The 255,226-nt window shown below is 40.6% G+C and overlaps 15 protein-coding genes and 1 long non-coding RNA gene across 33 annotated transcripts; 8 read left to right on the forward strand and 8 right to left on the reverse strand.

Moving 5' to 3' along the window:
* The first annotated feature begins 17,079 nt into the window (after positions 1–17,079).
* Positions 17,080–23,928, forward strand: tmem91 (transmembrane protein 91). Its single transcript, XM_026191724.2, has 3 exons — positions 17,080–17,658; positions 21,375–21,521; positions 23,378–23,928. The coding sequence occupies exons 1-3, from the start codon at positions 17,224–17,226 to the stop codon at positions 23,531–23,533; spliced, it is 738 nt and encodes a 245-aa protein (XP_026047509.1). The 5' UTR covers positions 17,080–17,223; the 3' UTR covers positions 23,534–23,928.
* A 1,792-nt stretch (positions 23,929–25,720) lies between these two features.
* exosc5 (exosome component 5) lies at positions 25,721–34,976 on the reverse strand. The gene is made up of 7 exons (XM_026191725.2): positions 34,960–34,976; positions 33,348–33,511; positions 30,579–30,692; positions 30,236–30,357; positions 29,979–30,119; positions 28,432–28,521; positions 25,721–25,909 (listed from the first exon to the last, which is right to left on the reverse strand). Exons 2-7 carry the CDS (start codon positions 33,481–33,483, stop codon positions 25,814–25,816), a joined length of 699 nt encoding a protein of 232 aa, XP_026047510.1. The 5' UTR covers positions 33,484–33,511; positions 34,960–34,976; the 3' UTR covers positions 25,721–25,813.
* A 113-nt stretch (positions 34,977–35,089) lies between these two features.
* On the forward strand, positions 35,090–42,002 carry bckdha (branched chain keto acid dehydrogenase E1 subunit alpha). Its single transcript, XM_026191721.2, has 8 exons — positions 35,090–35,392; positions 36,976–37,152; positions 37,260–37,346; positions 38,013–38,121; positions 38,978–39,139; positions 39,235–39,441; positions 39,541–39,682; positions 41,059–42,002. The coding sequence occupies exons 1-8, from the start codon at positions 35,279–35,281 to the stop codon at positions 41,399–41,401; spliced, it is 1,341 nt and encodes a 446-aa protein (XP_026047506.1). The 5' UTR covers positions 35,090–35,278; the 3' UTR covers positions 41,402–42,002.
* b3gnt2l (UDP-GlcNAc:betaGal beta-1,3-N-acetylglucosaminyltransferase 2, like) lies at positions 41,999–45,333 on the reverse strand. The gene is made up of 2 exons (XM_026191722.2): positions 45,196–45,333; positions 41,999–43,632 (listed from the first exon to the last, which is right to left on the reverse strand). Exon 2 carries the CDS (start codon positions 43,543–43,545, stop codon positions 42,286–42,288), a length of 1,260 nt encoding a protein of 419 aa, XP_026047507.1. The 5' UTR covers positions 43,546–43,632; positions 45,196–45,333; the 3' UTR covers positions 41,999–42,285.
* A 14,465-nt stretch (positions 45,334–59,798) lies between these two features.
* LOC113036641 (uncharacterized) lies at positions 59,799–60,981 on the reverse strand. Of its 2 annotated transcripts, XR_003274470.2 has the most exons (4): positions 60,916–60,981; positions 60,678–60,768; positions 60,414–60,559; positions 60,173–60,313 (listed from the first exon to the last, which is right to left on the reverse strand). It is a non-coding gene; the product is annotated as an uncharacterized LOC113036641 (long non-coding RNA). The 2 variants fall into 2 exon arrangements; XR_003274469.2 differs by lacking the exon at positions 60,916–60,981 and having other exon boundaries at positions 59,799–60,313; positions 60,678–60,829.
* A 978-nt stretch (positions 60,982–61,959) lies between these two features.
* On the reverse strand, positions 61,960–71,672 carry napab (N-ethylmaleimide-sensitive factor attachment protein, alpha b). 2 transcript variants are annotated; one of them, XM_026193085.2, is made up of 11 exons: positions 71,416–71,672; positions 69,953–70,032; positions 69,740–69,856; positions 67,649–67,695; positions 67,416–67,493; positions 67,227–67,282; positions 66,581–66,665; positions 66,367–66,471; positions 66,206–66,274; positions 64,245–64,295; positions 61,960–63,165 (listed from the first exon to the last, which is right to left on the reverse strand). In XM_026193085.2, the coding sequence occupies exons 1-11, from the start codon at positions 71,511–71,513 to the stop codon at positions 63,064–63,066; spliced, it is 888 nt and encodes a 295-aa protein (XP_026048870.1). In that variant the 5' UTR covers positions 71,514–71,672; the 3' UTR covers positions 61,960–63,063. The 2 variants fall into 2 exon arrangements, with proteins under 2 accessions (XP_026048870.1, XP_026048869.1); XM_026193084.2 differs by having other exon boundaries at positions 69,740–70,032; positions 71,416–71,642.
* Positions 71,673–74,220: 2,548 nt separating this feature from the next.
* bicra (BRD4 interacting chromatin remodeling complex associated protein) lies at positions 74,221–91,132 on the forward strand. 6 transcript variants are annotated; one of them, XM_026191705.2, is made up of 15 exons: positions 74,223–74,278; positions 79,490–79,535; positions 79,639–79,684; positions 80,272–80,337; positions 80,600–82,669; positions 82,860–83,027; positions 84,318–84,917; positions 85,318–85,510; positions 85,593–85,690; positions 85,878–86,012; positions 86,114–86,166; positions 86,259–86,407; positions 87,530–87,624; positions 87,723–87,828; positions 87,957–91,132. In XM_026191705.2, exons 2-15 carry the CDS (start codon positions 79,495–79,497, stop codon positions 89,768–89,770), a joined length of 5,634 nt encoding a protein of 1,877 aa, XP_026047490.2. In that variant the 5' UTR covers positions 74,223–74,278; positions 79,490–79,494; the 3' UTR covers positions 89,771–91,132. The 6 variants fall into 6 exon arrangements, with proteins under 6 accessions (XP_026047493.2, XP_080144748.1, XP_026047490.2 ...); XM_026191706.2 differs by having other exon boundaries at positions 87,726–87,828; XM_026191707.2 differs by having other exon boundaries at positions 82,860–83,018.
* Positions 91,133–91,666: 534 nt separating this feature from the next.
* ehd2b (EH-domain containing 2b) lies at positions 91,667–98,194 on the forward strand. Of its 3 annotated transcripts, XM_026191711.2 has the most exons (8): positions 91,670–91,921; positions 91,993–92,055; positions 93,158–93,623; positions 93,760–93,936; positions 94,890–95,005; positions 96,067–96,479; positions 96,585–96,749; positions 96,871–98,194. In XM_026191711.2, the coding sequence occupies exons 3-8, from the start codon at positions 93,403–93,405 to the stop codon at positions 97,417–97,419; spliced, it is 1,641 nt and encodes a 546-aa protein (XP_026047496.1). In that variant the 5' UTR covers positions 91,670–91,921; positions 91,993–92,055; positions 93,158–93,402; the 3' UTR covers positions 97,420–98,194. The 3 variants fall into 3 exon arrangements, with proteins under 3 accessions (XP_080144752.1, XP_026047497.1, XP_026047496.1); XM_080288626.1 differs by having other exon boundaries at positions 91,667–92,055; XM_026191712.2 differs by having other exon boundaries at positions 91,667–92,055; positions 94,890–94,987.
* Positions 98,195–100,022: 1,828 nt separating this feature from the next.
* On the reverse strand, positions 100,023–102,666 carry nup88 (nucleoporin 88). Its single transcript, XM_026193016.2, has one exon. It carries the CDS (start codon positions 102,626–102,628, stop codon positions 100,469–100,471), a length of 2,160 nt encoding a protein of 719 aa, XP_026048801.2. The 5' UTR covers positions 102,629–102,666; the 3' UTR covers positions 100,023–100,468.
* On the forward strand, positions 102,449–107,228 carry psmd8 (proteasome 26S subunit, non-ATPase 8). The gene is made up of 8 exons (XM_026193017.2): positions 102,449–102,588; positions 102,733–102,844; positions 104,153–104,225; positions 104,323–104,425; positions 104,516–104,681; positions 105,193–105,293; positions 105,740–105,851; positions 106,418–107,228. The coding sequence occupies exons 2-8, from the start codon at positions 102,740–102,742 to the stop codon at positions 106,553–106,555; spliced, it is 798 nt and encodes a 265-aa protein (XP_026048802.1). The 5' UTR covers positions 102,449–102,588; positions 102,733–102,739; the 3' UTR covers positions 106,556–107,228.
* A 4,740-nt stretch (positions 107,229–111,968) lies between these two features.
* spred3 (sprouty related EVH1 domain containing 3) lies at positions 111,969–116,836 on the forward strand. Its single transcript, XM_026193341.2, has 6 exons — positions 111,969–112,394; positions 114,303–114,468; positions 114,627–114,795; positions 114,876–114,937; positions 115,065–115,223; positions 115,691–116,836. The coding sequence occupies exons 1-6, from the start codon at positions 112,384–112,386 to the stop codon at positions 116,693–116,695; spliced, it is 1,572 nt and encodes a 523-aa protein (XP_026049126.1). The 5' UTR covers positions 111,969–112,383; the 3' UTR covers positions 116,696–116,836.
* Positions 116,837–119,914: 3,078 nt separating this feature from the next.
* dhx34 (DEAH (Asp-Glu-Ala-His) box polypeptide 34) lies at positions 119,915–130,353 on the reverse strand. The gene is made up of 16 exons (XM_026193190.2): positions 129,376–130,353; positions 127,858–128,169; positions 127,212–127,466; positions 127,028–127,130; positions 126,541–126,758; positions 126,263–126,437; positions 125,789–125,982; positions 125,573–125,674; positions 125,219–125,479; positions 124,808–124,975; positions 124,567–124,672; positions 123,167–123,273; positions 122,300–122,569; positions 121,890–122,081; positions 120,519–120,663; positions 119,915–120,374 (listed from the first exon to the last, which is right to left on the reverse strand). The coding sequence occupies exons 1-16, from the start codon at positions 130,051–130,053 to the stop codon at positions 120,238–120,240; spliced, it is 3,423 nt and encodes a 1,140-aa protein (XP_026048975.2). The 5' UTR covers positions 130,054–130,353; the 3' UTR covers positions 119,915–120,237.
* A 921-nt stretch (positions 130,354–131,274) lies between these two features.
* On the reverse strand, positions 131,275–144,830 carry st14a (ST14 transmembrane serine protease matriptase a). The gene is made up of 19 exons (XM_026192867.2): positions 144,331–144,830; positions 139,890–140,046; positions 139,138–139,268; positions 138,977–139,047; positions 138,696–138,850; positions 138,495–138,530; positions 137,809–138,043; positions 135,843–135,982; positions 135,637–135,740; positions 135,390–135,499; positions 135,171–135,307; positions 134,986–135,090; positions 134,751–134,855; positions 134,544–134,669; positions 134,296–134,418; positions 133,964–134,144; positions 132,967–133,238; positions 132,521–132,657; positions 131,275–132,124 (listed from the first exon to the last, which is right to left on the reverse strand). The coding sequence occupies exons 1-19, from the start codon at positions 144,370–144,372 to the stop codon at positions 131,966–131,968; spliced, it is 2,526 nt and encodes an 841-aa protein (XP_026048652.2). The 5' UTR covers positions 144,373–144,830; the 3' UTR covers positions 131,275–131,965.
* Positions 144,831–147,034: 2,204 nt separating this feature from the next.
* On the reverse strand, positions 147,035–197,995 carry aplp2 (amyloid beta (A4) precursor-like protein 2). 7 transcript variants are annotated; one of them, XM_026191429.2, is made up of 18 exons: positions 197,672–197,973; positions 169,255–169,428; positions 167,294–167,423; positions 162,242–162,354; positions 160,675–160,892; positions 160,258–160,454; positions 159,706–159,873; positions 157,975–158,108; positions 157,493–157,567; positions 157,021–157,179; positions 155,790–155,918; positions 153,449–153,548; positions 152,546–152,719; positions 151,832–151,867; positions 150,529–150,596; positions 149,391–149,468; positions 147,975–148,130; positions 147,035–147,721 (listed from the first exon to the last, which is right to left on the reverse strand). In XM_026191429.2, the coding sequence occupies exons 1-18, from the start codon at positions 197,741–197,743 to the stop codon at positions 147,620–147,622; spliced, it is 2,283 nt and encodes a 760-aa protein (XP_026047214.2). In that variant the 5' UTR covers positions 197,744–197,973; the 3' UTR covers positions 147,035–147,619. The 7 variants fall into 7 exon arrangements, with proteins under 7 accessions (XP_026047214.2, XP_026047213.2, XP_026047218.2 ...); XM_026191428.2 differs by having other exon boundaries at positions 150,514–150,596; XM_026191433.2 differs by lacking the exon at positions 159,706–159,873 and having other exon boundaries at positions 150,514–150,596; positions 197,672–197,995.
* A 4,371-nt stretch (positions 197,996–202,366) lies between these two features.
* prdm10 (PR domain containing 10) lies at positions 202,367–213,889 on the forward strand. Of its 2 annotated transcripts, none has more exons than XM_026192876.2 (23): positions 202,367–202,507; positions 203,628–203,761; positions 204,045–204,206; positions 204,753–204,812; positions 204,903–205,007; positions 205,443–205,617; positions 205,788–206,029; positions 206,228–206,428; positions 206,580–206,652; positions 206,807–206,924; positions 207,022–207,142; positions 207,452–207,721; positions 208,064–208,408; positions 209,677–209,832; positions 209,928–210,107; positions 210,185–210,295; positions 210,870–211,070; positions 211,160–211,294; positions 211,411–211,581; positions 212,038–212,175; positions 212,355–212,529; positions 212,620–212,717; positions 212,984–213,889. In XM_026192876.2, exons 2-23 carry the CDS (start codon positions 203,690–203,692, stop codon positions 213,170–213,172), a joined length of 3,498 nt encoding a protein of 1,165 aa, XP_026048661.2. In that variant the 5' UTR covers positions 202,367–202,507; positions 203,628–203,689; the 3' UTR covers positions 213,173–213,889. The 2 variants fall into 2 exon arrangements, with proteins under 2 accessions (XP_026048661.2, XP_080144749.1); XM_080288623.1 differs by lacking the exon at positions 202,367–202,507 and adding an exon at positions 202,760–202,778.
* Positions 213,890–217,905: 4,016 nt separating this feature from the next.
* Positions 217,906–222,144, forward strand: LOC113036597 (uncharacterized). 2 transcript variants are annotated; one of them, XM_026193010.2, is made up of 9 exons: positions 217,923–218,129; positions 218,666–218,918; positions 218,994–219,055; positions 219,195–219,333; positions 219,800–219,918; positions 220,003–220,183; positions 220,331–220,414; positions 220,499–220,594; positions 220,672–222,144. In XM_026193010.2, the coding sequence occupies exons 1-9, from the start codon at positions 217,981–217,983 to the stop codon at positions 221,014–221,016; spliced, it is 1,428 nt and encodes a 475-aa protein (XP_026048795.2). In that variant the 5' UTR covers positions 217,923–217,980; the 3' UTR covers positions 221,017–222,144. The 2 variants fall into 2 exon arrangements, with proteins under 2 accessions (XP_080144753.1, XP_026048795.2); XM_080288627.1 differs by having other exon boundaries at positions 217,906–218,129; positions 218,666–219,055.
* Positions 222,145–255,226: the final 33,082 nt, after the last annotated feature.

The following is a 255,226-nucleotide window of genomic DNA, read 5'->3' on the forward strand; positions in this document are numbered from 1 at the left end:
TCACATTTTTTTACAAATTTTTTATTTACAAGACAAGCAAGTCCTCTTTTCACTTTCTCTCTCCCACGGGGAAGCATTTCACTTCAGCTCTCACTCCAGCGAGGTCCAACCTAACACATATTGTTCTCATTCCTCATCTCTTTCCTCCCCCTTCTTCCTCCGTTCCCTTTGTCTGCCCTCACTGCCTGAGCAGAAATTCCCTACTGGCATGACGTCACATAAATATGAAGTGGTAATGCTGCATAAAGGGTCATAAATGGAATGGATAAAAAACAACAAGACAATCATGAATTGAAGGATGTGCAGTGAAAGTGTAATATCCCTTTTCATATTAAATATCCAATCATATGATACAGTTGAGAAAACCTAATTTGGGAAGGTGCCTGTTGAACTCCATTATAGGAAGAAGTTGAGTTAGTGAATATTTTCAGCCGCATTAGATCCTCAGATGTATTTTGATAAAAGAGTTGTTGGGACCCTTTATCAAAAAGATGGAAGGAAGGTGATGATCAGCTAGCAGAAGTGTGACTTAATGCTGAGAAAGAGCATTACAGATCTGATGTCTGCTTTGAGAGTGTTGATGGAGAAGTATAGAGAAGGTCACAGTTGCACTGTGTCTTTATGGATCTAGAGAAAACATATAATAGGGTGCCAAGAGAGGAACCGTGGTTCTGTATGAGGGAGTGAGGAGTGGCAGAGAAGTAACTGAGGGTGATACAGAACATGTATGAGGGCAGCAAGACAGTGGTGGGGTGTGTACAAGTAACATATGGGTTCAAAGTGGGAGTGGAATTACATCAGGGATCAGCTCTGAGACCCTTGCTGGTTGCAGTGGTGATGAGCAGACTGACAGGTGAGGTCAGTCAGAGAGGTAAGGCTGTGAGTGTTTGGACATGTGTAGAGGAGGGATAGTAGATTAACTGGATAGAGGATGTTGAAGATGGAGCTGCTAGGGAATAGAAAAAAAAGACAGAATGCAGAGAAAATTCATGGATGTAATGAAAGAAGACATGCAGAAGGTAGATGTGACAGAGGAGAATGCTGGGGATAGGATGAGATGGAGGCAGATGATTTTCTGTGGCCTCCCTAAGGAGACAAGCAAGAAGAAGAGGAGTCAGGATGACATCACCAACTAGCCTGGAGCACACTCAGATTACATCCATTAATCCACTGGGATTGAGTCTGCTATGAATACAACAAATAAAACTAAGATGCTGTGTCAGTCAAGCAGTTGATTCAGTGCATAAACTAATTTCTACTGAAACCTTAAGGCCTCTCCACTGCTTACCACCTTTCTGCAATGTATAGATGGAAATATATTAAAAACAAAACTGGAAAAGAAGTGGAAAGGTTGACTGTTATCGCTGTAAATAACACTACTGATGAGTGTATTTTGTTAGCCTGATGCTTTGACAAGAAGGTGCACTCAGGTGTTGGATCTGGTGCTCATTAAGGGGCTTCAAGAACAAATGCCAGAATGGATTGGTGAGGGGAAAAACATAAAATTCCACAAAAGCTTCTGTTTGCCCCTTATATTTATCATTGTTCTGTCATTTTATATTTCTCAATTTTCCTCTTCCATCAGGATACACACAGAGCTTCTAGGTATCATGACTTTATGTGAACAATCTTTGCTTCTAACCCTGTCTCTTCTGGGTGTTCTCAGCCTCTTTTAGTCCTTTACAGACAGACTGTCTGAGCAACAATTATTCTTAATCTGACTCCATTAACCAAACACCCCCCATTCCCATCACTTCCTCGGCAGGAGGATATTAATCACTTTAATTGCCAGAAGACCTCAGACCTGAGGCTCCTGTCCAATCCCCCATATTTCATCTTGTCTGTTTGGATGTTTCTGTCTTTGTCTGCTTTTATCTTTATTTGCTCTTCCTCTGTATTAACCCCCCCCCCCCACACACACACACACACACACACACCTCCCCCTTTCCCATCATGATGTCACGTGCATAAAAATGACAAAAAGAGAAAGAAAAAGCTTTTTCTTTATTCAGCCTCCCCTCTCAAGTAAATCAATTACTCTTGAATTGGCACTTAAGCATTTATTTCATTACTTACCACAATTTCATTACACTAATAGAAATCCAGCCAAAATTCCCCAAAAGTTGTGTACATGTGCACATGTGCGCGCATGCAGGGATGAGTGTGTACTGAACATTTCTTGGCATGTGTGCATGCTCTGGTATTTATTTGCTGTCTGATCTGATTAGTGGCTCTTACACTGTCCCTTTCAAATGTTCATAATGAGGTGCTGTTTCAGTTCACCGCTAGGTTAATGAATAAAAGGAGGAAGATGTGGGAAAATTTGCTGCATCTGGGAAAATATATCACAGTGCACCACAGAAGATGAGAAACAGAGAAAGAGAGAGAGAGAGCGCCAAGCAGAGTTGTGTAATATCATTTTGTGTGGTGACCTCTGTTAAATAGTGCAGGCTTCCGTATTGCTGTGAAGCACTCTTCGGGAGCTCTGCCCATGGCTGCCCACTGAGCCTTCAGATGAAGTATGTGTTAATGACACATTTTGATATATTTGTAATTTTATTCAACAAAGCACGATTGCTGTAGACTCGTCACAGAAATAGAAAGCCACAGGAATAATACTGTAAGGCACTAGGCATGGTGGAGCTTCAGGTGCACGTTCATATGTGTCTTTTAATTGACAATGATCTTTTACCCTGGAGCAGCAGCCGATTACACGGATACTGCAATTTTGTTTTTCCAAAATCTGTCCACAGATAGTCCAGCTGTCAGGCAAACACCCACAAAAGTGCTCAAAACCACCTTTGATATATTTCCCACTACAACTGCTAGATGTCTCTAAGACCACATTTTGCTGTGATGACACATGGACACACAAGCACTCATACAGAGACTCAAAAGGTGAACAATACCACCTATATTGGGAAACTCTATATCTAATACTGAAAAACATAAAGAAACTTGTACACATATCTGGTCATAAAAATTGGGCTATGTACACTATTGCATACTGTTAACATTCATAAATCACTTCTGGGTCTTAATGAAATGAGATATCAGACACAATAAAAGGTAGTCCACAGCTTTAGGTTTGTCCCACATGTGTCTTTAAATAAACAACTACTTCAGGGTTAGTCTCATGGCTTAATAAGGGATTTTAAAAATGTCCTATTCTACCTAATTGTTTGTATTACTCTATATTTTTCAGATACATTTGGGACATAGAATCTAAGTCATCGTTTCCACTAAATATCTAATCATTCTGGTCTTAGGCTGGTTTTGTTTATTGCATTTATTACATTTTGGTTACAGTAACACTGTTGAAAAAACTGGCAGCCAGGATAACACTCAGCTCTCTACTAATGGTTTTGCTACAGCTTCACCATTGAGATTCATACTTTGACATGCAAATAACTGTTATTCTCTGAGGGGCATTTTAGCATATTCAGGCTGCAGTGCCTGCATTTTCTCCTGAATAAAAAGTTACCAGATTTAAAGGAGGAGTTCAATTTTTTTTTTAAATTTGGGAAGTTGAGTGATGGACTGTAACGGTTAATGTCCCACTTTGCTGGATTTTATTTTTAATATGATGATTTTTACTTTTAAACTAGATCTTTTATATAACAATGACCCTGTATTAAAATGACTTTCTGATATATGACTGTTTTGATAATAGACCTAAACCCATAAGGTCATGTTGCTAAGGTTTCAATAAGATTAAAAAGTGTAAAGTTGGACGAATTTTTCTTAAGATCTCACTGATACCAGAAATTCTAACTGTAATAAAATGTGCTTTTTAATGTGTCAAAGGGGACAAAGAACTGGAGTGCACTGGCTTGACTTGAGAAACATGGAAATTGGGATGTATGCACATGTAGGCAGGGAGTTTAAATTTGACTTAAGAATATAGTTTTCCACTGCCTTCCTCCTGGGCCTAGACAGGTTGTAAATTCTGCTAGAGGGTAATGGGGTGCTAGGAAGGAGCTCAATGGCGCTGTCATAAGGCCTGTGAGATCTAAGAAACAACACCTTGTCCTTACTAAAGATCTCCTGGAGGTCCTGATATTTGTTGTGAACTGAGGAAAGCACAGTGAGCCGCCGAACACTAGAGAACACTGCAATAGAAAACCCCTGAACCGACCGAGTTCCCCTTAGAAGGGAGACTGCATTGAAAAACAGGGAGACTGCATTGAAAAACACCAGCATGATTTTCAGAAAAGCAGCAGTGGAAAATTCAGAATGAATCCCTCGGGAGCAGGGAGAGGAGTTGGCAATAAAAAAACGAGGTGACCAATTGGAACCAGGAGCAAAATCAGACCTGAGCTCCAATACAGTAGCCAGAACATCCCCTTGTTTATCACTAATGGTTTTACATTGTTAGAAATTGTAAAGTCTGTTCGTGTTCGCCAAGAATAACCTCAGACTGAGGTAACTGAAGGCACCGGAAAATCATGGTAAATACAAAGAATAAACATGAAGACAAGAAGCAATGAGGCTTGGTTACCGCCATGAGGTAGCTGACGAACGCTGATTGCCGTCGATGGATAGCAGGTGAGCAGAACAGGTGAGAAACCAGAACTCTACTCACAAGACGGATGCAGGAAAACACAGACACTCACCAGGATCATGACAAAATGCATCATGAGTGATGAAACTTCCATCCCATTAGAACAGTTTACATCACAAGCTGCTATGTTAAACTATTGATCACCGAGCTCTCTTCAATGCAAAGCAACACTGCATCACCTTTTGTCCCCCTCAAAGCTCAAACATTAATGAAACATTAATCTGTGTTCCTGAGAATTCACTCACTCATCCAGTCAAAATAGCTACAATTATGAGCATGATAATACTTAATACTATCGCTAAAGCATGTGTCCATATTCAAATTGTGTTTATCATAAACATCCTTGCATTTTGTGTGAGTGTGTTTGTGCCACATGCTGAGTGCCATTTTGATTGTTGTTGTATCCCTAAGCAATTCTTTCCCTATGTAACATAAATAATTTAGCTCTCCAGAGGCAGAGAGTGGAGCCCGAACATTCATGGATAGAAATGAGAGTCATGAGCGCCAACTTTCTTCATGTATTGTCTTGCATGGAGGGATGGATGTACAAGGGCTGCATTTCCCCTCTGCTGGTGTGTAAAACCCAGCAGTACTGCAGCGCATGCACACACAAATCATCCCTCATCAGCTGTGTGCAGCCCTGATGGAAGATTGAGCTGCTGCATTTGCATTTCGCCCAAAGTGCTTGGCACACAAACAACATCTCTTGTTAGCCTTTTTTCTGTAACAAGAATAATAGATTACATCTTGCTAAAACATCAATATGTCCCCTGGAGCTCTTTCAAAGCAAAAATAACAGCAGGCTTGAGCGAAGATCATCCTGATCACTCCTGCTCATGTTTTCTGCCCTTTATATTGGAAAAGGCAATCTGATGCTGTAAGCCACCTGTGCAGACAAAACATGTTCCGTCAATAATTATGTTTTTGAAATCTAGAGTGATGTGGTTTTCCCTCCTTGGGGAGTATTAGTTTTGCTGTGTTTTCCCTATTGTGCTACTTACCACCTCAGGCTCTCTGCTAATACTACACTCCTCCTTCTCTCCCTCCTTTATTCTCCCTTACAGGTTTTGCTGAGGTGGCTAACTCTGTAGCGCTGTTGCTGCCACAGCGCTTCTAAAGGAGAAAAACAAACTTATTTAAAATACCAATCCTAGCTCTAGTTGCATCTTTTTTCTTCTTATTACAAAATGTAGTAATTGAACTGCATTCCTGAAAACACTGCTGTATGTGTAAATATGCTGTTGCTGCTGTGGTCATCGCCTTCTCATCTGGAAGTTGTCTTAATCCACTGTTAGCTCATTATTTGCAAACCTGCTTGTTAAAAGTGACAGGCTTGGTGATAAGGGCTTTCTCATCAACAGCGGATATTGGTATGCAACTGACACATACAAAACCAGTCGGGGTGAATTGTAGTGCAGTGCAGTGCAGAGAAGCTGATATCATTTTTTAAATGCTTAAATATTTGTGGGGCAGCACAGTGGTGTTGTGGTTAGCTCCACTGCTTCAGAGAAAGAAGATCTTAGGTTTGAATCCACCAGCCACATCAGGCCTTTCTTTGGAGTTTGCAGGATCTCTCTGTTTCTGTGTGGGGTCTTTCTGGGTACTCCAGCTTCCTCCCACAGTCCAAAGCCATGTACACGAGGTTTACTGGTGACTCTAAATCCATGATGTACCCTGCCTCTCGCCCTATGATAGCTGGGATAGGCTTCAGGATGGATGGATGGATAATTACTGGCACCTTAGCCTAGGTGTACTCCACCTCATTGCTTATGAGAGCTGGAATGGGCTCCAGCCCAACTGTGACTCTGAATTGGATATGCAAAAGAAAATGGATGTACAGATAAATATTTGTAAGAAGAAATAGTAATCAAGCCTTTACAAAGAACTGTGTGTGGTGTTGTTTCTTTTTGTCTTTCTTTGTTCAGAATTTTGGTTAAAACTGAATTATTTAAAGAGGCTGATGCCATTATTTATTCAAGTGCTTCCAAATTCTTATATGTATATGTAGTACTTTTGCAATCTTTTCTTTACTTCCACTGGTAAAAAGAATTTGAGTGCAGAAATAATATCACTTCAGGCTAAAGACACTGATATCTGATATTTTAAGCCAAAATTTCAAATCCCACTAATTTTACTGAGCATTGTGCATATTCAGTGAGGACAGGATCCAAGCACAGAATACTAGAAACCAGGTTAGTCTGAAATCTAAGTCTTTAATCCACAAGCTTGGGGTCATGCATGGGAAACCAGTTTGTAAAGCAAACAAATGCGTTAAGGGGGGAGTCAAAATACATTGCACATAGAGGCCAACCAGAATCATGAGAAACTTGAAAAACAAAATGCACAATTATAGAAAAATGAAGGACCTTCTTCTCCTCCTTCTGCTTCTTCTTCTTTTTAGGAAGTTAGCATCCAAATGGAAGTGATGAGAAAAAATCAAACAAAAAAAACCAAAACAAAACCGTGACAAAAACATTATATTTTGTTGTGCAGCTGTTTTCAAACTTTCATATTAAAGGTTATAAGCTTATTATCAATTAACATGATCAAAAGACACACTGGTTTCCAGTAGTAATTGTATGTATCTCCTTGCCTACCTTGCCTATCCTTAATCCTTATCTCTGCATATTTCAGCTAAAATAGAGCAGAAGATGGAGAAAGATGATGAGAGAAAACTAGAGAAGGAAGAGAGAAGGAATGGTGGAATAAAGGAAAAGCAGGAAAATAGAGCGAATGTGCGAGGATGTGCTCAGACTAAAGAGAGCATATTGATCTCTATTTCATGATGGACTGGACTGAGAGGATGCTTGTCACACTGACAGGCAAAGATAAACGAAGCATCAGATAGGCAGCATTGTGGCTATGCTGACTGCCTGGAAAGAACCAAAAAGCAAGAACAAAAACAACTAAAAGGTTAAACCGTTTCAGGGGGAGGGGGATTCGAGCTAAGAGCAGCGTACCTCATTAAATACTCAGCTTAAGCCCTGTGGATTTCATTGACTGCTAGTGTCCAGAAATGCATGAACTTTATCCTGCATGGCCTCCCCTGAAAAAGGCAAAATAGGCATGGCCCAAAGCAGGAATGTCTGTTTTTGCATCTTGAGACTATTTCTGACTGGAGATCTTAATGTGAGCTGGCCTGGGTGACTAAAGTGGGTCACAGGGTGAAGCCGACATTAAAGGACTGACACAAAGTGGAGTCATCCTTGCCGGAGGGCATCTCACTGCCTCCACTCTGGAATAGCACATATATAGATAGGCCTAAAGAAAGCAACTGCATAATAATCAACCGCCCTCTGGCTCCCCCTCCCTCAGTTTTTGTTCCCTCTCTGTTTTGATTGCTGCCTGTGTCCACTTTTGTGTTTGCTACATGCAGCAACATAAATGAGATTTTTCATCTCATACTTGCACCTTGCCTGCGGGTATTGTATTTTCAGCCTGTCCAGAATGCTCAAATCAAATGGCATCCCAAAGGACATACATTTGTTTTGCTAAGGCTAACCTTAAACCTCCCCGCTAGATCCCTGGTCTTAACCCAAATCCTAATTCCAACCCAAAATCAAGTCTTGACCCTGGTAATCCTCTTAAAGAAGTAAGAAAAGGCAAATGTCCTCACTTTGCATGTGCACGTTTCTCTTACTAAGCTTAAGAGGGCCTGAGAGTAATTGAAACACATCAAATACAGGGTGAGGACCAACAGGCTTTAGGACCCAGTTTTTCCGCCATAATATGGTAGCAGAAGCGCTGAGAAAAGACAATAAGGAGAGGGAGAAGACAGAGGGGGTGGAGGAGCAGAAGAGAGAGAGAGATGCTTCAATGTGGAAAGTCAGAGAAAAGCTGAGTGTGGCAGAAGAAAGTTGACGTGGTGTAACTACAGCAAGGCCCTTCCTTTCTCCGTGAGAGGGGAGAGACTGAGCGGGATACGATAGGAAATGTTGTATTGGGGAAACGGGAGCCTTTGACTAAGCATGCACGTTTACTGCTGCCAGGTTGCACAGGTGTATTAACGGCTACATCCACATGCATTCACAGCCGCATAGGAACCGCTGATGGGATACTGACAAGTTTGACTGTAACTCCGCGCACACGTCCCACTCCCACACAAACACGAGTGCTCGTATTTAGCTATACGCTGAAATGTACACGCTTTCTGCACCCTCCCACGTGAAAAGGCGAACAGAACAGCGCAAGATCCCTGTGTAACAGCATCCAGCCCTGTGGACTTGTTAAAACTGGGACACTGGATTCCACCGGGACTCACCTCGAGGACAGGACGGATCAGAGTTTCCGACGTTAAGGTGAGGAAATATTCAAAGAAAATTCCGGTGTTACTTACACTCAACCCCCCTTTTTTAAAAGTCAGAGGATGAAAAGACAGAAAGCTGGATAGATAAAAACGGTCGAACCAGTAATAATATTATTTAATATTTATTATTAATTTATTTAGAGGGTTTATGTTTGTCATGTACAGTATGTATGTAATTCTCTGAAGAACAGGCTGACAGTATTTCAACCACAGTGGGAGCTCGTTTTATATATATATATATATATATATATATATATATATATATATATATATATATATATATATATATATATATATATATATATATATATATATATATATATATATATATACATATATACATATATATATGCTCCATTGTTAACGTTTCTTTAGCCATTTATCGCTGTATAGCAAGCCTACTGTGCAGTATTGAGCACCGTAGCAGAGTCACGGAGACCATCTGATAAAAGCCACTTCCTTTTTGTTTTTGTTTTTAATTTAGCTAGTACATCTAAAGCTCTTTCAGCCTTCAGCCAGCATCTGAATTGGCAGATCAGTTTAAGTGTTAAATGTAAAATGTCCAGTGGGAAACTGCTTAAAAAACCTAGTCCAAGTGCTTTCAAAAGACATGCAGGGTGTTCTGGGTTTTTTGTTTTTTGTTTTTTTGTTTGTCAGCAGTCCTAATTAAGAGCAGGTCTTTTCTCTGCGGGGGGTGGGTGGTGCACACACCATGCCCTCGGTCTGTGATGATGATGATAATGAAACTATGTAAGAAACCGTGCTGCTCATCTGCAAGAAACTAATTTTCTAATCAAGTCATTATTGCATTGCAACACACTGATTTATATTTGTTCCTCAAAGGCTTACATTAGCGCTTAATCATAAACATTCCAGCAAGTACAGCATGACAAGCCAAGTCCTGAAAGCTGTACTTTTTGTGAACCAGCTTTTTCTCTAAAGTTTTAAGGTGGATCCTGACAGAATTTTGTGACCATATTGAGATTAACACTAGTACACATACACACACCACAGATAAAAAATACAGGTGTACAGGTCATTACACTGAAGGACAGTTGATGTAAACACAGTATGAATGACATCTGTGCAGTCTTGTTTAGTACACACATTTGCGCAGGCATAGGTAAAATGAAACTTGCTTTACTGAATAAAAAACGGTCAGATAATATTTCAGGGGGTTTAGGAATTCAAGAAATCAGAAATACTATTTTGGAGTGTAAAAATATTATTTAATACTTTTATGCTGGTCTTACTGGCTGTTAGGTGTATACTTTAATTGTTGTCTATTACTACAATGTTTTGAGGTCCTTTATTGTATAAATTACGACATTTTTAACATTGTATTTAAAGCACAGGAATCTTAAATTAATGTGTTGGATTTAATTTTTGTTATTTTGCATCTTTAATAATAATAATAATGGATTGCATTTATATAGCGCTTTTCAGGACCCTCAAAGCGCTTTACAATACCACTATTCATTCACTCTCACATTCACACACTTTAGTAAGTGGTTTACAGCTGAAACTGCAGATTTGTTTAAAAATGTCTCTAATCATCTCCCTGTAGTGCAGCGTTTCACTGTGTGTGTTTTCTAATGCTCTTTCATCAGATTTTCACATTTTATTTTACATGACAAGTACCAAAATTACTGCAAATTACTAGCACACACTGTTTGATATGTAACTGCTCGGCAAGCACAAACAAGTAACATTATCTTAAATGGTGAAATGTTATTACACAGTAACATTAACATAAACCATTATTCATTTATTCATGTGGAAAGCATTTCCACAAACAACACAAACTATATACACATTTACCACAAATAGCAGCACATTGAGAAATATAGCGCATCTCTGTGGAATGTGTCCTATGATGCGTTCAGATTCATATTTCAGATGACTGACTACAACATACTACATATTCCGCAGAGATGCTGGAGCAATGTGCAACGTAGTACAGATGGGTAACTTCTCATTTCTTGGGCCTCACTGCACATGAGCACCAGCTGTGCGAGCAGTGCGTGTATGTGTGTGAAAAGAGACAATCTGACTATGGTGCAGCTGTGTACATGAACATGTGGGCTGGTTGGCATGGACTGCTTCAAAGGGTTTGTTTTTGTGTGTCTAAAAGGGCAAGGTGATGCAAGGCTGCAATGGACTGCAAAGTGTGTTTGTGAATGCATGTCTTGTGAGGCAAACTAAATGACTGTGTGTGTCCGTGTGTGTGTTAGAGCAGGACATGCCATGGACCGATTAATGAGCTCACACTGTCATACACACATTCTGCGCAGGGGGTTTAAGTATTCCCAGTGTCTGGCATGACTGCACTCATTTGTTATTACAGAGTGATTCTGTGGAAATTATCTATCTTTTGCACTCTGAAATGACAGTTACATTTTTACTGGAAGGCACAGTAATGCTGGAATTATCCCATCCAGTTATTATCAAGCCAAGCAGAGGAACAGTACTGAAATGGCAAATTAGCCTCTGCTTCATTTATCCTGCAGTGAGCACTCCACTCCATGGTGAATGTGTTTCCATAGGAACATGGTGTTACTTTGAGCTTCATGTGCTGTGCGACGCTCTTGACGATCCTGCCTGTTTTTTTGCTTATCTTTTCTGTTCAGCTTCCTCTCCTCTCCTCAGTCATTCTGTACAGATCAAGGAAGAGCAAAAGGGAGAAAAAGAGTTTGGAAATGAAATCAATAGGGCCATTTAACCACCGCTTGCGTTTTCAGAATTTCATTTGGCGTATCTCAGAGCCTGCTCTGGCCTTATCAGCCTGACATCGCTGTTCTTCAGGATGCCTTTTTATTACAGTCTGCAAGCGTTTACAGCTCCAATTTCCTACAGCCACTATGCTATTTCTTTCCCATGAGTGTGTTCACTGTATCTGCATCTTGATCTGTATCGGATGAAATATTGCAGCCGTTACTTCCAGTGAGAATGTGAATGTATGCTGAGAGACAGCGAGTCAGTGTGTGTCAAAAAGACTGCAGAGTCGCTGAAAATCTGTGTAAGAGTCAGCAGCAACAGTTCTCTACTTTCACGACAGGGGTTTAAGGCAATATTTCACTTTAGTTGCATATTTCGATGTCTTAAGAACAAGCTGTCTTTTCATGTAGTAAGTGGAAATGCTACTCAAAGAGACACGTTTTAAGTTTAGTACAGTGGCTTTGCCAAAAGTATTGGCTGGATTATAAAAAAAGGAACAGAGTCAGATCAAAGAAAAGGAAGAGGGATATGGAGGGAGCTGAGAAGATGCGTGCTTGTATATGTGTATGACAAAACACCAGACTAAAAGGACAGAGATGGGGAGAGAGAGAAGAGGGTCTCTTGTAAAAGTGGTGCCGGTGATATACGGCAGCGTCCTTGCAACCTTCCTTCTACCTGACTGGATGTTTTATGAGCGTTGCAGAATCAGAAAAGGAGGCAGGCTTATAATACAGCTGACAGAAGTCTTTTTATGGTGGATGGGCAGAGGTGGAGGAGGGAGGGAGAGGGTGTAATAAAGCTGAGTGCATCTCTCCTGGAATGAAGCTGCAGCAATTGGGAGGGGGCAGAAGGGAGAGGGGAGGCTGGTGAAGTGCTACAAATATTAGTGTTACATGAGCTTGTGTGCAAAATGCACCATATGTCCACATGTGTGCGTATGTGTTAGGAGAGGAAGGCAGTTTGCACAGAGCTTTTGCTGACGTCACTCTGTTGAACAATCACTCAGCCTCCATAAGGCAAGCAGAAAATGGAGCCCTCAGCATACGCCAGCCCAAAGACACCCAATTAATCCATTTTTTCCCCCTGTGTGGTGCGGTGAAGCGTGCAGTGAGTCACAGAATTGATCTTGAGCCTGTGAAGTAATATACCGTGCAGAATGAATACTTACTGATGAGATATTATGTTGTTTGTTGAAATGACACTTTGTTATTCTGCCGGGAATGAAAAGACTCTTAACACACAATACAAAGACTTTTTTTTTTTACATCGCTTCCTGCTTGTCACCTGACAGTAGCAAATCTTGACCATTTAATTATGATTGATTAATTTGAGATATTCTTACTTTAGAAAATTAAAAGTCAGTTTTACATGAGCTTAATTTCTCCATTTCAGACAACTAAACTAACAGTTTACATATTACATATTAACTGATGATGATGTAGGGATATCAGATCATGCATTGCAGTCCACTGGATAAAGATCTCCGATGTCGCTAAAATGTGTGAACAGTTGAAAAACTTCAGAATCGCTTCTATTTCATCCAATTTCTCTTGGAAAAAAACAAGCTTACCTAAAGCCAGGGAATGTGATTTCCCACAAAATATAGTCAGCAGTAACTTAAAATATATGTTATTATATGTTATTTAAACCTGATTAACTGCTTGCTAATGCAAATATATAATCAGACAGTCACATGGAAGCAGCTCAGTGCATTTAACCATGTAATCACTTTCAAGAGTTCAAGTGTTATTGCCAAAGTTCAAACTGAGAATTAGAACAAGTGACATGAATTGGTTGCTGGTTTCAGATGGCTGGTCTGATTGTTTCCAAAACTGCTAATCTGGTGTGATTTTCCCATACAACTTCCTCAGTTTACAGATAATGATCCAAAAAAAGAAAAGAAAATGTCCAATGAGCAGCAGTTCTCAGGGTGACAATACCTTGTTTATGCCAGGGGTCAGAGGAGAATGGCCACATGGCTGGTGGTGATGGTGTAATGGTGTGGGGGATATTTTCTTTGACCATTTTGTGCCCATAGTACCAGCTGAGCATTGTTTTAATTGCACAACCTACCTGAGTTGTTGCTGACCATGTCCATCCCTTTATGCCTACAACGTGCCCATCTTCTGGTGGCTGCTTCCAGTAGGATAAATTCCCATAGCACAAAATATCATCACCTCAAACTAGGGCTGGGCGATATATCGAGTTTTTTAAAAATATCGATATATTTTCATACGAGATATAAGATGTGACAATATCGTTTATATCGATATAGTCTATGTTACGTTATAATTATACTTGTGGAGCCGCAGGTATACCTCTCTTTCGTCCACTTTTGTCTCTACGCAACGTTACTCGGCCTCACCTCTCCTTCACTGAACACAACTCCCCCCTCCCCCTTAGCTTCACCTGCAGGCAATGACAAGATGAAAGCGGAATATCTCCGTTAGCGAATTACCGTGCGTGGGGCTGGACGGCGTCAACGTGTTAGCGAGCTAACCGCGCTAACGACATGCAGCCAGGAGGGGCTGCACGGCCTAAAATCCTTTCATTTTCTCAAAAATCGACAGTGCGCCTTATGTATGAATTCTGGTTGTGCTTACTGACCGCGAACCGATTTTATGTGGTACACAGCGCTCAGCAATCTGTCAAAAAATGTTTTAATATGACTTTGCTAAGCTACGGAGCTGCACCACTTGATGGATTGTCGGAGGATTACGGCTACCGAGGAGGAGCCTCGCGGAGTGATACGTACTGTGTGTTTATAAGGACCACAAATGGCACCTGTTCAGAGACGTGGTGCAGCTGTGAAATCTGTCTCTTTGTTATTATGCTCAGCGTCTATTAGTTTACATTTTGACTGCACAATTGTGAGCTTTTTGTTATGCACAAAAACAACATTGTTTTCTTTTATTTATGGACCATGATTATTTAATAAATGCTGATAATTTATTTTTGAGTAATTTCTTCATGTACATCTACGCTGTATGTAAATAAAAGTGCCCGTGTGACATCTGGGACACAGTGTGACTAGGAACTCTCTTTTTGTTCTTAACTTATGGCTTTAAAAAAAAAATCGAGATATATATCTTATATCGCCATCCAGCTAAAAAATATCGAGATATGAATTTTGGGTCATATCGCCCAGCCCTACCTCAAACCAACTCACTGGTTTCTTGAACATGAGAATAACCTCACTGAACTCAAATGGCCTCTTCCCTGGGGGCTTCAGTTATCAGATCTCATTGCGATAGAGCACGTTAAAAAGGGAGATTCCCTTCATGGATGTTCAGCTTACAGATCTGAATCAGCAACTGTTTGATGTTATCATCTCAATACTGACTAAAATCTCTGATATTATTTCCAAAAAATAAAAATAAAAATATATTTCCTGCACCTTGTGACTTTATGCCAAGAAGATTTAAGACAGTTCTGAAGGCAAAGGTGGTTCCACCCAGTAATAGCAACTGAATGTAAGACACAAATAGAAAATGGGAAGGAATAAACAATCATTTCTCTGGAAATAGATGTTGAGAGGGTGGAGATTTCAAAAGCATGCAATGACATGTTAAAGAGGAATACTGGAAAGTTTGGTGTTTAAATAGACCAACATATTGGGACATGTTGTGTGTGAATGACGCAACACAGCTTGAGTTGTCTACCTGAACAAGCGCATAGGCTTGTTACACACTGCTACATGTTGATGAATTCACAATTTTTACATTGTGTAGCTGTATCAAAATACATAAATACAGTGACAGCAGCTGTGCCCCTCCATCAACAACAGTCGAAAGTGTCTAACTGATGTTTACATATTTATAATATTGATTAAATCTTTGGAAAAGTACTGGAAAGTTACCAGCTCAGGCTCCACAATGGACCAGAATGGAGCAGAAAAGAAGTACTTTCACTCCTCGCTATTTTACTCACAATTTAACCATAAGGAATTTTTAGCTTTTTGGACTGAGATTTTATATATGGCTGAAACTGGTATAAAACTCTGGTTCCTGTAAGAGTAAAAATCCTATAAGAAAGACAACATTTCCTCAGCCATACCTGCTACAATTCATAAAAATACGGATATATACACAATATAAAAAATCCCTATTTAACCAACAGAAAGACTCTTTTTTTTTTTTTTTTTTACTAAGTGCATAAGGGAAAGGTTCATTTTCATAGGCAACCTTTCAAATCACGCTAATCCTCTGCTCTACTGGGAGCTTATTAAGTAAATCGATCAAGACTCACAGTCTCACAGTGAGATTCTTTTTTACTGGAGTAAAAAAAAAAAGGGTTGATATATAATAAGAGTGCATCTTTTTTTCTGTATGAAGTTATCTGCGCGCATGTGAATCAGGAGTTTAAGTAGCTTGAGCCCACAACCCTCGCAAACTAAACATGAGTAAAAGTGGAGAGTATAAATATTTTGTGTGACCTTGTTCTTCTCTTAACAGACATCAACGTCCTAACTGGCGATCTGGATAGAGAGATTCCTCGTCCTCATCTATCCTGAATGAAACCCTCTTAAGGTGGATGCTAAGCATTAAAATTGCATGTCCCAGTGGAGAGCTGCCATACCAAGTAGCCAACCCGCAGCAATAAATCAACACTAGAGGACTTTTATTTCTTCATTATCGCTTCCTGCAGCAACAACAAAGGAACAGGCATGTTCACAGGCCTGTTGACCTGCGGATGTGCTTCATAGGATTCTATTTTTGGAGCCTCATTGGTTTTACAGATTAACTGCCCTCAAATATGGCCCCAATCCGTTTGTTGCTCCACTAGTTTGACTGCTGCCGGAGGTTGTGTATATTCATGCTTCAGAACGCCCCACTGTGTGACAGTTTAGTCATCTGAAGGGGCACTGCTTCTTTTTGAAAGCAGTTTGAGTTCACTTTTTTCACACTCTTGCAGAGGAACAAACACTTTGCTGTATGTAATGACAGCTGGAAAGACTTTTAAGTTATTCTTGTCAACTCCTAACTAATTGCCCTCTTTCATTGTGTAACTGAGGAAAGATTGACATCTGAAGCTTTTACACCGTTGCCTAGTCAGTGTGCTTAGATTAGTGCGTCATAATATTTTATTGAAAGAGTTTTTCAGTCACACTACAGTCACACTGAATTTCCATTGCACGTTTTTATTAAACTGTCTAGCACTAATCGAGATCTTTCATCGTCAGATTCGAGATTTTCATAGTGCGTGAAAGCAAAAGTAGCTACCATTAGCAAATACGAACTGACGCGGCCATGTGAAATGGAAGACACAGGCCAAAGCCTGAACCATCAAGTCCTTAAAGAATTGTTTATGACATGTGAAGAGAGGACATTTTTGAATTATCCAACGTCACTCCAGCTGAACATTTCACAGGACAAAGCTACCACTGCTTGTTTCACTCTGACATAAATCTGGCATGCTTTGTTGGCCCCAGGGCCAAGCCCTATAACAAGAGAAAAATTAAAGAATAGGATTAAAGATGGATTATCACTGAAATACTAAAGCCAGCAAAGCAGCTGCCTTTGCATACTGAAAGCCCATTGGACTCTTCAGGGAGAAGCTCTGTTGACCGATTTGTAGATTGCATTTGGTTGTTGATGTGGTCACCTATTGGGTGGCTGGTATTAAAAAGGAAAGGATGGAGAATCTAGATGAGCTGGAGCACCCTCTTCTGGGAGAAAGTGCCAATAACAACTGGGGACCAGGGCCGGGGCTGGGACCTGGAACTGGACAGGCCCCAGGTGGGCTGTTCAAGGGAATCTTGGTTAAGTGTGAGGAGGACAGGGCCTACCCTCCATTAACATGGAGGGGCTATTGTGGACATCCCCCTGAGCTTCAGCAACAGCAGCTACTGGATCCTTGCTCCTTACCATGCACACTGGAGTCCTTTTACCCAGCAGCCCCCATTTGGGGCCACACAGATGCCCTGCTCAACAAAGACTACTTGGAGACCACGTTTGTGGACATTCGGCCAGGTTCAACACTGGAGAGGAAGCTGCTGGCTGAGACGCAAGACTTCCACAGTGCATCCTACAGCATGGACGATGAGGATGACCTGCTCCCTGACTCTGACGTAAGCAGTGTTGGACAAGTTACTTTGAAAAAGTAATTAATTATAGTTACTAGTTACTTTTTCAAAAAAGTAACTGAGTTAGTAACTGAGTTACAAGGTTCTACAAGTAATTAATTACTTGAAAAGTAACTATTGCGTTACTTAAAAAAAAATGTTTAACCCTCTGGGGTCCAGGGTATAATTGGCCATTTTTAACCACATTTCAAACATAAAATCCGAGTAGAAAAAGTTATATTTTTTACTGTAACAACCACAAACATGTTTATGGATAATATTTCATAACTTTAAATGCAAATATAAATTGTCAATTTTAAAATCATATGCAAAAGTTTTGCAGACAACAAAGTTATTTGCAACCATTTACCTTTTAGCGTTTTTTATAACCATTTCAAACTATTTACATAACAATCAGCTGTTCTGCATTCAACAGGATGCCACACAAATTATTTGTGCCACTCCAAATATTTCTGTCCACTATAAAGGAGAACATCACAGCCTGATACCTGCAGGTCTGACAGCAGCAGGTGTATCACTCCTACTGTTTTCATTGAGCATTGTTCTGACACACAACACAAAACTATCCACAACACTACACACTAACTACACAAGACGACACATTAACTACACACTCCAAACACGCTAAACGTCACAAATCTCTCACATCTCAAAACTCTCTCTCTCTCTCTCTCTCTCTCTCATCCTCACTCCTAAAACTTCCCCCTCTCCCTAAACAACAAAATGTCATGTTGCCACATCATTTTTGATTGGTCGGCATGGTGCATTTTCCCACCAACACGAAAGGGCAGGTTTTTTTTGTTTGTTTGTTTTTCTTTGTCATAAGCAGAGAGTGCTCGCTGCGCTGTCCTTAGACAGTAAACGTGGCGAAACTATTGAGGAAAAATCGCTGCGTATATATTGTTTATCATGACTCTGGTTTTACGTGGCCTATCAGCACAATTTAAAAACTGGTATATATCACCTTGTTGCTTTGTCATCTTGAAGTGGTCATGTGATTGGCTTAGCACGACTACTTTATTCTTCTTCAGTCAAACAGCTGCTTAAAGCTGCTGCTTAAAGCTGTAGCGTCCAGATTACTTACAGCTACTTCCGTGGAACTGATATAAATTGCGGTAAGCTTAAGACAGCTTCAACCATCTGTTTGTTGAAAAATAGTAACGCGACCGCACCGCATTTTCTTGTTAGTAACGGTAACGACGTTATAACGATAGAAATAGTAATTAGTTAGATTACTCGTTACTGAAGAAAGTAACGCCGTTATTCCCATCACTGGATGTAAGACACTTAAAAATGTCTTCTCTTTCTTCTTTTGTACCGACAACAGAGCTTGTGCAACCGTACAGGAAATAAAAGCAGGTCAACAAATTTTCCTGCTATTGTTCAAACAGAGGATTCAGGAATATTTAGATAGGTCTGAAAGTAAGCATTAGTTTCTCAATTAGTCCTTTGTTTTTCTGTTAAGTTTCAAAAGTAACAAACCTGAAAGTTTGCATGTAGATGCCCATATTAGTTTTATCAAATCATTCTCATCCTCAGCTCAACCAGATCCTCTTCATTCCTGAAACATGCTACAGAAAAAGCAATGGAGCCTCATACTGTCAGTGTAGGTTCTGGAAACCAAAGAGGAACTTAAAATAGACATGCGAGCAAAGCAGCAATTGAATGCTTACTGTCAAAAAGCCAGATTACATAAAGCTGCTCTCCTGCTGCATAACAGGTAATGACACCATAGTGCTGATAGAAGATGCCAGTTCTATATCATAGACCAGCGGTCCCCAAACCCCGGGCCTCGGACCGGTACCGGTCCGTGAGTCGTTTGGTACCGGGCCGCGAGAGTTGAGGCTCAGTTGTGAAATGTATGGTTTTCAGGGTTTTTATCGGTTTTCAGCTTTATTTTGTTATAATTTTTATTGTTTACTCGGTTTTCCTGGGTCTTTTCACGTGTGTTATGAATAAATCTTCTTTTTTTCGGTACCGGTACTAGTTTTATTTTGTGTATTTATCCGCGACACTTTAAAAGCCGGTCCATGAAAATATTGTCGGGCATAAACCGGTCCGTGGCGCAAAAAAGGTTGGGGACCGCTGTCATAGACCACCGAGCAAAGCCCATCATAAAGTAAAATATAAATTAGCTACGAGATGCCAACAGCAGTCAACAAAATAATACATACTCTAAATGTCACCAATAAATAATGTTAGTGTTTGTACTGTTTAGTCTCACATCAAGGTCAAGTAAAAGCTTTTTAAATAACTAGAACTAAAAGGCTAAGGGATGTTTAATGATTATTACTTTGATTAAGAATGCAAGTAAAAACACAAATACACAGTAGCACTACACACCGTTAAAATCGACAGCAGCTGGCTGCCACAAAGTTTAGGTAAGAGTTTGTTCCCCAAGGACAAAAGGAGAGCTTGTGTAAAATATTTTTTAAGCTCATTCTGAATGCTGGCAGTAGTGCAGTGATGCAGAGTCCTGGGCCTGTGGGAATAAAACCTTGCAGTGACCTTAAATCTGCACAAGACAACATCTTCTACTTTGCTTCACTTCAAATTGTTTTTATAAAAGAACTTAAACTGACACATGAAACTCACAGATTGCTCCATGATCAACATTATGGAAAAATAAGTGTCGCATCCTGATTGATTTTACATGTGAGCACAGGCTTAAATTGATTTCCCTGCTTCTCATCAACACAAAAAGGATTTTATGTCTATAAAAATACTTCCCAACTATAGAAAGATTTTTTTTTGACCAATAGAACAGGCATAATAGAAATAGCCCTGTTCCAAGCTTTAAATAAATTATCTTGTTTAGTAAAAAAAAAAAACCACTTTATGTCTGTGTTTGCTGCTGGTTTACAGAACAGTTACTAAAATATAACAAAAGCCTTTTTTGGAATTGTACAACTGTTTCTTACACAAAGTAAAATGACCAAAGTGGTATGACAGGGTCATTGTGAGAGAGCAAGTCAGACTCAATATGCAGCTGTTTCAAAAAAGATGCATGAGTCATAAAGTGCCCCGCGGTCAGCAGAGCTAGTGCATATCCAGACTAACCCCATTCAATCACATTATCTTTCAGACACTAGCAAAGTTTTTAGTTGTTGTGGATGACTTGAATATAAGAGAAACAGCGTGTTTCACTTAATGTTGGAGTAGATCATCTTTGTATGTTTAAGACAACAAGCTGTATCTTTGTTAGATGGACACAAAGAGGTAGATTACAGAAATGACAAAAAAGCAAGGTTGTTTTTTACTTATGCACCTGTGCACTGGCACCTTGATGAAATAAACGGAAGGAAGTTGACAAGGCTGCAGCAGTACTGATCCATGAAATGGATCTTCAGAAATATGTATTCCTCTCTAGAAACAAAGTCTCAGTTTTTCTCTTAACCCACAAATTTTATTGAGACTCATTTTGAAACAAACATCTTTGAGTCAAAATGTTTTTTTTATTCACTTTACACACCGTCCTTGCACAGTACCTTACATTTGAAAAGTTTCAGTGTAATTTTCATTTGCAGGAAAATGAAATGAATGTAATACCTACTGCATTTTTGTGAAGGCTGAAATCTCACAGACAAATATCTGAAAATGTGCCCAAACAAAAACAAATCACCCTAAAAGTATTTCTTTATAATGTATGTTATCGCTTTCTATCCTGAACTCAACCTAAACGCACTCTGTTTGAATCCCAGGACTCATCCATCGATGATTTTAGTGATACAGACAGTGAGAACAACTTCCCTCTGATGATCCCTCAGGACTACCTGGGTCTGGCCTTTTTCTCCATGCTCTGCTGCTTCTGGCCCCTGGGCATCGCTGCCTTCTATCTTTCACAGAAGGTATACGAACACACACAAACACACAAACACACAGACACACCCTCAGTCCTGAGCAGACAAGATACAACTTGGCTCTATCGTTCACAGCTGAGGGTGAGTTTTTACCCTCTGCAGTATGTGTGGACGATCAACGAGTCCAGTTCTTTAGTGTTGTGCAAGTGAAGGATTTATGGAGGAGAGCTGTGACAAGGAGATTACACCTGCAGAATCACACTTCTGAAATAGTACAAAGCTGAAAACTTTAGATAAAACACTTAGATCAAATCCGAATCACAGTTGTCTATAATATGGTCTCTGTTGGTATCATAACTCAGATTTCTTCACATTGATTTCTTGAAGACATAAGCTTGAAAAAAACCACTGACCTCTGTCCTTATGTATCTTTTTCATTATGTGTTGCTTAATTTAATGGGCATGCATATGTATTTACAACCTTTGCATCAAGCAATACATAGAGCCATGACCAAACTAAGAAGAAGAAATAATAGTATTCCTGTACTGGGGTTTTGTCTTTAAATCAATATTTACATAAATATTTCATTGCAGCGCATAAAAACTGCTCGTTGGAGCTCACTGGTTTAAACAACATGCTAAGGGGCATGTACTGTGTTTTGCCTACATTTATTGAATAATAAAGTCACTCTTTCTACCATATGTATACTATAATATGTATAATGTCTGCCTTTCAGCAGGGATATATCCAGTCCAGATGTATAGGGCAGAAATCTAACAGGATACCACATTAAAAATGAATAAACTTAAAGTTAATATAACTGCAAATGTGCTGTTCTAAGCAAACTATACTATTCATACACAACTTTTTCCTTTAAGTGTTCAGCATCTGCACACCACATATTTAATGACAATTTAATTAACAGATACAAAATGTAAACAGAAAAAAATTGAATCACTGGCGATCTGTCCAGGGTCTACCCTCCCTTCGAAGGCTATTTCCAGGATTAAATGTGCTTATTATGTTAAACGGCACTTTTTAGAGTCACATACATGCTCAATCATAATTTTTGACTCATTGTTGTGCATATCACTTTAATTTTGCTGTTATTGATTGATGTTAATGTGGAAATATTTAAATAAAGTACTGTGCGTTATTAAAACGCCTAAGTAAATGTACAAGGCTGTCTTTCTACTCGTCACTGTGTTATACTTGTATAACTATGCATGTGACAAATAAAGAACCTTAACCTTAACCTTAACCATATCCATGCGCTCATCTGGCCAACACCTCTGGCCCCTCACCACAGAAGAAACAGGATAAAATTATTAAATCTGATTATTCAGAAGTCAGATGACTGGTCACCCAAAAGTCAGAATTGCTAGAAAAAAAGAACTTATTAGCCACAGTTACTTATGGTAGTATTAAAATACCCCTTACACAAATATCTCTAGACTCCCTTATTTTATAAACTCATCCCTCCAGCAGTGCAGGAGAGAAAGAAATCCCATTAACACTTTTGCAAAGCTAACTGGCAGCATGCTGCAAAGGCCTTTTGATCAGATCAATGGCCTTCGTTAAGGTTTAATTAGAGTCATAACAAGAAACCTCAAGGTGATAGATTTCCAATATTGTTGAGTGCTGCCTAAAACAGGGGTCAGAGTCAAAGGCAAGGACTAGAGGGAGAGAGAAAGGAAGGAAGGAGGAGAAAATGATGAATGAGCTGCAATCGCTGGGTGTGATTTGGAGATGGAACATAATATGGGCTTAGCGTGAGATTGGAATGAGTGGAAGAGGAAAGTGTAGGCCAGGGAGGACATTGACAAATGATGATAAATGCTGTTCTCTCCTATTTTTTTCACTCTAATCTTTATCTCAGTGTCTCGTCTCCTCTTTTACTCAGACCAACAAGGCATCGGCTCAGGGGGATTTTCAGGGGGCCAACGCAGCGTCTCGCCAGGCTCTCTGGCTCTCGGTGCTCTCCATCGTGTTTGGAATCATAACGTACATCTGTGCCATTGCTGCGTTGATTTCTTACCTGTCCGCAAAACCACCATAAAAGCAACTCTTTGAAACGGACATGCATACAAAAGACTGACCTCTCACATATTTCATGAAGATCAACACATGTCAACATATCACCGTTAAATGTCAAATAATCACAGTGTTTGTCTGTCGACTTGTCTGAAGTCACGTTTCATCTACACCAAGCTGAAAAGCTGCGACGCTGAAAACAGAAGCTGGGAGCTGGTGTGTCGTTTATAATCGCTTTGGGATTATAAAAAGAAAAATCAGCTCAAAGGATGTTCTGAGCACATGAAGAAAAATCATTGAAAAAGCAGTCTGTTACTTGTTTAGTGATTTGAAGACTTAAGTTACCTTCTGTTAAATCTGTGCTGTAGTTGTCATCATATGTGAAGCATTACTGAAGTAAAAAAAAAGAAAGAAGAAAAACAGAAATTCACATTTTTCCATAGCACTGTAGATATCAGCATTACAAACAATGGATGAATAATAAGAAGCAGTGGGGATATGTGTCATTGTCTGCCTGGGAGGAGCTAAGTGGAGGGCAGTATACGATTAGATGGAGTCTGCAGATTTATGAGAGGTCATAGCAAGGACGTGGCAGCAGATAAATCCCGATGGACTTCACTGTGGGAGGGCCTGAGCCAGCACTGTCACTTGAGGGGTGAAAGCTGGTGATGATGTTTTAAAACATACGATGAGCCAGAAGCAATAGTCCTTTGGAGAACCCAGAGTTCCTTGCTGACGGGAGGGACCCCGAGGGAAATGCTGCACGTGAACATCGATAAGCTCATCCTGGTTTCACACTGCTTCAGTCACTGTTTACTGACAGAAAGGACTGCCTCTGCTTTGTTTATACCAACTGAATCATTATCTTCATGTTGAAATACACAGAACACTAAATAACTAACGCACAGAGTGTAGTTGCTGGTATAAGAAAATACGTTCACGACTTTTAAAATTAAATGCAAAACTCGGAGGTAGAAAATGGACTCAAGATATAGACATTAAATGTTATCCTCTATATATACACAGGGTTAAGAAATCATAACATATACAGCGGAGGAAAGAGCTGGAAAAAGTGCCAAAAATACAGAAGAAACTCTGAGGATGATCCTTTTATCAGCTATTCCATTATTAGAAGCAGCCAGGCTGTTCACACCATGCTCCTTAAATATAGATTCTGCTATTTTCTCCACCAAAAATAGAACTGACATCTTCAGGAGCTTGCTTCTTGCAGTATGACTGACTTAAAAAAAAGTCTACTCAAAACTTCTGTTCAAAAACACACAAATGCTTTATTTAAATGGGCCAAGAAAAGTTGCAAAAATTGTGATGCATGTTTCAATAACATCCCAGGTTTGGTCATAAGAAAACCCTGCATGGTGAGCTTGTTGGTTTCCTGCTGCAAACTTTGTTTCCTTCAATTGGACCAACATTGTTGCAAAATTGACTGGATAAAGCTCTGAGCCTTTAACTACATAGTAAATGGGGGGTATCCAAGTAAATATAAAGGAATGACTAAGGTGGAAGCTGACATTTTCTATTTAGATAAATAGTTTTATAGAGCACACAGCTCAAGTACATATAAAATACTATGTTTGCTGCAATCCCAGTGTTGTTTCAAAGCTGGTAATAGATCACTTTTAACAGATTTTAGTAGACAAACCTCTGGTATCTCCGTGTCTTGCCCTTGTCAGCTCTCTCATTGTCGATGCGCTGTGATTCAGCTGTACACTGACAATCCTGAACTACCGTCTGTCTCCACCGTACTTTCATTTTAATAGAAGAAAAACAAATCACACTTTGTTGTTACAGCTGAGTTACGTCAATTATTGATTTATATGGAGGCATTTCACGTGGATTGCTCCGAACGATGAGGCTGTCGTGCGACAGGCTCTGCTCAGGTTTGTCTCGCTTTGTGTCACTCGTACAGATAATAAGCGGACTCTGAATGTGTGAGTCAGTAAGGTTCAAAGGTTGCAGCAAATGGGATTTATTACTACAAAAAATATTCAGGGCTTTTCTTTTCCCCAGGTCACATCCTTGTATTAAATGTATATATTAAAGTGAAAGAAAATCAGCAAATCCCAATAAATGCACTTGTTTGACATTCACCTTTCCTCCTTTCATTTCTGATCTCTCACAAATGTACTCATACAAGCCTTCCCACCATAAAGCACAGCTGTCTACAACTGAACTGAAGAAATTGTAGCCCACAGGGGTTTCTAAATATTTTATTACGACATCAGTGTTTGCATGCATTGTTAAAATAAAAATAAAAAAGACTAGGCAAAAGAAAGCTCCGTGTTTCTCATAGGCTTTTGGAGTATCGCCGCTTGACAGAGTCTCTGTAGAACTGGAAGATCTTCTCTGATGCTTTCTGACTGACTGCTATGCACTGCTGCAGCTGTGAGAGAAGAAAAACAACAACTGAGGATCAGACAAAATATGAAATGCAACAACAACTGATTTAAGTCACATCAGACCTGAGGCAGACAGGGAGAAAGCAAAAATAAGAACCGTTTTTCCAAAAAGTCACACATGAAGCAGAATCACAAATCTAAACTTAACAACGTTGTAGTGTCAGTATCCAGTCAGCATACTGGTTCCCTGTAGGTGGGCCAGAGTGAACCCCATATTTTAGTGTTTCTGGAATAATACTTGTTATTCAGTCAAAAAAAGGGAATCCCATTTGATTTTTCCATTCAATTCCCTTTTAAAGTGTCCTTAAAGAGGTCATGTTTCGATCCATGGGATGGTCTCCAGGAAAAAGCAGCAAAAGAGTAGATTTCTTATAGAGGCAACTAGAGCTGGGCGATAGAACGATAACAATATGTATCGCGATATAACTTTTTCTCGATAGAAAAATTAACCTATCGCGATAGACCTCGCCGCTCTTGTCCTCTTAAAAAAACAAAACAAAAACAAAAAAAACAGCCAATCCAAATTAAGTAGCGCAGAGCCGAACCAATCACAGCCGCAGCGTCACGTCACGTGACTTGTTACGTACAGCACAAGTGCCAAGCCGCACATGTGTATTTGTTTGGGAAGCAGCCAGCCACCGTACCGCCCGGGTAATGGAGGAAATGAGTGTGCCGACTAGAAAAATCAACCGAGCGTGACCGAAGAGAAAACAGATGATGGTTCCAATGCCGGAGAGATTGTCAAACGGAAGAGCCATAGAAGTTCCGTAGTGTGAAGGTATTTCGGCTATTTCAAGTCTGACAAAAAACAGAGTGGTAGTAGTAAATTTTGTAGTAAATTGTGCCGAAAGCAAGTCTGGAAATACAATAAACTGGTGCGTGCGCTACGTCCACAGGTACCCGGGTATTTTTGAAAATGCAGATTTTTCTATGCGTTTGCACCTTTCGTCCACACGCGTTTTTGGTCACTGAAAACGAAGATTTTTAAAAACTCCGGCCAGGGTGGATATTTTTGAAAACTCCGTTTTTGCATTTAAGTGTGGACTAGAAAAACTGAGAAAACGCAGTGTCAAAGGTGTGCGCATTTTTTGACGTCACACTGTGCGCCACGTTATTGTTTCGGTGAAATGAATTTCTACAATACTGTTACTGTTAATTCTACTCTCTGCAGTGTTTAAATGCTTACATATACACACAGTTACTGTCCCTCCACACATATGACTCGGTTCTGCTTCTATGCCCCAGCTTTGTTTACTTTTTCCCACCAAGGCTTCTAGACTTCTGATTGGCCAACATTTCTGCACGGTTAGGAATCTAGCGCCACCTGCTGCTTTGGCATGTTCATAGCAGCGTTTTCCTTCATTTCTGCCTTTACGTGTGGACGGGATTATTTTTTAAAACGAAAACGGAAAATCTCCGTTTTCAAAAACACCCGTGTACGTGTGGACGTAGCCTCAGTCTCTGACTGGAAGCGCTAATTCGTCATTCGGCTTTTGTCAGACTAAAGTAACTGTTAAAACTGTTTGAAAAGCTCAGCTATACAACAAGGAGAGATTGAGAATTTCCTTTTAGTTCTCAGTTTATTTGATATTGACAAAAGTTAGTCAGTTTTGTCTGTTCTTCTGTAAAACAAACTAAGATTTATTTTTAGAATTAATATTTTGTTTCTAAGTGGAATTGACAATTTAGTCGTCTGTTTCGTTTGTTCTATTTTGAAACTTAAACGCTTTAGCGGCTGCCTTTTGTGTAGTTTGCAATATTTGCCTTTATTTATCTGAAAAAGTCTCATGTTCCTTAAGTACATCTACCCTGTTGAACTTATTATGGGAAATAAATATTTAAATAAAAACAAGCTGCTGATTATTTCACATTTTACTTGTGAGCAACGGCACATTTAAATCTTACAAATATAGTTATTTGGCTTATATCGTGATAGATATCGTTATCGCCTGAAATGAAAAAAACATATCGTGATATGAAAAAATCTTATATCGCCCAGCTCTAGAGGCAACATTTATTATCATTCCTGTCATCCGCTGATCAAAAGGGAATCCAGGAACCCATGGGACAGTTTCATCTGAGTCCAGTCTTCCTGTTTTATGCAAATTGTCTAATCACATCAGCTGATGATTTATAGCTTGCATTTAGATAAATGCTGTCCCTCTTTTAGTCTCCATATAGATAGCTGCATGCAACCAAAGGCTGCTCAACATGATTGATCAATAGCGATATAAAATAAATCCCCTAAAATTTCCAGAAACTATGGTCCTTTTGGGTAACAGGAGAAAAAAAATACTCCATGATATTGTTATCAAGACTGCAGAAACTCCAAAATGGTTTTTAGGATGTATTCTTGGTTTGGCAACATCTACAAACAGCCTCTGCAAGGGATGCCCAGTCTTTTCTCTTTGAAGCACGCTTTAGAGAAGTCTTTTCTGGCTTGGCATTCACAGTTTTGTTTATTTGAAATGGTGCACACTTTTTTTCCTGTCATTAATCCACTGACCTCATGCACTGAAAACGATCCTTTGGTCGACGACATCAAAACGCTGCGTTTTGCGCTGTCGATCGCAAAAGTCATCAAAGCTCGACTTTCCTTTTGAGAGAGAAAATAAGACACGGGCAAGGAAATTAAGATGATGTCAATCTGTCCCGTTAGGAAGCAAAACCATTACCACTGATACAAATGGAAGTGACAACAGATGCGCTGGACAGACAGTAAGATATTCCAAAAAAGGGAATACTTTAGCTGGTGGCGACTATAGATCGCTGTGCTTGCCTTATCGTTCCTGACTGATTTTTCTCTAGTTTTGTTTTTCTTTGTCATTTAACTGCATTCAATTTATTTTTATTTATACAATTTCCTCCACAGTTGCCTCAAGTAGTGCAGTATTCAGGAGAACATCCCAACAATTACATGACAGTGATGTCAAACATATGGGCCAGGGGCCAGAGTTGGCCCAGGAAAGACTCCGATGTGGCCCCCACTGGACAGCACTGGAAAATATGAAAGAAGGTGTAAATGGACTGTTCATAAGTTTTACAGTTTTATCTTTACTGATAAAGACGTACAACATGGCTAATCAAGCTAAACCAAAGTAATTAGGTCAGTTTTTCCCAACCTTTTGGAGTCACGCACTTATTTCAGATTAGAAAACAAAATAAAATAAAAATCACACGGCACACAACCTAACAAAAATGTCACAAAAAGCATGTTGATAAATTTTCCCCACGCACCAGGTATAGAGGAATTGGCTTGGTTTGTTGCCAGTATGCCTTTTTTGCTTTCTTCTGAGCACTACTCGTGCTCGGGCCTTTATCTGGGTCAGTATTTCCTCCAGGACCCAGGTCAGACTGACTACTTTTTCTTTTCAAATATTTATGTATTGCTATTACGGGCTGCACCATCTCACAGCATGACTATTATGTAATTTCTTCTTCATCGTCTTCTGTGTTACTGGCTGTTGGCAACCAATTTAATTAGAGCAGCTGATTGTACTGCCCTCTAGTGGAAGAGAATATAATGGTTCTGCCCATTACTCATGCCGATCGTACTAATCAGGTGGAACCAGATAATCTTCCACGCACAGCGGTTGGAAACACTGAATTAAGTAATGTGTAATTATAAACATTTATTTGTTACAATTTAAGCCCTTACAGTTTATTTCTATTTAAGAATCCTATTGAAGAGTCTTTCAGCAACTACAACAGCTTTTCTTTATTATCATTTTATGTAGAAAAACTGAAAAGTACTGTTCAAACTGCATTTCTTTTCCTTATATTAAGATATTTCAAGGATTGAACTTCTTGATAGAAAAGAGTTTCACACGGTATGGTCCACCTAATGTCAAAGTGGGATGTATCTGAGCCACAACGTAAAATGAGTTTAACACCCCTGCCCTATGAACAAGCACTTAGCAATGGTGGGATGGAAAAGACCTATATTTTCTGTGTCATTTGTTTGAAAAGTTCCCAGGAAATTTGACAAAAGCCACCATCAGAGTGTTTTGGGAAGATTTTTGTCACCCAACATTCTAAAAGTCTTAGATTTACCTTTTCCTGAGCTGCAGTGGGGTCTGTGATGATTTGCCCATCTGTGCTGATGGCACAAGTCACTCCGCAGAAGAGGCAACTCATGGGCAATCCTGCATCCATAAGAGCCATACATGCAGCATTCAAACAGCAAGACAGCAGCTGAGGAACAGGTAAGGAAGAACACTCACAGAAAACATCTCAATTTTAGAGCCCTACTTGCAGATTGGATATAAACCTCAAAGCTTGCAGCAGCACAGAGTTTTACAGAAGGATACTGAACCATCATCATGCAGGACCTGAAGGATGAGAGTGAGCGAGGAGCGTGGATGGAGCGTCAGGAGCAGAGAAGCCTCACAGGTTTCTCGCACACACTGCTCTTGCGATCGTTCCCTTACACCTAGAAAACAAACAAATCTCGGTATAAAAAAATGAATGCGAGCAGAAAGCTCACGTACCCCACCCTGTGGTCAGCTGTGGCATAGCAACTTTTCCACAGCAGAAACCTCAGAGACATTCTTGTAGATATCAGGATGCAAAAGGTCTATTTCACATTAGCTTCCCCAAAATAAAAGAAGCAATGCTGCATAATGAAAATTTTTACCCCTAAAAAAAACTCACTTGGCAGCCCTACTTTGGGCTGTACCAACACCTCCAGGGTCGCCCGGTCATAGATCTCCTTGTTGACTTTGACCTCAGCTGGTCCGTACACTCCAGCCATCACACTCGTGTCTCCTTTAGACAAGAACAGAAAGGAGCATTATTCAATAAATAACACTGGATAATTAATGATGTCTTTCCCCACATAAACAGACATCTAGGAGGGGAAAAGTAGTAACATCAAATCATTTAAAGCAGTACGACACCCAGTAAATGTGCTCACAGCACATGTATTTTTTAAAGGGGGGACTTAAGCGCAGACACCCTATTTAGAACAAGCTTTTAATAAGAGAACTAAAGCTGATGTGATACTTCTAAATGACAGAAAGTCTCATCGGGCGACCGTGGCTCAGGGGGTTGGGAATCGCATCTGTAACCGGAAGGTCGCCGGTTCGATCCCTGGGCTCTCTGTCCTGGTTGTTGTGTCCCTGGGCAAGACACTTTACCCTACTTGCCTACTGGTGTTGGCCAGAGGGGCCGATGGCGCGATATGGCAGCCTCGCTACAACTGTAGCTTGCCTCCACCAGTGTATGAATGTGAGAGTGAATGAATAGTGGTATTGTAAAGTGCTTTGGGTGCCTTGAAAAGCGCTATATAAATCCAATCCATTATCATCGTGTAAATTTCACATTTATTCTTCCTCTTGCACCACAATATTTTTTTTTCACGACACTGAACCAACCCATCCATCCATCCATTTCCGCTTATCATTATCAGCTACCATAGCAAAATCTTGCTATCACATCAAATGGTTGATTAAACTGTGTAAAATATACTTTAATAAATTAAAGTTTGCATATAGACTTCTACCATTAAAATGAACCATCGTTATAGTCTTACCTCGCTCTATGTTCCTAATTGTTCCATTGTATAATAATTACAGTCCTTTAACATTTTGGTAAAAAATTCAGTCAGGATCTATATATTGCTATCATACCCCAGTGTCCCACTTTCCATTTGATTTGTTACTTGAAATGTGTCAGACATCTGACTTTATTATACATCGTATCCACACATCATTACCTTTAACAATACTTTGTCTCAGACAAGCACCAAACAATTTGACAGTGCATTGAAAGTGACCATCCCAATGCTTTGCCTTACATTTTATCAGCTGTATTTTTCTCATTCTCTCAGCTCTTTAATGACTAAGACCTTTGCCTGCTCCGGTGTTCCATTTCACTTAATGAACACCTTACAATCTGTTGTCCAGGTTGACTGTATTTTCTTCTGTTTTCTTAATAATCTAAATATCTGCATTTTTCTTGATTAGGTGTTCATTAACATACACATTCGTTCCTTTCAACTTTCTTCAGTAGCTCTTTCTTCTGCTTCCTATTAATAAATCTTATAATAATGGCAGGTTTTTGATTCTTGTTTTTCCTTGGAAGAGCATGGCACTCCTCAGTGTCCTTACTATCCATTTCAATGCCTTTACTTTTGAAAAAGCCCATTGCCTGTTCTTCCAGGGAGCGCAACTCTTGCTCAGGCAGCTCCCCTCTCTCCTCTGCTGCTGCCCATGCATATGTCTGGTGCTTGGTTTCCAGACCCGTTACTATCACATCTGTTATTCTCAAATATTGTTCCAACTCTGCCACTCGTCCTTCCAACATAGCAAACTTCTTGTCCTTTTCCTCACTTTGCCTTCTTAATTCTTTAATATCCTCAATTAAGTTGATTATTATTTGTTGTTGTTTTGCAATGGTTGTTATTTCTTCTGACATAAGGTTCAAAGATTCCTTTATGTCCTCCAGTTCCTCCTCATTGACGTTACGTCTTTTAGGCAGCATCTTCTCAATACTTGTGCCCCTTTTTTACTGCAGCCCCAATCAATCCTGAGGCTTGCTAACCTGCGCCTGCCTTTTCCTGTAGCTTCACTAGCTCTTGATGGAGCCTGGTTGTGGCCTGGTGGCTGATGATGGACCCTGATCGTGGCCTTATTTTGACACATAAAAACAAAACAAAGAACTACACAACACACTAACTATACATTAACTACACACTCCAAACACGCCAAATGTCACAAACCTCTCACATCCAATGACTGTGGAATTGCTCACATCTCACAGTTGATCTCGCTCTCTTTCTCTCTCTCTCTCTCGTTGCCTTGCCATATCATCTTTTGATTGGTCAACATGGTACATTTTTCCACCAATAGGAAAGTGGTGGCTTGTTTTTTCGGGCTGTCATTAGAAAATCCAGTTGTTACCTTTTCTTGGTATATAGCTTGAACTTTCAACACAAATAAAAATGTAATGGAGACTCAGTGGGAATGCATCTTGTCGCTATGTCATATTAAATTGGTCATGTGATTTGGAAGTCTCAGAGGGTTAATTAGAAGCTCAACAATAAACCACCTGTGTTGAAATCTGAAATGCCATGTTGTTGATTCAAAATGTGCACAGTAGATCCGCCCCTGGAGGGAGGTTAACACTATGCAATAAATATATTTATTTTATTAATTAGTTGTAGCTAGGCTCAACGTTAATGCTACCTTATTTTAATAAACAACATTGTCATATGCAAAAGTAAGCTGGCACATACCACCCACGCCAGCATAAAAGATGCACCCCTGATTCTCATTATTATATTATTTTGGGTATAAGGGTAAAGAAATTCATGTCACTAACTGAAGTGGCAGGTTAACTTCCCTAACCTTTCTCCGTCCTTTACGTCCAGTTTAGAGGCAAATAAACGCCCAGATAAATGATTTCTAAAATTTGTGTTACCTTGGACGAAAGAAGCAGAACCATCAGTTCGAGACAGCAAGCTCTGTTCACAACCAAACTCTCTCAAAGAAACAGTCAGAGATCCGCAGACCTCCATCGTGGAGAAAGCAGGTTTGTCGCAGGCGGATGGCGTCATCTGTTTTCCCTCTAGTTTAGGCTCCTTACTGATGACATCACAATGAGAAAGAAATGTTGGCTCTAATAAATAGTTAATTCACAAGAAATGTGGATCTGTAATATATTTCTATGACAACGAAGAAGAAATAATATTTTTCATCATAATTCACGTTTTCCTGACGCAATCTGAAGCCCTATTTTGCGTTAATATGGTTAATGTATTTTGAAAGTACCGGAAGTGCAGCATCTGTATATTAGTGTAGTTAATCACAATGACCGCTAGAGGGCAGACAGCAGCCGCATTTAAACACAACGGGTTCAACCTTTTATTTTCTCCCCTTATTGGTCATAACCACCCACCAGAATTTTATTTACATCAGTTTATTTACTCCTTTTCACAGGTGATCATTTACTGGCATGGTCTGAATTGCAACCACCATGTTGCAGTCTCCGCTATTACCACTGGATGGCGATGAACACTCGTGGCTGCAAAAAATGGTTTATCTGCCGTCTGTATTTACGTCATCAGTTAGCTGTGAACTGAAACGAAGACATTTTTAGATTTTGACAAGTAGTTAAAATACTTTATTTTAATATGTCAACGGCTATACCTGCGATATTACTTGGTTTATCATCGGAACTGGAACTAACAATATTCTTTATTTTGCCACTGACGCTGCGTTTACTATTAATGCAGTACCGCAATGTGACCACGGGATGGCAGCAGAGTAGGATTTAATTTTTGGTAGGGTTGAGAGGACGTAGAAATCGTTGTTTTATGACTGAATTTAAGAACAGCTATCCGACGTACTGCTTACGGCTCTCTCCTTCCTGGCTGTGTCTTCTCTCTTTTTCTTTCTTTCCTGTGGCATAGTTGCCCTGTGTCTCTTTAATACCAGTTATCGTCAGACTTATAGGTATACCTGACAGGTTGAGTTCGCCCAGAGGAGCGCTGTTTTATTACAAACTGTTTCACGTGTGTTACAACTGATCTATATGTGCAAAAGACAAATGCGTAAATGCCGACGCAAAGCATTTTTTTCTTTTACGTTTACTTCTTTCTGTAAGATGTATTACATATCATATTGCAATAACTGTCAAATTTTGTTAATGTGACTGCGTTAGTGTGTCTGAATCTTAAAATAGGCAATATTGATTTTGATAAGTTAAAATCGCTCAAAAAGACCATAGAAAGACGACCAGGGCACGTCGTTACGCAAAGTGACAGTATTTTAATTAATAGGTCAGCATCACACAATGGACTTTCATCAGGTTAATCCCCCGATGAGGGCGGCCTTTATTCAGAAAACTGACACTCTGCCTTCCTGGGCATCCCACGCATTTTTCATTTATTTATTATTATTGTTATTCTACCACAAAAGAGTGTTAAATCTCGACAGCTTTAATCAATCATTTCTTCAGCTTGTGAAATACGTAAAAAGTGACAAATAAATTTCTTCCCGTTATACTATCTGTGCATCTTTTAAATCCTCACCTGCGGGGGGAAAGGGTGAAGGAGCGTAGTTAGTTCCGGCAGAACTACACCTACAGATTAAATGCTACGTAGCATTTCTTGCTTCACATTTTGGGGTTTTATTTTGAAGGCCTGAGCGGATGTGGAGGATACTGTAACCGACTTTAATGTTGCAATCAGTTTGCGACTCTCGGCCTGTAAACTGTGGATGAAAACAGGAAGGACAGCGAGTGGTGGTTATTAGCAGTTCCGTTGGGCAGATTTGTGCATATCCACCAGTGTAACTTCTCCTTACCTGGTGTACGGCGGCGGTTAAATCAAACAATTATTGAGTGTGCAGATGGCAGCTGTGAGCAGCATGAGCAAAATGTATGGGCTCTGTTTCCGCGCTGTCCGTCAGACAGCAGGACTGAAGGCATATCGACTGCTTCAGCGCAGAGGCTTCAGGGTAACTGTAAGTGAAAACTCTCATGCACTGTTTGGATTGAGCAATGAATAAATTATGGGAGGCTGGACTGGAGATAACGCTGTCATTAAGAACCCGGGATACAGCAAGGCTCACGAAAGAGTATCGTCCAACTCAATCAAGTAGAAATACTGTTAAAAATAAACTGAATCTTTTAATAAGTTTTGGGGTTAGGTCTTGTTTGCACAAAGATTCTGGTTAGCTACGGAGCCGCTAACTTGGCTAACAACCTTGCTGAAATGCTATACCGATTCTCCAGTGTATCCGTGAAAAGTCAGACTAACTCTCACATAATTAGTGAATGCATGTTTGACATTTACTAAACAACTTGAGTTGCAATAAATACTAATTTTAATTTTTGTTGTTTTGACTCTCACACCGGACTAGTTAGCCAGCCGGCTAAGGACTTAGCTAGCCTCTTTTCCATTGGTCGAACCAAGGGGCGTGAAGGAGGAAATCCGATGTCCTCGAATGCATCATTTTTTCAAAACAACTTTATTTAATTGCTGTTGCTACTGTATGTCCTTCACTGCTATTTTATTTCCTTCGATCGCTCCAGCACTTAAATCTGGATGTAACTCTTTAAAAATAATCTAATGTGGAGTTTCTAAAATCTGTATGGGAAAGAGATTTGTGAATTGTTGTTACAGCGGAACAATAGAACTACACTGGAAGGAGTACATACTTAATCACTTCCTCATTTATAAGAACCCAGACTTACGAAATTAATTCGTTCCCAAGGGTCTTTCGCAAGTCGAAAATTTGCATTTTGCCGTAACGCGGGCAGAAATATTGCCGTTAAGTGCCTTCATAACTTGATTTTTTTGTTAAATGGGGGTACTCGTAAGTCGGGGTTCCACTGTATTGTATTGTCTTCATTTTTCTGAAATTAAGCTTTCTAAAATCTCTAAAGGTTCAACCAGTGTTATTATAGTTAACTAAAACAAAACTAAAAACTTAAACTAGATGTTTAAAAAGTTACCTAAAATAAAAACTAGCCTTTTGAAAAATAAAATAAATAGTAAAACTAAGAATCAGTCACCAAACTTAATTTATAATTCAATTTTATGCATTTCATTAATGCAGTTCAGAGTCCTGGTGGACAAGCCTGTGGGGGGAAAAGAGCAAAATGAAATGAAGCAACACAAATATAAAACAATACATATATACACAATAGAAATTCAGGTACCGGTAAGTTGTTTGTGCACAGGTCTCTTAAGGACCTACCACAGCATTTCAGTCAGGTTAAAGGTTGTGACTTTACTGGGCCATTGGAACACCTTGAATTTCTTATTTTTCTGCTGTAGATTTGCTGCTTATTATCCAGTTGCATGACCCAGTGGTTGTCAGAGAGATGGCTTCACATTTGACTCTAGAATACTTTGGGATACAGAAGAGTTCACGATTGTGTGGCTGCAAAACAAGTTCAAATCGTCACCCCTCCACCACGTGCTTGACAGTTTGTATGAGTTGTGTGACCTGATATGCTGTGTTTGCTTTTCCTAGGGCCTTTCTTTGCCACAGCCACAATGAGATTGTTAATAAATAATGCTTGTATTCAATCCTTTCAGGTTCTTCAGCTGCAGCAGACCTTTGACTCTTCGCTGGAAAAGCCCCAGTTTCCAGGAGCCTCGGCCGAGTTTGTGGATCAGCTCGAGTTCATCCAGCCCAATGTCATCTCTGGGATCCCAGTGTACCGCGTGATGGACAGGCAGGGAAATATCATCAACCCCTCTCAAGACCCTCAGGTACAATCAGCCTGCCTGTGCTCCTGGTTCCCAAATGTGCCCCTAAGACCCCTGCAGTCTGTTGAGCCAATGTTAATTTGTCGATTATGTGTTTCTCTCCTACGCAGCTCTCCAAAGAGACAGTTTTGAACTTTTATCAGAAGATGACGATGCTGAACACAATGGACCGCATTCTTTATGAGTCTCAAAGACAGGTATGTTTCCTCCTGCATTTCCTGGCTCAACCTGATTATTTAAAACACAACATCAGCAGTTTTTGAACTTAAAAATAGGTGTTTCAAAGGGTATTTTCTTTATCCATCCGTCTATCTCCACTTATCTGCTGTCTTAGGGCGAGAGGCAGGGTACACCCTGGATAGGTCGCCAGTCTGCTGCAGGGCTTTTTTATGTTAATTATAATTTCAAATTAAAAATGAATGCATAAAAATTAGATAGGGGTTCTCAAGGACACAGGTCCATCTCATAGGGAAGTTGGGCGCTGACTAGGGAGTGTTTTTGACTTAAAGGCCAACTGTTGCTGATTACTGAAAGAAATCCAGTGAGAGCTCTTGAGTGATCCTGTGACACAAGCAGATATTCACTAAACCATTAGTTTTATTCCATCCAAATCTTTAGTCATTTTGGCTCGAGCTGAACTAAACAGCAAGTGAGTTTTAGTTTTTATGAAGGGAGGACACCAAATAGCTGTAAAAGAAAGAGGTGCACTTGATTTATAACAGCAAAACACAACGATTTCAGGTAAAATTAATGCAAAAAGTAATTATTTTTTCCCAGTTGTTTTATTTTCGTAATTGCTTAAAAAAAAAAAAATCATACTTGAGATTACAGTCTGATTAACCGTCCAGCCCTGTCCGTTACAGGGTCGGATCTCCTTCTACATGACTAACTATGGTGAGGAGGGGACACACATCGGCAGTGCTGCTGCTCTGGATCCAAACGATCTGGTTTTTGGGCAATACAGAGAAGCTGGTAAGAATGAAATGTGGTTTCGTTTGGGCTTTTCCCCCAACTACTATAGTTCTATTTTTTTGGTCCATTGTTCATATGAACATTTTAATTGTAATCAAAACAGTTGACCACTTCAGTGTTCATTTCTACATCTCCTTTTGTTGTTGTTGTTATCACAAATGTCTTCCAGACAACATTTGAAACTGAACAAATTATTTTGCAGTATGGTCAAATGATTACTACAGAAAAAAACTTGTTTATATGAGAATTTAACAAGAATATTTATTGCTTACAAACTGAGTTCATCCGGTTTCCAAAAATTAGTAAAGTTTAGTCAAATTAATAAAATCCAGTGAGTCAAAAACTATTTGCCTCAGTGCCACACAGTATAACCAGCTGTAGGCTAACTGGCATCAGCAGTGCTCCCTCTCATAGTTTAAGGTTTTACCAAAGTAATAAGACTCTTGCCTACCTTATAAAAAGATCATTCCAAGCATGTTAGATAGTTTAGCGAAAGGGATGTGGTGCACAATAATCACATTCCTCCTGTGCTCTTCTGACTATTCTATTCACCGTGATTTTTGTATTTATCAGTGAGAGAATAACAATCATCACTTCAGTATGAGGAATAATAATCATAGCATCAATATAAGGATTCAGACGTGAGCAAATTCTGAGGGGAAGATTGCTGAAATTATCAGAATGGACACATTTGAATGTAAAACACAAATATGTTTTACATTCAAAAAAACTGACCACAACAAAAAAAGGGTTCCCAAGTCTCCAGTCCTTATTTTAATATCCCCACTGTTTGCTCCTTCAGTCGGTCTGGTTCTCTTGTCTTGTGAGAAATCGTGCGACACATCTTCTATTACAGGAGTGCTGATGTACCGAGGCTTTCCTCTGGATCACTTCATGGCTCAGTGTTACGCCAATGCTGATGACCTCGGAAAGGGCCGGCAGATGCCCGTCCACTATGGCTCCAAAGATCTGAACTTTGTCACCATCTCATCTCCTCTGGCCACACAGATTCCTCAGGGTGAGCTCCACGCCTGTGTATTTACCTCTGCTGCCTGAAGCAGGATAGACAAACACACAGCTGTAAATATGTCTGTGGCTCTGTGTCTCTTTCAGCGGCTGGAGCTGCGTATGCAGTCAAGAGAGAGAACACAAACCGCGCCGTCATTTGCTATTTTGGAGAAGGAGCAGCTAGCGAAGGGGATGCACACGCCGGCTTCAACTTCTCTGCCACCCTTGAGTGCCCACTGATATTTTTTTGCCGCAACAATGGCTATGCCATCTCTACCCCTACAAACGAACAGTATAGAGGTGATGGCATCGGTAAGGCTGAATGTGATTTTTCTGCCACTTTTCTGCTGCTGTCTGATTGATGTTCCAGCTGCTCTTATCCACACACCTCTGGTTCTTTTTCTTTAACAGCTGCTCGTGGTCCTGGTTATGGCATGTTGTCCATTCGTGTTGATGGTAATGATGTGTTTGCTGTGTACAACGCTACAAAGGAAGCGAGGCGCAGGGCTGTGGCTGAGAACCAGCCATTCCTCATTGAGGCAATGACCTACAGGTTTGTTAATGTTTGAGTGATTTTGTCTGCGTTTGAAAGGACATGTGGAACAGTTTTTAGGCTGACAGTTCATCACTAACATTTTCTTCATTCTTTATTAATGTTTCATTTTACTACTGAAATTTAACACTTGAATGGACAGCATCAAATAAATAAGTAAATGCACTCAACAGAATTTGGTTAGGTACACCTTGCCTAGTAATGGGTTGGAGATTTTGTTCCATATTGACATGATGGCATCATGCAGTTTCTGCAGATTTGTCTGCTGCACCTCCATGATTTGAATTTTCTTTTTCACCACATGCCAACGGTGCGCTGTTGGACTGAGATCTGGTGATTGTGGAGGGATGTTTGAGTACAGTGAACTCATTGTCATGTTTAAAAAAAACTGTTTGAGGTTATTTGACCTTTGCGACATAACAAATGATCCTGCTGGAAGCAATAAAATTCAATCCTCAGTTAATACTAAGTGAAAATTTCCCCCACACCACGAAAACACCATCACCAGCCTGAAACGTTCACATAAAGCAGGATGGATGGAGGTTTCCATGTTCATCTCAAATTCCGATACTCCCATCTGGAAAATAAACGGTTTCCTGTTCTTGGCTCCCAGTGTAGTCTTTGGTGCTGAAGCTCATCTACTTCAGTTTGAACAGGTTCATGTGCTCTGACCATTCTCCTCATACCTCGGGAATCAACAAGATGTTTTGTTCAGAGAGCTGCCACTCACTTTTGGCGGACAGACCAACAACAGCACGAGCCAGAGTGGCCCACAGACATACTTAAGAGACCAGTTTGTACGCTGCCTTCATGTAATATAGCTGGACAGGCAGCAAACCTCTGCTGGACTACAAAACCAACTTTAACCTTGTAGACTGACAGCCGTGTCAGAAGTTTGAAGCCATCTAACAAAAATGTGATTATGTAGTTAAAATAGTCAATTTTCTTTGTGTAAACTAAAGCCAGCTGCTAATGAGGACTGAACTGTGCAGTTCATAAAGTAAATATGGCACTTTACAAAAGCCAGGTGGCTTTCTTTTAGCTGTGATCATTTTTTAATTTCGCTGTTGTTTTAAGATTATCGATATGCACCTTTACCAGAATGCAAGGGTTTTACCCCCTAAGCCATAAAAGGCTCATTAGATATTGGCAGTAAAGTGAAAATATATTTGATCATCTAAATATTATTAAAGGTTTATAGTTAGAAACGCTTAATTTTATGTTGCTATAATGGAAATTGTGATTTGGTGTAGAATTTTAAAAGTACATTTTTGGGTTGTAATTGAAGAGTGCTGTACACCACAGATGTACTCATCCTGAAACAGCGAAAGTATGAAAAGTCATGTTAAGAAATATGTATTTTGTTGATTCTTCAGAATTGGCCACCACAGCACCAGCGATGACAGCTCGGCGTACCGTTCAGTGGATGAAGTGAACTATTGGGACAAACAGGACCATCCCATTTCCAGGCTGAGACATTACATGACAGCCCGCGGATGGTGGAGTGAAGATGACGAGAGGAGCTGGCGAAAACAATCGCGCAAGACGGTGATGGAGGCGTTTGAGAGGGCTGAAAGGCGGCTCAAACCCAATCCTGAACTGTTGTTCACAGACGTGTACCAGGAGATGATACCCAGCCTGAACAAGCAGAGAGAGTCCCTGTGGAGACATGTGCAGCAGTACAAAGAGAACTACCCACTAGACTTGTATGAAAAATAACTTTTTTGCTACGGGGCAAAACGAGTTGAAGTTTGGTTGATAAATAGACTGTTGCACAGTTTTAGCTGTATTCATAAAAGGTAGTTTTGATACTTGTCATTTCTTTCTGCATGACAGCGGGGAGAAAGATTGTGGTTGCAAAACAAAACTCCAAGCTCTTCATGTGTCTGGGTTTGGTGCCTTAAGTTAATAAGATTTACTATTGGTAGTAAAGCTTCTCAAATTTAAATTCACACCTTTATTTCACATTAATTCCAGGTTCTGTAATGTTCTGCAAGTACACTAGAATCACCTGCTGCAGTGTGAATGCATTACTCACAATATAAACACAACAGCGGGCAAAAAAAATGGAACTTGACTTTGTGTTTCTTCTCTTCTTACACTCCTGTTCAGTGACGTCTAACAGGTTTTATTGTGTGTCACTGAAGTGACCGCTTTAACGTATTTCAAAGAACTATTAAAATGCTTCTTAGTATACACACTCAAATTTTAGATGTGATGGTATGCTGTGGTGATGTTACACACTGTTCGAAATCCCAGAACTGTACACTTACCTAGCTCGTGATTGGTGTTTCGTGGAAAATAAACTAAGGAACATTCATTCTTGTTTTTATTTCATTTCAGTTGTATGGCCGGTTTGACCTACATGTGATTTAATGCCTGAATGGGCAATCAAATGCCTTTCCATGATGACACCCAGTCTGGTAACAAAATCAAGCTGCTTTACGGCAACTTAATTTTGTTCACAATACATTTCTTTTTTTGCTGGCAAGATGGTCTATAGAAAATCAACTCTGCAAAACCATGAATAGTACATTAGTGGAGAAACAAATCTTTAATATGCAAGTGCAGTCACTATTTGCCATCTTCATAACCAGTCCCGTTCAACAAGCCAACAGGGAGCTGTTAATCCCCTTCCACAACTTTTTTAACTCCTGTGGGGACCTCTGGTGAACCAGAATAAGGTTTTTATATGCACAGAGATCCTCACGATCTTCTGCTCTGATATCAAATGTCTGAAATCCTGAGTGTGCCTCAGGAGAAATCCCTAAAGCCATGAAACACATCCCAACATAGGCATCATCAATGGGGAAGAAAGGAATGATGTGTAAAAGTGAATAGAGGGATTCTAGCAAAGATCCAGAGATAAGATAGCCACCTCCACCAGCATAAGGAGGGTATGGGCCATCGTAGAAGCTCATAGGGATGTAGTATTTGCTATTTGAGTCCCTGAGGGGACTTCCAGCACTTATAACATGACCAGCATACAAACTAGATACTTTAGAAGCCTCGAGAGACTCGATGTACCTGACCAGTGCTGGGGTGTTGACAAATACATCATCATCCCCACTAAAGACAAAGGAGACATGAGGACAGCTTTTCAATGTCCAGTCGAGCAACATGTTCATTTTGAGCGTCAGGTTTAGAAATGTTTCATGGAAGTCCCACTGCAGGATATCCCCATAGAGTTTTGCTTCAAATGACAGCAGTGGGGTCAGGTCAGGATCTTGTGGTGGGGAGCTCCCCAGAAGGAACACCATACGCACTTTGAGTCCATTTGGATACGTCATCTCTCGGCCCCACGTCTCTCGCACTGCCTGCCTCTGTTCAAAGTTTCTGGGAGATGACTTGATGGCAAAAAGCAACAAGGTGTGGCTCTCCGTCTTCCTTTTACTGAAACCACATTTGTTGGGCTGATCAATCAGAATTGGGGCAGTCCTGCAGTTCATCCCCTCCAGAAAATCCCGAAATTGGACAGGGTAGGAGCTGAAGTCATGCACGTTGATTTGCAGAAACTCTTGATTTGTCAGCCTGCAGTTAGACCAGTTAGAGTTTTGATTGAATGGGTTTCCTCCCTTGTCCAGATTCATCAGGGCTGAGTACAGTAAACGGTTCCAGTAAGCTCTGCTTTTAGGAATGGTCTGTCTGAAGCCAGCTGAAACATTGTGTAAATGAACATGCCTGGTAATGCCCTTCTGTTGGGGAAATTGTGTTCTTACACTCCGTAAACTGTGGGTGGTCTCCACCTGGACAGTCATGTAGAAAACGATTAAAATTAAAGAGAAGAAAAGAACCATAACACTGAATGTCTGAATACGCGTAATTGACTTGAGGTAAGTAAGCAAAGCTGCGACTTGTGCCATTCTAGATATGAGTCATCTTTCATGGGGACTGGACAATATGCTGTATTCCAGGTTACACCAACTCAGTAGGTTACAAACGGGAAGTACCTGTCAACAGGGGGCAAAAAAAGCAATATTACATCAGAAACTAAAAAGGGCCCAACCTCAAAAGAAATGCATTCACTCTTTAAAAATAGAAATGTATATAGGGCAGCTTATTTGAATTTTTTAAAAGGCAGATTTTGAAGAAAACACAAAAATGTTAAGCTAGAAATAGAGTAGAAGACTATGATGGAGTCCTGGTCTAATCTTGATAACATATTTTAAATGCTGAGGTGACACAACAGGATCGTTAGCCTCAGTGACATAATTACTAATTACACTTCTGTCAGCAAATTATTACCTATTAAAGATCACAGCATCATGATGTAGTTTTACTAAGTTAAAAATTTGTTACTTATACAGCACAGATTCACAAAAACAGTCACCTCCATGTTTGTTTGTTTTTCCATAGGCCTAACTTCAAAAAGTATGATAGGCTAGAGGGTGGGGCCATAAGATCATTAGTAATCTAATGCAGTTTCTGTAATACAATGAACTCTTAATGCTGAATAAAACACTTCAATGTAAGCAGATTATCCCAAATTATGCATTCGTGAATAAATTGGAATTTACATTTCCCAGCTGGAATTTGAATTTGAATGTGACCGCCCCCGTCTCGGATTTGCTACTCTGAAAGTCAACCCCGAGTTAATGATTCAAGTAGCGACAGTGAACGTGGACAATAGAAAAGCTGTAAACGTTTAATGTGTACTGCCACCGTTGTGGATTTATGACTGCACTGAACAGCCTGGCCATCGCTGTTTTAAAGCGCAAAAATCAAGTATTGTGTTGTGTTGCCAGTGATGCTTGAATGGCTCTTCCTCGCTAATCATGCGCGCGAGAGTGACGTCCCTCCCGAGTTCCGATTAATCCAACGCGGAAAGTTGAATTTGCAAACATTTCGTAGGATTTTTTTCAAACCTTTTACAAGGAAGGGTGAAAAGCGGCTTTTAATTAGTTAAGGCAGAACAGTATATAACACATATGTTTCCCCTGAATCAATCTATAAATACAAATACACACACATTTATTTATTTTATTAAAGTACTTATTTAGTTCTACTTCCTAATCGACTTACCAGTGTTCAACACAGTTGGATAACCAATTAAACGGCAGTTAAATTAAGAACACCTCTCCAATCCACGTATAATATCAGTGCAAGTGTGTACTGTTAAAACATATTTCTAAGGATATCCAACTGACAAAGATGGAAAAAAGTAGCTTGTAGCCGAATCTGCTAAAAAATGCACCTGCGAACATGTTTGCTCGCCGGTTTTTAATTAGAGGCGAGCAGAGATATAAAGGAGAAACGTCTCGATGGCTGAGGAGAGGAGAAACCTAACAATTAAAAATGCCTTAAAGGACTTCCTCTCTTTTTCTTTCACGCGAGAGCCTTTGTTTCGTAAGCACAAGACTAACTTTGAACGTTTGACATTTTTAATTTTAATTTATGCATGATTTGGTTCAATTGTTATATAACTGCGCAAACTTTACACCTAAGCGGAAGACAACCCCTTAAAAACAAAAAAAAGTGAAACCAATGATAAATGAGTTGCGGAAAATACTTACTGATCGGATTACTGTAAAGCAAGAGGAAAAAATCAAATTAGTTTCCAAGTGTCCTCAGGTACCGCAAACAGATCCGCAGGAGCGCAAAACCTGATCATTTAGCTTTACAATCCTGTTTCTGTTCAGCAGGCGAGGGAGAAATCCCACTTAATGCAGGTGCAGGACTGTATGAGATCAAGTGTTCCCTTCCCACATGTTGAAACCACGCCCACGAGACAGGTATGTTCAAACGTTTGACCGGAAACATCACAAATAATTTAAGACCAATTGTTCACTGACAAAATCATCTGGATACATGAGCACATTGTTCAGATCACTAGAGCTCTTTTTTTTCTTTAATATATTGCATCTCTGCAGGCGTTAAAAACTGTTTGTTTGTTTTTGTTGTTGTTTTGTTTTTCCTTTTCAGCCTGAGCCTAAGACAGAAAAACACAACTCAAACATTAAGAAGAAAAAAAAACATACACTCTTACACTCCTACACGGATGGAAACCATGCAAATGCTCACAAAGTTGAAGGACATCCATCACCTTCTTTTATGGAAATTTTGTTAAACTTGCTGTTAATGGATATGAAAACAATTAGCAAATTAATTACTTGTGTTTATAAAAGCATGCTTTATAAATCTTCATCAAATCAAGTCCAAATCCTGAGAAATTTGCATCATAAGTCAGAGGGGGTATATATTCATTGGAAAAACCTCAGACAGACACTCTTGGCCTCTGCAGCTGAGATCAACCACTATTTAATTAGAGGCGCTCTCCTTTGTCAAAACAGTACACATATGCATTCAAAATCACCAAAGCAAATTTGAGCCTTTATCAATATTGGCATTTTGGTTTTGGTTGGTATTGGTATTGCAGCACAATTATGAATAACTGAACTATTTCTGGGCCAATACCTGATTCATAATAATATACAACTTACATACTGTGTGAAGCCTGCACTCAGAAAGGTAGTGTTCAGCGGATAGAATTTGAGAGAATACTGCAGGAAAGAAATGGTATCTGTGAATACAAAGGGTAATGGTCAAACAATTATGAAGGCTGCTAGTATGGAAGTGAGAGGTCAAGGCAAAAAAGAAGAATGCAAGTTATTTGTTTAGGGCTTATAAGCAGGATAGGCAATTTGGCGAAGGTCACTCTCCTCATCCTCTGTATGGTTTTCTTGATACAGAGAAGCATGGTGGTGAGCCACTGGGCCAACTGAGAAATGGTGTCAAATTCTTCTATTTTGTATAGTATGTTATTGTATTTTATCTTTTCCTATTCTGTAGTGTTTTTCTTAATTTTTACTGCTCTTGACTTGTACTTTTGTTTTTAACTTAGCTTTTGAAACAAATTAGTTTGACTTTCATTCGGCCTGCACTACACCACATAAATGCAATTTTAAGTATAATTGTACTATTATTTCTTTGTTCTGCCCGCAATGCGGTTTTATTGTAAAGCACTTTGATGTACAGTAGTCTTTTAAATGTGCTATATAAATAAACTTTGACTTGACTTAAACTTTTTTGGTCATGTGATCACAGCTAAGGGCAACTCCCTTTCACCCAATTGTGTTGAAATGATTCATAAAATAGCAAAACCTGTAACAAAGAAGCAAGTGTCTTTTCTAGGAATGTGCTTCTAGTCTCTCACATTTATCCCCAACTATGTTGTTTTGGAAACACCACTTTGCACACTATTGTGCATGGGAAACTGAGCAAGCTTTTTTTGTTTAATTTAAAACTTCAGTTCATTCAGAACAGAAGTCCACAATGTTGCCTGCTGCTGGAGAAGGGAAGAAGCATAATTGTGTTTCTGTGCTAAATGAAGCATGTTCCCCTCATGCAGTTCTCTCTGAGACACCTATTACCTTTAAACCTGATTTTGTTATTATTGTAGATTGTTCACCATCTCGACATCCAGCCACTGGTCAGAATCCAGTGAGCTATGCAGTTTTCACACAGTATGGAGTTTTTAAATCTGGTTATTCTGCCTTCTTTATGTAAGCCTTGCACACTGCTGAGTTGGTTGCCCTCACTGAACCATGAAAACTGGCTAAAGTTAAAACAGCATCAACACCACTACAAAGTGGCTTCCCTGCTAGATCCTGTCCTTCTGCCAAAGGCTGTTGCTGTGTGGCAAGCTCACACTAGCAACCCTAACCCAGTTTCTACAGGGCGGATGTAGTTCCTTGAGCAGGAGCTGAGCAGGAGGTGACACGTACACACACACACACAAAACTCCTTGAAGAGTAACAAGGAGTTTGTCACTCTTCAAGTGACAAACAAGGAGTTTGTCACTTGAAGAGTGACATATCTCCCTCCCTCCCTGCTATGCAACAGGTTTCCACTGATGCAGAGAAACAGCTTTGGAAGAAAAAACATGGCTGCGTTTTTCAGGATGGTATCTGGCACGGGCCTAATAACAAACCATCTCTGCCTACACATTTTTTCTCCATAATGCTGAATTGGCCAGAATGTTTGATTCGATTTAACAAAACCGATTCACCACAGGCTTCACTACTTACACACCAACGTTTTAGCAGTCTTTGTGCCTTTGTTTGTGCAACGTATAATTCTAGGCGAGGCACACCACTACCCTAATGGGCACACCCAATTCTGATAAACCATTTTGATATGTGATGATTGATCATTTTTTTAAAGTATTAATATGTGGAAAGCACATCCCATAGGAGAGATTTAAGAAAAAAATTCAATTTTGTGAAATCAGTTGACTCAAAGTCTTCTAGACATCCAAAGTTTCAGCAAACGTGTGCATCCAAACTAAAAAAAAAGTACTAAAACTAAGAATATTTTATTTTTAGCTAGTTTTCCAGATTCACAAAATCATTTTAGCTAGTTCTTAGATTTGTTTTACTTAACTATAACTATCCTGGTGCTGCAGTTTCCTCTTCACAATGCCCAGTGTAATGTAAATAAAGAGCAGCAGGAGTATGAGTCCAGCTTTCTGACAAATGAAGAAACTAAATGAAATGTAGAGAATATATTGTTAGTGCCCACACTGTGTGGTGTTGTATAAGATGCATTGCTTATCCTGGCAGAGTATGGGGATCATATTGTTGGTAGTTGCCTGCTTTGCTCATCATCAAGGTCTTTTGTGTTTCATATCATCAGAAATTATATAAATTCTGTAAATCTAACATAGCTGTGAAGAAAACAAGTTGCATTTGTTTGCATGAATTTTATTGTGACTTGGGTACATTCATTACTTCTGTGTGGTGATAGAGCTACAATGACGACATTTGTAGTGTTTCTAAGCAGCAGAACTTGCCTTAAGGCATCATTGCCTCTAAGGTGGCATGTAAAACATATGAGATATTAAACTGTACCAGTCCTTTAAAAATCTTAAATAGTAAGAGACATTTGGAATGATACTGATCTGAATTGAAAGATTAAGAACGTTTATCCTATATTTCGGTTTAACCCCCCTGTTGTTCTGGGGTAATTTTTGACCCCCAAAGAAATCTTTTGCCATCAAAATGTGTTTTTTATTCATCAAATGGTCTGAAAATAAGTTGTTCAATACTATGCTATGCATGATTAGAATAAGTTTTGTATATTTTTATTGGTTTATGGATTTTTAAATTTAATCTAATAACACCTGTTGTCCTCTGAGGACAGTACAAAGTGGTGCAAAGGGTCATATTGTCACACCATACTGCTTTCAAACATCTTTGATCTTGGATCATTGATGTGTGGGGTCAAACAGTGGTCATAACAACAACAAAACAGGCAGTATAATGAGAAGGCAGGTGCTCTACATTGCACTTGAGGCTTGCGTGCTAATTTGTTTTTTTACCATGTTGTGCAAAAAGGAATGACCAGAAGAACAATGCATATATTTTCCTGTAATATAATCAGGAGGAAGAATCAACTGATGAGGAGGATCCAGGGTTAGAAGATAAGGAAAATATAGCCAATATTTAGACGCCATGCTACTTCTTTCTCTGCAGAAGTGGAAGAAAGGTATAAAGTGAAGGAAATTGATGAAGATGATGATGATGAGGAATTTGAAATATGTTCAAATAAGCTCTCAGGCATCCAGACATAGTAGTTGAGGGAGCTTGGAAAGATAATGACTGGGCTTCTTGAAGTTTCTTCACTTTTCAGGATGTGAAACTGAAATAGAAGATGTGTCAGAAGACTGCACATCTTTCATTTCAATTATGATGAAGATGAAGAATCAATCAAGAAAGAGGAGTCAGCTGAGGTATAGGAATATATGCAGTCATATGAGGAAATATTGATCTGGTCTTCTATCGTTCCCAGTGACAGACGATGCGTGACTGTCTCATGTGCCTTCTTTCACTGTCACAGAGAGAGACAATCTACCATGGCCTAAATACATACTCTATGCCAGGTCTCGTATTGATGACTTGAAATCCTCTTCAGTGCTCACTCAAGCACTCAAAGCGTTATACACCATGTATCATGCTTTCTAACATTTACATGCCAATGGATGCATCAGAGACCAAGTTGGGGCTCAGCAAGTTGCCCAAGGACACCTTGGTAAGAACTCCAGACTGGAGCACATAGAGGTTGAACCAACAACCATCCAATTAGTAGATGACCAGCTCTACAGCCAACTCAATGACAAACAAGGAGGGACAACAAGAGATGAAGAAAGGTGGATCGAATGCAACTACAGGCATTCCAAGTAAACCGGGGAACTATGAGATAAAAATATGGGCAGTATGTGATGCCAGGTCCAGCTGTACATGGAACATGCTAGACTATGATGGCACATTGCTGGCCTGCAGTCAGGCACGCAAGTTGCCCTTATCATTAGAGAAGGTCTCCAAAAGAAAATGACCACCTGTGACAACTTGTTTACTTCATATGCCCTTGGCCTGGAACTGCTGAAAAGAAAGCTGTACTGCGGGACCAGTACAGAGGAATAAACCTGAGCTTCCTCCTTGTGCCAAATTTGGACACGGCTTGGTTCTTATCAAAGTTTGCCTTCACTAAGACCCATGCCCTGGTGTCCTACCATGCCAAAACACAGAAATTGTCAGGTAGTGAGTTGGAATAAAGTTGAATAAAACCTTGAAACACAGAGATGGGTGATTTTTTATGCTTTATGCTTTATCAACAGTCAAACCATCCATCCATCCATCCATCCATCCATCTTCAACCGCTTATCCGAGGCCGGGTCGCGGGGGCAGCAGCCTAAGCAAAGAGGCCCAGACCTCCCTCTCCCCAGCCACCTCCTCCAGCTTATCCGGGGGAATACCAAGGCGTTCCCAGGCCAGCCGAGAGATATAATCTCTCCAGCGTGTCCTGGGTCTTCCCCAGGGCCTCCTCCCGGTGGGACATGCCTGGAACACCTCACCCAGGAGGCGCCCAGGGGGCATCCTTGTCAGATGCCCGAACCACCTCAGCTGGCTCCTTTCGATGTGGAGCAGCAGCGGCTCTACTCTGAGCCCCTCCCGGATGGCCGAACTTCTCACCCTATCTCTAAGGGAGAGGCCAGCCACCCTTCGGAGGAAGCTCATTTCCGCCGCTTGTATCCGCGATCTCGTTCTTTCGGTCACTACCCACAGCTCGTGGCCATAGGTGAGGGTAGGGACGTAGATCGACCGGTAAATTGAGAGCTTCGCTTTTACACTCAGCTCCCTCTTCACCACAACGGACCGGTGCAGCGTCCACATTACAGCAACTGCAGCACCAATCCGTCTGTCAATCTCCGGCTCCCTTCTCCCATCACTCGCGAACAAGACCCCGAGATACTTGAACTCCTCCACTTGGGGCAGGAACTCATCCCCGACCCGGAGAGGGCACTCCACCCTTTTCCGGCTGAGAACCATGGCCTCAGATTTGGAGGTGCTGATCCTCATTCCCGCTGCTTCACACTCGGCTGCGAACCGTTCCAGTGCGAGCTGGAGGCCCTCACCTGATGAAGCCAACAGAACCACATCATCCGCAAAAATCAGAGATGAGATTCTGAGGCCACCAAAGCGAAAGCCCTCCGCCACTTGGCTGCGCCTAGAAATCCTGTCCATAAAAATTATGAACAGAACCGGAGACAAAGGGCAGCCCTGGCGGAGCCCATCACCCACCGGGAACGAGTCCGACTTATTGCCGGCAATGCGAACCAAGCTCCTGCAACGGTTGTATAGGGATCGAATGGCCCGTAGCAATGGGCCAGACACCCCATACTCCCGCAGCACCTCCCACAGGACACCCCGAGGGACACGGTCGAATGCCTTCTCCAAGTCCACAAAACACATGTAGACTGGTTGGGCAAACTCCCATGCGCCCTCAAGTACCCTCGAGAGGATAAAGAGCTGGTCCAGTGTTCCGCGGCCAGGACGAAAACCGCATTGTTCCTCCTGTATCCGAGGTTCGACTAGCGGACGAACTCTCCTTTCCAGCACCCTGGCATAGACTTTCCCAGGGAGGCTGAGGAGTGTGATCCCCCTGTAGTTGGAACACACCCTCCGGTCCCCCTTCTTAAAGATGGGGACCACCACCCCGGTCTGCCAGTCCACAGGTACTGCCCCTGATCTCCACGCAACATTGCAAAGGCGTGTCAACCAGGACAGCCCTACAACGTCCAGAGCCTTCAGGAACTCGGGGCGGACCTCGTCAACACCAGGGGCTCACCCACCAAGGAGTTGTTTAACTGCCTCAGTGACCTCGCCCCCGGAAATTGGCGGGTCATTCCCCTCATCCCCAGACTCTGCTTCCTCCTCGGAAGACGTGTCAGTGGGATTAAGGAGGTCCTCGAAGTATTCCTTCCACCGCCTGACAATTTTCTCAGTCGACGTCAACAGCGCTCCACCAGCACTATACACAGTGCAGGTAGAGCACCGCTTTCCCCTCCTGAGATGCCTGACGGTTTGCCAGAATCTCTTCGAGGCAGTCCGAAAGTCTTTTTCCATGGCCTCTCCGAACTCCTCCCACACCCGAGTTTTTGCTTCAGCCACTGCCCGAGCCGCATTCCGCTTGGCCTGTCGATACCTGTCAGCTGCCTCCGGAGTCCCACAGGCTAACCAAGCCAGATAGGACTCCTTCTTCAGCCTGGTGGCTCCCTTCACCTCTGGTGTCCACCATTTGGTTCGGGGATTACCACCACGGCAGGCACCAACCACCCTGCGGCCGCAGCTCAATGCAGCAGCTTCGGCAATGGAGACGCTGAACATGGTCCATTCGGACTCAATGTCCCCAGTCTCCCTCGGAATGCTGTTGAAGCTCTGCCGGAGGTGTGCGTTGAAGATCTCACGGACTGGGGCCTCTGCTAGACGTTCCCAGCACACCCTCACTACGCGTTTAGGTGTACCAGGTCTGTCCAGTGTCCTCCCCCGCCACCTGATCCAACTCACCACCAGGTGGTGATCAGTTGACAGCTCAGCCCCTCTCTTTACCCGAGTGTCCAGAACATATGGTCGCAGGTCTGGTGATATGATTACAAAATCGATCATCGACCTACGGCCTAGAGCGTCCTGGTGCCACGTGCACTTATGGACACTCTTATGTTCGAACAGGGTGTTCGTTATGGACAAACTGTGATTAGCACAGAAGTCCAATAACAAAGCACCGCTCGGGTTCAGATCAGGGAGGCCGTTCCTCCCAATCACGCCCCTCCAGGTCTCGCTGTCGTTACCCACGTGAGCATTGAAGTCTCCCAGCAGGACAACAGAGTATCCAGGTGGAGCACCTTCCAGCACCCCCCCCCCCCCCCCCCCAGGGACTCTAAGAAGGCTGGGTACTCTGAACTGCCACTCGGCGCATAAGCGCAGATGACAGTCAGGACCCGTTCCCCGACCCTTAGGCGCAGGGAACAAACCCTCTCGTCCACCGGGAAAAACCCCAACGTACCGGCAGCAAGCCGAGGGGATATTAGAATACCCACCCCAGCCCGCCGCCTCTCACCAGGGGCAACTCCAGACTGAGACAGAGTCCAGCCCCTCTCCAGGAGACTGGTTCCAGAGCCCAAGCCATGCGTAGAGGTGAGCCCAACTATATCTAGCCGGTACCTCTCAACCTCACGCACTAACTCAGGCTCCTTCCCCACCAGAGAGGTGACATTCCATGTCCCTATTGCCAGTCTTGGCAGCCGGGGGTCAGTCCGCCAGGGCCTCCGCTCCTGGCCGCCACCCGACACACAATGCACCCGACCCCTATGGCGCCTCCTGCGGGTGGTGGGCCTGCGGGAGGATGGGCCCATGTCTCCTCTTCGGGCTGTGCCCGGCCGGGCCCCATGGACTAAGGCCCGGCCACCAGGCGCTCGCCCTCGAGCACCCTCCCCGGGCCTGGCTCCAGGGCGGGGCCCCGGTAACCCTATCCCGGGCAGGGTAAACCGTTCCCTCGATGTCCTTTTCATAAGGGTCTTCTGAATCGCTTTTTGTCTGGTCCCTCACCCAGGACCAATTTGCCATGGGAGACCCTACCAGGGGGCAAAAGCCCCCAGACAACATAGCCCCCGGGATCCCTGGGACACACAAACCCCTCCACCACGATAAGGTAGCGATTCAAGGAGGAGAACAGTCAAACCAGATAGAGTAATTTTTGACTCCAGAGGACAACAGATGTGATTATTTGCTGCCAGTAAAAAACTTGAAGTGGTTTTAAAAAAACAGTTACCTAAATTAACTTTGACATACCCATCTGTGATATTCTGCCAAAGCAACTGACTCTGGTTGTTAACTATAATCTCAATAACTGTCATGGCCCTGGGTCATGTGACCCAGTATTCTGAGTTTCTTGGTGTTTTGTTATTCTTTTTAGTCTAGTTTAATTTCGGCTTATCTAGTTACATTCTGCCATGTTTCATGTCTAAGTTCTTTGTTTGTCAAGTTCAAGTCATGTCTGGATCTTCTTATGTTTCCTGTTTTATTTTGAAAGAGTTTTGTGTTTATTATGTTTAGTTTCACGTGTCCTGTCATTATGTTAATTGTTGTCTGCTGTTTTCCCCATGTGATTCTACTTCCTTTGATCATTCCTTATGTGTATTTAGTCTGTGTGTTCCACTCAGTCAGTGTCAGATCGTCTGATAACCTCACCACAGTTTTCATAGGTTTACTCCATTGTTTCTCTGTGTTTTCTAGTTTACTCAGTGTTCACAGTTTTGTTATAGTTTTTCACTGAGTGTCACAGCCTTTTTGTTAACACAGTGTTCATAGCCTCCTTAGTTTCCCTAGTTCCTTGTTTTTTCTTCTGCAATCAGCCAATAAAGGCTCGCTTTATTTTTGAAACTACGTTTTGTCTCCACCGTGTCTGCATCTGGGTCTACCTCTTTCCTCACACCGGCGCACCCCGCCGTGACAATAACTGATGACTTGATTTTTCTTTTTTACCAGACTGCTGTTTTATCAGACTTAAATTTGAAATAGAATAAAGAAATAGTGTCAAAATGTTTGAATTAAGTTTTAATTAAAAGTGGGTGAAATATCCGCTGCATATTATTTAAGTATCAATCAAACCAGATTGGGTCTGTTTTGACCCCAGAGGACAGCGGGTGTGATTATTCTCATTAAAGTTCAACATATACCACTCTGTGGTTAGTCAAATAGTCAAAATAATCTAAAAAATTTAATATTTTATTGTCTCATTTTATTTTCACTCAAAAATAGGGTATACTTTTATGGAAACAAGGTCTGGTGGCCCTAAATTGCAAAATGAAGGGAAATTTTGTGGTTGTGCTGGTTTTAAGTAAAACTAAGGTGTAACACAGAATTGATTAAGATTTTATACTATGTACTTTAAAAACACTCTTAAATGAGGTGGGGTCATTTTTGACCCTAGAGGACAAAAGGAGTATGGCAAGGAGGACATTAACTGATCATTGCTAATCTGGGAGTTAAAATGGATAGCAGATCTTAAACTTGAAAACCAGGTTAGAGCTGTTGTAAGATCTAGCTTTCTTTATTTGAGACGGTAAGCCAAAATAAAGCCTATTTTATCAAGGCAGCTATTTGAGACCTTGAGGCCTTTGTTACATCTAGGCTGGAACATGCTTTACTGTGGGGTTAGCCATGCGTCCATCAGGCATCTGCAGGTTGTGCAAAATGCTACTGGCACATAAAAAGTCTGAGCACATTACCTCCATTGCAATTTCACTCCACTGTACACTGTACATCCTGTACAATTTAGGAATCCTTTTTAAAGTTCTTGTATTTGTTTTCAAATGTCTTAATGGCATGAGACAGGATGATCATTAAAATTAAAGGATTGTATTACAGTGTCTGCATATTATCAGCAGATAACAGTTCCATATTCAGAAGCGTACTGTCCATTGCATGGGTTCCAACCTAAAAATCAAGAACCTTTAGTTCTGATTTGGAGTTCCATACTTTATTTATACTGGACTTGGACTCCACTAGAGTAACTTTACACGATTGACAGTTCAAATTCCTTCTTGGTTACCTTATACTGGGCACTGGTGCTTCCCCATATTTAATTGTCAACAATGACCAGTTTCAGGCCAACTTCCTTTTGATGGATTGCCACGCCTGAACAGAAAGTTGGAAGAGCTGGTGGGTGCAGCTGCGTATCAGATTAAAAATGTTTGCTCTCGTTGATGTCACACAGAGCCAAAGTCTGAAACAGAGTATTTAGAGCAGTCTGATGCATGAGCTACTTGCTATATAGATGTAATAGGGGTTATTTTTACACATGCAAATGAGCAGCAATCAAATCAAATCAAATCACTTTTATTGTCACATCACATGTGCAGGTACATTGGTACAGCACATGTGAGTGAAATTCTTGTGTGCGAGCTTCACAAGCAACAGAGTTGTGCAAAATACAATAATGTAAACAAGCAAAATACAAGAATGGCTACATCTGAAACTAATAAATATATGTACAATATATAATAGTATATGCATTTCTGGATGTGTATACTAAATATTTTTCTACTTGTGTGTGTGTGTGTGTGTGTGTGTGTGTACACATATTTTACAAATTAAATAGAGTAAACAATAAATAAAATATATAAAATAAATATACAGAGTGAGACATGTGCAAAACAGTGGCATTACTGTACAGTATGGAGTGCATAATGTTAAAGTTCCAGTAGTGAAGCTGAGGTGTCTATGACGTGTTCATCAGTGTCTTTACACATTTACATTTACATACAACTTCCCAAAAAGCAAAAGATAACAGTGCTTATTTAAAACAGTTGCCTTGTGGATTCTTCACCTCTGTAGTTATCTGCTTGGTTGGCTGAACTTTTTTATTCACTACTTTTGGAACCAGACAAGAACCACATCTTAGACCTTGCTGCTTCCACTTCTCATGACTGGACATTGAGGTCAACTGTGATACAGCAGATGTCTTATGTAATAATTATTGGAATGCAAGAAATTGCAACATACTTAGGAGTTAGCTGCTTTACACTCTACAGGCACAGACAAAACGTTGCTACTGAACCACTGACTTATGCAACATTATCAGATGACAACTTGAAGAAAGTTGTAGGATATGAATAGAAGCCTGTCGTCATGTTGGTTACGCATCCAAAGATAGTATGTAAGGAATTGGAATTATGCAAGGAAATGACCCTATTAATGATGCTTCAGAAGACATAATGCAAGACGTCAGCGATCATACAGTGTCCTATTGCCCAATCAGTTAGAATGAGAAAAGTTTAAAAGACCAACTTAGAATTGTCACGGTCCTGGGTCGGTGACCCAGTGTTCTGTATCTTGAATTATTAATAGTCCGGGATTTCTTTGTTGTTATTTATAGTTTCAAGTTTCTTGGTTTCTGTTCTGTTTTTGTCCCTCCCCTGTGTTCCTGGTGTCATGTCTCTGGTGTCACGGTCCTGGGTCACTGACCCAGTGTTTTGAGTTTGTGTTATTTATTGAACTTTGAGTTTGTCAGTATTTATCATTCCTAGTCTTTTGGTTTCAGTGTTAGTGTTCTTAGTATTTTGGTTTTTGTCTCTGTGTTCCACGGTAGTTCTGTCTCCCCTGTCAGCTGTATCCCCTTGTCAAGTCCGTGTCTATGTGTTATGTTTCCTGTTTTACTTTGTAGTCTGTGTCCCATGTCAGTGTGTCTAGTTGGATTTCCCCTGGTCTTGTTGTGTTTGATTACTCTCAGGTGTGCTCTCCTTCTGTGTCCCATTCCCTTGTTATCCCTCCGTGTACTTTAACCCTCTGTTTCTGTCCATCTATGAGTGCTGCATTTGGGTCCTCCATCCTGTCTGCCACACAGCGCACCAAGATAAAAATAAATAAAATAGCACAAAGTCCGTAGAGAGTGTATCATAACTATTTGGAAAAAGTACTTAAATTCTTTATTTCTTTAAAGGTACATTTAAAGAAATTAAAAAGTATAAGTCCTGATTCCCAACTTAAAGTCTACAACAAAATGGATTATCTAAAGCAAAAGAGCTCATTGTTTCATTTACACTAAATGGTGCATAACCTTGGCTTTGTTATAGTTTTCCTACAAAGATTACACTTATTTCCTTTTTCTAAAGGCATGTAGTTGGAATCCACATAGTTGTGAGATGGAGGGTTGTGTTCCATGGCTGCTTTCAGTAGGACTATCAACTATGCTTATGTAGACAAGACCCAGTGAGATGTCATCATGAAAATATGGTGTTCTCATCAGTTTCATGCTTTACAGGTGAGGATTAAACATGCCTAGTGTTATCACTGGCAGATTAGTGGATAATCAAAGAACTGAGGTGATATGGGCATAGTTAAATCAAGTGGTTTAATTTATTTTTTCATTATTATTGCTTTTTCAATTTTATGGAGAGACATTGCTTATTAGATTCATTTAATGAGCTCCATGTATTTTGTCATCATTATATCTTTTTGCCCTGGATTCAAATAGCTGCGAAAGAACTTTGGAACCAGTGGAATAACCAGACTTTCAACAGAAGGAGGGCAAAACCTTCTTCAGCTGTGACAAATAGACATACTCAACATACAACCTAAATATGATTGGTATTTGTTGATGTATGAAGGTAACTGAAGATTATAAAAGGTTACACACCAATTGCATTTGAACAATCTCTCTAAAGTTAGAAACGTCCTTTCTGGGCTCGACTGTTTTAATTCATTATTATTTCAATTCAATTCAATTTTATTTATATAGTGCCAAATCACAACAACAGTCACCAGCTCTCTGACTTTAGACTTGTGGTTCCTAGGGTATTTAAAAGTAGATTGGGGTTCAGAGGCTTCCACCTTTAAGTCCGTCTTATGAGGAACCTGCTCCCAGTTTGGGTTCTGGAGGCAGACACCCTCTCTACTTTTAAGATTAGGCTTGAAACTTTCCTTTTTGATCAAGCATAGGGTTAGGGCTGGATTAAGTGACCATGAATAATAATAATAATAATAATAATGGATTGGATTTATATAGCGCTTTTCAAGGCACCCAAAGCGCTTTACAATGCCACTATTCATTCACTCTCACATTCACACACTGGTGGAGGCAAGCTACGGTTGTAGCCACAGCTGCCCTGGGGCAGACTGACAGAAGCGAGGCTGCCATATCGCGCCATCGGCCCCTCTGGCCAACACCAGTAGGCAAGTAGAGTAAAGTGTCTTGCCCAAGGACACAACGACCAGGACAGAGAGCCCCGGAATCCTCCCTTAGTTCTGCTGCAATAGGTCTAGGCTGCTGGGGGTTTCCCTTGATGGACTGTTTCTTGTTCACGTACCCTTTTCCACTCTATTTATGCACCACTTTGCATTTAAGCATTAGTAACAGTCCAAAGAAAAAACGAAGTGCTTGGTCAAAAGGGGTTGTTTGATTGTTGGGGTTTTCTCTGTATTAATCTAGGGTCTCTACTTTACAAATAATACTTCATATAGCACCTTGAGGAGACTGCTGTTGTGTTTGGTGCTATGCAAATAAAATTTAATTGAATGATCTTTCATTTCAGGGTGGCACAGTGGTTAACACTGTTGCCTCACAGCAAGAATGTCCTGAGTTTGACTCTACCATCTGGTCGGGACCTTTCTGTGTGCAGTTTGCATGTTCTCCCCTGTGTTTGTGCGAGTTTGCTCTGGGTACTCCAGCTTCCTCCCACAGTCCAAAGACACGCAATTAGTGGGGTTAGGTTAGTTTGTTATTCTATATTGCCCATAGGTGTAAATGTGAGTGCATATGTTTGTTACCCTGGTGACCTCTCCAGGGTGCACCCTGCCTCTCACCCTATGGCAGCTGCAATAGGCTCCTTAGGCTCATTATTTAAAATGTACAGCGTTTAGCATTCAGCTCTCTGTACTGAAGGTTGCTAAGCAAACAAATCCACAAAAACAAAAGCAGATCACATTTCTTTTTTTTTTCTTATTTCAGACATGCACTGAAGAAACTGGAACTGAAGACAGGGGTTTCTTTCCAATTTAAAATAAGATTCTCAGATCATCCATCCTTTTCTCCACAGTGTTAGAAACGTAATAAAACTTGGATTTTTATTTATTCTTAAGAGCTTGAAAAGAAGGCGACTGGACTTCTTCAGTAAAACATCTTTATTTTTAAAAAAAAAAAAAAAAAAAAAAGGTCCATTCACATTCTTTTCAAGCCTAAAACGACTATGACCTGGATGACTGAGGATTAAACAGGTTACGCTGCCACCACCTTTGTAAAACCGATCTGGTGTTCAGAGGACAAGAATTTATGAGCAACATTAGCTTTTAAAACAATCTTTATTTGAAATCAAGTGCATCAAGTTATTATTAAAAAAAATAAATAAATAAATAAATAAATAATATGAACCTTGCCTTTAGTAAGAAATCCACAATTTACAGGTCAGGTGAACAACCCTTATTCTGCCTCAGCCCAACAAAACTCTTCCGGTTGTCTCTTCTCCCCCTGCTCAGCTTTTCTTCGTGAGTGCTTCTTTGTCCCTCCCCACACAGGTAACAACAACAACCCTCAGCCCAAAGTGTAGCTTTGTGGACTACATTTTGTCCACTCCTGCCATCACCAGTCACCACAGTGTGATTGGTGTCTCCAAGCGAGATCGAATTTCATCCCCAAAATACAGAACAATAAAATTTGCTGTCGTCTTGAAAAGAACTCCACCTGCAGAAAGGCACGACTTAGTACACCCATACAGGTCCTGTAAAACAGTCAAAATCTTTTCGTGATCGTCTTTCTCCTCTGGAAGCCAATATGTAGTCTCTTCTCTGGGCTTGCCTTCTAGATGATCATAGATGAAAAGGGCTTAGTGAAAGATGTCGTACCCTCAAACAGGCCTGCACCTCTTCCACCCACGCGGCAATACCTATACCAGTCTTACCATTGAACCCTGGGCATTTCCTCTCCCAAGGAAGATAAATCAGTCTCTCAGTCACAGGAGCTGAAACAGCAGAATACCCATGGGTGGATGAACCTGGGGAATTCCACCTTACGTGCCTAGCCCCATGACAAGCGGCCGCACCTCCACTAAAGCAATAAAACATAAAACAAATCAGTAAAAGAGAAATGAAACAGATACACCCTAAGGTACAGTTCTTTACAAAAAGCATGATTAAAATATATCAAACAATTCAGAGTAAAATACCATAAAACCAGGAGTCAGTCAAGGCCAGTCCATACATGTTTGTAAAATGACAACAAGGCTACAGCAGCAGCAGCAGCAGTGTGGCACAATCCTGTAATAAAACAGAGGGAAGCAGTCGCCAAAGTCCACCCTACTATATGCCACATAATAACAAACGCAACAGTCCCATTTACTACTCTCTAAAGGGCAATACTAAAATGAGCAGCTTTCCTGAAGCAATCAAACCGCTCTTGGTCACCTTGGATGGGAAAAGAATTCCAAATGCCTCGTGTGGTAATGAAGCACAGCTGTTTCTTATAAGGCCTCCAATTATCAACTGGGAAGGTGTGGATGTTAGTGCTGCATTCACGGACATCACGTAAAATCCTACCTAAATCTACTTCACTACATCTCCAAAAGTTGATTCTGTTCAGCTGGACGTAGCGTTTTGTGGGAGAAACGTTTCGTCGTCACGTTTTCGCTATGTCCAGATGAACAGAATCAACTTTTGGAGATTTACTTACCTGGATGATTGAGCATGCATCAAGACTACTTCACTACAGTAACACTGGATGCAGATGAGCCGTCCTAGCTCCCCCAAGCGACGAAGATATAAGAGTTTCAGGAGATGATGAAAAATAGTTTTCATAAGCCCACTAGGCTCATGATTGTAATAAAAATATTTGTATAAGAGACTGAACATATATATAAATGTGTACATTAAAATACATGTATATGTGATCTTAATATAACAATGTCTGAATGCATTAAAATACTGTATATAATATACTATATATAGTATTTTTATTGTCGCAAAATATGTATTTGAAAGAAGAATGTACATGAAAGAATTAATTTGGGCTTGCACGGCCATTCACGTGCAGCTGTAGCGTGCTGAGATACACCTGGGAACACCTTTGTTCTCTTGTGTTTAATTAGAAGCCAAAAAACAAACAACGGAAAAACGTCTCGAGGAGTTGGGGGGAGGACGCAAACAAATCAAAATCAGGTGGACTTCTTTTTATTCTTACTTTCTCGATAGGGTTTGCACTGACTTTTTACACCTGAGCGGAAGATAAAAAACATTTTAAAAAGTCAAACCGATAACAAATGAGTTGCATCTAAAGTGAAGAAAAATAATAACCCGATTACTGTAAAGCAAGAGAAAAATTCAAAATAGTTTCCAAGTGTCCTCGGGTATCGAAAACTAATCCGGAGCGCAAAACCTTATTTCGCGTTTCAACAGAAAGCGAGAAATGCCACAGGTGCAGCCTTCCCAAAGGTGGAAACCACGCCCACGATGCGCTATTGAGACAAGTTTATTTAAACGTTTGACAGGAAACATCACAAATTATTTAAGACTAATTGTTCACTGACAAAATCATCAGGGTACATGAGCACAGTGTACAAAGCTCTTTTTCTCCCCCCAATTATGTATTGCATCTCTGCAGGCGTTAAAAACTGTTTATTTTTTCAGCCTGGTTACTTAAGACAAGAAAACACAAATCAAAGATTAAGAAAGAAAAACAAAACAAAAAACACACACACTCTCTCTCTTACACTCCTACACAGGTGGAAAACAGCTGTTTTACATTTCTCATGTATTCCAAACCATGCAAATGTTCACAGAGGTGAAGGGCATCTATCACCTTTTATGGAATAAAAGCACTTTTAATGGAAGTGATGACAACAATTAGCAAATTAATTACTTGTGCTTATAAAAGCATGTTTTATAAATCTTCATCAAATCAAGTCCAAATCCTGAGAAATTTGCGTCATAAGGCAGAGGGGGTATATATTCAATGGAAAAACCTCAGATCGACACTCTTGGCCTCTGCAGCTGAGATCTAGCACTGTTTAATTAGAGGCGCTCTCCTTTGTCAAAATAGTACACATACGCATTCAAAATCACCAAAGCAAATTTGAGTGCCTTTATCAATATTGGCATTTTGGTTAGTTTATTCTAAAGCACATTTTAGAAATATATATAGATATAGTTGCTTGAAGTGTTAGTGAGTTTGTGTCCTCTCATTTGTTCTCATTGAAATGAAGATAAAAATAAAACCTGTATTATACAATTGTGCTGGTATGAGTTTTTGGTATTGCAGCCCAATTATGAACAGCTGAACTATTTCTGGGCCAATACCTGATTAATAATAATATACAATTTACATACTGTGTGAAGCCTGCACTCAGAAGGGTAGTGTTCATACCTAAAAGGACCATCATTTTTGGAGTACTGTATTGAATTTGAGAGAATACTGCAGGAAAGAAATGGTATCTGTGAATACAAGGGCTAATGGTCAAACAATTAACAATGCTGCTAAATGGAAGTGAGAGGCTCAAGGCAAAAAAACAAGGATGCAAGTCATTTTTTTAGGACTTAAAGAATAACAGGAGAGGCAAGTCAGCGAAGGTCACTCTCCTCATCCTGTATGGTTTTCTTGATACGGAGAAGCATGGTGGTGAGCCACTGGTCCAACCGAGAAATGGTGTCAAATTCCTTCACCTGAGAAAGTAAGTATTAACACTTTTAATCCAGTTGCTATTAAACAATACTAAAATGAAGTATTTTTTTTCCAACTGCATAAATGTACCTGTTGAGGCTTCAACAGTTTGGATTAAGAAAGCAATCTTTCAGATACAGACATCTGAAAAGTTTTCACAGCGTTTCACTTGTTCCACAATTCATCTAGTTTCAGCCCTACTGCAAATGGATTCAATTCATTTTTCACCTCCAATTCTATACAAAACAGCCCATAATAACAAAGAGGGCGGGGGGGGGGGGGGGGGGGGGGGAAGCTAAGTAGAGCTACTACTCCTCAGAAAAGAACAAAACAGCCCATCTGGAATTTGTCAAAATCCACTGAAGGATTCTCAGATCTCAAGAAATTAAGCAAAGAATGTGAATACTTATGAACATGTTCTATTTTTGTTTTGCTTTTATTTTTAATGCATTTAAAAGAATTTTAATGAAACTTTTTCCCCACTTTGTCATTTTGGGAGATTTGTGTGTAGAATTGAGGTAAAAATTAATTTAATACATTTTGAAAAAAAATAAAAAGGCTTAAAAAAGGTAAGCTCTGTAAATATATTTCAGATGTCTGTACAAGAAAGAAGAAACTGACACAGCAACTATTTACTGTCAGAGGACTGTTCTAATAACACTTGATTTGATCACTATGTAGTGATATTGTAAGGTACTGATGCAAATCGATATTTCAGTCATGGGACACATACAGAAAAATCTGACCTACTATTCTCATTTCCATCGCTATAATATTACTGCTGGACTCCAGTAGATTTTTGGGGGGAAATGGCTTCAATGAATGCACAAACCACTCATTATGCAATCCAATTTCAACAATTTGGATCACAAAATCATGAACAGAAAAGCCTACACAATCTGTTGTCCACCATCTCAAGGTGGCATGTCTTTCAACCTGGAAACGGAAGCTACAGTCTGCAAACTCTTTCACTGAACTGGTGTCAAGGTAGAATTACAAAAAACAACAAATAAAAGACAGAAGTAAATTCTACATTTTTGCTACTTCCTCTATTCTGCTAAAAAAGCAACTGTTTACTCACTGCATCAGTATAGGCATCCACATTCTGCTCTTCCCAGGCATCTAGAAGTTTCTAATTTAGGAAAAAGGAAAAACAAACAAACAGACAAAAAAAAAAAAAAAAAAAAAAAGAATCAACCCACTTGAAAACACTTTTCAAGCACAGACACGGCTTACTTTACTTACTCAACCCAGATGACTAAAAACAAGATTAAACTGAATTTAGGGCTGAACGATATATCGCATTTGCGATAATATCGCGACATGATCAAGTGCAATTTTCTAACCGCAAAGGCTGCGATTATACTGCGATTATATTATACAATTCATGGGCTGCATCCTCCTGAGGCCGCATTTGTAGACCGATTACGTCACAGCGACGCGCCGAAGGCTGTCCAAATTACTACCATATCCCAGAATTCATAGCGCGGCCCAGCCAAACTCCAGTTTCCAGCAATGGCGGCCGCTACTAAGTTTTAAAATTACTCATACTAATCTTTCTGGGTCACAAAATAAACTTTTAACATATTTTCAGGCGAGAAAGTAGTTGTGTAAACATCAAATATCTGCTCGGTTTATCAAGATATCCCATATTTGCAAAAGTGCTTCGACGTTTTCAGAGGCGTCTGCTACCCACCAGCTCGACAGCTAGCCGGGAGCTCGAGGGTTACTGATGCGGCCGAGAACGGCACAACTCCCGGCACATCATTTTCAGATCACCGCGGAGTTTCGCTGCTCGGGTTAAACGTAATATATAAGTCACTTAGACAACCTAAAAATGTTATTGTTGGGCTTTTTTCAGTGTTTTGTTTGTTCGTGAGTAAATCGGTTTGGCTGAGATTGAAGTTATTAGATTAGATAAAATAAAACTTTATTAATCCCCCGGGTGGGTTCCTCCTTGGTTTTCACACAGCTGACTAAACGTCAAACAGAAAACTTATTAAACAGAAGTATGAGACAGTCGAGAATTTACACCAGTGTCTGGTTATATTTTAGATAGCAAGAAGCAGACGGCCGAGTTTATTAAACTCCACCGAGACAGCGGTGACGCTAATCAGAACTAGCCTTCTGATTAGCTAATCAGAAGGCTAGACCGTCCAATTTCACGCCTTTAAACTTTAAAGGCGTGTTTGTGTGTGTGTTTATACGATTGCTATTATGTTTGCACTTTATGTGTAATGTTACTGACTGCAGAGATCAGTAAGATGTGTGTATTTTTTATTTATTAGTTTTATTTATTTAATATTATTTTTTAATTGAATGACTGTCTAGTAGTTCACAGATGTCGAAAAACTGAGTGTGGTAAAGCCACTGATTTTTTTTATGTATATTTCTGCAATCTGCACATTGTACTGACTTTCATTTTAATGTTTACACCAGGGTTCCTTGTCAGCACTTTATGCTCAGATGTTTGTAAGCTAAAAATAAACTATTGTGTATGTTCAAATATACTGTTGTGATTGAAGAAGTTAAATAAAAATGTCAGTCATCAATTCATGCATCACCTCATGTCATCTTAACAGAGGTCTGTCTTCCAGGAAAGAACAGTTTAAAATTAATGTAATATAGTATTGGCCATACTATATGATGTATTGCTTGTCTTTGTTTAATAATACAGAAGACAAATACCTTAAAAAATAATCGCATATCGCATCGCAATCGCAATATTGGGGCAAAAAATCGCAATTAGATTATTTTCCATAATCGTTCAGCCCTAACTGAATTTAACCAAATAGGTTTCAATTAAATTTCAAGGTTATGGTCCAGTTATGTTTTCAACATTAGCATGTATATTAAACCCAGGTCAATCGCATGTGATTAACATGAGTTTAATAGAGAGAAAGAGAACAGGAAAACAAAAACAAGCACAATAGTGGAAATAGATGGAAAACAGTCTCTTATGTTAAATGGCACTCCAAGTCTTCATGATTACTGGATGTGTCTGGATGAGCGATTTAGTCCCAAAATTACATCAAAGCCTACCTTCAACAGCTTGCACTCTCTCGAGTCTGAAAAGGCGGGAAACATTTCTTCATACTTCTGCACAGCAAGCTGGGAAAAGGCAGGGAGATTATTAAAATCAAAGGCTTGCATTACAGTGTCTGCATATTATCAGCAGATAAGAGCTGTATGTAATGGCTTACTTTTGCATTAAGATGGTCTACGCAAAAGTGACAAAGCGCAGCTTTGAAAAAGTGATCCTTGGCACTGTATTTCAGGAGCGTACTGTCCATTGCATGGGTTCCAACCTAAAAATAAACGAATAAATCAAAAAGCACAATTTATCTTTACTCTCCAACTGAAGCTCCCGGAGGGATAAAACCTTGAAATAAAAGCTGCTGGGTGGCACTAACTCACCTGTTCGTAGATCTCAATAGCTTTTTGGTACTGCTCCAGCTGAGCTGCATAGGTTGCTACTTTCAGAAGGCACTTGTTTGCTGAACTTTAAAAGGAAAAATCCAGCAATATGTCAGACCACACATTAACTGAAATCGAGGGTCCTAAATTTAAAAGTAACGCTACAGCTGTAAAACAAGACATAATATTAATGTATCAGAAATTTTAGATAGCACCTCATGCAGTTCCATACTTTAATTCATGATTCATAGTTCATTCTTAATTATCTTATACTGGGCACTAGTCCTTTTTTTTAAATCGTCTACAATGAGCAGTTTTAGACCAACTTCCTTTTGATGGATTGCCACTCCTGAACAGACAGTTTGACGAACGGGTGGGTGGATGGAGCTGTGTGTCAAATATGACCAGATTAAAAATGCTCTTGTTGTTTGCTCTTGTTGACGTCACACAGAGCCAAATATTAGAAAAAAACTAAAGTCTGAAACAGAGTATTTCGAGCAGTCTGATGCATGAGCTACTTGCTATATGAAAGTAATAGCGAATTTTAGTACAGATGCACATGAGCAACCAGCATAGTGTCTTTACACATTTACATTCTTTACTTCCCCAAAGGCAAAAGATAACCGTGCTTATTTAAAATAGTTACCTGGTGGATTCTTCACCTCTGTAGTAATCTGCTGCCTGTTCATAATGAGCAATGGCCTGGAAAAGAAATTAGACAAACATATACATGAATTGTAAACAGAGCTTATTATACTGCTGTTTGACAATTAATAAAAAGTAAACATAATAAGGATTTAAATAAAAAGCAAGAAGAAACAGTTTTTGACCCAACCTTGTCAACGTCCACAAGCTCCGTTTCATATATTTCAGCAATGCTGATATGGTGTTTGGCTGCAATGGTGAAACGCCCCTAAAATATGATTTTTTTTTTTTTTTTTTTGGAAAAAGTAAAAAAAAAAAAAAAAAAGACAGTGAGAGAAAGCGAGAAATATGAGCTACCCTTTATGTTTTGCATCTGATTTCCTTAAAGATGCTCTTTAGAAATTAAACTGAAAAGAAACTCACCATATCCGTGTAAATCTCAATAGCTCGGTTTAGGCAGTTAATTGCCTCTGTTGAGAAATATATTCAAACAATTATTTTCAGAAAAAGTTTACAATTATTCAGTAAACCAATGTTAGCAAAAAAAACCCCCCAAAAATACATACTACATAATAAAATACAACAAAATTCAACAAATTAGAAGCTATATCAAGGTTCAAGGTGAGTAAATATAGAAGCACCCCACTGTAAAATGAAATTTTTTATTTGGACTCTTCTCCAGTGTATTTGTTCACATTCCCAATTAATAACTATAATATACAGGTTCATTACAAGGCCGATATACTTTAGTTTGTGGCCTTTACTAGGATCAATCAGGATGCCCTTAGTGGTCTTTGTTGAGTACCACAGAAAACATTTAGGGTTTTTTTTTTGTCAGATCCTTATCCATCACCCAATACTATCAGGAAGTTGTCTGATTCTGCCAAAATTCATTCTACCAAATGACAACAATCCCACACAGGAACAAGATGGGCTATGAAATGTGTACTATGATGCAGGACCGAAACGATTCATCGGGTAATTCGAATAACTTGATTGAAAAAAAGAAAAAAAAAATCCTTAGTACAAATTCAACAATTTCAACTCCTCATTTAATGTACAGCTCTATTCGTCACCATGTAAACGTGAACACGAGTGTCTCACCCACATTTGCGACTAAAAACAGACCTGCAATACAAATGTATTTAGGGGCAGAGTGAATATGAAATTGAACACTAAACCTACGCAGTCCCCAGTTTTATGACAAAAAGACTGACAACACAACAGCAGCACTGATGCTAGCACAGTTTAACGTGGAGCCGGACTCTGTTCACACACTGCGGAAAAAAAAAAAAAAGAGGCAGCATCATTACAGAGATGATGAGCGCTCAGGTGGAGTCAAAGAAAATGTGTTTCTAGTATCCAAAACAGAAGCACTGTTCCAGTAATCGACATTAAAACCTTTACTGGAAAATGTCTGGAAAGAGTCCTTAATGAGAGCACCTGATTAATAAACTGTGACATGAAGAAAAGCAAACTTTGTAGCCGTTTGTTTTACATGGTGAAAAATCTGCAGTAACAGGGAGAGTCTAAACAGGGGAATGGGGTGTACTAGACCATATTTATTTCATGGCTTTTGTAACATTTTTCAGACTTAAAGTGAAATAATATACAATACTGTGTTAATGAAACTGCATTAATAGTTAAAAATAAACTTTTTTCATTAAACTCTTAGCCACTGCCCTGTGGGTTGTTAGATAGGACACTGAATTATTATTATTAATATTGATTAATGTCTGCACTTTCATAACGCCTTGTTTTCAGCAGTACAAAACTTTGCATCAAAGCACAAGGAAAACTTTAGAATGCAGATATTTAAGTCTCATTAAAAAGGCTTACAGACAAACTCACTACACTACTCACAACTATGAAGTATCATACGTCAAGTTTTAATGCCACATGATGGCACTCTTTTAATATCTCTAAATCATAACAGATAAAATGAAATAATGAGATTACAATTAACTTTAAAAAAAAACAAACAAACAAGAAAATTTGTTTACTCCAATTCTTTTCCGCTTTTCTTTTATTGATGCAGAGCTTATGTGCAGCTGTCATGTGATAAATAAACAGCAGCTAGATGGGTGCTCATTAAATACTTAAATCAAATTAGGATTTATCAAAATGATCATTCTCCTGACATGATTACTAACTTATCTGCAGCCAGTCCTGCAGGTTTGTCAGGTGAAGCAGCTTAAGCTCAATGAGTAATATCATAATAATCAGACACCTCAGTTTATAAAAAGACACGTGGAGCAGAAGGAAAGAAACCTCAACAGCACTGAAGTACTCAAAGAGTACCTGAAACAGGGTCAACGCATGCTCTCATTAATCAGGAATTTGACTGTTTATAGCATTTGTATGAAGTTAAAGATTTAATAAAGTAAATAAAAGATTTAATAACATTTTTAAACCACTTTCACTTTTATTGCTGAAAGCTTTTATATGAAAAGATGTAAAACTTACAAGTGTACTTAATCGATATTATATACCCCAAAGTGATGTAACGTTTACCTTGTGGATCTGCTTTTTTGAAGGCATTTCCAGCATCTATGAAGTTGGTTGCTGCATCATGTTTGCTCTGCATCTGCAGGTGAAGGTGAGCAGCTTGGGAGAATGCATTTCCTGCAGCTATTAAGAAGATAAATTGTTGCATTTTAAAATCACTGAAAAAAAGAAAGAGGCATTCAATACATTTGTTGTGTTGAAATGCGACAATCATCTTACCACACCAATTCTTGGCCATTTTGTACATGTTAGCTGCCCTCACCAACATGTCACAGGCTTCTTCCAGCTTTGAGGAGCCACTGTGTGACAAAACATGTTTTTTCTCTTAATAAGACACCCATCCATTGCAGATTATCACAGGATGATATGAACACTTTACTCAGTAAAATCCCTTTGGAAAGATGTATAATAAGCAGATTTTTTTTCTGTTTAGTATACTTACATGCAAAATTTTAGCACCATAATAAGAACATTTTAAAAGCAATGGGATAAAACTTTATTAATTTTATTATTTTTTTTTCCATTTTTTTCCTCATTACTTCACATGTGCAGAAGACTGCCTTCTGAAATTTTCAGGGCTGACAAACATATTTAAGCTCAGTTTCAAAACAGCGACCAAATCAATTTTGAAATCCACTCTCACACCCAAGTCTCACAATCTAAAGCCAAAATCTAATTTTTGCCCATAAGGATCATGGGATATGTTATAATTTAAATAGTACAATTGCACCAACTGAATGCCTATGACATAGAAGAAGAGGAGCAAGGATTGGCATGCGAAATATTTGATCTACCTTTTTTTTTTTTTTATAAGTCACTGGTCGAAACAAGTTATAGCGGTCCTTTTCCCAGCCGGCACTCACTGATTTTTCATTCAGTGTGCAATCCTTTAAACTTTAAGTTACTATTTAATAGTGAGTAAAGGTTTGTAAAACCGTATACAAGTACAAATATAAAAGTGTTGACTTTGCTTGTGATTTCAGTCCCATTATCCACACACAACTATCTTGACAATTAAATTTTCGCCACAAACCTCTCGCGGATTGTACAGCCTCATACATAACACGTAGCCTTTAACCTTGCACGTGAGCTCCTGCTACAATAATTTTAAAAAAAAAATCCAACCTGAAAAATTAACCTGCATTTAGGTTGTTATATGCAAAGCCGGTTGTCCAGGTTAGTGAGAGCTAGTCTTACAGGAACATTCGCTACATCACAAGTGCGCTTTCTTCTTTTGCTGTAAACAAATGTGAATGACACGTGATTTGGACAGAGTGACCTTCCGAAAATTGCCCAACAGACGGCGCTATAGGGGAAGCGCTGCCTTTACAATTAAGTGAAATTATCTTGAATTGTTAAACAATTCAGCTTTGGATTCAACTGAAGCTATTTCTAGCATGAAAGCTGCCTTAAAGCAGAGTCTAAAATAAGCAACTACCGACTATTTCGAGCTATCTTTCACACTAAACGCTTTCCAGATATACGACGAGCCGAGATAAGCTAGATATGCTAAACGACAGCCTTGAAAATAACCGCTTAACACTAACTACAACTTATAAAAGCAACCGACAATTATTTAAAATCGTTTTGTCCTGGCTTTTAACCCTTGTGGTCAGCTTCCAACCTTCCGCATAGCTGTCTCCTCTAGCCGAACGTTAACGTTAGCTAGCTGACAGACTCACCCAAACAACGCTCCAAAAAATGACTGAGACGATTTCATTTTCTTTTCAGCCTCGGCCATCAAAGCATTTGCTTCCTTTTCTTTTCCGCTGTTATCCATTTTCAGGCAATCGGTCTGTTTCTGAGAGAGAACGAATAAATGTAAAAGTCAACAAACTCGCTAACCACTGCTAGTGGCTGCAGGCTTGCCTTGTCACATCACCAGCCGCAAAGTAACCGTCACGTGACACCGGAGAACCGACGCACTACTGTTTCTGCTGCTGGTGCATTCAAGTACTCTTTTGCTATCCAGTATACTAGTCATATCTGGTAACCGTTAAAAGTTAAAACAAAAAAGTTACATTTTAATATTCGTATGGTTTTAGTGTAGTTATTGACTTTGTTTCAGTGAACTGAGCTGTCCTTTTTCTAACTTTGCTAATAAGTCATTCTAATTTTGTATTTAAACTTTTACGTGTCTTTGTGATTCGAGTCTATTTTTGTAGGGAGTTGTAGTTTTTGTGTCCGATATGGAACTCTTTGTACTTGATGTGTTTCTTTTTACAGTCATTAGTGCTTCTGGTTTTTGTTTGTTTGTTTGTTTGTTTTTACCAATAGTGGTTCTGGAATATCTGTTTATTGTCTGGTATGAGCTGGTATGAAAATCTAGAACTGGGTTATCCCATAGTCTATCCAGCTAACCAGCTAACAACTACTTCTAGTATTTCTAATCACCAGTAATGTAAAGGAGAACACATCACAGCTGTACAGAGACTGCTGTAAAGTTAAGTGGTGTCATAACAGTAAATTTCTATTCATAAAACACAACCCTTAAAATGTATTAAATAGCCTCCTTCATTTTCTCTTTTGACTATAACTCAAACACAGTATGAATACAAAATATGCATATGTAATCACAAATAGTTACATCCACAAGCTATAATATCCAGCACAATGGTTCTTGGTTTGTGATCAGCCTAAGAATAAATCGATGGATGGATAGTCAGTTCATTAGAACTGCATGTAACGTTACATGTTAATGGGTATTAACACAGTAAAGTGTTAAAGTGATATCACGTGGTACTTCTCATAGTTTGCATATACCACTGATTTCTTAAATATGTTTTTAAAAATTTTAACAAAGAACAATCAAACAGTTCAACATACACAAAGCAACACCACCCTCTTCCCCCCACAAACACACATCCACACCCACACACCTGACAGTTTTACTACACAGCAAGACAATCAAGGCTTATTTAGAAAAATAAACAAATACATGAATAAAAAGAAACATAATTATAATGGTGTTAATGAGTAATTAAGTAAAACAAGGAAAAATAAAAACAGTTAACTGTTCCCCACAAATTCAAGTGCACTGCATGCATGTCTTTTCAGTGTAATCAGTCAGCAACTGCCATCAAGTTGTAACAGAGTTGAGGTTATTTTCCAAGTCTAGGGGCATACAATCTGAAAAGAAGTGACCACACACTCAGGAATAACTCTTCATTTCCTTTTATTTTCCTTCATTATTTTAAATTCAGGGAATTTAAAATAGAAAGTAGCTCGTCCACAGAAGGACTGGTAGCTCCCCTTACGATAAGGGTTCAGATCGCGCGAACAGGTGTGAAATGTGTGTGTTTAGTTAGTTTGTTGTTTGCTTGTTTTAATCAATTTTAAATCATGCTTTTTATTTGTTTTTGTTTCTAATGTCTCTGTAAAGCACTTTGAATCACCTTGTTGTTGAATTGTGCTATACAAATAAATTTGCCTTGCCTTGCCTTGCCTTCATTTCCATGCAAAATGGATGTTAAAAATAGTGATAGTTGTGATTTTATTTGTAGCAGCTTCTGACAAATCCTCCTGACATAATTACTCATGTGATTTGTGTCTTTTTGTGTTTTTGAAATTATTTTTGGCTCTGTTTAGCAGTGCTCAAACAATATTATTGATATGGACCATATAGAAACGTTTGCACATTATAATGCTGAACAGCATACTTCAGGGTCACCACATTGTCCAGGTGAGCAAACCTGATTATGTTTGTAACATTCAGCAGGTGTTGGCAGAACACTAAACATTTTTTGGAAAGTTAACATGGTCCAATATGGCCTATCGCTTTTCAGTATAACTGCAGTATCCTATATGTATATATGGATATTGATTATCAGACAAATAATTCATATCAGATTTGCTGTGTAAACTGGTACACTATTTCTGCTTGCTTTGTGAGCTGTACTAGGCTACTTTGACTGATAAACACTTTATAGCATAATCCGTGACTAAGGGTGTAATCCCCCTGTAGCAAAAATGTAATTTTAATGTATTTTATTTGAAATTATAATCCAATTATACTTACCCACAAATACCTAAATGGAGGAACATTAGAATAAGGGAGTTACAAGACTAAGTTTTATAGGACACAAATAATTAGTAGTTAAAAGTAGTGCATAACTTCAGTTACTTTATATTAAAGGATGCACAGATTAGTAATTTTTAGTAGTGCACTGCAACTGTATCAGGGATGTGCCTTATCAGGCCCAGACGTTTCCAGGTATGTGCTATTTACTTCGTTTTTAAACATCAAGGGTTAGCTTTTCGCGCGATATCAGCTGCAAATCTCCAGTCCTTTTTCCTAAATTTCAGACTTCAGCTTTACAAACAAAAACAGCCCCACAAATTTACTGAGAAATGTGTTTAATTGTACGAAAAAACTTTGCCAAGCACGTCGAAAGAAAAGTTCTGCCACGGTATACGCAGGAGGATAAGATTTCAATCAGGCAAACCGGAAGTCTCCTGTTTCCTGCCTTGTAGTTGGGTCCTGTACAGCAGCCCGTGCGAGGCTGTCCTGGAGACCCCGCGCTGCCTGCACCTCTATCGTCTCGGGTGAGTTTGTTACAATGTAGCAATTTCTCTATTAATCCAAAAAACTGTTACAAAGCTGCAATATTCGCGAACTGCACGCGAGCCACGAACTGCACAGCTACCGCAATCGAAGCGCCACGCTGCCGCACGAACCGGCGAACATGCTCATTTTCCACCGAATTCCCAAGCATACCCCCCTCATCCAAGAGTATTCCAACATTAACTCATATTTTGCTTACAAGGAGAGATAGCTAGCTACGCAATTGCGTTTACGCTTCAAATCAGACAATACTGCCTTGTCTTTGTCAAATCGAGGCATCGTTGTGCACTAGGGGTGTTAAAATTGTGTCACTCGCTGGTTTGTTTTGAATGTCAAAGCCTCAAGCTAGCTGTACGTCTCAATATTGTTGATAGCTTGTTGGCTTAGCTGGTTAGCTAGCTAGGCTAACGAAAGTCAACCCAGATGCGTTAAAATGACTGAAAATAGAGGCAAAACAGTGGTTTAAAATTAAACGTTTTGTTAAATTAGTGTTTTAAGTCAGCAGTGTGGCTACGAAATACTCCGTGTTGTGAGTAATAAGCGAAATATACATGCAAAGCTCTTTGAAAACACTAGCTAGCATGTAGCAAGCCTCTTGCAGTGACTCCATTCATATCCTGCGTACTAGCTGCGCTCTAACCGAGCAATGGCTACGATCTGCTGCTGCTTCAGAGCGGCAACTGGGTGTACGGTCGCTTTATAGGTCTCGGTAAACTCGTGGAAGCTGATTTGAGATGGTGTTTTCGTGTTGTTGGAAACGAAAGGCACAGCTGGTGTTTTGAGTTGTGGTAAATTCAGCGGGAGGCGAGAGCCCGTTCTCGAAATCTTTGCAGGCGGAGCGAAAACCGCGCGTTTTCAGTTTGTTGTCTATTGCCATCCGCTGTTTTTTCGGATTTTAACAAATATGAGTTCTGCTTGGTCTCTCGATGGGTTCGTTACCACATGGGGATTTCTGTTGTTGATAAGTGTAGGTGTTAAAAGACGTTGAATTTTTTGAAAATCAGTTTCTGTATTTAACTGTAAACTTTATTATTATTTTATAATTTAAGGACCTCATATTTTATTTATCACGTCATGCTTGCTTTATCCTAACAAGACACCGAAATATCTGACAGTGATAGGTGATGTAATGATTTAATGAGTCATTACTCATAATTTGAATTTTAAAAACACACAGGGGAAAATCAAGGACTTTGAAATTAATGTGATGGACTTCATAAATGTTTATTAATATTGTTATTAACTAACTATGTAGCCCATACTACCTAAGAGTAATTAGAGTGAGTTTATGTTATTCGGAAACTATAAGAAAAACATTAACATTGAAATTTGTGTTGATAATGTATATCTAGAATGGGTTAATACCATAAAATTTCTTGGTGTGATCATTGATCATAAGGCCTGTTGGAAATCACATATCACTTATGTGAGGGGAAAGTTAGCACGGGGCATTGCTGTCTTGGGGAAAGTAAAACAATTTCTGGATAGGAAAACATTGTATATGTTATATTGTGCTTTACAATTACCATACATGAGTTATTGTGTAGAGGTTTGGGGCAATACATATAAAAGTAATATTCAGACTATAATCATAATGCAGAAAAGGGCTATTAGACTAATAAATCAGGAGGGGTATAGGGCTCACACAAACGCACTCTTCATTAAGACGCAAACTATAAAATTCCAGGATCTGGTGAAGTTTAAAACAGTGCAAATAATATATAAGGCAAGGAAAGGGATGCTCCCAATCGAAATAAGTAAATGGTTCTTAGAAAGAGAAGGGAGGTACAATTTTAGAGGGAAGTGGAATTTAAAATTACAAAGAGTAAGAACAACATTGAAAAGGATGTCTATTTCAATAGCGGGAGTTAAATTCTGGAATGAATTAAAAGAAGAAATAAAGGTCAGTAGTGATATAAACCAGTTTAAAATAAAACTCAAAAAAGAAATTTTAAATAAGTATAAGAATGAAGAAAATGCAATTAACCCAAGACAGCAGTTAAACTGATGTTTATTTTCTTCTGCAAATTAGCAAATCTAAATATAGTTTTAGTTGAACATGAGAAAATATATTTTTGTGATGTTATGTTCTAAGTTGAAGGCATTGTATACGTTTTTTGTTGTTCAAATTTAGATGATGATGATGTAAACCTGAGGGGGTAGGGCTAAATAAGTATATACTTCTGCCTACTTTTCAAACAACTACATGGAAAGATTTTATGAAATGTTGGTGAATGTATATGTTTGAAATAAAAATGAACTGAACTGAGTGTTTAAATATAACTTAGTCTTTTTGGATGCCAAATGACCATGATGGTTAGTCCAGCTTACTGGATAGCTTTGGAAGCAAGAAAAATGTTTAGATTTTTAATGCTTGTGATTTTTCAATAAAATGCATTTCTAGACCTGGTAGAGTTATGACATTTTTACATTACAGCTTAATCCATACCCTAAACTATGTTGGAATTGAAAGTATTTCTGTATCTTGACAAATTTTTAGTCATAAAGAGTAAAATAATACATTAGTTCAGTTTAAAAACAGAATTAGAAGGTTTTGTGCTTTTAGAGAGATACTGTAAGCTAGTATAGGCTGTTCTTCATCAGTGTTGCACATCGATAGGTAATTAAATGTTAAATGTTTAGTTGTACTCTAATAAATTAAAAGGAACGTATCTTATTGTGAAATTGTTTTACTGGTGTGGCTCACTAGAGATCAAATTCAGTTGTATGTGGCTCATTAACTGAATATAGTTTGAACCCCCTCTTTGTCTAAACTAACGATCTGAGAACATAATATTAAGATCTGTGGTTTCTTTTTGTAGTTCTTCTAAGGAGTGAGCAGCTAACTCAAATCTATGTTCAATTACAATTATGACTTCCAACAGTTATGAAAACAAGATAAATGAGGTAACAGAAATATTTTTGCTTTCTTTTTTTCTTTAGTTTCTTTTTGCAGCAGTACGCTAATTTTGCCTTTCGTTTTTTAATCCAGTGTACTTGTTTTCTTTACAGTGGTGTTTATTTGCCTCTCACTAAAAACCCCAAGTCACGCCCCCAGATGCTGTGACAGTTTAAATTTGGTTAACAAGCAAAACAAATTAATCTGTTTGGAAACCGACTGATAACCAGGAGTCCAACGGGGAGCAACAAATATATTATTTCATTATTTTTTTAAGTTAATTAGGAACAAAGTAATAGTGATTATGATATTTGCACCAATAGAATAATTTTGACGTTTTCTCATGATGACAAGCAGTGCTGAAAATATGTTTTATTGCTACTTTGCAGTGCTTTACAAAAAAAATTAACAAAAATTTGTTACTTCAAAGGATTAGTAATATTAAATAATCATATGAAATTAATTCCTGTCATGCTGAAGAAGCATAGGACTTGAAAAACATCACTGTTCTGTAGTTCACTATCAAGTGTGGCAAGCCATAAATCAGCTTCTGTGTAAACATTAGGGCTGCCACAAACGATTATTTTGATAGTCGACTAGTCACCGATTATTTTTGCGATTAGTCGACTAATCAGATCATCATCCATTGGACGTACAGCGTACAGCTTATTGCACCAGCAGCATCTGGTCTTATATAACTATCATTAGCTTACAGCTTGAAGTGTTTGTGCTAACTAAAAATAAAGACAAGATGGTAGTTTATTAATTTTTAATGAAATTTGCAGATTGTTTCGGTGAAGTTTAATAAACTCCTTGCTTTCTAAAATATAACAGGACACCAGAGTATATTCTCCAGCATCTCACACTTCTGATAATCAGCTGTCTGCTTGACAGTTTTAGCTGTGCAAAAACTATAACTTTAATCTCAGCCAAACCGATTTACTCAGGAACAAATAAAATACTAAAGAAAGCCAAACAATAACATTTTTAAGTTATCTAAGTGACTTATATATATGTTTAACCTGACTAGCAAAAGACGGCGGTGGGTTTGAAAACGATTTGCCGGGAGTCCGGTGTTCTCACGGCTCTAGTTAGCCTTGCCCCCGCCTAGCTGACGAGCTAGTGGGTAACAGACGTCTCCGAAAACGTCGGAGCGCTTTTGAAAATATGTGGTGTCTTGATAAACTGAGCAGATATTTGAGGTTTACACAGCTACATTCTCGCCTGAAAATATGTTAAACGTTTATTTTGTGACCCAGAAAGAATAATAAGAGTAAAGTTAAAACTAACTAGCTGCCGCCATTGTTGACAACTGCGCTGGGCTGCGCTATGAATTCTGGGACACAGCTTCTTCTTCTTCGGGGTTTAACGGCAGCTGGCATCCTTGTACATGCAGTGCTGCCATCTTCTGTTTCAGTCCGTTATTTCAGAATCAGAATCAGAATACTTTATTGATCCCTGGGGGAAATTATTTTTTGTTACAGTGCTCCATTTTAAACCAACATTAAGACAAGACAGACAATACGCTAACTAAGAATAGTACAATATATACATATATATACATACATACATACATAAGTCACTTATAAATAAATATTTGGAAAAGAAACATGTGTAGTTGTAGCAGTAAACAGTGTGTTAAGTGGATGCGTTGTACAGGGAGATGGCCACAGGCAGGAATGATTTCCTGTGTCGTTCAGTGGTGCTTTTCGGTAATCTCAGTCTCTCACTGAACGAGCTCCTGTGACTGACCAACATGTCATGGAGTGGGTGGGAGGTGTTATCCAGCATTGTCTTTATCTTGGACAGCATCCGCCTCTCCGACACCACCTTGAGGGAGTCCAGCTCCATCCCCACAACATTGCTGGCCTTACGGATCAGTTTATTAAGTCTGTTGGCATCTGCGACCCTCAGCCTGCTCCCCCAGCATGCAACAGCATAGAGGATCGCACTGGCCACTCTTACACTCTTAAATCCTACTACTCATTCCTGCGTCCTTTGTGATCTTACAAAGCTTCAAACGATGCGTCGACTATTAAATTAGTCGTCGACGATTTTAATAGTCGACATAATCGTGACTAGTCGACTAATCGTGGCAGCCCTAGTAAACATGGAGACAAAAATGGCTGGGTTCGAGTCCACTCTGGACATTTCTTGTGTATCATTCCCCTCACTCTCACTGTTCTTTTGCATTGCTCCCTACTGCCCTATCAAAATAATAATAATAATTAAAGCGTGCACTGACAATGAAATAAATCAAGTTGTCATAAAAACAATTTCTCATCTTTAACAGTTGTCATGGATGATGAAGACGGCAGGTGCCTTCTAGATGTAATTTGGTAAGTTAATGATGACTCGATGAAAATCGGCTAAATCTCATCACAAACTGGTCAGCCATTTCTTCCCTTGTACTGTGAAGATTCACTTTGTTTTCTCTTGCAGTGACCCAGAAGCTCTCAATGACTTTCTTCATGGATCTGAGACCCATGTGAGTATGAGTGGGGGAGGGTTTTTTTTTTTTAAAAAGAAAAGAAAGAAAGATGTCTCCTTTTTTTTTTTAAGTTTATGAATTCTATTTACAAAAAGTGAGTTTGTAATTGATGTGATGAGGAGTCATAATTATGCATATTTTTGTTAGTGCTGGCATCAGTTAGTGAAGTGTGACTCTGTACTTAAGTCACTTTAGATTACACGTTAATGCACTCTGAAACCTGCTTCCCTCACTGCTTTCATGTAATTTTCTTATTGCTGTATCTGCTTAATGGTTTTCTTTGCTTTTGATTTGCACTATTTGTAGTTCCAGCCTCCCTTCCCTTTTTATTTGGCATATTCACAAAATGAGAAACGATAATACTAACGCTTCCCAACTCTGTATTACACCTATCATTTTGCATTTTTGTCACTTATCCTTTTACTGGTTCTTTTACAATCTGGGTTTCCTGGACTGTATTCTGTCCTTTCCTTGCCCTTCCCCTGGCTGATGGTTTGTATATTTATCTGTCCTGGTGACTTTTGCCTGCTGGTTTGGGTGCCTTTGGTTTCCATCTTTCCTATCCTTTGTGGGTGTGTCTGTAGTTGGACACTGACGACCTTTTGGATGGTTCAAGTGACCCCTCCAGCTCATTCTTCTCTGCCACTGGGGTGAGTAAAATCCCCCAATGCTCTTCCTTCTGTTTTCTATTTATATATGTCGCATGCTTCACCTATTACTCCTCTCCCATCTACTAACAAATCTACACTTGACAGGCTTTGTTTTGCTGCATTCTGACAAGATATTTTTGTGGGGTTTTTATATTTGCATTACTTTGTTCATTTCCACCCCTTACCATCATATCTAGTGATAAAAATTTACGTGTTACCTGATTTCACTTATTTCCTCTTCGTTTTCCTCCGTTCCTTGAAGGGCCACGTTCCAGAGGTCCAGCCTACAGCCCAGCTGTCGGCCAATGAGTCAACAGGCCTTCCTAGAGTCAGTGTTGACTTGGACTTCTTGGAGGATGATGACATCTTGGGAGGGTCCCCAGGTGGAGAAGGTGGGAGCAATGGCATTGGGACAAATCATGAGCCATGTGACATCTTGCAGCAAAGTTTGGCTGAAGCCAACATCACAGAGCAAAGCTTACAGGAGGCAGAAGCTGAGCTGGACCTGGGCTCCTTTGGAATTCCAGGCCTTACACAGGTGGTTCAGACACTGCCTGATGCCAGCCTTGCTGGGGCTGGAAACAGTGCTGTTGGTGTAGGCATTGGTGTTGGGGGAGCAGCAACAATTTTTCCCGGGTCAGCCACGAGCACCACTGCTACTCCCCCCAATGCCACAACTGACATGCTAGGGTCAGTCCTTGCTCAACAGGGCCTTCAACTCCAATCCCAGGTCATGAACAAGGCAATCAGTGTTCAGCCATTTATGCAGCAAGTGGGCCTAGGAAATGTGACGCTTCAACCCATTTCAAGTCTTCAGGCTCTTTCTAATGGGAGTCAATCTGGACATTTGGGTATTGGACAGATTCAGGTTGTGGGTCAGCCTACCGTCATGACTATCAATCAGTCTGGCCAGCCAATCCTGGCTAAAGCCATGAGTGGTTACCAGTTGCACCAGTCTGGGCCAGAGGTATCAGGTGCTGGTCCTCAGCCAGGGCTTGGAGGCTCAGGAGGTGGACTTCTGATCCAAAGTAATAAAGCTACTCTCGGATCCCCAGCTTTAAATGGACCGGCTGTTTGTGTCAGCAGCACAAACAGCAGCAGTGGTGGTACAATGACTGCTCCTGCTGGGCTTGTGGGTTTTGGCAACACCCTTCTAAGTTCAGGAATAGGATCCCAGACACAACCTCAAGGCCAAATCATGCAGAACGTGATCATCCAGCGCACACCACCACCTATTCAGCCTAAACCCCCTCAGGGGGGAGCCATCCAACCGAAACTCTTCAAACAACAACAGCAGCAGCCACAGCCAGCACCCCAAGTCTTGCAAAATGATGCCCACAAGGCCCTAGGGCTGCAGCAACTTCCAGTTTCTGCTGCTCAGAATGTAGCCTTCCTGACAGGAAAGCCAGGCTCCAATGTTGTCCTGAGTACTCAAGCCACAACTCAAGGCGCTCAGTTTCAGCAAACCCTCTTCAAGCCACAAGCAGCACAACCATCTGGCAAGCCCCTGAGTGTACACTTGTTAAACCAATCTAGCAGCATTGTTATTCCTTCTCAGACAGTTCTGCAAGGTCAGAACCACCAGTTTCTCTTGCCACAGCTGCAAGCAGGTGGGCAGATCCTGACCCAGCACCCCGGGGGCCACATCATCACAAGCCAGGGTCCTGGTGGACAAATCATTGCAAACCAGATTTTAACTGCAAACCAGAATATCAACTTGGGTCAGGTGTTGACGTCGCAGAGCCATCCTGGGGCAGCCCACATCCTCTCTGCACCCATTCAGCTCCAGCCTGGCCAGATGGGCACGCCTACCCTCTTTCAGATGCCTGTCACATTGGCTCAGAGCCAAAATCAGACACAGACCCAGACTGTCTCAGGTCATGCCCAGACAGTCATACAGGGCATGCCAATTCAGAACCCCCTGACCATGCTGAGCCAGGTGGAAGGACTGAGCCCCGCTGTCAGCCTTCAGCCAGCCTTGCAGCCTCAGCCAGGTGGAGTCCCTAGCAGCACAGTAGCAGCAACTATGGCTCAAGGACAGCCTGGAGAGTGTGTAACTGTGCTGGGAAGCTCCACAGACCAGGCTACTCATCCCACTCAGCAGCTTGTACCACAGCCATCTATCCTTGCCATGCAGCCGGCTTCTACTGTGTCCACGGTTACCACTGCATCTTCCTCCTCTCCGTCCATGTCAGTTTCCACCTCTTCCTCTGTCACAGCAGTGGGGCTGGTCCCCCCTCAGGCTCAGCAAAGTCCAGGGAGGTTACTGTTCACCAACCAGGGCCCCAGCATGATCCTGAGCCAAGAGTCTCTGCAAATGTTTCTTCAACAGGTCAGTGTTCAAACTTAAAACTTTTGCTTACCTTGTGTTCAGTTAACATTGTCTAAAAAGATGAATAACATGCATGGAGTGATATCTTGGTTTGACCTCTTTGGTTTACTATTTTACTCCCCCTTCCCTCCAATCCCCTTCCTCCTTCCTTCCCTCCCTCATCCTGAAATGGTAAATGTACTCCAATCAGGAGCAGCACCACCAAACAGAGAATGAGTCAACCCCCTCTGTGGGCGTACCTGCATCTGTAATCGTCAGCAGCAACAGCATCACTACTCCGGCCCCTGCTGTCCATGACAGCCAATTAACTGACTCTTGGGTGGGCCAGAGCCACAGCCCTTCCCCTATGGTAAAGCAGGTAGAAATGCCCCTTTATGTTGAGCCCCACCCCCTTGTTGCTGCTGCTGCCTCCACAACAATGTTAGGATATCTTATCTTTTCTCCTTACTATTCTGTACCTCTCTTCTGCATTGGTCATTGCTTCTATGGCGCTCACCCTTGCTCTGCATTTCCAAAGAACAAATATGATTGTTGGCTTGCGGCTTCTGTGTGTTTCTTACGTTGCTTAATTACATGCAAAGGCATGATCATTCCAGTTGTCCATACCTATTGCGTGCTAACTACTCTGAATTTAGGACTGGCAAACAATATTCAAAGGAATATCTTTTTCTTTTTTTTAATTCATTTGATATTCTTAATCAGTTCTAACATCCTTGACTCAAAGCTGAAATGGGCAAAAGTTATGGTATAATTGGACTATATATTTTAGCATGCTGAAATATACGAGATCTAATCTTTTTTGGCCTTTTCTGGATTTCTGCCTACAGCAGCAAGGCTAGAATAATCTCTTCACTAACACTGCTTAGTCACAGTAAATGAACTCATCTTCATCTGCTGCATTACTGATTAAGGACTGATGAATTGATTCACTCCACACTATCTTCCACCTCTCACCCCTCTGTCCCCTAGTGTGAACAGGGTAATGAGCCCCCCCAAAACCAAAATGACATGTTCACCTATCCCTCGTCCCTGAAGTCTGCAGATCACCTCCTAATTTACCACCACAGACCCACAGATCTTGATTTCTTGCTTTTGTCTACAGTTTTTCTTTTTGGCTCGCTAAATAATCATTGCCCTCTTCTTATGTGTAAATGCTAGAAATAAAATCTGTGAGCTTCTACTACTTTTACTTTAAAATCTATTAGTTTTTAATTCTAACACTTTGCTTTTGTGTTTGTTTGGTCGTTATTTACTTGTGTTTGTGTACGTCGGGATTGGGTGATAAATCTGTATTATTATCTATTAGTTTATTTGATTGTTTCTTTTTTTCATTTTAAAGTGTGTGAGTGTATTATGATATTTGCAATTAGGATTTTTAACCTAGGTGTAAGTATTAAACTCAGTATTATGATGCATACATATAGTACATCACAATAAATATTGATGTCAAAAACGTGAAAAGCCATATCGCCCAACCCTACTTTGTGTCAAATCTCAGATTGTGTGCTGGACACTTATTCGCTATAGACTTTTTGTATGTGATTTTTCTTCTTTTTTTATGTGCTTAATATCCTGATTTCATTCTTCCTTAAACTGTTTGCTCCCTTGAATCAGATAAGCATACTGTATTTTGATTCCACTTCTTCAGGTACCCTCCAGTGGACATCAGCAGCCTCTGAAGATCCATAGAATGTCTCCTTGTCCACCTGCCACAGCACCACCAGTGGCAGAAAGTCCCCAGCCTTCCCAGTCTCCTCTTACTCTGAGCCAGCAGATCCAGTCACCACACCACCAACAGCAGTCACGCCCTCCCTCTCAGCCTCAGCCACAGTCGCAAACTCCTTCTCGCTCATGCACACCCTCATCTCACCCTCCACTCTTTATTGTCCATAACCAAATTGCAGAGTCCCCCAAACCAGCTCTACAGGGCCAGCCACAGCAAACGCCACCCCAACAGACACACATTCAAGTTCAACTTCAGCCTCAGCCGGCCTCTCAGTCTGCCCCTTACCAACAAGACATGCCTCCTATGTCACAGTCACCGAAGCCTCCACCTGCACAACATCAGTTCACTGCAGCTCCTGTCAGCGCTTGTGCCACCACTGTGGTTAAAACTCATGTTCCCATCCAGGGCCTGACATCAGATCAGCAACATAATCTGCAGTTAGTAGGAGCACAAATTCAGACTCTTTCAGCCATCTCTCAACCCTCACCTAAGCAGAAACAGCTGCTGGAAAGGCTTCACCAGGTATCATTACAATGTTACACATTTCTTCTTACTGAAAACTTGTAACGTAATTAGCATACAATTAGGGATCTTGACTGTAAAATCACTGTGTGTATTTTTGACTTATTCTTTTTTCTGAGGTTCAGCAGCATGCTAAGTTGCTTTCACTAGTACAGTTTGTATTGTCGTGGAAAAATAATATATGCGATTTCTGTATATATACTTAGTTGTTATTTTCCTTTTGTTCAGTTTAGTTCCATTTATGATTTTTTTTTTCTGTTATCAGTTGGGTTAAATACATTGTGAACATTACCAATAAACCTACCAGTACAATATCAGCATAACTAAATTAGGAGCCTAAGCATGCTCCAAAATATTTTGAATGTAGGTACAAATATATCTGTCCTGATGGTATTTCCAGGTCCAGCAGAACATCATGCTACAAGCTAAGCAGCCTACTCAGCCTCAGCCTCAAATCACCACTCAGTTTAGTTCCCAGCAAGATGTGCCTCTTGATAAAGTGGTGATTGCATCATCATCAGCCAGCACTGGTACACCTGCTCAGCTACCCTCAATGCTGCAGCCGACATCAGTGCTTGTCAAAACTCCTACAGGTTAGACATTAATTATTGTCAGTGATGCAAAACAGACGTTGAAGTGTTTCCTTTTGTAATTATCTTTATTCTTTATTGCTAGCATCAAGTGACTTACAGGTATTCTCAGGAGCCCAAGGGCAAGCTGGAGCAATGGTGAATCAGACTGTCACTCCTGCCAGCCTTACCCAGCCTGCACAGGTATGTAATATAACCCAATTCCCAGTAAGAACATATGTGTGGTATTTGCCTGGCGTTATTTTGTGCTACTCTAACACCTTTGTCAGTGAATATAAAATTTAACAGGGATAGTATTTTCCCAATACATTCCTTTTGTATGTTTTGTCACTTTCTGCTTTTAAATTTCCCTCTTGTTTTCCTTTCTCAGGTTCAGCCAAAGCCAGGAGTGATAAGCTCTGTTGGAGGGGTGACTCTGGGGAAAGGTGGCATGCAGATACAGGTGTTGGGAGCTAGTCTGACTCAAATGCCTGCTCCACAGCCCCCAGCTTCAATACAAGCTCAGGTAAATGAGCGTTGCTACATGTTTGTACTGCCTCTGGTATTTAAGTTTTAGTATGAAGGGTTTTAACCCTTACACTTTATATTTGTTTGTTCCTGTTACAGACAACAACAATAATGAAAATGCCTTTCAGCGCAGAGCCCAGTAAAGAAGCCAGGTATGTTCCATGGTAATTTTCCAGGGCTTCTTTTAATTGATTCTTAAAAGCCATATTTGTGAACAGTATTAATTTTACACACTTCACTGCAGGATGCTAGAACAGCTAAGGAAACATCAGGGTTCAGTGCTTCACCCAAACTACAGTGCCCCTTTCTGCTCATTTGAGGACACACTGCACAGACTCCTGCCTTACCATCTCTACCAGGGAACTGCCAACTCTTCTCAAGATTATCAAAGAGGTAACAAATTGCCTCTTTTGTAAAGCTACCAATAGGGATGGGTATCGTTTAGGTTTTATCCGATACCAGTACCAAACTGGTACTTTTGAAACAGTGCCGGTGCTTAAACGGTGCTCAAACCGGTGCTTAAAGAATGGAGAACACAAAATTGGTCCAAAACCCTCCCATATTCAGCTGTTTTTTTGTAAAAAGATAACAATGTTAGCCTTTTCTGCAGGTATGGGGCATATATGGTATCACTCTTGGCTGGAAGCAGTGCTTAAACAATGGAAAAAACACAAACTTTGTCCAAAAACCTCTCATGTTTAGCTGTTTTCCACTTTTTCTTTGGTCATTTTAGCCTTTTTGGCCAGGGTGACGGGAGTATCTGCCATCAAAAAAGAAGACAGCCGCATGTAACTACTACGGTGTTTGCTAGTTCACCTTACATGCATTAATGTAATAACGTGGTTAGCCTACTCAACGTAAATTACACACAAACAACATTAAGCTACTCACGCAGAGAAGAACGGCTGCTGCTGCCATCACCATCCGTCATCATTTCTGCTACACTGGCAGGGCTAGGGGCCAGGACTCTCCTCTTTGGGTTTTTGGGGGATGTTGCTAACTCCGGGTCCGATAACAGGCAACCCACCCGCAGTAGATGTGTGAGGTCTCGCAGCAAGCTATCAAATACGGTGCATTTCTCGGCTTTAAAAAAAAAACGCTATGCGTTGCCAGGTGTTTCATCGGATTTGAGGTGTTACCTCCTTTGACAGTATCACAGTATCAGCTTAAAGCACTTGTTGCTGCTGAGTTTGCATCTTTTGCTGTGAAGTACAGCCAGACTTTTGACCGCTTCGCCTTGGGCATTTTTAATCTGTAGCTCTGCTCTAAAAGAACTTACGTACCTGGACCCGCCTACTATCCTCAGAAACGTAAAATGATTGGCTAGAATCCAAAGTGTATGACATCTCAGAAAAAAAAGCACCGAAATGTGCGCTGCTTTTCGGTCTGGTTACTACCGTTTATGTCAGAACCGCTGCCATCGTGGCACCGGATATCGGTACCCATCCCTAGCTACCAATGTATTGCTTGATTTATAGTTGAGAATTTTCAACAATTTGGTTCTCTTTTACACAGTGGATGATGAATTTGAGAAGGTCTCCAGCCAGCTGCTGAAAAGAACTCAGGCCATGCTGGATAAATATCGTTACCTGCTCTTTGCAGAGTCAAAAGTAAGTTTATAAATCAGCATGTTCACTGCAAGCATTCTTAGTGCGTTTTTGTCCTGAATTGATTTTAAAAGTGATGCTGTTTGGCATATGAACATGAGCAGAGACTGGGCCCCTCGGCAGAGATGGTGATGATCGACCGGATGTTCATTCAAGAGGAGAAGGTTGCATTAAACCAGGACAAGATTTTGGCAAAGGAGAGGCCAGGTATTTTACCACTGTCTGTGGTTATTAAATTATTAATAAATAATTAAAAAAATTATTAATAAAATTTTGTAGGTATTCAAAAATAAAGAAGGTGTGTTTTAATTATACATTTGTTTATTTACTTGCAGAAGAGTTTGTGGCAAATGTGCGAATGTTGGAGAGTGTTTCATCCCAGCAGAAATTATCATCTGCTGAACCCACCCCAGTGAGCGGAGGGGTATCTGCTGCTGTCCCTGCTCCAGCGCCTGCTGTTGCTGTTGCTGCTGCTCCTGCTCCTGCTGCCATCCCATCCCCTGTTCCAATCATTGCCCCAAACCCTCCGCCTGCACCCACACCAGTTTCTGCTCCTGCTTCTTCTCCTGTCTCAGTTCCTTCTGCGGCCCCTTCTCTTTCCCCTTTCCCTCCTACCAAGCTCGTGATAAAGCAGGGTGGAGGCAGTGCATCTGTGTCCTGGTCCAGTAGCTGTCCTCCTCCTCCAGCTCCACCAGTCAAGCCAGTGGCTGAACCCACTAGCCAGATCTCTACAGTTCGTACTCCAGCATCGTCATCCTCATTTTCATCCTCGACATCAAACTCTCAAGCGGCTGATGATGATGATGCTCTTCCACAGCGAACGAGCAAACCGCCTATCAAGACCTATGAGGCTCGCAGGAGAATTGGTTTGAAGCTAAAGATCAAGCAGGATCAAACGGGGTTCAGTAAGGTGGTCCACAACACTGCCTTAGACCCAGTGCACACACCTCAACCTCAGCTGAGCAGCCAGTCTATGTCCCAGACTCAGCCGCAGTCTGAAGCTGCTGTATCACAAGCGAAGGTTCACCCTTTATCAACCCCTTCGGCCACGGTTATCAGAACTCAGTCCCCTGTATGCACTACTTCGTCTGGCTTGTCAGTCACAATATCAACCTCTCAGTGTAACCCATCACTGAGAGGAAGTGTTCCCCCCATTTCAGCCTCATCTTCCTCCACCTCTTCATCCCATACTTGGTCTTCATCCACCTCCTCATCTTCCATTCAAATGAATGGGACTTTGGATCACCACGACACAGGTGGGGTCAAACACAACCCTGCCTCTACTGCCACTTCCTCACAGACAACTTGCCGTCTTCCCCTTCGAAAAACTTACCGGGAAAACATTAGTCCTCGGGTCAGACCTGGTGTCCCAGGTGGAGGAGATGAAAATTTGTCCTACCCCAGAACCACACCATCACCCCCCAGACACGAGGCCTCAAATCCTCCCTCAGAGCGGACAGTGATAGCAAGTGTGAAAGTAGAGAAGAGAGACAGGGAGGCTTTACTCACTCACACAGATTCAAGCCACGAAACTGGCCGTTTGGGGAGTGCAGTGCAGGGGCTGGACGAAATGGATGTGTTTAGTCGTGGTATCAAAACCACGCAACACCATCATCTCCCACAGCTTCTAGACAGAGAAGGGGCAAAGGAGAAAGGGGAAGAGCACACAGACCAAGAGACAGATGTAAGTAAATATAAGAGGTTGAGTGGAAAAAATCGACATAAGGCAGGAGGAACATTCAGAATGGACCAGCATGCCCCTGGGCCCCCGTCGCCAGAGTCTTCCTTCACACGAGACTCTTTGCTTCCTGCCAAACGCTGCAAGTCAGACTCTCCTGACATGGATAACGCCAGCTTCTCCAGCGGCAGCCCTCCAGATGACTCACTGAATGAGCATCTGCAGTGCGCCATTGACAGCATCCTTAATCTGCAGCAGGAACCCTCTACCCGCGGACACCATATTAAAGGGGGCAACAGCAGACCCCACCAACACCAAAGTCAGCGCCCTGGGGGCTCAGCGCCCTCATCACACAGACCTTCAGTCCCATCCTCTTCCTCTGCTTCTTCATCCTCTTCCTTGGCCCAGCACCCTCAGGTTGGTGGCCGCGGCCACAACGGCAGCCTGGTGCCCCAGACTCAAAGTAGATAACAGCCCCTCAGCCTCGGACTCACAAGGGGAACTATGAAACAGTTTAACGAGGCAGGGGAAAGGGGCACTGTGAAAACAGTATCACTGTAGTACTCTGCCAGGCTGTGTTGGCTTTGTTTGTTTATTTGAATTGTCCAAACATTTCTTTGTCATTTACAGTCTAAAGTTGCCCCATGATGGAAATACAAACATAGTCAAAAATGGTGAATTGCAGACTTGAACATGCTCGACAGATGTGCTCCCTCAGCCAAATTCGAGTAACAAGATGAAATTGTCAGTGACTATTGTTCTCTAATTCTGTCTTTATTTTTCACTTTGGTCTTTTTTTCCCCCTCATTCACTTGTTCATACATTCCTTTCATGTGGTCTGAGCACCAGTCTCTGTCCACAGCGGTTCATCTTCTGGTTTAATCAGTGTCGTAATGAGCATCAGGCATCTTATTCAAACAGTTTAAAAGGTAACAGCTTTTCACTAAGAGAGCTGCAGAAGAAAGGCCAAAGAGGTTACAGCAGTGTAGTACTGTAAACAGTCATAATACATCCAGTGTGCTGCCGGACCTACCATATTTGATTCTCTTATCGCAAAGATAGTGTTGCTCCAGAGATGCAAACAACAAATGCTAAAATGAAGCAGTCCAACTCTTTATCAAGACCACGCTTCTTTATGTAGTGTATTAACCCTAAATATCAGTTGCTTTGGTCTTAAGGTAAACTCCTCTTGAATTGAAAAAAGTGAGTACCATCAACCTCTGTGTGTCTCCATTTTAAACAGATATCATGTCTTTTTTTCTTTTCTTTTTTTAAGTAAATGTTGAGGGGAAAAAATTGAACGTTTGTAAAATTGGTTTGAAATTGACTGCTCAGATGCTGTTGTACTGTCAGGATGTAAATGAACTTGTAAGAAATGCATTTTTTTCTGCTTCTATTGTCAGATGATTTTCCAGTTTCTTGTTTTTAGACTGCACCTCCACTTACCCCCCTGTTGCCTGTGATGCCAGGTTAGGACTTTATGCATTTCAGTCAGCAGGGGTCAGGCAAGGTTTCTGTGTTTTCTGTCTTTTGGATCTTCCTGTCACTGTATGCCTGCCTCACTTGAGTTTTTGTTTTTCTTTTTGTTTGTTTGTTTGTTTTTATTTTCCCCCCTTTGTATAAGCCTGGTGGACAATTCAAACACAAACACAGCACAAGCATTGAAATTGAAAAAAAGGAACAATAATAATGTACAAAAAAGACCGTGAGAGAATTTGAAGTATAGTATTACAGATTAATTTTGTATTGTATTTATTGTGTATAATGACACTTTTTAAAAAGAAAATGTACATTTAGTAAAACTGTAAATTAAACCTTGCTTCTTTTATGAAATATTGCAGCGTCCTGTCCTCTGCTCTTTTATTCCTCAACTCTGTTCCACCACTCGAGGCTGCATTCCTTTCGTTTACTAACGCTGACCGAGGAGGACTGTATGATAGTCAGGAGGAGGAGATGGTGGTAATGGTTTCAGCACTGGGGTGTGTTCTCTATCAGACAGTCAGCAGGTGGTGCATAGAAGTGAAATCATAGAGCTGGTTTGTATGCGTCATTGCTTGGAGAATCCGCAGAATTTGGAAAGAATAAGTCATTTTTACATGGGGGGTGGGGGACTAGCATGTCTAAATCTAAGGCATGTGATTATACTGAAATACAACTATTGTAAAACAAGGAGTTTCCAAGGTATAGTCAAAAGATTGCAGAGTGAAGTTGTATATATTTAAAATGTGCATAAGGACTGTGGGAGATTTTGTCTTTTTTTTTTTTTTTTTTTAAAAAGCAACTCCACCCAAATTATTTATTCGCAACCCCCTCCTCCAGTCCACGCCCTCTAGCCACGACTTAGTTCATCCTTGCCCTGAGTAGAGTGTTAGTGCTGCCCACATATTGCCAGGCATCCCTGGAAGAGGAGGTGTATTAAACTTAGAGAAGCAAGCAAGGAGAGAGAGAAAAAAAAAATCCTCGGTGTGGTGCGCCTGTGTGTCTGAGTGTTTGCCTTGGGAGATTGGGAACCCTTTCCAGATGATCTGAAGCTCATCTGAAATACATTAAACCCAGGAGAAGAACGATCCTCTAATTCAGCTGCGTTGACGCTCCACTGAGGGTTCCTATTTGCTGTTAGAGGTACACCCATACATGTAGCTGCAGCTCCCCAAGAGACTGTTTTCATCTCCTTAAGCCAAAATATTTTCCAGGCTCCAGAGGGCAAGATTGGAGAGCTGGAGGGAACTCCCTGAAGAAGCCTGCATAATAACTTGGTAAATACTCCTTTTAAACTTTAAATGTGGCAGTAATGATTGGCTTGCATTTTAACTGAAAATATGTAGCTGTAATTGTAAAGTAGAGGGAAAACTAAGCTTTGATTTGGTATATAATGAGTGCAACAATTTATAAAGTAGCTAAATAACTTTCTGTATAGGCTTCTGATATTTTTCACTCCCCTGATACTTGCTGCTCTTGCACATTTCAATGTTACTTTCCATGTTCCAGGTCCAAAATTTTGTTGCAATTCCGGTGTGCAAACCAACGAGGCATTTTCCTTCATCCTTAAACATTATAAACGGATCCCAAAGCCTAAACCAGCTTTTTGATTTTCACAGTGAGACCATAAATCCACGTTTACTCGTACAGCTTGGCCGCAGCAGAACTTTTGTATATAATGGCTACATTTAATGCCTCTCCATTAGATCTCCAGGGTTCGCCATTTTGACAAGAGGGCTTTCCACACTGGTCTTATGACATGTCAGGACTGTGATTACTGTTTTCCTCGGGGGGAGATTTTTTAATATCCTAGTTTAAATTGGATTTGCAAGAGAAGCTCTTCACAGATGAGCTAACATCTGTTGACATGTGTCTTGCCTATCTTCCTTAATGTCAGTCTCTTTCTATAATGAGTTATGCCTTTGACTCTTAATCCAGGGTTTCTGTTTATATAGACTGCTGTAAAAAGATAATTACTCAAGGGTTACATTTGTTTTTCCATGAGAACACTATCTCCTGAGATGTCTCCTTGTATGAGCAGTCTGTGCACGAATTACATGTTCCACTTAGGGGAACTGCAGCGGATAAAAGAATGTCTTACTCATTTCACTGTAAAGGCATGAGCTGTGCCTGAGCAAATCCTGATGCAGGGCTGGGTTTGCAAGTTTTCCAACATGAACACCAACTTTTTCCAGGCATCCACTGAAAATGCTTGGCAGACTGAGGGTGGGCTGAAGTTTGCTTTAGATTCCACATTGTTTCTCTAGAATGTGGCAGACTTTGATCAAGCACACACAGGTTTCTTTTGGGATGTGGAGTTATCTCTTTTTTTCTGTTTGATTAAACCTCTACCTGCCTCATTTTCTCTCTGCGTTTCAGGATCTAAAGGTTTCAGTGTGTTGACTCAAAGGAGAAACTCCCAACTTTAAACTAAACACCAGCCCTATCGTTTCTCTAAGTGTGTGCAGAGAAGGGCTCAAGGACAAGTGAGCAGCATTCGTATAAATACAGGAAACACCTGAAGGTTTTTCCAAGGCTTGGCCACAGGAAATATAACTCCAAGCAACTGATATAACTCTGACACTGATTTTTGCAAGAAGCTCTCTATCCTCTTGTCAATCAATATGTCACGCTGGGGGAGAAAGAATGTGAAGAAGGCGCCTGAGGTGATCCACACTGTGACAGAGGGACTGAAGTCCCTGTACCGCGAGAAACTGCTGCCTCTGGAGCAGTACTATGGATTCCATGACTTCCATTCTCCTAGTCTGGAGGATGCAGATTTTGACAATAAGCCTATGGTGCTAGTTGTTGGACAGTACTCCACTGGAAAAACAACATTCATCAAGTAAGACACTACAATGCTATGGTATACATTTGCCCATTGTTATATCTCCTGAGTATTTCTACTTTATTTAAGTGACAGCAAATATAAACAAACAAACAAAACAAAACAAACTACAAGCTTTTTGTCTGATTTACAGGTATCTGCTGGAGCAGGATATTCCTGGGAGCAGGATAGGTCCTGAACCCACCACTGACTGCTTCACTGCCATCATGCATGGGGACGTGGAGTCAGTCATCCCAGGGAATGCCCTTATTGTAGACCCTAACAAGCCTTTCCGCAAACTCAATCCATTTGGAAACACCTTTCTCAACAGGTGAGAATCTGGCTTTTATTCACAGTGCGTTGTTAAGCGAGACAGTTACATTTTAGCATGAAATAGGCAGAACATGTGAGAGAACTCATGGAGGGAAAACAGAGAAGGAGATATTAAGATTACAGAGAGTGTTTTAGCTCTGGAATTTCAAGTGCTTGTGCCAAATTTCAGAGGAGGAGGCACTTGCCTTATTTGTGGAAAAATGGTGAAACAGAGCGATATCACCCAAGAGGGTGATGAAAGTTCATGTACTCAGGCAGGAACTGCAATGTATTAAAGTTGAAAACTGAGGTTAGTGGGGTCTACAGCCTCTTAGGGTAAAGAGAAACACAGAAGTCACAGACTGTGGAGGGACTGGAGAAACTGTAGGACAAACGTGACGTTTATTCCTGTCATGTTTACTGCCCAAGCTGATGTTTTTCCACTGTTGTTAGCCAAGGAAGAAGTTACGTCTTACAGTGAAGTGAGGTACTAGAGGCATAGCCACGCAGGCCAGAAGTGACAGGAACTTAGAGTGCTTCTGTTAATGGGCTCCATCATGACATTCTGGTGCAAGTTTTCCAAGCATGCATTCCTGTCTCCCTCAGCAGGGTATGTTTGAGAATGTATTTGCGTCTCTCCTTTTGCGTTGACTTCCTGTTCTAGGAACCAGTGGGCTCGTTAAGCCCATAAGCTGCAGGAAGCAGTGGTGTTGTTCTAAGCCCCACATCGTTAGCAGGCCTTATTGTTTGATTCTGGCAATAATGGTCATTTTCCTTCAGGAAGCCCAGAGCAAAAGAGGCCTGCTTGCACACAATGGCCTTCAGTGGGAGGGACAGGGTGTGTGGACAGAGTGGCTTTCAATCTGCTCCTGAGATCGCTCTGGCTTTTTTTGATAAGAATTGACTATTTCCACATAATTTAGACTCTTAAACAATCTTATGTCATTCTTTGTTTGCTGATGAATATGCTAGATTCCAGTGTGCCCAAATGCCTAACCAGGTTCTGGAGAGCATCAGCATTATTGACACACCAGGGATCCTGTCTGGTGCCAAACAGAGAGTGAGCCGAGGTGAGGGAAAAGGCAAAGGTGAGGAGAGGGCATGGGGGGCCTGCAGAGACACACGTCCTTGAACATCAGCTCACAAACTCATCTCCTTGGCACGCCTGGCTAACTCATGGGACCAGTATGCTCTGTTGCAATGACATTTGGCAGCAGAGATAAAAAAAAAAACATCTCTGCAGTACACAGCAGCCATAAAATCATAATAAGGAACAGAAACAGTGCAGTCAATTCTGCGAGCACATCTGGAAGAATGTACTGTTGAGCATTAACTATCACAATCACCTCACACCATTTTGTTTTTTTCTAATTTAATATTCACTCATGCTCCAAGCAAACCATTATTCCAATCAATCTGCATGAGCAACTAACAAGTTTAAAGTGTCAGTATACCCAAATTATGAAAACATATTTCCTTGCTTACCGCTGGTGGTATTTAGCCATGTAAACAGTTTTGGTTTGATCACTAGAATTTTTTTAAATATTCATCTGCAAGATTTGCTTCTATATCCTAAGAGGATGGAAGTAAATAAGATGTTAAAAGAGAAGTCTCAGTTTCTCACTCAACAACAAATGGACTGGATTATTCAGAGATACTGAGATGCTCTTTTAAAAGTAGGCTACTACTTTTTTTTTTTTTATCAGTTCTTGTGCTGTGTGTACCACAGTTCAGTTATCAAAAATTTAGAGATGCTTTCTTAAAACCAAAAAAGATAAAAACCAAAACTATCTATGTGGCCATCCCACAAAAAGTATGTGGAATGTGTTTTCTTTGGGGGGATTTTGATGAACTTATGATTTAGTAGAATCATGTTGATACAGATCAACCAGTGCCTGAAAAAATATTAACTAATTTATTAGACTTTCACTTTCATACATTAAGTCAAAGAATTCTTTTTCATTATGTCTTGCACAAAAATGAAGCCTCTGTGACCGGAAATTCAGTCTTTGGGATTTTACAGATTATAATCTTTAGGGTTTGTGTCTGTGTCGACCTTCTTCCCTCTCCTGACCCTTGTTTGTTCAATGCATACTCCACATTTAGGTCTACGGATGAATCAGTGATTGCATCTTTTTTGTTTAAACAGGGTATGACTTCCCAGCTGTACTGCGCTGGTTTGCAGAACGTGTGGACCGCATCGTCCTGCTGTTTGATGCTCACAAGCTAGAGATATCCGATGAGTTCTCTGAGGCCATCGGTGCCCTGAAAGGCAACGAAGACAAACTGCGTGTGGTGCTAAACAAAGCAGACATGGTGGGCACCCAGCAGCTGATGCGAGTGTATGGTGCCCTGATGTGGTCCCTGGGGAAGGTATTTGGCACTCCAGAGGTTCTACGTGTCTATATCGGCTCCTTCTGGGCAGAGCCATTGCTGGTAAACGACAACCGTAAGTTGTTTGAGCTGGAGGAGGAGGATCTCTTTGCTGATATTCAAAACCTTCCTCGAAATGCAGCCATACGCAAACTCAATGATCTGGTCAAGAGAGCCCGTCTGGTTAGGGTGAGCGAGTTGCATATTTGTTCACGTCTCAGCATGTTTTCATTAAATGATTATTCAGAAAGTCATATTGGTGCACTCTGTGTGTTTTATTTCTCTAAATCCTAGGTCCACGCCCACATCATCAGCCACCTGAAGCAGGAGATGCGTTCTGTCTTCAGGAAGGATAATAAAAAGAAGAATCTGATCTATCAGCTACCAGTTATTTTCTCCAAGATCCAGCTTCAGCACAACATTTCTGCTGGAGACTTTCCAGACTGTGCTAAGATGCAGGTTTGTTTGAAACACTGGCTTTGTTTACAAGCAACTTCTGTTAACTTGTGGTTACAACAGGAAAGTTTATTCTAATGTAACTATTAATCTAAGGACTAACACATTATTCTCATTTTTAAAGGAACAACTGATGGTTCATGATTTCACCAAGTTCAAATCCTTGAAGCCTAATCTGATGGCATCCTTGGATGAGTTGCTCTCCAGTGACATTGCCAAACTGATGCCCCTCCTGAGGCAAGAGGAGCTGGAAGCAGGTGATCAACCAGGTGTGCAGGGTGGTGCCTTCTTGGGGACCCGTGCTGGACCTTTCTCAGAAGGTGACCCCTTTGTTGAGGAAAATGGAGAGGGTTGTGAGGAGGAGGAAGATTGGGTGGTGACCAAAGACAAGCCCAAATATGATGAAATCTTCTACAACCTTGCTCCCAACGAGGGGAAACTAAGCGGCACCAAGGCAAAGGACTGGATGGTGAGCTCCCGCCTGCCCAACTCTGTTCTGGGTCGCATCTGGAAGCTCTCAGATGTCGATCGTGATGGCATGTTGGATGATGAAGAATTTGCCCTGGCCAGCCACCTAATTGAGGTCAAGCTGGAGGGTCATGGTCTTCCCCCTGAGCTTCCCAACCGTCTGATCCCACCCTCCAAACGTAGGCAGAAAGGCTCTGATGCATAGACCATCTACTGGCTGTCACACCTATGCTACTGTTGTATTTGCTCTTATTTTCCTGCAGACCCAAATCTAAACGTTGCATGTTAGGTATGCAACGTTTCCTCTGAGAATGATTATAATCTTGCACAATGAACATGCTGTATTTAAATATAAGTTGACAAACAAGGGCTTTCAGAAAAGGATTGTGTATAAGTCAAAGGATCTGTTTGCTTCTTCCCTTTGACTCCTCAAAGTTGGCTTTTTTATGATGAATATATATTTGCTGAGCAGAAATGAAAGGCTGAGTCTAAGTGAGCAAAAATCTGCATGTACTTTTAAAAACTCCAGAGCAATTTTATTCTTAAAAAAAAAAACACCTTTTTTGACATTTTAACATTCCTTCAGTGTCTAGATATTAGAGATTATTTGTAGGAATATGCCTTTTTTCACATGTGATCAGTCCAGTGAAGCATCATTTAGAAATTTATTTTCAACTTATTTTGTTGTGTTTTCAGCATTTTCTTCTCCATGTAACAGAACAATCATGTACAAATCTAAAAATCTGAATGCATTTCACTCTGATGCTTTACATGTCACATTTTTGTGCTGAATTTATACATTATTTTGTAAATTGTCGCTGTTTACGTTGTATGTGCAGGATCAGGATCTGCGTTGCATAAAAGAACATTACATTCTCAACTAGACTGAATGAATGCCATGTTACTGACTACTGTACACAGCTCTGCCAACTGTTCTTATGTTAACAACCATTGTAACCGAATAAAACTACCTGACTGTGTCTAGTGTCTTTGGTTATTCTTTCATACAAGCAAAAACTTTTGTACAACTTGAAAAGGTTTTTAAACTTAGTTATCAAAATGCCTACAATCTGAAAATAAATAACCTAAAATGGAAGTAATAGCTATGGGGGTTTGATTTGACTCTTTTTCAACAACATTTTGTGTTTTATCAAGCTCACTTGGTCTCTCAGTGACAGACCACATAAACAGTGACTCACAGTCTCCTCTGCCAAGTCCCCATACCACCATTTTCCGAGGCTCTTTCCCTTGTCGTTCCCACCATCTGAAGCCTTTTTTCTGCCCCTCGTTCTCTTGCACATACACATGCAGTCTATTTGTACCCCTTCATCCCAGTTTAGTTCTATGTTCGCATTCACATTAGCCTCCCAGCACACAGTGTTTGGTTTTGGTGTAAACTATGTGGTATGAGCGTGAATGTGTCCTGTGTAGAGCTGCGTATTTCACATAAGAGTTTCAGGCTTTCCTAAAGAAGGAGTGGCCTCCCCGCCTTCTTTTTCCACTCCTCCATGGAAAGAAACACAAATGAGAAACAGAGGCAATGCAGCCCTTTCCTCGCAGCTCTCCAGCTTACAGTGACTCACATGTGAAGAATGTGGTGGGCTGGACTGGGAGTTATTAATATCTCCTTTCCTAGGGTCTGCTAACTTTCCTCAGGATCTAAACATTGTACCTTTATGAAAGAACTTAAAATTCCCCTTTTGGACTGTTCCCGAGTGAGCCCTGCTGTTTACCACACCCTCTTCTATGTATCTGAGAGAAAAAGTGTGAGGTGATGTGTGTGGAAAAAACAGCTAAATCATCATAAAGACATGCAGTTTCTTGACTAAAAATGCTCTCCTTGTATATTATTAAGTCACAGCTATCAACACCTTCTTAGAGAGTAAAAAAAAATAAATCCCAATAGCAGTTTGAACAGTGCTTGTCTGTTATGTAAATAGTTATTCTGGGTCATAAACCATCTCAAATATTTGGTATTCAAATCAAGCTACCACTGCAACCCTGCAAGCAGCCTAAATTACAGTTGATGACCCCAGCGACGACAAAGATCCCCAACAATGAAGCTTACTCAACAAAACTGGGGTCTCCTTATACGTCACTGATTGTTTATGTGGGGAATTCCTCACTAGGAAACCTGTGGTGGAAGAAAAACTGAGGCCGTCAGCTCTGGAGATGGGGTGACACCTGGTGGATACAGGATTCTTGGCAATCTTATGCTGAAATTGTTCACTGGAGTTCCCAGCTGTAGATGGCAGACTGGAGGCATGCAGCTGTGCACATTGAAGGACATGTTCAGACACGGGAGAAAAAGTGAATCCCTAGTGTGTAGGAAGCCCTACTTGAATTTTAACATTGTTTACAATTTTGGCTTGCAATGTTTATTAAGACAATAACCAAGACAAAACAAATAATTTCCTGCCTTCTGTTTAGGAGTTATGCTCTTGCTGTGTCTCTTACTGGGGGCATGCTATGTATTGCATCTATGCTAAACATCCATATCAAACCAAACACTCACATGATTTTAGCCTCCTTTAGAAGTTCAAACATCTTGCCAGGACGTGGAATATTTAGTTCAGTTCACATTTGTTTGTTTTTTCGCAGTTAAATTACTAACTGGGACTTTCGTTGTGATGTTTGCATCTTCCCCCTGTTTACACAGGTTTTCTCCAAGTACTCTGGCAAATACAGCAACCAGCAGCTGTGAACGTGTCAGTTAATGCATGTCAATATAAAACTGTTAACTTGGATTTGTCTCTTAATATTTCTGCTTTTTGTAGCTATCCTACATTGAGACACAAACAAGTTTAATAATTTCAAGTTCATTTATTTATTTTTATGCAAAAAGGTGAGCAAACAAAATTGAAAACAGCTGTATAAGGTTAGTTTAGCACAAATTACTTTTAATTTTTCCTGCCTATACACGGGACATTAAACTGAGTATGTTAGTGATTCAATCATTAACATGTCAAAAATATTGATGTAGAAATATACAACTTTTTGTAAGAGAAAATCCAACCTTTTGTATTTCTGTATTCTGTATTAAGGAAAAACATTTAGTATGAAAGGCAAAGTTACACTAGCACATATAAGATATAGCATATAAGAAGATAGCACAACCACTTAGAGCTCAAGAACTCATTACAGCTTCTTATCAAATGTCAGAAAAACGGAAATGTAATAACGGTGCATTCCATGGAAAATTTGAAATATTTTCCCAACTATACAGAAAAAAAACTAGCATTTTTCTGCAGTGCTTAGAAACTAAAATGATTTTTGATGTCTTTGATCTGCTTCATCATGTCACCAATTTGCTGTCCTTGTTCTTTGAGGACATCCTGAACAACCTTCTTCTGGGGAGCGTTGAGGGAAACTGTTGCCCTAGTTCCAGGCATATCCTTGCCCACTTGTGTCTTCTGGTACTCCATCTTCATGTTCACCTGTCTGATGCAGTTTTCCAGGTGTTTCAGTTGATCATTGATGGTCTGCAGCTCCTTCTTCATTTCCTTTTCACTGTTTGACAGTATGGGTAGCTGGCTTTGCAGGCTACACAACACTTTCTTAACCCTGTTCATAATGGTTTCTTGGCGATACTTTGCATCTTCGTATTTATCAGCCAACCTTTCTGCTGCTTCTCTCAAACTCTTCCTCTCCTCCCTGCACAGAGACAAATCCTCCAGCTGCTTGTTCTTCTGGCCTGTCAGGAGTTTCACCCTCCTCTGCATCTCTTCACGAGCCATGTCCTGCTTGAGAATGTACTCCTCGCGGAACACCTGTGTGGCTCTGCTGAGGAGCTCCAGACACTCTGGAGGTGGTGGTGATGTGTCCTTGTCTCCAGCTTTAAGTACAAGAGGATTGGTGGAGCTCCGTGCCAGGATGTTGCGAATGTGCTGCTCAAAGGAGTCTTCGGCCAGCCCACGCAGAGGGGAGCTGGCAGAGCCCAGACCTGGGTGGGAGCAAAGCAGGGGAGGGGAAGGAGGGCGAATGGAGCTCAGAAGGGGTAACAGAATGCACTCGTAAGTGCTGGTGATGCAGATCATGGTGGCGCCCAAGGCAAGGTCAGACACAATCAAAAAACCACGAATTGGAGCCGACTGACTGGTCAGGAGCGGTCTGGTGCAAAGAATGTGCTCTACAATGCAGCGCTTCTCAGCAGCCAGCTCCTGGAGACTGTCCTTATCCTCCTCATCTGATTTAAGGAACCTCTGCAGCTTGTTGACCCAGATTAGCCCCACGCTGTGCACTCCTGCTTCATGGGTGCAATGATACCGGTGCTGACAGAGAGGGTCTCTGTGCAGTTTGATTGGACAGGTGAAATCAAACTCTTGCGGCTCCTCGTCCTCTCCCGTTGCCACTTTAAGTATGAGCTCTAGCTCAACACACTCAAACACATAAAGAGCTGGCACTGTCTCTGTGCCTCGGATCCACTTTTCCACTGCCCCCGTGTCATCCTCTTCTTCAGACTCCAGCACGACACAGTGATACAGTGTGCCAGTTTCTGTGGCGATGACCAAGATACTCGGAACACATGGCAGGCACAGAATGGCACAAGCATCATAGCCATAGTTATCCTCTGCTGCTGGATACATGGGGAGAGGTCCAACGGGTTTACTCAGACTTATACCGTTTACCTGGCTCGTGTAGTTCACATAGGTCTCCCCATTTTCGTAAAGAATATAGAGAGGGTAGACCAGCTGGTCTTTGGAGACCTGTCCTGCCAGCTGCCGAGGAGGGGATGAAATCGGCCCAAAGTCAAACGCCACTGCTATCTCTCCCAGAGAAGCTGCGTACGAATGCACCGGAGGGTCGAGGCTGCTCTCGTCTTCTGACTGCGACACTGGCAGGATTTTGGCCGGTGTCTGCGGAGACTTCAAGCTGTAAAATCTGATCGTGTTGTCTGAAGTGAGCAGCACCATATGTGGCTCGTCAGTCTCGCTAGGGTACCAAGCAGCCTGTCGCAGACTGACCGACGGTGAGCTGGTGAAGAAGCGCTCCGCCACCGGGATGGTCTTGCAGTTGATTTTGCTGCGTCCGCCTTCAAACTCGGACCTCTTGCCCCACCGCAGAGGAAGCTCCAGGACCGAGACGCCTCGTTGACCGACCAGCGCGACATGGTGCTGTGTCGGGCTCACCAGCACCTGGCACACTTCAAAGAGCGGCGGGTTGATGCACAGCAAGGTCTGATACTTCCCGCTACCGGAGCTCTCCTCTGAGTTTAAGTGCCGCAGGTTGGTTGTGTAAAACACGCGGTCTGAATCGTCCCACACGAACAAATCCGCTCCCAAACAAAACGTGAGGTTCTTAGCGATCCCTCTTTCACTCGAGGTGCACTCCAAATCCAACTTCTCGCGTATTATTTTGAATATCGTGTGATTCGGTAAGTCATTGAGCCACCGTTCTGAATTGAGTGCCGCCATCTTGATCAACTGTCTGATTTCTGAAGGAAGCAGTAACGTGTTTTGGTTTTTTTTCACGACAGTCATTTAACGTGTTACGGTGGCCGGTGTCGTATATTTTGCAGAATCACCATGGCGCTGAAAGAGACCGCTGGGCTGTATGAGACACTTAAAGCGGAGTGGAACAAGAAAAATCCAAACCTAAACAAATGTGGAGACCTTCTGAGCAAGCTTAAGGTAAAGTCGCACATTTGCTTGTCCAGGGTTGATTGTAGGAAGGAAGTCTTTCTATTTGTAAACGTTAGCACTGTTAGCAAACAGATTGCTAACTTACGCTAGCCCAGCTAACGCTGTACGTTAACGTCAGTAACTGGATAAACACCGATAATTAAATTAATTTTGGTTGAATAGTGTAGAGTTTTCACTTGCTAACTACAAACCAATGTTTGGAGAGGGATCGAACAATATCATCATTTTAGGATAATGATGAAACAAATGATTAATTTAGTCAATGAAAGCTAACGTCACTGTACCTTTCGTTAGCTCAGTTTTCTGTTTGGCAAGTTTAAGCCGAGTTGAAAGAGGTATCACTAAAAAGAAGAACCTTTTTTTCTTTGCTTTTTTTTTTAAAGTGACTCGTGATAAGGACATCAGCAAAGATGTTTTTCGTATTCAAAAATTGTTCGTATATACAACCAGTTTTGCAAGGCAAAGTCAGTCAAATCTGTTATATTTCTATTAAGAAGCAACCATTATGAAAGTTATATTAGCCTATATATAAAATACACCTATTCAATTCAATCAATTCCACGTTTGGTACAGCCACTTGGAGATAAAGAGCTCATTGCAGCTTCTTGTTAAATGACAAAAAATACAAATGTAATAACCAAGTGCATTCCAAGGGGAATCTGAAACGTCCCCCCTAACTATACACAACTAGCATTCTCTTCAATGCTTAAAAACAAAAAGGGTTCTTGATATCTTTGGTTTGGTTCATCATGTCACCAGTTTGCTGTCCTTGTTTACTAAGGACATCCTATTGGACAACTGCCTTCTGGTGGGTATAAATGATAATGTTGGGGAAATTTCACATTCACAAAACAAGGTGGACCATCTCCAAGTCAAGCTTTATTCATTTTTTAAATTAGGAACTATTACTATTACAACACGGCACTATAGTTAAGATCTTGAAAAGGGAAAAAAACTGTTACAATAAAATATAACTTTGATAAATTAGATTGTTAATGCTTGTTACAGCTTTTTCCTCTGTATCTTGTGTTCTTCCTTGTTTCTTCCTTTTTTCTTGTGATATAACCCTGGCATTGAGATGCTCTGTATATGTAATTGTTATTTTTTTAAAACAGAGTTTGACTGAGAAACGAAGGAAAAAAGTTTCAACAGGAGTCTGACATCAAAATAAATGTTTTATAAGGTTGTCTAGGTTGTTAGAACTCAATGAAAACCAACTTTGGGGTTTGTTCTGTTACAAATGATGTGTTGTAATTTAGATTTACATTGTTACATTTATCTTTTCTTTTTAAACAGATTTCATTGTTGGATCTGAACTTTTTACCTACCAGTGGATCCTCTCTCACCAAGCAGCAGCTCATTTTAGCTCGTGAGTACCTGCAAATCAAGCTGCCACAAGTTAACACAACAGCTTTTTAAGTTACTTGCAAAATAATTTCTAAGTACAATTTATGTTTGTATTTTAGGTGATGTACTTGAAATAGGAGCCTTATGGAGCATCCTCAAGAAGGACATCCCATCCTTTGAGCGATACATGGCCCAGCTAAAATGTTACTACTTTGATTACAAGTAAATGCCACTTTCTCTTAGAGAATTTGTTGCCCAAGATTGAGGTCTTTTTGTAACTGAAGTAATTATTTACATCTTTTTCTTTTTTAGGGAAGAGCTGCCTGAAGCTGCTTACATGCATCAGTTACTTGGACTGAACCTGCTCTTCCTGCTTTCGCAGAATCGCGTGTCTGAGTTTCACACAGAACTCGAAAGATTGAGTGCTAGAGATATTCAGACCAACGTGTACATCAGACACCCAGTGTCTCTAGAGCAGGTGCTATAGCTTACTTATGGACAATGCCTGATTTTGATTTGGATGATTTTTATTGTGTAATATCAGGTGTTAAAGAAAAAAAAAATTTGTGTGTCCAATTGGAAATTTGTACCCGTAAATTGCTCAAAATTAGTGATATATATATGCATGCATGCTAGCATTAGTGTTAACTTGAAATTATAGAAGCTACATTTGTAAAATAGTTTTGATCCTACAATAGATGTTGCATCAGAGGGTTATGTTTGACTGCTATTTGCAGTAATTCCTTTATATGCTTCACTAAGATTTAATAGATTGCTTTTGGCCTGAGGTAGATTGATGTGTGCTCTGATATTTTATACCCATTATGTATTTAAAGGTGTATATATATTAATTTACACAAACTAAATATTTATTTGGACAAATGCTTGGCTTATTGGAGTTTTACTTATACACAATAATTTAAGTCCTGTTATAGTAACTTTGATGTAAATGCAATCTTAATATTTTATTCTCTCTCTGCTAATTTCAGTACTTGATGGAGGGAAGCTACAACAAAGTATTCCTAGCCAAAGGCAACATCCCTGCTGAGAGCTACACCTTTTTTATAGATATTCTTCTGGACACAATTCGGTAAGGACCATAATGATTTCTATGCCTTTTACACATTCTGCATTCGTTGTGAATTTTAAAATATTTATCAGTAGCCTACAACCACATAACAACAGTTAGGTGTGCAAAAGCTATTTTAATCCATTTTACATAGTTGCAGTGAATAGTGTAAAGACAACTCAACACAACAAACACAATGATTTATTTTACTCTCATAGTTGTACCAATACTTTAACCTGAGCAAATGTGAAATAGATGGCAGTTTAAACACCTTTTTAAACAATATCTTTCCTGTCTTTGTCTAATTTTTAATGTTTTCTTAATTTGTACTGTGAACTCTGGGGGGGGAAACAACTTCATTTCACTGTGTTGTGCCATAATAATGTAGAAATGTATAAAACGTCATTAAAAATACAACTCTGTCCTTTGAAGATGACTTTAACTAAAGCTGACCTTTTCAATTGCAGCGACGAGATTGCAGGTTGCATAGAGAAGGCGTATGAGCAGATCCAGTTCAGTGAAGCTACCCGTGTGCTTTTCTTCAGTTCCCCCAAAAAGATGACAGATTATGCCAAGAAGGTAAGTCTGTTTTCATTTGGGAATCAAGCCTGTAGTCAAATCCAGATATTATGAGGAGGAGACATTAGATTCCTGCTGTGATAACATGATTTAAAGAAATTAAGTTCCTGCTTAACTCTGTTGCTTCTGCTTATGCAAATGCTTATTAAGATTTATTAGGTAAACACTGGCTGTCAGGTGGCCTTGGTGCCTGAAATATTTATGTAAAGTCTAAGTTGGTTCTTAATCAACGTGTTATGTTGTAGATGTCATTATGATTGGATATAGGAAGGGGAGTTGTCAGAAACTGGCTTGTTAATATACAGGAAAATGTCCCTCCAGATGTTAGATAAAATTTGTGCATAGGCAGAACCTGAAAAATAAGTAATATTCATAACATCAGATGGAAAAGATACATTTTACTGTTTGTTTTCAGATGTTCCTTAACAAGTTGTCTATAATTAAAATAAAAATCCTTCCTAGATTATTGCATGTAATAAGTCAAATAACTACATAAGCAATCTGTAACTGTTGATTTTCATTTTATTTTTTATTTGTTTAAATGAATACATTTTCCCCCATTTCAGAGAGGATGGAATTTGAGTGCAGATGGCTATTACTCTTTCACCAATCAGCAACAGCGGACAGAAGAGGTGAACATCCCTTCTACTGAGCTGGCACAACAGGTCATCGAATACGCACGACAGCTGGAAATGATTGTGTAATCCGCCCCCAGGAACACACTCAACCATGTACAGATGCACTCAGACAAACACGCCACTGGTCCAGTATACATCCAGTCAGCTCAAACACAGTTTCACTAAGGGATATGACTTCCTTTATTGCCAGAGTGGTTTATTTGTTTCCTATGCCTCACAAATCAACTGGCATCCATTATTCCTGTTTTCCCAAATCTACCTGGAAGTCTGACAGATTGGTTTTTATTTTAATACAAAACCCCCCACTGAAAATATCACCTTTGGTCTAATTAGCAGTTGCTATATAAATATCTATATTGCAGACATGTGAGAGTCTGAGTGTTTAAAGCCGGTTCTTTTATTCAAAATACCATCTGTCCAACGTTAAACTTTAGTTTTCTTTAGTCATTCCCAGATATTTCTTTTAAACACTGGGTCTCTTCTTTTTCAACTGTAAGAAAATTTAAAGTCATCACCCTAATTTTGGTATTCAGTGTCAAACAACTGTCAATAAACTCACCATTTTTTTCCCTGAACTTCAAATTCTTTTTGTATCAAAGTTTTCTCTCCTGGGTAGAACAAAAATAAATGTATTGCCCTTGCCTTGTATCTAAAATTGCCACTGAAGTTTGTGTTTGACTCTTCCTCACTAGACATTTTGTAAACACATTGATCTACAATAAATGATTCATAAAACAAACTTTTTGCATGTTAGTGTTGTGTTCTTTATACATTTCTAACTTTCCCCAGAATTAAGCCACTGATAGCAGCTCAATAGTAATGCCTTCTTTCATTGGTCAGTGTCTTTTCTAGTCTCTTTCAATGTTGAGTAAGCTGGATGCAGCTGGTGCATTTGGAAGTGGAATCAAAAATAGAATTACTGATTATTAACCAATGGTACAAAGGAAAATATAAGGAAGGGTAAAATGCTTGAACTTTCATCTTAAGGGTAAGATTGGGTCCTAGTTACGATCACATAGTTATTCAGATTTTATTAATGATAGCCAGATTCCTTATGTTGAACGTATACTATACCATACCATACCACATGTCTCCTGTGCACTTCTTTTTCTTTGGGTGCTAAGCATGTTTTGGTTATTCTGACATGCCAGAGGTGGTGTTGGATATCTGACTTCAGAGCACCCAGCAACTGGTGATGATGCAATTGAAATAAATATCCATTCAGTTATTCATTATCCCTTTCTGCAATTATGAAAAAAGATTTAAAACAGACTATTTTTCTTTTATTTGTGGTATGTTGTTTTAGTTTCATTGTACAACTCCTTTAATCCACGATTGTTGGGTTTTTTTGGTTGCTTGTTTTTAAGAGATGTGAATTGCACTTGGAGCTGATGCAGCTTGTGGGATTTGTGTTACTGGGTCACAGTCTTGTGAATCTTTTCATTGCTTCAGAGGGGCAAACTAAATGGTAAATGGCCTGTATTTGTATAGCGCTTTACACAACCAGTCATCCACCCATACATTCACACGCTGGTGATGGCAAGCTACATTGTAGCCACAACCACTCTGGGGCGCACTGACAGAGGCGAGGCTGCCGGACACTGGCACCACCGGGCCCTCTGACCACCACCAGTAGGCAACGGGTGAAATGTCTTGCCCAAGGACACAACGACCGAGACTGTCCAAGCCGGGACTCAAACCGGCAACCTTCTGATAACAAGGCAAACTCCCAACTCTTGAGCCACAATCGCTCAGGAATTGAGTCCATCAATCTGTGTATTGTTTCACTGCCATTGCTGGGTTTCATTTGATTTATACTTATTTTCCTGATTGTATTAATTTGTAGGCCATTTAAGCAAATTAAGGTGTTATGTGGCCAGGTAGAGGTTTGTAAGAGCATTGTGAATAAGATATGTAAGTTTTGAATCATTAGTAATATTTTGTGTATTCAAATAACCTTAAAATGACAGATTAACCAAAAAACAAAACAAAAATAAACTGGTTTCACGGTGGAAGTTTAGTTTTTTGAGTACTTGGATGTGTAATGACGCTGCCATGTTTTGTCATTGCCTTACACTTACCGGCCACTTTTTAAGTTACACCGGTTTGAATGATTCGACATTTGTATTAACAATCAATCTGTTCAATCCTTTAGGCATGGTTAAGATGACTTGCTGAAGTTCAAAATGAGCATCAGTATGGGGAGGAAAGGTGATTTAACTCACCTTTAATTAACTTGAGTGGTTAGGTATGGTTCTTGCTGTTGGTGAGTGTCTTAGAAACTGCTGATCTACTGGGAAATTCTCACATCCATTTCCTGGTCACAGGAAAATGGCAAGACTCCTTCAAACTGTGAAGAAAGGAAACATTTTTTTAAGGAAGGAAACAGTAACTAAAATAACCAGTTGCAACCAAGGTATGCGAAACAGCAAATGGGCTACAGCAGTAGAAGACCACACAGGGTACCACTTTGGTCAGCTAAGAACGAAACGGTTCTAATTCCACAAGTCGCCAATAGGATAATCCAAGAGTCAAAAAATATTTTGTGGTCTGATGAGTCTCAATTTCTGCTGCAACATTTGGGGTCAGAATTTAGCATAAAGGACATGAAGTGTGGATTCATCCTGCATTGAATCAGTAGCTTAGACTGCTTCTAGTGGTTTAATAGCGTGGGTGATATCTTCTTGGCCCCTTTAGTACCAACTGAACATCTTTCAAACACTATAGTCGGTCTTAATATTGTTGCTGTCCACCTCTTTGTTACTAAAGTGTGCCCATCTTAGCTGCTTTCACGAGCTTAAAATATATCACATTGGTTTGCTGACCATATCAATGTCAGGTTCACTGTGTTGAAATGAACTCCACAGTCACCTGACCTCAATCCAACAGAAGTGGTGGAAAAGGGAGATCTACATGATGCATATTGCATCTGATAAAACTGCAATGCTATTCCATGAATGAATTAAAGTGAAATTGTGGTGTGCCTCCAAACACATAGAGATCATGACATGGTGCTGGACGTAGTTTGGAAAAATGCAGTATGTGATATAGCATATAGTTAGGGCTGGATCAGGTGACCCTGAATCCTCCCTTAGTTATGCTGCAATAGACGTAGGCTGCCAGGGGATTCCCATGATGCATTGAGTTTTTCCTTTCCAGTCACCTTTCTCACTCACTATGTGTTAATAGACCTCTCTGCATTGAATTGTACCTGCTATTAATCTCTGTCTCTCTTCCACAGCATGTATTTATCCTGTTTTCCTTCTCTCAGCCCAACCGGTTGCAGCAGATGGCCCCGCCCCTCCCTGAGCCTGGTTCTGCCGGAAGTTTCTTCCTGTTAAAATGGAGTTTTTCCTCCCCACTGTCGCCATAGTGCTCGCTCATAGGAGGTCATATGATTGTTGGTTTTTTCTCTGTATCTATTATTGTAGGATCTACTTTACAATATAAAGCGCCTTGAGGCGACTGTTGTTGTGATTTGGCGCTGTATAAATTAAATTGAATTGAATTGATCCACCCCCCCCAAAATTATAATATCTTAAATACCTGTCTCTGCACTGTTAATACCTGACATTTTGGCGAATAACGAGCTCATATTGTTGTTGTTGTTAGTAGTAGGTTATTGTTACTAAAATTAGTAAATTATGTCAAGGTTTAACATTAAATATGTTTTGGGTTAGCCTTCATGAAATATTTTTTCTAAACTAACTTAAAAGTGATGAAGACACATAAAACATAGATTCGTTTGTGATTGCGTCTGAGCCGTTTATTAAGGGACTGTCCGTGGTGCTGAAAACTAACCTTGGGTATTTAAACACAACATCTTCTGCAGAACTACAAGAGCGAGACAGACCACTATCACCAAGAGAGTTGGCTTAAAGGGATTAGTTTGGTTACTCTAATAGTGTAAGTCCTTTATCTTGTAAAGTGCCGTGAGATTATGTTTTTTGCATTTAAAAGAATTGTACATGTTAAAGTTGTGAGAACCTGTGTGTTTAAATCAGGTTATTTTTCTGATGTAACATAACTGAGCTTCAGGGATGAATGAAAAAGTAATCTCTTTCTCAACTTAAGAAAAAATTTCTTTTCACGCTTGATTTCCAAGAATCTCCATTGTCTGGTATGTTGTTGTTAATTCACACTTACTTTTTTTCTTTTAAATTAAAATGCTAAATGGATTAGAGGGACTGAACGGACAGTAGAAAGTTAATTTATAATAAGTGAATTTGATGGACATGGAATAGGCTCACGCTATAATTTTCATTAAAGAGACATTAAAAACACGTGGCAGCAATGCCTATCATTGCCGCTTTACATTACAGTTCTCATTGTGGTATTTCTGCTTTAACTCAAAGCAGTCCAAGGACATTGTGAAGAATTGCAGGAATTTTAACGGAAAGAGACAAAACATAGCTGGGCTACTTTTCTCAAACGTCGTGAGAAAGCAGTCTTTATGAATAGCTACAGTGCAGCATAATTTTTACAAGTGCATTTGGTGTATTTATGGCCTTAGAGTTGAAAACTAAAATGATTAGTGGCCAGAGTGTCATCTATTCACATGGGGTAAATTGTACATTAAAAAATATGGATATTATGTAACTTATAGGAACATCCATAGTGATATATATTTTTTTCCAAGTTCAAACAGTAGGCTGGTATATTTATGGCAGAAGAAAGTAATAAATTACCACAAAATAAAAGGTTGTCACAGTGCCATTGATACACAGTGTTATGTGCCAGTAGCAAACTTTTTTTCCCTGTAGTAAACAGTGACATATATATATATATATATATATATATATATATATATATATATATATATATATATATATATATATATATATATATATATATATATATATATACACTGGCTTATACTAAAATAGTAAATATGCATTCTAATTTTATTTTACCTGCATTTATTTCTCTTAGAAAACACTAGCGGTAAATATACGGCCTATATGAATAGCCGCAGTGAGGTAGTATACAGTATATTCGTTGTTTAAAAAGTAACAAAAATGGTCATAAAGTAAAAAGTCACCAGAGTGTATTGAAACACAGCGTTTAACCCCAAATGCCTTCACATTGGGGATGTACCATTTGCTAAGGTGAATTGCTGTCCATGGTGCTGAAACCTTTGTGGATTCGCCCAAACTATGGACCTTGTAGTGGACTAAATAGTATTTTTGCCCTGCTTTTGGTTGCATATAAACTGTATATATAAACAGTTAAAATGTAATTAATACAGACGCATATTACTGTGCCGGGCTTATACTTTAAAGGAACTATGCAGTCGGATTTTATTTTACCTGCATTTCATAGAATTTCATAGAATTTAGTTTTCTCCACAGTTATCACGGATCAACCAGAGGTCATTGATGGTTTTACCGAGCTTTTCATTCACCACCCACGTCACTGCATGTATCAGCAACTCGGTATCATTATCAGCCATTTAAAATCACATGGTGAAAAACCCTATAGGCTAGCTAAAGCCGCGATGCTGTCAATGATTAGTGTGGATGTGCTGGCACAGGGCAGGTAGAGTGAGAAAAGGAATAAGAGAGGGAGTGATTTGGAGCGAGAGAGAGAGAGAGAGAGAGAGAATGAGGGAGGGAGGGAGAGAGAGAAAGAGAGAGAGGGAGGATGCTGCCAGCGGAAAATGGCTGCTGCAACCTCAAGCCTATCCTGATACACCGAAACGACATCAAGGTGGAGAGAGAGAGCGAGAGCAAGAGAGAGAAAGATTAGGAAAATGAGAGCAGATGGAGAGAGAATGTGAGCGAGCCTGAGTGTTTCCTGAAAGGAGGATAAAAAGAGAGAGAGAGGGAGAGAGAGAGAGAGAGAGAGAGGAGACCCTGGGGTGGGCTGCTGCAAGCGGCGGGCAACACCGAGCCATGGAGGGCGAGTAAGTCCTTACATTTTCATTTTTAACATTGCACATATATATTCAATCGTCCGCCAAAAAAAAAAAAAAAAAAAACCGGATAGGAAAGAACGCCACCACCCTCAGTGTTACACCAGTATCATGCACTGTTATCACATTCGGTGCTCTACAGTTTAGCAGGCTGCCGAGAATAAAAACACCATTACGTAGTTTTGAATCAACAGCATACACCCCATTTCCGATATATCCACGCCAAATTGTGATAAATGTCAAGCCACCTACATGTGGACCTGTGCTTTTTGGATGACTGGCACACGGCATGCACGCACAAAATTAACGAAATAACAACAATTATTGTACTGAGCAAACATCGGGTGCTATGCAGCAATTCAAAAACGAAATGCGTGGTTAGTGATTGGTAAAAACAAGCACGAAATCAGTCAGTGTGTAAAATGTATGGAGGGGGGAGGCGAAATATGGCGAGTTTGGGGCCAGCATCGCGTCATTCAAGACATGGCTACAGTAAAACGAGGGAGGGATGGAGGCGTTGTGATTTTTATCAACGTGTCTCGGGGTTTCATTATGATTTTTTAAAGCCAAACTTTATGAATGAAATGTGATTTTTCTCTCTCCCTCGCTCTCCCTCATTCTCACCCCTCCTCTCCTTCTTCCCTTTTCTAATCGGGCCCCCTCCCCCCATCTCTCGTTTCCTCTCCATCCTCTCACCCACTCGTTCGTTTTTTCCTTCTTCTTCTTCTTCTTCTTCTTCTTCTTCTTCTTCTTCTTCATTCTTCCCTTTTCACACGCGATTGCATTGTATTTGGGCCTAAAACGTTTTTTGCGGCGAAATGTATAACGCGCAGTGCAGTGTCAAATCCAGTCTCGCTCCATCCCATTCATAAAAAAATATAACATAATATCGGGGTGTGTTAATGAGTGCGTGCAGCAGGGGCGGAATGGAGACAGGGAGCGTCTTAAGAAAAATAATTGCAACAATTAAAATTCAGTGTGCTTTGAAAAATGACAAAAAGATGCAGCTGTGCATGCATTACAAACACATGTCGAACTGCAGTGCTGAATTATTCAGCCGATTTGGCGAGAGCAGCTTCTTCTTCTTCTTCTTTTTGTAAGAATGCCGGGCCTCTGATGGCGATGGGTGCGTTCATTGATACGTCTATCTTGGAAACACTCATTCTTCCTCCCTCCTCCCATTTGGCCATTTCTCTCCTCCTCAACCTTGGCGTTCTTTCTATCAATTTGCTCCATAGCCCCTTAATTTTGAGCCCATATAGCTCACACTATAGCTTAACATTCTAGCTTTCAAACACTAGCAGCAGAAATGCTTAGGAAATGCTAACACCAAGCCAGACTGATACTTAAAATTAGATTTACCGGTCACATGAGTAATTGCCTTAGCTATGAGTTACTGTATGATATACCTTTGAGTGGTCATGTTGCATAGCCACGACTCATAGTCCAACTAAGCTGTCAGTTTTGTGGTTTTTGTGTGAATTTCTTTATGGAAACATGTGTGCTGGCATCAATCCTGACCCTGAAATCCTCACACTGTACTGAATTTTTGTGTTCTGAAAGTTGATCTGGCTTTACCTGTTTTCACTTGAATGACTGTGCATATCAGTTGCTGCAGGTATTTGTGCACATGTGTGTGCCAGTGTGTGTTTATTATTATAGTGCATACCAATAAGTTTATTCTGTTCATCTGGACTTAGAGCTTTTTAGTCTCAGGGTGAAGAGAAAAAGTCACTTGGATGAGTGACAAAGTCTTTCTCCCACTGAAAAGGCTACAGCCAGATGAAGAGAATAGACATTTTGGGATTTCCTAACCTGGATGATTGAGCATGCATCAAGACATTAGGATACACTGGTTAATCAGCCATGGCCTCGGCTCACTCTTGGTTTCCCTGACAGTGTGCGTGTTCGTGCGGTGGTGATGACACGTGATGACTCCAGTGGCGGTTGGGTGCCCCTTGGAGGTGGTGGCCTCAGTCATGTGGTCATATGTAAGGGGCGGAGTCATGATGGCAGGGGACGGAGGGAGTACATCATACGTGGAGAACGGCTGCGAGATCGAGCAGTGAGTGTGTGCGTGTGTTATGCCTGTCTTTGGTGACACGTTGCTTGTCAACACCATCCAAAGACTGTAGATATATGCTGTCTTAAAACTTAAGGAAGGACTAGATCTTAATTGGTTAACTAACTTCTTAAATTGTCTGGAATGATGTTTCTGTCTAGCCGGTGCTGGAGTGTGCAGTGCAAAAAGGGTTAGTGTACAACAAGGTGAACCCCATCTTCCATCACTGGCGAGTAGAGGATCGAAAGTTTGGCCTTACATTCCAGAGCCCTGCCGATGCCATCTCCTTTGAGAAAGGGCTTCAGACTGTCATAGACAAGCTCGACAGAGGTAGACATGAGCTGCGTATAAAATATGATTCATAGAAAATATGCAGGAAAACCTAAGTCATCTCTTTTTACGTTTACAAGGCTCTGACTCGCCCTCATCCTCCACGCCAGAAGAGGCCGACACTGAGGATGACGGACAAGCTGTGAGTAACCGAACAGGTCATTGTTTGACCACATATTGAATAAAATGGGTTTGTGTATTCTGTCACCTGACCCAAATGCAGTCATTGTTGATTTTTGATTTGCGGGGTGGCATGCAACCTCTATCAGTCTCATACAGGAAGTGAGTCGTCATCCAACAGCAGAAAGGAGATGCTTCCCAAACCCATCACCATAGTGACAAGCGAGTCATCGTCTACTTGCTTCGTGCGGTCGGAAGAGTTTAGTTTTGGATCCAGCCATGCTGTAACCACGCAAACACCTGCTCAGGTAGCACACCACCTCCTGCTCTAGCTGTAGTTTACTGACTAGACCATACCACTGCACTGAGAATAATGTGCACATCTTGATATGTGCATTTGTAACTGATTTTTCAGTTATTTGCACTTATTTGCAGTTATTTCTCGTCAATAAACACTTTAAAAGCTGAGTAATGATTTCTGCAGACAACCTAGAAAGAGGTTTGTGAGCTGTTTTAGATCCCCCCCCCCCCCCCCCAAAAAAAAAACCCCATCAACTGTTTTGGTTGATTTTTCCCCCCTCTGTCCCCACTGTTAAGTCCATGCAAGTTTATTTGTTCTACATTGAGAATGCATAAAGTGAGATTTTAACAGGTGTGGCCTTTTCTATTTCTTGTGTATGGATGTGGGATATCTGAGAAATGAAAACCTTCTATAACCACTGCCATAGTACACAATGTTCCTGACTCACTCTGTAATCCTACACCCTCTCCACAGATCCACACCAGGTCGGGCCAGCACCAACTCTCACAAATGACGGCTGTGTTGAATCCCCCGGCGCCCCCGCCCCCACCTCCTGCTCCACCTACTCCTCCTGTAGGTCCCCCAGCCTCATCTCCCCTGTCCCCCCTCTCACCCACTATTTCATTGCTGGAGGAGGGAGACCTGCACAGTGTGGACCCTTGCAAAGACCTGTGGGGTTCTCGAGGTTATGAGGATTACAGACGGGCAGGGGCCACAAGGACTATGGTTGGGGGGCTGACTGGCGGTGTGGTTGTTGGTGGTGGAGGAAGCCTGCAGGACAAGTCAGAGCTGTGCGTGGTTCGCTTTGAGAAGGAGCTGGCGGGAGTGGGTTCGGCGGGCTGTGATGTGACTGTGAGCCTGGACAGTAAAGCCTCCCAGCGTTTATCCTCATCGTCACCCATCTGTATGTCCATGCCCAATGCTGTATCCGGCGTGTCCTCAGGTGCCGGTTCACCCCAGGAGACGGGTAAAGGCTCGCCGTCGCCCTGCTGCATCCACACATCGCTGGCCACTCCCCGGTCGCGGACTCGTAAGAGAGGAGGAGGGGCCAGTAGTAGTGGTGACCCAGGAGCAATCTCTCCCGATGATGACAGCCCGTGCCCTCAGGCTTCATCGTCATGCTCGTCTCGCTGTGTGTACTGCCGCTCTGTTTTCAGTGCTTCAGAGAATGGGCGGGGCCGATGCAGAGATGCCCCAGACCCGGCCCTGCACTGCCTGCGCCAGTGGACCTGTGTGTGGTGCGCAGAGAGTCTGCTCTACCACTGCATGTCGGACTCTGAGGGAGAGTTCTGGGAGCCTTGTTCATGTGATGACTCAATGGGGGGCCACCCGCATCCCCTCTGCTGTGCCCGCTGGTTGGCCCTCCTGGCCCTGTCTCTCTTTGTGCCCTGCATGTGCTGCTACCTGCCTTTGCGCGCCTGCCTGCGATGTGGGGAGAGGTGTGGCTGCTGTGGGGGAAAGCACAAGGCAGTCCGATGAAGCCAGGCTTTTGGGAGGGAGGGGTTTCCTGGACCGAGGGGGTTTGGGTATTGAGAGAAGAGAGCATCCGTTAGGACGCAGAAGGTTGGCCCTAAATAGGAACAGTGCTCTCAGTAGACCCAGACCTCTGGCCCGCCAAAGCCCCACAGCCTTCCGCTGCATTCGGCTCTTTCTCTTTTCAACCTGGGGCCTTCCTCACTGGTCCATGCCTGCTGTAGGTGCATTGCACTCAGACCAGGCTCTGTGGGAGTTATAGTGGATTTATTGAGGAGTGGCTGATCTAGAGTTAGCTGTCAGTGACTTTATCACAGAAAGAAGGTGGCAGAGGCAACAGTGAAGTGTACACTGTTTCAAATGTCCGTTTTTTTTTTTTAATTTAGAAAGGAAAAAAAACTCAAAAAACAAAAGATGTTTATATATATGATTGTTATAATTTTAATTGGTATATTTTATTAAATGTAAAACATATTGACAGAATCCCCAAATGGCACACACATTCACGTACTCACAAACATGAGATCTTGGGGAAGTTATTTGTTCCATGTTGGCCTGTTTATCAGTCAGATGAACAGATGTCACCCTTTACCTCTAATTTTACCTCAGATGTTACTAAAAACAAGGAAAGAAAAAAAGGAGAGATGTTTGGTGTGAATGAGCACATGGTGCATGCAGTCTTCAAGAGAGTACAAGCATCTGAGACCACTAGTGTTGTCCTTTGATTATACCGCATTATACCACAATGGGAGAAAGGTTATCAAATGCAAAGAGACAATTATTGTTAAGGGAAGTTGCAATGATGACCACCAAGACTTAAAAGTCATAACATGATTCATAATGATCCTTTGTAACCAAACACATGGTTACTTTTTTGTTTCCAAAAAGAAAAAAGGAGAATATGTGTCTAGCATTCAGCACCCTCACATTTGCACATACATGTATTTTTCCCATATTCCCAAGTATTTTCAATATATATCATAGAAATCCTCATATCCCACCACTGTACTTGTTGAATCAGTCAAGGTGCTTACAACTGAGGCCTCTGAGCGAGTCTATTCTACCTAATGTACACAGTGACTGCACTGTCCCCAAAGAAAAACAAAACAGGACCCCATGGTAACCAATCTGTTGATGTGTCTCGGCCTCTGTGTGAGACACCACCAAAAATTTAAGTGCAATGAACAATGTTTCAAAATTTATTTTTGTACTGGTTAGTCATGTTAGTATACACTAAGCAGTAATGGAAAAGTGTTGAAACTGAATACTGTAGTGTGTTGCTGTGCTCGACATCAAGCATAAAAACAGGAACACAAAGTTGTCTTTGAGCAGCAGCACGTAGCTCGCAGGTGCGACATTCGAACGCGTCTGCTGCAGACTGTTGACGCTGTGATTAGAAAAAGACACATTAACTTGAAAACACTGAACGAAACAGGCGATGCGGTTTTTATATTGCTTTAAGTGGAAGGTCAAAAAAGCTGCTATTTTTACGCTATTCTATTCAAACGTTCCCACTGCCTGTTGTCAACTGGAGTGGTTGCGTGATTTAGAAACAAAGCTCCAAGTTTCTGTTCCACCCAGGGTGCGGAAGATTTTGTAAATTTAAAGCTGGCATTAAAGATGAATTTGCCCTGAGACATTTTTAAAAATGTTGCTGGTGATGTACCTTGCATTTCTATGTTTTATTTTGCTGATTGGCAGGATACATTTCTACTTCCAGTTAATAACCAGTTAAAGGTGCATTAATAGTTCATTTAGACCAAGAAATGGACAAAAAAAATCCTTTCATTTTTGTAGGAATTCCTTAGAATACAGGTACAGGGATATTTGTTTACAGTATGTCTTTTTGTTTCACCTTACAAATTGCCACATTGCATAAAAGCACACCAGTTCCACTATAGAAAGGTGCGTCACTTCCAAAATTAAATACAACAAGAAAATTTGGGCTTTTTCTGTTAAGTGAAAAAACTTAAATAAGGCCATAATGGTTATATAATATGTATTAAATGCAATAAGCTTTAAGTCATTAAAAAAAATCATCACAAAGTAAAAAAAGTTGATTGTTGTTGATTTTGCAGCTTTAAAAAAAACAAAAGTCAACAAATTTAAATAACACATGGAATGTACTGAGAATCCCAGAAAGGTAATACAAGTGTAAGTGATGGATATACCTTTTTTTGTATAAGGAAACCAGTGCTGACCGAGTTTCGTTGTCTCAAATGCAGCATCACCTGGGTGGACTTTAAATTATGGCAGAATGAACCTTTCAGAAGCTTCACCATGTTATTTACATTTTAAGTTTAGCCAAGAATTTTTATCCAAAGTGACTTAAAGTGAGTGAAGAGACAGTAGGGTTCAGAGTCAGGACATGCAACTGCTGATGAACACAAGCCTCGATCTCTTGGTTATGGGACATTGTCTTTACTACTAGGCCAGCCTGCCAACATTGTTGGTCCTCTTAATTTTTTAATTTTTTTAAAGACGCCCTGTCACAATGGCAGGAAATCCAAACCCAGTCACAAGACTGCCATCCCCTGATTCAAAACCTTTGTCTTTCTCTCTCACACACACACACACTCACACACACTCTCTCCACAAATCTGATAGATCCTCACACACAGACACACGTGTTCACTCGATGGTGCAGAACTAGTAAAGCCATTGCACACAGTTTGCTGCTTCTGGTTCAGAAATGGTGTTAGAGTACAGTACTGACAGTCATGCGATCACAATTGCAGGCCCCATTCTTACATCTTAATAAATGTGCCTTTTGATTTGAGTAATCAATAACTTATGATTTCTAAGTAACTCTGTATTAAGTACTATTTCCTTTTTTGATTATTAATTTCTGCCAATGTGCATATTTTCAAATGTACGTATTTATTAGTTTCAAAGTAATTAATGAGATATTACCTGTTTATTTATTTATTGAGATATTTATTCTGATTCTTTATTTTTTTGAGACAGGTTTTTATCTTCTGTGCTGTCTTACTTCTGACTTTGTGCCAATGTGCTGCTTTGAGGTGTTACATATCGTGGGTTTGTATCATTATTAAACCCTCACTCTATATTTTAAAAGCGTTTTCTTCTTTCTCATGTGTGCATGTATAAAACTCACTGTGCCGTTTCCCAAACACTGGTTCAAATTGCTTTATAACTGTTCCATAGAGCTGTGGAAGGAATCTTTTTTTTTTTTTTTAAAGAAAAAAGCCTATAAATGTATTCTTTTGTTAAACACACATTTATTTCTTGCCTTTGATTATTACTCAAATATTTATATTATATTTTGTAAAAAAAAAAAAAAAATTAAGGAGACTAGTTTTCTAAATCTGCATCTCTCCTACAGGAACAGGACTTTACAGTAAGCTACAACAGAATATAACAAGTGACCACTAGAGGGCAGGAACATTGCCTTAAAAAAAGATCCACAAGTATTAAAAAGGGAGGAAGAAGACACAAATTTTCCATTAAAATAAAAACAAAACAACACCCCCCACAACCACCACCAAAACTGTGATTAGCTGTTATCCTTTGGATGCTGGGGTCCATTACTTTGCAGAATACATGTGCTGCCTTTTATGTTTGAGGATCTCAGTGGAGGTGAGGGTCAGTTCTTGATTGCACACATCACAGTGATAAACTCTGGTAAGGCTTGATGAAGAGCTTGCTTTTCCACCCTCTGGCTCTGAAATAAAATACAAAATAAAAACACACACAGTTGGCAAACGCACGCACACTTCGTATCAAATTCTTTAGCTCTTCTAAAATAAAGTATGTGGCCTAACGCTTAATGTGTTAAACCAATCAGAGTACAAAAGAAATTCCTGACCTTCCTCAGGCTGCTGCTGTTCTCCAGCCGGCCTGCAGGAAACTTCATGATGCATTCTTTCCAGTGGAGTTAGAGGCATGTACAGGTCACAGTTGGGACAGCTCCAGAAAGTACGTAAGCACTCACTGTAGAGGTCTTTTGAATCCTGCGAATCATAATTTAGAAATACTAAAATAATGCGTAGATTTAATAAGACAAGCTGCGCGGTTTCATTCCAAAATGATCTGTTTTCATGCATGAACAAAATACTCGAGACATTAAACCTAGAACTGACCATCTATTGTTTTAATTTTTAATTGTATTTTTTCATTATAACTTGGTTGAGGAAATGGCACCTTATAATCCATATACAGCCAAACTGCAGGTCTTTAACTATTTTTTGTCTGATGTCTCTGTTGATGCAGTTAGGTTAAAATCCTGGTTCTTACGTACACTCTGCATCTATATGAATAACATTTAGAGGGACAGTCTAGTATATAACAGTAATTTTGAGGGTCATTGTCTAAAAAGTTATGGATTCCACGTACAAGGTAAAAGTATTTCAAAAAAATGCATTTTGTCACTTGTATTACTTTGGAAGAGATTAAATTTCTGGCATAGCTTTTGATTTTGGAGGTTGATAAGTGAAACAATATATAAAGAACTCTCAAATAACTTTTTAAAAACCCCAGACAAACTTACAGTCATGAAAAAGAAATTTCCAATGTCTTTCATTTCTGTGGTTTCAAATATCAGGACATATTAAAAAAAAAAATCACCTGGTCCTAACTATATTCTTTCTCATGAGAGGTTTAAGCATAGCCCCTTAAGGTCCTGCCAGCATTTCAAGTGGGCTGAGGTCTGAACTTTGGCAGGGCTATTCCAGCACCTTGATTCTTTTCTTATTCAGCCAGTCTGCTGTAGATGATCAGTTAGCCAAGCTTTAGCTGTCAGATAGATGGCGTCACATCTGACTCCAGTATACTTTGTTATACACAGGAAGACTCCAGACCAGCAAACATCCAAACCTACTTTAACACAGGTGGTCACACTTGCAGATGTTCAATTAATCAAGTGCATTTGATTAACAACTGGCTGCTACTTTCCATCTTAATTCACATGAAAGCAATTTGGGTAATTATTACTTTTATTATATTTATATATATGTTTCATTTTCTTAATTTTGGGATGTTTTTAGGATGTTTTAGAGACCAGATGATTTTTTTAAATTATGTTCTGATATGTAAAACTCTAGAATTGTCCTTCTTTCAACTTCCATTGCTATATAGGGAATGTAATATGTAAATACAGCCCTAAGAGCTGAAACAATAATTTCTTTGAAACTTTAACTCAATGCATTTCTGAATTGCTGCTGTTTTTAGACAAACTCACAGCCAGACAGTTGTAGGTGAAAAAGTTGGTGACACGTAGGCCTCCTTTAATGGGGTCTGGCTTGGCCTCGGCTCCTGGAAACAGCGGGTTTAAATCTCCAGCTTTAGTGTTCGACGACACAGACTCAGACTGAGGACCAATGTACAGGTTCTGGGTCTGGAAAGCTGAGAGTCGCCGAAGGCTATAAGTGACCTGTCAGGGAAAGTAAAAAATACACAAAAAAACATTTTGACTATTAACGTATTGGTCTTATGTACATTGTTTACATTTTATCAGCTGTTTAGTGATGTGTTAAATTGTTTCTGGAACAAATGGGCGATTCTTCTAACTTTATCGTTCTGCTTCTCTGTGTTCTAGGATCATCAAGTGATGGCCATTATACAGTAACAACCAAGCTGGCACATCAGTACCTCAGTGTAGAGCAGAAAGCGGACCAGGCTTTCACTCAGCTTTTGCACAACTCTGCGGGACACCCCCTGCCCGACTGCTGCTCCCCCTGTTGAGTTCTGTCCCAGCTGGGCCTGCAGCAGGCGCTCCCACTCAGCCCTGAGAGTAAGCGCTGTGGACAGCACCTTCAGAGCCTCCTCTGGCTCCTTCAGCTCCAACTCCAGCCAGCCGTCCACCACTAGTCGCGCACAGTCAGCGTTAGTGTCCACTGAGTTTGCTACCAGCAGCAGCGCCTGGTGAACAAATTAGAAATGATTAATACATCATATATGAACTGGCAAAAACTGGAAGTAATGGAAGAGACGATGAAATAAAACCATAACCTGACACAGAATCCCCCAAAAAGTTTTCTTTCCCACAGCCATTATTCATCCGTATATTCTGATGTTCCTCTCTTTATTAAACCTGCACACTGACAACATTGTGCCACAGTTCTTGCTACTTAATATGTTACTAAGTGAAAAAAATAAACTAAACTGGAAGAAAGGAATACACCCTCCAGTTTAATTTACTGTCCCATGTGTGGTGCGTACCCAAATAGCACATCGTAATACAAAGAGAATTCCATGTAATCCAGGTTAGTTTAATTTAAAGCATGCAACTTGGTGCAACACTGGAGCGAGTGCATTAATGGATTTCAAGAAAATATTACTATGTTAAGTATTTGTCCTACTCTGAATCGGTAATAGCATCGAACTGGATTCGTTTTGTTTACATTCACAATATCAGGTGTCTTTAAGATAATACAGAGCATTATTATCCAACATGTTTTTTTGTTTAAATGTAGTGGTTTGTGGAGGAAATAGGGATATCCCACATCAGGTACTAACTTGTAGCGCTGGAACCCGCACACAGTTTGACAAATAGGGTTTGTTGGTCTCCAACAGAGTGACGAAGGCTAACAGCTGGTGTTTGGTGCTGTCTCTCCTATCAGGCCCTGCAGGCAGGAAACACAGATGACATGTGAGATATTCAATAGAAGATCAAAGGTAAACTCAGTGATCAGAGGGCGGAAAAAGAGAGATTTTGTTTAACTGGAAACAAATGAAAGCACTGCTGACCCTTTATTGCCTTGAGCAGGTTACGGTTTCTCTTTGTCATATAAAGTTGGACTTTATATGACAGGAAATGTGGTTTCATATAATAAATCAGATTAGTGAAGATGTTGTTTTTGCTAGTTTTAAAGTAACCTTGAAAAAGAAATGCTCCTCCTTGGTATCTGATTGAGAATTTAGGCTGTGAAATGTAAAATTGTTTAGGAAAATCTGTGAAATGCTGTGTTTAAATATCTTAAAATATAATTCTGACCAGATTAACCCACCAATGTAAAAGCATTATCTAATTACAAGCCAAATTTGTACAAATATCAAAAATACTTTTATTTACAATCCAATCTAATTTGTCAAAGAAAAATTCAAAATATCAGAATCAACCAAGCATCTAAGCGTGAACTGATGGTCAAAGAGAATCAAACAAATACAAATACAGTGACTCTTTTTATGAGGGACAGATTAAGATTTTTACAAATTAGACATCACATAGAGGTGGTAACTCTTTGGATAAGACGTAGTCTGTTGTTCCGAGGATCTTTATAAAAGCTTATAAATCAATGCCAAGGTTTAGATGTTTTCCTAAATGATACAGTGGATTAACAGAATGAAAGAAGAAGGCATAATACGCATAAAGGAAAATTAGAAAAAGAGGGAATTTCATACTGTAGCTGAAAACATGGGGAAAATTAAATACATAACAATGAAAAAGTATATTAACTCTGTCTTGGAGAGAGTTTCGATGAAAGAACGTGATGAGATTCTTCACCTGCACAAAGCAGTTTTTGAAATTTCTCGAGGAAATTGTTGCTGGAGGGGTTTTATTCCCCCATTTTTTTGGTGTTGTACACTACTACAGCAATACTGGTGTAAGGTGTAAGACGAGCATGGAATAAATATCCAATGTAAAAGTGCCCCTTTCTGTTAAGGTTTGAGACTAGATATATTAGAAGAATGAAATAAAAATAAATATTTGTTCAGTATTTTCTGATAGCCAGTAAGAAAGCTCTTATAAGAAAAAGGTTAGCATCAGTCTCAACAGAGAAAGGAAGGTGAAAGTTTGTACACTGTTGGGAACTTTGGACAAGAGGTATCATCAGATCAACTGTGTAACGGCTTTTATTTTACATCTTCTGTACAAAAAATAAAATAAAAAATAAGAATGTGAAGGTAGGTTGTACCCATTTCTCCAGTGTCACCCTCAGGCACCTGTAACACTTCTGGGTCACTGGCAAACACACTGGTTGGGTGAATCACCACTCCTTGCTTATTCCTTGTGTGAAACACCTACACAACATAAGATCACAAAATGGAAGTTTCATTTTTCTCCTTACTTAATTTTTTTCAGTCACCATAGAAATAATCAGATTACTGTATATTCATACGTTATAAAAGGAAATTCAGTGTAGAAGGAAGCCTGACCTGGTCAGAGTCTTTGCGGGTGGAGTTGTGTTCATCGGGCAGTGCCAGCTGAGGGTACAGGCCTCTGCAAAGCAGGAGCTTGAGCAAAGCCTGCTGGTGTGAGGACAAGTCCTGACTGACAGCCTCCTGCAGCTCTGACACATTATGCCGTAACTTGAACTTCACCTCCTATTGCAAACCAAACAGCACCATGGGAAAAAAAAATATTAATAATAACAAAACTGACTTCAGCTTTTCACCAGAGCCTGCTATACTTGCTGCTTTATTTGAAAGTTGAACTTACTAGTTTGAAAAACAGGAATAGATCATATTTTTAATAAAAACTAGGCAAAACAAAACTTGGGATGGGATGTGATAAAATTAAGAACAAGTTTATAGTGATATTTTTTTCTGTTACATCTTCTAAGATACCTGTATGTCCAAGTTCTGTCCAGACCCCTCCTTGTTCCTCTTAGACCTTCCTGTTTCCTCTGTGTCTGATCCTGAAGAGTCTCCTTCCTGACCCTCCTCCAGCCTCAGGACTTTACGTTTGCTTCCCTCCTGCTGTTCATGATCTCTCTTCAGCTGATGCAGCTTTCTTCTCTCAGTTAGCCTCTCCCTGCGTTGCACACGGTCACCACCAGAGGGAGTGCTATCTTCTGATTCCAGCAGGCTGTGGCTCCTCAGCAAGTCCTAATAATGAGAGGGATTTCAATACTCGTTGTCAATCGCTAAAAAGCCTGAAAATGTTTTATGAATGTATGAAATGCTTTGTGAGGAGCCTGCCTTGAACTGTCTGCGTAGGTTCACCATCTCATACAGCCGCTGCTCCTCCAAGCCTCTCCTTCTGCACCATTTTCTTGATCCACCACCTCTCTCCCCTTTTACCTGTTTTCGAAATCAGTTTTGCGTCCAGTGAAGACCATTTTATGACCTAACTGCTCCAGTGTTGATTCTCATAATATTAAACATCCAACACAACATGATGCTTGTTTTACTGACCTCCACCCAGGCATTGAAAGTGTTGAGGAGGGTAAAGGGGTCTCCTTGGTTGCTATGCAGGGGCTGCCGGGCAGTGGCACAATCTGGATTGTGCTGTGAACTACGCAGGAAAGGTGACTGAACGCTGAGGGCTGCTGCCACCGTCAGCACGGGCTCCACCAAGTTAAACAAACAGCCCAGCACCAGCATCTTCCCTAAACAGACACAAACATGCTTAACCTGAATCCAGCTGATGGATGATCACAAGACCACCACTGTGTCACTGTCAATCCATGTGAAACTTTGTATAATTACTTTTTAATGAAAGAAAAGCCTTAAATTATGTATATTACGTATTTTAACGTTTTAAAAACGTTCTTGTTATTTCTTCCACTTTATTTCACTCTCTTGCAAGCATCCTAATAGTGACTTAGGAAAAAACAAAAACAAACAAACAAACAAACTCCAACATGGTTCTGCTGTATGAAATCTTACCTATGACCACATCAACGGGAAGCTGTGCCAGCAAACTACCAATAGACGTCAGTTCACCACGACTGTCTAGCGCCCCCTGTTCCTTTAGATAAAAAACAGCATTCTGGATACTTGCAGCCGGGGGTGGATCAATAAAAACAAAGGAGAGTGGATCTCCAAGAGACATGCTCTTCATCTGCAAGAACAGAAATGAATAGATGAAGTTAAAACTTATGCAGAAGAGTTTAAAAAAAATCTATTACTATTCTACTAACCTGCTATTCACAGAATCTTATTACCTGAAGAATGAGGGAGTCCAGAGCAACTCTGTGGATTTCAGGCACAGGATAAGGTGCGAAAGCATTGTAGTCAGACTCTGAGTAGAGCCGGTAGCAAACGCCCGGACCCGTACGACCAGCTCGACCTTTTCTCTGCTCAGAGCTGGCTCGGCTGATCCAGAACTCTTGTAGGCGTTGCATCTTGGCTTTAGGGTCAAAACTCATTTCTTTCACCTTTCCTATAAAGCAACAACAATTTTTATAGTTGCCGTTCTACTTTTAAGTAGTGCATTATTTTGCTGTCGTTAACACTATAGCATTCTCTATTTTAAAAAGCTAAACAAGAAAATGTAGCTTTGCACATTCAACTTCTCTGAAGCCTTTTACTGTACGTCCTCATTTAATTACGTTTTGTCATTTAAAACAAAGCTTTGCTGCAAAATTTAAATTTCAAGGATGGACCATCAAACTCTAGGGGGTGAGAATAAATGTACCACTCGTTCCATACCTGAATCAACAACAAAGCGCACTCCATCTATTGTGACTGATGTCTCTGCAATATTGGTAGAGATGATGCACTTTCTCACCCCAGGAGGAGCAATATCAAACACCTGAAGAGTAACACAGTAACAGAGGCACAATTAGAATTAGAAAATCGTAACTCTAAATAACAGCTTAAAAGCTGACTGTACCTTATCCTGCTGAGCAATTGAGAGGGTGCTGTGCAGTGTTAAGATTATCCAGCGACGTGTGTGTGTGGCATAAATCTGACAGGCCTCCTGGATGGTGGAGATCTCTGCCACACCGCTAAGAAAGAGCAGCAGGTCACCACGCTCCTCTGGGGGGTAACGCTGATCGATGCCCTGCAGGATGCGCAGATACGGTCTAGGATCCAGTTTCTCAGACTTTGAGGACTGCTCCTCAGGAGGAATGGGCTGGTAAATAACCTAAGTACCATGCCAGAGGGGAAAAACAGGACATTAAACAAAAACAACTCTCAGACATGTCTGCTACTTTGATACAAAATTTTACCATTTAAATTTGTAAATAGAAACCAACATCTAGACTACCAAAATTTGCATTGTGCACTTAAAACAAATACAGCAAGTACAATCATTTTTTAAAAAGTGGCTTTCTTAAAACTTCAATCATTTGACTCGTTGTTTGCATTTTATCCTAAATTAAAAATATATATATAAAGAATGAAAATGTTTTGGGCCAGTATCTTTCCAGTGCATGTTTTTTGCCTACTAGATGCAAGAGGCAAAGTTTTAAAAATCACATCATCTTGAGTAAAATGCATATTTACACCTGTGTTTAGGGTTTGCCTCTGGTTACCTGAATAGGAAACAGCCTGCCTGGGACCTGCAGTACAGGAGCACCGCTGAAATAGTTAGAGAACAGTTTGATGTTGATGGTGGCTGACATGAGGATGAGACGTAGGTCTGGGCGGTCAGCCAGCAGAGAACGCAGGACCCCGAGAAGAAAGTCACAATGGAGGTGTCTCTCATGGACCTCGTCAACAATCACAACCTGGTACCGAGCCAGCGTACTGTCCTGCTGGATCTGTCGAAGCAGCAGCCCCTCTGTAAGGAACAGCAGCTTGGTTGCTGCGGTTCGACTTGTCTCAAAGCGGATCTGGTACCCCACCTGAAAAAGACCAATAACATTTGTGAGCTCCAAGAAACTGAAAAATATCATATATTTAATGCAGTTATAATGAAGTCAGTGTTTTAAGCAAATTTCTATAATATATTTCACTAAATTAAATATGGATTTTATTCTACTTGCTGTAGTTATCCTCATCTAGACGGAAAATAATACAGTTGGGTGAATAAGTATTTGATCCTCATCTGAATTAGTCAGTTTGCTCACTTATAAAGAAGCAAACAGCCTCTAACTTTTATGGTAGTTTCATTTTAATAGAGCAAGACAGAATATCAACCAATAATCAGGAACAAAAAACAGTCCATAAAAATTTTAAATTCATTTGCATGTTACCGAGTGAAATAACGATTTGATTCCCTACAAAGCCGGCAGAATTCTGGCTTCCACAGATTGGCTGTGTATCCACGTAACAAACAATTTACAATCAATAAATCAATTACAGATACTTCTGCTTTCTGAGTTATGTATATAAAGCATACCTGTCCACAGAATCAGTTTCTTTCATTTCAACCTCTATCAAAGGATGTCAGGGAATCAGTTTTGAGATGCCAAGCAGCAACCAAGAAACTTAAAGAATTTAGAGATTTATGTAAAGACAAGAGGGCCAAAATCCCCCCTGAGATGTGTGCAAACCTGGTGACCAACTACAATGTCTTACCATCATGCGTGCCCACAAGGGTCAGGGTACTAAGTCATGTTTTACTTGGGGATCAAACACTTATTTCACTCAGTGGCATGCAAATCAATTTATAACTTTTATCTAAAATGGTGGAGGGTTTTTTTTAGTCTGTTTTTAAGATTTTTGGTTAATATTATGTGTATCTCCATTAAAATAAAACTAGCGGTAGTATAAAAATGAGAGACCATTCATTTCTTTGGACGTAGGCAAACTTACAAACTCAGCAAGGGATCAAATAACTATTTACTCCACCATATGTTAAAATTGTATTTATTCTGCTCAAATATTGATTATATTCTTTTTCTATTTCCTTTTTTCCCTCCTTTTAGTTAACCGATGAGCAAAATTCCAGCTGATATTTTTTCGGTCAACAGATGGACCCGAATTATAAAGTAAGTTTTTAGAGTTTCCTAAAGTTTCCATAAAGTCATTTTACTTTGTACTTTTAACTGTTTTGGATGAAAGGTTGGGATTGAATTCAACAAATGTAACAATCTGTCCTGACAAACCTTTGATCCATACTGATTGAGGCTCTCAAAGCTGACTCTCTTTGCGAGGGATATACAGGCAATGCGCCGAGGCTGGGTGCAGGCGATGTTATTGAAGCCAGCAGAGAGAAGGTACTGAGGGACTTGGGTTGATTTTCCACAGCCCGTGTCCCCTGCCACTACAACCACTGAGTGAAGTCGCACCAGCTCCACTATCCGATCCCGGTACTGGAAGATGGGCAGGTTCTTCTGCTCCCGGCGAAGTTTGGCAATTTTTCCAAAACTCTGTTTCTGGCTAAAATCCAGGAAATGCAGGAGCGCTAGGCGGCAGTCGGAGACCTGTTGAGCCCCTGGTCCGGAGGACCTCTGTCTGCTTCTATGCTCTGATTTTCCCATGCGCTCCTCGATGTCCCTGGTGCACACAGATACGTTAATCCGGTAGCGAGCATCGTACTCTTTGGGAAGGCCAAGATCCACCTTGCCCCTGTCCCTCCCTTTGTCTTTGTCCTCCTTTCTGATTTCCGCGCCTGACATGTCTCTCTTCGTTTTAAACCTCTGGAAGCGCTCAAAGAAAGCCCAGAACTCTTTATGTTCAGAGCTGCCAACCTGGATGTAGTCATGCTCCCGGAAAAAGATTTCGTCCAGCTGGGCTCGGCATTGCGAGCTGCCCCAGTCCCAACTCCTCTTCTCTGAAGCCATAGCGTTACTAGCAAAAAACAGCGTTACTTACCTCCACCAGAATTAAGCAGGAGGCGGGTTAACCCCCCATATAATACACAACTTCCACATGTATTCGCCTTTCCAGGCTCGTAGCAGCCTTATGTTACATCTATACTAGATAAACTAGAGAGCGCATTTCAAACCCTAAAGGTTTACATTTGCCTGAATGACACGAATCTTTAATACTGCTTTAAAATGCTAAATACAGACAACTGTATATTAAAAAATAAAAGCCGGTGGGAAAACTGGAAAGTCTAAATAGGGGACAATAATACGGGTGGACAACTTCCGTTCCATCCTTTAAAATCTTCCGATCTTCCGGCGAAAGCCAGCGTTTAAAAAAGAAATGGTGATTTGAAGAGATGTCACGCCCTAAACCTGCTCCTCACATGATTAATTTGAATTTGCCTTTGTCCATGGTAGAATGATCGTAAAGTATATCTTTAATTACTAAAAAAAAAAAAAAAAGAAAAAAAAAGGGGGGACAAGAATTGGGTGGACAATTATTTGAGATTTCCGCAAATCCACAAAGGGTCAAATATATACTTACACCCCCACTATTAGTTGTAAACATGTTCCTTTGCAAGTTGCACCTCAACCAGATCATTTTGGTACCCATCAACAAACTTCTAGTATCATTCTGGCACCCTTATGCTACAAAATGTGGTGTTCTTATGTTTGAAAGCTTCACCTTTACTCCACCTCTTGTCAATGCGGCTTAATAATTCAGTCTTTGAATTAGGAGCTTCTTTCTTGGTTGGAACCCTCTCAGTCCATGGCAAAGTAAAACTCGCTCCACTGTGAACAGTGACACTGATGTTCTTTAAATTTCCAGTTCATGCCAGGCTTTAGTCTTGGTGGTTCCTGAACATCTTAAACATTTTTCTCTTTCCTGAGGGCGACAGTTGAGGTCCTCCTTCAGACCTTGGTAAACTGGTGATGTAACCAAACAACATGTACTTGCATACAGTTGTTTTAACCAATGATACTGAAAACTTTCATCCACTCTCGTTTGAAGATTAGAATGGAATAGAGCTTTATTGTCATTGTACATGTACAATAAAAGTATGGGTGCTCCACACCAACTGTGCCAGAGGGAAAAAAAAAAAAGAAAAGAAAAAAAATCGGGCATGTATGTTGAGGGTCAAGCTCGATGCAATACATAAGCGTCCTGAAACAAAGAGTAGGTGAATGACTGTGCAGGAGATAAGAAATATTTTTATTTAAAAATATCTGCAATAAAACACACATTTACAAATATTTGGAAACAATTTAACTTTGCAGCTAGTACTAATATTGTGGAGAATTGAAGCGTGGTGACATGTTACAGCAGAAGAGAAAATTTAAACTAAACCTGTGTTTGACCATTTTGTGTTTAGAAAAGGGAAATGAGGTTTTTTTTCAGAGATTTCAGCTGAACTTGTGAACTGATCCATAGGAGGTAAGCTGCAATGAGCTTGCTGCCTCAGAGCTTTTAATTCAGAAGTCAGGGAGGAAAAATATAAAAAAAACAAAAACAAAAAACAAAACAAACAAAAACAGTGTTGGGAATTTCTTAAGATATAGAGTTACATGTATGAAATAGGTAACAATCACACTGGAATCTACTGTGCAGGAAATAACATTATTCTCCATTAAAACATGATAAAAATACACAAAAATAAAACATTTATTTACATTCAAAAATATTTCATCAAGCCCCAAATCACAGTGCACCTAAATTGTGTTGTAACTGCTCTTAAAGCATGTTCCTCACTGCAGCTACTATTGAGAGTAAAAGCCACTTCATGGATAATCAGAGTGTTTTGTTTTTTGTTTTTTTTTTAAACTGTGGCACTCCTCCTCAGTCCTCATTTATGTCCATGCCTTTGGCCTTATTTGACAATACAAACTAAACTCCTGTCTTTTCTTTGATCCAGCCACGGAATTTGGTAACTGTTGTATAGATGCCTGGTTTGTTTCTGCGAGCACAGCCATCACCCCAACTGACCACTCCAGCCAGGAACATACGATTGCCGGAAGGACAGGACAAAGGACCCCCAGAGTCTCCCTAAAGCAGAAAAATGCACAGGAACACAGGTAGACATGTTAGCATAGAGGCAATACATGGGGATGGTGTGGGGATATTATGAATATCCAATTATCCTCTTGACTTCTGCAGCGGGCCAAAAATGAAAATCAAAACAAACACATTAATTCTACTTTCTAAGGTGAAATTCCTCTGCTTACCCCATTGTATGAATGCATGTCACATTCTATTCATATACTATTCATCAATATATCCAAGACGACCTAAAACTGTACATGTTCTCTCATGACATTTACAGATTTAGTTCAATCAATTAATTCCTCCATCTACATCATGCCACTGTCTGCAGCACAAGCAGGGTTTTTTGTGTTTTTCCCCAAAAAAACAAGAAAGAAGAAAAAAAGAATATCAAAGTACCTGACAAGCATCAACTCCTCCACTTAGAACACCAGCACAAAACATCCGAGATGTGATCTGGCCCCCCATCAAATCGTCACACACAGCTTGGTTTATGATTCTGACTGAAGCCTTTTGGAGCACCACTGCAGCAGATCCTGAAACAAACACACACACACACACACAAAGAGGAAGTCACATCACTGGGCATCTTTAAAAAGTTGAAAATGCTTGTATTACAAGTGGTGTTTATATAAAGACATATAGTAGTTTACATTGGCTGATTTACAAGGTGTGTACAAACCCAAAGAATAATTACTAAAACTAAATCTAAAACACAGAAAAACAAGAGAAATTATTTCATTTTATGCTGATTTAATGTGTAATGTTGAGCTCAAGTTCAGGCTTTTATATTTTTAGTTTTGGTGGCTACAAATATTTGTTAAAGTGACAAATCATTTACTCACCTCCTTCTCGTGTGGCACCCCACCCAGTGATCCACACATCCTGGCCAGGTGGAAACTCATGTTGCGCAGCTGGCAAGCAGATGGGTTTTATGTAGTCACTGTAGGTGACAGGACTGTCCAGCTCCATCAGGGCGATGTCATTGTCAAAGGTGTAGTGGTTGTAGTTAGGGTGAGGTATGACCTGCTTCAGATTCCTCTTTTGAACTGGACTTTCTAACATTTTCTGTGTATGAACGCCGAGGTAAATTTCCCAAGAGCCAGGCTGGGAGAGTCTGAGGAAGTAAGCAACAAAACAGATGAAGGATTTTATTCACGGTCTCAATTATTAATGAACTTATAATAATTAGCATATTATGTGGCACTATATATAATTCCCATTATATGGCATTTTTAAAATATACTTTAAGTCTGATTTCTCAGTGCTTGTTGAATATAATAAGATGCAAGTCTGGCTGTGATAACTGCTTGCAAAATGGCAAGGGCCGAATTATTTTTCACCACATTCAAGGATTTTGTTGCAATTTAAAAAACGTTCAATTTACATCTTTCAAGTGAAACTATTAAATTCATGATTTGCTTATTTTAGCTTTATTATTTAAATAATTTAAGCAGTACCTGAGGCTTTTCTTAGTTTTATTAAAGTGTATAACAGAGTTGTTGTTATACTGACTGCGTACCATACTCTACTCTATGTAAAGATATTTAAAGTCTTGAAAAAAGGATAAATTAACTGAAGTCACACAGAATTTGTAAACAACTTTGATTTTTCTAAAGTAGACTTAAAAATAATGTACTGAGGACAAATATTAAATCTGTTATACGCCAATGGTACTCATTTTCATTCATCTGGATTATAAGATCTTCTAAATATGTAAAATAGGAACAACAAGCAGAGACAAATAGCTCTCATTTTACACAGAGACAATATAAGATCGTATTTTTCACAAAAATCAATGTACTGTGTCAAAGAGAGACAAAGAATAGGATAAGAAGTTACTTTAAAGAGTTTTCATCTTGCACACAATGGGCAGCAGTGACCAGCCATTTCGGACTGATGAGGGATGCGCCACAGACGTGACCGTATTTTTTGGCATGGAGGCTGACCTGCCAAGGAAACTCCCCTTGTTCTGCATTCTGACCACCTACAATACGTTGGGCCCTCCCACGTGTCCCACAGTCTGCAAAGTAAACAACAAATCAGTCAAAGGGCTGGTGCGCTGCAGCTTATTGTGAACTGGGTGGAGCTCCACACCTGTTTGGATAAGACAACCTAAACTGCACAGGTGAAGGATGAATGATTAATTTAAATGTGATTTTTTTGTGACATACTGCAGTTCTCCTCATCAGATCCATCACCACAGTCCGGCGTCCCGTCGCATTCTGGATTCACTTTACTGATGCATTTATTGTCTTTACATTTGTATGTAAAATCTGTGCAGCCTACAGTTAAACCTAAGGAGAGAAGAAAAGGAGAAAAATCAATCCAAAGCTAATTCAATCCATCTCTAGCCATTTCTCTCTCGCTCTCTCCCACCATCTATCTATATGTATAGCAAAGTTGGGCTTATCTGTTGTACCTCCTGTGGCTTTTGTACAGTCTTGTTCATCTGTTCCATCCCCACAGTCGTCCGTTCCATCACATTTCAGCTTCTCAGAAACACATTTGCCATTCTTACACGTTATTTGCCCAGATTCACACCCACCTAATACAAAAAGTAACAGGCATGTTTAAGCATTTCCAGTGCTGATATGAAACATACTCCATCAATGTTACAAGGCCTTACAATCCAGCTCATCTGTGTTGTCTCCACAGTCATTCACGCCATCACATTTCCAGAACTTGGGCTTACAGAATCCATTTCTACAACTAATATCAGTGGGACTGCAGCCTGGGAAGGGGGGATAATGAACATTAAACATTAAAATGATTCTCAGGATGTGACAAATCCTCTCATAAGAATAAAGAGAGCAATTAAAAAAAAAAGTGTAGTCTTAGCATCACGACTAAATGGTACTTACTGCATTCCGCCTCATCACTCATGTCTCCACAATCATTCCAACCATCACATCTTAGTGCCGGCTTAATGCAGTTGTTATTTCTGCACTGGAACTTGTCTGGACAAGCTGTGAATGGCATGGTTAACATGAGAAACACTGTCCTAATGTCAAAGAATACTCATTATTTGAAAAACTAAATTGCTTACGATTTTGGATGTCAATGGCCTCATATTGTGCCAAAAAGCCCTGGTCCACACGAGACTCATCAGAATAAAACACCACAGTCATTTTGTTGGTGCTGCTGGTTTCTGTCACTGACCCATCAGGTTTTTCTCCACACCATCTGAAAAAATGAAATGTACTAGCAATGACACACCTGCTTTGTTCTGGCATTCCCGTTTTTTTAAAGCACAACAAGGACTCACTTCTTTCCGTTGACCTCCACATAGTCTTTGTCACAGTTTGGGTTTTTCTTTCCCAGCTGGGACAAGAGTAACCTTTTGAATACGAGCTTCACTACCTTCCCAGTAGGGACCTTAATGACAATAAAAAAAAAGATTAAAACTACATCCCACAATGGGATGTGATCTTCAGGGGTGGTACAGAGCAGAAATATGCATGAAACATGTCATATTGTTGAGTAGTACGCCATTTAAGGGACTGACCACTCACCTCTATTAACCACTCACATGTAGTTTTAGGAGGGTAGTAATTTGGGTAGTTGGGAGAAGTAAAGTTGCCTTTTGAACCTATCAGCTTCTCACCACATGCTATAGCTGTTCAAAAAAAAGAAAAAAAAAAAGAAAAAGATGCATCAGCACAAATGTCAAACACTTAAGTTGTTCCTTAAAAAACTGCAGGTAAACTTTAACTCCTACCTCTATTTCCTGTTTGAACTTGTGAGACTTGTGCTCTAAAACCTGGGAAGGACTGGTCATGAGTGGCCATTGTCACCAACATTACATTGCCAGAGGACAGAAAGCTCAAACGTTTACTAGGTAAATATTTGCCACACAACCTGTAGAAAGCAAAGAGAAAACAATAACGCTCTGAACACACTGCTAACAGACTGATACACAAGGAAGATTTGGTCCTTTAAAAAGCACATATTTCACTCTTTCGTGACATGGATTCATCCCCTGCCTTCCTTCACGTGTGGTTAAATTACTTTTCACTATCGTTCAATGTTATGTATAAAACGCTTAAAAATCAGCTTCTTGGCAGAATTTCTTTACACATAATAAGAAAATGTAACAGTGCATTACCTCTGAAAGTGACTCATTTTTCAGCAGAGGTTATATTTAGCTTCTCTACAGAAAAATGTTTACAGAAAAGTGTTTTGCTATTGCACTTATCTCATCAGGGCAGAAAAACCACTACCCACACACTCGTAAGTCCTTCCTGCGGAAAGCTTTCTGTTTTCTGATTACATGTAGTCTTGGTTATAACTAACAGTTACATTTACAGCTTCAGTCAAAGTGCTCAACAAATTCTGAACAAATTATTTGCAAGTGCTATTAATCTAAAATGAGGTTTAACCAACATAACCGCACCATTATGTACAGTTCGACGAGAGTTTCTTAATAAGTAACTCCTCCAAACTTAAAAGCAAAATATGCACCACTTAAAATTGTACCATAATAACTAAACATGTTTTCAGCAAACAGGGAACAGAGTGAAAAGTGTCTGCTGCTACAGATTGTGATAAAGGGGTTGCTTGATCTCACAACAGTGAACAGTAACCATATACTGTGTTCACTGCACATATGGAGAACAGGAAGGGCAGTTAGGAGATTTAATACCTAAGAAAAACAGCACATCAGTAATTTGTGAATATTTTGTGTTTGAGACTGGAGACGTGCACCAGAAACAGGTACTGCAAAACCTGTTGCACTAAAGTTGTAACATCTAGCAGAAACGCAACCAACTTATACCGGCACTTGAAAAATCACCACAGGCTTTTGCATGAAGAGTGCATGACAAAAAAAGTCTGGCGAAGAGTCAAGTGAAAGTGGTGCTCAGGCTCATGGTCACAAACAGCCTGCAATTACTGCATCTTTTGCCAGTTTAACTCCGTTAGACAAGAGCAGCAAAAGACATTGGGAGATGACTAATGCCATAAAACACTACTTTCGAACTGGTTTCTGATGAGTGATGGACTCCGCCAGAGCCGACCTTTGTCACCGATTCTGTTCAGAATTTTATGGACAGAATTTCTAGGTGTAGCCAAGTGGCTTTTACTCGGGTGGTCTCAGAATCTCTGCTTTTCGCAGATGAGAGGTTTCTGTTGGCTTCATCTTTATTTCATTAAGTTTAATTTTGTTACCGTTACTTTTCAATTTTACTTAAAAAGATGATTATGTCATTTTCTATCATCTTTATAAATATTACTGTACATTTAGAATTTTTTCCTGAAGCTTAATTTGAAGAAACTCATGAATCGAATTGGAAACGAAATATCGGCCAGAAAAATAACAATTAGATAATTTCCTAAAATTTTTAAGCTGCACTCCAGAGTTTACTAGCAGATTGTTAGCAGTCAAAAAGTACCAAATTTACACTTTAGTAAAAGAAATGTCAATGCAAAAGCATCAGCAGGTACATGCTTTCATATTTTACTGTAATCCTTCAGTGAGATCAGTAGTATTTCACTGTTTTACAGAAAAAAAATGAGCTCAATGAAGCGCAATAAAAATAAAAACATGTAAAAAAATTGGTGTGATGATCACGATGATAAATATTAACATAATAATAATAATAAAAATTATAATAATAATACCAGATGTAGCAATGTTTTTTTATCTGAAGGAATCTTGAAACTGATGTTTTAAAGGGCTAACTCACTCTTGCATAACCAGACTCTCGATGGGCACCAGGGAATCGTAGATTTTGATAAAATCATTCTCGCAGCTCTCTTCCAGTTCAAATGTTTCAAATACCAGCTTGACTACATAGCCGTGGTCAGCTCTCAGCTGCCACTGGATGAAGGTGTTAGGAGGATACGGACTGTTGGGAAAACCCGGTGACTCGATCTGTCCTACATAATCAACCTTGGCATGCTCTGCAAACTGCAGATTATCTGAAAGAGAAACATTAAGATTTAGAATTTAAGCTTGTGAATCACTGTCACACATTTTAAGACAGATATATTAATATTAATATTACTAAAAGTATGCAAATGAAATGTAGTTTCGTTAGTGGTCATGACCATTCTGCAGTAAGCTTTTTCCATTTTTTGATGTAAGTGAAACTGAATAAAAAAATGGTTATTTATTAAAAAAAAAAAAAAAAACATTTGGTATGGAAAAAAGAAGTAAACAAGCGCCCTTTTGGTTTCTACTCAACTCCATGGCAGAAAAATGTTCTACTCTAAAAAGAGACTAACAATAGTGAAGAAAGGTGTCGTCCCTGGTAACATGTTCTATAGTGTAAGGTATATGTGGTTTACTATTTTCGGTCTATGTAGAGGATTTGTTAGTAGCACTTCTACTGAAATGTTAAAAACAAAAAAACAAAACTTGAACACTTACCCTTAAAGGATCTTAAAAACATGCGATCATCCAGAGCTGTAAAGTTGAAAAAAAAAAAAAAAAAAAAAAAGAGAAGTAAAAAGACACAAGGTTAGGACTGACTGAAAAACAATCACAACCAGATAGAACGTGACAACTGACAATATAACAAACAAAAGTGTATGTTTGATATAGAATGACAAGCAGTTGCTTTCACTGTACCTGAAGTGACCACATTTTCAAAAGTCAATTCACTGATAGACATGCGCATTTTTTTCACTAGCTTATCTACTGAAGTCATTTCGTTGTCGACTGCTCTTTCTTGCCCCACGGGGATGTTGAACTCAGACAGGTAGTAGGCAATGACGCTGCCCTCACTAAGAGCAATGACAGCAGGGTTAGAAACAACAAACACGTGACCATTACACACACATATACATACATACATACATACATACATGGCAAGTGTGAAGGATTTATTCCTTCACACTTCATGAGCTTACCTGAAGGCCTGAACTGTAGACTCGCGGTAGTATTTTGACAATAGAGGACTTTTGGAATAGACGACTTTAAGCTGAAAAGAGATTGAAGCAAAATCATAAAAAATGAAATGAAATGAAAAATGAAAATAGTGTTGACACACAGAAGTTGGTGGCATTCTTACCTGTGAAATCACCTGCTTTGCTAAAGCCTTAAACTCTGGAGTGTTGGAGTTCTCATAGTCGTTGATAAATGCCTGGTTGGTGATCCGCATGGACCCGCTGTACATCCTCTTGACCCGCTGGTGTTTACGGACTATAGGATAACAAAAGACTCAATGTGAACCACGGCACAAGAAACATGCTTAGTATTCACTACTGCTTCTTCTCCTATGCCAAGTGTTACTGCTGTTACTTCTTGTGGCTTTCAAATGTTTCTTTCTCTCATTGAGATTTAACTATCCCTTCAGTAAACCCTCGATTCTAGCTCTTTTAAATCACGAGCTTTAAAACTGTCTAAACTTGTGTAGGTTTCCATGTGCAAACATACAAGCAGAATAAAAAGTTATTTTTGAACTTTTGAAAACCACGTATGCTTATATATTTTTACACATTTATAGAAATAAACTTGGGACTGCATTTGTTTCTTGAAGCTTGTCAGATTTCAGTGAAATTGGATGCAACAGATTGAAACTGTTAGAGAATTACAGATGGGTAGAGATGACTCATGCATGCCACAAATATAGGAATGATTTAGTTACTTAATCTTTAGCAATAAGCTTTCAACCTTGTGTTTTTTACTGTAAATTTAATTTTGTTTTTATGACATTTTTTCATTGTTTATCTGTAGCAGAGTGTGTACCATTCGTTCAACGCTGCAGGTTTTGAACAAAATGTACGTGCAGTACATTTGCCTATTAAACAGAGATGTACTTACAGTGGAAATGCCAGACTAGTATTCCAGCCATAAGAGCTACAAGAGCGGCCAAGATCACCACGCCAATCACAACCCCAATTTTCCCTGGGTGCTTTTTCTTCTCAAGCCTTTTGCTGTCCGATGCTTGTAAGTGGAAATCATTATCCCAGTCTTTCTCCTTGATGAAAGACAGACAGTTGAACAGATGAGAGAAAGATCAACATGTAAAACTCAGGTGCATTAATATCAGCCAGCTCTAAATATTAATCAAAATTACAAAGGTTTAGACTTGTGCAGATAAAGGTGCAAAGGAGAGCAAAGCAAAGCATCTCACGCCCTCATGAAAATATGATCATAAAGATAAGCAACAGCAGCAGACAGCAAGCCAACACTTGCGTATTTAAGGAATGTCCCTGCTATTGGTGACCTACATAACTGTTCTCAGATACAAGAAGTGTGACACATTGAAGCTTGAAATGTTATAATAGTTTTCTTTTGAAATAATTTTCCAACTGAAAGAGACATTAAAAAAATCTGTGAGCAAAAAATTGGCTCGTGAGCAACAGAAAAGAGAGATTCACTGTCTTGTGCTGTTAATGAATGAAACGAGAACTTCATGCCATGACTCATGCTCTGCTGTTACCTTTCAGAGGTGAGACTGGGGGGGAGGGAGTACAAAGGTTTCAGCATGTAAAATCCTGTCAAACCTGCTTGGCGGCAACTACTCACAAACAACATGTTTCTGTAAGTGCTTTGTGTAGCGTAACATTAATAAAAGAAATAAAAGACTACGACATGCTTTAGCCTTTTTTTTGCTTTATAAACCACTGGAAAGGCTTTCTTTCTGCCTGTTTAAACTTGAAGCTCATTATATAATTAAATAATATATTATTTTCCATTGATGAGGTCATGACTCAAGCATATAAATGTGCTGCTTTGGCAGAATAGCTATTTGTAAAGAGCAAGCTTTATATTTGTCACAATTAATCATAATGTTAAATGCTAACTGAAGAGTTTATGCAATCTATATCCACTTCATTGTTCTCATGTGCGGATTCACTGATCAAGTTGCAACGTAAAGGGTCTAGGTTAATAAAAGGAAGAGTATATCTCATAGAGCCCCATCTACCTACTACTACTGTGGTTGCCTTTGCAACAAAGATATAGTACTAAGATCCATTCATATATGTAAAAACAGTGTATTTAAACTCTTCGTGAAGCTCAAAATGTAAGTCTTAGTGTTAGGTTAAACTGTTAGAGAAAATTTCTTTAAATGGCCCAACATCTAAAATGTCAGGTTTTAACAGAAAATTGCTAATTATACTTGAAGAACACATACAATCAGAACAGTCCCAGCCCCTCTATCAACAACCACGACATGCACGGTACAGCAAAGCAACGTAGAAGTCAAATACCATTCACACCTGCTCCACTGTGCAAAATCTTGACACTATAAGGGACTAGAGCTGGGCGATATAAGATTTTTTCATATCACGATATGTTTTTTTCATTTCAGGCGATAACGATATCTATCACGATATAAGCCAAATAACTATATTTGTAAGATTTAAATGTGCCGTTGCTCACAAGTAAAATGTGAAATAATCAGCAGCTTGTTTTTATTTAAATATTTATTTCCCATAATAAGTTCAACAGGGTAGATGTACTTAAGGAACATGAGACTTTTTCAGATAAATAAAGGCAAATATTGCAAAATACACAAAAGGCAGCCGCTAAAGCGTTTAAGTTTCAAAATAGAACAAACGAAACAGACTAAATTGTCAATTCCACTTAGAAACAAAATATTAATTCTAAAAATAAATCTTAGTTTGTTTTACAGAAGAACAGACAAAATTGACTAACTTTTGTCAATATCAAATAAACTGAGAACTAAAAGGAAATTCTCAATCTCTCCTTGTTGTATAGCTGAGCTTTTCAAACAGTTTTAACAGTTACTTTAGTCTGACAAAAGCCGAATGACGAATTAGCGCTTCCAGTCAGAGACTGAGGCTACGTCCACACGTACACGGGTATTTTTGAAAACGGAGATTTTCCGTTTTCGTTTTAAAAAATAATCCCGTCCACACATAAAGGCAGAAATGAAGGAAAACGCTGCTATGAACATGCCAAAGCAGCAGGTGGCGCTAGATTCCTAACCGTGCAGAAATGTTGGCCAATCAGAAGTCTAGAAGCCTCGGTGGGAAAAAGTAAACAAAGCTGGGGCATAGAAGCAGAACCAGTCATATGTGTGGAGGGACAGTAACTGTGTGTATATGTAAGCATTTAAACACTGCAGAGAGTAGAATTAACAGTAACAGTATTGTAGAAATTCATTTCACCGAAACAATAACGTGGCGCACAGTGTGACGTCAAAAAATGCGCACACCTTTGACACTGCGTTTTCAAAGTTTTTCTAGTCCACATGTAAATGCAAAAACGGAGTTTTCAAAAATATCCACCCTGGCCGGAGTTTTTAAAAATCTTCGTTTTCAGTGACCAAAAACGCGTGTGGACGAAAGGTGCAAACGCATAGAAAAATCTGCATTTTCAAAAATACCCGGGTACCTGTGGACGTAGCGCACGCACCAGTTTATTGTATTTCCAGACTTGCTTTCGGCACAATTTACTACAAAATTTACTACTACCACTCTGTTTTTTGTCAGACTTGAAATAGCCGAAATACCTTCACACTACGGAACTTCTATGGCTCTTCCGTTTGACAATCTCTCCGGCATTGGAACCATCATCTGTTTTCTCTTCGGTCACGCTCGGTTGATTTTTCTAGTCGGCACACTCATTTCCTCCATTACCCGGGCGGTACGGTGGCTGGCTGCTTCCCAAACAAATACACATGTGCGGCTTGGCACTTGTGCTGTACGTAACAAGTCACGTGACGTGACGCTGCGGCTGTGATTGGTTCGGCTCTGCGCTACTTAATTTGGATTGGCTGTTTTTCTGTTTTTGTTTTGTTTTTTTAAGAGGACAAGAGCGGCGAGGTCTATCGCGATAGGTTAATTTTTCTATCGAGAAAAAGTTATATCGCGATACATATCGTTATCGTTCTATCGCCCAGCTCTATAAGGGACTAATCACACAATAACACGTTTTATTTATCGACACAATGTTACGACGTAGAGTATTCTTGGATAGATAATAATCTACAAAGGAGAATGACTAGAGTGAACAAGTTGAAACAAGGTGGAGGAATTCAGACAGCAACCTTGGGAGGGCCAGCTGCTCTGGGAACTGTGAAGGTTCCTGGATGTTTTTATGTCCAAACCCCTCAAAAATATATGCCGAAGTTACTTGATGAAAAGAAGGTTATCTAGAGTTTTGAGTACTTTTTGTCGACAGGTTCTGAAACAATAATTTCTGGCATTTTGCAGATTGGAAGATTCCATAGCTCATTTTGTTGAGTGTAATTAATGAGCTTTGGGAATGCAACCACATAAGAATTATTAGAGTTTTCCATACATCCACCCATCCGCTTCCACTTATTTAATTCCTGGGTTGCAGGGGGGCTGGACCCTATCCCAGCAGCTGCCATAAGGCGAGAGGTGGGGTACGCCCTGAGAGACAGACACTGTCACATTCACCCCTACGGGCTATTTAGAATCACTAATTAACCTAACCCCGCAAAGTGCCATTCTTTGGATCACGGGAAGAAGCCGGAGTACCTGGAACAAACCCACACAGACCCAGTGAGAACATGCAAACTTCACACAGAAAGTCCCTGACCAGACGAACTCAGGATCTTCTTGCTGTTATGGAGCAGTGCAAACCACCACCAGCTTTTATTAATTTCCTTGTAAAGGTTTGTTTTTGGCCATTATGATACGATATTATGATATACTGATTACATTTGTAAGATTTTAGAAGTATAGCACATGAATGTTACTATATTAGAATACAATTTACACAAATACTGAGTAACTTGTTATTGAGTCTCAATAAACAGATGCACAAATAACTGTGTGGCTATGTGGCACTGATTGTCTCAGTGTGTGCATTAATCGATGTCTAGATGCTCATTAAATACTCTTTAGCTATTAATTACTAATTTTGGTGATTTAAAAAGGTGAAAAGCTGAATAGGGAGTGTGGGTTGCTCAATCAACTGCTCTCGTCTGTACATGAAACTGAAAACTGTTTCTGAGTATTGAAGTTCTTTTCCACTCACTAACTTGTTTGTCTGTAGGCAAACCAGTTTTTGCTGAGTGAGTCAGTCAAGATAGCACAGCTTAATACACTGACATCAAGTAAGTGTGTGTGTGTGTAACACAAACACAAGTAGCCTTATACTTTAAGTCCGAAAAATTTGCTGAGTGGAGATGTTTCTACCCACACGTCTTTCACTGTATTTCTACGGCAATTTGGTTGACTTCGTCTATGCATGAGTATCAGGAAATAAGTAAAAACAATGTGAAGCCCCATCACTGAACAAAAAGAAGCAAGTGACTTACCGACGCTGGGGTGTATCGCGGCCCACTGCTTAAGTGATCCATCTTGGGGTCACTAATCAAATGGAAAACGACTTCAAACGTCTGAATTTCTCCTCCTCCTCTTCGCCCTACCACTCCTTCTAAAAGCCAATTTCCGAGGTGAACCTGCAGGCCTTGTTTTTTTTCTTTTTCTTTGTTTTTAAATGTGTTAATTCGACAAATAAAAACAAAAAACAAAAGAAAAATGTGTTTTTGTCCTTAAAAAAAGGCTCCTCTCAGTCGAGGGGTTCGCAAATGTCTCCCTGACGAGAACGCGTCCCCTACCTTCGTGACAACAGGTGACTACCAGACCAAACAACCTAGGGAAAAAAACTTTTTCCGGCAGCTTCAGGTTTCTGTCTCCACCCCACACACCTGTAACGACTTCCTGTTTACTTGACACGGGCGAAACATATGAAATAAAATAATGGGAAATCTATTAGATTAGATATAGATAGCGCGAGAACTGTCTTTTCTTTAATGGTGTCTGTTTTAGGTTTCACTGTAAAGGAGAGGATACACCTGTTTACGAGGTGGGGCTAGAGTTCAGGTATTCATTCAGGTGAACTGCGCTTCCAGTTCTTGGAAAAACGCTTTATTGTGATCTTATATTTGGGATTTCTACAAATATCAGCATAATTAAAGTAGGACAATGATTTAATTGTGTGATTTTTATAATTATGTTAAAGCTTCACTTATAGTTAGTATCAGTCATGTGATTGCGTGGGCTTATTCGTGAAACAGTGATGAATCACTTCTGAATCACCTGCGTTTTTTTTTTCTTATAGTGAAACGGTTTTGTTATGCCGCCAAACAGAAACAAGTCCGCGAGACGTATTTCATTCAACCAGAGTATCAAACCGCAGAACATGGCGGATTGATATAAGCTGATGAATCCGTCTGAAACAGAAAATGAATGAGAACTCTTTGAACTAGTTGAAGTACGGAAGAGGATTAGGGCCACTGGGGGGGGAGGGGAGTGGACACGTCTTTTTTTTTTCTTCTTTTCTTGAATTCTGAAGATTTTTTTTCCAGTGGCCCTAACGCTCTTCCGTATTGAAGTGATTATTTTAGTGCAATGAAAAATAAATAGGCTGTTCCGTTTTCTTAAATTTATATTTTCTGGTTTTCATTAAACTAAACATGATTACATTTTGGACAGCCGATCAAACAGAAATTAGTGTTATTATTATTTATACCTTGAGTTTTTATGTGTAGATTACTTTGAAAGTCCAATTAAAGCATTTCTTAAGTATTAACTTTTGCTCCCACTACAAAAAAAAGCTATTTATGAAAAAAAAAACAACACACCCATATGTAAGTTGTGAGTTTATTGATGTGTATCCCCCTTGTAACCATAAATCTGTTTCCACTGGTGTCAATCAAAATGTTTTAAATCACTAATATGCATAATATATTAGTTCCCAGTCCCCTCCACAATCAAGCAGGCTATTACAAGATTGAAGCCGTTTGGGTGCATAGTGAGACAGTCACATACAGAGATACTGTCACAGGAAGAGAAAGAAAAATAGAAAACAAGAAAAAAACTCAAATATATATATATTTTTTCATATAAGAACAATGCACACCACATGGAATCCTCTGGAAAAAAGCCATGATTGCAACATCAACTATACAGGCATACAAAGACAATACTAAGATAAAGAGAGAGAGAAAAGAGGATCCTAGGATTCAGTTTACTTGTTTGTGTCGATCTCTAAGCTGTAAAATTACACAAGTTTGCTTTTTTAAAATCTTTCTTCCAGAAACCAGTTCTCCAAGCTTCAACTTTCTGTGTGTCTCTGTCTGCCTGCACAGCCCTCCAGCTCCAAACTGTTTTCAGGTGGCTTTGATGTATGGCCGGCCCAAGCATGTCCCAGTGCCAAAATCCTAAAATCAACACTGCAAAATTTGTTACACATCCCAATAAAAAAAGCAAAATTTTATTACCAGCCAAAATTCATACTTTTTTTTTTTCCCACAAAAAGGTAGGCTGAGTCATTTCCTAGATTTCTTGTTCCATACTACGCATATTGTTTTATTTGTGCCTCTGGACTAGCACTGCTATAAGTTTCCATACTATTCTTTACTTTATGACCAGCAAAGCTAGCTAGAATATGAATGCACATCATTCCTAAATTTGTATTCAGAGTAGCCTCACTTATACTGTGTTTTTACTTCAACACTTAAGAACCCCCTTTAAAAACAAAGCATTGTCTGTTTGTGGTATGTCTTTGCACACCTCAGTCTATGTGACACTACACTGAAATTAAAACCTAAAGGGCGTCTGTGAAATACATAGCATGGAAATGGCTTCCATAATACATTCAACTATGTAACACATATCAGTAAGTCTTTTTATTTACTGAACTTCCCTAATGATAAAATATTTGTGTGGGCAGAAGGTAATACATCATCACATTCACTTAGTAAGGGGTTTGGAGCAGGGTTTGTGAGATGTATTTGAGCTGGGGGCCTGTGCACACCTTTCCTGAAGCTTTCTTATTGTGTGCCTGCAAACATTCACGACGACAAAGCTAAGAACCCTAAGCCAACTCATAACATCTCCCCTGGGGGAAAAAAGGTGGAATAAAAACATCTATTCTTATATATATTTCAGTTGTATATGTATACAGCATTTTGTTATCATAACAAAGAACAGAAAGTAAATAATTCATGATTTCACTTTTTTCTCAGTTGTTGTTTCACTAAACGTTTTAATTGGTACAAAGAACCTTCATATACAAGCAATCTATCGAGAGGAAAAAGAACAAAACGTCAATTAGTTTTGAGAATACCATCAGAAACTGCATGAATGACACTTTGCATGATGGGGAAACAAAAGCATAGTGTCTAGTAAGCGGGTTTATTGATGGCTGCTCAAAAATAATAAAATTTAATATGATTCGCCTTTCAAAAAAAAAAAAAAAAAAAAAAAAAAAAGAAATGTCCGGAAAAAAAAAAGTTATACATCTTGATCTGAGATAGCTGTATGATAATTACAGATAAATCTGCAGAATCACATTTTCCATTATGCAAACTGGCAAATACATCACCTTTTAAAAAGAAACATGATCAAAAAGAGCACTATAGTACAATAGTAGCAGTAGTAGAAGTAGTAGCATTACTTAAGGATTGTTTTGAACAAACCAGTAAATGGAGTTTGGATGTATGCAAATGATTTTAACAATAGCATCATGTTGGTCAGTAGTATGCTCCCCTCGGTTGCCATCCTCTTATCAGACTCTACAGCACCCCATGTAGGCTCTGGTTAGATTTGCATCTGCTCTAGGTATTTGTAGGTGGGGTTTTCATAGCCGTGGTTCTGCATCTTGTTCAGGTGTCGTTCCTCTGGTGTCAGCATGGGGTCAACCTGCAAGATAGAGAGATAGATAGACAGATGCACTTTTTAAAAAATAAGACCACTACAAAGGCCTACATATGACAACTCTTCATGCTGTGGCATACATAAATGCTGCAGGGGGACAATAATCTAATTTGCATTTCCATATCCAGCTCTATTCTGATAATTTAATAGCTAGCTGATACTTGGAATAAGAAGAGCCACAGTTCATTAGAGAGCTCTGCTGTGTGGTTATGCGCCCTCCAAATAACAGGTGGCTTACCTCCACAATGCCATGACTGATTGTGCCATATTGCCTTTTCCTCAAAAGCACCAGGCTGGTCACAATCACAGTTGCTATGGCCACTGCGATCACCAGCAAGCCAATCAGTGCACTGCTACCGAAGCTGAAGTCTTCTCCCAGAGGGCGGTAGGACTCCTAACAGGAAGAATGAGTCAGGGAAAGACAGGGAGAGCAGTCAGGAGACAACAAATGCAAACACAGCAGACCACTGAAGCAATGAAAAGAAACAGCGAAGTTGTTTTTCTGCAATAATGAAGACACTGCATGTGCGTACTAGCTACCTCATCCTACCTCGTTCTATTTAGCCATTCTGAACACAAGATTCCCCTGGACCTTTTTATGTTTAGGGTACAGAGGAATCTTGTAGTAGCTACTACTTCTGTGATATGCATATAATGAGTGGAAACATGAATATGAACGTATCATTTGAAAGTAGATCTGCTATGCTGTGCAGTTTGCCTCCAAAGCTGCACAGATTCCCAAGGCACTACTGCCTTTGCTTACTCTCTGTCCCTTTAAAGAGAACTGTTGGCAGTGATCGTTTTTTGGGGAAGTTTTGTAGGTGGTTCACTGCTAAATCAATAAAATCAGATCAATTGCAACTGTGACATGAGGTGTAATTTGTTATCACGATCAATAGTCATAATGTAATTCATGTAAGAATTTCCCTTTAAAACCCGAGACAGTAAATTATTAACAAGAGTGAACTGAAATGAGATTTCAGCCATCCTTCAAAGTTGCTTTAAAATTAGAAAATAAATTAAGTGGAAAAGAGCAGACTCTTTAAGCTACGTTACGAAACCATAGAGACAAATCAGTTTTTTTGTTCTTTGGGACACGATTGACTCGTGAATAGTGTGTGCACATGCATGCCAGGTATCTTTGTGGAGGATTGTGTAGTATCTTGGCTAGTTCGATATATGCACACAATCGCAGTCACCTCCGCTCATCTTCACAATCTAACCTGACACATATGACACAAACTAATCATATGTGGACAGCCACTGGGGTAAGGGGGGGGAGGGGATTTCACCGCTCGGTCTCACACATAAGCTGAGCACGCCCAGTTTGTGTGGATTCACATCCATCATATGAACTGAGATTTTCAATGTGTACATTCAAATACAGTCACATAACAAGCATGCACCCATGCAGAAATAACCAAAACAAGTTAGCCTCAACAAAATATGGTGATAAAAGTGAGGGGTTCAGGGGTCTGTTTCAGTGCAGTTGTTGTTTTTAAAAAAATAAATTCTGTTCTTTTTATTTACACAACCATCAGCTGCAGAACTGGTGTCTTTGCACACTCCCACACTCCCTCCTTCTTTCATCTTCTCCCACTACTGATAACTACAGTTCCCCAGAGAGCCCTTTGGAGGGTGCTGCTGTACTCACCAGCTCATCATCATGCATAACGCTGACTCTCTCTGCACTGTAAACCACTTCTTTAACATCCAGTGACTCATCAATCACCTGTCAACACAGACAGGGGAGCCCAGGTTACACTCACCACAACGTGTGTGTGAGATCGTGCATGTACGACAGAGAGAAATAGGAAGAGAGAGGCGGGGGAGAGTGAGAGGGTGTGAATGTGCAACGCAGTAAACTGTTAAGGATTATCTGTGTTTGGGTGATGATACATTTGGAGCTGTCTTGTTCAAACTGGAAGGAGAGAGGGAAGGGGGTTGCAAGCATCAACAACAGACTTTCTTCTAGGAACACAGTTAACAAGTCTTTCTAAGCAGACTGTCAGCCTCTCATTACTGAGAGCCCCGGTCTGAAGAATAAGCACGATGAGTGGAGTGGGTGCGTTCAGGAGGCAGAAACTAAATCTGCTGTTTGTAGAGACAGAGCACTCCAGAGTCTGTTTGTCACAGAACATAACCACGACGAACATTTTAGCTGTCACCACCATTTTTACATTTTTTTCCAGTTTGCTTCGCTTTCAAAAAACAAAAACAAAAAACAACCCACTAGCATTTCCAAAAAAATACATGCATGCACTCAAAAAACTTGCACAACTCACATTAACACAGACACGTAAAAGTACACGCAGCTTTACAGTTGATGTTGGATTAGCATGCGAAACAGCAAACATAACACTCGCGCACACAGCTGCCAAGCATAATTTGAAATCCATGAAGAAGACTGCTGCGCTTGGCAAAGGAAAGTAACATGCAATGACTGCTGAACAAAGTGTGGAGTTGATCTGAATGAGGGTCGGTTGGCAGAAGCCAAACGCCGACACGCAAATAGCTCAGTGTTAGTTAGCTGTAACTATGACAACATAGTTACTGGAATAATCTGTCTCGTTAAATGCTGAACTTAAGAGCTATGTGAAAGCACAGTGTACTCATTAATCTGTCTCATCAGCACAACTGTATCAAATTGGGGTTGCTGGAATGATATCTAACTGTTCGTGTCCTGTGTTTTGCTTTAACAATGCTTCTCTCAAGTCAGAAAGAAAAACATGTTTTGAGGCACGAACACAATCACAAACTGACAATAGAGCTCTTACCACATTCTCGCTGACCTTTGGTTTGCTGTTGATGATTCTCTCCTCAGCACCAATTAAACCATCTAAGCCAGACATGGCAGACCCTGGAGGAGGTAAAGGAGCACAGTCAATAACAGTAAGTTAGCACAAGCAAACAACCAAACTGGGATGGCGGTATCGGTGGTGGATAGCTGCACATAGATATACAGCTACTGTCCTTGCACCCGTTGCATCAGTCTCCTTAGTTCACTGGTAACAACAAAGACCTTTCTTCCCTTCAGCACAGAGCGAGCACTGTGAGCATGACACTGACCTTCTACAAAGGCCCCCTCGAAGTGGTGCTTTGCATTTATCTGCAATTTCTCTGTAAACATGCAGTGAGTCACTGAACGAGACCCCACTAAACGACTGTGAATATCCTGGTATTTTGTATCCCTCACATAACCGTATCACTGTAGTTCAACTCATACAAATCTTCAAAAATATATGCCACACTTACAGTTTCATACCAGGGACAAACACATCAGAAAAGGTAACGAGAGTAACATTCAGTATCAGCTTATTGCCTTCGGCGGGTGCTCCAATCTAGTCAGTACCAAACAATTAAGAATAATAAAACTGTCTTCTGATTCAGTGTGGGACAAGTATGCACGTTTGCAAGCCTCGTTGAGCAGTGGTGCCAATCACTCTGTGGCAGGGCAGGTTATCAGATTGTACTGCAGGCTGAGCATAATCTTATATCCAGCTATAACAGTCACAGCAGCATGGGAACAATGGGACCACTCATGTATATAGATTTGATAAGTCCTGAAGCAGTTTTCCTATTTTGCTAAAAAAAAAAAAGAATTTAAGTCATTTATCAACAGATTAAACAGAGTATTTCAGGCTGTGGGTCAGCAGAGGAAACACTGAGCCTCAAACAGGGACACTAAATCTACCAACTTCTATCCGGAAGTAGGAAACTGAGGAGGAAAATGAGTTTGTGGGAGGTGAAATAATTACGGTATTTTGACAAATGCACTGAGAACAGGATGACAACGAACACACAACAGTGTCTCTGACGCGGGGCTGATTGTGACCTAGCTCTATCTGATTTCAAAGCCACTGAATGTGTTATTTACCATGAAGTGATAATCCTAGTATGACAAAAAGCACAAAACATAGCTGGGGGCCAACGGAAAAAAAAAGTAGAAAACAACCAGACGGCTTCTGATAAAACAGAAACAGTAAGAATACCGAAAGGAAGAGGAGAAGGAGCAGAGTGAAACAAAATAGTAGATGGGAATGGCTTGGGGAGATGAGTGGGGGCAGAAAAACAAGATGCAACAGAGGCACCAACCTTTCTTGAAGGCACGTGGGGAGTCTGATAGATCGCCTTGGCATTTGAAATGAGCAACAGAAAAAAAGAAGGTCAGAAAAGGGAAAGGAGAGAAGAGAAAAGAACTCAGGTAAGAAGAGAAAAGGCAGGATTATCAAGCTGTGTTAATTGATTAGGAAGAGTTCAGCAGGGAAGAATCCAAAAATAAATGATAAAGATAACTAAACTCCAGAAAGGGAGCCATTTTAGAATTGGCTAGCTCTGTCTCTGGGCTGTTGGTTTGGATACTAAATGTTGCTTGGGGCTTTACTAGTAATTTGCCTTCCTTCTCGCTGGAAGCGTTCCATCCATCATTTTTTCTCTCCTTGAGGATTCAATCTTTTGATTGGCGCAGATGTAAAAAAGAATAGAACCATAACTGCTTGTTTCTTTCCCTCTTGCTTTTGGCTCAAGCTTAGTAGCAGACCCTGAGGCTTTGTGACTTTAAAAAAAAAAAATCTTAGCAGTTCTGTGTTGAAGGCTAAGCCAGTGGGAAATATGCAGGCGCAGATAAGTCTCAACCGTGGACTACAGTGCACATTTGCTTGGCTCAAAACACAATGTAAACCTATTCTCTTTCACTGTGCAACATGCTTCGTCACCACTGCCCTTCAGAAAGACTTATGCGTAAGGCCTATTGTTCTCCTCACAGCCACAGCGTTGTTCACGATCTTGCTCGTGACTGTGTCTGCTCACCCTCTGGATCTGGACGGGACCCCAAGGATGTGACCTGGATGGGCCGGTAGGGTTTGCCCTCAGACAAAGGAACTTCCACGCTCTCCTCTGATGAGACGGTGACATCTGGCTGTGATTCTGAGATGGATGACAGGAACTGGTCCATGTCAGCTTTCTGCTCTTGGAGTAGCTCATCTGCAGAAAAGGGCAAATGACAGAGTATAAACCTGGGGCATGCCGACACCTGTAAACTGGGGACATGGCAGCAGCAGCGGTTTCTAAAATAAGCTTCATTGATTACTGTTAGCATATTTTTCCCCAGCAGTCAGAACTGCTGCAAGAAACGTCTGTTCCCATTTCTGCTAACTACCAATTATTATTTTTCTGAGAGCTATTTTCCGTGTAAATCTGCACAACTCCCAACAGAACACTGCACGGCGAAAGCTGTGACCCAGTTCTGTCACTGCACCCACTCCACTTTAACGTGTGCTGCATCACTATATTATGGTTCCTTTAACGGAGCAAAGGAAACAAAAGAAAAAATATTTTAATGAGTGGACACTGTCTGCTTTAAATTGCACCACTACGTCCCAACAGGTCTAATTGGAAAAATGAGGGGTTGTGAGCAGAGGCGCCTTAAAAACACAGTAATAGCTGTATGTACAGCTGCATAGCTGTATTCAATTTTCCACAACTCAGCCTTTTCTCTGTTTTTAATAATTGGAGTGCTAAAACCTTCCATCTGGTTTCTTTTAGTGTTTGTATTTCCTTCTGCACAAAGAAACTAATGGCAAAGGATACAAATGAGTCCCAAATGAGCCAGAGAAAATGTGACGTACTGACTTCTTTCTGGCACATTTCCATTGCTGTTTTTAATCTGATTTCATCAAGTTGCCCAGGGATCTTTCATTGAACAGGACTCACCAATTTCATCCTGAATCTCTTCGGCCACATATGGCACTTTGTAGAGCAGTGACAGACTCTGGTTCATCCTCTCCTCGATCACTCGCAGGTGAGTCATCACCTGAATTAGAAAAAATAAACAGGGTATCACGTGACAAAAGAAATTAGCACATGATTCTATTTAGTTTAATTAAAACCAATCCACCAATTGGAGACAAGCGCTTTGATAATTCAAATTCAGCATCAGTTCCCAAAGACCCCCAAAAGAGTTTCCCCATTTAAGACACATAATTGAATTCAATTTATAATTTTATAGGAAACCTAAAAATCCTTAATAATGATCAAGAAGGATTATGTTTCTGGATCATGAAACATTAGTTTAAATGGCCAATTTTATGGTATTTAACACATTTCAATTACTGTAACATTAAACCAGTGAATATACACCAGTGAAAAAAACAAACAAAACAAACAAACAAAAAAAAAAACCCAAACATGATTATCCCAGAAAATCCCTCTTTGTTGCCACTGGTTACCTTTTGTCACCTAATAATATCTCAGATCACAGCATTGACTTTTCATGTTTGGAAATTTGCACAGAGAAGCTGTTCACAGTGACACGAGGTCACTGTGTGTGAAACGATTAAAATTAATCTTCAGATATTGGTGTCAGCAGGAAAAGGAGGTCGAATCTAACTGAAATCTGAAGGAAAATAATGACAAAAAAGAAAAGGGAAAAGTTGGAAACTGACTTAAAATTTTCCCCAAATGTAATGAATCACTATACAGTACAAACTTGAGGGCAGACAGCTCTCTGTTCTCCAACTAGCATATTTATGTACTAAACTAAAGAGAGCTTTTCATGACCACACATTTAAACAGAGCCGCCTCAGAGAAGAATTGCACTTTCAGGAAGTGTGCATATTCCCTGAGATGAATCCAGACTCGCTCACAGCCAGCTGACTTCCAAACATAAAACAAGTTGCTGCGTGTAATATTCAAATTAGTCTTGAAGCTCCGAGCCGCTCTGACAGGATCTGCAGCCTGTCGGCCCCAATGATCGCCACCATATCACAGTGTTGCAAAAATAAAAGCAACTCGTTTGATGGAAAAGATTTTTAAAAAAATGTGGCATGTCCAAAAACATTTCCAGTCACTACCACTATTTCTATAAACAACATGTTTGAAGAGGAGAAATATTTCAGTATTCTTGCTGCCAAAATGGTTGGCAGGAAATAAAAAGCCCCTACAGACAAAGCTGACCAGCTTTTGGCAGGTAACCGGTGTTTATTTCCAACTATGATGATTGACTGCTTTAATCTCCCAGCACATGGCTGCAGTGCACCAGCGCCAGCAACAGATGGCAATGATGCACCTTTCCCTATTAAAGGTGCTCTGCAGCCCGCTGGCACCTTCCTGTCTGTGTCTAAGAAGCATTTCTGATTAAGGAAACTACATTGTCCCCATGTTGGAAAAAGCAATTTTGATGCATCAAGCAACCTTACTAAAGTCAGACAGGTGAGGGTAAAACTGAAAATAAGTCTAGGAAGACAGAGGCTCTAGGCTTGGCAAAAAAAATAAATAAATACATAAATTGTCAGGGCACAACAGCATAGATTGTTTTTTCTTCACCATTTCCCAGATCCAACTATTTATCTTAAAAGAAAGTCTCTTCCGTTCCTCTGTTCTCTGTGTTTTTCATCCATCTGCTGCATGATCAGTCATGGTGGAGGATAAATGGTGTCGAAGGGCACTGACACACACACACAAACACACACAGAGACGAGTACATCTAATAGAGGAGCTTCTAGCCAAATCCCCGTGCAGCCGCTCAGAGTCCAGCATTACACAAGACCTGCGCAATGTTAATCTTCGGCTGAGGCTTAAGTGAATGAAGCACTCGCCCTCCCTCCATCAGGCAAGCCTACTCACTCCTCCTGGGCTTCAGCTAAGAGCAACAGACACTCTTTCTACCTCCTACACACTTACAAACAGGGCAGAAATGAGCAGGAGACATCATTATCCCTGCCTTGTCTGAGCAGGAATAGGAGTATATGATCTTAGATTGGCTCGGCATGAGGTTTCAGATTTATTGAGACGGTGTCCAATACATTACATCTTCATTGTCAAAACCAGCTGCAGGGACCAATTAAGAAAATTGAACTGTACAAATGCAAAATATTACGCATTGATAAATGATTAGCTGTTTTAATCTAATTAATTCTAACAAAAAAAGATAAACATTTCCTGAATCACACGTTCATAATGTGGGGATTTTATGTCATTACCTCTGGGCCCTGACAATTCTTAACCTAAATCAAATGAGGTATTAGTGATAATTATCAGGAACAAACCCACTGACCTGTGACTTCATCTGAGCAGCCTTCTCAGGATCAACAGCCAGAACATGCTGGTAGTGGCGGATGGTGTGCTGGCGGTCCTTGTTTTCAGCACGGACGTACCTTCTCAGGGCTTGCAGGATGCGGTGGGGCTGCGGAAAAATGGGGCAGGGTGATCAGTTGGGTCAAATAGTACAATATGGCCTTGGAAACATTTCTGTATAACACTGGCTGTTGCATGATTGAATATTCCTGTTTCGTGAGAGTATAATTGACATGCATTGTAATGCATTTCCCTTTTAATTTTTAATTATCAACCAAAAAGTGATATTCATTGTTTTCATTCAGCCAAATGTTTCATTCATAGGATTCAAATTTAATCAGATTTAAGTTTATTTAAGAAACCAATCCTCAAAATGACAAGCCCTTTTGTTGTTATGTGCCTCTCATTAAAAAGTCTGTGAAGGTTCTCAGTCATCCAGGTCATCGTAGTCTAAGGAGCTAGTCCAAACGCTTTTCTTTCCAAGCTCCTTAGACTCTCATTAAAAATGACCCATTTAGCTTTATGTTAGACATAAAATAAGTGAAAATTATTTTTCTCTTGCTCGTCATATATCCGAGGAGAAGAACAATGAGAATGCTGGCTTGAAATGCAAAATGATTAACTTCACATAAAACATAACATAAAATCTTCTGCAGCACTTACAGAAATAGCATCAGACTACAGATGACGCAATTAACAGTTTTGGAGGTGTAACGAAAGCTGTGCTCTTAAATCTGGCAACGTCATTAAACTTGAAATGAGAACAAATGAAGGCATTAAATCAATTCCCTTTTTGCTGATAAACCCAACATTAGTGGTATTGGAAAGGTGACCAGCACCTTCTAACAGAGTGCCAAACTGTGTGCTGGCAAAAAGCATCAAAAGTCTATTAGATAAAAGGAATTAAAAATAACTTGACACAAGGATTATAGCTGTAGGGTGAAATGTGATTGACTTTGTGCTTTGGGGGATTTGGGGATATGTGTTTTTATGGGTGCAGTAATCCATTCTCTTCATGATAGACTGCAAGTTGTCAGAGGCTCTTTTTAGCAGGATATGAGATTAGCTGCAATTGGTGGTAAATGTGGCCTGACAGAAATATACGCGTAGATTTATTTTCAAATTGACTACGGAAAGGAAAAAAGAAACATCCAGATGGAGAAAGGTAAGGATGACAAAGTTGCTCTGAGAAGCAGGTGTGTGCCATTTACCCTGGGGGGGTCAGCCTGCAGGGCAGCCAGGTAGTTCTCCAAGGCCAGACGGCGTCGGTCATTCAGCATGGCCTCTACCCGGGCGAGGTGAGTCTCCACCAGCTGTTGCTTCTCGCTGGCTGCTTCCTCCTCCAGGGACTCCACCATAGCTTGGAAGTGCTGTAAACCAGTTCAAAATCTTACATATGCACACTAAACTGCATAGCACTCTTTCAGTTTCTACTAACAGAAAAACACAAGTCTCAATTTCATTCATGTCGCCTTCCAGGCTTGTTAAGGGACTTGGGGACTCATTTAGAAGGTTTCCCGTTCAAACAATGTCCTCATTTAGCCTTAGAGTGATAAAGATGGAACAGCCAGGGAAACGGGATCTTTAATGGTACAGGGAGTGAGGGACCCAAGCCATCATCCCTCATTCAAACAAAGGGACAAACCGAGGGGCGACTCCCATGGGAAAGGATCAGTGTCTTACCTGGATCAATGTCTGCCGTTCAGCCTTGGGCAGGTTCTTAGCCTGGCGATCAGCTTCTTCCCACTCTTTTCTTACCTGGAGAGAGAAGTGCATAGAGAGGGAAGGAAGTGAAATGGAGATAAAAGGCAGTCCTACGATGACTCAGAAAACTGCTATTTTGTTGGGAAAACAATACCAGGTAGGTAAGAAACTGATAAAGTACGACTTTGTTTCTTGTTGTTATCTCAAATTCAAATGATTTATGTGACTTCTAACTTATTTTTTTTAAAAACAACATAGATAATACACTTGCTCCTTTTCCTCCTACAAATATCTATTTGACTGCCAATGATGCAACAAAAAAGCTACCAGCTTTACTGAAATAAATCTCTTCAAAGCATCTGCGATCATGTACAATGTGGTCACACAGTGCAGCTGAGTGGAAAGATCCTTACATATTGCCTCTCAGGAATCAGCGTCCTGATTCTTGCTGGTAAACTCACCCTCTCCATGCGGTTACGGTGTCTGATCTCCAGCTGCTCCTTGGCTCTCTGGAAACGACTGTGCTCCTTGTCGTCGGCGGGGGTTTCAAAGTAGATGTCGACATCATCGGTGGGCTGAGGAGTCGGGGGCATGGCTGCAAAGTCAGACACAGATGGCGAGAGGTCAGGGCAGCAAACTGACAACCGGACAGACTGACACACATAGAGAGACGGGCTAGCAGACCAGCCGATCCTGGCAGAAACAGGTAGGCAGCAAGACAGACACACAGGCAGACAACTGGGCACAGAGAGAAAGAGCTGAAAGGCGAAAGGAGATTGACGCCGGACCTAAATCCTCACAGATGCACTCCTCTCATTGGCGTTCTTCCACCCTCAGTAAGTCTGATAGATTTAAGAGAATCTGACAGTCTTTCCATTTCAGTTCTTTTCATCTTCCAATCGGCTTTCTGCTGACAGGTCGCATCTCCGACACTAATAGAAATATCTCCGTATTTGACAACTGGGTCACAGGGGGTGAAGCCAGAGGGCTCTGTTCTATACAGTCACGCACCGCTCCCTCCTCATATCCCTGCAACTTGCAAAAACAGTCCTGCTTCAGGCTGGCAAATAGAAAGACACCTCAAGCACTTTGGCCCCGTCATCTTAAAAAAGAGGAATGGGTTAAAAATAAGGACCTTTATTTTCTAATTCCTAAATTTAGCAGCTTCAGTCCTTAAAAATGAAGAAAAAATTCAGTTGGTTACAACTGTGAACTATGTCTAACCTGATGGGAAGTAAATCACTGCAGGTGCAAAAAAAGGGGCTACTGACTGACATATGCTGGTGGTTTCTAACAAAAATAGTTGCAGTGCTCTGTGATCAGAAGAGACAGGTTGCTGATAGACAGACAGAAACAAACTCATGCCGGGAGCAAACATTGACCGTCAAAGAAGAAGAAAGAGGAACACTACTGAGGGGAAAGTATGAGTGTTTTTTTTTTAATTGAAATTTAGTTTAAATTTTAAATGCGTTTTACAGTTTTCTCTTTTACTGCTACAGAGAACTCCGATTTGACAGTCAGGCAGAAGACTGGAAGAAAATAACATTTCCAGTATTTAATCTTTTATTCAAATAATTTTATATTCAAATGAAACCTAATGAAAATGTGATTTCTTTCTACTAGATAATACTAATATGGAAAATGTCTGCAGTTCAAAATTAGTAGAGCGTTTCACTAAAGTAATGAACCTGCTATATCTTGTCTTTACAAATAAACTATTTCATAAAAAAAGTAAATGAAAAATGTCATTATGTGTAGTGATGCAAGGATGAAATCTGACGGATTAAGAAGTAGCAAATAAATGGTAATTTGAAGAATTGGTTTACATCATCATTTAAATATCAAACAAAATCTGACTCACATTTAAACAGATTTCAACTAATTTAACTGATGATAAAAAAAATACCTTCTTTGCACCAAGAAGATTCTGTCACTTTTGATATGATTTTTTAAACTGAAATAATTAATAAAAATAATTGTTTGGAAAAATAAAGCAAAAGAGAACAGCTTAGAGTATATTCAGGAGGACGTGGCTGTGAAATAACGTGGAAAGAACGACTGCAGAACAGGTGTTCTGTTTACTACATCTATAATTTCCTTGAAGGCTTTCAGTGGGAAGTTTGCAGCAAAGACACAAACAGATAAAGAGAGCGGAGGGTTTGTTAAAGCGGCCTCTGTCACGTGAGACTTACTCAGACGTTTGCACACGGCCATGCAGTACTCCTCTGAGTCGAAATTGTTGCGGTTGCCGGCACAGCCACCGTAAATGAAGCGCACACACTTCCTCTGGCTCATGTCGAAGTGCCAGCGGGGCATGGAGGCACGACAGGGGCCGGTCTCAGCCTCCAGGGTGCACACCGCTGCCAGAGTACAGCTTGTTAGATCAACCAGCCATTTTGGGCAGCAGTCTCAATTACAAACACTCAGAAAACTACAGAAACTAGATAATAACATGTTCATAACCTCCTTTCTGTTCAGCCTGAGCTGGACTTATCTAAGAATGAGAAAGGGTGATATGTCCCTTCAGTCTGATACAAGAAGAACAGTTCATCACAGTATCTGGTGTGAGCTCAGCTTATCTAATTACAGACCGGTGGGGATTTAGGTATAACTGGATCTAGCTGAAAGGTTGAAAAGGTTTGATTATATTTAAGATGTAGGTAGTGGCAAGTGCATATAAAGGGAGAGTTAGAGGGAGGGGGTTGAGTGGATGATATGAAAGCATCTAACAGCACATTACAAACCTTTCACTTCTTGTAGAATCTTGTCCTCATCCTGGTTGTCAGACATTTTGCTTTCTTTCTTCTCATCCTCATCCTCCTTGTCAGCCTCCTCGTCCTCATAGACATAGTGGTACTCCTCCTCGTCCTCCACCTCCTCATCTTCATCCTCATCTACCAATTCCTCCTTCTGTGTGGGCTGCTCGTCAGCTGGTGTCTCGCTGATGAGGGAAAGAGTCGGTTAAGTGAAGAGGTGTAAGCCATTGAAAGGAGTGATTTATCAAGAGAGACAGAGCAGCTGCCATGGATCAATGTCACAAAACTTTAATTCATCCAGATGGCCAGTTACATCCGCCCTTCCCAACGCAGCGCTTATTTTGCTTGCAATATTTCATGAACACATCCAGATGCAGTCTGCCCTCCACCTTCGCAATTGCTCACCTGTCCTCGACAGCCTCCTCTTCATCCAGGTCCATCTCGTCAATCTCCTCATCCTCTACCTCTTCATCTTCGTCATCCTCCTGGGAGGGGAGGGAAGGTTGGGTGGACTCTGTGCGAGAGGCGGGGCAGCACACGTATTCTGTGCCTTGGAACTTATCAATGCCACAGGGCAGCAGCATGCCATAGCTGTGCAGCACCATGGAGCTCTTGCCGCAGGCCTGGGGGGTGAAAGAAAAGGGCACGTGGCACGGGGTCGGTCACTCTCCAATTTACCAGCTTTAACTTTGACAAAGTGATATTTGTTGAACTTTTATTAATCGAGACAATTTTAAAAGACCTCAGCATCAACGAAAGCCTGGCCTGATAAAGGAGTATGTGAGTTATGGAAGAAGCAATCATCTTAAGAGCCTCAGGACACAACCACCAGGACTTCCAGTGTAGAATGCCAAGGACAAGGCTTCCTGTTTCTTTCACTGATCTTTGATAACAAGGTTATTTGCTATTCCAAGTGACTGTTTACAAAGGTGCAACCAAGCCCATTCAATCAAGATTAGTCAATATTGGTGAATCTCAACAATAAGTAAGAGACTAGGCAACAATGGCATTCATAGGAGAGCTCCAATGTAAACATCACTGCTGACTAAGAAGAACAAAAAGGCTGCTCTCACATTTGCTAAATATGTCTGAAGAATCTGAAATATACAAGTGTAGCAAATATGCAAAAGAGAAAGCAATTCAGAAAAGGGGAAATACTTTTTCCCAGCACTGTAAGAACATTTATATGTAAGCTGAATTTCATTGTTTATTCTAACTTCAAGAATAGTGCTGCGCAGAGGAGGTTTCTCCACCAGCAGGATAGAGCTCATTCTTCAGCCACATACTGACTGGAATGATAAAAAGTCATGTAGTCCTTCAACTGCCAAGCTATTTTTCAACAATGCTGATGCAAGCACTGAGTGCAAGCTCGCTCTAATTGATGGCGGCTGAGAAACTCCACTGAATTTGCCGCCCTGCTTAAGAACATCCCAGTGGCAGGTGGTGAGGGAGAGATTGTTTTTGAAGCATTTTTCTTACTCACTTATTCCCTCTGCCAAGATTTATCCGTGCTTAGGTGTAACATATTTGTTATCGACTACAGGTTGTTTTGGATGCCCCACAAACTAAGGCTGAAGATGATACTCAGTCTTTGGCCTATTTTTTTTTGGACTGTAGGACTGAGGGAGCATGAGGCAGGGAGTGACATGATTGGCTCTGTGAGCCGTGGTCATACTGGCCCCAAAGGGGTGGCTCTGGAGCCGCCCTGTGGGATTAGCTGCATTACAGCCACAACACTAATCTGATTAACAGCTGAAATGTGAGGACTCCCCATCCGTCTATGATCAGAGGACCTCAGAGACTCTCAGAGACAGGTGGAAAGACATTAGAGTGGAAATACGGGCAAGTAATATAAGAACGATCCGTATGACAGGAAGAAGAGACTTGTTTAATCTGCGAGTTAAAGCTAACAACGTCTTCCCACAGGATACACAGCCTCCCACCATTTCCTGTGAGGTGATTCCTTCCTTACCTCTTTGGCCACACTGTGCCATTGCTGGTGGCTGACGCACATGTCCATACGCTCCTTGTGAAAGAACTTGCACTTTTCAGGAACCAGAAGGACGTCACTCACAAACTCGCCCACTGTAACAGCAAAACAGAAAATGGACCAATATGCCTGTTATTCACACCACCAATCTGTCCAAAAAAAGCCTAATCACTGCCTAACAGCACTGCCAGGGTTTATAAAAATATCTCATAGTCGGACTAAAAAGGAATAGATGAAGAGCAAAAAAGGGGGCCGAGATTCAATAATTCATAGCTGCCTGGTCCTAGATACTTCATTCCAGCGGTATAACAGAGAGGGCATTTGGCACTTTAACACTTGTAGCTGCCTCAGAACCTGAGAGGGATTCATCTCCCTTCTATAGCTGCATCTGTTACCCATCTGCAATCAAAATGGCAGTGGAGAAAATCAGGTTTCACACTGTGACTCTTTTAAGGTAGTCCAGGCTCTTCCTGCAAGAAAATGACATCATTTGCTTGATGAATTCAATTCAGCGATGTTTTATTCATAGAGCGAGCTGACAGAAAGAGGATCTGGAAGAAATAAATGGCTTGAAAGGTTTCTTGTGAGTTCCTATGAATAGATTTAAGATGAAAAAAGAAAAACATGCACGTCTGAGAAAATGGTGCAGGGGTCATAAGAAAGATTAAAAAGGACAGTGACTGCTCACATGCTGGCAGTGTGACAAGTTGCTCAGGTAGAGCCATGGCCACCAGAAACAGATGGAAAGCCAGGCAGCCAGGCAGGGAAAGAAAAAGAGGGCCCAATGAATAGAAGGTTTAGAGCGCGGGCTGAAAGCACACAAATCAGGGTCTAGAGGTTTCACGATGAGGGCTGGGAGCTGTCCTATAACTGCTCATTTAGTGGTTCGCCCTAAACTCGGCCTCAGGCAGGGCTGCTGGAGCACAGGCGAGGCGAGGCAGGCGGGTAGAGGGCGAAAAAGCAGTGTTTTGGAAAATGAGAGGGTAGGATAGGAAGAGAAGAGAGCCTGAAATAGTAGAGGACTCAGCAGCTGCTTCTCACCACCCCCCCTTCAGACCCCCGTCTGCTTTATACCCACCAATGGTTAAGGTTAGCCACATTAAGCAGATTTATCCAGGTTCTCTACTTAGACACATCAATTGCATCTAAGTAATTGTGCAATTGCTGGTTGGCACAAAATTATTCAACAGAATACTGAATGCATCTGATTTAACATTTTATCTGTCTTCTGGCTTTCAATGAAGATATGATTCATGGCTTTGTTTGACACTTCTGTCACTGTGAACATTTTACACCCTTTATTCTCATTACTTGTTCTTGCACTACTTCTATTTCACCACATTTTATAGCTCAATTTCTGTCCCATATATCTGCAATTCTATATATTGTTAACGGGTAAAAATTAGCTCTGTCATGACTCCACAGGGCATTACAGTAGAATAATAGAACAGCCAAGCCCAATAATATAACAAAATTATTATAAAATAAACACTTGAAGTGGCCATTCTGCATGATTACTCCCTTCATTTTTATGGATTTGCTGCTGATATTTCTGTCCTCCACTTTTAAGCAAGTAGAGCTCTAACAATGACATTTGCTCACTTTGTAGGAGAACAACTTTTATTTTATTTCATTGCTGCTAATGATTTAAATTGCCTTCCGCTTTACTAACTCTGGCCTCCTTTCCAGAGAAACTGAGAAGCTCAAGGACGAATATGACTCCCTGTAACCCTCAGCTCCATATATTCTCCACCGGATGCTAAGCGATTCATTTACTTATGCTTTCATTTCGTCCACTCACTCTCAGAGGCTTCTCTGGTTGTGAGGTGGAGTGGGTTTCAAGCAGATGCCGTATGCAGTCACACTGCAGTGGGTGATGGATGATGGTGTTCGGTGAGCAGCTGTGCCTTGCTCACTGCAAGAAACCCAGCACCGTGTGTTTTCTGTGCATTATCAGTTTGTGTAGTTGCAAGTGTGAGCATAAGAGCATACTCTTCTATTTCGGTGACCTCCTCTCCACATACTCTATTCATCCACTTTTCCTTTAACCTGCCATCTATCAGATGCCCTTGCTAACACTGTCAAATTCCTGGTCTGGCTGCACCGAATGCATATAAGGCATGTACTGAAGATCCTCTCACTGCTGCAAGGTGCTAAATCATAGCGCATAGCTTTTGTGTTTCAAGGACTCTCAAGGTGAAACCTGCTGTCATTAATTTCAGTGATAATTTCTACACCCTAAATTCAAATATAAATATGGATGGAAAAAATGAGTGTTTCCTGGACAAAAATAGTTTGAAATACATAATTTTAAAATAAATTAGAGGAATATTATTAATACATGCATGCACCTGTTGCTTTGTCTGATTTTAAGCCATATAGCTCGTTTAATGTGAAGTTATTTTTGATTTCTTGGCTAACCTGTCATTTACATTTGGATTGTGCTTCTTTGGGGAGGGAACCAGACATTTCTAAAATCAGGAAGTAGCTGGAGTTCGATGACACATAATGGAAAGAACACTTCATTTAACTACTGGTTTTAGACCCTAGAAAATGTTTTGTGATGGCCTGAAGACTTATTTCTGACTCTGCAAAACATTTTTCAAGCCATAATGGAATACTAACAGATAGTGCACCAAGCTTTTTTTGTACACATTTTCAGTGTATTCACAATAGCACAACTCAGCATCTGTTACGACAACTGAACTTGTCACTGTGTATCCTGCCCTTTGTTCCACCAATAGACTTAGTCAACAGGAAAAGCAAAGAATGTGCCATGTGCATAAATGTTATGCAATTATGTACATTTCCCACCCACCTAAACATCGCTTTAAAATGCCTCCTGAAAAGTCTACAAAGTAAAAAGGCTTTAATATGCCTCAAATAAATGATGCCATATTGGAGACAGCTACCAGGGGCAGCAGAATTTAAGCCCCTAGTTCTATAAAACCAAAATGCAAATGTAAAGTTGTCTCAATAAATCAGTGTTTGCAAATACAAAGAGTGCACCTATATTTTTCTCCAATAACATGCAGTCTGCAGTCAATTTAATCACTATGTAACAGACACGCCAACAAACACCAGAGTCACACATGTGCAATAACCGTTTTTACCATTCTAGACATAATAATAAAAAAGTCTCTAAAATAATCCTGACTCGTCTGACAAAGACATCATGCTGCAGGGATTAAAGCGCCATGGAACAAAAATCGCATTCATTTGCAGAGCCATTGTTTGAGGACAGGAAACATGGAGGGATTGTGGCTCTGAGCCTTTGCATGGAGAGAGATGGACTACAGCACAACCCATCTCTCTCCTTTTACACTGAGCTTCTTCCTTAGCACTTGCATTATTCATATAAACCTATTAATTTGACATGGGTGCAGGTCTAGCCCTTTTAATCGAATCCTTCCAGCTAAAGCCCAGCTCCCTTTGGAGCATTTCATTTCTTTTTGAATCTAGTATAATTAAAGTACACTGACAAACAAAAGGCGGAACCTCTGATGTCCATTTCTCTGAAACATTATGCAGACATTGCAAACAATGAATAATTTAAAAGCACTTGTTACTGCATTTGATATGATAGAGAGGCCTGACAAGTAATGGACTGCAGAGAGGAGCCACGGTGAAGTGGCAGAAGCATGGCATGTCATGAAGCGTATGATCAGAGCCCTCCAACTAATCCCCCTAAAATGCTCCATTACATAATTAAGCAGAAACCCTCTGAACAGCCTTCTTCTCACCAACACCTTATGTTTATCTCTCCTTCTCCATCTGTCCTCTGCTTTCTCAGTTGAGGCTCCTCATTTGGAGCTTAGCAGAGCAGCAGAGAGGGCTCTGTAAATTGATAGGGCATGAGTGTCACCCCTTTAACAATGATGACGAAAAATGTGCAAGAGTGAATCCTTAATTATTCTAGAAGAGGTAATGAAATTGGCCTAATCAAATGGAAGTCGTTTCACTGCTGTTGAACTATGCTTAAAGAGTTCAGGTGCAACAGTCAGCTGTAGTGAAAGTACAGTCCTATTAAGTATTGTAGCCTCTGGATGTCAGATGAGAGGAAGCCATAGTGAAATTTTGGAAAATGATTCCGCCTCTAAATCTCTCATCTGTATTCACGTCTCAGCCACCAAGTAGCCGCTCTGGATGTGTGTTTGCTGTCCCATGGAGTACCCCAAAACCACCTCTCTGCATTTGCCAAAAATGCTCTTGAATGGTAGCCTATTTCACAGTCCAGTGCAAGTGCTAATGGCTTTTTCATCCTGGAAAGCGGCACAACTCAATCAGCAAGAGGCCTTTGGACAGAGGAAGAATGTCGGAAAGTGTTAGCAGCATGAAGGAAGATATTTTTTCTTCCTGACATGGCTGGACAAATACAGGGAGGAGTTTCAAGACTCCATTTCTATCTTATTGCAATCCTCAGCGGTAGCAGGAGTGTACTGTGTTTTTGTAAGTCAGGGGCCACAGAGGCATGTGGCCTGCATAGTCTGGGGCTATATCTGACATTTAATAAACCAGAATATAGCCATGTTGCCACTGCTGATTACAGAGATTCTGCAGGAGACAGAGGAGAGAGAGCATTGTCTATGACAGTGCAGGCGAATGGCGAAATGGGGAGTAATAAAGTAGGCCTCCTCACAGACCCCTCTCTTGCTGACCCTGTGTGTCTGTGTGAGTTTATGGCCACTGTCTGAGGAAGGGGGGATAAGATTGCAGTTTATTGCTCAACAAGCCTCCCCAGCAATAAAAGGCTCATGGCCCTAAGCCATCCATTCTGAAACACATTAGCTCCCATCCAGCCTGGATCTGCTCAATCTGCAGCTCAAGGCCAGAATTAGTCAACTGAATCAGACTCCAATATTGCTCTATGTCACCTCTGCCTGTGGCTAAGATGTATCATACTCTAATCTTTCTCCACCCTGATGGATAATACAGACAAAGGGGGAAAATGAAGAACATCTAGATTTGAAGGGTTATTTACCACCTAAGTGATTTCTCCCGACCCTTGAACCACTCATAAGTGCACAAGCTTACCTAAGCATTTGTAAGGCACTACAACATGGGCGTGCCCTTTGCACACTTTCTTCTCTTTCTTGCACCAGTTCTCAATGCGAATGGGCTGGTTGGCTTCCACCACATTTGTAATCTGGAGTTCTGGATACATCTGCAGGAAGAAGAAGACCCAAATTAATATTAAGCACTGAGAGAACGTACATTTGTGTACGTGTGTGTCCGTGTGTAGATGTGTGTGAAAGAGAGAGAGAAGGTGAGATAAGTGGAGCTTCAGTAGGATCCTTTAATCCACACTTTATACTCTCTAGATGCCATCTGTTCATCCGTGAAAGAGCATATGATTTACACTTTCCCCAAATGCCAACAAAATGTCATTGGTAAATGCAACTGAAGCTTTTGAGATAGGTTGCTTGAAAATGTACAGCCCTGCTTTTTTTTTCTTCCCTTGGATGGCTGCATAATAAACCATGACACCATTTCCAGAAGCCTCCTGGGTTAGCAGGTATAGTAGGAGTACTGAGTAAATAAGAGTGAGGATATCCATGTTGTGTAAAACTTCGTTTTAGAGGCAGCTTGAGAAAATGACAGTCACAAGATCTGGGAATTTAAAAGCCACCCACCATAGTGTAAATAACACCTTATAGCCTCTCTAGTGACAAATCACAGAAAAATGAAAATTGGCTTTTCCCCTCACCACAGTAGCTAATTTCCCTCAGTACACATCAATTTAGTCTTCAATGCCACCCACCTAACCTAAAATGTCCTCAACAAATAATTTATACTTAATAATCTAAAGTTGTGCAAAAGTTTGTTATTTCATTGTGAACCTACTGTGAAGCAAACCCAGCTGTTTTGAACAGACACCATTTTCATTTGCCACGAGCAGGTTATCTTAGTTTAGCAAGAAGGCTGAAAAAAGAAAATAGCCTGGCTCTGTCCAAAAATCTGCCTGAAAGCAGCTCTAAAGTTCACTTATTAAACCGGATATCTTGTTTTTTTTTCCAATTCACTGCTTTTTTATTTTTGTACAGACATGAGATCGGTTTGATCCTCTCATCTAACTCCCCACCAGACAGAAAACAGGCGTGTATCCAAAAATGTCAAAGTATTCTTCTCAGTTAACTCTCAGTAAATGACATTTAATATATTTCCTGACAGCAGCACCAATAAGCTGCTAAATGGAACAAGAAAAATGAATAAAAGCACACAGTAGACTGCAGGTTTAGCCATCACACATGTGCCACCCGAAAACTCTTAAAATCAACCAGACATGATGAAATTATTATTTTATTATTTAGGTATAAAAAGTATAAAGAAAATGTGACAAAATATATGTTCAAAAATACACGAATTTAAGAAAATTTCCTTGTTTCTATGGCACAAATGGGGGATAAATGGCAACGTAATGTCATGCTCAGTTATCACAAAAGTCATCATCACAGTTGTTTTGGTCAGTGTTGAGACCAGGATTGTTTAACACAACTACTCAAAGACTTTACTTAACAGGCAAAGCTTAATTTGTTAAAACTTCTCTGAACTTTAATTATAATTCAAATTAAACAACTAAATAACTGCTAGAAATAAATAAAGAAACCAAATATGCCACGGTCTGGCACATTCATTGAGAGGTAAATGGAAAGGAAAGCAAAACAATTACTGCAAAACAGAACGCAGCAAAATAATTGCTTTATCTCGATTATCTAGCTTTAATAATCATTCAAAGCCGAAAGTGGTTCTGAAATTAAATTTGATTAATTGCAGTCATATAAAAACAACTATCCAAAAAAATAATAATAAAATAAAAATCCTTGCAATTGTTACTTCAAACACGTTTCTTGCACTTTCACACAGTTGCATCCCTAGCCATCTAATTTAATGAACTGACAACTCATGAAGCTACTGAGCGTTCTAAGTAGTAAATGAGTTTCATCAAGTCTGTGAGACTGACAGGATAAAGACGTGTCTGTGTCACAATGTCTTACCTCCTGGCAGTACTGCAGTATACCGTCTTTGGTTCTTACACAGCTCTTAGTCCCAGATGGGTCTGGTTCCCAGCGGCCGGTTTGAATGTTGATGTGCATGTTGAGCTTTCCACAGAACATCGCCACCTGTGGCTCGGCCACGGCAAACCCTGTGCCTGCGTTTGCTGCCAGTGCCTGCAGAAGGACAAGAGCAAAGAGAGAAATAAGGGTTAAAACACTCAGTCATCATAAAGCCCATAAAAGCTGGGGAATAAGCTGGTTGACAGACTTGAGAAGCTGTCTGCCCCACTCCCATCTCTCATAAACACCATTCTGCATTATGGAGTCTGATCGGATAAACCAGATTCGGATTATGTGCTGTAATACAGAACTTATAAGACATGAAGTATTGCATGTCTTGGCTGCTGCCAACTCTCTGCTGCAGTGCTGAGAGAGCAGAGGGATTCAGACAGGAGACAAATTAATTGCACCTGGGGAATATTTGGCAGGGTGGATGGTTAAACAAGTGGAGGTTTGATTGGATTTGTGCACAACATTTTTAGCTCTGATGTGCACTGAGTAACTAAGAGGCTTCACACAGAGAGCAGGAGATCAGACGGGGAAAAAAACTGCAGTCCGTCACGCCTCACAAACCAGGACATTCCTAGTTGAAGGCAGAGCTTTGATTGTCTAGACCTCCCGGGACCAAAGTCTTTCTACAAAGTAGAGATCATTTATTCTTCAGAGTAAACAATCCACACACTCTGCATCATCAGGTCAGCTGTGCAGACATATTAGAACAAGATAAGCAGGTTTTTCAAGATATTCTGGAAATATATCCATAATATTTCTTTCTTCTAACGCCATTCCCCATCTTTGTTTACTTGCACACCCTTTGATCTTAACTGTTAGCTTCTGCTATCTTTGTATACTCTTCTCTGTTATGATTTCCTAAACAATATACTGTAGTTCCTCTTTAAGCAAGCAGGAAGCACAAACACCCAGATGCATGTCCTTCATTTGATAACTAAACAGCTCGTATGATATCAAATGGACACATTCAAAGCTACTGTGCAGTCATCTGTTGCACAATTGGCTTTCATGTGGCTCGGTGTGTGTTTAGCATGGGTCGTGTCATCGGCTCCTCATTGAAACAATAAGTCACATCCTGCTAATGTTCACGTGATGCTAGTGGTGCTACTGCACAGGCATCTCATATTAATCAGTGAAGCGATGTAGGTCTGCATGCCAAACTGTCCCAAAGCAGACACTAGGGAGTCTCCAGACAGGGAGTGGAACAGAACTGATGCCCACTTGATTGTCATAATATCATCAGACTGAGTAAACACGCTTCAGCCCCAGAGGGAGATCAAGGCAATGAGTGGCGACACATTTCTGACCATTTGCTGGGTTCTCAACACAGAGAAGATGTGGGCAGAGGTGTCGCCGCTGTAGCACTGAGCCAAGGACAAAACAGCTGAAGAGCAACGCTTGAGTAACAGCGTGTTAGACAAAGCTCTCTGTTTAATTCTGTGCAGGCTCCCAGGCTGACAATGGATGCAGAACAGAGTAGAGTGAGGACAAAACAAGTGCTGTGTAATCAGCAGTTGGCTGTGCTGCGTGATGAGCTGCAGAGTTAACCAGAGCTCAGTCTGCTTGCACACAGACAAACACACATCAACTGAATAAAGCTCCAGCCCAACACATACCTACATAAGTATACACGTGCACATTTAGCAACAAGCACATCCTCAAAACATGTCCGTCCACACAGACTACCTGATTATGCCTTTACCCTGCTCCAATACTCCCTCTCTGAACTAAAATAGGCAATCAAACAAGGAATAAAACGGCAGCAAATCTCAAACGGTTAAAAACTGAACACTAAGATTTAGGTTATTATTACAGTTATTGAACTGTAGCTAGATAGAGGCTTACAAAAACAAATACAGTACTGTATACTATATACATTTTCTTTTCTTTGAATTTACTTCCACTTTGTTTACTTATACACACATATAATAATGTTTTACCTGCTGGCCTAACAAATTCTTCTATTTGAAAAATTTTGTAGACTTTGCATGGTGAACTATGTATATTTTTACGCTGTTAAATCCAACAAACTGTTAATTGTTGAAAAGACAGCAACTAGCGAGGATTGACCTGAACAAAAAATTTAAGCCTGTTTGCTCTCCACCTGCTTTCTCAGGTATTCTCAGAGTGCCTCAGGAGCAGAGAGGTGTAGAGGGGATAGTGACAGCCTGACTACAACTACAAGGTTGCCGTTGAAAAACAAGTGTTGGGTGTGTCTCGACACCCCTTTGACTCCCGCTTTATATTTAATTCTTCAAAGACAACAATAGCACTGTAGGAAGAGTGGAGGCAGTTAATACCACTGTGGTAAATCTGCAGTCACATGCCAGTTTAGGAGCCAGACCTGCACAAAGAGCAGTGCAATGGAGGGCGTCTGAGAGCGCGAGAAGTGACACACAGAAAACTAGCTCCTTTGTGGTTCCTGTCTTTTCCGTGTCACCTTTAGAAAACACACGGCGAAATGCACACTGCTACAGGAGACGTAGATTCCTTTGTTCTTGATTCAACATGTCGCACATTTTGGTCCAACTTTGAAACAGACAATTTTTGTTTGGTTGCGACTCAGCCTTGGACAGTCGCTCATCTGAATGTCATTTCCAGAGCAGTCAAGCACACAACTGGAGTGTCATTGTTCCAGTTCTTTATGTCATTCAAGAACGATGTGCTCTGTCAACCCACGAGGGCCAGCGAAATGGAGGTTATATGCAATAATATTTAATTACGTTCTTCAATCTCGATGTGATTCAACATGAAATAGAAGATCAGGCCACTATTTCATTTTTTAATTTTTACAGTACAGCAGCCCTTTGACTGTCAATTATTTTTGCTGATATTTATGATCAGGGTGTAAAAAAATCTTCATGTAATGTTATTGCTAATTCAGCTCGCTAGACCTGAAGGCTTTATACAAACAGAAAAAACAGATTAGATTGCCTGGAGACATGAAATAATAGATTAATAAGTGGGATTAAAAAAAGATGAGCCTTCAGCATATTTTGAAGAGCAAACGGGAGCGTTGGATTGCACTGAAAATCATGCTGTCTTTTGAGATTTTGTTGGCATACAGAAATATGCTTCGATACAAAATATTTTCTTTGTCATGCGTTACCACCATTGTGTGTGTGTGTGTGTGTGTGTGTGTGTGTGTGTGTGTGTGTGTGTGTGTGTGTGTGTGTGTGTGTGTGTATCTCTATGCTGCTAAAATACAAAAACAATCTGAATGTAATTTTAACTGCTGAGGCACACACCTCACGGACAAATAAGCCACCGCGCCTAAAAAGTCATCGAGCCCTCTCATCTCTCATTACTGACTCACCGTGAGATGTTATATCGTGTAAGTGTGAACACCTGCTCCTGTGCGTAAGCTCAGCAAGAGGGGAGACAAAAGACGGCGAGAGGGAGTGGAAGCTGGAAAAAGGGAGAGGCGGTGAGACAGAGGAAAGCTCAGGCAAATTGGGTAAACAGCAGCAGGAAACATACGCCGATTGGCTTATATCCCAGCTTCAAATATTATTCTCAAGTCAACGCAGACTGTAATGCAATAAAGAAGGTGGCGTGAACGCAGGAGAGACAGGCGCTTGTCAAAAGCTGTGTGGGTTGAGGATCATTCAGCTCGTTTTCACTCTTTACTCCAAACACACACCAGTGTGTGTGCCACCGCTTTCCCAGTCCGCCTCCTACACACAAACATGTTTTATTGGTCTGCTCTGAGAGCCGAGCCAAGTTCCACATAAAACAAGCTAAGACATGGCAGGGCATGTTGTGCTGTAACGCATGAAACACTGAATGAACACACAAACAATGCTCCTTTTTATTCCCGTAACAGATAAATATACCACAGATATTAGAGCCTGGCCCTCTAAGAACCAAGCTACACAAACAGAGTGTTTGTCGTTTGAAGGGTAAAACATGAGCGAGTTAAAGCATCTATATCTAGTCTACATTAAACCACTGTTTGCTATACATTGTGTACACATTTGACTTATTTATTGCTGTATTGTTACATAAATATAAAGAAACAGAGAAACACTTCTAATTCTCTTTTTACTTCAAAATAATATATTTACAAGATAAATGCTGAACCTAAGTGCAGTGAAATCTCTGTAAAAGATGAATCAACATAAATTTGCAAGGGACAAGATTTTGGGACCAGAAGCATGCTCGCTACGGGGACTGTGGAGAAGAAAATAAGGATGATCGGGTGTTTTCTGATAATGATGCATAATGTAGCATTTTAAAATGTATCTGAATTCATAAGCACTTACTTGTGGCATATGGGAAAAGACATAAAGACATCCACTGTCTTTGCTGAAAGCCCTGAAAAACTGTCCTCCAGAGGATAAGTCATTAGAAGATAATTGATGGTGATTTTCTTTGCTCTGTGTCATTTCCCTTCTCTTTTTACCAACATTTCCTGTTTCGCCCCACTATTTCTATCATGTAATGACAAGAAATGCTGAAAATAATCGACATGACATGAAATGAAATAACAACAAGTCACAGAAACGGTCTAAATGGATTAACGCTTTACATTTACTGAGATGGATTATTTAAGTTCAGGCCATTATCAAGTCTGTGGAAGACATTTTCCCACTGTTTGATATGAAAGGGAGAAAATGATTTTCCATGCAAGCTCTGAAAAGGACTAAATAAAGCCCGATATCGGTAACAATGCAGATTGTGTGCAGAAATAAGAGAATAAGGAAGGTGTAGCTAAGAGAGCTGGCACAAAAACATCCCCCCAAAAAAGAAAAGAGAAAGAAACATTCCTTAATGAGGCTTCAGTAAGCCCCTGCAGGACCAGTGCGGGTCAATTATTACATGACCTACCACACAGCATCTGGGCAAAATCCAGAAGAAGCTAATCCAATCTGTGTGTATGTGTATGTGTGTGGTTGTGTGGTCTCAGGTTGACCTGTCAGGCCAGTATGCATGAAAAGCGTGTGAGCTTGGGACACACACTGAGAGAACAGTGGGAAAGGGGAGATGAATACATAAGAGTCATAATCTTCAAAACAGCAGGGTTCGCACCTCAGAGGTGATCCACCAAAGCAGTCACAGAGGTGCAAACTCTGAACGTGCCAAAACAAACTGTACACAAATTTCCTCCGTGACCAGACAGTCGAATAAACGGTGGAGCCTGGCTTCTCTCATAAACAGTTTCTGGTAATCTGCCCATGTTGTGCATAAAAACAGCTACACTGCAGTCAGCTCCAGTGTCAACTGTTCTATAAACTTTTCAGGCCTCACTGAGCGGTGGCAACCGGTCTAATTTTGGCAGAGGTATGGTGAAGCCATTCTCACAGTCTGGCCCCCTTTTAAAAGCAGCTCCAGTACGAGGCACCAGTCAGGATTTCTCATGTTCACAGAATGCTTAGCGTCCATGTGACTCTGCAGAGAAATGCCTGGCATCGTTAATCCACATAATCCTTCCCTCTGGTGACTTAATACTTAAACAAGATATGCAGTAGTGAGAAAGCTGCACTCACATGTACAGGAGGAAAACCTACATGGACAATATACAGGAACATAATAAATGTAATATTGATTTGAGATGTCTTATTGCTTGCAGTAAAATGTGTGACTGAGCAGCCATTGTTTCATTGTGCTAATGTGTGTGGGGGAGCAATTAAAGCACGTTTCTGTATTAGTTTCTATAACAGCCGTTAGTATGGCTTGTTTATTGTTTCTTTAGTTTGTTGCTTCTGTAACTGCATTTTCTTTGAAAGGCAAACATAATTCATTTCCCTTTAAACAATATGCAGTGGTTTGAGTCACTGATCAATAAATACTTTGCTCGGTGTCCAGATTTAGACATGAAAACACCCCCATGAACACGACTAATGAAAAGAAAACATTTTCAGAGAATTTCACTCGTACAGACGGATCTGTGGATAATGTTAGCTCGAAGAAAAGAGGAAGGAGACAGACTTTGGCATTTTTATCTCGTTTAAGTATCGACGGAGCAACTTATGCTGCACAGATCGAAATTTCAGCGGTGACATAAACGCAGATATTTTTCCAAACAAAGCGCTTCATTCGATTCACTTTGGGTGCCGCTGTGGACCGAGACAAGAATCAATGTAACGGACACAGACGTGTTCATGCCGACAGTGATTTGAAGTATGGAGGAGCATTCAGCCTGCTTACGTTTTGCCTATTTAGATTATGAGCTTAATGTGTGCAAAGAAAAGGGGGGTTAAGCTGTTTACCTGAGCCCACTGTGTTGGAGTAAGGTGACTATCACAATAAAAAAGAAATAATGACATGTGTTATAGGAATTACCGTTGGCAGCTTAGAGGAAACTGAATACATGAGGAGTAAGTCTGAGATTAGGAAAACATTATTAAAATGGATATGACAACTTAACAGGAAGTGGGTGACAGTTCAGGGATTAAAAACAAATGACAAAACTTTGATTTATTATCTGGAATTTACTGATTATTTATACCGAAAAGCTGGCAACTATTTCCCCTTGGTCTTATGGTCATGTTTTGCCAAAAGTTTAATTCAATAAGAAACACAGGAAATTGTTTTTTATGAGAAGTGTAAACCACGGAATCAAAATCAATATATATATAAGCTAACTTCTTTCAGTAAGAACGTAACATTTATACACACACACACACACACACACACACACACACACACACACACACACACACACACACACACACACACACACACACACACACACACACACACACACACACACACACACACACACACGTAGCTGTGATTCCTGCCAGTCGTGAAGCCCATGGGAAGGCTGGGCGTGAGCCACTGGCACCATCACTACACAAACAACAGATAACAGACGAGAGGTGGGGGAGAGACTTTCAGCAGCACTGTGACAGTGACATTTTCCTACTGACCAAACACCTCTGCCACCTCCCACCCTCAAAGGGTAGACAGTAAAAGCTGAATAACAAAAGGAAAAAGGTGTCATGTTTGTAGAATTGGAATCCAAAGGGCAAACCCTCACTGCAATGCAAATTGGCTCCTCTGTCTGAGCCAAATGGCCTTTTGTCTTCACCATCTAAAGTGTCCTGAGACTACCCTAGAAGGAAATGCCCTATGAGTCACTGCCCCAAACCAACAGTGCAAAAAAATGCATTTGCATTTCAGGGAACAGTTGATTCCAGTTAATGACATTCTCCCCTCTAAAGTCAAAACCTAAACATGTGAAAGTTGCACTTCTGCTTCCTCCTCCTTACACAGAAACATTACTCACTGTGATCTTCCTCTATGAGTGTCCTTTTGTCCAACTACAAAGTCTGCATGTGTTTGAGCGAGTGAAAAAAAAAGTTCTTCTTCAACATTGAAAAAGTCAAAAAATACTTTGAAAACAAAAAAACTAAAGTACAATTGTTTTCAAGGAAAGTTTTTTTGCTCTTGAGTGTGTCTTTCGGTGTTTGTTAGAGTTTAAGGTGACAGGGAGATGCTTCACAGAGGACCGAACATAATGCTTCTAATCACTAGCGGTCACCTCTGTATGGTTCATTAACCTCCCATCATTCACAGCCAGACTGAACCGGACGTGAGAGAAAAGTCTCTTCCTTCTCCTTCAAACTGTCACATGGGAGCGGAAAAATACTCTTACCACACCCTTGAATTATCCATGACACACCAACCCCAACCCCAGCCTCAGATAAGACAGTCAGCTTATTAGTAATTCTCTATGCTCCACCTGTGCTTGATTGAACATGCCATTGATAATGAGACTGTGTGGGACTGCTTCAAAGTGTGAAAGAGTAAAAATACAGTCGTGTAACCATATGCATTTCATTTCTCGAGCCAGGAAAATGATTCAAATTTGACAATGAGTTGATCAATTAAGGAGAGTTCAAAGGATGATTGATCTCAGTGAGATGCAATAAGGAAATTTTTACCTTTCTGACTCAAGATGTATCATCAATCCAATTTTCTAACAGCTTGTCCAACTATGACTGAGCCTTTCCGCCCGGATATGTTCAGCACAAGGTTAAGACAGAGACAGACTCACATCTACAGTCAGTTTAAAATCACTACTTAACCCAGTATTTTTTTTTTAAAACTGTGAGACAGGAGTAAAAGTAGGTTGAAGAAATGTGGTTCATGTGCGTTGAGATTTAAAAAAAAAAAAAAAAAAAAAAAAAAAGAGGGGGAAAAAAAGGCCTAGAAGACGGTTTTGTGCTTGCTGACCTTTATCTTGCTGAAATTCGAATTGGATCCTTTATAAAAAAAAAAAAAAGAAAGAAGAAAAAAAAAAAAAAAAAAAAAACTTGGTTATTCCCACAAAAAGCCACCGAATACCATAACATTCATGTCTTTGGACTGTGGGAGGAAAGTGGAACACAGGAAAAAACCCACAACAACATGCAAACTCTACACAAAAACCCCAGGTGATCAGCACGTTCAAACTCAGAACCTTCTGGTAGTTGTTAGGTTGTTAACAAAATCAGTTGTTAGGTTCTGATTTTGAGCAGTCTGACTGGCTGCTAGCTTTGTATCTGGGATGTGTATGTTTTCATGTTTGAGTGTGCATGTGTGGCTCTTCTGAGAACTCTGGTTTAGTCCCACAGACCAAAGACATCCATGCTAGGTTTACTGGAGGTTCTAAATTGGCCTTTAGCTCTGCAATGGACTGAGGACCAAAGTGTACCCTTCTCTTTGACCAACATGAGTGATTTTGTTCAGAGTGCGATACTCTCCAAAACATGAAATATTAGCAAAAATAGGGGGTTACTACACATTTGTTACATTAATAAACAGAAAATAAATATGGGTGTGAAAACCACATTGATATAGTAGAGCCGTTTTCCTTCTGCAACACTGCTCTACTATATCAACGTTATTTTTAGTCTATTGGTAGGCATCATGATCATAATATATCCCGTCATAATATTCACGTTTTCTGGATATAAATTTTTTTATTGGGAAATTAAAATAATATGTTGCTACAAATGTGTCATTTTAATGGCTCATTGGTGAGTGTTTTCTTGGAAACATGATGACATCATATTTTATACTGATAAGAACTTTGAGGGGTCTAAGATGTACTCAACTTCCAAGATTTTGTGGACTATAGCAAAACACTTTAAAGTTATTTTTTAACTGCAAAGTAAAGTGTTCACTGGTGTTAATCTTCCACATGTTCTACGTTAAAACAAAGTTAACAGTTCCTGAAACGAGCCAGATTTTAGCTGAAACTCTGATCTCTTGCTCTGTAAGGCTGATATGCTTGATTAACGGAGATAAACATCAATGAGACTCTTTTGTAATTAAACTCTAGCTAAAGCACGCGCACTTCGCTGGTTACAGGCTAACAGTTGTGGTGATTGAGCTGCGCGGGTCTGCCTGTATGCCAGGGGGAGATAACATGGCCTCTCTCCAGCTTACAGCAAACGGACGTGAATAACGACTTGTTCAAATGTCTCGTCACTATGGAAACGATCTACAAAAGCATCCCAGCTATTCACACAGACGAACATTGGGTCTGCAAGAGGAAAGAGAGAAGAAAAGAAGGAGAAAGAGAAAGAGGGGAGAAAATGATGGGGTGAAAGATTGAAGAAGTGGAGCAGGGGAGAGCGAGGAGAAGAAAGCAGGGAGACAGATCATTAGAAGCGACAGAACGACAGGACAGAGACAAAAGAGGGTGGTTCAGAAGAAAAAAAAAGAGAAAAAAAATGGATAAAGAGGGAATGAGGCCACAGTTACAAGAGACTGGCATATGAGCCAGTGTGGCAGAGAGGGAGAAGAGCTGCGAAGGCTGAGTGAGTGGCACTGGGGATAACACAACAATAACAGCTGCTCTGCCCCGTTTGGTGCATTCAGCAACACTCTGTCCTTGTGTGCAAACATGAAAATGACCCTCAGCTCTATAGGATTTTGCACATTTTCCCTGGCGTTCACACATATACAGAGCAGACGTACAGTAAACAAAGCTATATCTGTGCTCGGGACTCTCCTGAACAAAACAAAACAAAAAAGTGCACTCATTGCCATGGCAGTGTGCGTCAGTCTGTTCAGCAATGCCACAAGCAAATACTGCACCAACTGCTGCTGGTTCCTTCTAAAATACTTACCAGACAGTGAGTCACGGCTTGACTTATGGGAGGAATCCTGATCAGGGGAGGTAAATACTAAACAGTGCTAGAGTTTCAGGACAACTGCATGCCACATACACTGTGACTTCAAGAGGTAAAAAAAAAAAACATATGAAGTGATTGATCTTAGCTGAGTTATTAGTTATTATTAGTAATGGTCAAGTGGCAACATCGGGGGCTTAAAAAAAGCCAGGGTGGAAGTGCAAAAAACTCCAAGCCTTAAAAACAATTGGTGATGTCATAGTAACCACATCAATCTTCTACATTTAGTATAAGGTAGCGCTAGAGGGACAAAGATCAATTTGTCAAGACAAATGAATCCCAAACTATCCTGACTCGAATAAAAGCAGTTTATAAATTAGAGATGTCACAGTATGCTGCCCATGATAGCACTGTTACAAGATACAGTGATGCCGCAACAACAAATAAATTACTAAACACTCATATCAACACCATCTGGGTAACTGAAGAAGAATAAATCTCCCAAAACAGGCAAAAGGTAGGAATTTAGTTTTTTGGTTTTTTTTGTGTTTTCAATGTTTTTATTATAGTTCTAGCATGAGAGGTCATGATGTTGAGATACTGCAAGTCAAACTGTGAGGAGAGCCCATTTAGAGCACAAGTAGGTGTAAATACAAATGGATTTGATAATTCAAGCACTTCAAAATGAAGCGATGCAACAGCTGTATAGGATTGTGTCAGGTGCTGAATATACTGCACTGCTATTTATCATATAAAAAGAAATTTCTAGGTAAAACTGCAGCATCAGTGGGAAAGTCAGTGTTTATCCAAGTTTACAGTGTGGTTATACTATTTCTGCAATATGTGAAACGATTTAGAGGTGAAGGATTATGGGAAATAAGGTTGCAAAACAGGGCTGAGTTTGACTACATTCACATACATTAGCAAACATCCACCCACCTTTTGCTTATCCAATTCAGGATCGTGGGGGGACTGGGGTATTTTAAATTAAATGGCTGTTGCAAATACAAATAAGGAAGAATAACTAGCTCATTAACTTTACTAAAAACATCATTACCACCACCTGTCAAACCTCCAAGCTGCCCACAAATGTGGTGATTTAACTGGAAAAAGATATTTGGATGCACATAAAGATCTGACTTTTACCAGATGTTCATTCCAGTTGAGAATGTTTTTAAATCTTTCCATGCTGATGTACGATTCCCTGACAGGAATGAAACTAAATTAGTCTGGACGAACATGTGTGAAAATGGAGGACCTGCAAGTCAGAGTATTTGTCTGTTGGCTTTTTGTGGTGAAAAGCCGATGACTGCAAAATCGCTTCAGCCATCAAAGTGAGAGCAAATTCAAATTCCCATTGTGTCTGAATGCAGTCTGCTTTAAACTTTTCACAGAGTTAAAAAGATCCCAGGCGGGCGGACTTTCACAAAAGCATCACCACATTGCTTCACCCAGACTCTGTATGCTTAGCAGCCAATTTTAAGATTTAGCTGGTACTCTGACCATTTTTGCAGCTTCCTAATATATACAGTCACTCAATATCATTTCCAAATGTAGCACTGTCAAGCAGCTGGGACCCTATTAGTAGGCCTTCATAGTCACTTCACATTTTCAGTCAAAGCCTGAAAATGCATCGCTTCAAGATGAACTTCATGGCAGCCTCTCACTGCTCAATCATACAAATGCCATCTCTCTTTTTCCCCTCCTTTGCTTGCTATAAACTGCTCTAACAAAAAAAGAAGGCTGACATCTACTTCACTCATGTTTGTTTTCCTCTCCTCTCTTAAAGGATCACTGTATTGTCACAAGAATATTGCCTGCGTGCTGTCACTCTCATCTCTGTACTCCTAACTGTATGCTCCTTGTTATCATTACCTTGTAATTATGCTACGTCTCATTTTAAGAGGTTGTGGACACAAGAGCCGACTAAAAGGCTAAAAGTGGAGAGATACTAGGCCAAGAGGAAAGAAAAAAAAACACTGTTAATTAGAGCAAAGTACTTTTTTCCTTCCAGTCTTTTCACTGGGGAGAAGGTGCGTCTGGGCTATTTATATGCAGCTCCAGTTGGTGGGCCAGTGGGGTCTTGTCTTGCAGGCTCGCCCTGACCAATGGAGCTCATTCAGAGAAAAAAAAATAAACACTCACAAACTTGATGAGAGTCTGTTGTTTTGTCAAGAGAAACGATCCTCATTAGGACTGCATTTCATTCGATGAAGTGTTACAACAGTGAGCTCAGAGTGGGATTACAACGGTGAAATAGATTTAAAGGTTCATTCGCTTGATAAAGAATTCTACCAGAAAGCTGATTAAAACAGGTAAAAACCTGCTTCTGTGACATTTACATTGCAAATAAGGTATTCAAAGTGATTCCAGTCTGCAATGGCATGTTTACAGGACAAGCAGGTAACGTGGGTTTATGTAGTGAGTTACCTGATGTTATTGTAGGTAGTGTAAGAGCCGTGTGATATTTACATCATCATTTCATCAATAAATATAGGGAGTAGGCAGCATGGTGGCATAGTGGTTAGCCTCACAGCAAGAAGGTCCTGGGTTTGAATGCACCAACTGGTTGGGTGAAGGATTGTGGGAAATAAGGTTGCAAAACAGTCAGGGTTTTCCCCGTTTCTGTGTCCATTTTCCTCAGGTCTATGGCAGCTGGGGTAAGCTCCACCCTCCTGTAACCCTTAAGTGGATATGGGGAGGTGGATGGATGGAAATATAAGCAGCGTTAAACTCTGTGGTGTTATCCTGCCAGCTATCTAAAGCTAATCATGTGGTTCAAGAAGACATGATGTGTGTTGCCTCCTGCACGCTCTTTCCAGGGAGCCCTCTCAACTAAATCAAAGTAATTGCAGTAGTGAAAATCTATTTGCAGCGATCTATCTTCTGCTCTGTGCTACAGGTGAGAAAGGACAACTTCAGACAAAGTGCTGACTTCATTCTCCTGATATTGTCTGTGTTCATGTGGGAAAATGGCTAAAGAAACAGATCTAAGACTTTGAGTGCCTCTGAGATTAGAAAATACTGCCAAGGGTTTGTAGAAGTTCTCACAGCTGTGATGATTTTATCCTATCACTGCATTCATTTTGGGAATCCGTGGTGAAAGGCCTTCTGAATGCAGAATGAATTTTTGTGGGTTTTTTTAATTTTTATCGCCAACGCCCACAGTGTTAGTACCCCCAGCTGTGCTGGCAAACTGAAATCGATAACAGGGCTGCATTGTGCATTGCTGCAAATCAACCTGTTTCTTTACTGTACACATGAACATGATCGATACATTCATGGAAATGCTGAGTCTGACTCTCTACACCATACATGAGTTGATAACTAATAACTAATACAAAGGTAGAATTTGCCTTTAGACAGTATGGTTAGATGGTCCAAGTGTATCAGAGACAAAAACACGAGTCCATGCAAAGTGTGCATCATGTATCCATAACCTGAGTCCAACAGGTTAACCAAAGGGACAAAAAAAAAGAAAAAAAAAAAAAGGCCACGGATACGATTAACGTGTCCACTCTGTGACATCACAGGAAAAAGGTTTTCACTCCTCTCCATTTAAATCTTCACGCAGGCTTCCCCTGTAATACATTTTCTCACATGAGTGCTGTCAGTGCTGTGTGGTCACACCATCTTTCTCTCAGCTGTTATCTGTGGCACGTCAGACACACTGAGCTGCTGTTCAGATGCCCGTTTGTTCAGTTACTGATGGCTGACATGAGGATGCCTGCTGCATCCTGTGTTTTATTATTCTTTCATTGTGAGGGCAGGAGCTGCTGCTGAAGCGAGGCGAGCAGAGCAGAGCAGGAGGGAAATGAAGAGCCATTTCCACCACAGCCCCTCTTGACATAGATTTCAGACGGCATTCATCTCCCTGGAATATTTCTCCAACCCGTTCACCTCTCCAGCCCTATCAAACATTGCCTGAGGACCATCCACAACCATCATAATATTGCATTTGGTCTTCCCTCCTACCTGGTTAGATTAGCTACATACAGAGCAGATTGGTTTTTCTCTGGTGGATGAGCGGGAGGCAGCGAGCACAGTGAATGGAGCAGTAGATGGAGGAAGGAAGCAAATTTCTTTTGATTCTGCTTGGGGAGTAGAATTTGCAGTGCATGCTGCCAAATTTGGGAAGAAACACGTCAAGTGATTGCAAGGGGCTGACTAAAGCTTCCTTGTTATTCCAATCACTGTCAAGAGAAGTCGGGGAGGGAATACAGCAACAAAGAGGTGCTGAAGGCCAGAGGCAGGGCTGAAGAATGCTACTATTAGAGAATAAAACAGAGTCTGCCATCTATCGCAAAACCATTTCAATAATTATCCATCATGAAAAATTGATCTGCGTCTCTCCTGGGCTGGCTCGTAAAGCACAGCAATGAGCTGTCACAATAGCTTTAAAATGGGAAATAAAGAGACTATAAATTGGTGATTGCTACTTAAGAGTCACAATTCTTACTTTGAGTTTTTTTTAAATAGGTAATTGAATTTAAGAATTTATCATTTTGTGAAAAACAGCAAAACATGCTGAAAATTCAGAGTCTAAGATCCTTGATGTTTTGTGCACAGAAGGTTGGCATATGGATTAAAATAAGTTAGAGAAATTACTGGAAATAAGTCTGGTGCTGCAACGATCAAGTGATAATTACACCGAGGGCTTTACCCACAGCTTGTTGCTTAGCTGCGAGCTAAACAGGTGCATGATTGCATAAGTAATGTACCGGAGTTTAAACCATTTCTTCCAGGAAGAAGATAATTGCTTTTCATTTTTGCACTAATGACTCAAGGACTGCGATGATTGAGGTCCATTTTCAGGTGAATTTATTGCAGCATCTTCACAGCTGCGCGGTATGCTGAGCATGCGTGTCTCTTCTGCAGAGCTCCTGTCACCACAATCACCCATTCTTCTCTTCTGCCCACTAAAAGCTCTCAGCATGAGCAATCCCTTCAATCCTTCATCCCCCTCCTTTCATCTCTTTTCACTTTGAGTGCTCTGGACAACTCTCTGCTAGCCTATCTCCTCTTCCCTCAGCCATCTCTATACATTTACCTCTCGGCCTGTTTTTCCCGCTCTGTCCGTATGTCTCACTCCCTCTTTGAGGCATGTGAGCTGGCGACCCTCTCAGCCCTCTCTATCCCAGCTTACGATCCACGTGTCCTGGAGCGGATTACATTCTTGACATCACTATGCCAGATGTTTATGACTAAAATAGACATAACATCTAACCTCACCACTAAGTCAAAAGAATGCATATATACTTGGCTTGACAGGAGGCTCCTCTGTTGTAATAATAACAACATTAATAATACGATTTATACTAAAAAAAAAAATGTTTCTTTCCTCACAACTGCTTCCTTCTTGTTACTTACTGCTAAATTTACCATTTTCTCATGTTTTCCCTTCCCTTCAGATTCTTCCTCCCCTGTATATTCTTCTCCCAGCTCTTTCTCGCGAACCAGTGGAGATCAAATAGCCGACACGCTGTCCGGTGTAACATACACATTAGCATGATTAAACTGGCCATCGGCTGCGCATTTATTAAAAGCCCCTGTGTGGGAAGTGCTTTTTAGTCAGTGAGTTGAGTAAACATGGATGGGCTGTGTGTTTGCAAGTGTCATGTGTGTGGTTAGCCTAGTGGCACCAAGGCGGACAAGTTAATGAGTTAATGCAGGCTTTTTGTGAGGGATTTGAAGTCATGTTATGAAGCGATAGCTCAGTTAAAAGTGATAACCAGGCACGGAAAAGCAGGTGGTGGGGAGGACTCCAGAAGTGGCTTCACGGGAGATTTGGAGCTTAGGCAACTGTTAGACGTGGCTCAGCTTGTTTTGAACTATGTGCCTGTGTTTTCTACAGGCCACTTTATGTGGATGCAGACTCTTCCCCTACTTTGTACTGCACTCTCAGCAGTTTAAAAGGGGAGGATTAGACACAGGAGTGTGCCTCCTTCTCGTCTGCTAGAGCATAGTCACCTAATCTCTCATGCTGAGGAGAGGGGATTTTGGAAAAATGACCTGTGCTCCTTCACTTTCTTTAGCTTCTCTTCTTTTCATGTCCTCCAAGTTGAGTGAAAACACAACTGGATCTTTCCTTCCTACCTTGCATCCTTCCTTCCTTTCGTCACTCCCACTCTTGCCTTTTCATTTTTCTGCTGGATGACTTCATGCTCATCAGCATGCAGCACCACACCGCTGCTCCTCAGAACCAGGGAGGCTGGCAGACAGGCAGGCAGACTTGTCAATAAAGGAACCAGTAACAGGGTACCTCAGCAAGGCCTCCAGCCCTGTCACTGATGTCTTTCTCAGCTGCCTGAACTCCCTCAATTAATGAGCATGTAATTGTTGAGCAAGCAGAAGAGAAACTGGGGAAGTGAGGAGGAAAAAGCAGCTATGAGGTGAGAGGTGCAATTGACGAGTAGTATATTGAGAGGAGAGCCGGGTGAAGGAAGCACAAGGACGGACTGTTCTAGTGAACAAAGTAAGACATAAAATAGCCAATTTGTCCAAAATGTGCGGTGCAGTAGAGAAGAGAGCAGAGGAAGAACATAGTGTAGTGTCTAAATCAGAGGGCTGGCGGGGGGAACGGTGCTCAGCATGAGCCGACCTTGACAGCAAGCAGCTTCAAGGGCAACATGGAAATATCACATTCGCTCGCTATAATGCAGCCATGAGTTGCGGTGAGGCCATCCTGGGGCGGGAGTGCAGCCAGAAAACTGCTGGAGAAAGGAGGAGATCAAGGGCATGTAGCAATGTTTCCAAAATGTGTGACAACAGGAAATGATAGCAGCTTACAGATTCACGGTGTATGAGGAGACGGTTGTTGACCTGTCCAGTGATACCAGGGATTTGACTCTGATGCCACAGCCAGTTTTAACATTGTGGGGTTCAGTATTAAGAAACCAAATGAAAAATGCAAACGTCAAGTAGCCTGCCCCGTTTTACTCTGACATCCAGTAAATAGCAAATGGTAGCATTTTGACTACAGGAGCTCCCCCACAGGAGAAGAGACCTTTCCAGCTGACAAACCTGGTTATAAATAAAGTCTAAATGATTAACCACCCCAAAACATCCATGCTTTCTAAAGGATCAGAAAAGTTCAGGGAGAGGTCGGCTATGCTAAAATGTCACTGATTAGTCAAGCGCAGTGGTGCTGAAAGCGGTTGTGTTGCTGGTCAACAACAATGAAACAGCCCAAGAGGTTTTACAACCAACAAAATTCCAGCACTTTCCCTGAAGACACCCAGAAGGTATTTGAAGACTGACCAGCTTAATGTTTGTGACTTTTAGCACTGCTGTTCAAATGCAAATCCCAGATCTGAGTTAATTGGACTCCTCTCTATCACTTTGTCACAAAAGTTAGAGAACAAAATACAACTTTTCAAATGAAGTCATTTTATCATACAAAATATCAAATGTTCATTTTCCCAAATGTGGAGCACTGACAGACCAGCAGTCTGAATCTTACTCACAGGAACATTATCATCAATGAACTGCGAGACAGCCTTCATCATTCTCATATTACAAATTTACATGTACCATAAGCCCTGAGGATTTCATGTTAAAATGGATTTTCAAGAGAAAGAAAATATTAAAAGTCCTACATTTTATATTAAATTCATTTTTCGTCACTTACTGAAGTTGTATTCTTTTTCTCTCTAACTCTGATTGCTATTTGGAGGCATGCTATGGATGGCGACTGAGTTTGACTTTGGCCGCGGCATGCAGTGTCGCTCTCCCATGACCACCCAAGCTGACTTTAAATGAATCTGTGCTCTGATTGCAGAGCTCCCTGCCTCTCCTACTCCCCTGCAGATCCTGAGCAGTGGAGCAGAGACACAGCCCACACGTCTGTATTAGCCTGCGCAGCTCCAGGCAATGCAAGGGAGGCCATCTTTACCAGGGGAACATGATGGATGTAATATAGATATGCTTATCTGTCATTAAACTCTGCTCTGCCCTCCCTCGGCCTCTCAGCAGGGGGAGAGCAAAGGGATTTCAATCAGACTAGTGAAGATTATAACTCTAGTGAGACGTGCTGAGGCCAAAAGCTAATCAGTCATGTCCCTATAGAGAAGGCACATACTTCACAGCAGGAGCATCCATCTCCAAGCCTGTCTACTACTCGCTTTTTGTCAACTGTCTGACCTTGCTTTGCCACCTCCTGTTCCTTTCCCTGCAGTGTACGGCCCGTCAAACCCTGCTGCGGTATCCTGCTACTTGTCTGGGTGAGATCCCAAATCTAAATCAGCACAATGACAAATAGTATGAGGCTGACAAATCCCTTTGCCCTCACATGACTGGGCCGCAGAGCCTGCCTGTCAGCTCCAAGCACCTCAATAATAGCGCACTGATTCTAAATATGAAACATAAGGATGGGATGTGATGAACACTGAGGGGAGTGGTTGGAGGGAAGGTGGGGAATGGAGAAGGTGGAGTTTGCTGAAGGCAGCTAGCAGCTCACAAGGCTCTATAATTAGCTGCAGAAGATCAAATGACTTTTAATGGGTTTGTCTGAAAACAGCAGACTATTTCAGATTTCTGCTCGGAGCCATATTCATATCTCATCAAACTAATGGAATTCTCTAGAGTGCTTGATTGGGATTTATCTCAGATCAAAATGGCTGATTGAGGTGTGCAGCAGAAGCATTCATTAACTGCAGTTTTGTAATGAAAAAGAAAAAAAGTCCCATTTCAGGCCAGAAATGCATAAAATTGAAATGGCTCTAACAAAAAAAAATTTAATTTACACATAATGTCAAACAAAAGTCCTCCAACTTGTGATCTGACAGCACTTCTAAATTCACGGCTTGATGCGCAGTCATTGTTGCTTCAAGAGTCATTTCGCAGTGGGCTGATAGTAACTCTTGTAACAGATAATGGAAACCTATACTGGTCATTGGTTGGAGAATTAAAAAGACAAATACTACCAGGATAATAAGAGGGTCAAAGCTTGGCTAATATCAGATCTGGCTGGATGAAAGTTGGGTACCGAATGCTAAGTATACTTTCTAAAAATCAGGCCCAGAGCATGCAGCAATACCCAGTAACACACACTGTGAGCAGCAATGAATAGGCTCAGGGGACTTTTCAGTGCAGGAACAATTTGCTGATTAATTGAGTAACTTACCAACAGAATATGAACTGCAAATTTTAGTTTAAAAAGGCCAGCTTCACCAACATGAGGATCTGCTGCTTTTCTGTGTTTAATTATAAATAAACTAGAATACTGCTTGACAGAACAGGCATCTTATTAGGGCAGGGGTCAGCAACCTTTAACACCCAAAGAACCACTTGGACCAGGTTTCCACGCAAAAGAAAACACTGGGAGCCGCAAATACTTTTTGACATCTAAAATGAAGATAACACTGTATATATTGTTTTTTACCTTTATGCTTTGTGTGAACAACTAAGGTGTGTTGCTTATGAAATCCATGAAGTGCTACAGAGAAAATTACATTTTATTTATGTAATTAACACATTTTGAACTCCTAAAGAACAAAAGGAAAGACATCCAGCTGAACTAAAATGATCCAAACAAAAACTGTTGTGGCGGGGCGTGGTCGGCAGCGCGGCTGCAGGGGAGATGGACGCACCTGAGCGGCACCCGGAATCACGCCTCGCCGCCTTAACGTCTGTGCTATCTATGCTGTTGTGTTGGTATGTGTCGGGCTGTGAGCTGCAAAGCTACAGCCGGCTGTATGCGTACAGCAACCGTGTGTGAAAAGTGGTCAATAAAGAGATGCTGAAAAGCATGTTCATGCAAACATCGTCGGGTCTGCCGTGATATGTTTACAACGACACTTCTGTTCCTGAACCTCTGCGCACAGCGTCTGCAAATCGGGGCTGTACGAAGTCACTTTCATCTTTACGCAGGACTGTAAGCTGTCATCTGTGAGGCGTGAGCGTAGAGCTGGGCGATATAAGATTTTTTCATATCACGATATGTTTTTTTCATTTCAGGCGATAACGATATCTATCACGATATAAGCCAAATAACTATATTTGTAAGATTTAAATGTGCCGTTGCTCACAAGTAAAATGTGAAATAATCAGCAGCTTGTTTTTATTTAAATATTTATTTCCCATAATAAGTTCAACAGGGTAGATGTACTTAAGGAACATGAGACTTTTTCAGATAAATAAAGGCAAATATTGCAAAATACACAAAAGGCAGCCGCTAAAGCGTTTAAGTTTCAAAATAGAACAAATGAAACAGACTAAATTGTCAATTCCACTTAGAAACAAAATATTAATTCTAAAAATAAATCTTAGTTTGTTTTACAGAAGAACAGACAAAACTGACTAACTTTTGTCAATATCAAATAAACTGAGAACTAAAAGGAAATTCTCAATCTCTCCTTGTTGTATAGCTTAGCTTTTCAAACAGTTTTAACAGTTACTTTAGTCTGACAAAAGCCGAATGACGAATTAGCGCTTCCAGTCAGAGACTGAGGCTACGTCCACACGTACACGGGTGTTTTTGAAAACGGAGATTTTCCGTTTTCGTTTTAAAAAATAATCCCGTCCACACATAAAGGCAGAAATGAAGGAAAACGCTGCTATGAACATGCCAAAGCAGCAGGTGGCGCTAGATTCCTAACCGTGCAGAAATGTTGGCCAATCAGAAGTCTAGAAGCCTCGGTGGGAAAAAGTAAACAAAGCTGGGGCATAGAAGCAGAACCGAGTGGTATGTGTGGAGGGACAGTAACTGTGTGTATATGTAAGCATTTAAACACTGCAGAGAGTAGAATTAACAGTAACAGTATTGTAGAAATTCATTTCACCGAAACAATAACGTGGCGCACAGTGTGACGCATGCACCAGTTTATTGTATTTCCAGACTTGCTTTCGGCACAATTTACAGTGCACGCTACTCTGTTTTTTGTCAGACTTGAAATAGCCGAAATACCTTCACACTACGGAACTTCTATGGCTCTTCCGTTTGACAATCTCTCCGGCATTGGAACCATCATCTGTTTTCTCTTCGGTAACCTTCGGTCACGCTCGGTTGATTTTTCTAGTCGGCACACTCATTTCCTCCATTACCCGCTGGCTGCTTCCCAAACAAATACACATGTGCGGCTTGGCACTTGTGCTGTACGTAACAAGTCACGTGACGTGACGCTGCGGCTGTGATTGGTTCGGCTCTGCGCTACTTAATTTGGATTGGCTGTTTTTTTTTTGGGTTTTTTTTTTGTTTTTTTAAGAGGACAAGAGCGGCGAGGTCTATCGCGATAGGTTAATTTTTCTATCGAGAAAAAGTTATATCGCGATACATATCGTTATCGTTCTATCGCCCAGCTCTACGTGAGCGGTGTCTGTTTTTAACATAGTTCACGGTGGAGAATAGCTGCTGACATAATTTGGATCCGAAGATCCGTAACTGGCCTACCTGGGGTTGAAAGTCTCGATAAAGGCACGGCGTTTCGCCGGGTATACCGGCTTCCGCGAGTGTGACGCTTATTTTGAGCGATGAAAAAAATTAATATAATATAATTTAATTTTTATATTTCAATATTACAATAATCTTCCAATTTAGAACTACAAGTTAAAAAATAACTAACATAAATAAAATACACTTCAGATTTATTTTCCCAAACCACGCGGAGCCGCACTATAAGGACTAAAGAGCCGCAGGTTGCCGACCTCTGTATTGGGGCATTGTGAAAGAAATATGATTTGTAAAGACAAGTTCAATTCCTTCAAAATGAAAATTGAAAAACACTGAAAAATAATCCCCATTCACAAGTCTGTCCTTTTGCCTACCTGACCCTGTAAAATAAACATATATTCCTAAAAATATTTAAATGTAAATATCCTGAAATACTCCCTTATTTCCAAACTACACTACATTCCCATGTTTTAGCCTGTCCTTAATCTATACAACACACAAAAATCTATCATTTATTCCCATTGTCAGGGCAGGGAGGGGATCGGCAGCCTGTAGCTCTCCACCATGCATGAAGAACTATTACTGAATTAATTGCAGTGCATGAATATAGGAGCAGAACACATAATTATGGGGGCGCAAAACTCAAAGGAAAAATGTTTTTCTGTATTCGATCAAAAGTAAAAATACATCTCATGCTTCAATGCCAGGTTTTCCCTTTTCACCTTCTCTCTTTTATGGGTACAATCTTCCCTTGTTATGTCTTAGTCCCCAGGGGAGCATCCTACAGGGCTGCTGTTTGTCCTTGGCCACGTTCTCCTTGAGAAAGTGCTGTATCAGACTGGTTGCTAACAGGGCCGTCACAAAGCTCGAGTACCAGCGATGGCGACGGCGGCAGCAGAAGCAGAAGCACCCGAAGCAGGCCTCTCTCTGGGGGTATATAGTTACACTGCAATGCTTCTATCTCTTACTGTTCTGACATTTTCATCTCTTTACACACACAGAGGAGGGGAGGGGGCAAAAAAAGGATAAAAGAAAAGGATGAAGTCTGTGCTGTCCTTGGTTTCAATTTGGATGATAGCATTTCTACTACAGGCACAGAAGCAAAGTGGGAAGAGATATGTAGGAAGCCCAGTAAGCAGGAAGACGGACAGGGAGGGAGCTGGAACTAGCATGCTCTGTTTTCCCTGGCAGCGGGTGGAGCATTTGTGCAGTGCTCTCAGCAAAACAGAGCACTATGGCAGCAAAATAGCTTGCCAGTCATTCAGCCTGCTTATCAAGACAAGACTACCACCTTTCCCCCATTAACCAATCAAAAAAAGGCACTCTGTGCTTATACCTGTGCATGCAGTTTAAGTTAAGAGAAAAACCTTATCAAATGGGACCCAAGCCATCCCAAAACAACAACAGAGCAGTCACTGTGTCTGTGATCATCCCCATCATGCCCCAAAGCACGTTCAATGCGACACCAAGACACAACACACCAAAAGATATGACCTCCCAGCATGCTGCAAGCACACACCGTGGAAAATAATGACAGACACAAATATAGCCACACACAAAAAAAGAAAAACAGACCAGCCCACAAGCTCTCTCACACACAAATAAAGAAACGAAAAATGGCATCCAAGAAAAGACATCAATTATGATTGAAGTTTGGAAAACTAGGTCTGATTTCACTCCTCTTGTTTGCCAAGAGACGAAACTCAGTTGAAGATGGGTTCAAACAGATTGAGGGGGGGAGGGGGGGGGGGCAAAAACCCCCCCAAAAAAACAAAACACACACCCCTTGAGTAATTTTTGCTTTTACATGTTGTGATGCAAATGAACATGCAAACAGCAGGAAACAATGCCTGGCACACAGTTAAACTGGCTCTTTGATTCTTTGCTGCCTGCCTCTATCTTATCCCACTGTGTGCAAGTAAAAAAAGAAAAGAAAAGAGGAAAAAAAAACCCCCAGACAAATCAGTGCAGAGGCCTCGCTCGCGCCTGCACATGACTCATTGATCTGCACACCTGAATAAGACCAGGAGCGAGGGGAGGGGACAGTAGACAAAGTCCTCCTCTCATATGGACAAGCAGGGACTAAGGGTGAGACAGGTGGGGCCATAAGCACAGACACGAGTGCACTGTAACTCATAGATAGCACACCAGATATTTTATTCATGGGAAGAAAATTTCAAGCAGCAAGAGTGACTCACTGAGCTGCGGGGACACACAAACACACACAAACCCACGTTCAAACCGAGTAGGGGGTTGACAGGGTTTATCCAGCCCACACTGACTGACTTCTCTTTGTCAAACAGAAACTACATTAAAAAATAAAGTCCGAAATGGCAGGGCTCCTTTAAAACGGATTAAAAGGCATGTGTTTGTCTGCTGAACTCGCCACAGTGTATAGTTACTTTCAGTGCTATCACAGGAACAGAGCTGCTCACAGCACAATAAAGTGAGGCCTTTGGACTTCAGGCTATGCATTCCTGAGCACTGTGGCATACAAACTGACATCTTGGCATCTGTGCTGAGCCAGGCTATTGTTGAGAATACACAGACACAGGTGTAGTGCCGTTCACCTTGACTGCATATACATGGGGTAGATTGTTATGGCTGTGCAGATTGTCCTACATATGGCAGAGGGCCTGATGCAACTTAAGTGATGTGCAGCCATGGGTGTCTTGATTTGAACCCACTGACTCTGAGCCAAGTCCCCATCGCCCAGGATCTCTCACCGAGAAAAACTGACTAAATATGTGATGAGCAGAGCTGCAAGAGGACTCGGGTGCACAAACACACACCCACACGCAGACACATTTCCAGTTGCAAAAAAGAAAAAAAGACAACTCTGCTCACTTTGGATAATTAGGGCGCGCGCAGAGCCTCGGAGACAAAGCCTGGCATCGTGAGAACAAGGCTCGCCTGATGAGGCCTCTCTATTTAAATCCTCGGGATGAGCCGCGAGTGTGTCTGTCGATGGAATCGCTCCAGGAGACATGCACAAGCTTGGAGGAAGAATCAGCCAAGAATCAGGCAGTGAAAAGAAAGACGGAGAGACAGACGGAGACAGAAAAGTCTAGATGAACCGAGTGGCAGGAAGGTATCTTTGAGGAAATGAAAGGTTAGAGATTAAGGGCTTAGATTCAATCAGACATACCTTCCTACTGTTAGCCATAGAGCAGACTTCAGTGTTGAGCGAACGCCACTGATATTACACACAGGTGACTCACTGTTTTCTGTGCCACTTTGAAGTCAGTTTGCCTCTGCAGGGTGTGGAAATGAGGGTCTCACTGTGTGGGCGAGTGAAATCAGTGAGCGTATGAGTGTGTGTTGGGACAGGGTTTCTGGGATTAGTACCGTTCCCTTTGCAGATCTATAAGCACCCAGTGTTTCTTGTCACTAAGAGGATTCTTGGGATACGGGGCTGTCCCAACAATTGAAAGCAAGGTTTTAGGTGCTAATCTACAAATTCAAGGGCGGGTGAGGCTGATGCTCTGCTGATGGAGCACATGTCACCGCCTTCACCTTGACTGACATGGCTGAACGTGGAGGTCAAAAAGGCAATCTTTACAGCTTACAGAGCAAAGAAAAGCACCAGCCTATGGAAGGCTTTAACTGTGCTCCACCACCCACTATGTTATATTGACAGATCATTATCAAATGCAAATGCTCCCAGATAAAACATTGCCAGCAGTCTTTGTCCTTATTTCTGCTGGGCATCGAGATCCCCTCTGTATGGTAAGGACACCCTGGGTTGTCTCAGGCTATTCAAGGACACACAAAAGGCCTTCATAGGAAATCATTCAAGCCTGCTAACCGACAGCTCCATAGCTCCCGCCCCAACAATCACAACCAAGTGGGGGCAGTCATTCACATGCAATTGTTCACTATCAGCCCATATCCAGAGCAAATACACTTGAAAGCACACTTTAATATCAGCTTGCCTATAAGCACGCACACAGGCTTTGGCTTATGAGAAAACATTGTTGAAAGAGGAAAAAATCTTCTCTCGATTACCTCTGCTCGTCCATTCCTCTAAGGCTATTCTGACTAATGCATGTTTGTAAACAGAGTTTTGCCAAAGTCACTCTACTAGCATGAGTTAGCACTGCTGTCTCTTCCATACAAGTTCTGTCTTGCCTTGAGCTTAGAAACATGATGATGTATCTGATGCTACAGGCCAGCTTGAAGGAAAACACTAACATTTTTTAATGACAGGCACAAAAATGTGATGTGGTGTTGCATAACACTACATTTTACACTGTGTGCGTTGTGATAATCACTGTTTGCTAAGTAAGTAGAGAATAAAATGTACTGAATGTAATAGCTGTTCCTGATATTCTGTATTCTATTAATCCAGTGGGAGCTATATTGGCGAATGCCTGTGTGTGATGTAATTCTCTGGGTAAACCTGCTTCTCATTTCCACATTATCTCCAGAAAAGATGCAGCTGTTCACTCATGATTCTCCACAAGTGAGTGACATTTAAATAAAAACCCAGATTCTTGTTTTTTGGATCTGAAATGAAACGGTCAAAAAACAAAACAAAACACACACACACAAAAAAACAAACCTCACTGCAGTAAACCCTGCAATACAGAGATGGCCAGATGAGAAAGCTAACCTACAGCTGAAGAAACAAAAGCTCACAATCTGCCACTCTCACAGGTATTCAACAAAACTAAACTGTTTGCACAGCTGAAGTCAGCAGGCTACTCCCGAAACACGAAAAGGCGGAATTACAAAATGAGAGAGCAGTTTGGCAATCACAGCAGAAACAAAATGAGGAACAACGGAAGGTGAATACTGGATAAAAGGGGAAAACCATGTCTGACAAATGGTCAGTGTGATTCTTAGAAGCTTGACAATCACAACTGAAAAGAAATGAGGAACAATGGAAGGTGAGTATTGGATGAGAGGGGCAACAACCATGTCTGAGCAACAGTGAGTGATTCTTAGAAGCTCTCAGTGGCTTCAGCTACCTTAGCTGTGCGTCCACAACCTCATTAGCATTGCCCAATCTCCACACACCAGCGACTCCACTAGCAAACAAAAGCAGCAGTGAAAAGGAGGAAGATGGCTGCTTGGTTCAAACTACTGATATTTATATTGAAAGGGAAAAACAGCTTGACTTCATTATTGTGTCTGTTTAGATACACCTCAGTGTTCAACTCAATTCTTAGAAAAAAGCTAACCTTTGTGAATATGTATTTTACCTTAATAAATTGAGCTGTAAGCTGATGTTGATCCTGAATAGTCAGATCATAAATTGAATAAATACATTGTAAAATATTTATCCCTTGGGGTTTGTCATCTTATTTCTTCAGCTCTAAGGCATTTTTATTTCTGTTTTACCTAACAGCAGCATAGTTTGGTTCAATATCAAATCTTTTTCTTTGTGAAGAAAGTGTATTTGCAAAGAAGGCAGGTGCAAAAACAAATATGAATATCCATATTCTGTCCATGCAGTGTTTTACTGCAATAATCCAACAAAGAAAAAAGGCCCGTCCTCCAGGACACCCATCGATTAAACCACAGGAATCCTCAGCATGTGCATTACAGTCAAGATGCAGAGCAGCTTCCATAAATTTCTGAATTTAATCTGGGTGACTGATCAGGAAATTCATTGATTTCATCCATTAATCATCTCAGGAGAGTCTGTCCTGTATCGATCAGCACGTCCGTGTGGTTAGTAAGGCTGACTGAGGAGGCAATCATTGCAGAGGGGAGAGGTCTTTGTAGAGTGTGCAGCAGCATAGATTTTGTTGGGGACATAATAACCATTATTTCCTCACACACAATGCCAGCCAATACCGCCTCAAAATGGCCGAGGTTTTTTTTGGGGGTCGCAAATACAGGAGAGAGAAACATTCCCTGCTAAATACAAGTGCCAGGAAAAGATAACTCGTTAAAATGTTTTGTCATGGCTGCTTCCACAGTAAGCAGCAATACTTATGCTTAACCTCTGAGGGGGAGGAGGGTGGTGGGGCTGTTTGCTGTGAAAATGGGTGCATTGTTATCCACTGACACACACGTCTGACACTGCAGGCATCACAGTTTTGGTGAGCCAGCAGGAAAATAGGACATCACGTAGATAAGTGTGCAAGTGTGAGAGCGTGAGTGCTTGAACAAGGAGACCAACAATTGGACCATTTGTGTCAAACATATCAACTACTGAGAGGTAATTCAGTGCTTCTAAATATATTATCCACTCTATAGAGCAGGAACTCAAGTCTGCTATAAAAGGTGGACATCCTGTTGACACAGGAAAAGCTACAATTAAAATAGACTGCATAGGTAAAAGGATACCCCTTTCTGTAATATCGTCTATACATTCATGACGTACAGCAGGCTGCATGACTGTGTGTGATCCAGTGCAGAGGTTCTATGTTTCCCTAAATGCCTGACTAAGCACCAATTGTCTTTCGTTTGATCTCTGCACCAAATCCTGCTATAGTTCTCGTTATAGGACATTTGAGCCCCACGCTGGTCAACTCGCCAATAAACTGCAATCAGTGCATCAGAATGAATTAAAGGAAGTAAACTGAGTAATATTTAAGTAGTTTTAATATGTATGAACACAAGGCGAAGCATTTGCAACTATAAAAAAAGCAGGTAACAAAAATTTCATAAACCCTTTCCTCCCTGCTGAATTCATTCCGCTACCTGTGGGAATCCGAGTGTGGAAGAGAAAAAGTCTTATCAGTATATTTCACATCAACCAAGGTAACATAGTGTATTCATTAGAAGATCGGCAAAGCTTAGCCGTAAGTACCTCATGTGAGGACAGGGCAAAATAATCAGCTTTTGCTTGAGGCTACCACATTGGTCTTTGGATCTTAGACTAACCTGGTAGGCCTACACAGTAAATCAGGAAACATTTCTTCTCACATACCTCAATGTAGCCGGCCAACGTTGGAACCACAATGCCCAAAATAAGGACAGATATCGCTGGGACCGAACCCATCTTCCAGGATCTCGGATAATGCTACTGTAAATAACTTATATCCTGTGAGCTATTTCTGTAAGGTGACCTCCGAGAGAATAAAGACCAAATCAAGTCCAGGGAACAATCTGATGATCAGACCCCGACGAGCGAGACGAGTCCTGCTTCGCTTGTTTTGTTACCCGAGCTCGACAGAAAACGTTGGAGGGGGGGCTGACTGTCGCTCTCCTCTGGAAATGTGGATTGTGTGTCTGTGGCGCGGCTGATCTGCCCCTGCTGCCTCCTCCCTCCCCTGGTTCCTCTGATCCAGAGCAGTGCGCACTGCGCCATCAGGCGGCTAGCGCGCAAACACCATCCACCCAAAAATATAAAGCACATTAGAATTAACAGCTGACGCAAAATATTGGGACACTTATTGGAGGAATAATGTCATTTACTAAATGAAATATACCTAACTATATTTATCTGCAGTAAGCTGTGGGCTATAAGACTTCTTCACTTAAAGACGAACTTTTTTTTCAGACAGTGAGCTTTTGTGCCAACGTTTCCGGAAACGAGGAATATGGGCGAGTTTCTTTTTCATGTGTCACTTAAAGTCAGTACCGCTGCATTTTTATAATAATAAATGTATACATAAAATTTATGAACACAACATGAAAGGTAGCAGCATTACTGGTCACAACCACTTGGCTTGTACTTTATTCGTCTTAAAAGCTTGAGCAGAATCCCGAAGCATAATTTTAACCCATCTGAATCTTCAGGTTTGCATTACTATTACTGCACCACATATGTGGAGTACAGTTGGCTTTAAAATGTTTACATAATAATAATAATAATTTGACATAATCTCTACACACATTCTTTTACACACATTTACTGACATACTGATGCCAATGATTTAATATTTTTAACAGATTAGTGGAATAAGCTTTTACATACTTAACTAAAAGAAAACAATGCAACAATACTACACATATATACGGTGTATATAATGCATATATAATTTGCAAACCTTTGAAACAGATAAAATGAATAACTCTTAGGACCTAAGACCTCCCACACATTTTGATGAATATAAGTGTATAAATAAATTGGGGGCAAACCAACAATTACCTTATAGATAAGAATATCCCAGTGGTTGAATCCACCCAACCCATGCATACAATGTTCAGCGGTGAATAAGAGTTTTAAAACTTGTAACGAACCTCAGTGCGCTTGATAGACGGAAACTAGCATATGTAGGTCTTCCCTGGACACATGCATATAAGTAACATCACTGTAATCAAGTCCAATAATAAACGTGGAAACTACAACGCTCTGTCTTGCCTCAAATGAGAAAAAGGACTTTCTTCTAAAGTAAAACCCAAGTTTCAGTTTATATTTCTTGACCAGCTGCTTAATGTGAGGTGTAAACAATAGTGAGTCATCAATTGTAATTTCAAAGTACTTGTACTGAGATACTAACTCAATCTCAGAACCTTGAACTGTAGTAATACATGAAAGGTTCAGTTTTCTAGTTAGATTTCTAATTTAAGAACATCACTTTAGTTTGTTTAGCTTTCTTTTTTAGCTTTTTAAATCAGAAAAGTTATGCTGTAATGTTGTGAATGGGACTGAAGCTGAAAGAGAGCATGGCTAGGAGTACATCATCATATGGCAAACAAATAAACAGTCTTGTACATGTGGAGGTCTGGATGCCAGGTCTATGGAGACATTCAACCTGAAAGCTCTGAAGAAGCTTTCAGGATTCTTTTGGGCATCTCTGTCTTTCCTCAACGGTCCATTTGGCAAAACTTACTCATTTAGGCTGTTAGCTAAACAGAACATGTTCAGGAAAAAGCACTTTTCACTAAAACGATACCCGTTGATACTTGTCTTGTTCATAGTATTTGTATACAAACATAGTGAATAGACTTTGACTATTTTACAAGATTGCAAATGATGTGAGCAGCATGCCTCAGTTTTGAACATAACATCACAGAAGAAAATTAGATTTTCTTTGTTTACATAAGGTAATTATAAACACACAGTCGCACACACATGCAGCTTGGGTGTTTTGTGACTTGAGTTTGTTTTACTAGAGTGTCAGTTCTATTTCTCTCTGATGGTTTATTGAAAAAAGCCTCATGTAAATTTGATTTTTGCTCCAGGCAGCATGCACGGATCGGTTATTAATTTTTATAACATCAGTTGTTAGATGTGTCAGAGCAATTCTAATTTGCATATGTTTAGATTAATTTTGGTATGTGTCAGTTTGATCCCCAGATACCTGAGTAAAAATACATCCAGAAAAAAAGAGAGATAATTAATTTCCTGTTTCGGCTTGCCAGTTAATATAGTCCAATGAGAATGCAACAAATGACATGTTTACTTTGTTGTTGTTGTTTTAAAATTATTTATTTAATAAAAAATTGCTTTGGCTGTATAAAATAAGTTCACTTGAATGTAATGCTACCTGTTAATTAATTAGTTATCTGAAGGCATTCAAAATCCAACGTGAACTGTGGAGTTACATTTCAGAGGTTTAAGGAATTGTCTCAGTATGAAGTAACCAAACTCACAACAAAGTGTCAGTTTCCCCCAGTTAAGTATTTAGTACTCATTCATTACATGAAATCAGCAGGATCTAGTGGGTTTGTGTTGTGGACTTGATGTCAAATATAATCAGACCCATGAAGTCAATCTAGCAGTCATTATAACTTCCTGGGTAGGCATTACAAGTAAGATTTAGATCATGGATGTCAAACTCATTTCATACTGTGGGTCACATACACTTTGATTTTAAGTGGCCTGAACCAGTGAATATATATATATATATATATAAATAACAGATGTGAAAAAACAGGAAGTTTTCTGTGATTTCCCTGTTTATATATTACTCATTTACTTTGGGATAGTATGAATGGCAATGAGGGAAGTGTTTATCAGAAGCCAAAGCTGTAAAACTTATGAAAATACAGTTAAAAGTTAAACATTTATGCCTTGCTTCACATTTCCTAAAGCCAACCTAGTGGACTAAATTGGATTCCGTTCTGGCCACTGGGCTTTATGTTTGACACCCTTGATTTAGATGATTTCTCATTCTTGTTGGCAGATTCTCTTAAGCATACTAGGAAGCATCACCAGGTTTATTCACAGATACTCAGTGTTTCAGTCTGGGTTTCAGCCAAACCACTTGAGGACAGTGAGAAACTCATCTTGAAGTTTCTTGCTTCAGATCAGTTCTAGCCAATCTCCCTGTTGCTGTACTTTTTCGAATAGGTACGAGATGGTTTTCCTCAATAAAAGTCATTTGAATGCTCTTCAAAACACACAAAGCAGGGTTTCACATATCTTTTACAGTCTATTCTGTGCAGCGGCTCCACCATAAAAGGCAAAGTCGTAATATTTTTCTGCAGTGAGGTTATTCCACTGACAATCTTGCTCATATACTTACTCCAGGCTGTTATCTGAATGAGGAGCTCAAGTCTTTCCTAAATTGCTGCATTTCACAATTATGGATGGCCTTCTGTTCAAACACTCAAAGTTCTCTTAATGGTTTTGTAAAACAAACAAACAAAAAATAACAGGAAATGACAAATGGTGGGTGATTGAGCATAGACTGAAGTGCAAGAATCAATGATTGTTTATATTGCACTTGATTGAAGTGATGGCAAATCTACTTTTATAGCAATCAAACAAAGCAACCACTGTGGTGGCCTAATTTCTTGAAGGTTACAAACGTTACTGGATCGCAAACCCAGTAGTATCATACTAGAATAAATAATTTTAATACTGCATTAAAAGCGAGATAAACATGAAAAACCTCTACCAGGAGTATTTGGCTCTCTCTAGTGGAGATCTAAGGGCACTAGCATTACAACTATAAGAGCAATATACATATTCAATCCCTATAATATTCTGGATACTTATAATTGAGCTATTTATATATATTAGAGCTATTTCTTTTATTATTATTTAACTTTGTACTATATTGTATTATTAACCTTCATTTAATCTGTTACTGTTCTTATTGTTTTGCAGCAACTGTAATCACATAACTTACGTAGGAATAAATAAAGTATTCTGATTCTGCAACATCATTGCAAGAAAAACAGGCATTTCATTGTTCCGGTAATCAGCTTCAAAAGACACTCAGACATTAGTAATAGAATTGTGTGAAACTAAGAATTAGCACATAGAAAAGATACGCTGTTGCAGGTGGACATCGGACCTTTTCAGGCCAAAACAGTAACAACCGGAAGTACCGGAAATAAATCTGTATTACAGCTAAATTGACTTGATGATCGTTACTTTCTACGCGTCCACGACAGGGAATCGACCAGTAGTGCTTCCAGTGGTATTTAAGTCACAACTCCACTCTTTAATAGACATAAAAAATATTTATATGTACAAATAAAGAGATTTATTTGTATATTCCACATATGGATGTGGTAAAAATGTTACCACAACTTTGAAAGGTTGCGAATCGCCTCTGTAGATGTGATTAAATATAATTGGATGACCACAGGGTATAATTTTTTGATTGGCTATAAATGAACTGCTAAAACTGAAATGTTATAACTAGAACGAAAGGAAGTTACAACTATAACATCAGTGTTTATTTTAAAATAATTTATATGTCCTCTGAATACAAAAAACATTTTGTTAAAATAACGTCTTAAACTAACACACCCGCCTGTTCTTAAGTAACTAACTGCCAATCAGAAACCACGAGCTTGCGAGTTACCAGGCAGATTATGTTAATATATGCAATGCGGCCATCTCTGCAGCTACCATTCTGAGGTAAGAACAACTTGTACGTTTTCCAGAAAATTAAAGAAAACCCGGGACTGATTAACGACCCGTTCTGTAGCTCGATCGCTTCGTAGTCTCTCCGTTACTGTACATTAAATGTGCGGATTGTTTAAGCGTAGCTAAATCGGTACAAAATGTATTTTTTTCTGTAGGTCTCTTCAGATGTAGCCGTTGTTGTTAGTCCCACCCAAAATGGAGCCTGTTCTTCCTTGTTCACAGTAGACTTGAAGGGCTGGACTCAACTAGAAATGGGGGACGGGTGGGTCTACCCAAATAATTCAGGCCCTTAGCGCTTCAAAACCAATGTTCCTAAAAAATGTAAAATGTGGTCCATGTCATTCAGCTTGACAAGTTATGTTTGTCTCAAAGTGCGGCCTTACATTGGGACTATATGAGCGTAATGCTAATGTAGCAGTGCAGTATATGCCCGGGTTTCTACAGCACTGGTTTTTGTGGTATGGTCCGGTTGGGACTGAGAACCTGCGGGGTTAAAATAGGGGGGAATTGAATCTAATATTGATTATACCAAGTAGATTTCTGAATGACTTTACCGAGACATGATTTTTCACCGTGGTTTTTGTGCCGATGTGCGGTTGTATTTAGACACAGTTTTCCGGGCGGCCTTGCCGGCAAACCGCCTTTTCCCTCGTACCCCCGCTGAGAGTCTTGTGTGTCCTTTCTGTGCACGAAGAAACATGCTGCCTTTATTTTGGCTTGCATGCTCTGTCACCCGAGCGAAACGCTGTCTGGCGAGCCAAAATTTCAGCTTCAAACGGCCTATGGGCTCGTATCTTTTTCCATGTAGCCCAAAAGTGGCTACTGCAGTACTCCATTGTTGCAGCTTCACAGCTACTAATACAACAAGTATAATATGACATCGATGAAGGTGTGACAGACACCCATTCATAAATATACTTAACAATATTAACATTTCTGTAGAAAAAAAAAAACTGCAAAAAATGTAATTCTGAATGCTAGTCTATGATTTTAGACGTCAAACTACCAATGACATGAGCGTCTCCCCTTCTGTATTAGCTATTCTATTTATCGTTATGTTTTGTTATTTTAATTAAAATAACACAAATCCTCTTATCTCTGTGGATTGCAGACACCGTGGCTGTCTAAGGAGGGAAGTTATCGTTGTGGTGAAAGGCCTGGCACCTTGCTGCCATGGAGACCAAGCAGGAACCCTCAGCAGTGTGGAGTCAGACTGTTAACAGTGACTCAAGCAACGGCACACAGGTCCACCGTCTTATTTGATTTGTCTGAACAGCTACAGCAGAGTCATACAAACTGAAAAGATGCAAGATGTGTAATAATAATAATTTAAGCATGTTAACAATTGATCTTTTGCACACACCCACTTTCTGTCAGCTGGCACAGGTGGCTGCTAAATCGTCAATTCACCATTTACTTTTATGGAAAAGAGTGACCCATCTAAATAAATGTTTCCTGCTCATCAAATCGGATGTAATATTGCTGCAGATGGTTCAAAGCTTTTGTGTTATGTATACACATGTTGCAGGTGCATTTTGAAGGTGGCACTGTGGCCCAAATAGTGTACAGTGGGGATCAGGCAGACAGAGGACAGCAGCAGGTGGTTTATACAGCAGATGGAAACTCCTATACCTCGGTAGAGTCTGCAGAGCACACACTGGTCTACATACACCCTGCAGATGGCACTCAGGTAAGATGGGATCTTATTCAGAGGAGAGATATTTTTATCTGACATTTTAGGCATGAACATGCCATGTGTAAGTAGGACGATATGCCCTGTTAGGCAGGCAGTGTTTGGTGTTTAATACAAACAGGACACAATGTGTTGTGTGTTAACTAGGCTCCTGTTTTATGAGAGCGATTCTTCATGACTTATATAAGACAGTTTGCAAAAAATAATAATTATAATTATACTTTGGCCACATTCGATATAGCCAAAGTTTCAAGTAATGTTGTTGATGTCCAAATATTCTCTATGAGCCAAAAGTTCAGGTATCAGGTATTTTTTTTCATGTCTTGGCTCTGGTGTCAATTTGGACAGATATTCCTAATATGGATAAAACAGACAAACAAGCCAACTGTTTAAAGTTAAAGAAGGTTGAAATAAAAGGAGGGGAACTGGAACTAAAACAGATGGTTTCAGGCAGTGGATGGATGGCGGCCTGTTCACTTAGGTCATGTGCTGACAACATTATTCACTGCAAAGTACCACATACTCACCTCATTGTTCTTTCAGACCGTATTTGCTGATCAGCCACAAGTGGCTTACATTCAGCAGGACGGTACAACTCAACAGGTGAGTTTATCAGCTATTGTCAAATTACCTGCTCTCTTTTGCACCACATTGTTTTTAGAGAACCCTTAACCAATTAAATGTCGTTTATAGGTCACAGTGCTACTGCCTGGCGGGCAGAACATGAATGCAGCCAATCTGCATGTTCTCAGTAATGTAGCAGATGCGCCACAAGCTATCCTGGAGCCGGTTTCCCAGGTGAGGATGCATTGTTTGTGTGGAGCTGTTTAGCTTTTCAAACAAGTAAATAGCCTTTGTCTGCTTTTGTTTTTAACATCCATTCAGGTACAAAGTAGGGAAACACAAGCACAAACTGTTTCATGAATGATGAGCTTCATCTTTCTAATTGACAAATTCAAGCAGAAACATTATTTTGTAATTCCATTACCAGTTATTGCTGTAACCAGATGCATGCAGTCTTTCTTTTTCTACTGACATACTGCACTGCATAAATAATGACATATGATGGATTAGCAACAAAAATCATCCTGAGAAATCTCACTAGCTAACATTTTCATTTCAGCATCAGTCCCTCAAAAAGAATATAGAAAAATGTTTCCTGACTTTAAAATGACTACGTGATCAAAGAATGTTGTTACATTGTTTGGAATCCCCCCTCCACCCCTCCCACAGGAGCAGTTGTCTGTGTCCAATTCTCTCACCTCCATGGGTGACATCGCAGACCCTCCTTCTAGTCCTCTTGGGGCCACAGACTCAACAGACGATTCTGATGAAGATGAGGATGAAGACTCTGAGATGGACGACTGGGAACTGCATCAGCCTCAATCATTTAACCCTCACAACCTCTGTAAGTTAAGTGTTGTCAATAAAAGTCCAATGTTATGGTTATGCTTCCTCATACGGGTTGCCAAAATGCCTTTTTAGATTTTAGTGAAAGTGAGTTTCCTTAAAATGTTTTCAGTTAGATTTTTTTATACCTATTAGTGGTGACTTTGCTCTTTTATTGTGTTCTGTCAGGGTGCGAGGAGTGTAATATTGCAAACCCCTCAGTTTGTCTGAAGCACGGTCCTCTCCACCCCATCCCCAACCGGCCGGTGATGTCCAAAGCAAGAGCCAGTCTTCCTCTGGTCCTGTACATTGACCGCTTCCTGGGCGGAGTGTTTTCTAAGAGACGCATCCCAAAGCGCACACAATTTGGTCCTGTGGAGGGGCCACTGGTTCCACAGAGTGAGTTGCAGGACCACTACATTCACTTGAAAGTAAGTAATTGCTGCACAGCACTGCTATTTACAATATTTATTTAATTGTATTTTCTTGCACTGTTCTATGGAAGAAAAAAATGTAAGTGAGAATTCTGGGAAAATACAGGATACCACAAAGTTTTTATGTCTATATAAACAGCTCCTAAGCAGAGATTTAAACTGGATTGGTGATCTGTCTTTCTTTTTTTTACTAAGGTGTGTCTGCTGGATGCAGAGAAGGATGGAGAGAAGTCTAATGACATGTGGTTGGACCTTTCTGATGAGGACAGTTGCAACTGGATGATGTTTGTGAGACCTGCTCAGAATCACCTAGAGCAGAACTTGGTGGCCTACCAGTACGGCTCAGAGATATTTTACACAACTATCAAGAATATCCAACCCAAGCAAGAGCTAAAGGTCAGTGTTGTTCAGAGCAGAATGCATTCATTTGAGTTTGATTTAACTGCTTTAAGAGGCCGCAAACCAGAACTAATAGAGTGTGAAAAACATGAAGGATATCTAAAGAAACCACTGGAGTCTGTCTTTTTAATGAGATTTTCCATTGCAGGTCTGGTATGCAGCATCATATGCAGAGTTTGTAAATCAAAAAATTCATGATGTTACAGAAGAAGAGAGAAAAGGTTTGTCTCAGCACTCCGTCCTTACTGTTCTTAATATTAACACCATGCCTCTGTCCTGCTTATTTTAATCTGAAGTATTAAACTATCAGAAAGGTGATGTGTTATTGTTTTTGTCGTGGTTCCTTCTGTTTCTCACTTTCTCCTGTTTCTACAGTGCTTCGGGAGCAAGAGAAGAACTGGCCTTGTTATGAGTGTAATCGTCGCTTTGTGAGCTCTGAACAACTGCAGCAACATCTCAATATGCACGATGACAAATTAAACTCTGTTACCAGGTAAAACTTTTTTTTTATCACCTTATCTCAAATTGTTCTTTTTATTTTTAATGCATTCAGCCCCGATCACGTCTTCACTGTTGTTCAAATCGCACAGGTCTAGAGGCCGGGGCCGAGGAAGAGGCAGGAAGAGGTTCGGGACAGGAAGACGACCTGGACGCCCACCTAAATTTATACGTTTGGATCCACCAGTAGATACTGGTGGAGAGAAGACAACAGTAAGTGGCGCATTAATACATGCTGTGTTGATTAATGGAGTAGGTCAAGATTTAACACTGATTCGAGATAATTTAGACAAAGTGATTCTTTGGAAAGTTACAGATTAAGATATTATGAAGCAATCATTTGAAATCCTAATGCATAAAATAGTTGTTTGATGAGAAAAGTCGTTTGTACTTTTGTCTTAGAGCAAAGTAAAAGAACTAAAATGTTAACTCATCAAATCATAACATTAGTCAAAAAATGCTAAATAGGGAAATGATGAGTAGGAAGACTAAATGACAATATCCCCTTTATCTTTTTATTAGGAAATGCTCGAATTGACAGAGAAACCAGTGGAAGACCATGCAGAGGGAGCTCAGAATGGGCTCAAGGTGGTGGAGATAGAGTCAGAAGGGGAGGTCGGGACAGAGACAGAGAGTCAGCTTATACCTCCTGCTGGGGAACCCGTTCCAGAGTCTGTAGCGCCGCCCCCCAGTACAGACCTGCCTATTCCATTAAAGGAGGATCCGGCACAGAGTGTCCAATCAGATGCTCATCTCACATCGCAAGACATGCGTCGTGCCAAGAGAATACGGGTAAAACTGGAGATTCTGTCTGCTTAAAGGCAACATTTACCTTTTCATTTAGCTTATGTGGTGCCATAGTGTCCATGCTTGCTTTACAACAGTGTGTCTCTCTTCCTCAATGCCTGCTTCCCTCACAGATGGATGTGCAGGTAGGTGGAACCTGGAGGATGACTGAAAAACACAAGGTTCAGGGATTCCTTTTGTCATTTTCCATAGTTTAATGTTTTTCTCAGGAGATACCCTCCTCTGACACACTCCACTGCATCTGTCAGCCTCTTTGTGTGTCTTAGCTGATTTCAGAAAACATTGCTGAGGTATCTGCTAGTAGATCTCTGTCTCTCTCTTTTGCAGAATGCAGCGCTGCAGCACCTTTTTATCAGGAAGAGTTTCCGTCCTTTTAAATGCACAAACTGTGGGAAGGCCTTCCGGGACAAAGACAAGCTGGAACAGCACCTGCGAGTCCATGGTCGGGAAGCCTACACCTTTTCCTGCCACATTTGCAGCAAGAGCTTCACGACTGATTCGGCCCTGGATGATCATCTCCTGGTACACACAGAGAATCGCTCCTATTCTTGTCTCCTGTGCCCAGAAACTTTTGAAAGGCTGGACCTCCTCAAAGACCATGTAGGCGTCCATGCTGTGGATGGCTTCTTTGCTTGTCCTACGTGCAAGAAGACATTTAGTGATTTCATCCAGGTTAGTGAAACAGTGATTTTTAAATGAGCTAACAGCTAGCCTTCAGGGCTAACAGAATTTGTTGGACATGACCTTAGCTAACATGTGACATTTTAGCTGACCAACAGTTGTACAGCTCTGACCTTGTACCTGAAATATTTTTCTGTTCTTGTTTAAAAAAGTCTTTTGTCATACAAGGTAAGATGGAAAAAAAAAATCAGACTCCACCTGCTTTTAACTTTGGCTACAGTTCCTACGACTTGCTCCTGCTAGAATTTTATTTTGAAGACAAGGTAGAGAAAGAAGGTTATTTTCACTAAATATTCGCTCCCACGGTATGTGCATGTGTGTGAATGCTAGATTTAAAAAGATAAAAGTGCTGTATGGATGTTTGACTGAATAGAGATTGACAGACCACGTGACTTTCGTGCATTGCATGCCGGGAACTCGTGGCAAAACAATCAAAGTACCGCATCAAATGCAAGCATTTGCAGCACCGCAAAACGTTCTTTCTCCAGTTCCAATAAATTCTTGCTTTTTCTTTGCCCCCCAAAAAGTCATGTACAAAACGAAGGAGAACAATGCCGGTCCGTACAAAGACGGCAAGTGTTTTGAGTGCTCAAATTATGTAGAAAGGTGCTATATAAGTTTCATTCCAGTTACCTGAGCCCATTTTAGGCGTGAAATCTGTGGTTTTGTCTGTGCTTTCACACTCAGACCTCATCACTGGTGATTTTCTTCGACAGGAAGGTCGGGTCGGTTTGACAGAGAATTTCATAATTGTTCCTTTACTTGAGTTTGAGGTCCTGAGTGAAATTACAAGGTGTCAGAATGAGACCTTCAGGTATTGATACAAGTGTAGAGCATCCAGAGCAGGTTGTTGCTGCAGAAAGAGAAAACCTTTAAGGGGGCAGTCAAATTTAAATCAGGTACAGCTTTTGGTTTCATGGGCATAGTCACTAAACATGTTGATCGGACCTACTTTCATGTCTATGGTTTGCAAAGAATAAACAAAAAAAAGGTTTATGAATTAAGCCATATTAGTCTATAAAGCTATTTGAAATAGCCTCATGTTTTTTTGTTTTTTAATTCTCCTTACAAGCAGCTCTAAACAGGTGGATTTAAAGCTGAATGTTTTCTTCAATTAGTAGGTCAAGGTTAAAGATGGCCCATTTCCAAGAACATTGATGTTTTTGTGACTAAAACGTTTAATGCTGTTATGAGGTTTCAGATGTCTTTACAGACATAACAACACTCAGTTCCAGACCACAAACTATGCCTTTCTTTAGGTAAAGAAGCACATCCGCTGCTTCCATTCAGAGAAGAACTTCCAGTGCCCAGACTGTGACAAGGCCTTCTGTCGACCTGACAAGCTGCGTTTGCACATGTTGCGCCACTCTGACCGCAAGGACTTCCTGTGCTCAACATGTGGCAAACAGTTCAAGGTAAGATTAAAAGGAACAGCATTGAGAGATAACACTTGATAAGGTTAGTTTATAGTTATGTGTTCTAATCTGACATTTTTTTTTGTCATAATAAGAGAAAAGATAAGCTGCGGGAGCACATGCAGCGGATGCACAATCCTGACAGAGAGGCCAAGAAGGCTGACCGGATCCACCGCTCCAAAACCCTCAAACTAAAGGTCCCCACCACTGACTTTGAGAGCTTTATGTTCAAATGCAGAGTGTGCATGATGGGATTCAGACGCAGAGGAATGCTGGTGAGCTACAACTCACGGAGAGATTTTAACCTGATATTGAATTCCAGTGGTCGTGACTCTTATTCTTCTGGTTACAGGTTAATCATTTGTCCAAGCGTCATCCAGAGATGCGTATTGATGACGTGCCTGAGCTAACGCTGCCAATTATCAAGCCCAACAGGGACTACTTCTGCCAGTACTGTGACAAGGTTTGTTAATCCCCCCCTTTCTGTCCACAGGGAGCTTGGGGATGGACTGATTTGTTTATTTTAAAGTATAGCCTGTTGTCCATCTATGCATTTATCAAATCGTGGTTGTGGAGGGGCTGGATCCTGTCTGGGTTGTCAGAGGGCAGGTCACATCAGTTTGTTTCTGATGGCAAGTAATCAGCTTTCAGTCTCATATAAATTGAGTTTTTAAACCAAAAACAACAAATTATTGGATAATTCTTCTTTCACTACCAGCAGAGGTGTTTTATGTTCTTAGTTTTCCAATATATCATCGGTTACATGTCTAAATATGTTTGTTTGGCGCTTAATAGGCGTTGCCATGGGAAACAACAACTAAAATAACTTCATGCGTCCACCTCTGTGTCATTTTTAATCACTCTTAACTGGAGCTAACGCCAATAACTACACCTCATTATTGCCTTTGTGTTATCTATGAGTACATGCCAGGTGTACCAATTCCCACTTGGTCAAGCGCCAGATATTAATTGGTGCCAGTTTGTTTGTATTTAGTGTCAAAGGGACCTAAATCTATCAAATGAACTGATCTCTGCAGGTGTACAAGAGTGCCAGTAAGAGAAAAGCTCACATACTGAAAAACCATCCAGGGGCAGAATTGCCTCCCAGCATCCGTAAGTTACGCCCAGCTGCTCCTGGTGAGCCAGACCCTATGTTGAGCACACACACACAGCTGACAGGTACCATTGCTACTGCACCAGTCTGCTGTCCACACTGCTCCAAACAGTACAGCAGCAAGGCAAGTGAAGTTTTATCAAAGAAGAAATTTGTTACCATAGAGATTGTTTGTAGAAATCACAATAAGGTGTGCTTTTTTTTTTCTCTTAGACTAAGATGGTTCAACATATCAGGAAAAAGCATCCAGAGTTTGCTCAGCTAGCCAACACCATCCCGACTACAGCAGTGATCAGTAGCACTCCTGCAGTCATCAGTACAGATGGTACCACAGCGGAGGCTGTAGTGGTAAGAAAAGAAAAAACAAAAACATAAGGAGGATATTGCCTTAACATGGATAAATGAAAAGTTTGCCTATAGGAAATTTCATAATATTCAATGTATGGATTTTCTTTTCTTCACAGACCACAGATCTGTTGACCCAGGCTATGACAGAACTTTCTCAAACACTAACCACAGACTATAGAACAGCTCAGGGGGATTACCAGAGGATCCAGTACATTCCTGTCTCCCAGGCAGGAGGTACTTTGTCCCAGCCACAGCACATTCAACTTCAGGTGGTCCAGGTAGCGCCGGTAAGCATGAAAGTCTAATCTACATTATTTAAAAAGTTCATAGATGCTTAGGAAGCTGATAATCTCGATAGGATGGTGCCTAAAAGAATGCAGGTGTTCCATAAACTGCCAACATGCTGGTGTAAACTCATGTCTAGTTCCAGAAATGAAGCTTATATATGGTTACCTGATCAAAAGAAGAATTTTCTCTCATTATCTAATTAAGTTGACCTTGTTAATTTAAGGGTTCAAACTAGCAATTTTGAAGCTTTTGTTACTTTCTTTGTGGTTTTTGAGTTTGTAATTAGAGCTGCAAAACTACCAGCTACTGTGAAAATTCTGGAAAATTGCTGCTTTTAGTTGTAGTTTTTGCTTCTAAAGAACCTTTCAGTCTTTGTGTGTGAAACTATGCAAGCAAAATAGTTACAGTGTTTGCTATGTATCAGTTATGTATAAGTAATATTATCTGTTTTCCAGGCTTCTTCCCCACATTCCCAGCACCCGACAGTAGATGTGAACCAGCTACACGACCCTCATGGTTACAGTCAGCACCCAATCCAGGTGCAACACATTCAGGTTACTGAGCCCTCAAGCTCTGGACAAGGTGCCACCCAGGTGAACCCACACTGACTCTGGGGATAATTTTAAGCTAGAGTAATTAGTATTTGAGGACTCATTTAAAACAGTCGTTTTGAAACTTAAGTGTATTTGGGTAATAAGGTTTCTTTCTGCATATTAGCGAAACCCTGTAAGCACCATAATGTTAATCGCGAATCTCTTTTTCTGATTTTCAGGTTACTGGTCAGCCCCTCAGCCCCACCTCCCAGCAGACTAGTCAGGAGTTGAGCCCTGCCCAACTGACTCCTGTCACTTTAGCCCAGAGCCACACCCTCCAGACAAGCAGCCCCCAGCAGCAGGGGACGGTGCAGCACGCTTACATTCCGGGAAACTGGAACTACCGAGGCTACTGTAAGTACCATAACCAGTCACGTGCCGTATGTTTTGATGCTTCTGTGCTCTGTGATTACCAGTCAAAATCATATATTCCTGTTCTTCCAGCGTCTGAAATCCAGATGATGACACTACCTCATGCACAGTATGTGATAGCTGAGGCTAGCACTCCTGTATCTGGAGTCAGCAGCAACCAGGTGAAAACGGTGAGTGAATTTGATATTTGTTAGATGAAAATGACAGTTGAATTTGGCTTTGTACTACACAATGAGCATATGGTTTTTATATTCAGTGCTCCATACTTGAAAGTGTTGCTTAACAGTAGATGATGCTTCATAATTTACAGTTAAAAGCTGGATTACGTAAATATGCGGTAAAAATAGGAGGCGGAAACTTGAAACCTGCTTTTTCCTAGTCAAAGGAAAAAGAAAAAAGATTTATTGTATAACTTGAAATGTTATCATCCCAACAGACACACTACGTGATCTCTGAGGGTCAGACTGAGCTTGAGACGAAACAGACTCTTCCTCAGAGCACAACCCAGACACACACCGAACCACTGGAGCAGCAGCCGACGAATCAGCAAGCTACCACACAGTACATCATCACCACAACCACAAATGGTAGTGGCACCAGTGAAGTTCACATCACTAAGCCCTGAACTGTGCAGTGATGTTACTTTGCAAAGCCAGTGCAGACTCACGGACTAATCCTGCATGTTGTCCACAGCAGCTTGTACGCACATGAATAAACAAATACCTTGTCATGTGATCCTGCCACTGTCACGTGTGTATATACAGAGATGAAATGCATCAACACAGTTTTATGTGTCTGTAAAGTGTTAAATGTTGTGTTGCAAGCTGCCAGAACTTTATGAGAAAAATAAAGTCAGTCGACAGTAAAAAATGTGATGCTTTTATTTTGGACAGATTATAAAAATAAAAAAAACCCCTAACCTAAATACATGTTTTAAAAAAAGATACTGGGATTGAAACTGCTAATACTTGAGTTATTGAAGTGATGGGAAGCTTCTACAGATTTGATATCCCATTTTGCATATCTGTAATTTTGCACACATTCCTTAAAGTATTTGTAAGAAAAAAAAAATAAAAAAAGAGAATATGGAATAAATATTCCAAAATGTCAGAAATGGGTCATGGTCCTAACACATTTGTTACATGTTATCTGTTATCCTAGAATATTGTTGCTCATGTCTGGTATGATTTTACTCTGTTGAACTCTGTTACTTTTTGCTATGTGGTTGTTTTTATTTTTACAGTCTGGACTGACTTGATAATCAGAAATTTCCAGTGAGTCATTTCACATTATTTGTCTTTGTTACCATACCTCTGTTTAGTAAAGTAAATACAAACTGTTCCATTCTTTGAAGATACTCTATTGACTTTAGATGCCAGTTGTAATTGTCGTAACTGACACACAGTTCATACCTAAATGATGTTTGGTTTTATAATGGAATGTTCTTGGAGATACAGTTGCTGTTAGACTTTAAATAACCTGGAAATAACCTGGAAACCTTGAACAAGACTGCAGACATGTATTATAACTATGAGGAGCTTTACTCCATCACTCCTGACTCTGAAATCCCAGAGAACCTCCTTTATTTGTAGTGTCTTTCTTATTGAAAAATGATCCAATGAAGACTTTTTACACCACATATTAGAACACAGTTAAATATACACTCAGCAGACACGTTACTAGGCACAATTTTTGGACCCCTTTTGACTCAGATCTGCCTTAATTCTTTATGGGATAAATTTAACAAGGTGGTAGAAACATTCCTCAGAGATTTTGAGCCACATTGACACGATAGCATCACACAGTACAGTGAACCCACTTTCATTTCAAGAAACTAGATTGTGACAATTAGAGTTTTGTGACTTATACTGGTGAAAGCAGCCACCAGGAGATGGTTACATTGTAATATTGTTCAATGTAATATTGTTCAATATTACATTCAGTAAAACAATACATTACAATATAGCAATTAGTACTTGCATTTGTTTTTGCAAATGCAGAGATCAGTCTGCAAAAGACAGCAGCAAAACAGAGAGTAGGAAAGGCTTTATGTGTTTGTTTAACACTTAAAAGACACTTGAATATAAAATTATTTATTTAACATAACATAACCAAGACACAATGATCACTAATAAATAGATGTCGCGTGGCATGGAAGATAGACGGAAGACTTATCTTGGCCAGCTTTTATTTCCAGTAAGTCAAAGGTGACCTGAATTAACTGACGATCATCCCATGCCAGCCAATCAAGGATTGTAACACCCTCCGTAAAAATCAAGGGTCCACCTTGAAATGGGGGAAAAAAAATCTGAAAGAAAAGCATTAACAGAAGGCAACATTAAAACGGCTACCACACATCCTGGCCCTCAAATGAGCCAAACCCCCCCCACCAAATCCAATTTTCCTTCCCGCACACTGTCAAAAAAAATAAAAATAAAATAAAAAATCTGTAAAAACAGAAGAAAAAGCCTGATCACCTTCTCTACAAAAACAAAGTGAGTTTATGTTGTGGTTGTTTAGTTTTTCAAGGTGTGTGTGTTACTTTAATTATAAACTGCTTATGTTGCAACAGAATGCTGTTATGTGTATGCAACTCTACATGTATTATAATCCTTTGTATTTGTATTCTTTTTTTTTTTTTTTTTAGCTTAAATGTAAACAATAGCAACAAAAAACAACAACTTTAAAATGTCCTTTTGTTTCTCTTTTTTTCCCTCAGAATAAATTCTGACTAGTCTCAATGGTTGAGATGGAGGAGCAAAACGGCAACATGTTAACCCCGACTGCTGAAGTTCCTGTATGAACTGAACAACTCTGAAAATCCAAGGAAAAGCTGCGTGTATTTTATTTAAAGCTCAGATGGAACTTGATGGACAGATGCAGGCTGCATTCAGGACTTTATCACACTGGCATATGAAGAGTGGTACCAAGAGAAAGTGTGCACACACAACATGTCACTTTATGCTTGCTCTTCTCCTAGCCTCTGGTGTCACTTTGCAGCCACTTGTCTTATTATGTCTTATTTGTTGCGATTTAGGGACTGTGCGCATAAGCAGAGGTTTTTGCTTGGGAAGTAACCGTGTTTGTTTTCAGAGGCTTCTCTAACATTTAGTGCTCATGAAATATGTCAAACCTTTTCCTCTACTTGAAGTTAAACAGCTAGGACAGAGAATAGGAGACATCTCCCACTCTGTGTTCTTTAACTGAAACCATAAAACAAGTGGAGTGAGTGAAGGAGCAGGGCTGAATGAGCTGGAGGAAGAGCTGCAGCTGGAGGAGGAGATCAAACTGATGTATGAACAAGACTCTCTGCTGAAAAAGGTGATATAATCAAAACAGATTTTTTGATGTTATAAAAAGGCATTAATCAAATGCATGGTCTAAAAGTAATGTCTTCAGTAGACATCTTATACACTCTACACTTAGATCCACTTGCCACTCAGTATTACGGTTATGGGCTGGGCCATGGCTTAAATTATTTCCTGGTGGTATCCAAGGCCTCAGGTGTGGCCAACTTGCCGTACTTCTTAGGCACCTTTTTCATTGCACCTTTCTGCAACTGTGATAGTTGTCTAACTTCCCTCCGTGCTACCTTGATCTTGGCCTCTAGTCTCCTTCTCCATGGAGGGTACTGCTCCTTGTGGCTATCAGTGATGGGAATAACGGCGTTACAAGTAACTCAGTCACTCAAAGGGAATAAAACTTTCATCTTTACGTCATGGGGAGGTCCAAAGAAGGCACTCTTTTATTTATCTTTCTGTGTGACAGCCAAAAAAAAGCCCTCTTAGCAACAACAGACGAAACTATAGAAAAGGTTCCTAATTGCACAATTAGCACAAATAACACATCTAAACATATAAATTAATCAACAAAACATGAATTACTATTTATTTCTTATTTCTTAATATTTCAACTACTAATTGTTTCAACCTTAAATATCTAATAAAATGAACTGAAATGCGAGAGTTGCCTATGACGGCAGCAACATACTTACTTTAAGACATCAAAAATCAGACATCATATTAATATCATATATTAATACAAAATTAATTTTGTATTAATATCAGAATTATTTTTGATAGCAATGGTTAGATATGTACAAGGAAATAAGTTGAAAAAAAACATCCATTTTGGGAAGACCTTAATCTTTTTAAACTACTGGGAGCTGTGACACGAGTCAGTAGATTCAGTATTTTTTACTTTTTCCTCCCTCTCTGTTTTCCTGGTTACTAATAAAGATGAATAGAAAGATTATTTTAAAAAGTTTTATTTTGTTTTTTTTTAAGAATAAAAATCTGTTCACTTTATATTTTTTAACTGACATGTATTATAGAATACTAATAATTAAAATGATTCATTTAGACTCATTTTTAGACAGATACAGAATGCTCCATAAAAGCAGCCTTGTCAAATGAATTATTTAATGCTATTGATGAGATGGGATGGTTTTGCTTTTGTTTTAAATTCTGCAAACTGACTATTAGGTTTTTAGGTGTTAAAATAAGAGATTCATTAAGAAAATAACACCATAATATACTAAAATAATAATAATATCCTAACCCTTCATCTTAATCATAACAAATGTGATAATCTCATTCTATTACTTTGAAAGGATTTGTATACATGCATGTACAGGCACTTAAAATCAACTTAAAACGATCGACATCAGTTGACAGCTAATTTCAGGAGACTGGTGATTGCTTGGTTGCTAATTTTAATTATTATTTGAGATAATCTGTGACAGAAAAAAGCAAAAACTGTCAGTGTTCTTTCTATTTTTTAAGGCTCAGGCCCTTGCCATACTATCATTACTTGTTAGTTGATTTTGTTTGATCTTTTTCATTTTTTCTTAAAAATCTCTAATCGTGAAACCATTGGTGCCTTATTTTGGTGCCTCTTCAGGTTGAATTGATCTTGTTTGAAGTTTATTCCTGTCACAGCTGCTAGATGGCAGCATGACCTAAGAGAGCAGAAACACACTTAAACTCATATTCATTGATTATTACAACTTAAACAGACAGTGCTTACTAATCTGATTTATACATGGGGATTACTTATTGAAAATGTGCTCTGTTTCATTTGTAAAGCTCAATCTTGCAAAAATAACTTGGATTGTTTGTTGCACAGATTGGAACTGGTCATTGAGTTTGTGATTCATACAGAAAGTCGTAACATTTGGAGGGCTTGTTGCCTGCTCCTGGAGTAAATAGGTGGAACTGGGCTTGTCCTTTGTACAATGGTGATCGGTATGTTAAGCACATTCCAGATGGATGGAATGCAAGGAAAGGAAAATGCCACTACCCAACTAAAACAATTCTTCCAGTTAAACCAGTTTATCATGCTTGTTCACGTGTTAATCACTTTCTCAACACAAGTACATCTACACAACCTGCTGTTATTTTTAGCCAGAATGACTGTGTCTGTGTTGCTCCTATGCCTTGTTTAACAGTCAGCTACCTCAAAAAGCAAGGGGTTTCAGGAAAGGCAGACGGGGTAAGCTGGGTGTGGGCCTGTAAATGGATGGAGCGGGTAAAGGAAGTCGGGAAGGGAGAACGTGAAGAAAGGAGCCGAAACCTGCAGAGGTAGGAAGATCACTATCTTTCAGCTACTAGCCTTTGATTTGAGTTCTTCAGTACACTGATTGTGTGGTGCTAAAGGAAGGATATGTCAGTGTAGTAATTGCTTTACAGCAAGTTTTAAAGCCAAAGTCTTCTGTGGTGGTCATGTCTTAGAACTTACCATTACACACAAGGCAAAACATCTGAAGTAATTATAAATTAGTATACTGCTATTTTAAGCGTTAGCCTCTTTGACACAACTGGAAATACAGCTGGTCTGTTATTGTGAATTTGGAGGATTTCAAGGATACCATTATTTGTAATGTTCCATCACTATTTGTGCTGTTTTAAAAACAAGATTTTGTAAATTCCAGTCATTATGCGGCAAGCGATGATCAAACTTTAATGTTTATTAAAGGGAATTTTTGTCTGCGTAAAATTTGTGCTGGCCTGAAAGAACTTTCCCTTGTCCTTCCCATTTAGCAACCATTTAATAGTGTTTTTAATTATTAGGTAACCTTGATCTCACACTGTCTTGGTTTTGTTTGCTTTACCTACAGTTCAGCTCAAACACAAGTTGTTGCTCAGTCCCAGCACACACCGTGGTCCCAGATTGTGGGCACGTTGGGAGCCTGGTATGGCTTTACTCCAGTTTTTGTAGTTTGGTCAGTCTGCCAAGTGGAGGCACTGCCGCACCCTTCTGTACTGATAGTGGATGTGTGCTGGAGGCTACTCTTTGTGTGCCTTCTGTTGATTTCTCTGGGAGGTTGCATCCATGCCCTGAAGTGCTGCCTGCAGCCAGGACAGAGCCAGGTGAGCACAGCCTCATGGACTTGTTTGTGTTTTTATTTTTGTGATATTTATTCACTGACTTTTTCTCAATTCCAGGGAGAGCCTCCAGGGACTGAACAGGAGATTGTGACTGAAATCAGGAATGACCAGTGTTTACGGTGAGGCTTTATTATTGTCACACTTATATCGTCTTCAGTTGGTATGAATGTTTTTTTTTTTTTTTTGGCAACAGTTTTCTAATAAATTACCCAAAAATTGTGTTGCATGTAGTGTACAATTTTTTGCTCTTTTCTTCAGGATGTACCAGGCAAGAAACCCAGGTGTGAATATTAATCTGATTCTTGCCCTGGCTGACAGCCTGCTGCTGTGTGTGCTGCAGGAACCTCTGCCAGACCCCAATGTGCCCCACATTCAGGCTCTTCTCTCCAGACTGGAGGTAAAACAAAACCAACTTAAGGAAAAAAAATGCACCTCACCCCACCCCACCCTGATGACTCTCTCTCTCTCTCTCTCTCTCTCTCACACACACACACACACACACACACACACACACACACACACACACACACACACACACACACACACACACACACACACACACACTTGCCTCGAGCCATACTTTTCATCTCCTGTGTTTTCAGTTGCGTTATGCATTTAGAGCAGTGTAAAGTCTTTGTTCGTAATATAGATCAGACCCTCTACTCAGGAATACATAGATATTCTAACCGCAGGCAACACATGCCATCACTGAGCTCCTGTCAGTCCTGCTCTGAATTAAGTAGAGTGGAATGAGAAAAGAATTTAATGTTCTGTCTCTTTCTGCCTCCCCTGTCTATCGTTCTTGACAAAACAAACCCATAATACTAAAAATCAGCCTGTGAATCCTCTCTGTTTCATGTTAGTCAGTGTCTCACACACTGGAGGTGACTGATGTGGGATCAGAGGTGGGACTGGATGAGGTGGACCAAAGCTCTGTAGTGACAGAGAAACTGAAACTCCTCCACACCTACCTGCAGCAGAGGTGAGCTGCTAGTGTACCAACCATCTGCTTCCATGGAGCCATAGTTTAGTTGCATTTATGAGACACTCTTTTTCTGTCTGACAGGAGAGTGTCCCTGCGCACTCTTGTCCAGGTGCAGGGGGACTTTGAGGCCAGTGTGAAGAACATGCTGCAGGGCTTAGACGACCTCTGGGCTCAGCTGGAGGAGCTGCATACTGGGGTCACACTCTTCAAACAGGAGACCCAAGGCCACAGAGATCTGGCCTCTGCTCAGAGAGACACACAGGTAAAGACATGTGGAAACCAGTTAGCAAACTGTAGTATAGTTTACTTTTTTATTTTCACTTTGAAGTTTTTATTTTAACAGCTGTTGTTAACATTGCTGTTTCCCTTGCCTTTGAGTGTTGTTCATGATATTGTGTGTTTGCCGTAGAATTTGTTGTCGGTCTTGGGTGACTACAGGAACAAACTTCAGTCTTGTCAGGTTCATTTGAAGGGCAGCACACAACTACTGCAGGTAAACTCCTCAAGAAAGACAAAAAGAATATGTTATTTCTGTTATTGTTGTATTCACTCAGAAATCTAATGCCCTGTTCCACAGGAGTTAACCTGGAGTCACACCCACATGAGCAACAGCGTGAACAGCAGCAGTGAGTCAGTTTGGCCAGAGCTCTTGCTTCAGTCTAATATTGAGCAGGTACACTAAACTTGAGACAAACAGCTTTAACAAGGTTTAAAAACGCACCAGGAATAAAAACATGTCTCTTCGTTCAGTTTGACAAGGTGCAGGAGAATTTCACCTCTCTGGAACAACAGATCTCTACCTTCCAGGCCCACCTGGAGGGACTCGGAAAACAAAATCAGGAAAAACATGCTGGGCCCCTCACTCATGCTGGCGGGCCACATTTATACTCGGTACCGCCACAGACTTCTTATCATGCCCACAGTAAAGTGTCTGTGGAGCACCGTAACTCCACCTCTTCCTCCACGTCTGCTTCCTCGGTGGATACAGGTACAGCCACAAAAACAGACAATACTTTCTCACTGCGCAAGAGGTCGGCGCTACATTTCTCTTCCACAATCGGACGACGTCTGCGCATATCTGGAAGGAAGAAATGATTTGTTAAAAACGTATTTAAACGCAGATGATGTGGTAGTGAGCTAGGGAAGGAATATTCAAATGTTGATCATTTGCTGGTTGCCTAAAATTTTATTATTTATTGCTCTTTGTCATTGCATTGCTTTGACTTGTATGTGTACTTTAACTTAGCTGCTTTATCTTTTCTACCTCTTGGATTTAAGAGCAGGCAAGAACAGATTTTCACTGTAAAGCACATTTCAAACACTAGGGGGCACACTTTCATCAGTTACTTCGAGAATAAACAGGTACGATGTGGACATGTACACTGATCTCAGGTTGACTGAGCCCAGTGTGAACCATTTCCCTGCTGTCAACAAAATAAAAGTATTGGGTGCATTTGTTCAAACAAACTTAAGTCAGTCAAAAATAGTTTTGAAAATTTGAATTTGGGCCAATATTTCAGGTGTTTTCTGTTATTTTAATTCACTGGATAAGGTCACCAGCTGTTCTCTTTGTGCTTGAAATGTGATTTTGAAAGTTGTATTGAAGTCTTATCCTGTACATCTCTTTGAATTTAAGAAGTATATTTTTATTGAAGGTTTCCGGTTAAAAAAAAAAACCTATGGGAGAGGAGGCCAATATGGCAAGTATTTTTGTTACTAAAAACTGAGCGGCCCTCTAGACCATTTTTAAAAGATCTTTGATCCAAATTCAGTCACTCTGCAACGCTACACCAAAGGCGATGGTTTTCTCAGCCAGATTCCTAACGTTTCAGGCTGAAACGTGCAGGCCTTGTGATAGAAACCTGTTCATTCATGGCCGCAGTTAAGCGCCTGTTGCATGGACTCTGTACAGCATGTGTGACATAGATGTCATTTTGACCATGGACTTTCCTACCATCTGCCAGATCATGCATCTGTCTGATTTTCTCACACTGTGATTGGGAGTGGTGGGGCCGACCCCTGGGGGATTTGGGATGAAAGGAATGTGAACTGAACACTGCAGGATTTGAGCTGTCACAACACCAAGATACAAACACAGTGTGTGTGTGAACTTCGTTGTAGAGAGATGTAAAGCCTGTGGAAGGAGAGATGCGTGTCTGGTTGTTTGGACTTCAAAGACACAAGAGTTTGAATTTAAAAAATAAATCTTTATGACATGCCTCATGAGTTTGTATGTAACATTTTCCACTAATCAGTAATGGAAACACAGAACATAACTGTCTTGGATGCTTGGTTACAATAACAATGACCACATCTGCTTTGAGGTCCAACAGTCAAAAGATGTTTTATTAGGTGATTTAATAAATAAATTAAAAGGGTGAGAATAAGAGCTTCAATACAAAATAGTGGGGCACATCCTGGCTGTGTCCAGATAAACTCATACCTCACATTGCTGCCGTGTGATGCCAAGGCCATCAGAGGGATGGCATCTGGGAGAGCAGATGGCATCAGATATCTGCTTGCTGAAAATGCAATAGTGAGCGAATGAAATTACCACAGGCTTTGTTTAGTTACACTAAAAAGTTGATGGCTGGCTTCCTCAGAGGCTACTCTGGTCCTGTAGCAGAGGCTATTTCAAAGCCAGCTCAAGTATGTGTTGTTTCAGAAAATATGGTTCATGGCAGAGGTCAATCCCTCGCCTTATCCTGACAATTACTCAAGATCAGGTTTCACTGGCGTACACATAGCACGCATTTGTGCTGATCCCCCCGCTGTTGACACCATGCCGTAGTATAAGCAACTGCTATCTGATATCAACAAACTCAAGACCTTGTCAAGAAACTTTCTTAAGATCACAGTTAATTAAACTGTTTAAAATCCACATTAAGTTTCCATTAAGATTTAAAATGGTTGTGTGTGTGCGGGTGTGTCTGGTTGGGGTCTTGTTAAGCTTTTATAATAACGGCAGTGACATCCTTGGTAATTTATGTAGACCTACATCTGAAGAGTGCAGCCGTGACATCACTCTGTAACATATCATACATAACGTGTGTGCAAACAAGCAGTTCTTAAGTCTTTTTTTTTTGAACACATGAATGCATCAATCATCTTAGTATGTGATTAGATTAAATTTTAATTTTTAATCTGACTTGACATCATAAACATTTTTAAATCCGGTATATCATTTCATTCTTTTTAGATAGGTTCTATGTTAGAAACTGGACAGAAACAGTTGCTTTCAGGTTTTAGGACTCAATAATGAATAAAAGTATCCCTGATACGGCCATAAGAAGTAGGCCTGAAGTGATCGTGGCCTTGTTTTAGAGAGTGTACAGGCTGTGGAGCTGCACCATGGCAGAGTATAAATAAGAAATAAGGATTATTTTAACTGTGACTCTATCAAAGCTACTTTAATAATGTCCAAGAATAAAAATATGAAGCTGGAAATCAGAATTATAGTCCATATATTCTGTGTATTTTGATTTCTCTAATTTGACACATCTGTGACATCAGCAAATTAAATATTTTATATATACAAGATACTAGGCAATTTCAAAAAGATGTGTTTCCTTTTCAAGTACTGTTTAGTTATGGCAACTATGAACAAACAATAATCTTGGCAAATAACTCTTAGGTATGTTACAGTCAATAAAATAAATCATTGGTGGTTTGAGGCGTATTTTTCTTTCTTATTTTGACTAAAAAATGAGCTTCTAAATTGAATTTCAGAGTTTGTTCTAAAACACAAAAGCTGTTGCATGGCTCTTATTAGGGCTGAACACAGATAACAGGAGGGCCGTGCCACTTTTAATCAGAGTTTGTTGGAAATAGAATGGACAGCTGCACATTGTGACAAAACATCAAAACGAGAGCCACAGATGTACGCAATTAGCAACATGGTAGACATTTGGGGAGCAAAGGTCCATAAACTCACAACTTATTATGGCTGATCTAACATGGCTGGAGGGAAGCCTAAACTCAACAGCATTAATGGGCTCTTAGTTTGGGTTGAAACATTCCACCATCCGGAGTTTAATGTCAAAGAAAGCTTAACTCCTAAAATCTTTCTCAAATCTTTCGTGCCAGTATAATGCCAGCCTGTTCTCATACTACATACCATCCAGTTCAGTGGACTTGTAGCCTATATATGTGCATGAAGGGGTGTATATGTGCGTGCTGAGTGAGAGGGCGGCACCAATAGCCGGGAGGGAGGGAACAAACGTCACGCTCAACATGTTTCCAATCATTAGGAAATGCACAGCTTCCTGTTTGTGTAAATATTTTCTTATTTTGTTTTCCCAAGCGAGCAGGGTAGAATAATGAAGGCTGACCTCTCTGGCCTCTTGTTTTTTTTTAAATGTAGCTCACCTGCAGTGCTGACACGGATGACACCACTGGCTGCAGGGAGCGGAGAGTCAGAAAGGGAAGGGACTTTACGGGGGCAGTGCACACCACCAGCTTTTGATACCAGTTAGTAACAGATGTGAGGCCTTTCAATAACGTTTTCATTATTTCACATTAAATTGCATGTACTTATACCACTTGAGCATCATCTGAATAAGTATGACTGTAAGGTTTTAGTTGCGTAAAAAATGTAAAACAAAAAAGGTTTTCTGCATTTGAAAGAAAAGATCTGACCAAGGGTTATTTGTGAGGTAAAAATCTCACAAAGTTATAGGATTATTCCAGATGTTGCTGTCTGCAGCATTAAATATTACATAATAAATCTTTTTATTTTTTTTAATGACACTGAAAAAACTTCCAGCATGCACTACATCACCTGTCTTTAATCATTTTGTTTTATCTCTGTTGCCAAAGAAACTGATGGTTTGATTTCTCAACAATCCTCCCCAAGAAATAACATATCTTTGGAAAGGTTATGAGGCCAGATGATGCAGTTCTGATGTCCAGATTTTCTTTTCTTTTGCTTTTTTGTCAGTTATCACGAGCTCCTATGTTTAACGAATAACTCTATATTATAATGTAGACAGTATTTTGTTCTTTAACTTTGATTTTTACAAGATAAGTTAAGTCCTATTTTCTGGATTTTCTGGATTTTCTTTTTTTTATAAGACTTCCTTTCTCAGTGTCTTATTTGATGGGCGTCTTTTAGGTGGTACAGCTAAAAGACGTCCATGGTGTGCCATAACTGACAGGAATATTAGAAGCTGGGTTTATTTAAAACAAACGCAACACAACAACTCCTTTCCTCTCAAAGTTTGAACCTGTCTCTTTTTTCATCCGTACGAGGCACCAATGTGTGAGGCAGCTCTCCGAGGAAAGGCTAAACAAACAGGCTGGCCCAGGCACAAAGAGGCCGCCACTCAGAGACATGTGGCAGCAAAACCCTCTCAATCCATGTCCCCACCCCCCGAAAGTTGCAACGCTGAACCCCTCACACTCCCACCAGAGCCACACAAACTCCTCCGCATACCCTGCGCATGGAGCCAGGAGGAGAAAAGTTGGAGGAAGGGAGGGGTGGTGGTGGTGGTGGGGAAATTCTGATTCCTATTCACCGAATGTCACCACCTTACAAAAGGGGACCGCATGACACTGCCACTAAATCAGAGTTAATGGACTCCTTTCTCAGTCCTGTGAACATGACAGGGGGCGTGTGTGTGAGAGTAAGGGGGTGTGGAAGAGGGACAGAGGCTGTGAGGGTGCCTGTTTGCCCCATTGAAGGGGCACATGGGCCAATGAGCCTTGTGTGATATAGTGAAGGTAGTGGAAGTGTGTTTTCCTGGGGCATTAGCAGCTTGTCCAATAGGAAGCTCATTCAACACTTCTTTGTTTTAAGCAGTTTATAAGTCAGACAACATGTCGACTCGGTGCTTTCAGTAAATCATTAAAAAGACAAATGTTAATCGTATGGTTTGTTTGACTTTTCGGTACTACTCTTTCGCCACAGCCGATTAGTGTGTAAGACACAAAACAACATAACATCAATCACGGGGCACTTTAACACTAAGCACCTACCTACACAAACCATGTTGGTGTAAAGGCAATCAATCAAACTAAAGTGAAGGTACGGGGCAGGACCGTCCACAGGGCTTGTGGGGCGATTGTCAATTTGCATGTGAACACTTATTTCACAATGAGGAGCCAGACTGGGGGACAGCAATTTTGGAGCCGTTTGTTATCTTCCCTATGGGGCAGTACCTAATACAAGTAGCCCCTCCTGCCCCATACCAGGCTCAAAGTGCACGCCTCAGAGGTCAGGACGAAGATGAGTGAAGATGGCATTGGTGTCACTTGGTAGGCATTCATAACTGCCGAACCCCCCGCCTTTCACTACACAGAGGAGAGGCAGAGAGACAGAAGCGGGGAGACGTGGAGCCCCAGGTACCGACCTCATTAGCGGATAAAAGCAACCTTTCTGTGTGACCCCTGACCCCGGGAGTTGCCATGGAGCCTTCCAGTCGATGCATAGATGAAGCATGCTGGTATTGCCCCCAGCAGGGTAGGGTGAATATTGACTGCTGTGAGAATTATGAAGGTCCCACCCCCCGCCTCTCTCATGCTCAAATCCACATTCGATCGCTTCACGATCGTCTGAACTCACTTTTTGGAGTGCATGAGCCGTTCTCTCTTGTTTCCTGCTTTGTTTAAATCGTCTTAATACCACTCAAAAAGTTAAGCTCATTACATGCTTGAGTTCACCTTTGATGTGTAGGAAGGAAAGTTATTATAGTTTACATAAGGACAAAATGAAAAGCTTGCATGTAACTTTTGCCCTCCTTGTTTCTACTCATCACATTGGACACGGAGAACTTTTAGATGAAATTTAAACTAAAGGTGATTGCTGTGATGACTCACAAAATCTTGAGCTGTTTCTCTGATTAAATTTGCCTCTCAACTTTATTTTAAAGAGCACTATAAAATTAAAAGGTATCATTTGTATTATTATTGCATTAAAGCTGCTTCATGCATAAAACTAAGAGAGACTTCATTGGTGTAGTCATACCTTGGATGATATAACCTGTAGGAGAAAGTGTAACGGTACAGGGTGTGTGCTCATGCGTGTGTTATGTGTAAGTATGTGCATGCGTGCATGTGTAGTTGTTGAATAATGATGGGGAGGGGGTTATATCTTGGTCATGCTGACTGAGTTTTATAAGCTGTGGCTAACCCCACTCCCCACAGCTGACTGAATATTAAATAAACAGAGCCAAGTGGCTGAATTCAGCTCAGGCTGGAGAAGCACTATTTCACCAGCGCTGGGCCTCCCCCATGGGGCCCCCACATCAGCCTGTCTTATTCTTGGCAGCTGCAGTGGAGAGAGGCAGCCTATGGGGTGGGTGGATGCGGAGTATTTGGCTTAGTGTACAAGGGGGAGGTGAATGGAAGAAAAAGTTGGAGGGAGTGAAGAAAGAGGGATGTGGGTAAAAGAAAACTGGAGGCTGGTGTTTGTTTCTGTGCAGCTGTGGGGATGAAAATCACAACAGCGGCAAGACGAGAACTGTGAGTTGCGCCGTCACTGGCAGCTCAAATTTAAAGTGTGAATGTAAGGTGGTGTTTCAGTGTCAGCAGGTCAAACATGATCAAACATGCCAGAAACACTGCAGGCCTATATTTAATCCGGTGCTCATGTGTGATGTGTCTGAGTTGATGGCATGTGTCAGAACATAAATAGACAACAATATCATCCAGAGGCCTTTCCTCCCATTCCCATTATTTTTCAAAATACATTTTAAAAGAAAAATCTGCTGTTCTTTAAGAGCCCAACACAGTAAAGCGCAGGCATAAATGATGATGACAGTGCACAGAAACTACAGGAAGCTAAAAAAGAGGTGGGCATGGCTGTGCGTCGGCCCTGTGCAAAGTCTGTATGCAGATCTTAAGAGAGCGTCGTCTCCATGTTATAGCAGGGTAAAAAATATGTGGAACAGCTGGACTGTGGGCTGGACTTGCTTGTGTTTGTGCTCTTCTTAATCCTTTAGTTTAGCCCATGCCACAGAGAAGACCGAAGTCATAACAGAGAAGAAAATAACTTCTTTTTAATGAAGTGAAGCAAACAAAGTGTTAAAAGAAACTGTCCACCACAGCTACTGTTAGTGCTTCTCATCCCACTTTGCTTATTTTTTGGCACTTGACCCTTTTCTTGGTGAAATCCCCAATCACTGTTATTATTAAGCACACCTGATTTTGTTGCCATGAGGTTTAAATGGCTGATAGCTAGTCTGTTCCCACTGAGGAGCCTTTAAAATCACATCCGAATAAAACCATTAATGATGCCTAAATCCCACTATGGTACTTCAGTTTCAGACTTGTGTTAAATGCTTGCTTTGTCTTGCAGGCAGCTTACAGTGACACCAAAACACATGTATTTTCCCACTGTGGGTGTATAGCATAGGAATAGTGTGCAGTTTTTTAAAATGTATTTGACACTTCTCATCTTTAATTGTAATAAATTGGCAGTCGGATTACTTTTCACCACTGCCATTACTCACACCCTGCTCTTTTAGCACACGTTACTGTACTTTGTCCTTTAGGAAACAAAAAACCGACCATCCCAGACTGTGACTTCACCCATTCTAGACACCGAATAAAATGCATTTGATATCAAGCTCCTATTTGATTTATAAAGAGCCTCCACATGAATGCTATCAAGTCACAGCAAGCATCTGGGCAGGTCATGGGAGTCATTTTCTGGATGGAGTGAATCCGCAGGGCTACAGCCTCCCACACCCTGCTCTATAAACACAGCTGTCAGTCTTGTGTCTCCTGTCATTGCCAGCTCCTGTGTTTTATTCTCTCCTCTTTCACATAATTTGAGCTGCACAGCTGAGCAGGCCGAGAGGTCCCAGTCAGCATCCTTCACTGTTGTTGCTGGATGTGGGAGAGTTTTGCTTACTTGCTGACTGAACCGATTAAGCAGCAAAGAAATATATTAGAGATGCACCCCTGTGTTTACAGAGCAGGATTCACCAGGAATGTACACTACAGCAAAACACTGGCCATCTTTAATGGCTCACGCTAAAAAGCAGCCTCGCACAGAGTGAGTTCAGCTAATTGAAGCCAGTGCCTGTGTTTTTTTGATGAATTGTTGTCCTCTTCATATCCCTCCCTAAGCGTCCACCCACACTGTGCTTTAGACCTCCCACAGAACACTACAAACATACATTCAGATGTATTTGTGGACGCACACACGCGCGTACGCACATACTCAGCAGGGCAGGTAAGAGCTGTAGTTACAGAAATGTTGTTTCATCTTGACCTCAGGAAAGCAAAGGCCTGAGTACAGCTGAGTGGTTTTCAAAGGGTGAATGAAAAATGAAAAAGGGAGCAGGAAGACTGAGAGTGAAGGGAGACAAAGGGAGAAAGTGTGTGTGTGTGTGTGTGTGTGTGTGTGTGTGTGTGTGTGTGTGTGTGTGTGTGTGTGTGCGTGCATAGTGGAGGAAGACGGAGAACGAAAGGAAACACTGAGAAGTAGAAAGATAATGCCTGCTAAAAACTCTCTGTGGACTCCCGTCTGCTTCTCTCTCCTGCAGAACGGTGCAGGTCGGCATTCCCCCTCGCTCTCCTTGTGTGGTCCACAGTTCCAAGTCATTCCCAAACAATCGGCATTAATCCAGAGTATGAGGAGCCGGGAGCACAGTGCTGCCAGACTGCCGGAGCGCACTCACCCTGGCCTGTACTGACACATGCTACACTACACCTCTTCGAACACCAAGACACACACACACTGATAGACTCATGCAGCCTTTGATCAGACATGCTACAGTAGTAAGTTGCATTAAAATGGTAGAGTGGGCTTTCTTAGCATAAATACAATCCCAGAGCAACATCACAAACTGCAAAACATGCGAGATTTATTTAATAAAAAGTTACAAATTAGCACTTTGGCAGAGCTGTTTTTTTAAAGAATAATTTATTTTCGTTTTCTCTTACTGTGGTTTTGGTTATATGTGTGGTTGTATATATTGGTTATACAGATTTCCCCATCTTGGATCTAGGTGGTGAGTTCAACATGAGCTACTTTTATAGTAAAATTTAATTCCTTTTAGGGCTCAAACTGTAGGGAAGAAATTTCATAAACAGAGTAGTATGTTCACTTATTTCTAACCTATATGGTTGCTTGGCTGTTCCTGTGCTCTGCTCAGAATTAATGCATTATTAGCTGCTTATTAAACTATTTAGTTCCGAGCTGAGCCGACAACGGTGCGCTCACTCAGGCACATGGCGTTCAGAAAGCCCCTTAAAGATGTATTTGTTCTTCTATACGAGCTACAATAATTGCTATAGTTTTGCAGCGTGTGTGTTTAAATGTCTTCCTTCTTAAGGGTCATCTTTTTTATGTTTCCACAGGTCTAGTTTGCATCAGGCCAAAAATTTAATATTGGCTGCACATGTCTAAATCCATGAAAGCTTCATGTTGACCAAAACTCTCAACCATCCTCCTCACTCACCTGCAGGCCCAGAGATGTGGGATCTGCCAACATTGTGTGCTGCAGCCTGGAATGTACACTGCTGGCAATGCTAAGAGCAAATTGCTGTAATCATCCATTACTCTAATTTAGTAATTTACCTGACTTTACACATCCATCATTTTCATAAAATACTAGGCACATGGATGATGAGGCCCAGCCCCCAGTACAGGGCCCAGAAAACATTTTAGTCTCACTAGGGGACCAAACTGGACACCCCCTTTAGCCTCTTACAGCCTAATCACCATATATGACCAGCCATTAGTCAGCCAGTTCAGACTGACCCTGACACCATGTCTGCCATCCAAACTCCACCCCATCTTGTTTTTTTAATCCCACATGCAGAAGGTGGATGTGCTGCTAGGAGGCTGGCTGGATGGAGCTGTGCTGAGGAACCAGGTCACTAACTCCCTTACGACCATTACTGTAATTAAAGTTGGCATTGTTAATTGTTTTTTGCTGGTCCTAATGAGTTTGGGGTGGCAAGGGGGGTGCGGATGTCGCAATGCAATTAGGGAAACTGAAGGAGGGGGGAGGAGGTGAGGGAGTTTTGTGAGAGATGGGGAGTGATTGGGGAAGCCGGGGTGGGGAGAAGGAAGCGGGCGTTGGAGTACGGGATTGAATTGTCAGTCCAGGTTATGATTAGGAGGCACAGATGCGGCCATGTGAGAAATGAATTTCATGGCTGTTGATTCTGCGATTTCTCCTGGAATGTGGGGGTTTGCTGCTGAGAGGGAGAGCTTCTCAGACAGAGGACTAACACTCTTCATGTTCTGACACAACAAGACAGAGGCATGGAAAATGAGAGAGGAAACGGATGTGCACAGCAACTAATGATGTTGAAGTTGTGCTTTGATCTCCCTTTTAAATATCATCTGTTAGAAGTGGTGTAAAATGAATTTTTTTTTATTATGATGCCAAAATGGGCGTCAGAAATCTTTACGTATATACTAATTGTCTTAAAGCACCTTTGAATTATCAGCATTCTCAGTTATTATGAAATCCAATTATTAGTAGTGTTGTGCATCCAAATGCACTTCTGTATACAGCTTTTATGCTTTGCTTTCATTTTAGTGCAGAGCGATGATTACCTGAAGAAGCTGACACAGTTTGATCCATCAGTCAAGGGAAAGGCAATCACGGGAGGAGAGGTTACACTACAAGCCTGACCAGTTAAGTGACAGTTAATCAGGATGCCACAGATAATTACTCCCTTGTGTTTTTGCAGGGATGTGTTGGATCAAAGGTGAGAAGCTGAAGAAAATGTGGCAAACTTCTTTCTGTTTTGACTTCTAATGTGAGCACACTGTTCCCATTTCTATTTGGAGGGTCAGTATGTGTGAAACGAAGGGATAGCAGGGTGGATGTATGGGAATAGGCTGCCAGGCATAATTTACTCTGGCCAGCACCAGTCTGGATACCAGCCTTTAGCCAGCTGCCAACCTGCCATTTCTCAATAAGCTTCCCAACCCGCGTAATTCCCCGACCTTGCTACCTCTCCCAGGCCAGGGTTTGACGTCTTTTACATTTCAGGATTTCTGGGGCTAGACAACTCACAGAGATGTTGGCCAGTGAAATTTATTATAATAAAAACATCATGGTTGAGATTTGTTTGCCCTAGAAGTGAGAAATGGTTGTTATTCAGCTTAGAAGAGCACAAAACATCATAAATAGTAAAATGGGAGATGGGGTTCATCATGGTTCAGTGAGAGCAATTAAGACATTTACAGTTATTCCTAATTATACTGGATTTCCCGCTACAGCTCACTAGTGTTGGAATAAATGACGCTTGTAATTATTTGTCTTGACCAGAGGAACCAGAGCGTAGAGGTGGGAATTAAGAGTGAAGGGTGAGAGTACATTGTTACTGACATGATTTTCCTTGTCTCAGCCTATTTTTCACTGAGCAATGTGCTCCCTAACAGAAAGGGTTTTACAGCCCTGATAATTAGAAGCTATCATGATGAAATAAAAGCTGAACTATAAGCCTTAAGGTGGGCTTTCAGTTTCAGTTTATAGTATAAAGTTTGCTTTTTGAAATGTTAATATACTATCATATTTGGGGTTTCATCTGAATTTGCTGCAGCTGTTTATAAATGTGAGAAGAAGAGAAGAAGAATTTTGAAATGTTAAAATGTTGACTTCTGGTTATTGGTGGTAGAGTCAGCCTGGGGGTAGTGAGCCTGAGCAGTGGGTTCCTGAGGAATGAGGTAGTACACTTACTGTAACAGGGTGTCACAGCGAGAAAAAGTGTTGTGTCTGTCCGCTGGGGCCATCGCATCATGGAAAACTGAGCACAGAGCTCAGCCTGTGCAGAGCTGGACAGGCAGGTTTTCAGCAGCCTTGTCGGAAATGACTCAGGAAACTCCCAAAAGCATTTGCAGCGCCATCGGTCCTGTCTACAGTCCCACGGTGTGGGAGAATACACAGGTGCAGATTTCACGTGTGTACATGTGTGTTTGTTTGAGCGTGCAGCTGTGCATAGGGCTCTGTTTGTACGTGTCCTGCTGGGTTTGTTAATGAAGGAATGTAATTGGATTTTTTGGGTCGGTGCCGTGGCGTTCAGTAGAGGGCGGTGCCGGTCTGAACCCCCTGAAGAGTGAATAGATGAGGGAGACAAACCTGTAGGTTGGATTACCACTGTGCCCTTTTCTCCCTTGCTCTGTCTTCCCAAGGTAGGGGATTATGGTCTGTATGAGCAGAAAGGCTGGCGAGGGAGCATTTCATGAGTTTAGCTTGTTAAGAAAAAGGGCAGATCATGTGAGGCTACACAAATTGTGCTCTGAATGTGAATGCTAAAGGTATAATCTTGCATAGGTCAGCTAGTGCTATTCAAATTATATCCACAGAGTTCGTGAACTTGCACCAAGTTATTCTGCAAGTTCTGTGCACGCCAAATCACACTTTTATGATAACAAACTTATGAAACACTTGTGTGACTTGAGTCCATTACAGATGAAAATCAACCATAGCTGGCTGTTCATTTGCTGAACTCTTTACTGCCTTGTACTCTTCCTGTTCAGTGAACTGACTGAATTAAAAAAATGGAGGCTGAGCCTGTGAGACATGCCATGACAATGGTAAAAAAGAAGAGGGAGGATCTGCAGATTGTTTTTCTCCAACTAAAGCAGTAAAACAGAGGGAGACATGGAGCGAGGATGAATACAGGTTCGCCCTCACTCTCACTCATTCCCACCCTCCCTTGTTCCCTTTGCCTCGACTGGGCTATTGTTCATGGTCCCCAACCTCCTTGTCTTCCGGCTGGGACTGGAGTAGTTCCCGATGGCCGCAAACTGGATTAGGAGCACCCATGGCTCTGGTCATTCTCTGTGGATTTGGGAGGGTTACTGCAGCTTGGCTGGGCTATGGTACTTTAATTACCCTGCCACCAGGGGGCCTCAGAGCAGCCCAGCGGGTATCAAGCAGGGCCTACAGGAAAAGCTTCTGTCTTTACATGGGAATAATCCCCAAGAGCCTCTGATCAGGTCACTTTTTTCTAAACACTAACAGCCATTTTTAACCTTGACTTCTAGGCTTCTGAATGCACTACACTTTAAAAACACCTAAAAGCATTTGTGTTTGTTTAGTATTGTCCACCTTTAAAATTTCAAAACTACTTAAAATCACTCTAAATGTCATAAACTTAAGTTTGCTTTGCATCACTGAACCACAGCAAAGCAGATTTAATAATAATAATTAATCCATCCATCCATCCATCCATCCAACTTTGTTTGATTGTTGATTGTTAGAGCCTATCATATCTGTAACAGAGTGAGACACTGTGCACAGGTCATTCAATTTTATCTAAAAAGCTATCTCACTAACACTGCAATCAATTTATGTGGGCCAGATAGCATTCAAGTGTTTTTGTATTTGAGAATCAATGAAAATATATCAGTCGGTGTATAGATTGAAGACATGTGTAGACTTGTATGTATATACACAGCAGTGGTTTATTGTTTTCTAAGTAACAAGATGAGGGCACTGCTCCCTGTTTGAAAAAGGAGCCTTTCTTTGTGAACGTTGAGATTTTTTTTCATGTGTCTGTGGCGTCCATATCAGACCTGCTGCACCTGCCAATGGCCCACAGACTTCCTATGAACAATCAATAAAGCCAACAATGACGTCAGTACCATGAGACTACAGCTGTAAACTGATTTTACACATTTCACTCTATGTATTATTTTATGTGATACTGCTAAGAGACTCGAAATGCAACTTTGGGCCAAATGGCTGAGAATGGAATGAGAAAATATAGACTTTAAATGCCAACATCTGGACCTGGCTTAATGTCAGTGTTTGCTGTGTGTGTGTATGTGTATATTTGTGAGTCTCTGTGGGTGTGATATAGCAGATACAGTGAGTGTGTATTTACTTCTGAAAGAGCAAGGTCTGAAGAGAAGTAGGCAGAGCACAGGCACAGACAAAGGTAGGCCTGTGTAGCCTGTCCACCGAGGACCTGTGGAAAATTCCCTGTCAGTGCTGTGCCAAGACGCCTGGCTCTGCGAGGCGGGACTCCAGAGGAATGTGAGAGGCAGACATGACCAGGAGAGCCAGCACTTAACCACAGCCAGGGAGGGTAGAACAGGGTTACCCTAAAGTGGTGGTTTAAATTAAGTAAACTAATTTCTCTTTATAATTTAAAAGAAAGTTACAGACTTTATTTTGTGACATTCATCCATCTCTGATAAGAAAAAATGTAAATGTTACTCAAACAGAGAGCTGCTGATTTACATCTAAATATACAAAACGTAAACTCCATGAACACATGTCATTTTGGCTTAGCAACCAAATGCAGTGCAGCTCAGCAGTAACATGTTTGGTGTTCTTGCATGTTTCTGGAAAAGTACTGCAAGTCTGCCCTCCTGGAATATACAGTACAGTATAATGTGGAACACAATGCACAGGTATGACCTGTGGGGATGAAAATATAATATATTTTGCGCTCTATAAAATAAAAAGGAATAGAAAGAACAAAACAAAAACTATATCTAGTCATAAAGGCCTGACAATAATTTACTATTCAAGAGAGGAATTAAAGATTTTTTTAATGTATGCGGACACAGAGGCATTGGTCAGGTGTGTGGTAGGCGTGAGGGCTGAGAGATGAGCTCAGACAGGAGTCTCCATGGACTATGATGTTTACCGACAACACTGTAATCTGCAGTGAGAGCAAAGTGCAGGTGGAACACAGTCTGGAGAGGTGGAGGTATCCTCTATTGAGAAGATGTCTGAAAGTTAGTAGAAGCAAGACAGAATACAAGAATGATACTCTAAACCTGGGCTGGGCTGCCCCATGTGCATTTCATTTTCACATCTTTAAAAACACTCATGATTCCCAAATGACTCACAAACAAGTATAATTTGGATGACCGTCCGTTTAAAAAAACAGCACAGTGAGTCAGCTCTCGTGTACATATCTAAATAGTAGTTGCACGTGTTCACTTTTCACAGGGTTGGTGCTTTGATCTCTGGCCCTCTGCTTGAAGGTAAGCCTGCGCCATCCTTGCCGGCTCAGTTACTATTGGTGTGTGAATGGTGTGAATGAGAAACATGGTAAAGTACTTTTGAAAGGTGATACGTAAGTGAAAGCCTACTAGATGTGATCAAAAGGATCTGGGCACAGGTCCTTAAAACCAAAATTGATTTAAATTTGACCAAAGTCACATTTAAGGGCATCATGACCAGTTTCCAGCAGCTGCTATTTTTATATTCCTCTGAGTAAGTCCTATTCTGATCACTCACACTGTATACTCCCCAATCTGACCACAGACCACAGCTATGCTAAGAGACAACATTTCCTTTCAAACTGACCTGAATTCCACATCGTGGTGATGAGTGCTAGGTCTCCAGGTATGATCAAGTTTTCAGTTGAAGAGTCATCTCCTAACCTGCAAGTGCATGTGCAGGAGCCTGCAATCTTCACTCCCCACCCACACCACTCACCAGATTTGGTTTCCTGCAACCTTTGTTTCTGGTCATCTCTTCTATGGAAACTCCTTTTGCCTACTCATTAAAACAACTCAAATCCACCAATCGCTTCTACTTCTCTTTCAGTGCAGCCTAATTTTAGGGAGCTGTCCTCAGGCTCTTCACCTGGCTGTCTGGCTCAAGGTGTCAGTCTGGGCCAGGTGTCCGCTTGTACCCATCACCTCTTTGGTGAGGCATTTCTGACCTCAAGGAAGTTGTCAAAATATCCTGCCCCACCTGCACTGGAGGCCTTCAACTCCTCCAGCCTCTAAACCTGCTGATTGGTAGAAGGTACAATCTGGTAATCGTGAACTTCCAGGAACGGAACTGAATAAATGTTCATTTTCACTAATGAGCATGAGCTATTGCCATGGATGGACATTAATAATGAATAATGAACAATTATCGAGTCAGCAGGGTAGAGCAGTGATTAGAAAGCCTGTCTCTCAAGCAGAAAGCTTGAATTCAATCATGGCTGACAGCTAGACCCCTTGGGGTGCTGTTCTGTTACTGATTTGGTGCTATGATGGCTCCTTAATGAGTGAGAGGCACAAAAAAATCTGAATTAAAATGGTTGTTATTCATTGTTTGTATGTGACCTGGGAATTATGGCAGAGACTAGTTTGTATCGAATAGTGATGTAGTGTACGATATTCATTGTGTTGATGGGGTGCAGAGAGGAAATTGTCAGGTCTGTGGCTCCAGTGGGGCTACTGAGCCTGCTTCAATCAGGCCTAGGAATTGCCAGGACCCTTGCATATGGTCCTGCTTAGGGCAGTCCCCAGCCTCTCCATAATAACGTAACAGTTGCTTGCTTTTGCTCAGCTTTCTAACACGTCAAAGCTACAGAAGGGAGCAAAGGCAAACTGCTGGGTGTACTTCTGTGCCGTGCTACCAAAGCATGCGTGAAAACAGTCAGGGTTGGGAGGAAACACATGCTCAAATACATAAATAAACACACATATGGAGACTCACATACACAATGGAGAGAGAAAAAGGTCAGCTCAGCCTTGCCCCCACCCTTGTAGACATTCCTGGAGCACCTGCACTCACTTAATATTTTGGCAGGAGTGGAAAAAAAAAGCTCTTCTGCTCAGCGCCTGTCATGTTTGTTCACTGAAGGAAACAAGTTTGGTTTTAATTAGAATCCCTGCCAAGAGCTGAGGTAATTGCCACTCTATATATCTTGCCTCCTTTTTAAAATTTCTTTTCTTTTTTTTGTTGGTTCATATACTTTAAAACAGAGCTCAGTGGGATCCATAAAAACACAACAGCATTTATCTAAGCATGTTTTAAATGCAGTCAGAAGGTGCATCCATGCTTGATATTGAAACAAAAAGTTAGCAAATGTAGAGTACATGCAAACCTGGTTTGATGTTTTTTTTATACAGAACATTGTGTATGTGGGCATAATAAGTCGGACAAAAACTGCCAAATCCCGCCTCCCTATATGTCTATTTCTGCCTCGCTGACAGTTTTTGGCCTCAAACACAGTTTTGTCCCCAAGGGGTCCGGGGTTCCGCTCTTACTTAGCCCTCCCCACCTCCATCCATCCATCTCCCCTTGTTCCCACCTGTAACCCAGCTGTGGCTCTGTGGAGCTCATGAAAATTCCCACCAAATTATTCTAACAAAACACCAACATCTGCTGCTGAGAGACACCCCTTCATTAAACACACATGCAAACACAGTCATTTACATACAGAAAGTCAAGTCTTGGTGTATGGTAGTCACAAGCACCATCAGTACACTGCAGGGACACAAATCTGCTTTGACAGCATATACTGTATAAAATATAAATGAACTTTGTGAGAGTTAACAAAAGCAAACACAGACATATTTAACAATAGATTCTATGCGTGTACCAGACAAGTCTAATTTCAGGTATAACATTTCTCCAGTAATATCTATCAAGTGAAGCAAACAAACATTGTTTGCCCACCTCACGTCACTGAATCCCATTCATCTGTTTGTAATGTACCCTGGAAGCTGTGTCTGCATTTGGTCTGCACACTTTATGATATGGTGCACAAAGTAATTTGCAACTTTCGCCCATACTAATTATTTTAGATGGCACGATACCACTTTTTTATATTCGATGCCGATACTGACATAAATTTGGATATCTGCCGATACTGTTATGAATCCGATATAGTCTACTTTATAATCAATGAAACTGTTTTTTTTAATGTCTTGCTTCATTTTGTACAAGTTCATACCAATTTTTCACTTTTTTACAAAACTGAAATATCACTACTTCCATGTCTAATTGTCTGTAATGGAGGCGGAGTAACTGGATCCGCACTCCGTGACCAGGAAATGCTCATGACGCAGGGGGAACAAATTTTGTCGGGGATACCTACCTTGGCACAAAACCTGGTTTGGCAGCACGTAGCGAGGCTCCAGACACTTTCAGTGTGAACTCCAGACCACACACAACAGCCGCTCTATCAGGTGAGGCACACTGCTCCGACATGCTAAGGCCACTACCTGGGTTACGCCATGTCGTAGGTTTTGTGAGGTATTTTTGGATATTTAATGGATCGGATTACTTTTTTTTTCCTCCTCGATATCCGATCCAGTAATTTAGGTGAGGATCAGACTGATATCGATAATGTATATCGGATTGCTCCATCCCTACTAATTATTAACTGCAGAATGAATAAATGACATCAAAGACAGCAAAAAATTGAAGAATTTAACTGAAGAAACCTTTAACCAATTGCATCTACACGGCAACATCATTGATAATTTACTCAGATTTATTATGAATCATTGACTGAACAACACAAAACATTTTTACAAAACATTTTTGTAAAATAATAATAATAATAATAATAATAATAATGATAATAATGATGATGATAATAGCATCTTTGAGAAAAACCCTGGCAATACTAGAAATCATAGTTTTGCGATGTTCAGTCACTGAACCTCGTTAATGTTTTGTTAAATTTTCTTGTTTTTTTTTTTGTTTGCTTCCATTTTTGTAGGGGGACTGAATAAACAAATCTTGCATGGATAGAGAGATGCACAAAACCAGACACCACTTGGTGATGTGATCAGTCGTGAAGCCAGTGAGTTCTTGGATCAAACCTCTTTCAAAAAACTATTGCATGGCCACTCACCTGTTAAAGTCACCTTATGTTAGGCGTTGCAAATATATTCAAAGATCACTTCGAAATGAAGTGCGGGGAATTGTCCTTTGCTCAGCGGTCACAGGATCATCATCTTCATACATTTCATTTACCATTTCTGGTAAATATGTAGTCTTTTATCACACCCTATGCAGCCAGTCAAAATGTAAAGATTGAGTGGATGTGCTTGAGACAGGAAGACACTTTTGATTTGTCTGCCTGCCAATACGTGAATGAAATTTGGGGATGTGTTTTCTCTCGGGTTATTCGCGACGGGGCCTCAGATGACTTGCGCACATGCTGGGGCTTTCAGAGGGGCTTTTATTTTGATTTGCACCAGCAGGGGATGGAATGGAGCCTGCTTGGTCTCGCTCCATCCAAGCCCCTGCGGATCCATTAGAGCTGCGCTCCAGTCCAGAGATGAGACGCCGTGGTGCTGATTTACTATTCAGAGGTTATTCATCGCCTGTGGATAAAAAGACAATTGAATTATGCTGTTGGAACAGAAAGACTAGGCCAGAACAGTTCACAGCATACGATCTCTGTGAACTGAGATCAAATGACAAGAGAGCAGGCAGATAGAAAGAGACGTCTGATTTGTCTGATTGCTCCAGGCGACTTCCTGTTTCTCTGATCAGGAAGTGCTGTTTTCAGTCAAGGCTGCTAATACTCCCAGAGATGTCAACAGAAAGCTCAAGGTCAGTGATCAGATCTGAACTTAGACAACATAATCGTGCTCAGGTGTTTCAAGTTCAAGCAAAAAACCCAAAAACCCCCAAAAAACCCAGACATTTGCTGTCTATAAAATTAACGATAAAATAAATTTATTGAATATTTGTTGTTCATTTGGTACACAAAAGCTCAAAACCTGAAAGGCTTTACATTATTTTGCAGCTTTTCTGTCAGAATAGCGAGGCCTAGAAGCTAGAAGGCATCTAGGAGGCATCCTACTCAGGTACCAGAACCACCATAACTGGCTCCTTTCAGTACAGAGGAGACTTGACACTAGAGCTGGTATGAAAGATGGAATTTAGCATCTGAATCTAATCTAATCCAATTAGCACCATCACTAACAACAACTGATGCTTGCTTCCATTGATGCATGTTTTAACATTGACCATGAACACCACAGCATGCTGAGCATCATCATTTCAGCAAAGAGCATCACTGTAAACTTTGTCACAGTACTGTAAAGTAGCTTGTTTAGCCAGCACTGCACTGTCTGCTAATTTCGTGCAACATCTGAATAACACAAATCCAGTAATCTTCCATGTTTTACAAAACCATAATTCAGCAAAACATCATTTATTTAAAAATTGTAAAATGAATTGGGACATTATATGATTATTTATTATTATAAGATTTATGTTTAGCAAATGTCATCTGCTGAACAGTACTTACCTTTGAAAACAATTTCCCATCTTCCTCTCCTTTCCTGTCTTTTTTAAAACATCTTTCTCCATCTCACTGTTTTACATTTAACTAGCAGACAAACTGCACAGAAACAATTTGTCTGCTAGCTTAATGTAAAAAATTCTACATATGTACATATTTGTCATATTTGTTGAGCAGTTTGAAAATTTGAAATGACCTGTCACCATTTTTTAAACTCCATTTATGTTCACTCCTCGTCTGTATCACTAGCTAAATGCTAACTACCGTGACTGAAATTTGTACATCTGCACTAGGAATACCTCAAAGGGATGGGGAAAAAAGTGTGAGCTGTGAATGTAATTATTTTCTTATTACAAGTATCTCTATGCTGTCATCTGCAGAATGTGAGAAATTAGCTAATTCACTCAGTAACATGCATTAATCTGCCCACTCACTGACTAAATGTTTAGAATACTGAAAATTGCTGACTTTTGCTAAAAACAGTGGAATTGGGGTGCAAAGCCTAAAGAAACTACCAGGAGAGTATTATTGTTAATGAATATAAACAAACAGTATTCTGTTATTACACGACCTGTTAGACCAACTGAGCACCAACTGATCATTTTTGAGTATTTAATTATATTGTTTCCAGACAGACTCTGACCTTAACTGTAGACTAAAAGCTGGAGATTTGGGATTGGCTAAGTGGGCTCTGAATTACCAAATAAATATGCTTTTGTTTTATTTCAGAAATAACATTGCATACTTTGTTTTTTCTCAAGCGTTTATTTATTTTTTCCGCTACATGTGGCACTGTAGCTATTAGAGAGGAGTGTTTAGACCTGGCAGCTTCTTCATTTCCAAAGACTGTGTGCACACAAGCTTCTTGTTTAAAGGAGATCATGTCATATTTGACAAATGTCCAACATATACAGTTGTTGCTGCTGTAATGAAGCAAGGATGCGGTCAGGTCTGAAAAGTCAAAACACTGGTCACACACCCAGCAGTAAAATTGTTTCTTGGATGTTCAGCTTCCTTCCCCTCAGTGACATCATGCTGTCACTGCTGAACTTCCAACTGTACAGCAGTAGACATTCTTTAACCTTAGTGAGAGTTTAGACAGTTGTTCAATGAGACGATCACCTGCAAGTGATATAAAATAAAAGAGACACTCAATAAAAAAAAAGAAAACTGCAGGTTTGTGCTTTCTATTAGATCACTTTTAATCACTCCTGCAGAAATGTCTATGCCAGATGAACTGAGGTGTTGGCAGGACATCCCGGTTTTTGAAGGGATGTTTTACTCATTTCCCATCACCTGTTTGGACTCACTGATATTAAATTGAAAATACACATTGAAATCCTGGGAAACACTCAGACTGCAAAAATCTAAAAACATAAACAAATGGAAAAAACGTTGAACAGCACTAAGCTGTGTAACTACAAGTTAAGTCCGCTGGGTGGCCTTTGCTCAGGGGGTGGCCCATCCTGGCATGCTATGAGTGTTGATTGTATACAGTGTGAGTAGCAATTGTAACACCCCCTGCCCTGTTCGCCAAAGGGGAACATAGCTCCCCGTGCACCTCACCTCCTGGGACACAGAAGGTGAGCTGGACATGAGCCTAGATAAACCCAACGGCTGATCCAGCTGGGGTTGTGTCAGGATCGCCTGGGCGGTGGGGACAGGCCTGTCTTTGTCCAACAGGAGCTGCGTGTGGTTCAGTATCTTAAGAGAGTCGTAATCACATTGGCGATCAGGGTGTTAACAGGCCTCCACAGCTGTCAGAAAGCAATGCACCCTGGGAATGCATGACGAAGGAACCGCTGGCCCTCGATGCGTGGGTTGCAGTATGTGTTAATCTCTGTACACACACAGCATGCATATGTCAATTCATTTCAACAAGGGTAAAATGGGCGGACGCCTCATTTCTTGTCCAAACACACCAACAGCTATGGCAGCACATCAACAGCTTCACCCTGTGTAATTTAAATGCCTTTTGAGATCTAACTGGGACACTCTGTCAAGGCATTCCTCCTTTGAACGAATTCTGAACCACAGAAAATGACTGGATTCAAAAATAAACAACAATGTCAAACAACGATATAATTTAACAACCAAAAAAAAAAAAAAAAAAAAAAGGGCATACCACAAAACATTGTCAGCTTTAAATCAGCCCAGAAACATTCCCTCTTCCCTGAAGAGGCATTTGAAGGCTGTTTGATGGGTAAAGGGTGGCCCAAAAATAGCCAGGTACTGAGACAAGGAGATCTATAGGGCACTGCAGGGAACTCTGCTCATAACCCATGCTCAATACCTTCTGTCTAGGGTCTGATCTGATTCATGGGCAGGGGTCAGTCCTTCAGAGTATATATCAGGTTCTCGGTTTGTTGCTTTTAGCAGCTGTTATTGCATTTAGAAGACTGAGCTCCCTCCACTGAATCACAGGAATAAACAGAGGAGGGGGACTTTGCCCTCATGGGCCCCAGCGTGGAGACGAACAGGAGACTGGATTGTCACAGTGACGCTAACATACTACAGCCTGGCCCAGGCAGAGATACGTTAACACGAGCCCATGCCAAGCTGTTTCTAGGCTGGCAGTCAGTGCACCACAGGCTAGGTGGTCCACCCTTATTTACCCCTTTTAGCTGCACGCACAAGCTTGTTTAAACAAAGTGGGTGCCTTTGCTCGGCTTGTGGACGTCATCAGACCAGGGAGTGTTGGTGTGGCCTTTCCCTGGAGCACCCTGGACTGTGTACTCCGGAGAGAGAGAGGAGATGTTGCCAGCTGCAAAAGCTAGACCACAGCAGCCCTTGTCCCAGTTGTTTGACCAGATAACTGGATGCCAAAAAAGATGGTGAAACTGCATCAAAATCTTGGCTCTCTGGCAGCTCTGATTAGCATTTGGATCCTGAAGTCAAACTCTCTTGCCAACAATTCAACATTCTTCCACTCCACAGTGCTGCCAGCTCCTTCTGTGATCACTTTAGACTCACTCCATCACCTGCTGCCTACTCCATGCAGGTGAACACAGTACTAGAAAGAACAGTTAATGTGAGAAATAGCTTACAAAAAGGGAGATCATGAAGACTTTTGATTATATTCACACAGGCTGTGGGAAATTTAAAAAAAACTAAACTAAACCAAAGTATGTTTATAACAGGTACAGTCATACAGTTCTTCCCTATTTGTATAGCTTTGTACTCGTTCAGCAGCGGTACCGTTTTCACATCCTCTGACTGTTTGCATTTGTATATTTGTGATTTGACAATGGACATGAAAGTTGTGAAAATGCTGAAAGTGATGCATGTTTAAAAAACAATGAAGTTATGATTATGTTTTCTATGTTTCAGTAGGTTTGAAAACTAAATTTCTTGCCTATATATTTTTGACTGTCTGGACAAAATGTTTAACTAAAATAAAAGAAATCCTTAATTATGTTGATTAAAAGGAATGTTCTTTGATAAAGCCTCTCAAAGGCACACTTGTATGTTTAATGGATTTGGTAAGATGAAAAAGTAAATAGAGCCACAGACACAAAAGATTTTTATTAACTTTAAAAACAGACATAATACAGGAATTAAGGCATTTCACCCCATACATTCATTAATAAACTGTTTCTTTTTCACGTCCCTAAGTTTCGCTCCCTCTCTTTACTTAATTGCAGTTTGTTTCTTTTGTTCCTTATTGTTTCCTGCATTTCCTCATCTTGTCCTCATCCCCTATTGTGTCGATGCTTTTAGTGTCTTCCTCGTCTTCTTTCACCTGCTGTTTTAATTTGGTTGTTTCCTATCCTTGTGTATCTCCTGTGTCTTGACTCTCTTTGTTTAGATTCTGTACAACCTCAAAGTCCCCTCCATGGATAATAGAAAGCAACGCGTTCTTTTCATTAGGCACGTCTCCTTCATTCTAAACACATACATTCTGTAATTGTAGCCAAGGAGCACAGCTTGAACCTCGTTTCTGCAGTGCTTCAACACAACTCTGTATTATCCAAATATTACTCTACAGACTTCATACATTGACTGTTGTTTGTTCATAGATTGTGGACTATGGACCAGTGCAATAAGTGAGTTCCTCTTTTCCTGCCTGCCCAGCAGATGTGCAGTTTTATTGGGAAAATATCTTGCTCCAAATATTCCAGCTCTTATCCTGACCTCCACAGAAATTGTGATTTTTCATTTCACAGCAACTTTTCAGACAGTGAAATTTTGGATGGAGCTTCTCTGATATTTTTTTAGTTACCATCTCTTGATTAATGGGCATCTAGTAGCTTCACTTTCATTTGGTTAGAGAAGCTAGTGATTGTGTGTTGTTACTGTGAAGTTTAATGCATTCAGAGAGTTCAGAATTGTTTTCAACTGACAATTTCTAATAAAAAAAAGTTAGTCTCATTAGGAAATGAGAATACCTGAGTTTTAATTCAATGAAAAAAACTTTTGCGGTTTTGCAAAAAGGTAAAATTGCCCAAACATTTTTTTAACTTTCAGTGATTTTTTTTTTAAAGTCCATGTTTCGGACAGTGGCACAATTTCTGTCATAGTTTGTCTGTCCTTGCTGAAGCTCTCTGCCTCATTCGTCTGTTGTGCCAGTATGTGTGTTCATGTGTGTGTGTGTGTGTGTGTGTCTGTGTGTGTGTGTGTGTGTCTGGTAGTGATGGTTTTTGTGCAGTAGCAGGTCTCATTGGAGATTTCCCGCCTCCTGGTGCCGCACACTTGCAGGTAATCACGCACCTGTCTGTGATGACCTTGTGAAGAGCCAATACGAAGGAGTGGTCTGTGCTGGATTGTTGAATGACTACAAAACCTGTGGTGCAGAGGTGTGGAGAGCAAATTGTAAATATGGAATGAGGTGCAGTGGAGAGCATCCTTCTGGAGAAGGATCAGTGAGATTGGGATCTAAAGACGAATGTAGAATCGAGTTTTGGGATTGCTGCTGTTGCACATTTTCACTGTAAATAAATTCCCTGTATTCAAGGAGTCCTGCTTCACCGCATGGCAACGTTTTCAACTTTAATTCAGGGTGTTTAACAAACATTCTGGATTTTTTATATATTCTTTATTGCATGTATAAGCACTAGTGGTCTGGTTCCATGCCATAAAAGTGCCTTCACCATGTTTAACAGATAGTGTGGTATATTCCAGACCACAAGCTTCTCACCTTCTCCCTGCTTGTCTCTTTTAATAGAAGCGGATCTTCATTTAACCTGTCTGCAGATTTTGCTTCTTTTTTTCAGAACTTTGCAGGCTCTTTTAGATGTTTTCTGGCAAAGTCTAATCTGGTCTAGTTGTTCTTAAGTGTAACCAGTTGTAAAGCCTCTGTATTTCCATTCATGAAGGACTCTCTGGACTGCAGACCTTGACAATCATACACGTATATCTCCTTGAGAGCGTTCTTGACTTGGCTGGATTTTTGAAGGGGTTTTTCCTAACAAAGGAAAGAATTCCACAATCGTCTACTTTCTTTGTCCAGATCATTCCTCCTTTTAAAGAATGTACCAGACTGTTTATACGGCCACTCCTAAAGTTTTTGCTATCTCTGATTAATTTTGCTTTTTTGTTCAAATTATGTCTTCCTTCATTTGTATCAGCATCTCATATCTCATATTGATAGCTTTAGTTATCAAATAGTTCAAGTTCAACACTTTGAATCAATTTCAGATCTACTTAATTTTGTAATGGAATATCAGGGCAACATACCTCACCTGGTCAATTGCCTGAAAACGGTCGGCTGTAATTCCCAAAGAGTCAAAACAATACTTTTGTTAAGCCATTTGAATTAAAGCTAAAAGTCTGCACTTCACTCAGTCTTGATTTAAAATCCATTAGGGAAGTGTACAGAGGCAAAAGTTTGAGAAATGTGCAAAAACCTTTAGACCGAACTGTACGTTGTCCATCTTTCTCATACTGTTGTATCAGCAGGGAAATCGTCTGATCAGCAGTGCCGCATAACATATCATAATGCCACACATACAATTTTATATGTACTCTGGATTATGAACAGATGGTGTCAATCTGAATAAAAAAAAAAGACTATTGAATAAAAGATGGTAAATGGCCTGTATTTATATAGCGCTTTACTAGTCCCTAAGGACCCCAAAGCGCTTTACATATCCAGTCATCCACCCATTCACACACACATTCACACACTGGTGATGGCAGCTACATTGCAGCCACAGCCACCCTGGGGCACACTGACAGAGGCGAGGCTGCCGGACACTGGCGCCACCGGGCCCTCTGACCACCACCAGTAGGCAACGGGAGAAGTGTCTTGCCCAAGGACACAACGACCGAGACTGTCCAAGCTGGGGCTCGAACCGGCAACCTTCCGATTACAAGGCAAACTCCCAACTCTTGAGCCACGATCACCCCAGATAATTCACTGGGCTGATGTGCGGAGTTTCTAGAGTCTGGCATGGCCTTCCTGGACAGAGAACTGTACTCTCAAGTCAAGCTGAAGTCATTTACTGTGGAATTTTACCTACAGACCATCTCCTAATGGCCCACTGCTGTCATTGATACAGGCCACATCCATATCAGTCAAGAGCAGTAGGGGGACTCATTAGTACTTGCCATGAAGGCCACTTGGCTGCCCACTTTATCATTAATCAAATTCACCATGTCCCTTACTGGCAACCAATAGAGTGTAACAAGCAGTGCTATCTGATTGCTTTGATGAAGCATCTGCATGTTTTCTATCACCCTTTTGGCCCCCCAAGTGGCCTCGGGTGGGCTAATGTTATGGGCCCAGCTAGGTCAGTTGGGACTGAGTTTGAAAAAGGTGGCTATCTCGTATGTCCTCCCCTCCTCCATGCCATTCTTCTGTGTCCCCCCCAACCCACCCTGCAGCTTCTCCAGCACATGAAAGCTAACAGAGGGCATGCTGCTCTGATCCCAGCCACTGACATGATTTTTTGATCAATGGCTGGTGCCTCTGAAGGGCCTTTTCCAACACTGCTGCTCTTTCCAGCCTCCTCACCCTTAATAGTAAACCCCACCCCTCCTCATTCCTCTCACTCTAAAGCTTGGGCAACTCCAAATGTCAGTGATGTTAGTTTAGCCATTGTACACGGCTGGCCGCATCTGAAAGGGTGACTTGTCCCCAGGCCAGCCCCCTACAATGGCCTCCTTTCTCACTCTGACTTGTTCTCAGCATTTTCCCCCCTCCATGAAGAGAGGACTCTCTCTCTGGCTTTCTTAGCTCTTTGGCTCTGCTGAAGATCCTGGTGCCAGAGCTAAACCGGAGGAGAGGGAGCAAGAGATCAAGTGAGAAGGCCAGAAGGAGAGAGAGAGAGAGAGAGAGAGAGGGTGTGAAGAAAGGATGGAGGTTGGAGGGTCAGTGGGGATGTGGACCGTGACAGGGCAGTAAGCTGTTTTATAACCAGAATTGTTACAGTGCACTCTGCCAGTAATTACCAGCACAGAGGAACTGCGGTAAATCTGTCTTTCACAGACTGGCTAAGCTTGTTAGTGTGCTTAATCGGACAGGGAAGGAGTTTGTTGTAGTGCTGAAAGCTTTGGCGACTGAGAAAATGTGCGTCCGCTTCCTTAATAAAGAGTGACGACAAGAGATGGGGTGTGGAGGTCGTTGACAGAGAAAGCCATACATATATGTTGAATTTGCGGATCAGCATGGGTTGAAATTCCGCATCTGTGAAAGATAGAGCGGTACGTAAAGACTGACAGAGAACTGAGGAGCAGGCGAGGAAAAAAGTTCAGAGCCCTTATTTGGGCCCCTTATTTTTTAGGAGGCAAAATTGAGCCCAGATGATTGGTCAGTGGAGACGAGGGAAGTTTTTTGGGAAAGGTCCATGGTGTGTCTGGAGACAGCTGAGAGTCCTTAAAGGCAAATCCAGTCTGTCAAATTTTTTTCAATTTATGATATGAGTCTAATATTTAAATATTAAAGCTGTCGGGATCTGCCATGCCACAGTTTACTTCCATGTCTCTTTGAGTGTTTAGGAAACTGTGAGTAAAATCCCACACTATCTTCACACAGTTCACTTCATGTCAGTGGGACCGTGTAGTTTTATGCTCTAAAACATCGTAATGTATTAAGTATACAGACAGTAGCTGCAAAATACACACACACACACACACACACACACATATATATATATATATATATATATATATATATTAGATGATCGCTTGAGGTTTTACTTGTTGTTCATCTTTGTATCTGTTTCCTAGCTACTTTGTAAGCAATCAAAGAGCTTTTCAAATTCATTGCCTTAAGGCACCTTCAGGGCAGCTTGGTCTCAAAGCTTAACTTTCACGATCCAAGTTTGACTCTTGGATCGTGTCTTCAGCTCACAACCACCACCTCAATGCTTTCAAACTGAACTGAGCCTACTGACACCACTTTTATTACCGTTTAGTGACATAATTATTGTCGTTAAATAGTCTTCCTCATCTCCCTCGAGGGAACGGATCTATTTTTTCATATTAAAGGAGGAAAAAATAATTGCAATATCTTCTTGAGCAGCTGCTTGCTGCGGCTCTGCCAGATGTTCCAAGAGGAGACACACACACACACGCAAAGATAGCTTACAACTTTCTCTCAATTAGCTTTTTGTTGACACTGAACATCTGGAGCAGAAAAGGAGATGGTGTGGACAAGACGAAGCTTAACAAGCAACAAGACAAACACTGTCACTGGCATTATTTTTAAGGAATGAGGTAATTACTTTGGCCTATATCATGATCGTCATTTATGAGTTTTTAATATTTTCAGTCAGTGAGTCTTTTCACTCTCAGCAAAAGAAAAGTTGAATGACTTTGTCCTTATATTAACATTTTCCGGTCTGTCATATTTAGAAACCACTTACTATCTTTTTTATTAAGCCAAGTTGGTTTTATACCAATGGAAATGAAATGAAAGCCCAAATATGTCACGAAATAAGCCAAACCAAAATCCACTGGTTGGCTTTTTAAAAGTCAACCTTGTGCGCTGCCATCTACTGACGGATTCATGAAGTGCTTGGAATTTTGCAGTCTCGGGGTCAGGTATTTCCACATCTGGAAGGCACATGGCTTCTAAAGCAGATGTATGAGGGGTGAGGGGGTCACCCGGGCCCTTTAATGCAGATTAAAGAAGAAAAGTGATGAACAGCAGAGATGAACAAACGTCTGTAGTGGCTCCAGGGCTGGACAGACTCTGAACAGCATCACTCAGGTATGGCTCTGAAAATGCTACAGCCGACTGAAAGAAAGAAAGAGAAAAATTGGTCATATGAAATTACAATATATGAAGATATTCATGATGTGTGGTAAAATCAGTGCAGATTTAGTTCTAAGTAAAGGCAAATAGACTTTTGGCTTCTGTTGAGCCTTTGTTCCTTCTGCCTCTCTGCTTCTCGCTTTGCTCAGACATGTTTCTTTCTCCCTCCCCTAAATTCCCTCCTTTCAGAGAGAGGTCACAGGCCAAGGACTGTGACCTACCCTGGGGGTGGGCAAGGGTCCTCCCCCTCCCTTTTCCTTTAGAGATACGCTGTGTCTCCCCATCTCTTTATTTTGTATACACCTGAGTCCCTTATGCTCTCTTGGATCAACTGACAGTGCAGAAAAAGCCGCTGTATCCAGTTTCCAGCCAGACTTTAGATTTTTTTTCTTTCTTTTTTTCTTTTTGGCAAGTTGTGTTGATTTATTGTGTATACAGAAAAAGACAGAAGATGATTCAGAACCAGTCAGTTCATAAGTCAAAGGTGTGTGTACTTTTTTTAACACTAAAATGAAAAGAATATACATACACAAGATTGTTCTTAAGAAAGATGATGCCACAATAACCTCTTATGACAGTGTAGTTGAGATCTCAACAGTAACATGGTATGACTGTTTCAATATTGACCACTCTCCCTCCTCTGGTACTCCCTACATCTCTTTGACACTGCGTCTACATTTGTGTTAGCTTAGACCTGCAGGAGAAATATGTTCCACTACACTCCATCTGTCCCCTATGCACTTGGTCCAAAGTAAAGTGTTGCTGGAGCTCTTTCTGCTTTTCAAACACTTTTAAAAAACATGCCCCGGCTACACTCCTAGCTCCTCTTTTTTGACAAACCAGACGAGCAATATTTCTGGAATAAAGCTGGCCCCGACCCAAGCTTGCGTCCTTGCACCGTCTGGATGATCAGTGTTCAAGTACTAGTGTGTTTCTGCGTACGTGCTGGAAGCATGTTTTTCTGGTTAAAATGCGAATGTGATCTTAAATGTCCCAGTTTTACATTTTTTCTCCATTTATTATTTTTCTTTGCATTTTTCCACCGTGTTTGCTCAAACTGCACCGATTTATCATTTTTGTGTCTTCTGTAATTTTCATCATTGCCCTCGAAAGCATATTTTTGTCAGATCCACTTATCATTTTTCTCCACTTTATGCACAGATAAATAAAGCTGAAGACTAATCCAGATATTTCTACAGAAACAGACATGACCGGAGGAGCGTTTGAGTCGTCATAAACTGTTGAACTTGGGTTTGCGAAGTTTTATAAGTGGGATATGAGATTCTGCTCCTCAGCTGGTGGCATTCCTTTCCTCCTCAAATGCAATTATCTTTTCCCATTTGTCTGTTTTTGTTTTCCTTGTGCTTCCCTTTTATACTCATTTCCTGTTTTGAGCTCCACCAGACTTTTAGCCCCCTCTGCTCCCCCTCCCGTAAGCATGAGAGCATATCTGCTATTTACAGCCCGCAGGGGATACCTGTCATTCTCACTGCCTCATTGTGATAGCCATGGTGACACCCAAATTCCATGAACTGCATGTCTTGACCTCCAACCACTCCACCATAAAGCTCTGACCCCTCACCTCCACACCTGGGGATGCAGGTCACAAAACTTATTGCTGCTGATTAGAGGGAGGAGGAGGAGATGCAGGAGGAGACAGAAAAACAGACAGATATAAATCCTTTGTCTGACAATTTTTCAAACTCTCAGTAAAAGTAAATTAAGAATCCTTCCTGAAGTCAAGTGACTCCTTTGAATATAAAGAAGAGTTCTTAAATGTTGTTGACTGTGTGGTATAACAAACTGGTAACAATCTCTTTTTTTCAATCTGTTTTAGGTATGTAGGTGTTTTTACAAGCTTTCAGGCTTTAGGTTATAGAGACAACCTGCAGAAGTAGACACATAAGAAGGTGATAAGAGACTCTTGCGAACTCTTGACCTCCTTTCAAGGGCAAAGTTACAGATTTACAGACTGAAACTGAATTTAATCTCTTAGCAAAATAATAAAATGTGAGGACATAATTTAACAACTTCCAGTTACCAGTGGAAAATCACACAGCAGCAGGGATTCATTCTCTTTTCATGATCCGATTTCTGTAGTTTCTAAAAATATTTAATACATCTGACTACTTGTAAAACAAGCCGAGTCCACTCTCAGGCACCGTGAAAAAGAGAAGAGACCTGCGCTCGTGTGCTAACATTTAAAGCCGGTTGAATTAACCCTCCAGCCTTTCAGGCTGCATTAGTACATAATTACGTGGTTTCACGTTTTCCCCAACTCATACTTACCCATGTAATGGTTTACTTCTGCAAATATTCTAGTCCGCTATATGCAGTGAAGGGGCTACTCGTGAATGGGATGTAATCTGAGAAAAATCCTGGGAGACATGCATAAGTCGTTTAGAGAAATGATCTGAGAGAATAATATGTCACAGACAGGAAAGGAAGGGTGATATTAAACTTACTTGGGTGTTGACTTTTTGAACAACTTGTTATAAAATCCACTGTCAGATTTACTTTTAAGCTTTTTTTTTTCACATTTCACTTCACCCACCTTTAAAAAGCTTTCCACAGTTATCTATCTCTTAATCCCCCCACAAAGCTTTCTGACGTCTTAAAGAGATTCAGGTCTTTACTTTATATGTGGGAGAACAATCTGAGATAGTAACTTTGCAAAACCAAGTTTTACAAGTGAGAGTCACACCCTTAAAAGCACCACTGAATTCTGCTTTTTTGGCACTTTTGTCAGTGAAATTTTATCAGTTTATCGGCTGTTAAACTCTGATTACTTTTGATGTCGTCAGCTTTGTTTATGGTGATATTGTCTCTATTAGGCTACGTATGATGACGTAAATAAAATGAAATATACAAAACAAGACAAGATGACATCACCATACATGAATTTAATACTGAAAATCTGCACTAATGCAAAGTAAAGGCAAAGCATGCTGACTGATAATCTAGTAAAAACGAGTAGACACAAAAAACTTGACATAATATAACAATGAGTTTCATGTTGCCATAAAGAGGAACCAAAGCTCTCTTCCTTGTCCTTTAACTGCGTGTTAACCCATCTGTTACGTTTATAAACTTTACAGTCCTGACCAGGAGTGTTTTACAAGCTCTTTTCCCTCTGGAACAACCGGTCAGTCTCGTGGTCTCGTGGTCTAGATCTAATGAGGCAGACATTATTGTTGGCTGGGAGACTCGAGCGTCAGTCTAAACCTTTGTGCCAAGATGCCATTCTGAATCCTCTGCTGCTGCTTTCCATTCGACTGCCAGTCTGGCTGCTGAACACCCCTGTGACGCCCACCTGTCCATCACTGTTTGTTTTCCTGTCTTCTGGGCTGTCCACTCTTGGGCTAAACCACACAACCATCTGCCCTCTCCCTGGCTCCCGTCCTCTGAGACACGGATCATGAAAATGTTATTCCAGTGTAACCTCAGTAGAGCTACTGGAACCCCGATGCTCTGGCACACTCCTGTATTGTCTCAGAGAAGTGTGGAGAGAAAGTATGAAGGGAACTTTACTGTAACAGAGCTTGCCTCCCCAGGATCCTGAAGCCTTCAGGGCGAGCAGGACGTCAGGTCAAAGGCCACCAATTCATCTGTTACAGAAACGCTGAGAACACATGGTCAGACACCAACACCTCCTGTTTCTTTGTCCATGTGTACTTGTTTTACTCCTTACTACAGTAGCACAGTCTTTCTATTTCTTCACCCGCATGTTTGATTTCTATTCCTCTTTTTTATCTAAGTATTTATAGACTGCATAAAATCCTCAGTTAATATCAGTCTTGTTTGCCTTTATAAATGCAAATGCAATTTTTTTTTGCTTATTACCACATTGTCAATGTAGAAGTTCCTGTGCTTTTTCATATTTATGATAACCAGCATGCTCTTAATTCAAGCAGGCCATGAAATCAAGCACAGCCACAATCAGATCAATCAGATCAGTTGATCTCAATGCCCACATCAGCTGATGGCTCAGCTGATACACATCCATGCGTTCAGTTGGAAAGTCTCTGCTGTTTAAGTTGTTTTAGCTCATATATAGATTCTGCACAAGTGATTGGAATTTTCAGGCTGTACAGTGTACATGTATCACTGGATGAAAAATGATGATCCAGCAGTATTCCTACAAATTTATAAACCTGTCATGTATCCATAACATTTATGGAGAAAATATGGGGAGATCTGATCTGTCGCAGATATTTATATGGGTCTTATCTGAATATGAATATCATGAAATATTTTGTAGAATGCAAGACAGATATATTCCAAAGATTTCAGATCTGGCAGAATGCCATCAAAGATTTTTCCAGGAAACTGGGTATATAGCGAAAGAAAATTTGATTACATTATTCTGACTTATCTCTAAAACTGACCGAAATACTCTTCTGAAATTATCAAGAGTCAGGCATCGATCCTTCCTTGAAGTGATTTCTTGTTTCACAGAAATGCTAACTTAACTCAGTTTATACCTGTAAACTCAATTCAACCCTTAAATCTTACCCGAAAAGGGAATAAATCTATATAATCCCCAAAAGATCAATTTTTATGCAATTTTTAATCATATAGGAGCAAATGGAATATCCACGACTCAGTGCATGTATTTCTTTGGACATTTTATTAGCCACTAAATATTGAAATACAACTAACCATTCTTATGCTGAAGAAAATATTTGAAAAATATTAATTATTTGTGGCAAGTTGTCTAAAAAATAAAAGTAATCAGTAAATATGATCGGTAAAATCTTTCTCTCTCTCAGGTGTAGCTGTGGGCTGGTTCCTGCTAGTTCACCTTCGGGCAGAGCTTCCCCACACTGGGTGTCCTTCCACATGTGTTCTGAATCATCTTGTCAAGCTTCTGGTATTCAAAGGCTGGATGGTGTTGTAGAAATCCGCCAGACTGTTAACGCCTGTATGGTGATAATCAGGCCCCTCCTTGATAACCTTTAGTTCTAGTGTTTTGCCTTCACTAACCCCGTTTCTCTGCTTGCCTCCTAGTTGCCCATTCTAAGCCTGCTCTTGTTTATTTGCACTCCTAAAGAGGACTTCAGCTCTCACCGCCAGCCAGCTACTCACCTGCCTGCCCACCACCAGTCACCTTGGATAACAGCCTTCCCATTTGTAACACTTCCTGTGGTTCAGTTGTGGGAACTGACAAGTAAGACT

The sequence above is a fragment of the Astatotilapia calliptera genome, chromosome 14 (assembly GCF_964374335.1).
Source record: "Astatotilapia calliptera chromosome 14, fAstCal68.1, whole genome shotgun sequence".
NCBI classification, from domain to species: domain Eukaryota; kingdom Metazoa; phylum Chordata; class Actinopteri; order Cichliformes; family Cichlidae; genus Astatotilapia; species Astatotilapia calliptera.

What these genes read in the sequence shown, in the direction of transcription:
- dhx34 (XM_026193190.2), bottom strand. Translation starts at nt 130,053, where the DNA reads ATGGCTTCAGAGAAGAGGAGTTGGGACTGGGGCAGCTCGCAATGCCGA. An exon ending in GGGTGACACTGGAGAAATGG is followed by an intron (nt 123,274 to 124,566) that starts GTACAACCTACC and finishes TCCTGCCTGCAG; the next exon opens with GGCCTGATAGGAGAGACAGC. An exon ending in TGCGGGTTCCAGCGCTACAA is followed by an intron (nt 122,570 to 123,166) that starts GTTAGTACCTGA and finishes TTTGTTCACCAG; the next exon opens with GCGCTGCTGCTGGTAGCAAA.
- psmd8 (XM_026193017.2), top strand. Translation starts at nt 102,740, where the DNA reads ATGGCGCTGAAAGAGACCGCTGGGCTGTATGAGACACTTAAAGCGGAG. An exon ending in GCAGCAGCTCATTTTAGCTC is followed by an intron (nt 104,226 to 104,322) that starts GTGAGTACCTGC and finishes TTTGTATTTTAG; the next exon opens with GTGATGTACTTGAAATAGGA. An exon ending in ATTCTTCTGGACACAATTCG is followed by an intron (nt 105,294 to 105,739) that starts GTAAGGACCATA and finishes TTTCAATTGCAG; the next exon opens with CGACGAGATTGCAGGTTGCA.
- spred3 (XM_026193341.2), top strand. An exon ending in CTGAGGATGACGGACAAGCT is followed by an intron (nt 114,938 to 115,064) that starts GTGAGTAACCGA and finishes AACCTCTATCAG; the next exon opens with TCTCATACAGGAAGTGAGTC. An exon ending in CCACGCAAACACCTGCTCAG is followed by an intron (nt 115,224 to 115,690) that starts GTAGCACACCAC and finishes CCCTCTCCACAG; the next exon opens with ATCCACACCAGGTCGGGCCA.
- LOC113036597 (XM_080288627.1), top strand. Translation starts at nt 217,981, where the DNA reads ATGCCTTGTTTAACAGTCAGCTACCTCAAAAAGCAAGGGGTTTCAGGA. An exon ending in CTCTTCTCTCCAGACTGGAG is followed by an intron (nt 219,334 to 219,799) that starts GTAAAACAAAAC and finishes GTTTCATGTTAG; the next exon opens with TCAGTGTCTCACACACTGGA. An exon ending in GCAGCACACAACTACTGCAG is followed by an intron (nt 220,415 to 220,498) that starts GTAAACTCCTCA and finishes CCTGTTCCACAG; the next exon opens with GAGTTAACCTGGAGTCACAC.
- nup88 (XM_026193016.2), bottom strand. Translation starts at nt 102,628, where the DNA reads ATGGCGGCACTCAATTCAGAACGGTGGCTCAATGACTTACCGAATCAC.
- bicra (XM_026191705.2), top strand. Translation starts at nt 79,495, where the DNA reads ATGGATGATGAAGACGGCAGGTGCCTTCTAGATGTAATTTG. An exon ending in TGCAAATGTTTCTTCAACAG is followed by an intron (nt 82,670 to 82,859) that starts GTCAGTGTTCAA and finishes TACTCCAATCAG; the next exon opens with GAGCAGCACCACCAAACAGA. An exon ending in TTCTCAAGATTATCAAAGAG is followed by an intron (nt 86,408 to 87,529) that starts GTAACAAATTGC and finishes TCTTTTACACAG; the next exon opens with TGGATGATGAATTTGAGAAG.
- b3gnt2l (XM_026191722.2), bottom strand. Translation starts at nt 43,545, where the DNA reads ATGGCACAAGTCGCAGCTTTGCTTACTTACCTCAAGTCAATTACGCGT.
- exosc5 (XM_026191725.2), bottom strand. Translation starts at nt 33,483, where the DNA reads ATGACGCCATCCGCCTGCGACAAACCTGCTTTCTCCACGATGGAGGTC. An exon ending in TTCTGCTTCTTTCGTCCAAG is followed by an intron (nt 30,693 to 33,347) that starts GTAACACAAATT and finishes TCTTGTCTAAAG; the next exon opens with GAGACACGAGTGTGATGGCT. An exon ending in GCCCAAAGTAGGGCTGCCAA is followed by an intron (nt 30,358 to 30,578) that starts GTGAGTTTTTTT and finishes TTTGTTTTCTAG; the next exon opens with GTGTAAGGGAACGATCGCAA.
- tmem91 (XM_026191724.2), top strand. Translation starts at nt 17,224, where the DNA reads ATGGAGAATCTAGATGAGCTGGAGCACCCTCTTCTGGGAGAAAGTGCC. An exon ending in ACCTGCTCCCTGACTCTGAC is followed by an intron (nt 17,659 to 21,374) that starts GTAAGCAGTGTT and finishes TTTGAATCCCAG; the next exon opens with GACTCATCCATCGATGATTT. An exon ending in CCTTCTATCTTTCACAGAAG is followed by an intron (nt 21,522 to 23,377) that starts GTATACGAACAC and finishes TCTTTTACTCAG; the next exon opens with ACCAACAAGGCATCGGCTCA.
- aplp2 (XM_026191428.2), bottom strand. Translation starts at nt 197,743, where the DNA reads ATGGGTTCGGTCCCAGCGATATCTGTCCTTATTTTGGGCATTGTGGTT. An exon ending in TACTGCAGTACTGCCAGGAG is followed by an intron (nt 167,424 to 169,254) that starts GTAAGACATTGT and finishes TTCTTCCTGCAG; the next exon opens with ATGTATCCAGAACTCCAGAT. An exon ending in CTGCTCAGATGAAGTCACAG is followed by an intron (nt 153,549 to 155,789) that starts GTCAGTGGGTTT and finishes TTTCTAATTCAG; the next exon opens with GTGATGACTCACCTGCGAGT.
- napab (XM_026193084.2), bottom strand. Translation starts at nt 71,513, where the DNA reads ATGGATAACAGCGGAAAAGAAAAGGAAGCAAATGCTTTGATGGCCGAG. An exon ending in AGCTTGTGGACGTTGACAAG is followed by an intron (nt 67,283 to 67,415) that starts GTTGGGTCAAAA and finishes TTTCTTTTCCAG; the next exon opens with GCCATTGCTCATTATGAACA. An exon ending in CTATTGAGATCTACGAACAG is followed by an intron (nt 66,472 to 66,580) that starts GTGAGTTAGTGC and finishes GTTTATTTTTAG; the next exon opens with GTTGGAACCCATGCAATGGA.
- st14a (XM_026192867.2), bottom strand. Translation starts at nt 144,372, where the DNA reads ATGGATCACTTAAGCAGTGGGCCGCGATACACCCCAGCGTCG. An exon ending in GGCCATTGACATCCAAAATC is followed by an intron (nt 135,091 to 135,170) that starts GTAAGCAATTTA and finishes TGCCATTCACAG; the next exon opens with CTTGTCCAGACAAGTTCCAG. An exon ending in CAAGATGAAAACTCTTTAAA is followed by an intron (nt 133,239 to 133,963) that starts GTAACTTCTTAT and finishes TTACTTCCTCAG; the next exon opens with ACTCTCCCAGCCTGGCTCTT.
- prdm10 (XM_026192876.2), top strand. Translation starts at nt 203,690, where the DNA reads ATGGAGACCAAGCAGGAACCCTCAGCAGTGTGGAGTCAGACTGTTAAC. An exon ending in ACTCAAGCAACGGCACACAG is followed by an intron (nt 203,762 to 204,044) that starts GTCCACCGTCTT and finishes CACATGTTGCAG; the next exon opens with GTGCATTTTGAAGGTGGCAC. An exon ending in GTCGTGCCAAGAGAATACGG is followed by an intron (nt 207,722 to 208,063) that starts GTAAAACTGGAG and finishes TCTCTTTTGCAG; the next exon opens with AATGCAGCGCTGCAGCACCT.
- bckdha (XM_026191721.2), top strand. Translation starts at nt 35,279, where the DNA reads ATGGCAGCTGTGAGCAGCATGAGCAAAATGTATGGGCTCTGTTTCCGC. An exon ending in TGGGCAATACAGAGAAGCTG is followed by an intron (nt 38,122 to 38,977) that starts GTAAGAATGAAA and finishes CTTCTATTACAG; the next exon opens with GAGTGCTGATGTACCGAGGC. An exon ending in GGCCACACAGATTCCTCAGG is followed by an intron (nt 39,140 to 39,234) that starts GTGAGCTCCACG and finishes TGTCTCTTTCAG; the next exon opens with CGGCTGGAGCTGCGTATGCA.
- ehd2b (XM_080288626.1), top strand. Translation starts at nt 93,403, where the DNA reads ATGTCACGCTGGGGGAGAAAGAATGTGAAGAAGGCGCCTGAGGTGATC. An exon ending in GGAAAAACAACATTCATCAA is followed by an intron (nt 93,624 to 93,759) that starts GTAAGACACTAC and finishes TCTGATTTACAG; the next exon opens with GTATCTGCTGGAGCAGGATA. An exon ending in AGGTGAGGGAAAAGGCAAAG is followed by an intron (nt 95,006 to 96,066) that starts GTGAGGAGAGGG and finishes TTGTTTAAACAG; the next exon opens with GGTATGACTTCCCAGCTGTA.